The 219,000-nt window shown below is 50.7% G+C and overlaps 7 protein-coding genes, 1 non-coding gene and 1 pseudogene across 30 annotated transcripts; 4 read left to right on the top strand and 5 right to left on the bottom strand.

Moving 5' to 3' along the window:
• Positions 1-9,252: 9,252 nt before the first annotated feature.
• SZRD1 (SUZ RNA binding domain containing 1) lies at positions 9,253-40,113 on the top strand. 4 transcript variants are annotated; one of them, XM_060141301.1, is made up of 4 exons: positions 9,270-9,333; positions 28,840-28,889; positions 30,630-30,884; positions 32,470-40,113. In XM_060141301.1, the coding sequence occupies exons 1-4, from the start codon at positions 9,283-9,285 to the stop codon at positions 32,570-32,572; spliced, it is 459 nt and encodes a 152-aa protein (XP_059997284.1). In that variant the 5' UTR covers positions 9,270-9,282; the 3' UTR covers positions 32,573-40,113. The 4 variants fall into 4 exon arrangements, with proteins under 4 accessions (XP_059997286.1, XP_059997287.1, XP_059997284.1 ...); XM_060141302.1 differs by having other exon boundaries at positions 9,272-9,333; positions 30,633-30,884; positions 32,470-35,663; XM_060141303.1 differs by lacking the exon at positions 28,840-28,889 and having other exon boundaries at positions 9,253-9,333; positions 32,470-35,663.
• On the bottom strand, positions 36,373-60,433 carry SPATA21 (spermatogenesis associated 21). The gene is given in 10 exon segments (XM_060141969.1): positions 36,373-36,430; positions 36,947-37,121; positions 37,937-38,112; positions 51,371-51,484; positions 51,602-51,677; positions 53,910-54,047; positions 57,023-57,111; positions 57,509-57,975; positions 60,215-60,263; positions 60,417-60,433. Coding segments are annotated over 10 exon segments (1,359 nt in total).
• Positions 60,434-75,162: 14,729 nt separating this feature from the next.
• Positions 75,163-89,537, top strand: NECAP2 (NECAP endocytosis associated 2). 6 transcript variants are annotated; one of them, XR_009539081.1, is made up of 9 exons: positions 75,163-75,296; positions 77,858-77,958; positions 80,233-80,337; positions 80,423-80,504; positions 81,482-81,590; positions 83,814-83,991; positions 87,366-87,468; positions 88,240-88,711; positions 89,009-89,147. XR_009539081.1 is itself a non-coding variant. In XM_060141297.1 (9 exons), the coding sequence occupies exons 1-9, from the start codon at positions 75,205-75,207 to the stop codon at positions 89,296-89,298; spliced, it is 918 nt and encodes a 305-aa protein (XP_059997280.1). In that variant the 5' UTR covers positions 75,163-75,204; the 3' UTR covers positions 89,299-89,537. The 6 variants fall into 6 exon arrangements, 5 of the variants coding, with proteins under 5 accessions (XP_059997280.1, XP_059997282.1, XP_059997278.1 ...); XM_060141297.1 differs by lacking the exon at positions 88,240-88,711 and adding an exon at positions 89,286-89,537 and having other exon boundaries at positions 89,015-89,149; XM_060141299.1 differs by lacking the exons at positions 88,240-88,711; positions 89,009-89,147 and adding an exon at positions 89,286-89,537.
• Positions 89,538-93,276: 3,739 nt separating this feature from the next.
• On the top strand, positions 93,277-93,348 carry TRNAE-UUC (transfer RNA glutamic acid (anticodon UUC)). Its single transcript has one exon. It is a non-coding gene; the product is annotated as a tRNA-Glu (tRNA).
• Positions 93,349-98,620: 5,272 nt separating this feature from the next.
• CROCC (ciliary rootlet coiled-coil, rootletin) lies at positions 98,621-147,026 on the top strand. Of its 7 annotated transcripts, none has more exons than XM_060141293.1 (37): positions 98,621-98,668; positions 104,549-104,690; positions 105,311-105,453; positions 110,805-111,005; positions 111,105-111,188; positions 111,265-111,326; positions 111,411-111,576; positions 112,108-112,214; positions 115,172-115,408; positions 115,848-115,944; positions 116,634-116,717; positions 117,166-117,399; positions 117,992-118,191; positions 120,136-120,318; positions 121,974-122,118; positions 122,791-122,937; positions 123,328-123,558; positions 124,314-124,507; positions 124,765-124,892; positions 125,950-126,119; positions 127,985-128,164; positions 128,929-129,063; positions 129,458-129,601; positions 130,401-130,639; positions 131,115-131,274; positions 133,272-133,439; positions 134,637-135,009; positions 139,943-140,112; positions 140,223-140,343; positions 140,634-140,797; positions 142,254-142,469; positions 143,115-143,339; positions 143,769-143,918; positions 144,242-144,442; positions 144,648-144,779; positions 145,440-145,616; positions 146,446-147,026. In XM_060141293.1, the coding sequence occupies exons 3-37, from the start codon at positions 105,331-105,333 to the stop codon at positions 146,530-146,532; spliced, it is 5,835 nt and encodes a 1,944-aa protein (XP_059997276.1). In that variant the 5' UTR covers positions 98,621-98,668; positions 104,549-104,690; positions 105,311-105,330; the 3' UTR covers positions 146,533-147,026. The 7 variants fall into 7 exon arrangements, with proteins under 7 accessions (XP_059997276.1, XP_059997273.1, XP_059997272.1 ...); XM_060141290.1 differs by lacking the exon at positions 98,621-98,668 and adding an exon at positions 103,882-103,956 and having other exon boundaries at positions 110,820-111,005; XM_060141289.1 differs by lacking the exon at positions 98,621-98,668 and adding an exon at positions 103,882-103,956 and having other exon boundaries at positions 121,980-122,118.
• Positions 147,027-148,283: 1,257 nt separating this feature from the next.
• Positions 148,284-154,437, bottom strand: MFAP2 (microfibril associated protein 2). Of its 8 annotated transcripts, none has more exons than XM_060142805.1 (10): positions 154,184-154,430; positions 153,679-153,756; positions 151,851-151,928; positions 150,747-150,833; positions 150,535-150,561; positions 150,337-150,423; positions 150,167-150,211; positions 149,324-149,411; positions 149,031-149,104; positions 148,284-148,783 (listed from the first exon to the last, which is right to left on the bottom strand). In XM_060142805.1, the coding sequence occupies exons 3-10, from the start codon at positions 151,885-151,887 to the stop codon at positions 148,680-148,682; spliced, it is 549 nt and encodes a 182-aa protein (XP_059998788.1). In that variant the 5' UTR covers positions 151,888-151,928; positions 153,679-153,756; positions 154,184-154,430; the 3' UTR covers positions 148,284-148,679. The 8 variants fall into 8 exon arrangements, with proteins under 8 accessions (XP_059998788.1, XP_059998782.1, XP_059998783.1 ...); XM_060142799.1 differs by having other exon boundaries at positions 150,747-150,836; positions 154,184-154,428; XM_060142800.1 differs by lacking the exon at positions 154,184-154,430 and adding an exon at positions 154,101-154,174 and having other exon boundaries at positions 150,747-150,836.
• Positions 154,438-157,506: 3,069 nt separating this feature from the next.
• ATP13A2 (ATPase cation transporting 13A2) lies at positions 157,507-178,417 on the bottom strand. 2 transcript variants are annotated; one of them, XM_060141285.1, is made up of 29 exons: positions 178,253-178,417; positions 171,592-171,686; positions 171,279-171,461; positions 170,901-170,959; positions 170,615-170,729; positions 170,280-170,359; positions 168,639-168,716; positions 168,387-168,456; positions 167,366-167,500; positions 167,211-167,277; positions 166,763-166,894; positions 166,021-166,176; positions 165,395-165,505; positions 165,264-165,310; positions 164,987-165,175; positions 163,628-163,834; positions 163,113-163,208; positions 162,868-163,027; positions 162,629-162,749; positions 162,367-162,491; positions 161,395-161,555; positions 161,156-161,272; positions 160,975-161,054; positions 160,310-160,462; positions 160,123-160,219; positions 159,057-159,280; positions 158,818-158,969; positions 157,873-158,042; positions 157,507-157,782 (listed from the first exon to the last, which is right to left on the bottom strand). In XM_060141285.1, the coding sequence occupies exons 1-29, from the start codon at positions 178,260-178,262 to the stop codon at positions 157,648-157,650; spliced, it is 3,525 nt and encodes a 1,174-aa protein (XP_059997268.1). In that variant the 5' UTR covers positions 178,263-178,417; the 3' UTR covers positions 157,507-157,647. The 2 variants fall into 2 exon arrangements, with proteins under 2 accessions (XP_059997268.1, XP_059997269.1); XM_060141286.1 differs by having other exon boundaries at positions 170,280-170,356.
• Positions 178,418-184,160: 5,743 nt separating this feature from the next.
• On the bottom strand, positions 184,161-218,516 carry SDHB (succinate dehydrogenase complex iron sulfur subunit B). The gene is made up of 8 exons (XM_060141284.1): positions 218,361-218,516; positions 208,278-208,405; positions 194,338-194,423; positions 191,602-191,738; positions 190,840-190,956; positions 188,312-188,413; positions 186,914-187,036; positions 184,161-184,364 (listed from the first exon to the last, which is right to left on the bottom strand). The coding sequence occupies exons 1-8, from the start codon at positions 218,430-218,432 to the stop codon at positions 184,287-184,289; spliced, it is 843 nt and encodes a 280-aa protein (XP_059997267.1). The 5' UTR covers positions 218,433-218,516; the 3' UTR covers positions 184,161-184,286.
• Positions 204,624-205,823, bottom strand: LOC132516365 (protein FAM210A-like; annotated as a pseudogene).
• Positions 218,517-219,000: the final 484 nt, after the last annotated feature.

Raw genomic sequence — 219,000 nt, 5'->3', positions numbered from 1 at the left:
AAGAAGCCTAGCTATATGAATCAGAAACACCGGGTCAATTCAGGGCTGTAAATCAACTTTGGGAGTCACCAACAGTGGGTGGCTTACACCATGAGCATCTAGGTAAAAACAGTGGACTGAGGACAGACTCAGAGATGACTGATATTCCAGAGACAGGAAGTCATGAAACCAGAAAATTAGTAAGCATGTTACTTTAAATAAAGACTAGTCAGAGTTAATACATGACTGCAATTTATAATAATCATTAGGAATACAAATAGCAACATTTCTCAACAGGAAATTGTCACTTTAGAAAGATTAATGGTGGACTTCCCTGGTGGTGCAGTACTTAAGAATCCGCCTACCAAAGCAGGGGACACGCGTTCGAGCCCTGGTCCAGGAAGATCCCACATGCCGCGGAGCAACTAAGCCCGTGCACCACAACAACTGAGCCTGCACTCTAGAGCACGTGCACCACAACTATTGAAGCCCACATGCCTAGAACCCATGCTCCGCAACAAGAGAAGCCACTGCAATGAGAAGCCCGCACACCAAAATGAAGAGTAGCCCCTGCTCACCGCAACCAGAGAGAGCCTGCACGAAGCAAGGAAGACCCAACGCAGCCAAAAATAAATTTATTTAAAAAAAAGAAAGATTTAAAAAAAAAAAAAAAAGAAAGATTAATGGCATGCTAATAACACAAGAAAAAAACCCATTCAAAAAACCCATTCTAAGTCAGATAACTTGATTATAGTAGCCAAATGCAACACTACTGAATGATATGGTTTTAATACTGAGAGGCCTACAGGAACATGTCAGTGAGAATAAAATCACAAGGTGTTTGCTTTTCCTCCTGCTTTTGTGTTTTGGGGAAAAAAGGATAACTAGAGAAGTGAGAATTGTAAGTCTTCTTAAGGCAGGCAAGACACCTCTATAATGATAATAGCTAATTTTTAGAACTCTTACTATGGGTTAAGCATTTTCCTAAGCTTTTTAGCATAGTAACTCATTTAATCCTTACAATCTACCTTTGAAGGAGCTATTATTATTATTTTTACACTTGGGGAAACTGAAACTGAGGCACAGAAATCCTAAGCAACTTCCATAAGATCACACAGCATATTAAAGTTGGAAGTGTCCAGGGCTTCCCTGGTGGCGCAGTGGTTGAGAGTCCGCCTGCCGATGCAGGGGATGCGGGTTCGTGCCCCGGTCCAGGAAGATCCCACATGCTGCAGAGCAGCTGGGCCCGTGAGCCATGGCCGCTGAGCCTGCGCATCTGGAGCCTGTGCTCCGCAACGGGAAAGGCCACAGCAGTGAGAGGCCCACGTACCGCAAAAAAAAAAAAAAAAAAAGTTGGAAGTATCCAAAGTTGAACTTTAAAGTCCAGGGTCTCCAATTCTATACTGTAGAAAAAAAAAAAAGAACATTGTTTAGGAAGACACATAAAGTAACTTTCGAAGTTAATGTACATATCTGTCATTAAAGACTCAGGAGAACTTCAGTTCTGGTCATCCAGCTCAGGTGCAATTTTATCAACTAATGTTGATAAAACAACTAATGTTTTCACCTCAAGCTAGAGGATATAAACTAGTGTTAATAGATGCTTGGAATACTGCTTTATGAGCAGGAAATACTGTAATCATTTTCACTCTACCAGATAGAAATAATAGATGTTTTATGCATCAGCGGATATTTTTCATCCTTTTGTTACCAAGCAAGGGCTCACTGTCTAACACACATAGAAGCAAATACTATGGCACCAGCTTTTAAGAAAAGAAAGCATTTTATTGTGAGTCAACCGACAGGAGGCAGGGCTCAAATCTGTCTCCCTGTCCAGTGTTCAGGGCAAAATATAAGTTAGGAGAATTTCACAAGCTTATTGGCTAGTGTTGACAGTCAGAAGCTGATTGGAATCAAGCTATTTGGGCAGCTGGAAGCTGGATTTTTCTTATTGAAGAACTTCTTGCTTGGTAAAGGGCTCCAGTGGCAACATGTCTATTGTTTGAGTTCTGCAGACTGAAGATTCTTGGTTCTGGGGTCATCCTGGAGACATGGGTTCCTGTCTTGCACATGGGAGTGCTGTCTCTGTAAAATAACTCAAGGTTTGATTAGTCAACAACCTATTTAAGGAGACAAAACCAGGATAAGCAGGTCAATGTTTTATGTGCTGTTTTAGTGCCCCCCTTTTACTTTGTACATTCCTCCAATCTTAAGGGAAATAGGGTGATGACCGCTCTAGCTGCTTCCTGCTGAGAAGGGGCATAGATTTTTATAAGAGGAATGAAATTGTTTTTGCACTTGATTGTAAATATTCACAAGTCCCACTTTGAACGCTTAAGTCTTGGGCAATCAACATGTGAGTGGGGGAGGCCTTTTTAAATATATGAGATAGACAATAAGTAAAAAATTTGGTGAGTAAAAAGATTAACCCCATGATACACAGAACTATGATTCCTAATTTTAACAGTCCTCCAAAAACAGACCTTATTCTTTGGGAACCAGTGAAAACATGTTATTTTTAACATTCTTAGTGACTGGATTTGGATTTATATCAGCCTGGTCCAGACTTCTGGGTGGAGCTGTCTACTTTCAAGATGTCCTCATCTTCTCTTCCTGACCAGGTGGAGACTTAGCTGTCCTGTTTCTATTTGAAAAGTAACTTAAGTTCAGTTAAGGGTTTACAAGTGTAATTAGGGGCCGAGAAATCAGTAGTGGGTTTCCAGGCCCCTCTGGTGTTAGGAAGGTTGGGTCCTCCTACTTCCTCCTGTCCATGGAGAGCGTGCCCTGTTTGGGAACTGTAAAGGGGACAAGGGGGCTGCTGGTTAGAAATGGGTACTATTTTTACTCTGGAGGGGTATATCCAAGGTTTAACTCCTCTCAGCTCTACTGAAGAATGTGTAATCAGAAGGACTTCATAGGCTCCAATCCACTTGGGTTGCAGTTGATCCTCAGGGCAGTCATTTTTCCAAGTTTGAGGAGGACCCAATTCCCCGGGCTTATGCAGTGCACAGGAATGTCTGCAGGAAATGTTAATTGGCTAGAGGCATATTTATATACAGAAAATAAGATAGCACCAAAGGACTGTACACATTTTATAGTACCTAATTCTTTTACAATGAGATCACTTTCAAGACAGCAATAATACTTAGTCTTAAGGAAGGGTCTCCGTTAACATTTCATAAGGGCTCAAGTGGCGCTTGCTTCTAGGGGCTACTCTTACCCTCAGCAGGACAACTGTTAAGACATTATCTCAAGTGAAGTTGGTTTCTTAACATACTTTGGTGATTGTCTCTTTTAAGGTATGATTCATCATTTCAGTCATAAGGGCTCCATGAAGCATGTAACTTCTATTGCAGTCCGAGGGCCCCAGATACCCCTTGCGTTACCTTGGCTATGAAAGCTCCTCCACTGTCACTTTGAATGGAAAGAGGCAACCCAAAATGAGGGCTAATTTCTTTTAGTAAGGCCTTTTTACCTAGGAAGATTTCTCTCTCCAGCACAGAAAAGCTTTGACCCGTCCTGTGAAGGTGTCCCCAAATACCAGCAAATATCTATAATGTCCCATGGCTCTTGGCATAACAGTAAAGTCTATTTGCCAGGCATCTCTTGGTTCTGTCCCTCGGGTTTGCACCCCTTTGAATATTGGAGGTGGCCCGGCTTTAGGATTGTTTCTGGTGCAAATCAGGCAATTTTGTATTACCTTTTGGATGGTCCTTTGCATTTATGGACTAACAATAAACTTTTGTAGCCAATGATAGGTTGCATCCTTCCCGTAATGGGTTCCTTGATGTAGATGAGTGAAAATTCTTTCCATTAAATGTTGGGGCATAAGCACGAATCCCTGTTCATTATATATCCAGCCTTCTTTGTTTGTTTGATACTGATCACCATCTATGTCTCAAGAGTCAGTGTGAAATCCCCATTCATCATCTCTCTCTAGATCCATTTCTGAATACTGAGGCTTAAACAGGGACAGGGCCACACTTTGAATGAGTGCTAGGGTGTTTGGCTCTGGTCGCCTGTTTTGCTATGTGTTCAGTCAAATTATTTCCTTTAGCTATACAGCTATCAGTCTTTTGGTGCGGGCAATGTACTATGGCTACTTCTTCCGGCATTAAAAACAGAGTTTAATAAGGCCAGTATCTCCTCTGCATGTTTAATTTTTTTTCTTTCCTGATGTTAGTTGACCTCTCTTTTTCCACATGGCCCCATGTGCATGCATGACAGAGAAGGCATACTTAGAAGCAGTATAAATGGTTACCTTTTTCTTAGCTCCAAGATGCAGGGCTCTCCTGAGGGCTACGAGCTCTGCCTTCTGGACAGACGTACCTGGAGGGAGAGCTTCTGCTTCTACGACCTCCTGATGAGTTGCCACTGCATATCCAGCTTTTCGGAGTCCACGATCCATGAGGCTGTTCCCGACTGCAAACATTTCCGTATCTGGATTCTCTAAAGGCTGATCAGTCAGGTCAGGTCTGCTAGAATACTCTTCTTCAATTTTTCGTATACAATCGTGAACAGGTTCTTCTGTTTTCATGTACAATCGTGAACAGGTTCTTCTGGGGAGCAGAGTGGCTGGGTTTAAAGCAGATACTTCTTTTAATGTTACCTTTGGGTTGTCAAATAGTATGGCCTGGTATTTGCCCAGTCTCCCCAAAGTAAGCCAATATCAGCCCTTTGGTTCAAGTAAAAGTTGCACACGATGTGGGGTGTGCACAGTGGTAGGACAACCCAGGGTAAATTTTTCAGCTTCTTGTAAAAGGTCACAGGTTGCAGCCACAGCCCGGAGGCAAACTGGCCATCCTTGAGTTACAACATCCAATTGTTTGGAAAAGTAAGCTACTGGCCTCCTGGCAGTATTTAAATTTTGAGTTAGCACTCCAAGACTCATGCTCTGTCTTTCATGCACAAAAAGATCAAATAACTTTCTAATGTCTGGGGGACCAAGTGCTGGGGCTGTTGAAATTTTCTCCTTGATGGTACGGAATGACTCCTGGCATTTCGCAGTCCAGCTTAATGGCTCATTGGCATTTCTTTTGAGAGACTCATATAGAGGTTTGACTATAAGTCCGAAGTTAGGAATCCAAATACAACAAAACCCAGCCATTCCTAAGAATCTTCTCAATTGCTTTCTGGTGGTGGGTGCTTCCCTTCAATCTGGCAAGTTTCTTTCTCCTTTTGATAACTCAATTCCTAGATATTTTACAGCTGGTTGAGAAATTTGTGCCTTTCCCTTGGAGATTTTATATTCCCGGTCTGCCAAAAACTTTAAAGTGAAGATTGTATTTTGGTCTGAAGCTTCCTTAGTTATACTAGCGCTTAGTAAATATATCATCCACATACTGGAGTAAGACTCCTTCATTTAATTGGAGATCCTTTAAGTCCTTGGCTAAGGCCTCCACAAAGATGGTGGGGGCATTTTTAAATCCTTGTGGAAGTACAGTCCAGGATTACTGCTGTTTTATATTAGTCTCTGGATCATTCCACTCAAAGGCAAACAGTTCCTGGGACTCAGGACTTAGGGGTATGCAATAAAAGGCATCTTTTAAGTTCAGAATTGTAAACCAGCAAAAGTCTCCAGATAAAGTTGTAAGCAAAGTATAAGGATTTGGCATCACCGAATGTACATCCTCTACAATTTGGTTGATAGCTCTCAAATCCTGTACAAAACGATAATCTCCAGTCCCAGGTTTTTGTACTGGCAGGATGGGAGTGTTATACGGGGATTGACAAGGTCAGATTAATTGGCATTTAAGAAAAGTGTTTATCAGAGGCTTTATACCTTCCTTTGGGTGCCTCTTTAAAGGGTACTGCTTTAACTTTGGAGCCTGGGCACCTGGGTGGAGTTTTACTACTATTGGGTCAGCCGTCTTGGCTCTTCCTGGTGTCCCGTCAGCCCAAACTTCTGCTCTTACCTTTTCAAGAATTTCTTCAGGGACATCTGGTTGAGGCTTGTCTCCCAATTGTAATGGCGCAGCTTGGAGGGCGCAGTCTTGACCTGGGAGTACTTTGGTGTCTACTTTTTCTGCTGAGAAACCCACTTGGTCATTTAAATTTGTTAGTACCTCTTGCCCTGATGAGGGACTATGACATCCAGGCACATACACAAAGCTGTACTTTACATGTGTTTTCTCTACATGACATTCAAGCCATTGTAGAAAAGGTTTCTGAGAGACTTCCCCAGATACACCAGTAATGGATGTTATCTTGGGGTAGAGGGGGCCCTGTCTGTTTTTGGGACACTCCCTTTTCCAGTGCCCTTCCTGTTAACAAAAGGCACACTGTTGTGGCCCAAAAGATGGATGGCCTTTCCGGCTGGGTTTTGGAGGTCCCCAGGGTCTTACCCGTGGTCGTCTGTTCTCTCCTGCAGATGTCCTGCTGGGTTTTGACTGGTTACAGCTGAGCAGAGCAACCTGCCTCACGATGCATTGCTCGATGCATTGCTCCCGCTTTTCCCAAATTTCGTTATCGGCCTTTGAACACTTCAAAAGCAATCTGGACCAACTGAGACGTTGGTGTCCATGATCCCCCTTCCAGTCGTTCTAGTTTTTTTCTTATATCTGGGGCACTCTGACCGATAAAGTTTAAATTGACCAGTCCCATGTCATCTGGGTGTTCCGGATCAATATCAGTATATTTTCGGAAAGCCTCACAAAGCCTTTCAAGGAAGGTGAATGGGCCCTCCTCAGGCCCTGGCTGTACATTCCGGACCCTCTTGAAGCTGTTTGCCCCTTTCTGCAGTCCAGTAATTAAACAATCTTTATAATGATTCAGGCTTGCTTGATCCCCTGGGTCACAGGGATCCCATTCTGGTTCAGCTCCAGGGATGGCCTGCTTTGCTGGAGTTCTGATTGGATTATTTGGTTTTAATTCATGAAGCCTTTTGGCTTCCTGGAAGGCCTTCTCTAATATCATGCTGCATTCCTCTGGACTGAGTAGGATACACATGAGGGTCTGTATGTCAGACCAGTTAGGATGAAAAACAGCAAAAATATATGTAAAGAGATTCTCCATATTCCTAGGATTATCTTGATAAGATGGCATTTTAGCTTTATAATTAAGGAAATCTATGACTGATAAACGATGATGCATGATTCCAAGTGCTCTGGATTGGCCTTGGTCATCCAAGCCTGCTGGGACCTGCCTTAACGGAAATTGTCCCGCCTACAGTCCAGTGTTCCCTGGGCCAAACTGAACACCCTGGAGGGTACAGGGAGGGTAGACTATTCCTTGTTGACCATCTGCTAAGGGCGAGTACAGAGCCGGACCAGCAGCCCTAGGAGGACTGGTAAAAGCCTTGGCACTGCCTGCAGGAAGATCCCCTTCAGGATTCGCGGGAACCACAAGAGGTGCTGAGGGAGGGGCTACCGTAGGAAGTGCCCACAGTCCGGCTACTGCAAAAGGTGCAGACGGAGGGGCTAGATCGTCATTAGACTTTGACTCAGGTAAAACAGGCTTTTTGTGAGGTTCTTCCCTCTGACCCATCATTTCATCAATAAATGCCTTATGCATATTTCTCCTCTTATATAAAGACATAAATGAGTCTACATATGGGATTTCGTCCCATTTTTTCTCTCTCTTACAAAACGAGTCTAACTGTATAATAGTATTATAGTTCAAAGACCCATTTGGGGGCCATTTTTCTCCTGACTCCGGTAGATATTTGGGCCAGGCAGTGTTACAAAAGAAAATCATTTTCTTTTTTTTCATACCTCTTTCATCATTAGAGGTAAACATTGACCAACCTCAAAGAACACTTTTCAAGGGAGTGCCGTCTGGTACGCTGTTATCATTCCCCATCTTGGAAGTATTTTTTTCTCAGGATGACCACAGCAAAATGACATAAAACAGATTCAATAAAGTTTTTCTGTGGTCATCCAATAGTTAACCCTATTAGCCAATTCCTAACAAACAAAACAGTCAGACATAGATCAAGAAATCCAAAGGCCTGGGATTCTAACCGGATCTTTTGGGTACCTCGGTGGTTATAACTTTTTTTTTTTGGCCGCGCTGTGCGGCTTGTGGGATCTTAGTTCCCAGACAACGGATTGAACCTTTCATACTGTCTCCCTTAGAGTGGGACTCTAACCCACAATCCTGATTAGACATTTATTGTCTAATAATTGTTATTAGACAATTTAGGCACAAGCGCGTTTTAATGAGGTTACTCACCCAAAAGATCCAGGAGCTGTTTCTTTCCCCAAAAGTGAAAGTAGCGCGGAGGAGCTTGGAGCGCAGCTGCTGCGGGAAGCAGGAACCCGACAGCCGAGCCTCTAGACAAATCGGGTCTAGGTGGCCACTCAGGGTCGGTGACGAGGGCCTACACCCAGCCGGGGGCTACAGTGCCTCAGCCAGGCGATCACAGGAGCTTAGTTCGTTTGCGATCGCCAGAAATTCTCACCGAGCAAGGGCTCACTGCCTGGCGCGCACAGAAGCCAATACTATGGCACCAGCTTTTGAGAAAAGAAAAAGCTTTATTGCGAGGTCGACCGGCAAGGAGACAGGAGGCAGGGCTCAAATCTGTCTCCCCCAGCCAGGGTTTGGGGCAAAATTTAAGAGGTTAGGGACATTTCAAACTTGGCACAAGCTGATTGGCTAGTTTTCAAAGCAGTCCATATATGGTAAACAAGGTACTATGGCAGATGGAAGCCGGATTTTCCTTACTGAAGGACTTCTTGCTTCAGCTGGTTAAGGGGTCCGATGGCAACATTTCTATTGTTTGAGTTCCCCAGACTGAAGATTCTTGGTTCCGGGGTCATCCTGGAAACGTGGGTTCCGGCCTTGCACATGCGCAGTAATGTCTCTATAAAAAACCCTCAAGATTTGATTAATCAATAACCTATTTAAGGAGTCAAAACCAGTTTAAGCTGGTCAATGTTTTATCTCCTGTTTCACTTTGTTGAGGTATAAAAATGTTTTCAGAATTTTGAAAAAGCATAATATGCAGTTTATGGAAACTACGACTTAAAAAAAGTAATTGTTCGCCCTTAGAAAAGATGGTTCCAGGGACTCCCACTGAGAGAGAGAGAGAAAGGGCGGGGGAGGGGGACGGGGAGGGGGCGGGGGAGAGGGAGAGAGAAAAATCACGTTGCCCTTAAGAAAAATGGCAACTTTCTGATTTCTCTGCCCTCTCCCAAGATGGCTTCCTGGATGATCTTGGGCCTTGGACTGAAGCCTCTTCCGCGCTTGGAACGGGGCGGGGTTCATTGAGCAAAACCTTGCGCGCTGGCGCCCGCGACCGAGACGCGACTCAGGGCGCAGGCGCGGATAGGGGGTGGGGGAGGAGGGAAAGCGGCGAGTAAGATGGAAGATGAGGAGGTCGCTGAGAGCTGGGAGGAGGCGGCAGACAGCGGGGTAAGGAGGAGCCGCCGCCCCGGGGCTGGGCCGGGCGGGACCTGGCGTGAGGGAACCCTCCGGGGAGCGGGTCTGGGGATGGTTCTCCCCGAGGAAGGGCCCCGCACGCCGGACCGGGGGCGAAGGAGAGGCCCCCGGCCCCAGAGCGCCGTGAAGGCCTCTTAAAGGGGCCGCGTTCCATTTCTCCCTCCACCTTTGCCCGGTGCGCCTCCTTCCACCCACCACCCCCTTAGCGACGTGCACGTCACCCGGGGCGCCACACCCGCCCCCCAGGGCCTGTTTTTCAGGCGCCTGCTAACCCGCCCCAAGTTCCTTTGATCCTTCCTTTTCCAGTCGGCCCTCCCCCCGCCCAAAGCACCATTTTAAAGTTCATGTGCTTTGAAGAGGAGCTACACACCATGTGGGGAGGGGGTGCGCGGACCTGGGGCGGCAAGCCCGGCTCCGCAGAAGAGCAGGAGGAGGAAATTGAGTCATTTCTGGACCCCTCAACTCTGCTAAAATCCCCCACTGCTTTGCGCCATACGCCACGGTGGGCGAGTCTGGGGTTTTTTTCCTCTTTCAATTTTACTCTGAGAGCCCGCGGCAGGCTCGTCTCCCGGGGACCTCGCCGTAACAACCGAAAGCCCAGCGGGCAGCCTCTCTCCCCGAGGCCCACCCAACGATCTGAGCACCGGGGAAGGGTCTCGAAGTGTGATCGCCGGGGTCGAGGGGGGAGGGGTGCGGTATGTGAAGTAGGCGCATTCCTGGGAGAGGAGGGGGAAAATGGACCGTTCGACTTCGGTTTTTGGAATTTTGTTTACCTCCATAAGCTATAGGAAATTAGTTTTTCTTAAGCCGAATAGCCAGTTCCACTAGGTTCGTGTTTAATTTGGTCTTTTCAGAGTATGTGGTTCTATGGTGACCCTTGTGAAGGTGGGGAGATGTCTTTTTGTCCTCCCCGTGTTCGTGTCTGTTCAGTGCTGGCTCGAGTGACATCCACCGTGAAGGTTTCTGTGTCGGAAGTAGGGCGTGGAGAGCCGAGTGTACCGGGGTAGAACAACGAGCTGGGTTTTTTTCCCCCAAGCGCACTTTAGGGTGCTTGTCAGCGCTTGAAGAGGTCGAGAAACGGATCCCTTAACATTTCCTTAATGTTGAAACTTTGGCGTTGAAGTTTTTCCCGGTGGTGGTTCAGCGTTTCTCTCAAGGTCTTTGTTTCCCACTTAGCATAATTGAGGATTTGAAGAATTAATTCGTTAAGAAGGTATTCGGTACAGCTCTTCTGTGCCGACCATCTTTCTTGGATTTTGACTTGAGTAAGGAGAGCAATCGAAAGATTTTATAGGGAGCAACAGGTGTCAGCTAGGTATTATTCATTCAACAGACATTTGGGAGTGTCTGCTCTGTGCTAGACAGCGTGCTTAGCAGTGACTTTGTGCCAGAGAATTTACAGTCTCCGGTAGGGCGTTTATTGCCTACCACCAATGTGAGTGAATCATTCAGAACCCCTCATGCTGCTCCCTGCAAAAAAAGCTTGGCCTACAGTTTGAATATGACTCAAATGATAAGTTTCTTGAGCATCTTGTCCTTTCTTTGTTTTTCCTCACATGTTTCAAAGGGACATGAGTTTCTCATGTTAAGGAATAAGAAAATAAACAAAAATGAAGGTAGGGTTCAGAAATTGAGGATTGCTTTAGTTTTTCAGAACTGGTAAGCTGCTTAGAGATCAGCTAGCACACTCCTGCATTTTATAGCTGAATAAACACCAGAGATGTAAGATTTAACTTAGATCTTTCTGGTGCTCGTCCAGTATTTGTACTGTACTTTACGAAAACCCTTTATACGTGCCAGGTACAGAAATAGAACCCAAACCTTATTTCATTGACATCATGAGCAGTACTGCCAAAATGCAAGTTCCCTTATATAGCTTTTATTTAATTGAAGTAACCCGTAGAGGTATTACCTTCCTTTAGTAAATAAGGAAACTGGGGTTTAGGGAGTAACCTCTCTTGCTCAAGGCACACAGATAGTAATTGGGAAGCTGGGATTTTGACCTGACTTCAAAGCTGGATTCTTTAGCATTTTGCTGTCTCCCACCTGGGGACCTATGGAAAATTTGGGAGTTGGGCATTAACTTTCATTTTTAATATGTTTGTTTTGGGCTTATATTTGAAGGTTCTCTTGAATTTGATTCCCTTTGCGAATTTCACAAAGGGTCTTGTAAATGTGCATTTTAGAAGGAGGGGTTGAAGCATAGTGTCCATATCACTGGGAAACCAACTAACTATACAGCGTCTTTCAGACGTACCCGGTTGCATATATGAAAGTCTTAGCTTCAGGTTACCCTGTCTCTCAACTGATATATGGTAATGAGTGTTAAATTACACATACACAACCCCTTGCAAAAAAATGAAACACCGGGATGGCAAGACTAGCAAATGGGGTCGACTAATTCTAAAAGTGAGCATTTAAACTTTATATAATTTAGAGGCAGTTCTAATCCTTGAAAGTAGAGGCTTTTGGTGATCCCTTTCCTCCAATACCACAAAAGAATTTTGCCATCATGCTAGAATTTTTTTCTTATTTGTCAGTACATGTGAGGTCATTGTCTCCTTTGTATTTTCAGAACACTCAATATCAAGTTCTGTTGTGTCCTTCAGGGGAAGACTGACTTTGAGAAACACCTCAAATATTCTGTAAATACACACACTGCTTTTTGCTTTTAGTTAATATGGTGTATCTGATATAAAATTGTCCCTTTACCTGTTCTCCCAAGGAGTTACATCCTCAAAAAAAGGACAATTCAAAAAATGTAACTTACATTCCGTTGAGGAAATGCTTCTTTAAAAATATGCTGCCTTTGGGAGAAATGAAAATGTAGAATTGAATTTATGTTGATTCAAACTCTAAATTGCGTCCTTGTCTTAAGCACATCTCAAGGGACAAATAGCGTACAGTAGTTTGTAATCCTTACTCCCCTCCGAAATCAGATCAGCAGTTTGCTCAAGTGGAAAAGACGAAAAGGGCTCACGTGCCCAGGGCACAGCAAAGTAAGGTGTTTGCAGCAGAGTAAGGATTTTATTGCAAGGTGCCAAGCAAGGAAGTGGGAGACAAGTCTCGGATCCACTCCAACTTGGTCTTTTAGTTAAGAGTTGGTTTTTTGTTTTGTTTCTGTTTTTGTTGTTTTTTGTTTTGGGGGGTTTTTTGGCTGAGCCGCACGGCCTGTGGGATCTTAGTTCCCTGACCAGGGATTGAACCCGGCCTCTCAACTTCAGAGCATGGAGCCCTAACCACTGAACCTCCAGGGAATTCCTTAGTTAGGAGTTTTTAAAGGGGAAGGAGAGGGGAAGCTGGTGGTTAATCATGCTCTTGTGACATTTCTTAATCATAGTTCCAGGAGCCAGGCTGTCTGTGGTCTATGTGCCTCCTGCCCGGTGGTCTGTGACCTGGTGGTCTGGACGTGGAGCCTGCAAAGGTCATCTTGTTCTGAAAACAACTTAGGCTTGTGCATCAGTGATGTTATCAGAGGTTACAGTCTTCAGATATCTGGTACTGGTTAATTATTACTGTACAAGCATGGGGTAGAATTTAGAGGAGGAAAAAGAAAAGGGAGAAGGGGAAAAGTTTAAAATCAAAGCTTTCTTAAAAGCTGGTTAATGGACTCAGGCTCAAATTTCTGATAGTTTGAAGCTTTATATTCACTTGTTGTTTAGACACACAAAAAAGATACGACCTAGTCCATCTTGTTGGTAATGAGCTAACCCAGTCCTAGGGGAAGACAGATAGTACATAAATGGAATTGGACTGGTATTTATTATTATAAAGAGTTGGCAACCTTTCTAATTTCCTTGCATCTCAAAAGTTGCGTTTTATTCTTTTTTGCAAGGGCAAGTCATGTAGCTAATTGGAAAGAAATGCATCTTGCGTAAGTTAAAGGATACTGGTCTTCTGGATTAAGAATTTAAATTATGTTTACTTTCTACCCTCATTGAGCTAGTCATCTAAACATTAGCCCTTCAGCAGTACTGCATGGTATATAAGTCTCTAGTAAGGTGCCAGTAAACATGGAATACCTGCTGTATTCCAGGTACTAGGCACAGCACAGTCCAGTGGAGGAGTCAAGTGGGGCAGCACTTTCTTTGGAAGAGGCACAGACAGGGTACCGTGGCTGGGATCAGAGACAGTCTTGTAGAGAAGATGATAAAATTTGAAGGACCAGTTGAATAAAGCAGTAGTAGGTCTGAGAGGGGAGGGGCAGGTAGAATGTAGGACAAATGCACACATAGGCAAGGAGGCAGTGAGAGAAGAGTTTGCAGCATTGGGAGAGCTACAAGTATTTCCTTCTGGCTGGAGGGTAGAGTGTTGGCAGGACTGAGTGGAAAGAGATGAGGCCCGAGAGGTATGCGGAGAGGTATGCAGAGGCCAGATCAGGAAGAGCCTCCTTGTACTTGGTTCTGGGGAGCTTGGACTTTGTCCTGAAAGCAGAAAGGAGCTTTGGAGGCTTTTTTTTTTTTTTTTTTTTTTTAGCAGAGTAGTGACATAGTTAGTTTTTAATTTAAGAGATAAGACCTTTGATTTGCTTATCTTTCTTTAGAGAAGAGGCCATTCTCCCTGAAGTGTGGCTGCCACCTCACTTTGGGGTCTTCAGTGCTACCTGTAATTGCTGTCATCACAGAAGGTGTACAGTGGCTGTGGATAGTGGGCAAATACTAGCTATTTTGGGGCTACCTGGTGCTGATTTCCTTATGTCTGTCCTTACAGTAAAGAAGATATTTAAGATTTGTGCTATCAGCACAAATCTAGGTGTACTGTGCCCAAAGGAACCATTTCTAAGCTGTTTCTGGTCCTTTTGGAAAGATTGAGTTCTAGGCACTGATGTCTTCAGAAAGGACTTTCTATAAAGCAGTTAGTTTAGACATGATTGTGCTGAGCAGTCTGTCCCTGGGACTCTGGAGAAAGCTTTTCACTCGTAACTGCTCAGCTCTTTTCTTTGAGGCTGCACGGGGGTCTTGTTCCCAGCATGCTCTGGGTGTACAAGAGAACTGCCATGGTGCTGTGGGTTGGAATTCGGAAAGTTGCTTTTCCTTCTACAACAGGACAGAATTGTGTGTCTTTCTAAAGCTTTTGGTAAAATCCTCCAAGAGAAAAGGCACTGTTGTCTAGATCTGGTGACTCAAAAGTATTCTTGGGGCCAGCCCTTTCTTTCCAGTTTCTCCCTTTACACTGCTGTGGGCCTCCCACAGTTAATGTCAGTTTCTGGCTGTATCAGTTAGCTAGCCTTCACAAGGTGGAGTCGGTTCTTTCCTGCACACTTTCCATGGAAATGGAAATTTTTTCCTGTCATGACAACTACTGACTTGTTGGTTTCCTAGGAGAAGATTGAGTTTAGCTACTTTTATCTGTGGCCAAAATACAAAATGAAATGTTTTTTTTTTTAAGTGGTAGCTATAGAGATTTCTCTTCCCAAGGGTTTTTTAAACTATGCTAGACTCCGCCAAGCATCCTTCGCCTTAACATCCAGCTCAGCTCTATGCAAGATAAAGGTTAAAACCAGCCACCACAGAAATTAGCAACAAATCCTAACAGTGGTCTGTGTGTACTTAAAAGAGTCTTAGCCCTGAGGGTAACAGATTTTAAAATGTCCCTCACAGTAAGTTATCCACTCCCCACACCCAAAACTCTTTTCCTTATAAAATGAACACAGGAAATAGTCATTCCTTTCTAAAAGGAATAATAAATATGTACAGTTAAAATTGCATTCTTTGGGACTTCCCTGGAGGTCCAGTGGTTGACTCCATGCTTCCAACACAGAGGATGTGGGTTTGATCCCTGTTTGAGGAACTATTATCCTGCATGCCGTGTGGCGTGGCCAAAAAAAGATTAAAAAAAAAAGTTGCATTCTTCAGGGGTGTGATCCTTAGATGAGATTGTACAGGACAGTTATGACTCGAGTCTGGAAAGGTCAGGACTGTCGTTACTCTTTGTAGACGTTGGGAGCCAAATTACCAGCCCTCATGCTCTTGCCTTCTTGGCTTATAAAAGCATTTGCGACCCTTCAGCTGTCAGTTGTGTTTCTGCTACCTAGTTGCACATCGCGGTGGTGAATGAATGAACACTGCCTATAAACCTGTGAACTCCCAAATTCCACTGGCCTTTCTGAAAGGGCTTCTTAGACAGCATCTTGAGAGCTCGTTACTGGGCAGGTGGAGTGCCTTTTTACGTTCATTATCCCATTCTGTTTCAGTGACCTAGTGAAGTGTAGGTACTATTATTCCTAGTGTCCAGGAGAGGAAATCACATGGTCGGTCTCAGCCGAGGCTTTTGGCATCCTGAGCCTACACTTAGGGATCTTATTGGACAGTTTGTTTACCTTTGCTTCTTGGCAGATATTTAACTAGTTAAGTGCTTTAGGGTGCTTAGTTGCTAGTTCCTTTGAAGTATTGTATTTGTTTTGCCTGGGATTGACCTCCTGCTTCTGGATGACCAGCTAATAAATTTTGTGTATCTGAGAAACTTGAACTCGGTGCTCAAGAGCCAGAAGGACAATGCTTCTGTTAGCTGTTAATACTAAGAACAGTGACTGCAAGTGATTGAAGTCTTTCTTTTAATCTTTTTTTTTTTCTGGCCGCACTACGCAGCTTGCAGGATCTTAGTTCCTGAACCATGTATTGAACCCAGGCCCTTGGCAGTGAAAGTGTGGTATCCTAACCAGTGGACTGCCAGGGAATTCCCTGAAATCTTGATTATAAATGGGAAATAACTTTTTAACATCTAGCCAAGCAGAGAGAGAGAGAATGTAAATAATTTTTGCTCAGATCTCCTGAGAAGATTGAACATCTCTGCTATCTTAGGATCCCTTTATCTGTACTTCACACTGCCAGCCCTCAGGTATTCGACCTATAGACTTTTTTGGGGTGCACGTTGTTTTTTAAATATTGAGTCTGAATGTCTTTACCTACGTCTTGATTCCTCTCAGTCTCCTCTCTTCCATAGTCCCCACCGCATGTTACCTACCTACGTATTGTGTTACCTGTTGTGTTTTGTCCTGCCTGCTTTATTGATTGACTTGGCCCTGGAGGCATTGTTTGCTGACCCTCCTGAGTGCGCGATTCTCACTAGCCTTTGGTGAAGGCGCCCTTGGGTGTTTGAATAAAATCTGGTGTTGGGGGGTGGTAATAGTGACTTTGCTCCGTCTCCCAGTCTGTATGCCTAATGTTTCCTTTGGGAGAGGAGACTTGCTGTCTTCATTCTAAAAGGTAGCAAGAAAGAATAGGTTGCCTCTGCCAGTCAATGATGCACTTCCACCATCCGTGGCAGAAGTCAGAAGTCTAGGCTAAGGGTTCAAGTGCCATGTCTGATTTTGGGGCAAGTCACTACCTACTGTCAATGAAAAAATTAATCAACAGTCAGTCTAAGTAAGAAATGGAAAATTTTATTCTAGCCAACCTGAGGATTATAACCCGGAGACAGTCTCTCAGAGAGCTCTGAGAACGGTTCCGAAGAGGTAAAGGGAGAGGCCAGTAGATGTGTGATTTTGGCGAAGGGGTGCATGTACTTCAAGCACACATCTTGGTAGAAGGTTACTGCTGTTTACGAGGAACAGGTAATCTCAGTTAATGGTTTTAGTGCTTTCTAAGTATGGGAAGATGTGAGAAACTGGGTCCATACAATCTTCTCCTGAAAATATCTGAGGGCCATTTCTGCCAGTTTTCCCAGAGCACAAAATGCCTCATCCTGATCATCACCCTGAATTCTTTTTAGGTGTATTGTTAGGTCAGTGACTGCAGTGGCTAATGGCCTGATTCTTGTAGAACTGGATGGTGGGCAACATTCTTTATTGTACAGTCCCTTCCCTTTCGGTCTTAATTTCAACCAAGGTTTGGGAGACATTTCCTGACCAATTTGACCCATGGCTCTAGGAATGCTCATTCCCAGGTCAGGTGAGGATTTTGTTGATAGGCCACTTAATGTGCTATTACTCGACTAGGCCCTGTTAACAGTAGCCAAAAGCTTCTGGACCACCTGACTTACTAGTCTGTTATGGTCCAGGAAGTGGTTCCCTCTTGTTGCTTCTTCCTGTATGTAGGGTTAGACTATTACAGTCATTGATCTTACAGAACTGTATATCTGGTCAATTGTTTCAAGTGACCTAGTCATCATTAATTTTATTAGAGGCTCAGTCATACATTTGGCAGTGCAAAAAATTATAATCTTGTAAAACAGGTAGAATATAAGTAATAGAGCTAGTAACGTTAATAAGGTCATAAGTAAGTATTTAAGCTGAGAACTTGCATTAGGTGCAACCCAGTATCTCCCCAGGTTGTCTGACCAGTCTGTTCTGCACCAATCACTGTGTTTAAGCAAACTGATATATTGGCATTGTACATAAAGTTCACCAAAGATGTCTGCATGTACAAGGCAAGTGGTAGGTCATTCTGACTCCTTACAGGATTGAGAAAGGAACGTTATCTACTAAGGAGGTGCGTAGCCGACACCAGAAGAAAAGTGGATCTTTACCGTTGAGCAGGTATTTCTGCCATTGGGAAGGTGTGGTTAATGCATAATACAGGTGCACAGTGCACACTAGAGGGGGAGGGAGGGGGCCCAAACGGGCAGAGGAATCTTTTGTGTTTAAATTTTTCCTGTTTTGTCTTAAAATAATTTTTATTTCATCACTACCTTTCAGCTTCGTTTTCCTCATTTGTAAAGTTAGATTAATAAAATCTGCCTTGCCTGGTGATGAGAGGTAAATAAAGCATCATTCAAAGACAGTGCTGGAGCAGAGCGTGTTGCTGCTCTGAGTGTGAGGGCTGCTCTCCAGCCATTGACAGTGTGGCCTCTGTCCCATTAGGGTGCAACAGGACTGGCTGAGGGGTCTCTTTCTTGGCGCCCCAGAGGACTAATTTGTATGTTGTTTTACTCTAAGAGTTGTATTGCTTAGTGTTGTATGAAAAGGGAAAGGAGAAAGCAATAATAAACATGGAGAAAGGGGACCCCCATTAGACTCTGCTTCCTGTTTTATTCCAGGGGTTGGGCTCACCACCGCTACTCCCACCCCTGCCTGTTCGACTCCTTTAAGGTAAGGGACTGTGTGGATTCCCTCCCCCATGGAGACCCTCTGAAGAGGCACTCGAAGCAGAATAATACATCGTCTCAAGATGGCAAGTTACAGAGTTTCTGAGGGATACATCTAAATTGCTAGGCCTGTTCTGGAAATTTGTTCCTTTGGGGCACTTCTTAGATTTAAGACCTGGACTTTGGAATTGAGCTCTGCTGTAGTCCTTCCTCAGGAACTGTGGGCTTGCACTCACCTGGCTCGGGGTGCACAGGCAGGCAGGCAGGTTGGTGATCCCTGTCAGTCTTTTTTTTTTTTTTTTTCTTCTGTACGCGGGCCTCTCACTGTTGTGGCCTCTCCCGTTGCGGAGCGCAGGCTCAGCAGCCATGGCTCACGGGCCCAGCCGCTCCGCGGCATGTGGGATCCTCCCAGCCCGGGGCACGAACCCGCGTCCCCTGCATGGGTAGGTGGGCTCTCAACCACTGTGCCACCGGGGGAGCCCTCCCTGTCAGTCTTTATTCTGCTTCTTAGTTCCTGCGGCCACACACCAGCCACACTCCTGAACCTTTTTGCTTCCTCCTCTTGAGGTTTAGGGTTCAGTTCTCTCACTTACTAGTTGCGTAGCCTTTGGCAAGTCAGTTAACCTCTGAGCGTGCAGCAGGGGTGCTGTACATCGCTTGAGTTGTGGTGAGGATTAGGGTGGTGAAGGAAGGACCTGGTGCCTTCCTGACACATATCTGTGGCAAGTGTTTGGAGAGTGTGCTCCCACCACCACTACTGTGAAGTGCTTAAGGCAGCCTTAGATTTTATTTGGAACATGGAGAGTGTCACTGCCTTTGGATCCGGAGAGACCCAGTTCATATTCTGGCTCCACCCCATAGTAGCTGTGGAACCATGGTCAGGTTACATAACCGCCTCTGAATTGGTTTGTAAATCATTTGTAAAACGGGGATATAGCGCTAAAATCTTGTTTCATAGGATTGTTCCTTGATTTATGTGTTGGGTACTGTTTTAGGCACTCCGGACAGCTGTAGTGAATGAAGTTTCTACTCTCATAAAGCTTACTTTCTAGTGCAGAAAGATGGACAATAAATAATAAATAATATTTTACATACACACACAATGAAGAAAAATAAAGGAGCATAGAAAGTGACTGGCAGGAGTACCTTTTTTGTTTTTTATTATTTATTTTTATTTTTTTAAAATTTGGCTGTGCTGTGCAGCTTGCGGGATCTTAATTCCCAAACCAGGGATTGAAACCGGACCCTCGGCAGTGAAAGCGTGGAGTCCTAACCACTGGACCACCAGGGAATTCCCCAGGAGTACCTTTTCTTAAAAACAGTCAGAGAAGGCCTCTCAAATAAAGATAGGCTGAGAGAGCAAGCCATGTAGAAGCTGCAGAAGTACATTGCAGGCAGAGGGAACACAAGTGCAAAGGCTCTAAGGCCGAATTGTGCTTATTTTATCTAGTAGGAATGGATGAAAGAGAAAGTGGCAAGAGATGAGGTCAGAGGTAGCAGGGACCCAGATCCAGTAGAGAATAGGAGGCCGTGGTGGAGATCGCCTTGAAATAGGAAGCCATGTGAGGGTGTTAAACAGAAGTTAACTTGGTTTTTAAAAAGGTAGTTTTGGCTGCTGTGTGTAAAATAAACTTCAGGGGCAAGAATGGAAGCACAGAGACTAATTAGGATACTGTTACAACTGACCATTCAGGGGCTGTTGGTATTCGGACCAGGGTGGTCACAGAAGCAGAAGTGTTGAGAAAATTCAGGGTACGTTTTGAAAATAGAACCAACAAGATTTGCTGATGTGGGTGTGAAGGAGGCATCGAGATGAGTGCAGAGTCTTTGGCCTGATCCCTAGAAGACTGGAATTGCTGAAATGGGGTGGGTAAAGGGAATGTGGGAGGAGCAGGTTTGGGTGATGGGGTAAAATCAAGAGTTGGGTTTTGGACACAAAAGGTTGAGATACCTTTTGAAATGCAAGTGGGAATGTCAAGTTGGCAGTTGTGTATCAGTGGTTTTAAAGCTGTGGAACTAGATGAGATCACTTAATAAGCCAGCTTGGATACTGAAGGGGCAAACTCTTCAACCTCAAGGGATCAGGAGAGGAAGAGGAACCTATCTTGTTATAGGAGAAATCAAATATGGAATGTGAGAGGGAACTACCAGGAGAGTAGTGTCTGGAGACTGAATAAAGAAAATGCTTTATGCATTCTATATATAAAAGCTTACTTCAGTTAATTAATGGACTTCCCTGGTGGCACAGTGGTTAAGAATCCTCCTGCCAATGCAGGGGAAACGGGTTCGAGCGCTGGTCCGGGAAGATCCCACATGCCGCGGAGCAACTAAGCCCGTGTGCCACAACAACTGAGCCTGTGCTCTAGAGCCCATGAGCCACAACTAGTGAGTCCGTGTGCTGCAACTACTGAAGCCAGTGTGCCTAGAGCCCGTGCTCCGCAACAAGAGAAGCCACCGAAATGAGAAGCCCGCACACTGCAACGAAGAGTAGCCCCCAGTCGCCACAACCAGAGAAAACCTGTGTGCAGCAACGAAGACCCAACGGAGCTAAGTGAAGATTTGGAATTTATGAGTGATTTTGGCCAATGACTGCATGTCTTTGGCAACTTAGACAAGAACAGTTTCAGTGGGACAGTGGGGCTTAGAGAGCTGGATTGAAGTGAGGTGGTGAATGTTACCCAGAGCAGGACCTGAGCCAAATATTGGGCGCTGGATGAGTGCTAGTTGCTGTTATGCCGACATGACAGATAGAACCCACCAAAGTAGGTCTTGCACATCAATACACACCACGCCTCTTGAGTCCTTAAGACACTCAGTCACTAGTTGCCGACAGATGAAATGTACAACAGAGGCACATCTTATTCTAGGGTTAGCTCTAAAGCAGTGTTGTCCAACAGAAGTATCATGCAAGCCACATAGGTAATATAAAATTTTTCTAGAAGCCACATTTGAAAAGTATAAAGAAACAAGTGAGGTTAATTTTAATATTTTAAATTTAATCCAGTATATACAAAGTAGTATCATGTCAACATATAAATATTGAAAATATATTAATGAGCTATTTTACACTCTTTTTTTTTTTGTACTAAGTCTGGGAAGTCTGCTGTGTATTTGGAACTTAAAGCACGTCTCAGTTTGGACTGGCCACATGTCACGTGCTTACCAGCCGCACGTGGCGGTCACCACTGCACTGAGTGGTATAGCTGGATCTAGTGCAGAAGAGAGTGTGCCCAAAGGATTCCCTCTTCCTGGGCAGGCGCAGAGAGGTCCAGAAAGCTGTAGCGAACTTGGAAAAGAAAGCAGGAAGTGGTTGTTCCTTACGAGCAAGTACGAATTGTTTGGTCTTTACAGTGTACCACCCCAAAGCCTTTTGTGGTTTTCTGGTGTGCCTAAGTTCTTCCAGTTCGTATCATGCTGGCCCTATGAGTTACAACTAATTTTATGCAGTAGTTTGTTTTTGGTTTTTTTTTTGGTGGTACGCGGGCCTCTCACTGTTGTGGCCTCTCCTGTTGCGGAGCACGGGCTCAGCGGCCATGGCTCACGGGCCCAGCTGCTCCGCGGCATGTGGGATCTTCCCAGACCGGGGCATGAACCCGTGTCCCCTGCATCGGCAGGCAGACTCTCAACCAGTGCGCCACCAGGGAAGCCCATGCAGTAGCTTTTTGAGTAGTGTTGATACCAAATATGTATTTTTTGTTTTTCTGGGGGGTTTTTTTGGCTGCTTTGGGTCTTCGTTGCTGCACGCGGGCTTTCTCCAGTTGTGGCGAGCGGGGGCTACTCTTTGTTGCGGTGCACGGGCTTCTCTTGTTGCAGAGCACAGGCTCTAGGCACACGGGCTTCAGTAGTTGTGGCACTTGGGCTCAGTAGTTGTGGCTTGAAGGCTCTACAGGACAGGCTCAGTAGTTGTGGCTCATGGGCTTAGTTGCTCCATGGCATGTGGGATCTTCCTGGACCAGGGCTTGAACCCATGTACCCTACATTGGCAGGTGGGTTCTTAACCACTGTGCCACCAGGGAAGTCCCCAAATAATAAGAACCATTGCTGACTGCAGCTAAAGTAATCTCAGATGGTTTTCCAAACCTAGATTTTTTAAAAGAGAGATGGGTCCATTATCAAATACCTTTCTAGATTTGAATATCTCCATTTAAGAAGTATCTTATTTGGGGTTCCTTTTTTCTTTCCCTCTATTCATGTTTTCATTCTTTCTCCCCAACTTTATTATGCTCCTTCTCTTCTCCTTGAAACTCTAGTCCTTTAAGTTTCTGCAGCTTTCCCTGACTTCTCATGGCAGGCTCGTCCCGCCTTCATTTCTCTTTCCAAAACACTGTTGATACAACCAACATGGCAACTGTGGTTTATCTGTCTTCTCCCACCTGGCTAGGCTCTCCTCATCAGCGGGGATTGCCTTACTCATCTCTGGGTTTCCAGCTTCTAGCACATCTACTTTATAGTAGGTTTTCCATAAATGCTTGTCTCCAGCTTTTTTTTATCACTGTAAAGCAAAAGGAAAATGGCCTTGAGATACATTAACAAAGCATAGACTTCCTTAGGGAGGGAGCTTTAGAACTATATCCTGTGCCCTACAGTGGCCCACGTAATTAAAGTGGAATGTTTTCCTTGCTGTGGGAGTAACAGAGGAAGGAGGAATGTTTTGCGGGAAATGGAACCTTCAAACAGACTAACCTGCGTCTGGATTAAAAAGGCAGCTGATGGCCTAGCTGTGCCCCCACAGGTCTTCTTTGTGTCTCAACTTCTGATTTCTGCCTTTTGCTTTTTCTGAATTACCCAATCATGTTTGCTCAGGAGTTGAGTTGATTTTCTGAACTTGACAGTAATCCTGAAGCATCACTGTAAAATCTAACCTGGGGTGGTACGACTTCGGGTGCTTCCCTCCCTGGAGTTAGTCGGGGGAGGTAGAATAAGCAGAGGCATTGGAGACGGCCAGCCCCACTGGGGCAGGACAGTGTCACTGCCATGCCACTGATGTAGAGAAACAAGGCAGGGATGAAGCACGGAGTTACACACGTCGATATGAAGGTTGTTTGGAAAAGTCTCTGTGGAGTGCACATCTGGACTTGAAATGACCAGTGGTGCACTTTAAAAGTTACAGAGACCTTCTTATCCGGTTTTAGACCAGATTTTGCTGGTTCTCCCCATGAATTCTTTTTGCTTTATTCCTGAACGAAATTGAGGCCCTCGTGGAAGGAGCCAGAATTCCATCCTTGTGTGTGGTATGGAGACACAGGCACCTTTCTGGGGAGACTGCTCTCCAGGAGGCCCTGACACAGGCAGTCTTTTAGCCAGGGGAATGGGCGCTGATGTCCTGCCCAAAACTTAAAGACATTAGGCCCTGCTTGGGCACTTCCTGCTGTGGTGGGAGTTCGGGAGCCGGAACGTACTTGGAAGGTGGTCTCACCATCAACTCCTTGACAGCGTCTTCTCTTTGCTTTTCATCAGGACCGGTCAGGCTCTGGTTCTGAGAGAAACACTTGTACTTTCAGGACTCCTATCTCTTCAGATCCCCCCAGTGGTCTGCTTGTAGATATGTGCTCCCCAATTTGGGATAGCTGGACGAGACCAGATGAGCCTGTGGGGCATAGTGGTTCACAGGGAGCCCAAGACCAGTTATTAATTCCTTGAATCTGAGAGGAAAATCAGAAAAGATCCTCTTCTGAAATGGAAACTGACAAAGAGAGGCAAATTGCCCCGGAAAAGTCACTTAAATAGTAACTGTTGCTGATAAAAAGATGTCATTTCCTGACTCAGAGCCAAGACCTCTTAGACCTCCATTCAATACAAGATTACTTGGATTCTTTGGAGTTGTGCTGGCTGCATTGGTGACCAGAGGATTTGGGTTATCAGCGAGAGGGGTGCTGTGGTGGAGCAGGACACCGTGCGGTGGGGGCCCTGGGGAGCTGGTAGCTGGAGGTCAGGCTCCGGAAAGGACAGGACGCCTCCTCCCACCCCTCCTAGTGTAACAGATCAGGATTGGGGTTTGTTCACTCTGTCTCCTGCGAGTGTGGCTAGTGTGGGTCAGCTTCACCGTCCCTAGGTGAGCTGATAAAGTCTGGTTTTTGGGACAGTAAGCTGTAATGGTGCTGTACTTGCTGTACTTTGCACCAAGGCCCAGAATAACCTATCTGTTTCTCTCTTCTGCCTTTTTTTCCTCACCTCCTAACCTCACTTTTCTTTCTTCCTTTCTCATGCGCCTCTTAGTGTTACAGGAGTGAGGCTCTCACTGTAGTCTGCCTGCCCTTGCACATACATCCTGGTCCTCTTTGTTGCCTCTGCTCCTTTTGAAGGTTGTGGCTGGGTCACGGCTTAGGCTGTTTGAGGCGTCTCCTCCCCTCCCATGCTTCCATTCCCAGCTCTCTGCTGGAGGTTCACGTGAGCATAATCATTGCAAGACTAAGGTCCTCGGCAGCCGGTGAAGCTGTGCTGCTTCCCTGGGTGAGCTGAATTTGCAGATGTTGATGTCTTGTGTCGCTCACCCGGTGGCTGTGGCCTCCCCTCTGCCTCCCATGAGGACGAGCCCATCCAGAACCACCTTGCTCCCCACTGTGGCTCTTCATGACCTCCTGCCCCCATGCTTGCTTTCTTTATGGTTTCGCTTGTTCTCTCAGACCAAGAAGCATGTACCTCATTTTTGTAGAGGGGTAGCTCCACAGGAGAAGTGATACCTGTGCTTGGTAACAAGAGATCTTTTGTTTAGAATTTTGACCCAAAGAGAGGTGGCCACCCCACTTAGCAGAGAGCATCATCTTCTGGAGTCTCTTCAATGCTACTTGACAAACAAAGAGCTTTTCTGGAAGGAGAAGCCGTAGGAAATCAAACTTTCTTAACACCTCCCCTCTGATTGCTTATCCCCTAAAACTTGCCTTGTGTCCCGGTGACGCTTCCTCACTCAGAGCTGAGTTATAAAGTGATGAGCTTACGGGTTTCTTTCACTCACACAGAAGTCCTTGGTCCTCTAACACAGGAGCCTTGACCTTGGGCCGGGCCTCTGTGCATCTTTTTAAAAAGAGAAGGTGCCCTTAGATAACTAGATTCTTTGTTGGGGCCCACATCTAGATGCTTCCTCACACATTCTGAGGCCTGTTTAATTCCTTTGGGCTATTGCATCTCTGGAGGAGACAAGCATTCTCCTTGTAGTGCACCCTGTAGGAAAGTTTCCACTTGGTCCAGCTCTTCAGAGCATGAGTCTGAGAGCAGATTGATTGCAAAGCCTTGTCCAAGGAGAGAATGGACTGACTCATGGTACCTGGACAGACTCCAGAGTGAGGTGCAGTGCCCTCTCTAGCTGCTGGCAGAGCACCCCTCTCCTGCTTGGACGGCGCTGAGCATGCTGGTGTACAGCTGGCCATCTGGAGATGGCCAGGATCCGCTTTCCACCAGAGCTGTTGGGTTCATATCTTGTCCTCTCATCTGATGGAAGAATTCTTCAACGCCGATAAACCATCCTGTCTGACGCGATGGAAATTGATGGGAGTATTAGTTATTGGAGTGCCAGGGAGCAGTGTAGGATTCAGGGGCTATATGGAAGAGGGGATCAATATCTCATGACTCTAGCAGCATTTCCAAGGGTTTGAGCACTCCTGGGGGTGTGGCAGCACGGGACAGGGCCTCCAGAGGCCGTGGTTCTAGGGCTGCCTCCATGATGTACACCTTGTGACCTTGGCTAAGTTCCTTAATCTCCCTGAGCAGCTTGCCTTCATCTGACAGAGACGGATACAAGCTACTTTGTTTATCAAACAGAGTTGTTGTGCCAGAAATGAGTGTTTGGGAGTGTACTGACAGCCATTAAGCACCGTAGTCCGTATGCCCTCTTGAACGGCTTCTTTCCACCCGAGCTGTATTTGCTGGGCTTGGGCAGATTCCTCGTCTTCCCTAAGGCCCTAGAGAAAGAAGGAAGCAGTTTGCCTTCCTGAGAGGAAACCTCTCAAATTCAGCCACTGTAATGTGTATTTTTCCACAGTGTTTTAAAAAATCAGCTACCGTGTTAGGCCCATTTGCCTCTTGTCTTATTTGGCCCTTAAGGAGATATGAAAGCCAGAGTTCACATAATGACGTTTAAACATTTAGAGCTTTCCCATAAAAATCTCCTAAAATAGCAGCCCTGGCCGTGTCCTCCAGGGCTTGGCTGCCTGTCTGTAGGAGGAATGAGTGTTCTTTGGTGCCTCACAGCCCCGCACCCCCTCACTGTGCTGCCTGCTTATGGAGTTTGGTTACTTGCCCGCCTGTGGAGGCATTTGATTTTGACTGTTTGAAGACACCTGAATCCCACAGATGTGAAACCTTGCATTTATGATGGAGAAACTTGAATAGGAAGTCTCATCTTCAGATTGGAGCAGAATGATAATGTGGAATTTTAAAACTGCACGTTATTTGTGAAAAGCCCATAAAAGGTAGTGGGCATTAGACTAATGTGAAACATAGTATTTACTCAGGCAGTAACACTGTTATTAATCCAAAAATTTAGAAGAATTACATTACTGACTGTGCTGTGGCATAGATTCCCTTAGAGTGCGTGTCTGTCTGTTCACAGAAAACATCTAGGCCATTCTCTTACCCTCCGTGCACCATTTCTATTCAGTCATTTAACAGCCATCGGGTGCCAACTTGTGTTCCATGCTTGAGTGAGAGGTTTTTGTTCTGTGGCTTCCTACCCCCTCCAGAGAGTTGATGGTGCCCTCAGAATACAGTTTGTTGTGCTTGCCTAAATATACTTTGGGTTTTTCATAAAAACAAAAAATTTTAAACACAACTTGGCATCAGTCATAATGAGTGTCAGTGTCAGACTCGATTTAAATTCAGCTTCATATGGTTAGGCTAGCTTCATCTTGCTCACAGGAAACAAAAGTAAGGACATGGAGAGACAAGAAGTAAGAGAGAAAAACATTTCAGGGGATACTAACCAAAAAAAAAAAACTGGCATAGCTTTATTAATGTGAAATAATAGATTTTAAGGTAAAGAAGATTACTTCACAATGATAAACTTTAATGTACTAGAAGGAATAATTCTTGATTCTTTCTGTAGTCCATAGATCAAACAAATCAGTAAGAATGTAGAAGATTTGAATAATATGGTTAACCAGCTTGAACTGCAGAAGAAATACAGAGCATTTGTGAAAACTAGCTACACGCTGAGCTCTGAGATGGAACTCAGCAAATTTCAAAAACTTTTTACTAAGGTAGTCATTCTTAACATTTTGCAAGTAACAGACTCCTTTGAAAATCCCATCCATCATATAAGGCAGGGTTTCTCAGCCTTGTCACTGTTGACATTTGGGGCTAGATAATTCTTTGCTGTGGGGCTATTCTGTGCATTGTAGGATTTTAGTGGCATCTGTGGACTCAACCCACTAGATGGCAGTAGCAGCTCCCTTCCAGTAATGACAACTAAAAATGTCTCCAGACGTTGCCACACGTACTGGTGGACAAAGTCACCCCTGGTTGAGAACCACTGTTGTAGATCTACTCTCCAGAGAAATACATAATTTTGCATAATCCAGTAGCTGGATGGTCTTGCCGTTGCAGGTTGGTGGAACGTTTTTTAAGAAAAAGCAGTGGGACAGCCAAGGAGCCTGGAGGTTTGGGCTGTGCTCTGTGCGCAGCTTCCCTGTCCCGTGCATGGAGGCTCGTACACGAGGCTGTGGAGGAGTTCCTGGTGCTGAGTGCCTGAGGACTCTGACTTCCATCCAGTTCCACAGGTGTTAGGCTTCTGTTTTGTTCTAGGCCTTTTGCTAGGTGCTACTCACAGTTCAAGTCCATACGAGTAAGAAAAATAGATCATAAAATATGTGACACACATGATCATGAAGGAATGTAAAAGGGAGAGCTTATGTCTGAGGAGCAGGTGATTAACTGTATGGGATCAAAGAAGACTTCAGAAAGAAGAGGTGGACATTCAAGCTGGGTGTTGCAGGATAAATGAGAGTTTGCAAGGAGGCGGAGATTGCAGGCAGGCGGATCAGCACGCCGGGTTCTGGGGGCTGCCACAGTTCGGTTTTGCTGTGGTGTAGCACAGGGACAGAAGCTAAGGGGATGTGTGGGCGAGGCACGCTTAGGAGCTTGGACTGGATCCGGCCAGCAGTTGAAGTGTTTTAAGTGGGGAAGTGACACAGTCAGACTTACGTTTGGAAAGTTGATACAGCTGGCTCTGTGAAGGACTGATTGGTGACCAGGAGACTAGTTGGAGGCCATGCAAAGAACCCAGCTGAAGGATGAGGTCTAGAACTCTCACCGCAGCCACAGGGATGGAGGGAGATGAGCCTGCAGGGAGTCAGAGCCCCAAATCCCGGAGTCTCATAAAGGGAGGGCTGCATCCGTTACTTCAAAGGACACAGTAATGTCCCTGGTCAGAAAGGACAGTGCCCTTAGCTCTGAAAATAAAGACGTAAGTTTTTATTTGAGAGAGATTTTTTTCCACTTTTTATATACATTTTTTTCCTCTAGGAAATAGACAGACGGTTGGAAAAAAAACTGAAGATCACACAAAAGGAGAGGTAAGGCTGCTGTCTGGTCTGAGGGCTCATGCTCTCTGCCGAGAGAGCTGGGCAGTCAGTGGTGTTCTCCAGCTGGCCGTTAGATACAGGCAGGTCAGGCTCCTGGGCAGCGAACCCTTCCCTTAGGGACACGGTGGCTTGCGGCTTTGGCAGTGAGGCTGGAGTGTTGCACCTGCCTCCTGCCTTAGTGGGCACCCTGTGTGAGGTGGGGGGTGACAAGTCAGAAGGCTTCGGCTTGAGGCCTGACTCTGTGGTTTGGAGCAAGTTGTTTCCCTTTCTGGACATCACTTTCTCTCTCTGTGACACGAGGAGGTTGGACAGATGATTTCCCTGGGCCCTCCGTGACTTGGTGGCTTGGGGCATTACGAGGGTATCCTAGAAGAAAAGATTCTTGGGAATCCTTCAAGACCTTTAAGGATAGCTTTTTTCCCCCACCCAGGCAGCAGAGGAAGTGGGTTTCCGAAGCAGGTGAAAGTTGACTTCAGCAGTCTGTCTTTGCCCTGGTAACCTGTCAGCTTCCCCCAGGGACAGGCGGCAGGGAGGAGGGGGGGCCTCTCTGGACTTGCTTGATGGGCTGCACAGTCATCCCCAGGGAACTGGGGGTGCCCTGCCCGTCTGCTGACTTTCCTGGCTCCCTGCCTCTGTGATCCGAGTGCTGGCTCCTTGTCTGTCTGCTCATCTCAGCAACGACACTAGCGCCTGGTTACAGTCCCCTGGCCGTGCTGTCCTGTCCCACCCAAGACTTGTTCCAGCCCCCCTGGCAGCAGCCCTCCAGTACCTACTCCTCCTGACAACCAAGGCTCTGAAAACAGGCCCCTGAGCGCTATTTGGTTCTGAAGAGAAGCTAGTTGACTGCTCTGGGGAGGGTCTCTGTGGCTGTTGAGGGGTGGCTGTTCCTGCCAGGATCCCTTGTTCTCCTGTGGCTTTTGTTTCTTTCCCTTCCTGTGTCGTTTTCCTCCTCCCCTTGTGGACACATTGCCCGATGTGCACATCTACCAGCCTTGGACAGTGCTTTTCCTTTGAGCACTGCCAAGCACTGTTTCCAGGGTCATCCTTGACCCCAGCCCCGCCGCGTCCAGCAGACCAGAGAGCCCTGGTGAGGGAGGGGTCTCTGCTCAGAAACTCTTCTGAAGAGGCCATCCAGTGTCTGGAGTAGCTTGTCTCTGGGAGGCACAGGACACTCACCAGAGGCTGAGGCAGTTTGGTAAATCCTGTCTTGATGCCAGGCAGGGACGGCGGAGCTGGAGTGTTTGGTCTGAGCGCATGTTGTGGGACCTTGACTGGGAGTGAACACTTTGCTGATCCCCAAGCTAAGGGGCTCCCACCGCACTGGCCTGTTACACGCTGGTCTGTGTAGGGAAGCTGGGGTTTTAACTGAGGCCATTGGATTCTGGACAAGAGGTGTTTTGCCGCAGGGGCCCGACAGTGGTTGATGTGACTTTGACGAACACGGGGATAGAAGTTCCAGAATGAGCTGACGTTCCTGCCCCCCTTGCCTGGGGTTCGGTCTGAGGAGCAGACCTGTGGGCTGCGTTGCTCTTTCGAGAGCAAGGCAAGGTTGCTCTTTCGAGAAACCCTTCTTGAAGAGTGAGAATTTTGATATCTGGTCAGAGGCCAGAGAATAACGAATAGAATTAGGAGGGGGAGGGAGAGAAAAGTGGTGAGGGGTGGGTGTGGGACATGGATGGGGCCTCTGTAGTCAAGGGTAGGACTTGTGAAGCTGTGTTTGCTCTTTGTCAGCAGGAAATCCAAATCTCCTCCCAAAGTGCCCATTGTGATTCAGGACGATAGCCTTCCCACGGGGCCCCCTCCACAGATTCGCATCCTCAAGAGGCCCACCAGCAACGGTGTGGTCAGCAGCCCCAACTCCACCAGCAGGCCAGCCCTTCCCGTCAAGTCCCTAGCACAGCGGGAGGCAGAGTACGCGGAGGCCCGGAAGCGGATACTGGGCAGTGCCAGCCCCGAGGAGGAGCAAGAGAAACCCATCCTCGACCGGTGAGTGTAGCTGGCAGGGGTGACCTGCCAGCCAGACTTGACCACTCCACCAGGCCACCTTGAGGAGGAGGAGGAGAGTGGGCTGGCTGCCTGCAGAGTAGTGAAAAGCAGGCAGAATCATGGCTGGAACCATCGTGGCTGCAACCGCCCACCCCGGCTGGTAGGGCTGGTTTGTTGTCTGCACTGGCTCTGGGACTGCTCTGAAAGCTTTGCTGGCATGCTGCCTCTGCAGGCGCCAGGGGCCAGTGTGGCATACAGGGTAAAGGCATGGACTTTGAGTCAAAATCAGCCAGTCTGAGCCCATCTCTGCCACTTAACTTCTTTTTTTTTTAATATAAATTTATTTATTTATTTATTCATTTATTGGCTGCGTTGGGTCTTCATTGCCGCCCGCGGGCTTTCTCTAGTTGTGGTGAGTGGTGGCCACTCTTAATTGCGGCGCGCGGGCTTCTCATCGCAGCGGCTTCTCTTTGTTGCAGAGCACGGACTCTAGGCATGTGGGCTTCAGTAGTTGTGGCTTGAGGGCTCTACAGCGCAGGCTCAGTAGTTGTGGCGCACGGGCTTAGTTGCTCCGCGGCACGTGGGATCTTCCCGGACCAGGGCTCGAACCTGTGTCCCCTGCATTGACAGGTGGATTCTTAACCACTGCGCCACAGAGGGAAAGTCCCCCTTTGCCACTTAACTTCTGCTTAACTTAGACCTACTTAACCCCTCTGTGCCTAGTCTGAAAAATGGGATAATGATCGTACCTGCCTCGTCCATTTGTTGTGCAATTAAATAAGTGGGTTCTGGATGTTATCTTTTGGGCCTTATAATGGCCCACTGTGATGTTTCTGTGAATTTTCTAAATTCTTTTTTATTCCTGGCATTTTTTTCTTTGCAGTCCTAGAGGTTGTATTATGTAGGTTTGTCACCTCCTGGTAAAGCAGTATTTGTTGAAACAGCCTCTTTCTAACTTTGAGACTCCTCCTTGGATGGTGTATTCTGGGACTTGAAGTGCTAATCTGTACCTTATTTCTACGCCTTCATTATTTTGATGGACTTCTGTTATCTCTCCTGTAAGCCTTCATTTGGCAAAGTAGAAAAAGTCCATTTTCTTTTAGTTTTCCACAGTAATATGAGTCAACCATTAATCCCATGATTTGGAGAGAAGCAGGAGAGCAGCAGTGGCGGGAGCCAGGTCACTCTGATGAGCTCTTGGTTAGAGGTCTTTACCTTGGCCCGACCTCTGGGGAGTCTGTGCCATGAAGTTCTGTGGAAGAGATGCTATCCATGGTCACTGCCTCTGTACAGGATGGGCCCTTGAGCACTTCCTCTGCCTCCGGTGAATGATGGCGAACCAGCCTGTGGGGAAGAGTGCTGCAGGCGCTAGAGGTGAACATGGACCGTCCACCTCACCTGCTCCCAGGGGCTTCCCAGCTTGGAGCTGCACTGAGTCCACTTGCCAAAGAAGCAGGCTCAGAGAGCCAGAGTTGGCTAATAGCCACTGTGACTTCTGCCCCAGCTGCAGAATTGGTTGATTTTAAGATTTGGGGGCCTCTTTTATACCCTTTTTCAGGCGTCACTCTGATCTTCTTCCCTTCAGGCCAACCAGGATCTCCCAACCTGAAGACAGCAGGCAGCCTAACAATGTGATCAGACAGCCTTTGGGTCCTGATGGATCACAAGGCTTCAAACAGCGCAGATAAACGCGGGCAGGGAAGGATGCCGCCGCCACCGCCGTCACCACCTCCTGGGTCGTCCGCTGCGGGTCGCATTGCCGTGGCAGACAGCTGGACTTGAGCAGAGGGAACGACCTGACTTACTTGCACTGTGATCCCCTTTGCTCCGCCCACTGTGACCTTGAACCCCATGCACTGTGACCTCCCTTTCCCCCCCTTCCCACTGTGATTGGCACTTCTACAAGGGCTGTCCCAAGTCCATGGAAAGGGAAAGGGTGGGGGTTAGAGGAGGGTTGGGGGGACCCACCAAGGACTCAGAGTAGAGTCAGACAGTGCCACTTGGCCGCTTGGGGTGAAGCCAGTGCCAGCAATAACAGTTTATCATGCTCATTAATTTGGGATTTCAAAACACAAATGAGAACTCCCGTCCACCCACCCTCAAGTGCATGTCTTCATCACTTAAAAGCAAGTTCCATTTGAAGATATCCTTTCTTTTTTTTTTTCTTTCCTTCCTATTTTTGTTTGTTTATACAAATATTTGATTTGCAAAAAAAAGTACATGGGAGGGGTTTTAGCAGTTTAATGAATTTTTAATTGAGAAAGGGTAGTTTGGTAGTCTACTTAAAAATGTTTCTGGTCAATCCACTAGAAACATTAACCAATAGGATTTTGGTGAGCTTAGCTTCTGTATTCCTACTGCCGCCGAGAAAAGGGGCAGGGCTCTGCAGCCCAGGACAGATGAGCACCCCATGCCTATACCTCCCTCCCCCCAACTAAGTACCAGAGCATCTGGGCCCTACCTGGAGACTGGGCCAGCTCTGTAGGCTCAGAGAGCCTGGGGAGGGTGCCAACCCCTCACCTTTAGTATTTTGGGAGATAGGGAAAGTGAACAGACTTTCCCTTCCAAAACCCCTCAGGGTGGTTCCCTACCAGCTGGGCTTACTACTTCTAGAAGAGGGCAGGGAGTGAGGCTGCACTTCCGGGCTTTAGGAGTGAGGCTGCAAGCCTTGCTCAGTATTTTGCTGTCAGCACAAGGAAAGCCAGGAGAGAGTCTGACTCCAGGACTCTGAGCCTCCTGCCTAGTGTGGTCAGAAGGTAGGTGGGTCTTCCCACTCCAGCAAGGCTTAGAACTCTCAGGGGTCTGTGGAGCACCATCTCTGTTGATGGCATCAGCTCGGTAACTCTACCCGGTACATTTCCCTTGTGAAATCACTACCTTGGGAGCAGACCATTCTGAATAACATTTGGGGAAAGACAAGCTGTACATTGCAAAGATTGGTAATGACAGACGGGTTCCCCATAGGCCTAGGTTACCCTCGACCCCTTTTTCCAGAGCAAGGGCCTGGAATGAAGGCAGTTTCCCCTCGGTCTTTGGAGCCTGGAGATTTGCTTTGGCTCTTTGAGGTGGAAGAGGCTTAGGGGGCCCAGCCCAGAGCAGCTGTGTGTGTACAATCTGGTCCCTCTCAGGCTGTCCGATCTCTTCCGTTGCACTTCGCCTTATATCCCTCAGCCAGCCAGACGGCCTCCTTGCTCAGCAGATGAGTTTTGGAGTGGTTGGTGTGACATTTGTGATTAGGGCAGCTCGCGGTGGCCAAGGTGGCAAGCTAGGTCTTGCAGGCTCGCTCCACCTTTGGTTTGCTGGCTCTCAGCCTTGCCCTGTGGGGATGTCAGCCGGGCCCAGCAAGCCTTGGCCCACTACATCTTCCCATTAGGAGGAAAGGTCAGCTGTCGGTTAAGTCAGTAACTAGTCCATAGCACAGGCTTATAACTGCGTGAAGCCAGGATATTGTCCGTGAGCAGAGCTGGAACAAAGCTTCAGTCAGTAAGAACCCACAGAACATTGAATGGTGCCCACATTGCTGTTCTGAGGGGAAGTGACCTCCAGGAGTGGGCAAGGGAGAAGGTTGCTGCTGTCTTTACAGTTCCACTGCCCTGACCAAGTTTCCGCATTCTAAACGGATAGTGTCCATCTCTCATGTAATAGTGGTTTCTGGCCCAAGATGAGACTGTCCTTTTCAGTTGGAGAAGGTACAGAGGTAGGCCAGGTGGGAAGGCCAGAAGTGCTGATTGCTCAGCTGTCGGGACCACCTGTCCTTGCTGCCCTCCTGTAGTGGGAGCCAAGGGGAGGCTGGCTGATGGGTGTCTGTGGATCAAGGATGTAGTAGGGACTGATGCTCCCACCTCCCTGTGGCCAAAGATGGGGCTCTGCCCGCTGTGTGCCTATCACCACCCACCAGCGGTCATGTCCTGGCTTCCCAGATGGAGAGGTGACAGGCAACATTTTAAAGAGAAAGAAATGAAAACAGGAAACTATTGTGTTGGGGGGAGGTGGGAGGGGAGATGAGAGAACGGTTTGGATTTTGTGTGTGTGTTTGTGGTTGTTTTGGGGTTTTTTTTGGGGGGGTAGTTGTCTGTAACTTTCCTTAAGTGCTTTTTTTTTTTTTTTTTTTAATTTTTTAAAAGTAAGCTGCAGGCTTTGGCTTGGAAAACCCCAGGGGAGTTGGGGGCAGAAACCTGAGGCTGCTGCCCCTTTATCTGCCTTCATGGTACTGTCCCCTTCCCCCAGCTCCTCCCTGACTCCGTGAGCCAGGCCTCAGACCTTCCAGCTAACTGCTTCCCATGAGCCACTACTCTGATGTCAGCCTATAACCAAAGGAGCTGGGGGTCTGGGCCTGGTGACCAACCCTTCTCCGCCCACTCAGTCAGGGTGCTCCCCACCTGCAGGCAGGAGGCAACACCCTATCTGCTACCATCAGCCCCTTCCAGAGCCCACTGCCTCACCCCACCCTGTCTAGCCCAGCCGTACCCTGCTCTGCCCCATCTGGGGATGCTCTGCTCAGGGATGGGCCGGCAGGGCTGCCCCAGCCTCCCTGGTAGGCAGAGACTCTGGAAACCTCTGGGGTCCTGTTTTCGGCCATGTGATCCCAGGGGTGCATATGGGCCCCTTGGGTATCTGAACAGAAGGGCATGGGAGGGAGGGCCGCACCCCTGCAGTCCTGCTCTGCTGGTCTAGCGGGTAGCTGCCCACCCTACCCCACCCCGCACCGCGGGCTCCTGAGTTGGCAGATTAAGCATTTTATAAATTGTATTTTAAATACATGTTTTAAACTTGTCAGAACCTTGTCCTCATTTCAGTTTCTGGCCTCCTAACCTCTTGCTGTGGCTGCTTCTTTAACCACTGGGAAGCTATCTCTGCTCAGTCCTAGGGAGGGGCTCTCGCTTTGAGTAATAGGCCTGGGGTGGTGTATGGATTGGGGCCACGGACCCACATGCTTAGGCTCCAAGGGAAGGGCACCCCTGGGTCCTGGCCCTCTGTTGGTGAGAGCATGGCTGAGGCCCCTCCTGCCCTTCCACAGGGTCTGTCCGTTTTAGGGGCCAGTGTCTTTCCCAGGTACTTCCATTATGTTCACCATTCCCTTCAAGCAAGTGGGAAAGAGAATTCCTGCCCTTATGGGACTCCTAGTCCAAGGCGTGGAGGCACCCATCTGAGAATAGTCCCAGCTCTGTGCTTTGAGAGTGCACAGGAGGTCAAGACTTTGAACCCAGGGCCACCTCTAGCAGGACTCCTGACCCTCGGCGGTGTTTTGAGGCGAGTCTTGCTTCAGGGGCTCCGAAGCCTGAGGGAGGCTGAGGCCCTCCGCTCTGAGAGCCGAGTGGAAGGGTGAAAACCTGGGGCCTTCCCTGGCACCAGGCACAGAGGCTGAGGTTCTTGTTGTTTATTGGCTTACCAGGCCACAAAAGCAAAATCCAGCAGCAGTCCCTGCCTGATGACCCCTCCGTCTGCAGGCCCTGATTGCTAAGCTGCCCAGAGTCAGGACTCCGCGGGGTCAGTGGGTTCGAGCCGGCACAGAACTGAGCCACTTTCGGCTGTCAGAGCTGAGTTCCCTAGGGAGAGAGGTGGAAGAGAAGGGTGGGAGGAAGTGAACCACCCCATGTGCCCAAGGGGAGAGGAGTCCTTCCCAGGGAGGTGATGGGGCCAGCAGTCGGGCTCAGAGGCCTGATTCCAAGTCCAGTGTTCTTTTATCCCAGGATGCCTGGAAGAGGACTGCTGCAGGGGAAGCTTCCCTCCACCCAGCTGCTAAGCCTGTTTCCTACTACTCCTAACATGGAATCAGACTCAGGCAAAGGACTTAAACCCCCTGCATGAGAAAGGCAGGTAGTGCTACCGAGTCCCGGGCACAGAAAGGCGTAAGTACCATGACTTAGGAACAATCTACCTGGGACACAGACTCTCAAAGGTTAGTTTCTTCCCCCTTCCATCCTTTCCCCTTTTTCCTCCCTGGAACAACAGTCTCTGAGGCATCTCTTGGAAGGATGGATTTCCCTTGGGTTAGGCCAGGGACTTCATAAGGAAGGAGGTGGATGGGCCTGGGCTGCAGTCCCTGCCCTCTGGGTACCCACCTGCTTCCTTGAGATCTAGTCTGGAAGAAGAGGCTATGGGTGTCAGGGCCCAGGCTTGTGGGGGTACACAGCTCCAGCATGTAGTGGCTGCCCTGCTTCCGGCGGACTGTATTGTCCAGCCTCGGGCAGAGCAGGATGCAAGGCACCTGGGCATAGGGGCTTTGCAGGTTGGCAGCTGGCAAAGGTGGAAGAGGCAGGAGAGGGGAATGTTTCAGAGCACGTCCAGTGCTGGGAGGCAGGCAGACCCATGTGAAATCCCAGCTTTGCCACATAACGACCTGGGTGGGTTTGGGCAAGTAACTTAACCTCTCTGAGCTTCTGCATAAGCTGGAGCTGATGGTGGTATCCGCCTCAGAGTTGATGATGAGGATTAAAGGGATAATATATGCAAAGCACTCAGCTAAATGCTGGGAACAGTGTAAGGGCTAATATGTGCTTAAAAAGGAGCACATGTCTTTGGGATGAGTCCTGGCAGAGTCTGATAGGCACACTCTAAAGACTCTAGAAAGCTTCTAGCCCATCACTTGGCACACAGTAGAAGTCTACTATTATGGGAAGGTAACCTTGCCCAGAGGAAAGAGCACAGGTTTTAGAGTCAGACCTGGGTATAATCTCCCCTTTCTGACACATGCTAGCTGTGGGACCTTGGGCAAGTTGCTTAAACTTCAGTTTTTTCATCGTGAATACGTGGGGTAAGTATGTGATTATGAGGATTAAATTCTAGCATGTCTGCAAAGGGCTTAGCATAGTGAGTGACCCCAGAGGGTGCTCAATAAATGATGAGGTGGGATTGCTAAGCACTCTTCCTTCGCAGTCCAGGCTCTTGGGACCAACCTGTGCTCAGGGCTAAGGCTCAGGGGAAAGGGTGTGCGGAAGGCTGGAGATGGGTGGTGATTATCAGCCAGCTGGCTGATGGCACACAGTTAAGCCCGAAGTGGGAAACCATGTCTCAGCTCCTGGGCCTGGCTGTGTGGCACCCAGGGCCCTCACCATAGTTCTGCTGCTTCAGCTGGCTCAGGATCCTGAGGGCTCTTCGTTCTGGGACTTCCAAGGTGTCTGCCTGCTGCGGGTTGTAGGGAAGCTGCTTCTGGGACTGCAGCCGGCCAATGGCCGGTTCCATCTCTCGGGCCTTACAGGTGCCTTCCTTCAGCTTCTTCTGGTAATAGCTGGGGAGGCAGTGCCACCCAGCCTTGCCCGGCCGTGTTTAATTCACTCTCCTCCTCCCTCACTCTTTCTGAGCCCCTGTTCTGTCTGGCCAGCTCAGGAGCAGGGCCACAAGAGATCTGGGTTTTAGTCCTGGCTCAACCATTAACTTCCTGTAACTGTGGGCGAGTCACTGCTCTGCTCTGGGTCTCGGTCACCCCTATAAAGTGGGGGGAAATGGTTATCTCTGCCAGTCATTGGAAGTCACTTGACTTCTCTAAGCAGATCAGTCAGCGTTTTTTACAGGGTTAAAAACAAAGATTAAATAACAAGACCCATTAAGCATTCAGCAAATTGACTCAAGGAAAGAGCTTGGTAAATGTTGCCCATGATTTCTATCACTGGTATTTTTACTTAGATGTGCAAGTGCTTTGTAAGCCAGCTGTGCAGTTAACTCCTCCTCATCTTCCAGATCGCAGTTTAAAGGCCATCTCTTCCAGAAAGTCCTCTCTCCTCCAATAGACGGGTTAGGCTCCCACTATAGGCCCCCTGACAACTTGTACTTAACCCTATCACAGCCCACTTAATACTCTTAACTCATCACTACTTGCCTTTTCCCCACTAGACTGCAGCACCATTCATTCATTCATTCAAATATTTATTGAGTGTTTACTGTATGCTGGCCACTCACCTAAATGCTTGGGAAAGAGCAGTGCAGGAGATATTCATATAAGGTCCTTGTGTCATCTCTCAGCCCCACCTCTTAGTCCAGCCACTGTCACGGCAACCACTTCTACGTGGGCCTCAAGCAGCTCTGCACAGGGACAACCTGGCCCAGTCTCACCTCAGATCTTACCTCTTGCTGCTTGCTCCAGAGCCTCTCTGACACATATGCGCCCCAGAAGTGCAGGGGGGTTAAACATCTGTGTGGGGCACCCTTGACAAAGGAACCAGCAGCTGAGGTATACAGGCTCCTGTCTCTTCCCCTGATGGTTCTGAGCCACCATTCATAGTCTCCTCAGAAGATCCTGGGGATGGCTGACTCAGTAGCACATCATTGTATTGGCTTGTCCTCCTCCTGTGTTCATGTCCCTTCCCTCACTTCTGCTCCCTGGTGTCACTTTTTAAATCAACTACCTAGGCACATATCTAGTGGGAGAGTCGGACCATGAAGAAGTAAATAAATTATGGTACCATGTGGGGAGTGATGGGTGTTCTGAGAGAAAGTAAAAGCTGAGTAGGAGGTAGTGATGAGCTATTTTGTCCATAGGAGTCAGTGAAAGTCTCGAGGTGGTGGCATTTGAGCAAAATGAGGGGAGGAAGCAAGCTAAGTGGATATCGGGAAGAAGCCTCTTTCAGGCAGAGGGAATGGCTTGTGAAAAGGCCAGGAGGTGTGAAAGAGCTTGGTGAGCTCTAAGAACAGAGAGGTGCTAGAGCTTGTGTGTGAGGGAGAAGGGGGTAGAAATGGGCAGCAGGATGGGAGGGCCAGACTACCTGAGACTTTGTAGGCAGTGATGAAGGCTAGGCATGCTACTCAGAGTGTTAGGAAGCCCTTAGGGCTTGAGCAGGTGGTTCTGCTAGGACCTCTGCCTATCCCTGAAGCCTGGAATTTTGGGTTTTAATGAGCTTCACACAGAGAAAATAGAAAATGAATACCAGAGCCCTCAAATGGAGATTGGATCTAGACCCCTGTGTAAAATTAGAACCTGAAAAGACAGCATCCTGAGTAAAAAGATGGACTAGGAAATAACTTCACCCCACAGGGGCCAACAGGACATGAGCAGAGTGTGTGCAACTTTCTCAGTCGCAATTTTAAAGGAAATTGCTTGCTCTCTACTTCCTCTCCTTCCCCTTCTTACGGGCTTGAATTTAGATGTGTTGCTGGTAAATTGGCTTAGGATTGACCTAGGGAATGGTGGAAGAATAAGTGGGAAAGAAACGGGGTGCTTGAGCAACCTTGCCTTCCTGCCTGCTTCCTCCAAGCCATCAATATGAGAGAAATAAACTATATTGTTTGAACTGTAGTACATTGGGGTCTATTCCTTAATGAATACACTAATCTAGAATTCTGTACCTAGCTAAATTATTCAGTAAGTGTGATGGTAGAATAAACAATTTTGTAGACATACAAAATCTCAAAACTCATGCCTCCCATTCATCCTTTCTCAGGAAGGTACTGGAGGGCATGTTCTTCCAAAATGAGGGCATAAACCAAAAAGAAAAGGAAGATATACATACAGAAAATAAGAAATCTAACACAGGAGAAAGACAGAAGTTAAAGGAAGATGGTGAAGGGAGATCCCACAATGGCAGTGCAACTGCCATAGAGGACAACCAGTTTAGATTGGATCACTATAGCTTAAAAGACAGAAATTTCAAGGGCTGGCATTCCCATATCTGTCGCTGAATTACTCCCTTTCTGACCCCAAAAAGCTACTGGTGAAACATGCTCCCGTTATTATTTTTTTTACGCAAATGAAACCAAGAAAGAGTAAGCAAATCAAGGAAAAGTAAGACATGTGATCCAGTAGACAGAATTCCAATCAGGGGAAAGGAAGAAAGAATTCCTAGGATGACAACAGACTCCCAAGATGACGGCTCTGCAGCATGCCTAAGAAGAAATTAATCCAAAAATGAGAAAAATGGAATTATTTAGAAAATGCCTCCAAGAAAAAGAAGCTCTAGGAAGGTACAAGAATTGTCAGTGAGTACAAAGAAAAAAAAAAAGAGGCAATTGTCAACTTTTAGGAAATGAAAAAATAAGAAAGGAAGTGAAATCATTATATAAAAAATGCTCAGCTATGAATAATTGTGTAGCCATAATATTAGAAACCCCAAATATTTAGTAAAAAAATGATAATATATTTGAATGGGGAAGGAGGAGCTGAGGGGATAGTTGTATCAGACAGCTAAATTCTTACCATAACAAGAAGTCAGTAGATACAAGTCTAAAAATCATTAACCAAAATATTGTAGTACATCCATATTATGTAGAAGTAACTGCCAGAAATACTCAAGAAGAAAGAGAAAGCCTGGAGAGGGTGTGGAGAAAAGGGAACCCTGCTACGTTATTGGTGGGAATGTAAATTGGCACAAACCACTATGAAAGACAGTATGGAGGTTCTTTTAAAAACTAAAAATAGAGTTACCATATGATCTAGCAATCCCACTCCTGGGCATATATCTGGAAAAGCTGAAAATTCTAATTCAAAAAGATACATGCACTCCAATGTTCATAGCAGAACTATTTACAATAGCCAAGACACGGAAGCAACCCAAATGTCCATCAACAGATGACTGGATAAAGATGATAAAATATAAAATGGAATAAAAAAAGAATGAAATAATGCCTTTTGCAGCAACATGGATGGACCTAGAGATTATCATACTAAGTGAAGTCAGAGAAAAGACAAATATCATATGATATCACCTGTATGTGGAAAATAAAAAAATGATATAAATGAACTTATTTACAAAACAGAAATAAACTCACAGACATAGAAAACAAACTAATTGGTACCAAAGGGGTAAGTGGGGGGGTGATAAATTAGGACTTTGGGTTAAAATATACACACTACTATATAGAAAATAGATAAACAACAAGGACCTACTGTATAGCACAGGGAAATATATTCAATATCTTGTAATAACCTATAATGGAAAAGAATCTGAAAAAGAATATATGTATATATGTAACTGAATCACTTTGCTGTACACCTGAAGCATTGTAAATCAACTTCAATTAAACAAAACAAACAAACAAAAGAACCTCCCCACAAAGAAAATAAGGTCCAAGCGGCTTCACTGTAAGTTCTGTCAAACCTTTAGAGGAGACTGAATACCAAGATTTCATGAACTCTTTCAGGACATGAGAACACGTAACTCATTTTATGATGCCAGCATTATACTAACAGGAACACTAGATATCACCCAAAAAGCAAGTTAACGACCAATATCTCCTTTGAACATAGGTGCCAAAATTCTTAACAAAATAGCAGGTTGAATCCAGTAATATATTAAAAGGATAATACATTACAACTAAGGGGAGTTTTGCCAAAGAATGCAGTTAGTTTACATTGAAAAATCAGTTTTATCTACTATATTAACGGAATGTAAGAGAAAAACCTTATAATCATCTCAAGATGCAGAAAAAGCATTTGACAAAATTCAACTCCCATTCATAATAAAAACTCTCAGCAAACTAGAAATAGAAAGGAACTTCCTCAACATGATAAAAGTATCTACGAAAATCCTGCAGCTAAAATCAAGCTTAATGGCGAAAGATTGATTGCTTCCCCCATGATCAGGAGCAAGGCAAAAATGTTTGCTGTCATCACTTTTGTTTTACTTAAGGTCTTAGCCAGCGCAATAAAACAAGCAAAAGGAATAAATGCTAATGGATTGGAAAGGAAGAAGTAAAGCTGTCTTTATTCACAGATGACATCATTGTGTGTGTAAAAATCTTAAGAAATCTATTATAAAAAGCTACCAGCACTAATAAGTGAATTTAGCAAGGTCATAGGATACAAGATCAATATACAACAATAAACTATACTTCTATAATACCAGCAATGAGCAATAGGAAAATGGAAACATCTACAACAGTATAAAATATGAAATACTTACGGATATATATATATATTTTAAACTTCTTAACCGTGAACTCTCATGCTTTGCAGAGGTCTAAACTCTCAGCACCTTATCACTACTTACGGATATATTCAACAAAATATGTAAAAGATCTATATCTTGAAAACTATAAAATCCTGCTGAAATTAGAGACCTAAATAAGTGAAGAGTTACACCATGTTCATGGACTGAAAGACTTGTTATTATTAAGATGTCATTTCTCCCAAAATGAACATATAGATTCAATGCAATCCCAACAAAATACCAGCAGCCTCATTTATAGAGATTGACAAACTGATTCTAAAATTTATATAGAAATGCAAAGGACCTAGAATAGACCAGGATCTAGAACTCTTTGAAAAAGAACAAGTTGGAGGACTTACTCTACCTGATTTGAATACTTACTATAAAGCTGTAGTAATCAAGACCTATGTGGTATTTGCAGAAATATAGACACAGGAAGAGAATAAAGAATCCAGAGGTAAACCCAAGTGTATATGGTTAATTAATTTGGGGGGGGGGACTTTCTATTTATAGTGTATTTTTTTTCTTAACTAAGGTTTTTTTTGATAGACTTTTTTAGATTCACAGAAAATTGAGTGGAAAGTACAGACAGTTCCCATTTACCCGCTGCCCTTCCCCCACACACACACCCACAGACTCCCCCATGATCAACATTCCCCACTAGAGTGGTACATTTGTTACAACTAATGAACTTACACTGACATATCATTATTACCATAAGGCCATAGTTTACCTTAGGATTCACTCATAGTGTTGTACATTGTATAACGTTGTGACAAATGTGAAATGACATGTATCTACCATTATGGCAATACAGAATAGTTCCATTGCTCTAAAAATCTGTGCTCCACTTCCCTCCCTCTCCCCTCACTCCAGTAAGCACTGATCTTTTTACTGTCTCCATTGTTTTGTCTTTTCCAGAATGTCACATAGTTGGAACTGTAAAGTATGTAGCCTTTTCAGATCCGTTTTTTTCACGTAGCAACAGGCATTTAAGTTTCCTCTGTCTTTTCATGGTTTGATGGCTCTTATTAGTGCTGAATATTCCACTATGTAGGTGTAGCACAGTTAATTTTGTGTGGACTAAGTTTTCAGTTCTTTTGGGTAAATACCAAGGAGCACAATTGCTGGATCATATTGTAAGAGTTTGTTTAGTTTTGTAAGAAACCACCAAACTGGAACTCCACTGATGGTACAGTGGTTAAGAATCCGCCTGCTAGTGCAGGGGACACGGGTTCGATCCCTGGTCCGGGAAGATCCCACATGCCGCAGAGCAACTAAGCCTGTGCGCCACAACTACTGAGCCTGTGCTCTGCCTGCATGCCACAACTACTGAAACCCACGCACCTAGAGCCCAAGCTCCACAACAAGAGAAGCCACCGCAATGAGAAGCCCGCACACTGCAACTAGAGAAAGCCCATGCGCAGCAACGAAGACCCAATGCAGACAAAAATAAATTAATTAATGAATTAAAAAAAAAAAACCCACCAAACCGTCTTCTAAAGTGGCTGTACCATTTTGCATTCCCACCAGAAATGAAACGAGTTCCTTTTTTTAAATAGATTTATTTTTTAAATTTATTTATTTTTGCTGCATTGGGTCTTGCATGTTTATTTATGCGCATATATATATATATATATAATATGTAAGTAATGTTTTTCTACTCCAGATGGTATTGATAAAAATTAACTTGTAAGAGAGCTGTATTTAATTGGCTTAAAGAAAGGGGAAAAAAAGCTTATGTAAATTAAGACTAGTCAAACAAGCATATGTTATCTCTACCAGATGTTTAACATTATAATGCCATGAATTCAACCTAAGAACAAAATGCACAATTAAAGTGCACTGTTTGATGTTTGTCAACCATGACAGTAAATTAAAAGTAAAAAAGAATGGAGAGAGCCATACGTTTAACTTTCTAGGTTCTTTGTCTCTGTGATTTCTTTTTTTCTTTTTTAATTTTGTCCGCGCTGTGCAGCTTGTGAGATGGTTCCTGGACCAGGAATTGAACCCAGGCCTCCACAGTGAAAGCGCCAAATCCTAACCACTAGGCCACCAGGGAACTCTTTGTGATTTCTGATACTTGCCTGATTTGTCCACAAAGAAACTAATATATATATACACACGCACACTAATATATATATACACACACTAATATGTATATTAGTATATATTAGACCTGAATCACTTTGCTGTACACCTGAAACTAACACAGCATTGTAAATCAACTACACTTCAATAACAAAAAAAATTTTTACAGACAAATTAGTCTTACTTTGATTATCTGATAAAAATGGAACTGATTGTGGAGAGAAAAATTCTGTGTTTCAATAAAAGCTATAACACCCCTTTGTAGGTTGCTGAACAGTTAGTTCACTTTGAGCTTTTTGTCTTCTTTATAAACTGGCTCCTGCCACTTGTATTCACAAAGTGAATCAACATTTCTAGTTTCCCTCCACCCTCCTGACCTGGCATCACTGAAAACTAGGACTGCCCTTTTCCCAATGCCCTGCAAGCTAAAGCAACTTAATATAAACGTCCATAAGAAAAAATCACTGCAACAGATCATGTATAACAACCCTGTATGCCTGCTGCTGTTAGTTCACGGGAACACCCAGTGCCGTCACCAAAGACATTCAAACTGCAAGCCAGAAAATTCATCAGAGAGCCACCAGATAGCCTCACTCCACCTTTTTTTTTTCTTTTTTGGCCACTGTGTGGCATGCAGGATCCGAGTTCCCCAACCAGGGATCGAACCCGTGCCCCCTGCTGTGGAAGCACAGAGTTTCAACCACTGGACTGCCAGGGAAGTCCCTCCACCATCTGAAGATGCTTTGAGACTGACATGTAAGAATCTCACAATTACCCTCTGGTAAATCTCACAACTGCCCTCTGGTCTCAGAAACTGAGTTTACAATTTATTCTAACCATTAACCTCTGTTTCTCTTTTTCCAAAGAAATGCCCCTCAGTAAATGCTTGCTAGCAGCTCACCATATAAAGGCCTAAGTTAGGCGGGTGCCCTACTCCCACCTATACCATTGCCTCCTAAAGTGAGCTCCGACTGTCACTGAACTGACCTGTTCTCAGGACTAAGAGACGGATCCAGGGAAATACAGGATCATGTGCTTAGATTTGTTCTTTCCTGCTTGTTCCAATCTGTGTTTTCCTCCCCCTTTCACAGATCTCTTTGCAACTTCTAACCCGACTTTTTCTCCACGGCCACCAACTCGGCTTTTAATAGATGAACCTTCTAGGGAAGTGCCAGATGGAGGGAAGGAAGGAGTTTAGGACATGCCGTCCCAATATGTGCCACTTCAGCATGTTGATTATTTTGAGTTAAAGGCACTTGAAAAACAGTAGATGCAAGAAGGGTCCACTGACTTTTTCTTTCTAAAAGCAGGAGACAAAATTCCCAGGTGAAAGCTGCCCTCCCTGAACCAGGAGGAAGAAACATTCTTATCACAAGAGAGGAAGAGGGAACTTCGCGGCGGTCCAGTGGTTAGGACTCTGTGCTTTCACTGCCGAGGGCCAGTGTATACGTGTGGTGCGGCCAAAGGAAAAAAAAAGAGTCCAGGCCAAGAGAACTCTGTACAAACAGACATGGTTAAAATAACTCTTATCTTCCTAATTCTGCCCCTATATATATATATATATATATATATATTATATATATATATATATATATACACACACACACATATATATATATTTTTTAGACTGTGCTGGGTCTTCGTTGCTGTGCATGGGCTTTCTCTAGTTGCAGCGAGCGGGGGCTATGCCTCGTTGCAGTGCGCGGGCTTCTTATTGCGGTGGCTTCTCGTTGCACAGCACAGGCTCTGGGCGCACGGGCTTCAGTAGTTGTGGCACACAGGCTCAGTAGTTGTGGCTCGTGGGCTCTAGAGTGCAGGCTCAGTAGTTGTGGTGCACGGGCTTAGTTGCTCCGCAGCATGTGGGATCTTACGGGCCAGGGCTCGAACCCGTGTCCCCTGCATTGGCAGGCGGATTCTTAACCACTGCGTCACCAGGGAAGCCCCTGCCCATATGTTTTAGTTACTCTTCTACAGTTGCTACTCTTTTCATCCTTGTATGCAAGCCCCTCGGGCTTGTCAGTTCTTTGGGTCTTCATTATTCTTGTCAGGGCTCCCATGTGCGTGTAAGTTAAACTTGTATGCTTTTCTCCTGTTGGTCTGTCTTACATCAGTCCCAGCTGGAAGCTCTAAGAGGGTAAAGGAAAATTTTACCTCCCCTACACACTAAATGTCATTTTTTACTTGAAAAAAGGACAAACTATGGTTATGCAGCCTTGCGTATTTTGGCAGGTATTTTCTCGAAAATGGATGAAGTTAGCCCATCCTTTCAAGGAAAAGAGCTGACAGCATTTGTTACCTATGACAAAATGAAAGCTTTCAAGTAAAATATTAGAATTTGGGAAAGCAAATCTATTATCATGGGACTTCCCTGGTGGCCCAGTGGTTAAGACTCCGAGCTCCCCATGCAGGGGGCCCGGGTTCGATCCCTGGTCAGGGAACTCAGATCCCCACATACTGCAACTAAGCCCGAGTGCTCTAGAGCCCACACACTGCAACTAGAGAGCCCGCACACCGCCACGAAGAGCCTGAGTGCCCACGTGCCACAATGAAGACCCAGTGCAGCCAAAATAATATAAATAATAAATAAAATTTTAAAAATCCATTATAATAAGCATGTGTCATATGCATGTTCATACACAGAATAGTTTATAACAGTCAAATGAGTGAACTGAACTGTAGCCTCACACGACACTTCTAATATTTAAAAACGTTTGTGGCTTGTGGAATCTTAGTTTCCCAACCAAGGATCTAACTTGGGCCCCAGCAGTGAGAGCGCCAAGTCCTAACCACTGGACCGTCAGGGAATTCCCTAAAGACTTGTCTGACATTAGGGGTGATATTAATAATTATACATATAATATATGGAATAACTACAATGAAATGTGTCAACATTTAGAAGATACGCAATATGTTCTAAATGAACAATGGATGTTACAAAAGCCATTTATGGGAAAAGATCCATTTAAACTACAAAAACAATAGATTTTTTATTTAAAAGAGTACAACGAGGGTACTTCCCTGGCGGTGCAGTGAATAGGACTCCGTGCTCCCAATATAGGGGGCCCAGGTTCGATCCCTGGTCAGGGAACTAGATCCCACATGCATGCTGCAACTAAGAGTTCGCCTGCCACAACTAAGGAGCCCTGGAGCTGCAACTGAGGAGTCTGCCGGCCGCAACTAACACCCCACACAACCAAATAAATAAATATTTTTTTTAAAAAGTACAACGAACAGTTCACAGATACGGCATCAGATTCCATATTGCAACCAACTTTTAAGACACTACTGCTCGTCAAGTTTGGTGTACTATCAAAGAAAACTACCTCCATGATATATGGGATATTAAATGAAAAGGCTATTAAAATACTTTTTCCAATTACATATTTGTGTGAGGCCGGATTTCTTCATATACGTCAACCAAAACAACAGATTGAATGCAGAAGCATATAGGAAAATCCAGCCAACTTCTTTTATGCCAGACACTGAAGAGATTCTCAATATTGTAAAGCAATGCCATTCTTCTCATTAACTTTCTTGTTTGTTTGTTTTGGAAAATATCGTTATTTTTTCATTTAAAATGTTTTTTTTCTATTAACATGTAATGGGGTTATCTTTGTTAAATAAATTAATATTTTTTAGATCTCTCAGTTTTAAGTTCATATATAGAAAATATTGACAGTTTCCTAGATGAAAAAGTTTTAAAACTGCTGCTCTTGAGAAACTCTTGCCCAGGTATCCTGGAAACATATACAAAATTTTAACACTGTTTCTACCATGGCTGGAAACTGAACATAGACCTAATGTCCATCTGCAGAACAAATACATATATTATGATGTAGTCATACCAGATAATAGTATGTAGCAGTGAAAATGATAAATGATCTACAGCTATGCATAAGAACATGGATGAGTCACAAATACCTAACACTGAGAAGAAAAAGTAACAGAGGACTTATAGTATGAGTCCACTCCGATAGAGGTAAAAAAATATGGAAAGCTAAACAATAAGGTATTCAGGAATACAAACAAGTGTGAGTCAAAATTTAAAAGTGCCACTGCAGGGCTTCCCTGGTGGTGCAGTGGTTAAGAATCCGCCTGCCCATGCAGGGGACACGGGTTCAAGCCCTGGTCCGGGAAGATCCCACATGCCGTGGAGCAACTAAGCCCATGAGCCACAACTACTGAGCCTGTGCTCTAGGGCCTGTGTGCCACAACTACTGAGGCCACGTGCCATAGCTACTGAAGCCCGTGTGCCTAGAGCCCATGCTCCACAACAAGAGAAGCCACTGCAATGAGAAGCCCGCACATAGCAACAAAGAGGAGCTCCCATTCGCCACAACTAGAGAAAGCCCGTGCGCAGCAACGAAGACCCAACGCAGCCAAAATAAGTAAATGAAATTTTTTTTTTAAAAAGTGCCACTGCATATCCACCAGACTGAAACTAGCAAGACTGACAGTATAGATATGCACAAGATGTGGAGCAACTGGAACTCTCGTACGTTGTTGATGTGAGTGTAAAATGGTAGAATCACTTAGATAAAGTCTGGCAGTTTCTTGTAAGTAAAATACACCTATCCTGTGACCCAGCAATTCCATTTCTGGGTACTTACCCAAGTAACAAAATATATGTCCACACAAAGACTTGTACAAAAATGTTAATAGCAGCTTTACTCATTATAACCCAAAACTAAAAACAGCTCAGAAATCTACCAATGAAAGGATGGATGAATGAACTGTGGTATATTCATCCAATGGGATACAGTAATAAGGAGGAGTGAGCTGTTGCTGCCCACAGCAACATGGATGAATCTCAAAAGCATTATGCTGAGTGAAAGAAGCTAGACACTAATGACTATATACGGTTTGTTTCCATTTATATGAAGTTGTCAGGCAAAACCACTCTGTAATGGAAAAAAAAAAATTAGAAGAGTGATTGCCTCTGGATGGCGGGGGCAGTTCAGGGACCAACTGGTAAGGGTCATGAGGGCACTTTCTGGAATGATGGTAAAGTTCTGTATATCTTGAAAGGGGTTCAGGTTGCTGGGGTGTGGGCATGTGTTGAGACTCATTCAATGATACACTTAAGATCTGTGCATTTCACTGAATGTACATTATACCTCACAATATGCAGCGGGGGGGAAGCTCTATTCAAATATTGATTATTAGCTAATGCCATGTATGCTGAAGTAATTTGGAGGGAAATAACTATCATTTACTTTGAAATGAGTAAAAATATAGATCGATGAACAGATGGATAGAAGCATGGCAAAAGAAGTATGGCAAAATGGCAACAGTAGAATTTAGGTGGTGGGTATATAAATGTTCACTGTAAAATTCTTTTAACTTTGCCGTATGTGTGAAATTTTCAATGAACGATAAGGGAAAAAATAAGCAGTGAAATTTTAAAACAAAAAGCAAAGGAATAAGGGTTGGTTCTTGTTAGGGAGAAAGTACTTTGTGATTGGGGTAGGGCACACACGGGCTTCAAGATTACTGGAATTTTTATATATATATATATATTTTTTTTTTTTCTTCTGGTACGCGGGCCTCTCCCGTTGCGGAGCACAGGCTCCGGACGCGCAGGCTCAGCGGCCATGGCTCACGGGCCCAGCCGCTCCGCGGCACGTGGGATCCTCCCAGACCGGGGCATGAACCCGTGTCCCCTGAATCGGCAGGCGGACTCCCAACCACTGCGCCACCAGGGAACCCCTGTTTTTAAACTGGAGAAATTGATACCTGGCAATTTGCTTTATTGCTTTTAAAATCATACATTTGTCGTCTTCAGACTTATATATGTTTAGTGATTTATAGATGCCGGGAGGAAGAAAGGTCTCTTGTCTTTGGTATTGGTATTAGTGGAACAGCCTGCAATCATTCCCCCTCCTCCGGCCCCTGCTGAAAAAGCCTGGTCTGTGGCAGGAAAAAATGATCCAACTTTCTGAGCGATAGGGACAAGCTTCTGTGTGCTGCAAGAGAGACCAGGTGGGCCATTCTGCCTTGACCCTCTGCTTCTAGCCCTCGAATGTTCGTGTTGTTTTTGTACACAGCCGTCTCTTCCTTAGGTGAACCACTAACCACCCACCAGCCCACTCTGGCAACACGGGGAGGCTTCCACCTCGTGTTCTCTAGCCCTAGACAGGCCCTATCACATTCCCTTTCTGGGACTGCTGTATGAGTACTGCAAGAAGGTATTCCTCTTGCTGCTGAGGTTGCAAGACAAGGAGGGTATGCGTAGAGTAGAGGCTGCCGGTTGCCATCCTTCCCACTGTGGGAAGAGGCTCGCTGAGCTTGAAGCTAATGCAGAGATGAGCGGGAGAGATAAAGCCTGAAAGGTATCATCTGGTCTCCTAGATCCAGCCATTCCTGAGGCCCTGAGCAGTGATGTGAGCCAATACATTCCCCTGTTGTATAAGCCAGTTTTATGTGGGTTTCACTGGCAACTAATAGTCCTAATTATCAAAAGTCCTCAGCTGCCAAAACGCTAGGTGCCATTTCCGTGTCCGCAGCCCTCCACTCCCAACAGCCAGTCCTACTCACCTGGTGATCTCGTCTAAGGCTGCCTCAGGTAAGGCCAGCATCTCCACCAGCAGGGACAGGATCTCAAAGAGCAGAGTGCGGGGGTTTGGGGGAGCCATGTCCGTCAGGCCTTCTCTTCTGGGGACGTGGGATGGTGGCTGCCGTTACCACTTAACAGCCCTGGAGGCCTAACAGCCCCAGCAGCCACCTGGCCCCTCCCCCCAGCTCTGAGTGCCCTGGGCTCACCCCTGCTCACCCACAGAGCAGAAGAAGCTCTTGGTGTCTGTCATCACGGCCAAGAAGTCTTTGAAGTTCACGTGGCCGTCTCCTGTGGAGGCCAGAAGAATACAGTGTGGCCAGGGGCCTTTCAGAGCAGGCTCGGGCGTTGCGACCCAGGCACGGTTATTAGCATTTACTCATTGGGTTTGATGATAAAAGTAACGCATATTCAATGCGGAGAGCGTGGTGCACACAGGAAAGTAGAAGGTGAAAATTAAAATCTCCTGGGTTAGAAGCTCCCAGAAGTTCCTGGAAGCAGCAGACTGGGTTCATGTCATAGGTGTACCACTTACTATCTTTGTGACCTTGGCAAAGTCTCTTAACCCCACTAAGCCCTAGTTTTCTCATGTATAGGGTGAGGATGACCTTAACACCTTTCTCATGGGAGAGAAATTGAGGCAACGTGCTCAGAATAGGGCCATGCATATAATACACGCTCATTAAACGTCAGCAACTCATATTACAGTGTGCTAGTCTCTGCATGAGAACATATTTGTACCTACAGTTTTCCCACTTTGGCCTTCAAAGTCCTGCTAGACCTGCCCGTTACCTGTCTCCAGCCTCACCTGGTACCAAACTCCCCAGCGCTAACCTGCTCTCCCTCCAGGGGCCACATTCTTCCCTGTTGCGGGCCTTTGTGCACGCTGCTTCCTCTTCCTAGACTTCTCTCCACCACCCTCCAACTCTTTTTGTTTGTTTGTTTGCTTGTTCTTGTTTGTCTGTTGTGGCCCTGCAGGATCTTAGTTCCCCAACCAGGGATTGAACCCGGGCCCCGGCAGTGAAAACGCAGAGTGAAAAACGCGGAGTCCTAACCACTGGACTGCCAAGGAATTCCCTCCAACTCTCTCACTTAATGCTCCCCCTTGACCATCACTTCCTTAGGGAAGTCAGACCAGTGCAGGTCAGACCCCCTGTTGGACACTGTCATAGAACCCTTGTACTTGAACCACACACTCATAAGATCTGGGATTTAACTGAAGCTCTGGGAGACAGGAACTGGCTGTTTTGTTCTGCACTGTGTCTTCAGGGCTTAAGACAGAGAGGTGCTTGGCAAATGTTCTCTGAACTACTTGACAAATTGATGAGTGGTCTCTAATTCTTAAAGCCACCCTTGTGGGGGGGTGGGGGGGAGGAGGTGGGGGGGTCGCCTAATACTCTTATCCCCATGTCACAGATGAGGCCTGAGGCATAGACAAAAGTAGGCTGTTGCCTGGGGTCATGTAGGGGCTGCGCTGAGGTCCATTCTTAGCTTGTGTCTGAGGATTCACGCTCAGGCAGTGATGGAGGAAGCAGAGCTGACACTCAGAGGTCAGGAGCCCAGGCCCCCTACAGCTCCGCTGTGTTCCCTGCATCTAGCCAACCAAACCACATGTGATGCTTCTCACCCTGTGCCCTATTCCCTTTGTCCAGGTTATTTCTGCCACCAGCAATGCCCTTCTTCCTTCCCCTCTCCCTGCCTAACTCCTGCTTCATCTTTCACGATTTGGCTCAGGCATCACCTCCTCCAGGAAGCCTTCCTTCCTGATCCCTTCCTCCAAGCCACCTTAAGCACTGCTTCCTTTAGCAACTCTTCCTTCTGTGTCATTGACTGTGTGAGCACCTCGAGGGCAGGTCTCATAGGTCTTACACATGTCTTTATTCCCCGTGCCCAGTACAGGAATGGACATACAGTAGGCAGTTAATAAATATTTAGTGAATGAATAGTACCAGCAGTTAATGTCTCCCGGATGCATGCTCTGCACCAAGTGTTGTGCTCCATGCTTTGCCTGGATTATCTCATTTAATTATTTTAACAGCCCAGTGAGATGGGTATTGCTGTAAGCCCCATTTTACAGGTGGGGAAACTGAGACTTGGTGAACTTCAGTGATTTGTCCAAGGTCATACAGCTGGTAAAATGAGTGACCAAGTCATGGAGGAATGTCCGATGAAGCACACATAAAGCTCTGGAAGGAGTGATCTCAGAGATCACCTACATCTTAGGTCATGAAATAAGTCTTGGTCATCTCTGGGTCCCCAGAACCTGGCACTGAGTAGGTACTCAGGGAGCCCTAACTTTGGGGCCAGGACAAGCTACATCATTTGTGGGGCCCAGTTCAAAATGAAAATGCAGAATAGGGCCCCTCTTTCAAAGATTATCGAGAATTTCTAGACTGTAACAGCAGAGCATTAAACCAAAGTCAGGACGCTGTACGCGCAGAGCCCTGTGTGACTGCACAGGTCTCATGCTGCCCATGAACCTGACCCTGCCTGGGGTTCAGGACGAAGCCTCCCCCAACTCACCATCGATATCAGCACTCCTCAGGGCATCCTCCACCTGGGCCGGCGTCAGGAACATGCCCACGAGGAGCAGGATGTTCTCCAGGCTCTGTGCATCCACCTCGCCATGACCACTGAAGATCTCAAAGTAGCTGCGGAAGGCTGGGGTGGGCAGTGGGGTTGTTTCTACCATTCATCCCATCCGCTCCAACCACCACCTGTGCAGCCTTCTTTATCACCATGGCTGGGTAGAGGGACAAACTTAACGAAGAGTGAAAGTTGAGGGGTGTGGGCCCACTGACTCACTTCACTGTCTAGTACAAGGTCAGACCACGGGCTCAGCTGGTGTGGCACAAGCTGAGCTAGTTAGCTGCCTTCACCTTGCACCGGAACATGCCCACTTTAGGGCACCCCGCTATGTGCCAGGCACTGTGCTAAGCTCTTTATAGCCATGTTCTCATTTAATCCTTACAACAGCCTGGTAAGAGGAGAATGCGTATTCCCTTGTAAAGATGGGGAAACTGAGGCTCAGAGGTTAGAGGACCAGATAGATCTTTCTGACTCTGAGTCTGTGCCTTGGCCTTGGGGCTCTGCAGTTACTTATCTGGATAGACATAGGCTCTAAGACAGCTCCGTTTGTCTGGACCGGAGCAGAGGACCAGGAAAAATGCTGAGAAAGTCCCAGAACAGCACCACTTGATAGAAAAGTCGTGTCCTGGTCATAACATGTGTGGTGTCTGGTTTCACAGCCCACAGCAAAATCCAGGTTAGAATCAACAGACCTAGCGATAAGACTGGCTCTGCCATTTACTAAGAAGCTGGGTTGCTGTTACGAGCTAAACTGTGCCTGCCGCCTAAACTCATGTGTTGAAACCCTAATACCACCCCACCCCCATACCTTAGAATGTGATGATGTTTGGAGATAGGGCCTTTAAATAGGTGATTAAGTTAAAATGAGGCCACTGGGGTGGCCCCTAGTCCAACCTAACTGGTGTCCTTAAGAGAAGAGGAAATGGGCACACAGGAGACACCAGGGATGCATGTGCACAGAGGAAAGACCATGTGAGGATACAGGGAGAAGGCAGACGTCTGCAAGCCAAGGAGAGAGGCCTCAGAAGAAATCAAACATAGCAACACCCTGATCTTGGACTTCTAGCCTCCAGAACTATGAGAAAATAAATTTTAAGCCACTCAGTTTGCGATACTTCATTATGGCAGCCTGAGCAAGCTAATATAGTTGCCATGGGCGAGTCACTGTGCTTCTCTGAGCCTCAATTTTCTTATCTGTAAGGGACAGAACAACAGTACACCCTCCCAGAGAGGTGGTATTAATTCATTGCTTGGCACATCGTAGACTAAGTCTCTGATGAACAGAACTGAAATGTGGGGAAGAGGTAGGGCTGGGATTAGGGTTGGACTAAGTGGTGAGCTGCCACAGGCAGGCACGCTGAAAAAGGAAAACTGAACAGCTCTCAAAAGTGGTAAGATCATCCCAAATGCAGGGTGGTTTGGACCATCAGAGCAGGTAGCCAGCTCTTTCCTCACCAGGCAGGGCTGAGCCTTGGGGAGAATGCTGTCTCTAAGCCAAAGTGGCACATTGTCCATGAACTCAGCTCAAGAAGATGGGCAGTGGGTGCTGGACCTAGAAAAGCCCCTCTAAAAATGACTAGAGACTTTTAATGCTAAAAGGAGTGAACTTCAAAGATGGGGTCCTAGGGAGCCAGAGAGTGCATTCAGGGAAGGCAGAAGAAGGGGCCGCTCTGGCCCTGCCTGGGGCCCAGACTTCAGGGAAGAGCGGAGGGTGGAAGGAGGGCACACACCTCCTCATCCAGGGCAAGAGCCAGGTGTGGCTGGGTTGGCAGTGGATGTGGACGGCTGATTAGGCCACCTCCAGAGCCCAGAGGAAGCAGCAATCGCTCCTCAAAGCGCAGGTAAGTGGAATCACGGGGCCCAACCCCAAGGACGACGGGGAGCAAAGGGCACAGTGCCTCGCCCAGGGTGCATGTTCAGAACTTTTAAATTTTTTGGTGGAGGTGGGATGCAGTGGAAAATGGGGACCTGTGTGTAACTGAGCAGGACCCTATGGGGCCTTCCTGGGACAGACCCCACACACACACCTCCCATGTCCTCTGCCTGCCTCTTCTTGTTTGTAGAAAAACTTTAGCCTCCTAGGCTTTCCCCAAGTTCCAAAGAATGGATTTAATCAGAGAAGTGAGAAAATGCAGAAAGAAAGGAAAACAGTCAAACAAGACAAACTAATAATAGTTCAGACATTAAACAAAGTCAAGGACATTTAGTTCCTCCTCAAGGGCTATAGATAATATTCTGAGCCATGTCCTTTGAGCTGTTTTGCAGATACTGAAACCCCTACCAAGTGGAAGAAGTTAACTGTGTGCTGACCATGAGCACGTAGACCCGAGACCGGTTGAAACCAGGTTGATGATGTCAACTCTCGATTACCTCACCACCAACCAATCAGAAGAATGTCCGTGAGCTGATCACACACCCCACAACCCTGTCCCTCACCCTCTCTTTAAACACCTTTCCCTGAAAGCCATCAGGGAGTTTAGGCCTTTTAAGCGCTAGCTGCCTGGACTCCTTGCTTGGAGCCTGCAATAAACGCTGCCCTTTCCTTCACCACAACCCGGTGTCAGTAGATTGACTTTACTGCGCGTGGGCAAGCAGACCCCAGTTTGGTTCAGTAACATGTCCAGGGCGGGTGGTCTTGTTAAATGGTGAGGGATGGTCTAGGACAGGTGGAGGCTCTACAGCCCTGCGTCCCATCCAGGTGGCCTCTGCAGAGGACCAGTAGCACGGGCTTGGGTTGGGGTAGGCACAAACGTCTCCAGAAGCGAAAGAGCTTTGCAAGGCTTGCTCCATTCATTCAGACAGGTGGCTCTGGAACAGAGAAGAGACCTGGACCCCAAGTGAGAGGACCCAGCAGGATTGTGCTCCCCGACTCCGTGGTGTGTGAGTTTGGGTCAGCCTCCTGCCCCACTAGCCAAGTGCAGGGCTGGGGTAGGTACCAGGGCAGCAGCATGACCAGCAACCCTGTCCCCCACCCCGGGCTTAGAAACCCAAGGACTGAGCATTCTGCCTGCCCCGCAAGGGGCTCCCCTGGCCAGGCCCACCCTCACCTTCCTCTTGCTTCAGTGTGAGGTGCTGTTCCGACCTCTCCTCCCAGATCTGACACACCTTCAAGAGGCAGTGTTCTTCCAGCTCCTGCCTGCAGAGGACAGAGCCCGGGCAAAGGGCACACATTCAGCCACCCACCCCGGCCCTGCACCAAAAGCTAGGGGCGGGTGATGGGGAGCCGAGGCAGAGGGGGTCATGGGAGGAACCCCGGGGGAGGCTTTAAGAGGTCAGGAGAGTCTACGAGTGACCCAGAGGAGGAGCAAGGCAGAGGTATGGGGAGTCTAAAGGGGGTTAGAGAGAAAAAGGGGCCTAGATATGAAAGATCAAGAGCTGGGAAAGACAGGAGACAGAAGTGAGGGGAAATGGAGCGGGGACACATGGGAGGGAACAGACAGGTGCAGTGACAGGGACAAGAATCTGGAAGAGAGTAGCCAGGGGCCCTGGGACCAGGCCCTGATCCCAGACACACTTTCTGGGGTGGCTCCTACCGTGCCTTGGGGTAGTTCAGGCTCCTCTCCCCGCTGTAGTGCAAAAGTTCTGTCCTTCTCCAGCCCAGGTCTGATGCAGGGACCGGCAGGACTGTGATGCGTACTGAAGCTGGGGCTCCCATGGGGGCAGGAAGTGGCCCAGGGGCTGGCGGTCGGGCCCAGCATGGGGCCATGGCAGGAGCTGAGGCAGGACTCTGAGGCAGGGTCAGAGGCAGGGTTGGGGCTGAGTTGCCAACTGGGACAGAGACGGGCACGGGGGCCAGGGTCCTGGGGGACTTCCGGCTTGGCGGCACACGGGCCTTGGTGACCCTCCAATGCGTGGCCTTCTCCTCTTACACCTCCAACAAGCACTTCATGAAGCCCGGCCGGGGGTTGCCAAGGTCCTGGGCCCCCGTGGCCCCCGCGGGATCCTGAGGCTGCTTCTGGATATGGTCCATCTGCCTCCTCTCTCCGATGTCCCTCGCCTCCTGGGGACAGGACCGGGGAGGGGATTTGGGAGGCCTCCGGCCAGCCAGATTGTCCCACAAAACTTCTCCCAGCCACCCACTCTGCAGCGGATCCTCACCCTGCCCCTCCCTCTCTGGGCCCCTGGGGAGGCCCACCTCTCTCCTGCAACCTACTAGGCTCCCACCCCATGTCCTCCCCCACCCCTGACCTGGGCTCTGCCCCCTCCTGGCTCTCTGAGCTGTGGTCTTGAGCGAGTTACTCCCCATCTCACCACTTGTTTATTTGCTTCACTGCAATCAACACAATTTGCAATGGCCCTGTCCGTGCCTGTTGTTTGCCTGCCTGACCAGAAGTAAGTTTCCAGAGGGCAGGACCTTGTCTGCCTCTTTTATCCATATTGACCCAGCAGCCAGCTTGTGGTAGGCACTCGATAAATTCCCACTCATTCATTCAGCAAATGCAGCACCTCCTGCATCCGTCCCATTAGAGGGATGAGCTGTCCCCTGCCCATCTCCAACCAGGCCACGCCACGCAGGCTCCAGCCCAGCCCTTTCTCCGGTTCAAAGATGTAGCTCTCAAAAAAAAAAAAAAGATGTAGCTCTCACCACACACCCGCTCTTCCTAAAGTATCAGCACTACCCTCTCCGCGAGATTATTCCCATCAGCATGGAAACATGCTGTATTATCTTCCCTCTTTAAAAGAAAAAACTCTCCCGACAGTACAAAGCCTTCCAACTACCATCCCAGTTCTCTGCTCTTCCTTTAGAGCAAAATTCCTTGAAAGATTTGGCTGTACTCCATCTCCACTTTCCCCCTATCTCCAGTCCGGCTTCTGCCACCACGCCCCAACCAGACCCTTGCAAGGCGGTGGTCAGATCTCTGCCCTCCTCAGAGCCTACCACTGAGTGGTGATAGACCCAGATGACCACTCCATCCCTCTGGAAATGCCTTCTTCTCCAGACTCCCGCTCTCTCACCAGCTGGCTCCCTCCCTGAGTATTCGGCAGCCTCCTTCGCTGGCTATTCCTTGCTCTTGCTCCATTTTTTTATAATTAATTAATTTATTTATTAATTTTTGGCTGTGTTGGGTCTTCGTCGCTGCACGTGGGCTTTGTCTAGTTGAGGCGAGCGGGGGCGACTCTTCGTTGCCATGCACAGCCTTCTCATTGCGGTGGCTTCTCTTATTGCGGAGCACAGGCTCTAGGCGCACGGGCTTCAGTAGTTGTGGCGCATGGGCTTCAGTAGTCGTGGCTCGCGGGCTCTAGGGCACAGGCTCAGTAGTTGTGGCGCACGGGCTTAGTTGCTCCGCAGCATGTGGGATCTTCCCGGACCAGGGCTTGAACTTGTGTCCCCTGCATTGGCAGGCAGATTCTTAACCACTGCACCACCAGGGAAGTCCCTCCATTTCTAAATGTGGTAGAGACCCAGTGACTTGTCCTCAGATGCCTTCCTGCTCTGTATTCACTCTCCTAGATGTTATCCCCATTTCTTTCACATTTACATCTCCCATCCTGACTTCTCTGTCCTTCCTAACTCCAGACGTCCTCCTGGCATTTCTTCTTGGGTGTCTAGGACATGACCAAAGCAGAACCTTAGGTTCTTCCTGTCTGCTCCTTCCCCAGTGTCACCACCTTGGTTAATGACACCACTTGTTGCTCAGGCCCCAAACCTAAAGCCTCTTTTTTTAAATTGAAGTATAGTTGATTTACAATATTATATTAGTTTCAAGTGTACAACATAGTGGTTCAATATTTTTGTAGATTATACTCCCTAAAGGCTCTTTTGATTCCTCTTTTTCCAACCTACCATTCCACCAGGCAGACGATGACTGTATATTCACAGGTTGCTCAGTCAAATCAAAGAACCGGGAAGTGGCAGAGTTGGCAGAGGTGGGGATGGCTGGGAGGGGGATGGGAGCCTCCCAGGTGTTCAGGGAAGCTTTGGGTTGTGTGCTGTGACTGAGAGCAAATGGGTGGAAGAAATCCGTGCTGATGTGGAAAAAGCCATGACCTGGGGTGAATCCAAGGCCTCTAGAGTGTAAGAGCATCCTTGACCCCCACCCAAGATGCACACACATGCACATGTGCAAACACACACATACACGCATGCACATACATGTGCACACTCATGCAAACACACAGGCACACGCTCACACCTTCCCCAGTTTGACTCCAAATACTGTCCCATTTCTGCCTCTGCCCCCTTCATCCTCCTGATCCCCAGCCCACCCTGTCCCCATCCCCACTGTGGCTCTACTTACAGGTGGAGGAACAGGCCCCAGTGCTGCCTGGATCTCCACAGCCTTGTCCCTAAACAAGGGAGGAACTCCCAGGTGAGGGAGGGGCTCGGCTCAAGGCTTGCCCCTTGCACACTCCTTCTCTCAGCCCCCAGGACACTCAGGTCCACCGCCCCAGCTTAGTTCCCCTGGCCTTCTAATCCCAGACGGGCTCCACTACCCTCACATCCCCTGTGGGGACATGGCTCTTGAAGAGTAGGCCCGTGGAACAAAGAATTCTGGTATTAGAGCTACTGTACAGTTGGGGAAATGGAGGCCCAGGGGGGCATGACTTGACCAAGTTCTACATCATATCAGGAGCTGTCAGGACTAGAATTCACCTCCCCTGTAGCTTAGCAGAACAGCAGTCTTGTTGGGGTCAGGGAGTGGGGTGGGGGGCCATCAGAGGATGCCTTACCTTTCTTTGGGTGTGTTAGGTCTTGGCATAGATGGTGGGGAAGAGTGGGCCGTCTTTTCCTCCAGAGTTGCCGTGGGCATTAGGGCCATAGCTTCCTGGGGACTGTCCTCCTGTCCCCCTGAGCCAGGCTCTGGCAGAGCGCCCTGTGGCCTGATGGGTGGGGTGTCCACTTCCTTGGGGGGCTTGTCCCCCAGTTGCTGTCGACAGCTGTCCAAGGTGCAACAAGGCTCTGTTGGCTGCACTATGTCTGGCTCATTGGCGGCCAGGTGACCTGAGAAGGGCTGACACTCTGGGTCCTGCCAAGGACGAGGACATCAAGATGGTGAGCCCCATCCTGGCTCTCAGTTGACCCTCAACACTCACCAGAGACCAGCTGTCAAACCCTTACTCAAGCAAGCACTGCAAGCATTATCTTACTGAGTTCTCCCAGCACCCCTAGAAGGTTGCCCACTTTCCATCATTTTGAGGGATGAGGACATTGAGGCCCAGAGGAGGCAGGACCTGCCCAAAGTCATATCCAGGCTTCTCTGTGCAGGTAGAATGGGAGCCTGCAGAAAGTGAGATGATCCTCTTTAAATGGGATTTCCCAAGGGATGTTTCAAAGAACCAGAGTCCTTCACGGCACTCCCTACAAAGGGGATTTTTACACTAACTGATTTTAAGACTTTAGTAAGTTGCTATAATCAAGACAGTGTGGTGTTGGAATAAGGATAGACAAATAGATGAATGAAACAAAGTAGAGAGACTCACACATATGTGGTCAAGTGATTTTCGACAAAGGTGCACACTCAGCAGAGAAAGGATAGTCTTCAATAAATGGTGCTGGGATGGTTGGACAGCCATATGCAAAAAATGAACCTCAATCCATCACTCAGACCATACGCAAAATATTAACTCAAGGTGGATCATAAACCTAAATGTTAAACCTAAAACAATAAAACTTCTCAAAGAAAACATCTGAGAAAATCCTATGTGACTTCAGGTTGAGTAAAGATTTCTAAGAAATAATACCAAAAGCACAGCCATAAAGAAAAAGCTGATCAATTAGACTTCATCAAAATTAAGAACTTCTGTTCTTTGAAAGTCACTGTTAAGAGAATGGAAAAGACAGCTCCCAGACTGGGAGAAAACATTTACAAATTAACATATATTATAAAGGACTTGTATTCAGAATATATAAGAACTCTCAAAACTCAAGAATAAAAAAACAACCCAGTTTTGTAAAAAAAGGTCAGAAAGTGAAATGACAATCCATAGAATGGAAGAAAAAATTTGTAAATCGTAGATCTGATAACAGTCTCGTATCCAGAATATATGAAGCGCTCTTACAACTCAACAATAAATTGACTAATTCAATTAAAATGATGGGCAAAGTATTTGAATAGGCATTTCTCCAAAGATATACAAATGGCCCATAAGCGCATGAAAAGATGCTTGACATGATTAGTCATTAGGAAAATGAAAATAAAGACCACAGTGAGATTCAACTATACACCTATTAGAATGCTTAGAATTAAAAACTGACCATACCAAGTTTTGGGGAGGATGTGGAACAAGTGGGACTCTCATACATTGCTCATGGGAATGTAAAATGGCACAACCACCTTGGAGAAAAGTTTGGCAGTGTCTTAATAAGTTAAACATACAAATACCATATGGCCCATTCTACTCCTAAGCATTTATTTGCCCAAGAGAAATGAAAGTACATGTACATATAGACATGAATGTTTCTGTAAGTCTTATTTGTAGTAGTCAAAAAGTTGAAACAAACCAAATGTCCATCAATAGATGAAAGAATGAAGAAACTGGTTTTTGTTTCTTTCCACTGTACAGCAAAGTGATTCCGTTATACATATATAAACATTCCTTTTCATATTCTTTTCCTATATGGTCTATCACAAGATATTGAATATAGTGCCCTGTGCTATATAGTAGGACGAGAAACTGTGACCTATCCATACAATGGAATATTACTCAGCAATAAAAAGAATAAAACATTCAGCCCCACATTAACATAGCTGACTCTCAAAATAATCATGATAATTTAAAGAAGCCAGACTAAAAGAGTGGATACTGTATGCTTCTGTTTATGGAAAATTTTGGGAAATACAAACAAATTTATAGTGACAGAATGCAGATCAGTGGTTGCCTGAGGCTGGGGGTGAATGGGAAGAGAGATGACAAAGGGGCACAGAAAATTTTGGGGGGTGATAGATGTGTTTGTTTTCTTGATTGTGGTGACGGTTTCGTGGGTATACACGTGTCCAAAACATCAAATTGTATACTTGAAGTATGCGCAAGTGTATGTCAATTATACCTCACTGAAGCTGTTTGTTTTTTTAAAAAAAACTTAAATCTTAAAATAAAAATAAATTAAAAGATATTTTACATTCAAATAAGTTTGGAAAAGGTAGCATACTCTAACCACATCTTGCAGGGTCCCATAGTGCTCAGCAGCTAAGAAACAGATGCTAGAATATCCTAGCATTAAAAAAAAAAAAATTGAGGGCTTCCCTGGTGGCACAGTGGTTGAGAGTCCGCCTGCCGATGCAGGGGACATGGGTTCGTGCCCCGGTCTGGGAAGATCCCACATGCCGCGGAGCGGCTGGGCCCGTGAGCCATGGCCACTGAGCCTGTGCGTCCAGAGCCTGTGCTCCGCAACGGGAGAGGCCACAGCAGTGAGAGGCCCGCGTACTGCCAAAAAAAAAAAAAATTGAGCTTTGTTTTTGTTTTTTTATAGTGAAAATTTTTATATTGAGAATTGGCCAGCTGGACTCAGTATAGATGATCCCAATTTTGTTGGCAACATCTAAAGCATCATAGTCAGGAGCCAGTCAAACATGTGCCTTCCTCTCTCCATCAGGCCTGATCAGGGTGTGGACCTTAGCCACGTCAATGTCATAGAGCTTCTTCACAGCCTGTTTAAACTGGTGCTTGTTGGCCTTGACGTCTGCAATGAACACCAGTGTGTTGTTGTCTTCTATTTTCCTTTCTTTTGTTTTCTTTTTATTTATTTATTTTTGGCTGCGTTGGGTCTTCGTTGCTGCGCGCAGGCTTTCTCTACTTGTGGTGAGCAGGGGCTACTCTTCATTGCGGCACACGGGCTTTTCATTGAGGTGGCTTCTCTCGTAGCAGAGCTCGGGCCCTAGGCGCGCGGGCTTCAGTAGTTGTGGCGCACAGGCTTAGTTGCTCCACAGCACGTGGGACCAGGGCTCGACCCCGTGTCCCCTGCATTGGCATTGGCAGGCGGATTCTTAACCACTCCGCCACTCGGACAAGGAAGCGAAGTCCCTTGTCGTCTTCTATTTTCTTCATGTCTGACTCGGTGGTGAGGGGAACTTGATGGTAGCACAGTGGTCCAGCTTGTTTCTCCTAGGGGGCTCCTCTGAGGATATTTGGGCTGCCTCCTGAGCCGCAGTGTTTTGGGCCATCGGAAGGTGAGTGACGTCCGGATCTTCTTTTGTGTGTGTGTGTGGCTATGGACGCCTTTCCACACTGCTTTCTTGGCCTTCAAAGCCTTTGCTTTAGCTTTGGCTTCAGGAGGGGCAGGGGCTTCCTTCTTTGCCTTCGGCGCCATCTTCGTGAAAAGCTGTCTGAGCTTTGTTAAAACCAGCATGTCCCGATTTTAATTTTACACAGAACCCCCCATCATCTCCTCCAACAATTCCCTGCTCCCTCGCCTCCCCTGTGGGTCAGTCATTCCATACCCTCCTGCCCAGGTCTCCATGGACATTACCTGGCGGCTCTCGGGGAACTGACCCTCCACAATTCCTAGGTTCTGCTGGCTCCCCTGTTGGTCCTTGGTCTCCTTCCATGAGCTCTGCTGCTGCAGCCTTTCCTGTGCTGCAGGGACCCTGGAGGGCAGCACCTCCAGCTCACTTCCTGGCGTGGCCTGATCCTGGCCTGCTTGCAGCTCCCCGGGCCCTTCCTGTGGGGGCCAAAGATGACTGCTTCATCCTGGGGAGAACAGACAAAGGGACACCTCAGCTCCCAAACTGGGGCAGAGTTTTACATTCTTATATTTCTTCATAGTTCCCAGAGCACCCGCACAGGGCTCGGCACACCATAGGTGCATAACTTAATGCCTAGGAGAAAGAATAAAGGACTAATGTGAATTCCCCCGATCACAGACACTTTGAGGTCAATGTTTAAGAGAGTTAGGATTTAATATTTTATTATTACTTATTGCTTTTTAGGAAAAAAAAAAGGAAGATCAGGGAGAACTGAGATTCAGAGAGGTCGGAAGACTTAAGCCTCAGGTCATTAAGCTGAAGTTGACAGGTCCGGATTTGAATCTGCACCTATCTGATCTCACTTTAATATTCCGGAGTATTTCCTGCAGGCTTCTTCCTAAGGATATACATACATATTTTTAATGGGGATTCATTTAAATACCATCTTCAATTATTACATAATTTTACCTAGTTATATTGCGAATACAATTTTGCAATCTTTTTTCAATTAACAGTATAATCTAAATTTTTCCCATGCCAAAAATCTCTCATAAGCATGCTTTTTAATGAAAGTATAAAATTCTCTCTCTCTCTCTCTTTTTTTTTACTTTTTGGCCACACTGTGTGGCATGTGGGATCTTAGTTCCCTGACCAGGGATTGAACCTGCGCCCCCTTCAGTGGAAGCATGGAGTCTTAACCGCTGGACCACCAGGGAAGTCCCCTAAAATTCTCTATTTTATAGAAAATCATAATCTACTTAACCATCCCCCTATTGTGAGCATTTAGTGCACACTGGCATTTCCAGTTTTTTAGCATTTAAAATAATGTGGAAATCTTTGTGCATAAAACTTTGCCTGAATATGCACTTATTTCCTAGATATTTCTAGAAATAGATGAGGGTAAAGACAGTTTTAAAGCAGTTTAAACAAATTGCCAAGTCGTGTAAGCAGATGTGTGGACATGGTTTCTATTTCTGCCAGCACGGTGCGCAACGCCTGTCTCAGGGGTGCTGACACCTGGCTTTGATTGATTCCCCTAACTTATCGTGTAGAAGAGATTATTTAGAGGTTTTTGGTTATAATCAAATTTAAATGATAAGCTGACCAGTCTCCCAAGTCTTTCACTTTGCCTCTCTCTGGCTCTCTCTCCATTTTCTCTTTTTTTTTTTTTTTTTTTTTTTGCGGTACGCGGACCTCTCACTGTTGTGGCCTCTCCCATTGCGGAGCACAGGCTCCAGACGCGCAGGCTCAGCGGCCATGGCTCACGGGCCCAGCCGCTCCGCGGCACGTGGGATCCTCCCAGACCGGGGCACGAACCCCTGTCCCCTGCATCAGCAGGCGGACTCTCAACCACTGCGCCACCAGGGAAGCCCCTCCATTTTCTCTTTTTAAAAAGAATATATTCTCACTGTAGGCAAGCTTAAAGATATATACAATATTTAGAAAGTAATAACAATAATTCCACATAAATGTGTGTTTCTGTGTCTCTTAGCCTCTCTTTTGTTCATTCTTCTATGAATTCAGTGAATACGTATTTATTGCTCATCTGCTACAGGCAGAGTCCACGGCATGAGGAATGTGAGGTTAAACAAGACATAAATGCCCCTTGAACAAGACACATCACAGAAGTTTGTGGTCTAGTGGGGGAGCTCAGACAAAAGGTCGACATGAATAATTATTTAGTGTGATTCATGCTATGAAAGAGGCTGTGACTTGTCACAGGGGCTGTGACTTGGTGGATCCACCTTAGCCTGGAAGTTGTCCCTCCTCTCCCCCACCACCAGGTGAGTCACAGGGGATTCTCTCCCGGAGCTGCTCTCTGGGAAGCCCCTGGCTCACCTTGGCCCCGCCGGAGGCATCTGCTCCTGGGTGCTGAGCTCTGGAGACCCCTCCTCTGATGCCTCTCTGTGTCTGGGCCCGTCCTCTGGCTCTCCTGGTTCTGATGAGGGCTGCTTCCCACTGTCTATCCCTTCAGCATCTGTAAACACAACCTAGAACGAAGATGCCCATGGTACTGGTTCAAGTGTTGGCCCATTCTGGAGGGATTCTCCCACTCTCTGGCATTGTCCTGGCCTCAGGGACGGGGAGATCCCGTGCCTAACTGGGGAAGACATTGGAGAGAGGCAAGGAGGAGACAAGGGGCAGGGGGAGAGAGGCTCGGTCAGCACCGATGGCTCCAGCATGAACCTGGAGTCCAGAGTAGTACCTGGGCCAAGGGGATGCCACTGAGGACAACTTGACAGAGTGCCCTGGGGGACTTCAAGACCCTCACAAGTTCCAAGAGAGGCTTCCACAATTTCCTCTACTTCAGAGCTCAGGCTCTGGAGCTGGGTTTTGATGCCCATCACTCTCTGGTTGGGTGACCTTGAGTCAGTGACTTAGAGGCAGCTCCAAGCCTCGCCTGAGTCAGCAAACTCCAGGCAACCTGGCTCAATCAGTTGATAATACAAGTTTTCACTGTGAGCCAACACTAAGGGCATCTACCATGGGGCAGGGCCAGTGTCAGGTGCCTCCAGGGACTTAACTCAGTTAATCCTCGACATGACACACATGAGCCCATGAGGCTCAAAGGGCTGCAGTGACATGCCCAAGGTCATACAGCTGGTTAAGTGGTGGCACTGAGACCCCCTGACTATGCGCATTGGAAAAGTAAATGGGCAGGTAAAGGAAGCCCTGAATGTTTACCACAGCCTCCTTCCAAGACCCCCATTTCAGGCCCTCTCCGGGGGCCTAGGAGAAGCCATGATTTATAACAGAGGCTACAGGGAGAGGGTGATACTTAATCCAAGGGAGTGTTGACTATTTTTATGGTGACATTTTTGGCTCTGGGGACACAGAAAGGAAGATCTTCTCTGTGCTCTTCAATTCATGCCACTTGGCATTTAAAAAAAAATTTTTTTTTTTTTGATGGAAAGCGGCCGAGAGGAGCACTGAGAGCTTAGGTTGCATGCTAGGGGATGAGGAGGGTCATGGATGGAAGCTTTGAGCAGCTGTCAGGGGAATAAAGGATATAAGGGACAGGGAGGCTAAAGGCCATGGAAGTAAGTAGGCAATTCTGTTTTGCTCACCCAGCCAGCATCTCTTTTGATAACAAAGCCAACATTCTTTTATGGGAAACTTCCTGTCTCCATTCGGCCCACGCGGCTCAGCGGAGCAAGCTGAGTACCACCTCCGGTTCCATTATACCAAGAGATCCAGGCCACTCTGCCCTGCCATGGTGACTGGTTCAGGGATAAACATGACTACAAGCTGGGCCAATGACACTGATACCAGAGACTTCAACTATGGCAAAGAGGCTCTCCTCCTGTTAGGAATGCTAAGCCAGAGGATGTAAGATGGGAAGATTTAAGCCTGGAGTGGCCAGGGCAATTCTTGCCATTTTGCAGAGAGAGCCTGCCTGGGAATGCCACAGAGGAAGGCAGAGCTGAGAGACACTGACTGAGCACCTTGATCCAGCCATACCTGAAGTCTACAGGTAGATTTGTCAGTGACGCAGGCTGATGTGTTCTCATTCCTGCCTAATCCAGTTTGAATTGAGTTTTGTGCCACTTGTAATAGAGGCTTAATTAAAGAAGTTGGGGAGGGAAGGAAACCTGGGCAGGGGACAGGAAAGGTGGCTGCTGGGAGTAGAGATGCAGGTCCCTACCTGGCTGACTTCTGATATGGTGGGCTCAACACCAGCCCTGTTGCTGGCAGTCCTCAGGCCAGGACTCGGCTGGGCCTCTGGAGCCGTGATCCTACACTCCACGTACATCTGGGCATTTCTGTTGTGCATTGTGCCAGGGCCAACGAGGGTACCAAGTGAGGAGCATCAAATGCTGTGTTCCCAGAAAAGAAATCCAATCAAAGTTCCACCAAGCCCATTACCTAACTGCCTCTTCAGCAGCCCACGTGGAGTCTGTCATGCAGAGAGCCTGGCTCAGGGGAAGAGATAGGACCAGGCCTGGCATAGGAGAGGCATGCAGCAAGACCAGAGAGCCAGCCACATGCGTTACCCACATATTTTCCCCGATTCTCATGATGACTCTGGGGAAGAGGAGGCTCTGGGAAACAAAGTGACTTGCCCGAGGTCCAACACCAAATAGGTCACAGACCAGGAATCAAACCATGGCCTATTGGGTCCCAAAACCCACACACTTTTCCCTACAGCAGCATTTCCTAACAGGTGTTCTTGGGGATATTGGTCCCATGAGGTACACCACAAAAAAAAAGGGGTTCTGAGGCCAAATTTGTCTGGAAAGTGCTGAGTTAAAATGAAATAGGCTCTTTCCTGCAGGATTTCTCAGAGCCCTTAATATCCTAAGATGCATTTTAAGGAGAGCCCAAGAGGGAATTCCCACTGGCGGTCCAGTGGTTAGGACTCCACGATTCCACTGCAGGGGGCGCGGGTTCAATCCCTGGTCGGGGAAGTAAGATCCCGCATGCTGCACGGCGCAGCCAAAAACAGAACAAAACAAAAATAAAGAGAGCCCAAGAGTGTCACGGCTGCTGCTGCTATAGAGGAAAATTCCGTTCTTCTTGGAGCTAAGGAATAGGAGTGGGGAACGTCTGTCTTGGGGGCCCTAAAGTCACCAATGGCAATAGGTGGTTCACCAAATCACCCTGACCCTGCCCTGGACACATCCCTTTCTAAAGCCTTTCTTAGGATCATTTTTTCTTAAAATAAATTCATTTATTTATTTTTGGCTGCGTTGGGTCTTTGCTGCTGCGCGCAGGCTTTCTCTAGTTGCGGCGAGCGGGGGCTACTCTTCGTTGTGGTGCGCAGGCTTCTCATTGTGGTTGCTTGTCTTGTTGCAGAGCAGGGGCTCTAGGCGTGTGGGCTTCAGTAGTTACAGCATGCAGGCTCAGTAGTTGTGGCTCACGGGCTCTAGAGCACAGGTTCAGTAGTTGTGGTGCACAGGCTTAGTTGCTCCACGGCATGTGGGATCTTCCTGGACCAGGGATCGAACCCGTTTCCCCTGAATTGGCAGGCGGATTCTCAACCACTGAGCTACCAGGGAAGCCCCTAGGGTCTCTATTTTTGCTTCTCCTACCCAACCTCCTATTTGGCTGTACTGCCACACCCTACACAAACATTCTGTTTTAATCTGGGCAGACTCCTGCGATCCTAACCCTGCAGATCCCCCAGCTTCTCTGCTCGTTTCCCACTTCTCTCTCTTTCTCCAGCACCTCCCACCCCATCCTTCAAGCTCCCACCTCTTCTCCAAGCTTCCAACCACCTTAGCCCTCTCTCCGGCCTCTGAATTCCTTTGAGGCAACATCAACACCCTTTCTACGGAGATGCCATGGACCTCTCTTCACTGTTAACTGGTTTCTAAGGGTAAATCCTACCCCCTCATTGAGACCTTGAGGATCTTGATGTTGCTTCTTCCACTTTAAATCATGACAGGCCGGCCACCATCCATGGAGGAACGTTCTGTTTGCTGGGCACGTTTGCCAACGGTATTCTAACCACCCTGTCCTTGAGGTCAGTGGGTTCAGCCCTGTTTTAAAGATATGGAAACGGAGGCTCAGGGTAGCCCAGAGTCTTGTCCAATACCACACAGCAAATCTGCAGAAGAACCGGCTTCAAACCCAGGCCTGTGTGACTCCCAAGACTGCTTATCTCACCACATTATCTTGCCTCCAAAGAAGCTTAATTCATTCCCTCACTCTTCCATGCAATCACCAGTTGTTTAACAGACATGTGACATCAGGCCTTGGGGATACACTGGGGGTCTGGTAGCTCTCACAGTTTGTTTACAAGGGGCACAGGGGAGGTACCCTTAACAGCTGCCGACCCGAGTCCCCTCTCCCTTCTCCTTTCCTCCCAACCTTGCCTACCCTCCAGCCCTACCCTCTGGGCCTGTATCCCCACAATGCAAACAAGCCTCCGCTCCCAGGTGACCCCCACTCCAGGTGCAGCTCCAGCCTCCCAAAGGACCTAGGCTCTCACCTGGCACAAGGAGGTCAGCTCTGTGACCGAGCCCCTCTCTCTCTCCTTGGAGTTCCTCCCTTCTCTCCCATTAGGGCTCCCTAAGCCTTCCCCTTTCCTCTGAGCCTTCCTGCCCCAGGGTTAGATGACCCATCTGGGGGAAACCTGCCCCCCTCCCAGACCCCTCAAACGCACCCCCCATCGTCTCCACCTCAGAAAGCGCAGTCTCAACCTCAGAATTCTCAGGTCCCAGTATTCCACAAGCTGGAGTTTTAAGGGGGCAGAGGCTCCGGAGGGGATCCAGCCCCCTCTCCATCCCCATCTGGAGCTTACAACCTCTGTGAGAATCTAGATGAGAAGAGGAAGCCCCACCCCTAGCAGAAAGGCATGGGATCTGAGGATAGAATTGAGGGGGGTGGGTGGCCAATAGAGACTCTGTCCCCCTTTCAGGGCACTTTCTTCCTCACAACTCCATTGAGATTTGATTCATGTATTGTACCACTCATCCACTTAAAGTGTACAATTCAATGGCTTTTAGTATCGTCACAGAATTGGACAATCCTCACTCCAATTTTAGAATATTTTCATCACCCCCAGAAGAAGCCCCACACCCCTTAGCCATCACCTCAGTCCTCCCACCCCACCCCTAGCCATAGGCAACCACTAATCTTTCTGTCCCTATAGACTTGCCTATTCTGGACATTTCATTTAAATGGAATCATACACTATGTGGTCCTTGGTGACTGGCTTTCACGGGGCAGATGTTTTCAAGGTTCATCTGTGTTGTAGCTTGTATCAACCCTTCATTCTTTTTATGGCCAATATACTACTTTCTTTTTTTTTTTGGCCGCACCGTGCACCTTGCGGGGTCTCAGTTCTTCAACCAGGGATTAAGCCTGAGCCATGGCAGTGAAAGCCCGGAATTCAAACCACTAGGCCACCAGGGAATTCCCCATTTTGTACATCCATTCATCAGTTGATAAACATTTGGGTTGTTTCCACTTTTTTGGATTATGAATAATGCTCTTGTGAACATCTGTGTACAAATCCTTGCTCTGCTTACCTCACAGGGATTATTGTGTCAAGGTAACCTCTTCCAGAGAGCCTTCCCTGACTGCCCCCAGGCTGAGTGGGATCTCTCTTCTCTTCGCTCCCACATCCCCCTGTGAGTTTCTTCCATCATAGCACTTTTCACTCCGCATTCTCTCTGTCTCCTCCTCTCTGTTAGCTCCATGAAGGCAGGAGCTGGGGGGGCCTCATCTCTGTGGTCCCATCACCCAGCACCTGGCCTATAGTCGATGTTCAATGCCCATCTTTGTTAGACTGAACTGAACGGGAAGTGCTCTGAACACATTGTAAAACCTGGCTGCCCCCTGGCACGGAGTGAACATTCCCTTCCAGATTCATGAGAGGAAGGTGTCCTACCAGGGGCAGCTTCATGGGGAGGCCCAAAACAGTCACCGTGGGCTTCCCTGATGATGCAGTGGTTGAGAATCCGCCTGCCAAGACAGGGGACACAGATTCGAGCCCTGGACCGGGAAGATTCCACATGCCATGTGCATCACACTACTGAGCCTGCACCCTGGAGCCCGCGAGCCACAACTACTGAGCCCACGTGCCACAACTACTGAAGCCCATGCACCTAGAGCCGGTGCTCCGCAACAAGAGAAGCCACGGCAATGAGAAGCCTGCGCACTGCAACGAAGAGCAGCCTCCCACTCGCCGCAACTAGAGAAAGCCCATGCGCAGCAACGAAGACCCAACGCAGCCATAAATAAATAAATAAATAAATAAAAACAGTCACCGTGGGCCACCTTCACACTGCTTGGCTTCCAGAAAGGAAGTGACGGATGTTGGTGCTGATGGTGGATGCTATCCCAAAGTTTAGCTCTTAAGAGCTGGTCCTAGATGCTCTCCCAGCTGAAATTTTCTCCAACTCAAAGGGTCCAGGTGCTTTACTCCTGGGATACCCTATTTTCCCCTACTGTTGTGCAGCACATACTGATGCAAAGACAGTGTGAAAGAGGAAACACAGTGCCTCATTCCCAAATTGCCCCTTGGCTTTGGGATGTAACCAAATGAACGCACACACACACACACACACACACACACTCATTTACCCATTCATTCACTGAGCACTTACTCTGTACCAGACCCTGTGCTGCTGAACACAGGGATTCACAAAGGCAGGGACAGGGTCCTGCATCCAAGAAGCTTGCAGTCTAGGGACTTCCCTGGCAGTCCAGTGGTTGAGACTTCGCCTTTCAATGCAGGGGGTGTAGGTTCGATCCCTGGTCGGGGAGCTAGGATCCCACATGCCTCATGGCCAAAAGACCAAAACATAAAACAGAAGCAACGTTGTAACAAGTTCAATAAAGACTTTAAAAATGGTCCACATAAAATAAAATAAAAAACCTTTAAGAAAAAAAGAAGAAGCTTGCAGTCTAGTGGGAGAGCAGACATGTAAACAGAATGATGAGAATGTGAGGGGACAAGATTGTCAGTGTGGGAGTGTGCTCTCCCCTCCCATCTCAACATCTCTCCCCTCCAGCTTCTAAGGGGACTTCTGTCTCTGCCACTCCAGGACTTTAGGAAAATGAGTTAGGAACAAAGAACTAGGAGGAAGAAATCTCACTTCTCAATTTCTTCTTTGCTGTGCAGAATCAGGGTAAGGAGCAAAGTTGAAATTAGAAGTTAAATCAGTTCACGTAAAGAGAGGTTAACTTCATACCCAATGGAATGACTATTATCAAAGGAAATGGAATATAAGTATTGGCAAGGATGTGGAAAACTGGGACCCTTGCTGGTGGAAATGGAAAATGCAGCTGCTGTGGAAAAGTTTGGTAGTTCCTCAAAAAGCTACACATAGAATTACCATATGGGCCAGCAAGTCCACTTCTAGATATATACTCAAGAGAACTGAAAACAAGGACTTGAACAGGTATTATTCACCAGTAATCCACAGCAGCATTATTCACAATAGCCAAAAGGTGGAAACAACCCAAATGTCCATCAGCAAATGAATGGATAAAATGTGGTGTATCCGTTGTTGACCTGAAATAAATAGACCGCCAGAATTTCTCCAGCAAAGATGGGTTTACATGAGATCAGCAGAGAATTGCAACTCAGAGTCTGCAACAATGGCCAGCCATGTGCAAGTTCCCTCGGGGCAAGGGAAGCAGAACTCTTTCACAGAGGGGGAAAGGAAGTTGGGGAAAAGAAGGATACAGTAAACAAAGAGTTCGTGGCTTTTCATTGGCTGAATTCTTGCCAGGAAAGAAGAGGAGTCTTTCTTCTTCCTGTTGGGCTCTGCTATCATCCCAGGGTGTAAGAGCTCCCCATTCTGGTCTCCTATTTAATTGCAGTTTCTGTTTATTAATTGTTTTACACCATACAATAGAATATCATTTAGCCATTAAAAGGAATGAAATTCTGATACAGGCTACGACATGGATGAACCTTGAAAACATTATACTAAGTGAAATAAGCTGACACAGAGACAAATTCTGTATGATTCCACTTATATGAGGTACCTGGAATAGGTAAATTCATATACAGAAAGTAGAATAGAGATTACCAGGGGCGGGGGGTGGGTAGCAGGAAATGGGGTGTTATTGCTTAATGGGTAAAGGGTCTGGGATGATGAAAAGTTCTAGAAATAGATAGTGGTGAATGTTGTTCATTTCACTGAATTGTACACTTAAAATGGTTAAAATGGTAAAGTTTATGTTATGTATATTTTACCACAATAATTTTTTTTTTTTAATTTAAGAGGGTAGATCAATCCTATAATAAAGAGCTTATAAAGAGTGAGTGAAAGGAGAGAGAGAGGAGAGGGAAGAAGGGAGTGGAGAAAGTTTGGGAGCATTCAGTAAATCAGTGAATTTGGGATCAGCTGTGCCCCACAGAGGACCTGGCACATTGTAAGCACTTAATTAAATATTTGTGTAATGAATGAGAGAATGGTACAGGAGGAGAAGAGATTTTGAGAATTTGACTCCGGTTAGACATTGTAACTCCTATAAGATTCTGTGAGAAATCCAAGTTAAGACTGGGATACTTTTTAAATTATTTATGTTATTACTAAACTTTGCTTCTTTGAATACAACCTTTTGCTGAGTCTAGGCAACAGGGGCCCTGGGCCCACAGTGGGTAAGGATAAGGGTGGCAGGGTAGGGACATCGCATTTAGCTGGTGGGACAGGTAAGGATTTCTCTAGGAGGAAAAGCCTCAGTCGCGGCTTACGAGTCAGGAGATGGCGGGACATTCAGGAAAAGCCGAGGGAAGCAGAGGCTGGAGGAGAGAGAGGCGTCAGGCTGAGCTGTCTAGGTAGCTACAGCTTTGAATCTCAGCCAACTGGACACCAGGTGTAAGTGTTGAGGTGATGCGGATGACCCACAACCAGACAATGGATTGCAGTGGGATCTGTATTAAAGTTTTCTTTGCAAAGGCCCGCGAGACCTCGTGGAAGAGAAAGCCCCCAGAAAACCCTAGTCCGCTCCGCATCAAATGAGCTCCTAGGTCCGTCCGCCGCATGTCTTGAGCCAGAGCCTCCAGCAGAGGGCGCGTGGGCGATGAGCGGCCGAGGCCCGCGAGCTGCCGCTCTAGCCTGACATGGATCATAGAGTCGCGCCGCTTCCGCCCCGCGGCGGAGAAGGAGCCGGAAGTCCAGCGGGCTCCGGGCGTCGAGATGGAGGAAGGCGAGTACGAGTCGGTTCTCTGTGTCAAGCCAGAGGTCCACGTCTACCGCATCCCGCCGCGGGCCACCAACCGTGGTTACAGGTGACCACCCGCCGCCGGGCCAGGCTAGCCACCACCTAACCCCTTCCCTGTCACCCCCGACACGCCCACTGTGGGAGCTGAGGACGGCCCCGCCAATTGACGGGCGAGGGGCAGGGTGCGCGGGGAGGTAATGCTGCGGTTTCTTCCAGTTCGAGGCCAGAGTAGGGAGGGGGACCCAGACTTTCGCCTTTCTCAGTCTGACGCATGGGGCTCCCGGCAGCGGGGAAGGCATGAAAGCCGAATCTAGCGCCGAGCGGGCTGCCGGGGACCCAGGTGGGCCAGGGACCCTAAACGGGGTCAGTAGTGGTGGTGTCACAGACCTATATTTTTCAGAGCTAACCGATGGCCTTGAAGGGATCCTTGAAAAGCCTTCGGGAAAGGCACTCTGTCACTGGCAGAAATCCCCGAGGGGAAGAAAGGGAGCCCCGAATCGGTCAAAAGAACTCGTCCCGGGTAGTTTTAAGCTGATGTTGAAAGCCCAGGGACCCCTCACTGCCCAGCTTCTTTGGCACGAGCTGCAGTCCTTATCACAGCGTGTGGCAGTTGGGAAGCATCCATCCGTACTTCGCTGGTGAAATGTTCACCTGAGAGAAATAAATACCCGTGTTTGTAAACGTAGAGTGTGTAGAAGGGAACACAGGAAACTACCCCCCCAGAGGAAAATGGAGGTTGAAAGGAGACTTCCTGTGACTTGATATCTCTTTGTACTGTTTGCATTTTGTCACCATGTATCAAAAGAAGAAAAATATTAAAAGAATATATGATGTACCTGACATAGACAACCTGGCCTATGGCTGTTTGTGCCACCGGGGGTGGGGGGGGCTCTTGAAAGCAATGTTTGTCCAAGTTAGTTGGAAATACAGGATTGGCCTGCACCACAAGAATGGTGGTGTGTCCACATACCTGGCCTCTTGTTACTTTACAGTTGTGTTAATGTGGGCTTATAGCTGATTTTCTTTTCTTTTTTTAAAAAAATTCATTAATTTTTGGCTGCGTTGGGTCTTCGTTGCTGCATGCGGGCTTTCTCTAGTTGTGGCGAGCGGGCCTCTCATTGCAGTGATTTCTCTTGTTGCGGAGCACAGGCTCTAGGCATGCAGGCTTCAGTAGTTGTGGCATGTAGGCTCGGTAATTGTGGCTTGCGGGCTCAGTAGTTGTGGCTCACGGGCTCTAGAGCGCAGGATCGGTAGTTGTGGCGCACGGGCTTAGTTGCTGTGCGGCATGTGGGATCTTCCTGGACCAGGGCTCAAACCCGTGTCCCTTGCCTTGGCAGGCGGATTCTCAACCACTGTGCCACCAGGGAAGCCCTTATAGCTGATTCTCTAGTGAACAAATATTTTATTGAATACTTACTACATCCATGACATAATTTTAAAATAATATGAAAGCAACAATAGTAAAATAACAAACATTTTGCTTTCTATCGTCAAACTGGAGATGGGCCATCAAACCAGAGGTGATCATCTGCCCCCATCCCCTTCAGTAGGATGAGTTTGGTCCCTCTTGGTCCCAAGAGATCGAGGTTACCAAGTGTTAGGACTGGCTAGGTTGGCATAGAGGAAACTGCCAACCCCTGCCCTTCAGCCTCAGAACTCTGCTTATCTTGAGTCTAAGGCCTCCTGCCCCAATAAGAGGAACTGAAGCTGAGTCAGCTGACTTGTGAATCGAGAGTCTGCATTTGTGTGGCCTTCAAAACAATCTGCGTCCACAGTTAATGGTATCTCTCCAAGTCCTGGCATACGCTAAGGGACTTCCAAGAAAAGCCTCTTGGAAACACCCAAGGTTTTTGCTTTTGGGGGTTTTACTGAGCTGCTGCTTAGAACTAAAATATGAAGTTAATACTTTAAAAGAGCCAAAAGAGGCCATTGTGATAGGTCTGTGGTTTCCTGGGTTTATTTCTTCTTAGGATACCTTTGAGAATGTATTTCTTGAATGCTCATTCACTTACCCCACATGTCCTGTTGCTCTCCTTTTCTCTTCTACTGATGATTGCTCCCCTCTCTCCTTTTCCTTCAAGATGGTCTCAGTGGTCCCAAATGTTTGCTCTGACCACTGCAGCCTAGCAGTGTCATAAACAAACCATGGGCCCTGGTAGCTGCTTTCTCTACAGAAAGAAAACTGGAATCCTACTTCAGAGACAGTCTCTATAATCTGAAACTGGGGTTGGCCAACTACGACCCACTGTGTTTTTGTTTGGCTCATAAGCTAAGAATGGTTTTTACATTTTTAAGTGATTGGGGAAAATTTGAAAGAATATTCCATAATGTGAAAATTGTATGAAATTCAGGTAGTCCATAAAGTTTCACTGAAATACAGCCATGCTCAGTAGAAAATATTTGGTTAAAATAATTAAAGCACTCACATGTTCATGCACCATGACTGCTTTCCCTCTGCAGTAGCAGAGTGAGTAGTTGGGACAGAGATCGTATGGCTCTTCTCTCAAAACGTTTGCCAACCTTTGGTCTGGAGCGAGCAGCCCACATGTCCTTCCCATTCCCACCCCCAGCATTGGAGTAGTGGAGCAGGAACCTCTGGCAGAGGCACAATGGTTTTTGTCCATTTAGGGCTGCGGAATGGCAGCTGGACCAGCCATCATGGAGTGGCCGGCTGCGGATCACTGCAAAAGGGCAGGTGGCCTACATCAAGCTGGAGGACAGGACCTCAGGTAAAGGCAAGGGAGGTCTGCGTGGTACCATACCTCCCACTTTGTGAAGGGATGGGTGGCCCGAGCCTGGCCAAGCCGCTCAGGGATCGTGGGGCCCTGTCCTGGAAATCAAAGGCCTGGGTAAACTTACAAGCCGCTTCCATTCCCCCAGCCTTTAGTTTAAAAGGAAGTATTTCCTGTCAAGCATCTGTTCTTTTGGGCATCCTTAAGAAAATACTAATTTTGGAGCCCAGGGAGAGAAGCCATGCAGGTTGGTCCCAAGTAGGAAGCTCCGGAGCTTGCCTGGAAGATAAGCCGGGTGAAGACGCATAGCCCTCTGCTGCTGAGCTCGGGTTCTTAATCAGGAATTCTGCTTATCGACCAAATGGTAACCTCCCAGGTTGACCACACCCATTAACTGAAAGAACTGGAAACTGTCCTTCTCAGCTCTTTCTGTGGTGAGAGGACAAGCCAAGCTGGGCTGTGCTGGGGTCAGCTGGCAGTTCTCACCTTTGGTGAAATCTCTCTGAAGTCCTGCACCACCAGGGCCTCTGGGTGAGCTGTGGAGGGCAGCGTGACCTGGAATAGTGCCAGCCCCCGCATCCAGAGCCGGAATCGGGCGCAGGGCTTGCCCAGTCAGATGCCCCGGCATTCGGTCATTTATTTTTTCTAACATGTAGAGATTTTCCTTGTGGAGCAAATAAAATGCCAAGATTCATAGGCAAAACCGGCCGCCTCTTGTCAGGTCTGCATCACTTTTGTCTGAGCTGTGGGACCTTGGGCAGCCACGTGACCTTTGGCACCTTGGCCTCCTTTTTGGTGAAATGGGGCTCACATTAGCTCCTGCTTCACAAGGTTGTTGGAAATACAGAGTGAGCACATATTTATCTGAATGCTTTGTGAACTGCAGGGTGACCCAAAGCATTGATTTGTTTTGAGCATGACTGAGCATTGGTGGCAGAGGAGTTTGAAGGGACAGCTGCTGTGGCTAGGCCAGAGAACTCTGGCTGTCAGAGTTGCTGGGTTGTCCCAGGAGGTGTCACAAGGGAATGGCAACACCTGTTCTCTAGGGGCCTTGGGAACTGACTTTAAGGTACACACCTGGGGTACCAGCCACTGCTCAAAGCTGAGCCTCACCTGCAGGACCCACCCCAGGACGCTCTTAGCTTGAGGTCGTGCCCACTGGGTCGTGCTCGTCTCTCACTTTGCAATCACTCCAGGCCAGAGCGTCTCAGCCTCAGCACTAGTGACATTTGGGGCCAGCTGAGTGTTGTGGTCTAAGTCATATTTCAGATATTTAACACCATCCCTGACTTCTACCTACTAGATGCCAGTAGCACCCCCCAAGTTGTGGCAAACAAAAATGTCACCGCATATTGCCAGATGTCCCTTGGTGGAAGGGAGGGACAAATCAGCCATGGTGGAGAACCACTGCTCTATGCTGAAGGCATCCAGGTGAATCCCAGTCCCCAGGTACAAAACTAGAGAGAGAAATTAACAAGAAGCTACAAACTCAGGCCACCGATTTGGATTCAGTTCAGCCTTAATTACACAGTCACCTCTGAACCATAGGACTTAGTAGAAACTATTGGTTAAATACTTAAAACGTCAACTGAGATCGGCACACGCAAAAATGATGCGAGTCGTAAATGTTCACAGAAGGTGTGTGCTGCACTGCACCCTGGAGAGCCGTAGTTAATGAGGGGATGCATTTCACAAGAGCTCCTTTTAAAAGCAGTCACTCTTTTGGCCTGAGATTAGATTAAATCCACTGGCTTCAGATTCTTCTGTGAGTGCAAAAACCCTCCCCCCTTTCCACTGGGTTCACCTGCTCCTCTGGAGGCCTGCCTCAGGCACCAGGTCTTTTCTGAAGGTATGATCTCCGTGAGCCAGGGCCCTGGGGGTGCAGGCCATGGCTGTGAATGGCTGAGGCAGGTGGAATGAGTGGCCAGCATCTCCAGCCCATCGTTCTCATGTAGAAATGGAGGCCCAGCGTTGCTAGAGCTTTTGATTTTAAGAGAAGCCAGACATCTGGATTATTTTACAAGTAATCTGATTTTGAAGTGTTTGGCAGTTAAATTGAAAATGCTGAAACTGTGAGTGGATCTGACCTGTAAGCCACCTCTGACTTAAACCTCTCCTTGGTTATATTCCTCTGTTTTCCCTTCGGCCAAAGTGGATTTGACTTGAAACCCAGAGTCAGGTTTGCCCATCTGCCTCTCAGGAAAAGGCCCCAGTCATGTGATAGAAACAGTCTGGGGGGTCCTCAAGGCTCACCCTCCCTTATGCTTTCAGGGGAGCTCTTTGCTCAGGCCCCAGTGGATCAGTTTCCAGGCACAGCTGTGGAGAGCGTGATGGATTCCAGCAGGTACTTCGTTATCCGCATCGAAGATGGAAACGGTAAGCATGGGACTTGGAGCTTCTTCCTCTGAGAAGGGTTTTCTCTGCCTCTGGGAAGTGGGATTGATCGTGTGTTGTCCCCCAGGGCGACGGGCGTTTATTGGAATTGGCTTCGGGGACCGAGGTGATGCCTTTGACTTCAATGTTGCCTTGCAGGATCATTTCAAGTGAGTGGCTCCAGGAGACACATACTCATGCCTCCTCCCTCTCTCCCCGGACAGACTGGTCTCCCAGGTTAGGATACCCAGGTGGTTGTGTGTGGTACGTCTGCCAGCAGAGCCTCAGGAAAACTCACTTCTCCTTCGGGGCAGGTCACCTTCTCTGCGCTCTGCCAGTCCTCATCTCTGCTTTGAAGTCATTTCCTTTACCCGAGGTGCATCTCTGCTATCCCAGTCAGCTGGCCCAGCCTTTGAGATGTCACATCTCTTCCCTCATCAGGCCCCTGAGCGGCCAGAGTCCTTGTCAGGCTCCTTTGGCCTTTCTGGGGCTGTCCCTCCATGCTGTGATAAACAGTGCTCGGATTCCCAGGCCACTCAGCACACACCCTGGTGGTGCTTTCTGAAGCTAAATGGGCAGGAAAGCCTTCTCCCCTGCCATCTGCAGGCCTCCACCTCTGGCTGCGGGGAGTGTGCAGCTGCTCTCGTGGGCCCCTCTAGCTCTTCTCTGCTTCGGGTGGCTACTAAGAGGGGTGTATGGAGGGTAGGAGACCTTTTTGGTTGCTTTCAATACTTTCTGGGCACTTGTCCTGTCTCACCATCTACTTTTTAAGCCCCTGGAAGGATGTGGAGAACTTGTCTTAGTCTTCATGCCACATGCTGAGGAGGAGATGGCCAGGTTCTCAGATTTCCTAAAGACCAGTGTTAGGACTCTCTACATAAGTGACCTCATGATTTTCATAGCAGTCTTTAAGGCATAGAGAGTTGTCATCCCATTTTGCTGATGAGGAAACTGACGTGCGTGCAGCTGCGTATGCGTCAGAACTAGGATTTAAATTCACACCTAACTCCCAAGCTGCTCTCAGTTTCTGCCCCGCTGCTGCAGTAAAAGCCTCGTCCTGGACGGGTGGCAGGTATGAATGAAGTGAGTGCGTGAAGGCAGGGCAGCTCGCCTCCTCCTCACCTTTTCCTTCCTGTTCTCTCCCCAGGTGGGTGAAACAGCAGTGTGAATTTGCAAAACAAGCTGAGAACCCAGATCAAGGTCCCAAATTGGACCTAAGCTTCAAGGAGGGCCAGACCATCAAGCTCAACATTGCAGTGAGTCCCCCCCTCACTTGGCTGTCACGGCCACCACACCAAGCCCAGCCCAGAGCCCATCACTCTTTTCTCACAGTTCAGCACATGTTTATTGAGCAGCTGCCTGGTGCCAGGTACTGTGCTGGGGGCGAACGAAAGGGCTCTGCTGTCATAGAGCTCAGAGTTGAGCTGAGATGGGGGGAGTCTGGGTGTGATTACAACATGGCGGGATGGTTCTACGACCTAGGGATGTCTTCAGTGCCATGAGCTCCTAGAGGAGGAGCGTGCAGTCCAGACTTAGGGGGAACCAAGGAAGGCTTCCTTGCAGAAGCGACCTGTAAGCAAGGGAAGAGGGGTCAAAGGGTGGTTCAGGCAGAGGGAACGGCATGTGCCAAGCCTCTGCTTTAAGGAACGTCAGTCACTTGCTGCCAGAGCTGGTGTTTCTGTCCTGGCTTTGGGGGCTGGGGTGGGGTGGGGGGTCAGTGTGCTCATCCCAAGCTGTGTCTTGGTCTGAGCCTTGAGGAAAGAAGATTTGGTAGCACTCTGGGCAGGAAAGCCTCGAGGGTGGGCACTGGGAGTCATGGGCAGCTTCTGCTGGTGGTGTTGTCCTGGCTCCCTGTGTCTTGTCCTGAGCTGCCCTACATCTGGCTTTCCCCCGTTAGCTCCTGTTGAGAAGAGGGAAAGGTCGAGCTGGGCTGGACAGCCATGACTTGGCCTTTACCTGGCTATGGGGGTGGAGATGAGTGATTTGGGGGAACCAAGGACCCCGTGGATTTGTTTTCTGAAGAAAGTTTGTAACCCTAAAATAACGCTCTTCCTCTTTACTTACTATCTTCTTTCTTCTCTTTTCTGCTTCATGCTGGTGATGGTTTGGGACCCTTGAAGTTGGCCAGCTGGCCCTTAAGAGAAAATCCAGGTCATGTCCAGTGAACTGTTGGGGATGTGAATCTCTATCTTGCTGGGAGGAAACTAACATTTAATGAGCATCAGCTGTGTGCCAGGTAGTTTTTTTTTTTTTTTTTAGGTACCTCTCGTGTGAATTAAACATCCTCCCCTTTTATAGGTGGGGAAATTGAGGTTTAGAGAGCTTGAGGGTCTTGCCCAGGGTCGTAGAGCTAGAAATAACTGGCACAGCTGGGCTCACGCCCAGGTCTTTGAGGGCTTTTGCCTTCAGGCTGTGGTCTCAGCACGTGATTAAGCTGCTGCTCTCCTGACAAGGTGGGAACCACTTCGTCTTCACCTTTGAGCTGCTCTGGTTTCTGGTTCACCTGGGTGTTCAGGTTTTTGTTTTTCTTTTTTAAATGTTTTGTCGAAGTATAATGCGCGTACAGAAAAGTACACATGTTATAAATGTAGAACTCAGTGAATTTTTAAAAACCAGGTTTACCCCTACAAACTAGCTCCCAGATCAAGAAAGTGGGTGATTATCAGCACTCTGGAAGCCCCTCTCCTGCTCTCTCGCACAGGATGGAGTGGCCACTGTGCTGACTTTGAACACCCTAGGTTTTGTTTTCAATGTTTTATTAATTGACTCATACACTTCATACCCTTTTGTGTATGACTCCTTTCCTTTACTCTGTAGTATTTGTGAGAGCATCCATATTGTTCTGTGTAGTTGCTTTATTCTCGTTGTGGCATGCTCCGTTATGAGAATGTATCCCTATATCTACCCATTTAACTGATGGTGGACATTTAGGTAGTTTCCATTTTGGGGCTATTGCAAGTAGTTCTGCTGTGAATGTTCAAATGTGCGTCTTTTGGTGCACATGTGTATGCCTTTCTGTTGGGTCCATGTAGGAGTGGAATGGCAGGGGTGTCGGTTCATACGTTCAGCTTTAAAGATTCTTCCAGTTTTTCAACGTGGTTTTCTCTGGTTACACTTCCACTAGCAGAATGTGAGTGTTCTGGTTGCTCCATACCCTTGTCAGTGCTTGATACGCTACGTCTTAGCCGTCCTGGTGGGTGTGTAATGGTATATCATTGTAGTTTGATTTGCGTTTCCCTGATGATTAATGAAGTCGGGTGCTGAGTTTTTAAATTAAAAGCATTTGTGATAGCTTTAGAATTGTGATGCATTGAATACACCCCATAACAATGGAAGCGTTGGATGGATGGCTCTTGACCATCTTTTGGTGATACGGACGTTTGGGGCCCAGGGGTCACCTTGGGCCTCCTCTTGAAGTTTTCTGATCGCAGAGGCACTCCAGCAGAACTGACTGATTTGCATTCCTGCCCTCTCTTTAGAACATGAAGAAGAAGGAAGGAGCAGCTGGGCCTCCCCGAGCCCGGCCCGCCAGCACAGGAGGGCTGAGCCTGCTTCCCCCTCCCCCAGGGGGGAAAACCTCCACCCTGATCCCTCCCCCTGGGGAGCAGTTGTCTGTGGTGGCATCCATTGTCCAGCCAGCAGTTGCTCCCAGTTCAGGTCAGTGCTCGAGGGTGACTATTCTTGGTGCTAAACCTGCACCTTTGGGTTCTTCTTCCTCTCTGGCAGCTGGGGCCCCATGGCTTTCCCTCCTTCACTCACACTGGTCACACTTAGTACCCGTGTGTGACAAACTGGAAGGTGGGTGCCACAAAGCTGGTACTGTCCACACTGGGTAAGGGCTTCCTCTCTTCCCACCACTTACCCCTTCAGGGCGTCTGTCCCCCATGATGGGCAGGGGCTACAACTCATTTGTTGCTGTGAAATCATCAGCATGTGGGTTCCTGGTTCTCAGAGGCTGCTCATTGAATGAGTGAGTTAAGTGATGGAGACATGGTCTCTGCTCACAGGGAGCTCAGTATAGTAGGAGAGAGGAGTCATGGGCACAGAGACCAAACGTATGGGGACCAGACTAACTACCAGCCAGCATGATCTGGGGAGGCTTCATGGAAGAGGTGGCATTGAACTGGACCTTGAGGGAAGAAGATTGGGGCTGGGGACACTTGCCATTCCAGACAGAAGAAGAGCATGAATAAGGCTTAGACTTTTAATGTTTAAAACACTGGCTATGTTTAGGGAGATGAAGGCAGCATAAGTGTTCCAAGGTGAGTGGTGGGAAATAAAATTGGAGATTTAGTTTGAAGCAAGCTCCTCAGTGAGGCTGTTTGGTGCTAGAAAGCTGGGAGGCAGCTCCCCCAGCAGGTGCACTGGTGCTTGTTCCAGGATGTAGGGAATGCCTTTTGGAGACCCTGGGATTCCAGAAGTTAGTGTCTAGTGCCAGCCTCTGGCAGTGCTGGGATGCCAGCCCAGTCCTTCAATGTCCCTGCCCTGCCTGCCCAGCCCGGCTTGATGCTCCTGGCCTTCCCCAGGCTGGGTGACTGTCACCAGCCCGCTTTCTCCACACAGCTCTCACCAGCATCTTGGGGGAATGGGGGACAGGATCCAGACAAGAAGCCTGCTTTCTTTCCCTTTTAATGGTCATGGACATTGGCTCCCCTATCTGGAGGTCGGGCTTCAAACCTCAGCCCTGTGGGAAATACCTTAATCTAGGAGGGTGGCAGGAGTAGCAGTCAGGGAGCACCCCTGCCTGGACCCTAGCAGTTATTCTCAGAGTGAGGTCAGAGGACCACCTGCCTTGGCATCACCAGGGACGGGGGCAGGACTCTGCATACTTAACGTTATTTGTGTGCTTACTAAGGTCTGAGAGCCACTGTCCTAGGCCGTCCCTCCATTGCTGGTGCATTTTTTTTTTTTTTTGTGGTACGTGGGCCTCGCTATTGTGGCCTCTCCCGTTGCGGAGCACAGGCTGCGGAGCACAGGCTCCGGACGCGCAGGCTCAGCGGCCATGGCTCATGGGCCCAGCCGCTCCGCGGCATGTGAGATCTTCCCGGACCAGGGCACGAGCCCGTGTCCCCTGCAGCGGCAGGCGGACTCTCAACCACTGTGCCACCAGGGAAGCCCTGCTGGTGCATTTTTAATGGCCAGTTTGGAGATCCTGCTATGTGCCAGGTAGTATTTGAGACCCTTTTGATACTACAGGTACAGCCCAAGTCCCTGCTCTCAAGGCCTTATGTTTTAATGTGTAAGACAGGCAGTTGGCATGTTTACGAACAAAATGGTGTCAAGTAATGAGAGATGTGAATAGCTAACATTTTTTGAGCACTTACTCTATGTTCCAAAATCAGACTGGCTGAGTTCAAATTCAGAAAATTACCTACTACTTTGTTCCTCAATTTTCTTATTTGTAGGGTGGGGGTAGTAATGATCCCTACAGTACAGGTTTCTTGTGTGGATCCGATGAGCCAATCCACATACAGCACTCAGAACAACGCCTGGAACATTGTAAGCACTCGCTGAATGTTAGCTCGCATTTTAGTGATGTTGTCGTCATTATCATCACTGTTTGCTGGGCCTGTTCTAAGCCTTCCACATATATTAACTTATTTAATCCTCAGACCAGTCAATCTTATGAAGTAGTCACTGTTACTGTCTATTTTAGAGATAAGGAAACTGAGACTTAAGTAACCTGCATAAAGTCAAACAGCTGGTCCTGGCCTGTCTTCCTCCAGTGACTGTGATGAGGTTCAAATGAGATAATGTCCGTTAGGCACTTGGTGAACTGCAAAACTAAACTGTGGAGGGCCCTAGTTTTATCTGGTTTCCCAGCCCAGAGCACATTAGACATAGCAAAAAAAAAAAAAAAAATTTTTTTTTTTTTTTTGCCACACCACGTGGCATGCAGGATCTTAGTTCCCTGACGAGGATCGAACCTGCGCTCCCTGCAGTGGAAGTATAGAGTCTTAACCACTGGACCTCCAGGGAAGTCCCTAGACATAGCAAATTGGTGGGAAGGTGGAGGGTGGCAGGCACAGGCCCTTCAGAAAGGACAGCTGGCAGCACTGGGGGAGGTGCCAGAAAGACACAAAAGCAGCACTGCTGCCCCATCATGCCACCCACCCCAGTGAAGAGATACACGCAGCTGTATAACTAAAAATGGTGGAACTCTAGGCATTCTAAGCAGTAGATATGGAAAGACTGATAATGCTATCCATAGCTTCCAAAACAGCCCAGGGATTAAAAAAAAGCCAAAAGGAGTAAATTAAACTTTATCATTCTTATGAAAAGTAGGAAATTAGAAAAGAAATTAAGCAAGGTAAACAGAAAATACGAAGTAAAATGGTAGAAACTAGTTCACGTGTTCAGTAAAAAGGATAAACTGGCAAAATATAACAAGAGAAATTGCGGGATCAAGTCTAATAGTGGGAGAGGTCCAGAGGCCAAAAGCCTACAGTGCAGCCCTCAGCTGCCCACAATACTGCACATACACACACACTTAAAAAAAAAAGATACACACAGATGCCCACTTCTTCGTTACTTCTGGAAGGCTCTCCCCAGCCCCTAACCAGTTTGGCTCCCAGCACTTGGTACTTGTCTGGCACAGAATTGTCTCAGCTTGTTGATGCAGACTCTGGACTGAGGACTTTATATGAAGATGACCTTGTGGTTTTGGTGGGCATTCTCCATCCAAGAGGTCAGGGCAGGAGAGAGTAAATTTTAAACAGATTTCCAACATAAACGGTTGAAACGAGGTCAGCCTCAGGTACAGGTGATGGTGTGTGACTCGCCCTTGCTGGTACCCCTCCCCTCCACCGGGTGTGTGGCCTTCTGCTGTCTCCAGGAGCCCCTCAAGGGCTCGTAAGAAGACAGTGGAAATGTGGCTGCTTGTAGGTGTTTTGTTGCCCCAAAGCACGTCTCTCCGCGTATGTCTTTCTCAGTCATCTGGAATCTCGAGTCTGATTTCGGGGTCACTGAGACAACCAAGAGGGGAGATCTCTGACTCCTCTGTCTCCTTCTCTTCTCTCCCTTCCCTTCAGACTTGGAGACATCAATTGGAGGTGCCACTGTGTCCTGGCCGCAGCCCAAGCCTGCCGCTACTGCCACCGCCGACATCTGGGGAGACTTTACCAAATCCACAGGGTGAGGAGGGTCATGTTCTCTGTGGGGGACTGGGGCCAAGGCTCTTTCTCTCAAAAACCTGGGAGCAACAGCTCTGGTTCAGACATTTTCCGGCCAGCCAGAGGACAGAGCCCCAGAGTGCCCACTTTGGGAGGCATGTTTCTCTCTGGGAAGGCTTTTTGCTGGTGTCCACTGCTGGGTGGCCTGGAGCCACCTTCTGCAACTCTTTCTGGTCTTTAAACCACCTCACCAAGTGCTTTGGCTTGTCACCAGTACCTCCCTCTTCCCCTCCTCCCCTGCAGCTACCCTAGGATACTGGGCTGAGAGTTAACCTGGGTTAACCTTGGCCCGTTGTCATGGGACCTCTGAGGCAGGGTCTCTTGCCTTTTCTGCTTCCTTAAAATTTCGAGCCTTTACTTGGTGTCAGGGTGAAGAGATGCTAAATACTAGTCACACAGTTGTTTATGTGGACAAGCTCTAGGACAGGAGTCAGCACACATTTTCTATAAAGGACCAGGAAGCAAATAGTTTAGACTGTGCAGACCATGTGGTCTCTGTTCCGGCTGCTCAGCACTGTTCTTGTAGCTCAAAAGCAGCCACAGACAGTATATAAATGAATGAGCATGGCTCTGTACAAATGAAACTTTACCTACTAAAAAAGGCAGAGGACTAGATTTGGTCTAGTCCTGGGCTGTAGTTTGCTGACCCCTGTTCTAGAACATTCGGGGACTGGCCTTTTGGAGCTCTTTCTGCCCAGAAATAAGTCCCGTCTTATCTGCTTTGTATTTTCAGATATCTGAAATCTCCCACCCCTCCCTATCTAACCTTTCCAGGTCCACCTCCAGCCAGACTCAGCCAGGCACAGGCTGGGTCCAGTTCTGACCTGAGCACAACTCCTTTTCCTCACACAACTTCTGGAAAGGAGCTGCCTCATCTGGGCAGAAGGAAGGAGGATGAAGCACTCCCTGGCCAGCCTCTGTTCGGAGCATGACTCTCTCCTCTCCTCTTCCTTGCCTGAACTCGCCTGACAGACTGGGCGTGTCAGGCAGTAAATGGGCACCATGTCGCGCTGTTTCCTGGGATTCGAGCGTGCAGCCAGAACACGGGAGAAGAGTTGCAGGATCCCTGTCCCTGTCTGTCCTCTTGACTTGAGAGAGACTCTGAGACTTCTTCCATCGCAAAGACTCGTGTTAAACACAAGCCCCTTAAGCAAAAGAAGGGGTCGAGTGTGCTGCCTGGATTCAGATCACCCCTTCTCGGGGGGGTTACAGGTGTCACGTGATCAGTGTCTGGAGGGGGGCTTTCCTCACTCCCATTGGCTGTAGCCATTCCAGTCAGGTGCCTTAAGAGGAGGGATTCCTTCCTGATTTCTAGCAGGTTTATAGGCTGCAGCTTGGACAGATAATCAGGAGGGAAATCAAGAGTATTATCCAGACTTTTAAGATTTTTTTGATACTTGCTTTGCTAACATGCTGATCTGCACTAACTCATTGTCTTTGCAAAAGGCTTGCTTCTGTAGTCTGCGCCCGCAGGGGCCTCTGAAAGCATTCCTCACTGTCAGTCGCAGGAGCTGCTCCGAGCCCCAGGAAGCAGTCTTCATCTCGGCTATGGGGCCTGGTTTCCGTGTTTGCCGGGCCGGGCAGACGCTGGAAACCAGGTGCGACAGTGTTTGCGCTGGAAAGTGGCAGCTGTTCTCATGCAGGTGGGGCTTTGGCCTTCCCGTTCGCTGGCAGCTCTCTGGGCTCACAGCGCAGTTCCTGGCGGACTTGGGTTTTCTCCTGGGTGGTTTCTGAAGTGCCTTGTCTGCAGACAACCTCTTACTTTCTTTTCTTCTTCAGGGACTGTACATGAAAGACAGAAGGAGTTCTGAAGCAACTGGAAGTCTAGAGTTGCCTGGTTTATAAGAAATAATTTTATAAGAAATAATTTTATCTGAGCACAACCTCTAAAATTGCTTTTATTGACGTACGTTACCTCTTAATTGAAAGATTTCTTTTTTTGAAGGGTCAAGATGATGAACTGAAAAGAAGTGTTAGCCCCTTTGTGGGACCAGATTTCTAAGATGAAAAATAAATATTTCTACTCTGTCAGTGTACATCAGAGATGGAAGTGTTTTTGGCAGCATGGCTGCCAAACCCTCCAGGATGCCTCAGCCACCTCTCACCACTGAGCATTTGTCCAGACTTAAAAGTCTAGGGCCATGGTGACAGATTGGCCAAAATAGGGGAATTTGGCCCTCTTGCCCTAAGGCAACCAGCAATTTCCCTTCCACATAGAAGAGACAGTCTTTCTGCCATTCTGGGACATTCTGGGCTCCTTGCCTTCTAATGTGGGAGGAGAGTCCTGCCTCCCACCAAGACCTCCCCATAGAAGCATCTTCCTAAATAGTAAGGGTATCTGGGCACACAGAGGCCAAAAAATAAGATAAAGGCCTTGGTGCTTGTCATGTCTGGGTTCTGTAAGAAAGATGCATTTTTGTTGTTGGTTATAGAAATGGCCACTCTGGCTAATAAACTGTCTAAGGGAGGACAAAGAAAATTGGAATTGAGGATCCTCATGTCCTTTGGATAAGGAAAAGGAAATTGCATCAAGGGATTCTCAGGAGTGGTAAACTTCTTTGTGTCTGCTTCCCATTACTCCCTATCTTCTTTATAAGTGCTTAGAGGCTAGAAAAGAGGAAGCTTAGAGTTAGAGGAGAGCCTTAACCAGAAGCATATACCATTGAAGGTAAGCCCTTGGGTCCTGCAGACAGACCTGGGCTTTGATCTAGGTTGTCTACTGGTAAATGTGTGACCACAGGCTCCTTAAGCCAAGTGTCACTCAGATGAGGCATATGAAGCACTAGCGGGTGCCCATCCTATAATTTGACTTTAATCACCTTGATGTAGAATCAGGTAACGCATCCAGAACCATTACTCATAATGGTGCTGATAAGGCAGCTGATGAAGAAACAGCAGTCACAAAATCTAACCTGAAAAGCACCTTGAGGGGTCTCTGGTGGGCAGGGGATAGTCTGGTGCTCTCCATCACCAACTGGAATCCCAGCTATGGGACCAGGGTCCCCAGGAAAACTCCCAGTACCAAACCAGGCATCTCTTCATTTACACCCTTGACTGGAGCTTCCAAATTGGTGGGGTGGGGGTAAGAGATGGGTGTTGGGTTTCGGGATTTTGAGACCTGAGCTGCTCTCTGTACAGCAGGAGGACTTGGACACATTGAGGTGGCAGGCGGACTACAGCAAGATGTTTCCATGATTAAATGACATGGCATTGCAACATCTGTCGTGCTTTAAAGAAACCACCTGCCATGTTGTGTGAGTTGCCCTAATCTGAGGGTCACAGTGTCAAGGTGGCAAAAGTAGCCTCTGCCGATAGCCAACAAATAGCTGAAGCTCAGGGCAGCGGTCTGCATGGAACCGGATGCTACCAAAACCACCTGAGCTGGGAAGCAGAGCCTTCCTCAGTTGATCCTCGGATGAGCCCCGCCTGCCAGCACTGTGAGTGCAGCCTTCCAGAGGACCCAGCCAAGTTGTGCCCAGACTCCTAACCCCCGGAAACTGAGTTAGTAAATGTGTTTCAAGCTGCCAAGATGGTAATATCATTAGGCAGCAATAGATAACTAATACAAGAGGTGAGTGAAGGGCATTGGAGATGGGCGTCAGTGTGAGAAAAGAGTCTGGACAGGAACCTCCCTGGTCATGCATGGTTAAGAGTCCGCCTGCCAGTGCAGGGGACACGGGTTCGAGCCCTGGTGTGGGAAGATTCCCATGTGCCGTGTAGCAACTGAGCCCATGCGCCACAACTACTGAGCGTGCACTCTAGAGACTGTGAGCCGCAACTGCTGAGCCTATGTGCCACAACTACTGAAGCCCGTGCGCCTAGAGCCCATGCTCTGCAACAAGAGAAACCACCAAAATGAGAAGCCTGCGCATCGCAATGAAGAGTAGCCCCTGCTCGCCGCAACCAGAGAAAAGCCCGCGTGCAGCAACGAGTACCCAACACAGCAAAAAATTTAAAAAATTTTAAAAAGAATCTTCCTGCCAATGCAGGGGCACGGGTTCGAACCCTGGTCCAGGAAGATCCAACGTGCGATGGAACAGCTGAGCCCCTGCACCACAGCTACTGAGCCTGAGTGCCACAGCTACTGAAGCCCAAGCGCTTAGAGCCTGTGCTCCGCAACAAGATAAGCCACCGCAATGAGAAGCCCGCGCACCACAATGAAGAGTAGCCCCTGCTCACCGCAACTAGAGAAAACCCGGGAACAGCAACGAAGACACAATGCAGCCCCAATTTTTTTTTTAAAGTGGACAGATTTAATGGCTGTATGGCCTTGGGAGGTCACTTAACCTGCTCCTTGGGGGCCTCATTTTCCCTGTATGTGGACAGCAACTATTGCTTATGTGCTACTTACTCTGCACAAGGCACTGTTCTATGCACTTAACATAAAATTCATTTCAGGCGGTCCAGTGGTTAAGACTCCTCGTCCCCACTACAGGTGGCACGGGTTCGATCCCTGGTCAGAGAACTAAGATCCTGCAAGCCGTGCGGCCAAAATAAATAATTTTTAAGATTAATTTCATTGTCACAACGGCCCTATGAGATAGATACTCATCCCTGTTTTACAAGTGATGAGACTGAAGCACAGTGAGATTATGTAATTTGCCCAAAGTCACATAGCTGCTAAGTTGGAACCCAGGCAGCCTGGCTCTAGCATCCATGCCTTTAATCAGGTTGATCTTGAGTGGTGCTGCTGACAGGGCTGGCACCGAAGACCTGCCTAATACATGGAAGTTCCCATTCCCTCCATGTGGATTAAGAAAGCCCTAATATGGGGGCTTCCCTGGTGGCACAGTGGTTGAGAGTCCGCCTGCCGATGCAGGGGACACGGTTCGTGCCCCGGTCCGGGAAGATCCCACATGTCGCGGAGCGGCTGGGCCCGTGAGCCATGGCCGCTGGGCCTGCGCGTCCGGAGCCTGTGCTCCGCAACGGGAGAGGTCACAACAGTGAGAGGCCCGCGTACCGCAAAAGAAAGCGTCCCTAATATGGCAGGTGTTTAATGACAGACCAAGGGGTGGGGCTTTATTCCATAGGTAAGTGGAAACCACTGAAATGCATTATAGACACACAGTAGGTGCTCAATATCTGTTGATTTCTCTGAGCAAGGAATGACAGGAATATACCATCCTCTGTGGGCAGAGTAGACCTGATTATGGGTGTGTAATGCAATAAGAAAACAGAAAAACACAATATTAACAAGCAAATGTAATATTATCATAGCAAAGACTGGAAATAGCCTACACGTCTATATTAGTTATCTATTGCTGGGTAACAATCACCCCAAAACTTAGCTTAAGACATTTCTTGTCTGACACCTGGACTGCAGCCTGTGAGAGGTGTGGAGACAATACCCAGGTAAGCTGCACCTGGATTTCCCACCCACAGAAACTGAGACAATAAATGTGTTAAGCTGCTAAGTATTGGGGGTAAGGTGTAGACGTGCTCTCTTTCACATAAAATGGGAAGGGGAAAATATACTTTATGTGCATAAAATATCTGGAAAGATATATAGGAAACAGCACCACACAGGTTGCCTGCAGGGAGAGACTGGGTGACTAGGAGACAGGGATGGGAGGGATACTTACTTTTACTTTACAATGTTCTGCACTATTTGAATTCGAACCATGTAAATGTACCATGTTTTCAACAAAAGAAAATCTATGTTTAAGAGGTCATCTGTCATCCTAACACCTAAAGATAGCATGGTTAACGTTTTAGTGTCTTCTCATGTTTTTCCTATTATATCTATATACAAGAAATATTTTTCGGGAATTCCCTGGTGGTCCAGTGGTTAGGACTCGGCACTTTCGCTGCTGTGGCCCAGGTTCAATCCCTGGTCAGGGAACTAAGATCCCGCAAAAAAAAAAAAAAAAAAAAAATTACAAACAAGGGCTAATTCTGTCCTACTATTCCGAAACTTTTCCCTTAATATAACAATTTCTGGACTTTCCTGGTGGTGCAGTGGTTAAGAATCTGCCTGCCAATGCAGGGGACACGGGTTCAAGCCCTGGTCCGGGAATATCCCACATGTCAGGGAGCAACTAAGCCCGTGTGCCGCAAATACTGAGCCTGCGCTCTGGAGCCCACGAGCCACAACTACTGAAGCCCGTGCGCCTAGAGCCCATGCTCCACAACAAGAGAAGCCACTGCAGTGAGAAGACTGAGCACTGCAACAAAGAGTAGCCCCTGCTCGCCGCAACTAGAGAAAGCCAGCAAGCAGCAATGAAGACCCAACGCAGCCAAATAAATACATACATACACACATAAAATTTTAAAATATATATGTATAACAATTTCTCCAGTTGCTGAACTTTTTTTGTAACATTTGGAATGACTTCATAGTATTCCATTAAATGAACAACTTACATATGCAAGTCCCCTATTGCTGGACATTTTGGTCTTTCTAATTTTTTGCTGTTAAAGCCAGGCATTAAAAGGCATTGCCAATTAGCCTTAAGATATCTGGCAAATCCAGTTAACCAGAACATCTGTCCTCTAAGCCTCCTGGGTAATGTGGTTTTGCTGTTGGTGGGCAGAGTCCAACCCAGCCTAGCACCTGGGTTCAGCAGGCACTTGGCTCCAGCAACCTGGGGTTGGTAAGTCCCAGTCACTTGTTTCCCAGTTACCTGAGTTGCAGACTTAGAACCCTCCTCAGTGAGTGGGTGAGTACCCAGCACAACTCCCTTCTGGTGGCTGGACCTTGGGGCTCTGGGCTGGGCACCACCTGGTTATGGAGCAGTGACCAGTGGGCAGCAGCCCTGGGTATTCAAATGCTCACAGGCCAGGCTGAGCTGAGCAGAGTCACTGAGTCAGCACAGCAGGGGAGCTCAAGGCCTCTGGAGGAGGGTTGGTGTAAGTATGTGCCTCCCTGCAGCAGGATCCTGGGGCCCCCGGGGATAGGGTCAAGGAGAGAGGAACCGTGTTTGCTGTCCCTCCCAAAATCTCACATTAGGCAGCATGGTGTAGAGGAAAGAGCATGGGTTTGGGGACTTCCCTGGTGGCACAGTGGTTAAGGATCCCCCTGCCAATGCAAGGGACACGGGTTCGAGCCCTGGTCTGGGAAGATCCCACATGCCATGGAGCAACTAAGCCCGTGCACCACAACTACTGAGCCTGCGCTCTAGAGCCCGTGAGCCACAACTACTGAGCTTGCGAGCCACAACTACTTGGCCTGTGAGCCACAACTACTGAAGCCCGTGTGCCTAGAGCCCGTGCTCTGCAACAAGAGAAGTCACCACAACGAGAAGCCCATGCACCGCAACGAAGAGTAGTCCCCGCTCGCCACAACTAGAGAAAGCCCGCGCGCAGCAACAAAGACCCAACATAGCCAAAAATAAATTAAAAAAAAAAAAAGTTAAAAAAAAACCCAAAAAGCCCAGGCTCCTCTTTGATAAATAAAACTCCCACTTATCCCCTCTGACTGATGGCGAAACCATTGGCTGTAGGCCTGCTGCTTTTCTTTCTGGGTATTTACTTTTTTTCAAATGTAAAATCATAAAATGAAATATGCTTTTATAGACAAAACACCCCTCCCTAAGCCCTAGAGATTCAGACCTGCCTCCCCCCCACCTTTTTTTTTTTTTGTGGTACGCGGGCCTCTCACTGCTGTGGCCTCTCCCGTTGCGGAGCACAGGCTCCGGACGCGCAGGCTCAGCGGCCATGGCTCACGGGCCCAGCCGCTCCGCGGCATGTGGGATCTTCCCGGACCGGGGCACGAAGCCGTGTCCCCTGCAACGGCAGGCGGACTCTCAACCACTGCACCAGCAGGGAAGCCCTGCCTCCCCCTTTTGAGGTGGATCTGGTGCCTTCAAGAATGCAGGGAATGGACTTCCCTGGTCGCGCAGTGGTTAAGAATCTGCCCACCAATGCAGAGGACACGGGTTTGAGCCCTGGTCCAGGAAGATCCCACATGCCGCGGAGCAACTAAGCCCGTGTGCCACAACTGCTGAGCCTGCTCTCTAAAGACCTCAAGACACAACTACTGAAGCCCACACGCCTAGAGCCTGTGCTCCACAACAAGAGAGGCCACTGCAATGAGAAGCCCGCGCATCACAACAAAGAGTGGGCCCCGCTCTCTGCAACTAGAGAAAGCCCACGCACAGGAACTAAGACCCAATGCAGCCAATAAATAAATAAATAAATAAATTTATGTAAAGAAAAAGAACGCAGGGAAGTTGAGGCCAGGTGAGAGGATGGACATCTAACCTATTGTTAGAATAGACAGGACACATCACTGTTTAGTTTCAAAAGCATGGTTTTCTCTATGGTCTCATCCCCATCCCATGTGGAGAAGGCACCTGAGCTTGTGAGAAAGAATGGGCAGCTCCACCATTTTACCGATGAACAAACTGAGGCCAGAGTGCCTCAACCAAGGTTGCAGGTCAATCAGGAAAACAAAGACATTCTCCCTACAGGTCAAGTCATTGAGGTCTCACATGGCTTGGGCTCTGAAATGGGGCAGGCATGCCCCCTTACTCTGGTTGGGCGACGGGTCAAGGCCAGATCTTAGGAGTTTAAGGCCTTTTCTTTTCTTTTTTTCCTTTTTTTTTAACATTTTTATTGGAGTATAATTGCTTTACAATGTTGTATTAGTTTCTGCTGTACAGCAAAGTGAATCAGCTGTATGTATACATATATCCCCTTACCCCCTCCCTCTTGCGTCTCCCTCCCATCCTCCATATCCCACCCCTATAGGTGGTCACAAAGCACCGAGCTGATCTCCCTATGCTATGCGGCTGCTTCCCACTAGCTATCTATTTTACATTTGGTAGTGTATATATGTCATTGCTACTCTCACTCTGTCCCAGCTTACCCTTCCCCTCCCCGTGTCCTCAAGTCCATTCTCTACATCTGTGTTTTTATTCCTGTCTTGCCCCTAGGTTCATCAGAACCATTTTTTTTTGATTCTATATATATATGTGTTAGCATACAGTATTTGTTTTTCTCTTTCTGACTTGCTTCACTCTGTATGACAGACTCTAGGTCCATCCACCTCACCACAAATGACTCCATTTCGTTTCTTTTTTTTTTTTTTTTTTTGCGGTACACGGGCCTCTCACTGTTGTGGCCTCTCCCGTTGCGGAGCACAGGCTCCGGACGCGCAGGCTCAGTGGCCATGGCTCACGGGGCCCAGCCGCTCCGCGGCATGTGGGATCCTCCCAGACTGGGGCACGAACCCATGTCCCCTGCACTGGCAGGCGGACTCTCAACCACTGCGCCACCAGGGAAGCCCTATCATATGGTTTTTATCCTTCAGTTTGTTAATATGGTGTATCACATTGATTTGCGTATATTAAAGAATCCTTGCATTCCTGGGATAAACCCCACGTGATCATGGTGTATGATCCTTTTAATGTGCTGTTGGATTCTGTTTGCTAGTATTTTGTTGAGGATTTTTGCATCTATGTTCATCAGTGATATTGGCCTATAGTTTTCTTTTTTTGTGACATCTTTGTCTGGTTTTGGTATCAGAGTGATGGTGGCCTCTTAGAATGAGTTTGGGAGTGTTCCTCCCTCTGCTATATTTTGGAAGAGTTTGAGAAGGATACGTGTTAGCTCTTCTCTAAATGTTTGATAGAATTCACCTGTGAAGCCATCTGGTCCTGGGCTTTTGTTTGTTGGAAGATTTTTAATCACAGTTTCAATTTCAGTGCCTGTGATTGGTCTGTTAATATTTTCTATTTCTTCTTGGTTCAGTCTCAGAAAGTTGTACTTTTTTAAGAATTTGTCCATTTCTTCCAGGTTGTCCATTTTATTGGCATATAGCTGCTTGTAGTAATCTCTCATGATCCTTTGGATTTCTGCCGTGTCAGTTGTTCTCCTTTTTCATTTCTAATTCTATTGATTTGAGTCTTCTCCCTTTTTTTCTTGATGAGTCTGGCTAATGGTTTATCAATTTTGTTTATCTTCTCAAAGAACCAGCTTTTAGTTTTATTGACCTTTGCTATTGTTTCCTTCATTTCTTTTTCATTTATTTCTGATCTGATCTTTATGATTTCTTTCCTTCTGCTAACTTTGGGGTTTTTTGGTTCTTCTTTCTCTAATTGTTTTAGGTGTAAGGTTAGGTTGTTTTTTTGAGATTTTTCTTGTTTCTTGAGGTAGGATTGTATTGCTATAATCTTCCCTCTTAGAGCTGCTTTTGCGGCATCCCATAGGTTTTGGGTCATTGTGTTTTCATTGTCATTTGTCTCTTTTTGTTTTTTTTTTTTGCTGTGTTGGGTCTTCGTTGCTGTGCACAGGCTTTCTCCAGTTGCGGCGAGCAGGGACTACTCTTCGTAGTGGTGCACGGGCTTTCTCATTGCAGTGGCTTCTCTTGTTGCAGAGCACGGGCTCTAGGAGCACGGGCTTCAGTGGTTGTAGCATTTGGGCTCAGTAGTTGTGACTCATGGGCTCTAGAGCGCAGGCTTTGTAGCTGTGGTGCAAGGGCTTAATTGCTTTTCAGCGTGTGTGTATTTTTTACAGTTTTTTTCCTGTAACTGATATCTAGTCTCATAGCGTTGTGGTCGGAAAAGATACTTGATACGATTTCAATTTTCTTAAATTTACTGAGGCTTGATTTGTGACCCAAGATATGATCTATCCTGGAGAATGTTCCATGAGCACTTGAGAAGAAAGTATATTCTGGTTTTTTTTGGATGAAATGTCCTGTAAGTATCAATTAAATCCATCTTGTCTAATGTGTCATTTAAAGCTTGTGTTTCCTTATTTATTTTCATTTTGGATGATCTGTCCATTGGTGAAAGTGTGGTGTTAAGAGTTTAAGGCCTTTAAGGCTGGGCCAGGGAACACAAAACCGAGACTGCAGCTGGGTCTTTGTTCCCAAGCATCCAGCTCTGCCACCCTTCAGCTTCGAGACCCTGAGCAATTAGCTTAATCTTCACTTTCCCGTTTATGCATAAGGAGCTAATAATCCCTGTTTCCTGGGTTGTCCGGCGCAGTAAATGCGATCGTGTATGAAAAGCCCCCCATCTAGTGCGGCTCCCAGATAAGCGCTTGTAGACTGAGGCTGCCGCACGCTCCCAGCGGCCGGCCCCGCCCCAGGCCCAGGGCGCGCCCTCCACCCCAGGCGACGCGGGGACGCGGGCGGGTCGGGCGCGGGCTCCGCCCTCTGGCTTCGCCTCGCCCGGCCCGCTCGGCCTCGGCGGCAGCGGTGGTTTCGCGCCAAGGTAGGAGGTCCGCGGCGCGCGCTCCCGTGGGTCAGGGGCTCGGGCGCGCGGGGCGGGCTGCGGCGGGAGAAGGCCGCGGGGCCGAGATTGCGGCGCGCGCGGAGGGCGGGAAGGCGGGCGCGCGCCAGGGGGCGGGCTGGAGCCGCCGTCCCGGCCCTGGAGGCGCTCAGGGCGTACGCGCCGCACCCTCCGGCGCTGCCCGGCTCGGCCTCCTGGAGAGCGCGCCCGGGGCCTGTGCGGACATCCTGCCAGCTGTCCTGCTCCAAATCCTGCCCGGGTTCCCGCGGGCTCGGGTAGGCGGCAGGAGGCGGGGGCCTGCCCGGGCGCAGCGGCCTGCAGACAAGCGCCTCTCCGCCCCGGGGGTCACCTCTTTCCAGGCTGAGCTGGGGTAGGAGGCTTTTCCCAATTGTCACCACCAGCAGCGATAACTTGCTGCGGCTTCGTGTGGGCCAGGCACCGTCCCTGCCCTCCTCGCTTGGGATAGTGTTTCAGTGCAACCTACGGAGTCGAAAGTAGCTCCGTTTTACCGATGAGGAAACTGAGGCCCAGAGCAGCCAATTGAACTGCCCAAGATGGCACCGCCTGTGCAGGGATTTGGGCCCTCCTTGGGTTACTCAAAGTAGGGCCTGAGACCCCACCCTCGTGCCAGTCTCTGGGGTTGCCGTTACGAGCAGGCTCCCTTGTGATCTTTTTGCCAACCCGAGAGGACAGCGCTCTGAGGCAATGTCTGCCCCCTTGGTGGCCAGTCTCCCCAGCTCCATCTGGGACCTTGACTTGTCTGGGGGATTGGGACACTGGGGGAGGGGGCCCTGTTTTCCTTAGCTAAGCTCACAGTAGGTGCTTAACAAACAAATCCTGTGGCCGGATCAGACCAGAGGCTAAGGCCAGGCTCCTCAGCCAGGAAAGACCTCAGGAGTTAGAACCCCTGGATCTTGGAGGTTTCCTTGACTTAGCTCCTCCTCTCTGGTCTTTCTCTCAAGCCCTGGGGATGGGGGTCAGCCCTCAGAGACTAGGTACCCCTCCCACCCAGGAGTCCCCTGTGGGGGACACTGCCTGGTTTTTACCTTGAACTCCTGCGAGGTGTTCAGGGGTTGGGTATGTGTTCGCTGGGGCCCTTATGGGAACTCAGTCTGTGGGTCACATCAAACATGGCCAAGACTTGCCTTGTGTGACCCCTGCCAAACCGTTTCTTTTTTTTTTTCATTTAATTTCCTATATTACTACTTGTCTCCTAGCATTTATTCACTCACTCAACAGCTGTTCATGGCGCTTTGGGCCTTAGGCCCTGTGGAGACAGCAGTAAACAAGGACGACTTGGTCCCTGACCTTGGAGCAGACAGACAACGTACATGTAGAAGAAAACAGTGAACAGTTACTGGCAGGAACCACTTTGGCTGGGAAGTCAGAGTTCACAATCTCAGAAGGTGACATTTTTGGCCAGGGTCTGGAGTCAGCCATGAAAGGAAGGGAGAAGAGCATTCCAGGCAGAGAAAATGACAGATGCAAAGGCCCTGAGGTCGGAGCATGCTTGGTGTGTTTGAGAATCAAGAAGGCCAGCATGGCTAGAGTGGAATAGCTGGGGGAGAGGGGAGATGAGGTGGAGAGGTAGACCAGGGCTAGACTGAGCAGTCCTTGTTCACTGCAGTAGGACTTTGAATTTTATTTTGAGAGTGATAGTAGCCAGCGTGGGGGTTGAATAGAAGAGGGATGTTTGAGAATAGACTGGGCTGGGGGACAAGAGAGGAAGTAGGGAGACCCATGAGGAGCCATCTCAGCAGGCCAGGCAAGCAGTGGCAGTGGCTTATATAATATACATCAGAGACCTAGGGTGGCGCCTGGCATACAGTAAGCACTGCATGATGGTAGCCATTGTGTGATTGTTTAAAACTTTGGAACCAGGCATACTTCTCACCTGTGGCTTCAGCTCTTCATGGCTGGATGACTTTGAGCAAACCATTTAACTTCACCCAGCCTCAGTGTTGTCATCTGTAAAGTGGGTAGAACAGTACCAGCATCATGGAACTGTCAAGAAGGTTAAAACAGATATGGTACAGATGCAGAAACTGGGGCACAGAGCCTGGCTCATGGTTGGCTCAATATTTTTATTATAATTTCTAGTCAGCAACTGGAGAATAAAGAAAGGATAAGTGGGTGAGAGCAGCTGGTATGTTTGAAACTCATGAGTGGCCTTTGAGGGACTTTTTGGCTAAGGCCTGCAGCTGGACCTGGTAAATGGCAGCTTTGCAGGGTGGTCAAAGGACTAAGCAGGACTGGGGAGGGAGCAAGTGCAAAGGGTGTCTCCTCTGTGTTTATTCGCCCAACCATGGCTGAGGGTCTACTGTGTACCAGGCAGGGTTCTAGATTGGGTAGGGCGCTGGCTGGGGAGAGGCACAGAATAATTCAGTTCAGTTCACCAAGCACACTGGGTACTGGGAGGAGCCAATAATATTAGTGATGATAACACTAATAATAGACAACACGTATGCACTATGTAACAGTGGGTAATCATTAAGGTAATTCTAACTGATAGGATAGTGAAATCCTGAAATCTCAGTGGCTTAACACAACAGAAGTTTATTTCTCATTTGTGAAAAGTCCTGTTCGGTGGCTTTCTACATGGTGACCCATGGACCCAGACCCCTTCCAGCTTGTGGCTCTTGCATCCCCTAGGAACTCAGCGTTATTTCCTTCCAGCTGGGGGGAGGAGAGGGGTCCTTGTGGGAGGTTTTTATGGGCCAGGTCCGAAGTGGCACACCTTCTTTCTGTCTTAATTCTGCTGGTCAGAACTTGATCACATGGCCAGATCTGACTGCAGTGGAGTCTGGGAAATGACTTCTAGTCATATCCCTAAGAAGAATCAGAAATGTTTTTTGGTGAACACAGAGCAGCTTCTGTCACCCCATATCCAGGCACATAGCTAAGCGTAGATCATCTTTTTTAATCCTCCTAATAGAAGCAGGCACTGTTATTATCCCATTTTACAGAAAAGGAAACTGAGGCTCAGAGAGGCAAACTCATTGGCCATTGGCCCAGGGTCACACAGCTTGTGGGGAGGCACAGCCAGATTGGATTCCTGGCAGTCAGACGCTGGAGCTGTAACATCCAGATCTTTCCTATGAGGAATTCAATTGTTCTGAGAATTGGATGGAAGCTGCAGACATTAGAAAATGCACATACGCGCAGGGTTTAGATGCGGTTTCTTGGGCTTTATAATAGAACCCAGAAAGACCAGAGGGGGAGAACTTTGTGGACAGAGCCAAGGGCTGGAATCACTCAGCGCAAAGGGTTCTGGCATCCTGCTCTCTTCCCCCATCCCCTAGGGCACTGGCTGGGGAAGGGTACGGAATAATGCAGTTCAGTTCACCAAGCACATCTGGGGCCCCCTCTCTGCCAAGCTGGGCAAGCGGGTCTGGAGATCCTGGCCTGCGGCTGCCTGTGGCTTCCCCCTGCTCTGGTTATGGGTGTGCAGCCTGTAGAGGGGCTTTCTGGAGGCTGTCTGGAGGTGGGAAAATGGAGTCCCAGGGTTTTGTAGTGAGGCTTCCTGCCTCTGGCTGCGTTTAGTTTTGCCTAAATCTGGCCTTGGTTGCCATGGCAATGTGGAGGCACTTATTATTTTGGCCCAGTGTACCCTGTTTCCTGGTTTTCCATTTCCAGAGCAGATTCCCTAGTTGCGGGTGAGGGTTCCAGGCTCCACTTGGACTGATGTACGTTTATGCAGCACCTGCTGCATTCCTGGGTCTGACTTAGACACGGTTGGTAGAGCGTTGAAGTGCAAATGCCCCGGTCTTGCCCTTGAGGCACTTATTGGGAGGCTGCCTGGCTTAAGTGGAAAGAACTTAGGGCTTCCCACTTCCCTGCAGCAGTGTGCCACTTTGAATAGGTAAGAGCCCCAACCTTTCTGTGTCCCGGTTTTCTCATCTGGAAATGGGTTGAGGTGAGGATTTAATGAGATAACATGAATGTGCCTCCTATGGGACACGGCATTAGAGCAGAGGGCACCCTGAGGCCGTGGGCCAAGAGATAGCAGGAGCCCAGACACATGGTGCTGATGACAATGGGAAGAGCAGCCGCCGTTTACTCACTGCTCACCACGTACCAGCTGTGGTGCAAACCCCTTACACTGTTCAACCCATTTAATCTTCACAGTGACTCTATGTGGTAGGTGCTATCAGTTTCATTTTAGAGATGAGGAAACTGAGGCTCAGAGAGGTAACTTGTCCAAGGTCATACTGCCAACAAGTGGCAGAGCTGGGGCTCCGATGCGACCCCATATCTGACCCTGATTTCAGAGCTGACAGCCTAACCACTACACCGCACAGCCTCCTTGCCTTAGGGAAGGAACAATGGCAGGCAGTGGGTGGACCTCTGAGCCCCAGGGTCCGGGGTACAGGGACTGTACATTTCAGACCTTCAGATGAATGAAATCAGTATTGATCACATGCTCACTCTGAGCCCGGTGCCCAGTTGTAAGCTCTCTATGCCCCCAGGTGACTCCATGGGATGGGTGCCAATATTCGCATCTTGCAACACGGAGGCTCAGATAGGCAAAGTTGCTTTCCCTGGGGCACACAGCTAGTGCGGGGGTGGGGCTGGGAGTTGCAGAAGGGGGATTCAGCTCCTTGCCTGGACTGGGCAATTCCACAGCCTGCACCTGATGTGGGAAAACGTCATCCCAGCACCCTATAAAGACATTCTTAGCAAACCCTGTGACCCCTTTTCTGGGTCAGTAAAGACAGTCTTGAAGACTGGCCTTTCCCGCCTCCTGTATGCTGACCTCACCCCCTGTGCTTGGAGAGGGTAGAGTGTGTGTGCCTGTGTGTGTGTGTGTGTGTGTGTGTGTGTGTGTGTGCGCGCGTGTGCGTGTGTAGTGGGGGGGGGTCTTCACCTCCAGGTCCCTTCCCCCTTTCCCTTCCCCCTCCTCTCCATCCTTTCCCTCTTCTTTCCACTCCTTCCCTTTCTCCCCAACCTCCTCCCCTCTCTCCTCTCCTCCCCCTATTCGTCCTTCCTCCGCCTGTTCCCCGCTGCCCAGCTTCCCGCCCACCCTCTCCTTTCCCCTCCCCTCCCCCCTCAGCCCCGCCCACCTCCCTGATCACGTGGGGGCGCCGCCGGATTTAAGCCTAATCTGCCCAGCGCTCAGCACAGCAGTCTGGCTGTGGGGTGGGCGGGCTGTGTTGGTCTCCAGGGCCCTGGCGCAGGGCCTGGAGAGGGTTGCCCACGGCCTCCACCCCATGAACTTGGGGCTGGAGGGGTCGTTGGAGGCCCGGCTGGCACTGGAGGCGGTTATCCAGGTGGGTCCTGGGGGCTGTGCCCACCCTGTCCAGGGCAGGGGAGTGTGGGCCTAGCAGGAGTGGGAGGCGTGGGCACATCTTAGGGGTCCAGGGAGAGGTGTGGTGGCGGGGTGCGCAGGGACCCCAGCCTTCAGCTCCCGGCCAGACTGGTGGTAGAGGGGTGCTCAGGTCTCAACTCTGTGACTCCCTTATCCAGTGCCCCTCGAGTGAAGGGAAGTCCCTACTTCCAGATTTTAGGGTTGAGGTGACCTCTGCTGGAGCAGTGGGGTCATCACCCATCTAGGGCGGGAGCTGGATTGGAGCCCCCAACGCTCTGTGCTGCCCTGGGAGGTCTGTGAGTGGGCCGTGGGCTTTGGTTTGCTTCTCTGGCCCCCGAAGGGGCCTCCTTCCCGGGGCAGGGGGCACACAGAGTATCCTCCCATTGGGCTTTTTGCGATTCTAACTCCCAGGCTTCCTTCCATTTGGGAATTTCCCGAGGGTCTCCTGGGCACCCACATCTTTGTTTGGTGCGGCAGGACTTTGTTTCTCTCCCACCCACACCAGGGAGCCCAAGGTCCCAGGTTCCCCGCAGACCCTCCTTCTTTCCCTGCAGACACTGGAGAGCAGCATCCTGGGGTCGGGCCAGGAGAAGGGCCTGAACGTGCAGGACCCGGCCCAGGATTCCCAGCCCACCTGCCTGCCTGCCCGCATCAGGGAGATTGTCACCCGCAACTTCTCCCAGCCTGAGAGCCCAGGTGCCACTCCCCTTCACAGACACTGCCTGCATCTCACCTCTTCTCACATCCCCCTCCTCAACAGTCATAATGACGATAACGAGTGCAGCTTCCATTTCTTGAATAATCACTGTGAGGCAGGCACAGGCCTGTGATGGAGGGTCCCATTTTACAGATGAGGAAATGGAGGCTCAGAGGTGTAATTTTCCCAGACTTGTTCTCCATGTGATGCTGCTGGAAGGCAGGGCCGAGCATCCCCTCCTTGCTTGCAGGCAGCCTGCTGCAAAGACTTAAGCCCCAAACACCACATTCTCTCCCAGGGAAGGTGGGAGCTGGATGAACCCAAGATTAGAGGGGGAGGGCAGCTCAGCTTAGCTCAGGGCTTTGTAGAAGTATAAGGAGCGGCAGTGTCCATTCCCCACCCGGGCAGGAAGGCTGATGGGCCCCTGCTCCCCCTGGAGGGCAGCACCCACACCTCATAATTGGGTCGAGAGAGTATGGGAAGGGCCCCCTCAGCTACAGCTCCTCGTGGGGACCTGGTCCATCTTCCTGCCTCCAGGGATGGGTAGGGCACCTGTAGGGGGAGGCGGTCCCTCAGGATGCAGGTGGAAGCTAATTGTGTGCCCGCTGTCCCTCTCCAGCCCTGCTGCCGGCCACCGAGATGGCATCCATGCTGTCACTGAAGGAGGAGAGCCAGCTTCTGCAGCAGGAGCTGTCCCGCGTGGAGGACCTGCTGGCCCAGAGCCGGGCTGAGCGCGATGAGCTGGCCATCAAGTACAACGCGGTCAGTGAGAGGGTGGGTGCCGCGGGGGGCTGAGAGCTGGGCTAGGGGCTCCCCTGCCGCAGGGGTGGGGAGACAGCCAGGGCAGGCCCGCTTCCTGGGCAGAATGTGGGCCCTGGAGTCAGGCCGCCTCCATTCAGATTGTGGCTCTGCCCACTTGAGCGGCCTTGAGCAAATCACCCCGCGCTGCGAGCCTGTAGCAGGGACAGTAATGTGACACGGAGCTGTGAGGAATCAATGAGACGAGGGGATGAAGTGCCTGGAAACTGGGGTATTTCATTCCTGGCTGTCCCGAGCCTGCTTGGGGGGTGGGGCACGGAGCACAAGACCCCTAGAGGCCCCTGCCACCCCTTGAGTCTCTGGGCATCTTCCTGTGCCCCCGGTTACCTGAGCCTTGGGGTCCACCCAACAGGCTGGGGTAGGCACAGGCAGCCACAGATCTGCCCTGCTCCCCGTGGGGGTGAGGCCCCGCAAAGGAAGGAAGGAAGGAGAAGCCGGGCCTGCCTGCAAGTCCAGGCAGGATTCACGTCCCCCGGACCTGTGCTGCAGGGCCTGGGCAGGAGGTCGGTGTGGGTGGAGTACAGGTGGTTCTTAGTGCATTTTCTCCTTTAGGCCTCCAGGCTCGTGGGAAGTGACCCTGGGGAGTTGATGGTGGCTGAAAGTTGGTGAGAGAGTTGCATGAGGGAGGGAGTGTGTGTGCGGATGGGAGATGTGTGGGTGGTAATAACACTCATTATAGTAGCTGCTGGTTACTGAGTGCCTACTCTGTGCCAAGCATGAGCTGGGTGCTTTACATTTAATGCACCAAGGTCGGGACCATTATGATGCTCATTTAACAGAGGAGATAACCAAGGCTCAGAGAGGGAAAGCACCCTGCTTGAGGGTCACACAGCTGAGGGCTCTGTGTTACAGTTTTGTTTCCTGGGTATGGGAAGAGGCAACCGGCCTGGGAGTTCCAGGGGGCACCTGGCCCTGGGAAAGCTGGAAGGGCCTCAGACGTGACCCCTGATGTTACAAACGGAAGATTGAAGCTGGCCCAGGGTCCCCTGTGTGGGACTAGCAGAGCTAGGGATGGCTAGACCCCTGAGCCGGGCCTGTCCACACAGGGGCTTGTATACCCGTGATGGGAAGAGGGATCTGTGTTCCTCTGTGTCGTTGTGGGATGTGCCTGTGTCCTGACATCCGCCTGCCTGGACAAGCCCCTGACGTGTTGGGACTTGCAGAAGAGCAGGATGGTGGCCGGCACTGGGGACTGTGCAGAGCTAGTTTTCCCAAGGTTTGCAGGGGGCGTGGCAGGTGGGCTGGGCGGAGTCTGTATTGTTGGTGGTGGGCCCTGAGACAGCCCCCTCCTAGTTTAGGCTGGTCATCTTTTGGCCCCTGGCACAGTGTCAGGCCCCTGGGGGCTGCCTCTTTTATTTATTTATTTTTGGCTGCCTCTTTTATTTTTATTTTTTATTTTTTATTATTTTTTTTTTTTTTGCGGTACGCGGGCCTCTCACCGTTGTGGCCTCTCCCGTTGCGGAGCACAGGCTCCGGACGCGCAGGCTCAGCGGCCATGGCTCACGGGCCCAGCCGCTCCGCGGCACGTGGGATCTTCCCGGACCGGGGCACGAACCCGTGTCCCCTGCATCGGCAGGCGGCCTCTCAACCACTGTGCCACCAGTGAAACCCTGGCTGCCTCTTTTAAATGCCAACTTCTGACTGACAGTGAGGCTAGCACTGCCCCTCAGGCTGGCATGGGGAGGGAAGAAGAGGTGGAGGTAGCGGGTCCCTTTGCTTCTAGGACACAGCTGTGGGGCTGGGCCGGTTGGGGGAGCTGCTTTGGTCTAGAAAGTTTCCTTGTGTGGCTGGAGAGGCCCCTGAATAGCATGTAGAGCGAGCCTGGCAGGAGACTGTCCTCTGTCTGAGATGTGGCCCCCTGGAGGCAGGGGCTGCATGACAGTGACCTTGAGGCCTTTCCTGGGGGTGCGTCCACAGGGAACCTCAGAGCCTGGAGATCACCTCATTAGAGATGGGGAAACAGGCCCAGGGAGGGGACATGACAGGCCCAAGGTCGGTGGTGGAGCTGGGCCGAGACCCCTGGTCTGGGACTCTGTGCTCCTGCGGCACGGTCACTCCCTGCTGCCCACTTGTCCCCGGGCTGCAGGTGACAGGGCCTGCCCTTGTGGCTATAACTGCTGCACGTGCGCTGGCTTAGGGGGCCAGTCAGTGAGGTTGTTCCGACCCCTTAAACCCCACAGCATCCCTGGGAAAGGGGAGTGGAGGTGAGGTCAGGGTCTCTGTCCTATTGACTACATGTAGGGAAACTGAGGCAGGGGCTCCTAGTGGCTACCTCCCAGGTCAGAGGGAGAACCTCAGGGTCCCAGTGGAGACCCCCGTTTCTTCCTGTCCCTGACGAGCAGGTGCTGGGCGAGGCAGCTGGGATGGGAAGGAGGGAGTCGGCTCCACAGGCCAGGCCCCCTGCCCCCCCACCCCCAGTGTCCGTGGCAACCTGGACCGGAATGTCGGGGACTGGGGCAGCGGTTGCTAGGGGAGACAGTAAACTTCTTTCATCCCTGGCTTGGTAGCAGCCTCCTTCCCTCTTGAATTACAAGTAAAATTGAAAGGCTGCTTGGTGAGCAGCAAAGTTTGTGGAAAGGGGTGGGGTGTGGCCAGGAGTGGCTTGGGTCTGGCGGTGAGCGCTGGAGAAGCGGTGGAGCACCTGGCGGCTGCAGGAAGCCCTCTAAAGCCACGAAGCAGACAGCAGCTGGTTCACACAGATGTGCAAAATGCACACAACACAGCCACAGTCAGACCCTCCCCGCACACCAACACAAACCCACCTCGGGGAGACACTCAGATTCACAGAAGCTGCCCAGACACCGCACAGTCCCACCCACACGCACAGTCACACACCACGGTATATCCGGCATACCCACACCGCAGACAACATAACACTGTCTCACAGCTCCTGGACACCTACAGCCAGACAAAGGTACACACAAGTGCACAGACGCGTGCAGAGCCCAGCTTCGCTTCCCAGGCCCGCCCACTTGTGACTGTGCACACAGTCATACAGACACATGGACACACGGGTGCACATGAAGACGACCCATCGCCCGCAGCACAACGTAGACCTGCGACTGCAGCCGCCACCTCACCCGGTCCCTGTGAAGGCCCAGACCCAGAGACACACAGGGTCCCACATGGAGACAGACGACAAGACGCACCCCCCCACCCCCAAGGAAGCGCCCGCATCCATGCACAACACACTCACGGCATCTCGGTGCCACCGTCACGACACTCAGATGCGATGCTCTGCCCATCACCTGACTTAGGTGGACTTCGCGCAGATGCTGGCCACGGGCCTGCAGCACACCCTCCAGGTGGAGACCCCCTGCACGTTGCCTTCTCCTCCACCCTCAGACCGGATCCCCACCCACATAAGCTGAAGCCCCCAGGCAGCCTCCGTGGGCACAGTCACCCTGCCCAGCGCTGTCCCCGGGGGTGGGCGTGGTTTGGCCGAATATCGGCTTCCCTGTGCACCGAGGCCGAACAGAAATACGGAGACAGGGATTTTGGAGGAAGAGAGAGATGGCTTTATTTTTCTGCCAGGCCGAAGGCAAGACACAGCAGGCTAGCACCTCAAGAACTGTGCCCCCACCCTTGGGAATCAGGGAAGATTTTATATGTGGGGCTCGCAGTCCGGGGTATGCGATAAGGATCAGAGTAGTGAAGGTCTTGCATTCTTCCTTTCCTTTGCATTATTTCAAAACAGTCATAGCTGGCGTCAGGTCGCCCAGTAATTGGGGTCCGGCGGTCTGGTAATGGTGTCCGTTTGCCTCGTTCGTTTGCCTCTGGTTTATCAGCCGGCGACCTTGTTTCTGAAATGCAAAAACTATAGGGGGTGATTTGTTATCGAATGTAAGTGCCAGGACAAAGTAAGATTAGGGATTGAGAGGCAGGGGATGTAACTCGAAGAGCTAGGCGCGATAGGTGCTGAACGTAAATTACATAGTGTCAGGGAGTGAGGTTAGCTTTGTAAAGTTACTACAAATTAGTGACAGTTAAAGTAAAACGAGGAGTGATTAACTCTTTCAGGCCAGGTTATGTTTCTTCTCTAGCCTGTTCACTGTTCCCTTTGTTCTCCTTGTTCTCAGGGGAGGGAAAACTCCATTTCTATATTTGTTGCAACAGGGGTGGGGCTGGAGATGCCTCTCAGCTTGGTGGCTCGCTGGGTCTCTCCTGCCATACCGCTTAACACAGGCCTGGAGGGCTGACCTGGCCTGGCCCCGCTACTAGCGTGGGTGAGAGTAGCTGCCCTTGCCATTGGCTTCCCTGGGACCCAGTGTGGGTGGGCGTGTGAATACCCTGCCCGGGCTTTTGCAGGCCAGGCACTGGGCTGGGCTCTCGTGCTGTTGGTTCTCCCTGGGCACTGTCGCTCCTCTGTTGTTCTTGCTTGTCCTCAGCGGCCTCCTCCCTCCTCCCTTCCAAACAGCTGGAGGAGGCTGAGGGGCCCCCTGGGACCAGCGGGTACCTAAGGGTGTTAGGGGGTTCCAGGCTAGCGAGGCAGTCAGAGCCGGCAGGCATCCTGCCTCTGCCCCCAGGGTCTGATGATGAAGGGGCTGCAAGCTGCCTGTGGGTAAGGGAAGGGCGGCGACCGCAGAGGCTTCCCATGAGCCCAGGGAGAGGAGGGAGCCCAAGGCTAGGCTGGGCTGAGAGGGCATTAATAAACCACACCTTATATTAGAACCCATGTGCGCACCTCTTACAAACCTGAGTGCTGTGTATGTGGGGAGTGGGGGCGGGATGAATTCATCTGTGTCACCTTCGGGGTGTTTTAGGCGGCCTCTGTGTGTTATGTGCGTGCATGTCTCTAAGCTCAGATATGCATACGTGTATTGATGCCTGTGAATGTATTCACGTGTGCTCATGCTGTTAATTCATTAACATTGCTACTGCCACTGTTCTAAAATACAATGGGGAGCAAAATCCAGGCTTTTCTGAGCTCACTTAGGGTGGGGGTGGGGAGACAGGGGCATGAATCCAATAATTATCCACCAGAGGGGGTTGGGTGTCTTGGAGGAGAGGCTCGCGGTGTACCCAGGGCCTTTAAGGTTTATCCCAGGTGCATCTTTGTGCTTTGCATGCACACGTTTGTGGGCCCACCTGCATGTGTCCATGCACACCCAGTCTGTGTATCCGCGCTTGTCCAGTCTGTGTGTCCATGCACGGCTGCATTACCCGTGCACACGTGCATTGCATCATGGTATTGCCCACATGTGCCTGCAAGGCATTGTGGGTCCGGGTCCAGCCTGGCGCCCCCTGCAGAGGCCTGTGACTGCCTTCCTGGGGGGCCCAGGACTCTCACCCAGGGCCCTTCCCTGCAGCTGGAGCAGGCTGTGCGGCTGGAGTCTGGGGAGCTGGAAACACAGGAGCCCAGGGGGCTGGCACGGCAGAGCGTGGAGCTGCGGAGGCAGCTGCAGGAGGAGCAGGCCTCCTACCGGCGCAAGCTGCAGGCCTACCAGGAGGGCCAGCAGCGGCAGGCCCAGCTCGTGCAGCGGCTGCAGGCCAAGGTCAGGGCCACCCACTCCTGCTCCTGCCCACCCTTGCGCTCACTTGGCCCGGCCCCCATGCCCCCTGGGGCTGACCGGCCACTCTCCACCCATCCCCAGATCCTCCAGTACAAGAAGAAGACCTCGGAGCTGGAGCAGCAGCTGCTGGAGAGAGCTGCGGAGCTGGGGCAGCAGCGGCTGAGGGTGGGTGCCGGGCTGTGGCAGGGCAGACGCTTCCCTCCATGTTGCCCAGCCTAATGCCCCCGCTTCTCCCACCTAGGCCACAGAGCACAGCCATGACCTAGAGAGCGCCCTCATCCGCCTGGAGGAGGAACAGCAGAGGTGGGACACAGCGGGGGATAGCACGTGGCTGGCAGGGCTGTCCTCTCTGGCCACGCACCCACTGGTCCCTTTTCCCCCACCCAGAAGCGCCAGCCTGGCCCAGGTGAACTCTATGCTCCGAGAGCAGCTGGACCAGGCGAACTCGGCCAACCAGGCTCTGAGTGAGGACATACGCAAGGTGACCAGTGACTGGACACGCAGCCGCCAGGAGCTGGAGCAGCGGGAGGCAGCGTGGAGGCGCGAGGGAGAGGTGGGCACCGGGGAGCTGACCCGAGGGGAACAGCCTATGGGGGCGGGGGTGGGGGAGGGGGAGGGAGGGGGAGGGGGAGGGGGAGGGAGGGCCCTGCTGGTCAGGTGAGCCCTTTAGTAGAGGTAAATGGTTGTCATAATAATAGTCTTGATTAGCACATACCACGTGCCAGTGCCAGGCAGGCGATTTCTCCTCTGTTCCTCATGGTAACCATATGTGGAAAGTGTCATCATCCTCCTTCTAAAGAGAGGTTGGATAGCTGCCCAGTCATGCAGCTGGCTGGCAGCTGGGATGCAAACCTCGGTCCCCAGCGCTTTCTGCCCTCCCTCACTGCTGCTTGCAGTCCGTGGAGGCTTTGAAATCCAGCTCCCCGAGCCAGCGGGAGGCTTGAGCTGGTGACCATACAGCTCCGGCACAGCCCTGTATGCGGGCCCAGAGCCGGCCCCCTGGGAGCCTCCGGGGTGGTCAGAGCTGGGGCAGGAAGTGGGCCGCCCCCGCTCCAGCCCCTCACTCAGCCCCTCTGCCCTCCAGTCTTTCAACGCCTACTTCAGCCAGGAGCACAGCCGCCTGCTTCTCCTGTGGAGGCAGGCTGTGGGGGCCCGACGGCTGCTCAGCGAGGTGAAGATGTCCACCGAGAGGTGAGGAGGCCTGGCCGGCGGAGGGGCAGCTCGGGGAGACGCTGCAGCAGCCGGGAGACAACCCTGCTTTGCACACTGAATTCAACTCAACTCAGTTGAACTTCGGTCCGACCCAAAACACCTACCGTGTGCCGGGCCCTACGGAGATGCAGAGGCAACTAGTAATAATTAACTCTTACCAAGATCATGGCGGTCACTTAGTATTTACTTAATGTACTTGCTAAATTGGCTATTTATGACCAAATGACTAAGGCTAAATACTAAATACTATTTGGTATTTACTAAATTTACTGTTTCCTAGTCATTACCAGTAAATAGTAAAGGTTTACTAGGTGTTTGCTCTGAGCTAGGCTCTTTGTACATTTTATTTCATCTCATATCCACAGTGTCCCTATGAGGTAGGAACTGGAATGATCCCCATTTTACAGATGAGGACACTGAGGCTCAGAGAGGTAGAGTGACCTTCCCAAGGTCACACAGCAGTAAGTAAGTGGCTGAATCAGGATTTGCAGTTCCTGCTTTTAATCTACTATGATATTCAGCTTCTGCTAACAAGGACCTCACAACCTCTAGGGAATTCCCTGGCGGTCCAGTGGTTAGGACTCCACACTTTCACTGCCAAGGGCCGGGGTTCATTCCCTGGTCGGGGAACTAAGATCCCACAAGCCGTGTGGTGTGGCCAAAAATTAAATTAAATTAAATTAAATTTTTTAAAAAAGGAACTTGCAACCTCTAGACTGAGGAAGTGAGTGGTTAGAGACGTGAGAGTGGAACAGAAAGGATGTCCTGGATGCTCAGAAAACTGGGAGGGGTGGAGAGGTCGGAAAAATGCTTCATTGAGGAGGTGGAATTTGCTCTGACCCCAAGGGATGGGCGGGGTTTTAACTGGCAGAGCTGAGGGCGCCCCAGGCAGAGCAGCAGAAGCAAAGGCTTGGAGGTGCGAGAAAATGGCAGCCAGTGGGGTTGAAGCAAAAGGCAAGTGAAAGGAGGTCAGGTTGGAAAAGAGCCTCAGAGGCCTCCTGCCACAGGGGACTTGGTCCTGCTTGGTCTTTGGGCAGGTGAGGCTGCAGAGGGGAGAGCCTAGAGGCAGGCCGACCAGTTTGTTTCCTTTTGTGCCTTAAACATTTGTTTGAGCGATGATCTTTTGTTGAGATCATCTACTATTCTCTCAGTATCCAAATTTCCAGCTGACTCATCAGTGTCACTGATGGTGTTTCTTCACTTTTTGTCTTTAAAATTCTTTGAATCAGGATCCATAGATGTTCACAAAGTGTGATTGGCTGATTTGTCTTCCAAGTCTCTTTTATTTGTTCAGGAAACCGGGACAGTTGTCCTTAGAGATTCCCACAGTCTGGATTCTGTGGTGTCCTTTAACACCTTTAACAGGGTTGTGCCCTGTAAATTGGATGTTGGATTTAAGGCTTGATCAGATTCAGGTTCGGGTTGTTGTGTTTTGTTTTGACAAGACTTCTTCATAAGCGCCGTGTGTACTCTGCCATCAGGAGCCTCTGTCTGTGCGTTAGCAGCCCTTGACGCTCAATGCCAAGGTCCAGACATTCGTCAGAGGCTGCAGAATCATGATTGTCTCATTCTGTCACTTCTTCATGTATTAACTGGAATTCTTCTATAATAAGGCACTTCCTCTTCTTACCGTTAGGTACCCAGTGGTACAGTTCATTCAGGAAAGGGGAGGATTTAACCTATTTGATATATTTAAAATACCTAATTTTTAATTAGCATTTAAAATGTTAACATCTTGCTTTTGAATAACTCACACATGCACAAGGTTCAAATTTCAAAAGGGTGTATGGTGAAAACTCAACTCTTCCTGCTGCCTCTGACCCAGACACTCAGGCTCATTTTTTTTTTTTTTTTTTTTTTTTTTTGCGGTACGAGGGCCTCTCACTGTTGTGGCCTCTCCCGTTGCGGAGCACAGGCTCCGGACGCGCAGGCTCGGTGGCCATGGCTTACGGGCCCAGCCGCTCCGCGGCATGTGGGATCTTCCCGGACCGGGGCATGAACCCGTGTCCCCTGCATCGGCAGGCGGACTCTCAACCACTGTGCCACCAGGGGAGCCCTCAGGCTCATTTGATACAAGCAAATACAGCAGATTGTACGTTTCCCCCCCCAGCCCCCACTTTTCTTTTATACACTCTTGGGAGAATTTCATCTTTGCAGTTCTTTTTTTTTTTTCGGGCACACCGCACAGCTTGTGGGAGTTCCCCAACCAGGAACTGAACCCATGCTCCCTGCATTGGAGGCACAGAGTCCTAACCACTGAACCACCAGGGAGTTCCCTTTTTGCAGTTCTTGAAGATGCTTTGTTCACCCAATAGTTATAGCTGGGAATTGGTTCCACATCAGGCTCTAAAGAGCTTCCCCATTCGTTTTTCTTGGCTCCAGAGTATTCCATTGAAGGGATGTATGTTTTTAATAGCAGCTCCCTGCCGAGTTACCTGGTGGCCTAGTGGTTAGGATTCCAGGCTTTCACTGCCGAGGCCCGCATTCAATTCCTGGCCTGGGAACTGAGATCCTGCAAGCCACGCGGTGGCCAAAAGAAAAAAGAAAAGGCGATAGCAGCTCCCTTTCGATAGATATTTAGGTTGCCACCAGTATTTCTTACATGAGCAAGGCTGCAGTGGATCCCCTTATACACAGGTCATTTTCCTTGCTCTGGGGCATATCTGTAGGATAAATTCTGAGCGATGGAGTCCGTGGGTCCTAGAACCTATCCATTTATAATTTTCAGAGTTCTTCTAATTGCCCTCTGTGTGGTTACACTCACCCTCCCACCAGGAGCGTAGGGAGAGCCTGTTTCCCCGCAGCCTCACCTACACTGCATTATGTGACTTTTTGTCCCTAGTCTGATAGCGACAAATGGCATCCCACTGTAGTTTTAATTTACTCTTGGGAGCCCTTCCCCGCATCCCGTCCCCATCCTGTGTTCTCTACACCAGGGACCTGCTGCAGCTGGGAGGGGAGCTGGCCCGGACCTCACGAGCCATCCAGGAGGCGAGCTTGGGGTTGAGCGCAGGCCTGCGGCTGGCCGAGAGCCGGGCCGAGGCGTCCCTGGAGAAGCAGGCCCTGCTGCAGGCCCAGCTGGAGGAGCAGCTGCGGGACAAGGTGCTCCAGGAGAAGGACCTGGCCCAGCTGCAGGTGCAGAGCAACCTGGACAAAGCCGACCTCAGTGCCAGGTGGGCGCCCAGAGGCACCACGCGAGGCAGACCTCCCCACAGAGTGTACGCCCGGATATACAGGGAGGAGGGGGCGTCTGCTCAACAGGGATGGGCCCTTCCCCTGTGTGAGTTCAGCCAGTCTCCCCAGGCACCCCGTTTGGCAGAGGGGGAGATGGAGGTTCATAGGGCTCTTACCCAGGGCACATCACAAACAGTTCAGCCTCTGCTCCTGAGACCTAGACTAGTCCCAAGGGGTTTTCCCGTGAGACAAAGTGGGTGGCCACCTCATTCTCATTTAGAGATGAGAAAGGAGAGTGACTTCAGGTCACACGGCAAGGGAGGCGAATCCTAGGGTCCCTGCCTCAGGTTTGGGGAAGCATGAAGGACACAGAGCTGGTGGGTTTGAGGAGAAGCTGGGTGGGTCTCCCATTCACCTGTGTTGCTCCCCTGCCTCCAGAGTGACTGAGCTGGCCCTGACAGTCGAGCGCCTTCAGAACCAGAATCTGGAAAAGGATCGGCTCAACAAGGCCCTCACGGAGAAGCTTGAGGCCCTGGTGAGATGCAGGGCAGGGCGGGGGGACCGACCAGATCCATGGACACAGGCTGAGGGCTGGGTAGCTTGGGCCAACCCCAAGCATCCCACTCAGACTCAGTTTCACCCCTCATTAACTGAGCACCTAGTATATGCCAGCTTTAGTGTGAGTGCCTAGTGGGTGCCAGCTTTAGTGATGAGCACATTCACCTCCTTTATCCCATTTCATCCTCTCAGCAGTTCTGTAGCATGATCCCCATTATACAGGTGAGGAACCTGAGGCCCAAGGGGAAATACTTGTCCAGAGTCTCAGAGCCATTAAGCTGGGGAGTCAGGACTTGAACTCATGCCTGTGCCCTGCTAGCCCAGGGCTCTTTCTTTTGGAACTCAGCTGCCTCCCCACCAGAGGGACCCCTCTCAAGGGTACTGCCTGGGTTGGTCATCCTTCTGTGTGGGGTCTGGCCTGGGTTCTACGTCCAGCTCTCCTCCAATAGGCTGTGTGACTTGGGGCAGGACACCACATCTCTCTGGGCCTGGTCTGTTCAGTGAGGAAACTGAGGTCGCTGTGGGGTCTACCGAGCTGCTGGCCCCTGGGCATGGCCTTCGAGGCCAACTGATTGGTGGTAGTCCCGTGAGGGAGACGAAGGTGGGGTTTCTGACTAGGGCAGAGACCCTGACCCCTCTTTGCCTGTCTCCCCAACACCACTCTAGGAATCCCTGCGGCTCCAGGAGCAGGCGGCCCCGGAGACGGAGGATGGAGAGGGGCTGCAGCAGACCCTGAGGGACCTGGCACAGGTTCGGAGCCGGGAGAAGCCAGAAGGGGTGGGAACCCTAGGCAGGGCAAGGCCAGGTAGTCCTGGGCCACCACGACCCCTGGTGGCCTTCAGCTGAACTGCAAGTGGTTGGGGGCCCTGGAAACCTAGGCTGCTGTTTAACACCCCTGCTAGCTCCGCCCAAAATCTGCCACCCCCTGCCCCCCACCCCGGGGGAGTTCCCCGTTGGAGAGGAGGCACTGCATGTTCCCTGCCCATCTGTGAGAAACGCTGAATCATGTCTTCCCAGTAAATGGGAGGCCTTACCTGGTGGGCTGAGGGCTGTGAGCTAGCGGAGGTGAGAAAGTGCTGCAGGGTTAGGGATGAAGCTAGACATGAGGACCCTGGTGGCCCCACTGCCTCCCGAGGCTTCTTTGCCCACCTAACCCCGCAGCTCCCCTTCTCCTTCTGCCTCCCTAACCCACCCTCAGGCCGTCCTGTCAGACATGGAGAGCGGCGTCCAGTTAAGTGGCTCTGAGCGTACAGCGGCCGCATCGGACGGCAGCCTGCGGGGGCTCTCGGGGGCGCGGACCCCGTCCCCACCGAGGCGCTCCTCGCCCGGCCGTGGCCGTTCCCCCCGCCGAGGCCCATCCCCTGCCTGCTCGGACTCCTCCACACTAGCCCTGATTCACTCCGCTCTGCACAAGCGTCAGCTGCAGGTCCAGGTGAGAAGGGGCCTGAGTGTCCTGGGGCGGAGCTCGAGTCCAGCGGGGAGGGGCTTGGGCAACCTTGATCGGAGCCGGGGTCTTAGGGGAGGAGCCTGAGCATTCAGGCTAGAGTCAGAGTCTTGAGAAACGGCAACTGAGTCAGGACCCATGGAGGTGGCTGAGAGCACTGGAGGAATCTGAGTCTAGAGTGGGAGGGGCTTGAGAAGCTGGGGGCGGAGCCCGGGGTGGAGTAAGAGGCCTGGTATAGGAAGGGAGATGGGGTTCCCACACAGAGCCAGAGAGCCTTGGTGTGTGTTTGGAGGGGGGCGGCGTCAGAAGTGGGGGAGGGGAAGGAGTGTGCTTGGCGGTTTGTCTGGTGTCCTGGGGACCCCAGGGAGATGGAGGCTCAGAGGCCTTGCAGAGGTCTCAGAAGGCTGGTGAGGGCACAATGCAGGGGAGTGGAAACTGAGTCTGGGGGCGTAGCTCCACTCTTCTGCCCCAGGCCTGGACCCAGGCCTAGGCCGCAGCGTAGGCTGGTGTGCATCGTGCGGAGAGCGGGGAGGGTGCTTCACAGGGCTCCCCTACACTCAGTGATTCCCATATGCCACAGGACATGCGGGGGCGGTATGAGGCCAGCCAGGACCTCCTGGGCACCCTGCGGAAGCAGCTTAGTGACAGCGAGTTGGAGCGCCGTGCCCTTGAGGAACAGCTGCAGCGTCTTCGGGATAAGACCGACGGGGCCACCCAGGCCCAGGAGGATGCACAGCGCGAGGCCCAGCGCCTGCGCAGTGCCGTCGACCTCCTGAACAGGTGCGGGGAGGTCAGAGGCGGGGAGCCCAGAGAATAAGTCAGCGTCTGGGCCTAACACGAGCCAGAGCCTGTGAACATGCGGATTTGCACTAATATGGTCATAACTAGCCGCATGTGTCTGTTCAAATGTAAATTAAGTAAACATTTACAAATGTAAATGTTTGCATTAGCCACATTTCAAGTGCTAACAAGTAGGACATATGACTATAAAACATTTCCATCATCTCCAAGAGCCATATTGACACTGTTATTCTCGACTCTGTCTCTCGGAGATTTTGGAGACAAGAAATTATCCACTCTTAGCTGCCTGGTTGTTTTGATTATTTGGGTGCTTGTTTTTTGGTTTTTCTCTTTGTAAATGTAACCACGTAATAAAAAGTTTGAAAAATTGAGGGGAAATAAAAAGATGGGACCTCCTCACAGCTTCCCCTGCTCATCCTTACCCCTGTTAATGCACTGGCTTTGCTTCCGGTTGTGTTTCCCGGCAGTCAGTTTGCAAACCTTTCCAGTATACCTACTATGTGCTAGGCTTATTGCCAAGTGCTTCCTGTGTATTATCTCAGTTAGTCTTCCCATCAAACTCATGCAGTTCACAACTGTTACTGTCCTGAGGTTGAGAGACTTGTCCAAGGTCACACAGCGACGTGGCTGGGGTAGGAATTAGGATTCAGGTCCATCTGACAGCAAAACCAGTGCTTCCCATGCCTTGGAAGGAAAGGGGCTTTTTATGTAGTTGGATTCCCAGCGAACACCTCATTTTTTTTTTTTTTTGCGGTATGTAGGCCTCTCACTGTTGTGGCCTCTCCCGTTGCGGAGCACAGGCTCTGGACGCGCAGGCTCAGCGGCCATGGCTCACGGGCCCAGCCGCTCCGCGGCATGTGGAATCTTCCAGGACCGGGGACGAACCCGTGTCCCCTGCACTGGCAGGCGGACTCTCAGCCACTGTGCCACCAGGGAAGCCCGAACACCTCATTTTGCCTTCTACTATTTTTCTTAATTTCATGTCAAATGTTTTTTTTTTTTAAACTTGGACAGAGTTTGACCCCCACCCTTTTTTTCTGATAATTTTATTTACTCATTTATTTATTTTTGTCTGCATTGGGTCTTCGTTGTGGTACGTGGGCTTCTCATTGCGGTAGCTTGTTGCGGCGCATGGGCTCTAGGTGCACAGGCTTCAGTAGTTGTGGCGCACGGGCTTAGTTGCTCCGAGGCACGTGGGATCTTCCTGGACCAGGGCTCGAACCCGTGTCCCCTGCATTGGCAGGTGGATTCTTAACCACTGCACCACCAGGGAAGCCCATAGTCGAATATTTTTTCCCACCTACTGCCAGCCTTCGTATCTAATATATCAATATTTACAGGTTGCCACTTTGAGCGCCGGGGGGCGGCAGTGGAGGATATGATAGCGATCAGCCCTAAGCCTGAGCTAGAAACCCCTGCGTTGGAAGGAGCCTCCTCCCTCCCCTGCCCTGGCTACCATGTGTTGCTGGCCTGGGCAGCAGGCAGTTGTGGGATCTGGACAGACCCAGCTCTATTGAGCCTCCCAGAATTGAGGGGCATAGGGTGCTGTAGGGGGCATTTCCTGGTCACGTGGTCTAGCAGAGCTGGCAGCAAAATTGCCCACATGTCTCAGGAACCTAGCCTGGCATCTTCACCTGGTGGGGTAGTTGGAGATAACGCCAGTGCCTCCATCCATTCCACTGGGCCTCCAAGTGGGCTGGTTGGGGTAGAAGGAAAGCTGAGTGCCCTATGCCGGGAAGAGTCAGCTCCAGGGAGACGTGGATGAAATGAGTGGGCCATGCTTAGGGGCAGGAAGGCTTTCTAGAGGCCGGGGCCTCGGAGGATGGGAGGATGTGGCTCCTGGCTAGGACAGCAGCACGGCCGTCTTCCCCGGTGGGAGTGGCCTCTGCATCCCCTTCAGCTCCCCCTCCCCTTTTCCTGCAGGGAGAAGGACAGCCTAGCCCACAGCCTGCAGGTGGCCCAGCAGCAGGCTGAGGAGCTACCGCAGGAGCGGGAGAAGCTGCATGCAGCCCAGGAGGAGCTGCGGCGCCAGCGGGAGCAGCTGGAGGAAGAGCGGGAGGACGCAGCACAGGACAGCGCACGGACACGCAGGGAGCTCGAGCGCAGGTGAGTGGCTTCTGGCTCCCTGCCAGGGCCGCTTGGGTGGGCCATGGGGCTCCCGACTGTCCCTGGGGGCTAGGGAGTACTGACTGTGTCTTGGGCCTTCTACCGTCTCGAGGAGCCTCATGGCACCCCTCTGCTATAGGGTCTTCTCACCAGACCCATTTCAGGAAACTGAGATTCAGGGAGGTTTAGTCATTTACCTGAGATCAGAGAACTGGTAGGAGGTAGAGTGTGGATGATGATAACAACTGGACTTCCCTGGCGGTCCAGTGGTTAAGGCTCTGCGCTTCTACTGCAGGGGGCGTGGGTTTGATCCCTGGTTGGGGAACTAAGATCCCACATGCCTTGCAGCACAGCCAAAAAACAAAAAACCCGAATATAACAGTAGTTATATTAACTATATAGCATTAGTATTATTAATTAAGTTAATTAACAATAATATTAATATAACATTAATAATTTTTAAATTTAAAGTTATAATAATAACATCAGTACTTATATTACTAAGTACCAGCCACCTTTTTTTTTTTTTTTTTTTTTTTTTTTTGCGGTACGCGGGCCTCTCACTGTCGTGGCCTCTCCCGTTGCGGAGCACAGGCTCCGGACGCGCAGGCTCAGCGGCCATGGCTCACGGGCCTAGCCGCCCCGCGGCATGTGGGATCCTCCTGGACTGGGGCATGAACCTGTGTCCCCTGCATCGGCAGGCGGACTCTCAACCACTGTGCCACCAGGGAAGCCCCAGGCACCACTTTAAGCACTTAGATTCTCTTATTTAACCTTCATGATAACTCTGTGATGTAGGAGCTATTATTATCTCCATTTGGATGAGATGGATGGTGAAACTGAGGCACAGAGAGGTTATGTAACTTGCCCAAGGTCACACAGCTAGTTAGTGGAAGAGCCAGGATTTGAACTCAGTCATTGGGGCTTCAGAGTTAATCTCTTAACCACATCACTATTTACTTCTGTGAGGCATTAGTAACAGTGATGTTTAGTACATTGTGGCGGTGGATATTATCCTTGTTTCCGAAGGCCCTTGGAGAGATATGTCAGGTACAATAAGGACACATATCCTTTTTTTTTTTTTTAATTTTATTTATTTTTGGCTGCGTTGGGTCTTCGTTGCTGTGGGCGGGCTTTCTCTAGTTGCGGCAAGCGGGGGCTACTCTTCGTTGCGGTGCGTGGGCTTCTTATTGTGGTGGCTTCTCTTGTTACGGAGCACGGGCTCTAGGTGCGTAGGCTTCAGTAGTTGCAGCACATGGGCTCAGTAGTTGTGGCACGCGAGCCCTAGAGCACGCGGGCTTCAGTAGTTGTGATGCATGGGCTCAGTAGTTGTGGCTCGCGGGCTTAGTTGCTCTGTGACATGAGGAATCTTCCCGGACCAGGGGTCGAACTCGTGTCCCCTGCATTGGCAGGCAGATTCTTAACCACTGTGCCACCAGGGAAATCCCAGGACACATATCCTTTTCACAACGTTATGAGGCGAGCATTACCCCATTTTGCAGATGTGAAAACTGAGGCCCAACAGTGGGCTTGGCTGTCCTTGTGGATGAGGCTCCTGCCTTGGGCCTGGCCCCTGGCTGCTCCAGCATGTCTGGCCATGGGAGACTCAGGGTAGGGGAGTGACATGGGGCACCCCCCCACCCTCTGTCCCACAGCCATAGACAACTAGAGCAGCTGGAAGTGAAGCGCTCAGGGCTGGCGAAGGAGCTGGTGGAGGTGAGGGAGGCGCTGAGCTGTACCACGCTTCAGCGGGACATGCTGCAGGCTGAGAAGGCCGAGGTGGCCGAGGCGCTGACCAAGGTGGGTCCCCGTTTGCCACACCGCCACAAACCCACCTCTACCCTAGGCCCCAGGCCTTCTCACTCTGGGCGCAGACTGACCCCTATTTCAGGCTCACCTCTGACCCTGGCCACACACTGATCTCTGATCCCAGCCATAAGTTAACTGACCTTTAGGACTGGTCATATCCCTGCTTTTCCAGATGCTTCTGGGGCAGGGCCTGCAGCTCAGGTCATCCAGTCCCATCTCTGGACACAGGTCCTGGGGTCTGTGAGGGTTGGGGGCACAGATCTTGGTCGGTGCCTGCCCTGCTGTCTGTGGTCTGGGCCCTGAGCAAGGCCACCCTAGACCCCACTCTGGGGTGCCCTCTGACCTCTGGCCGCGCCCCACAGTGGGAGCAGCTTCATTGGTCCTTGCATGGCTCTGGGTGTGCAGCAGCGTGGGCAGCAGGGCGTCTGCAGGGATTTTGTTTCTGTCTCGTGTTCTCATGTTCTATCTCCCTCCTCGTGTCCCCTGCCCTGTCTCTGGGGGCCCTGTCTCTCCGTGCCTCTTCTCGTCACCTCCTGCCTCTCCCATCTCTCTGCCTTTCTCCCCATCTCTCCTTATCTTTCCATGTCTCTGCACGTCTTTTCCCATCTCTCTCCATCTCTCCCCGCCTGACCGTCTCTGGCCGCCCTGGTCCCGACCCTGCAGGCTGAGGCTGGCCGCGTGGAGCTTGAGCTCTCCATGACCAAGCTGAGGGCCGAGGAGGCCTCTCTGCGGGACTCCTTATCCAAGCTGAGCGCCCTGAACGAGAGTCTTGCCCAGGACAAGCTGGGTCTGAACCGCCTTGTCGCCCAGGTATGTTGTGTGCCATCAGGCCTTCCTGCCTCGCCCACCTGTCCTCCCCGCTCAGAAACCCCGCTGAGGCATCCCCAGGCCCAGCCTAGGCCCACACCCCGACATCTCCCTGTACACCTCTGTCCCTCTGTCTTGTTGTTCTGTCTCTGACTCCTTCTGTCTGTCTGTCTTCTCTCTCATGGTCTGAGAGGGAAGAAGCTCCATGGGCCCTTCCTTCTGCTCCTCCCCAGTGTCCACACACCCTAGGGCACCGCCCCTTACCCCCGGGAGCCTCCCACGTGCTGGCTGTAATGGGTGGGTGGAGAAGGCATCCTTGGTCCCGGGTGGGACCTCTTTGGACCATGAGGGCCTGGGCTGATCTGGTCACTCGCCTCCGCCTGGCCCCCACAGCTCGAAGAGGAAAAGGCAGCCCTGCTGGGCCGGCAGCGGCAGGCGGAGCGCGAGGCCGCCTCCGCGCAGGAGGGGCAGGTGCTGCTGGAGCAGCTGCGGCTGGAGCACGAGGTGGAGCGGCAGGGCCTGCAGGGCTCCCTGCGGGCGGCAGAGCAGGCCCGGGGGGCCCTGGAGCGCCAGCTCCCGGAGTTGCACCAGGAGCGCTGCCGGCTGCAGGAGCAGCTGGCCCAGGTGGGTGTACGTGGGGTCTGGGGAGCAGGTGGGGAAGGGGTTCTAGGCTCCCGGCCTTTTGCATTCTGTCCTGGGGGACGTCACAGGCTCAGGAGCCTGCTTCCCGGCTGAAATCCAGCCCCACCTCTGGCAGCTGGGGGCCTTGAGCAAGTTACCCGACCTCCCCGTGCCTCAGTGGCCCCACCTGTAACATGGGGCTAATAGTTCTTACCACAAAGCGTTGTTCTGAAGAGTATACGGTGTAAGCACTTACAGAAATGAATCACCACTCAGTAAAGATTAGTGATATAATTGGTAGAGAATTTTAGAATTGGAATCTTAGACTTGTTGGGAAATCATAGCTGGAAGGGATCTTAGGGTGTCTGTCCTGGAGGGCCTGGCTTCCTGGGAGGGGCCTCTAGGGAACAGACGACGCAGTGCAGGGAGCCAGGCTCTAGGTTCCCTTTCTGAGGCCTGCAGCACAGCTCTCCTTTGCTTTCTCTTATACATTCAGCTTCTCTGGACATTTTGGGGTGCAGGAAGTGTTTGGTTGCCACCCAAACTAAGTGACGACCCTTATGTTTGCATGTGCGTGCACTGCAGGTCCAGAGAAGGCTGTGATTTGTCCAGGTTCACACAGCACATCAGGGTACAACCGGGGCTTGAACCTGGTCTCCTGCCTGCCAGGGCCGGGTCCGGCCCAGGGTCGGGGTGATGCCCGATAAGCAGGCTGGGGGATTCCAGGGCTGGTGCTCACAGCGCCGGGGTGGGGCCAGCTCTCCCGGCAGCTGAGCGGGCGGGAGCACGAGCTGGAGCAGGCTCGGCGGGAGACGCAGCGGCAGACGGAGGCGTCGGAGCGGGCGGCCCGGGAGAAGGAGGCGCTGGCCAAGGAGCGGGCCGGCCTGGCGGTGCAGCTAGCAGCAGCCGAGCGTGAGGGCCGGACCCTGTCGGAGGAGGCCACACGCCTGCGGTGAGGCCTTGAGCTCTGCCCAGCCCGCCCTGGGGGGTCTGACGGAGCCACCCCGTGGCCAGCCACGTCCAGCACGGGCCCCCAGGGGCCAGGTCACCAGCTCATCTCAGCCTGGGCTCAGGCTTCCCCGGGGAGCGTGGGCGCGGCTGGGCAGGTGGGCTGGCGCCTGGCCCATGGCTGGCCACGCCCTGGGATTCACAGTGTCCTGGGGCCCGGGAGGCTGGGTCCCGGGGCCTCAGGGATCGTACGTGCTGCAGCTTGGAGAAGGAAGCCCTGGAGAGCAGCCTGTTTGAGGTGCAGCGGCAGCTGGCGCAGCTCGAGGCCCGGCGGGAGCAGCTGGAAGCAGATGGGCAGGCCCTACTGCTGGCCAAGGAGACCCTGACCGGTAGGGAGGCCAGGGGTGAGGGGTGGGGAACCCCGGGCTCCAGCCCGGAGCTGGAGCTGTAACCTGTAGAGTTCTGGGATCTCACCGAAACTGGGATCACTGGCTTTGGGTTGTGGCTGACCTGGCTTCCAGTCCAGCCACTGTCCCAGGCCAGCCGCTTCCCTCTCTGGGCCACGGGTTCCTCCTCTGACAGTTAGAGGTGATGAGGCTTTGCCAGGATGAGGTGAGAAAAGCATGACCTTGGCACAGTGCCTGGCTCTGCAGCCAGCGGTGGCTGCTATCATCATCAGGGCGCTTAGAGAGTTCTGCGTCTCCGCGGAGCCATCATCAGCTGCTTTTCTGACGACTCTCATTCCCGCCCAGTCTCTGAACTCACAGGTTTTTCTTGCTCAACAAACATTTACTAAGCACCTGCTTGGGCCGCGAAAATTAAGTTTTTCGTCCACGTCCACGTGAGCCAGACAGAACCGGGAAGGGAAATGCTGACGGTCTCTGGTGGACTTTCCACCCCGAGGATAGTTTTTAGATTGTCCCCTGTGGGGTGCACCCTCCCCTGGTCACTTTCATTAGTGCTGAGAGTCCCGCAAGTATGCTTATGGCAGTCAGTCAGTAAAGGTGATGCCTCATGGAAAGCTGTGCAGCCTTGGGAGGTTACCTGTCTCCTCTGAGCCTCTGTTTCCTCATCTGTAAATTGGGGATAAGCCACGTGGGTGTGATGTGAAGCTGTGTTGTGCTCAGCCAGGTGCCTGCCCGTGATAAGCACTCAGTCAGTGATGGGGGTTCTCATGTTTTTGCTGTCCTCTCCATTTGGGGGGCCATCCTCATCAGTCACTTCATCCTTTAGATGCCACTCCAGGTAGGTAGGGAGAGGGACAGGGCCACTGGGCCCATGCAGTTGACGGGGAAACAGAGGCCCAGAGAGGGCAAGAATGTTCTCCAAGGGAACTCAGCTAGATACCGGTGGGCCCTCTCCCCTCTGGGATTTTGCCCACATTGCTCACCTGGCCTGAGTCTGTTGGCCCACTGGGAGGTTCTCCTTTCCATCCCTTCTGTGCAGGGGAGTTGGCGGGCTTGCGGCAGCAGATAACAACTACAGAGGAGAAGGTCGCTCTGGACAAGGAACTGATGGCCCAGAAGTTGGTGCAGGCTGAGCGGGAGGCCCAGGCCTCTCTGCGGGAGCAGCGGGCAGTCCACAAGGAGGACTTACAGCGACTCCAGCGAGAGAAGGTTCAGGCAGCTGGGTTGGGGCAGGCGGTGGGGTGGGGGAGGGCTCTGAACCACTGTCTCTGTCTCCTCTGTGACCTCAGGCGAGTATCCTTCTCACTCTGCATCCGTGAAATGGAACTTCTTCTCTGTTTCAGGGGCTCTGGGGGCAGCTGGGAGGATCCATCGGGGACCACTCCTTATCAAACATGCAGATTCCCAGGCCCCAATCTGGTCCAGCCCTGGTGATCCTGATGCAGGGGGTCCACGACCATATTTGGAAAATGCTGATCTAATGTAGAGTCCGAAAGCACTTTAATTTGCTAAGAAGTGCAGTTTGCATATGAAAGATCACTCAGGGGACCAGAGCACATAGAAAGGCGAGGGGCCAGGTCACCAAAAGACAGAAGTACCTAAGAACACTGGCTCTGGAGTTACATTGCCTGGGTTTCAACCTGATCTTGGCCAAATGCTGGTTATGTTACCTAAGGTCTCTGTGCCTTCATTTCCCCATTTAAAAAAAAAAATATTTATTTATTTATTTATTTGGCTGCACCAGGTTTTAGCTGCGGCATGTGGGATCTTCGTTGCCGCATGCAGGATCTTTTTTTTTTTTTAGTTGCAGCATGTGGAATCTTTAGTTGCGGCATGTGGGATCTAGTTCCCTGACCAGGGATCGAACCTGGGCCCCCTGTACTGGGAGCACGGAGTCTTAGCCACTGGACCACCAGGGAAGTCCCCCATTTCCCCATCTTAACAATGGGGATAATGATAGTATAATTTATGAGGATGAGGTGAGATGATCCTTACCAAGAGCTTAACATAGAGACTGGCGCTTTGTAAATGCTCCACAATTGCTGGTTGTCATTATTACTATCGTACTGAGATACTCTCCAGAGTGGGCCTCTGGACAGGGGACCTGAGTCACTCATCTTGGACTGGGCTGCTGCTGACAGAGGTTCAGGCTGTGGCTCCCGACACCAGGGGGCGCCATTCACCTTGTACGTAATCTTTTTGGATTTGTGGATAGAATCACTTCTCCAGCAGGTGGCGACAGAGCATTTGAAGCAGAGACACTTTTCACACAGCTGTTAGGGACTAGTGCTGGGGCCAGGCACCTCCCTCAGACCCCAAGTGGGCTCTGCCTGTGGGTTGTACCCACCCAGTCCCCAGGGAGCCAAGCTCTCCTGTGCCTTCCCTCATTCTCGCTGCACCAGCAGACTCAGCCTCTTAATGTCACCATGCCTGTACTCTTGTCTGCAGCTATTCTGCCACCCCCAGACCCATGCCCTCTTATTGCTCACAGCTGACCCAACTCCCCTCTACCCCAACCCCCAATCCTGGTCCCTCTTTCACAAGCTCTGAGCAACCCGCTATTCTAAAATTCAGATTGCTCCTTGTCACTGTGTCTTGAGGCTCTGCCGTCTCAACTGTCCTGAAAATCAGGTCACCCCTCCCTAAAGCCCACTGGTCTGGTCTGGCCTGGCTGCTGCCTGTGGCTCTGGCCTCGTCCTTCACCATGTCCTCCTCGTAGTCCAAGCTCCAGTGACCTTAAATATCACAGTTTCCCTGTTCGTCATGTTTCCTCTTTCCTCCGAGTCGTCTCCGGGGCTGTACTCTGGCCTGGGGTTCTTTTCCTTTTCTCTCTACCTGACTGACGGCTGCTTGTTTCCTCCAGGAAACATTCTCTGACCCCTCACCCTCCTCCCCCCACCCACCCAAAGGCCAGGCTGTTGCTCCTGGCATGTCCCCATCACGGCCCTCATTATCACCCACCCCACCTTGTAGTTCCCTGATTACCTGCCCCACGGCCCTTGCTGCCCCGAGGTTGGCGAGGGGCTGTCTGGGCCCAGCCTCGTGGGTCACACGCACGTGGGCCTGGCCCCCAGGAGGCGGCATGGCGGGAGCTGGAGGCAGAGCGGGCCCAGCTGCAGAGTCAGCTGCAGCGGGAACGGGAGGAACTGCTGGCCCGGCTGGAGGCCGAGAAGGAAGAGCTAAGCGAGGAGATTGCCGCCCTGCAGCAGGAGCGCGACGAGGGCCTCCTCCTGGCCGAGAGCGAGAAGCAGCAGGTTCGTGAGCCCTGCTGTGGCCTCCACTGCTGCCTGAGGGGCCCCTGTTCTGGGGCTGGTCCCCGCTCAGCCACCCAGCAGCTAGGAGCTAGGAGTCCTTTTCTGGGCCTCGGTTTCCTCATCTTCAGGATGGGGGAGTTCAAGGGGTGTTGGTGAAGCGTCGCTGAGACCCCTGTCCAGCGAGCGGGCCCGGCACGTGGTGGGAGCTTACTGAGTGGCAGCCGCAGTCATGACACCGTGAGCATTGTTCCAGAAAAGCTGACCCACGTTCTCCCATCCCTCCTCCCACCCCAGGCTGGGCATGGCGTCCCCATGACCGCCTCTGAGCAGTCCCTGCGAAGCCCACATGCAGCAGCTGACCCTCCTCAGAAAGAACTAACTCCTGACTTTCCCATAATGTAATGGAGACAGGGCAGACTGCGTCCATCTCCTCTCCTCACCTGCTGCATCACCCTGGGCAAGTCACTTTACCTCTTTGAGCCTCAGTAGCCTCATCTGTAAAATGGGAATAATGAAAGGCCCTGCTTCAGGATGTGAGATTTCCGAGTTGTATCTGTGTCCAGGTTATTGTTACTGCTGTTGTACCCTTTCCTGGGGCTGCCGAGGGGGTGAGCCTGCACCTCTGCCCTGGCTTCACCTGTGGTGGCTCAGTCAGGTCCCCGAGCCCCCAGTGGGCACATTTCCGAGGCCAACGTGGGGGAAAGGCCCAAGCATGCCCAAGACCACCCAACACCCCGAGCCCTTTGCTCCCTGCCTCTGCCCAGGCCCTGTCCCTGAAGGAGTCCGAGAAGACGGCGCTGTCGGAGAAGTTGATGGGGACGCAGCACAGCCTGGCCGCCATCTCCCTGGAGATGGAGCGACAGAAGCGCGATGCTCAGAGCCGGCAGGAGCAGGACCGGGTAGGCCAGGCGGGGGCGGGTGGGCCTCCATCGGAGCCGGGATTGGGGATCGGGGGGGCACAGCACTGCCCGAGGGGGACACGTGGCTCTGCCCTGGGGGCTGCATCCAGGCGGTCGGTGGAGCTTCCCCCTTCCTTGGGAGTCCCCACTGGAGGGAGGTGGCACGGCTCTGCTCTGTGAATGCCCTAGCCTGAGGGAGAGACCGGCTACGTGCATAGCACTTGCCAGGCGTCAAGGGATCAGTAGAGGGCCCGGCAGGCCAGCGTGAGGGGCCGTGTCTAGAGCCGCAAATGGACAGTTCAGTTGGCGCAGCTGGGATCAGTGGCGGTGCGGGCTGGGAGTGCGGGGGAGGAGGACACGGCAGTGCCAAGTCTCAGGAGCCCGTGTGTCCTAGAGCACCGTGAATGCCCTGACGTCCGAGCTGCGGGACCTGCGGGCCCAGCTTGAGGAGGCTGCCGCGGCCCATGCGCAGGAGGTGAAGAGGCTGCAGGAACAGGCCCGAGACCTGGGCCGGCAGCGGGAGTCCTGCCTGCGTGAGGTGAGCTGCCTGCCCGTCCACCCACCCGCTTCCTCCTAGGCAGTGCAGCCTAGACGCCGCTGGGAACCCAGAAGCGTGTGTTCGAGGACAAAGGAATGCATGAAAGGAAGCAGGCGGCAGGCGTTAGGCGTTTATTAAGTACATGCTGGGTACGTGAGGGACTTGGGCTCTCACGGAGAGGCTGGGCTGGGCGTCCCTGCCCTCTTGAGGTTGATCCACAGGATGATCTTTTTATTTATTTTATTTTATTTTATTTATTTGTTTTTTGGCTGCGTTGGGTCTTCGTTGCTGCCTGCGGGCTTTCTCTAGTTGCGGTGAGCGGGGGCTGCTCTTTGTTGCGGTGCGCGGGCTTCTCATTGCAGTGGCTTCTCTTGTTGCGGAGCACGGGCTCTAGGCGCGCGGGCTTCAGTAGTTGTGGCATGCAGGCTCATTAGTTGTGGCTTGTGGGCTCTAAGAGCGCAGGCTCAGTAGTTGTGGCGCACCGGCTCAGTTGCTCTGCGGCGTGTGGGATCTACCCGGCCCAGGGCTCGAACCCGTGTCCCCTGAATTGGCAGGCGGATTCTTAACCACTGTGCCACCAGGGAAGTCCCACAGGATGATCTTGATTGATGTTTATTTCAGGCCAGAGCACCGCTGACTCCAATATGTTTTGCCCCAAATCATAACTCACACCTGCAGTCCGAGCCGCTGCAGAGGGATGGGGCAGGTGCCCTGTGGCCAGGGAGACGGGGATGGGCTCCTTTCCACCCAGCTTGAGTGGGCCCCGACCCCCGTATGTGGACCCCCGCTGTCCTCACAGGCAGAAGAGCTTCGGACCCAGCTGCACCTGCTGGAGGATGCCCGCGACGGGCTGCGGCGGGAGCTGCTGGAGGCCCAGCGCAAGTTGCGTGAGAGCCAGGACAACCGTGAGGCCCAGCGCCAGGAGGCGGGTGAGCTGCGGCGCAGCCTGAGCGAGGGGGCCAAGGAGCTCGAGGCCCTGCGGCGGTCCAACGAGGAGCTGCGGGTGGCCGTGAAGAAGGCGGAGAGTGAGCGGATCAGGTGGGGTGACACGGGGGCCCAGCCCCCAGCCCTTCACCAAGCCTCGTCCTTCATTCGCACTGAATGTCATCCCAGGAACTAACTTCACCCCCCGTGGTTCTGGGGAAATCGCGCAGATGGGGAGTCTCTGCCCTCGAACCAAGCCCGGACTTGGTTTGTTTTAGGTGACTGTCCTCCCTGAAGGAAGGGGAATGGTGGTTGCAGGCAGGGTTGGGCCCAGACTCTGACCTCACCCACTGGCATCACTCTGGAGACTAGCGTGTGTCGCTGGTCCACCTCTCTCAGCCGAGGGCCTGATCCCCAGCCCTGGAGGGCTCAGCTCAGGAGAGGGCCACTTTGCAGGCAGCACTGGGGGAACCTCTAGGCCAAGAGCCTGCCAGACCCACTCCGGGAATCAGGGGAAGGGACCTTTGTGTAGGGCCACTCACCTACTCTTCCAGGACCTGGGGCTACCTCTGCCCTCTGTCCCCTCCAGCCTGAAGCTTGCCAATGAGGACAAGGAACAGAAGCTCGTGCTCCTGGAGGAGGCCCGGGCGGCTGTGGGCAAGGAGGCTGGCGAGCTGCGGGCTGGGCTGCAGGAGGTGGAGCGCTCACGGCTGGAGGCTCGGAGGGAGCTGCAGGAGCTCCGGCGGCAGGTAACACCCCTGGGCAGTCACTGTGTGCGCTGGGCCACAGCACCCCCTTTTGGGAGCCGAGGTCCCTCACAGGTAAAACCAGGGCCTTGAACTATAACAAGGCTTGTTACCTAACCTTGGTATTAATGGGTGGGCTTTGAGGAATCCTCAGACCCTGAAACCGTGTGTTTGTGTGTGTGTGTGTGGATACATTTGTGTTCACACTCGCTCACATTTCTCCAAAGACTGGGTCTGGGGCTCTTGTCCAATTCTCAAAGGAATCTGTGAACAGCAAGAGGTGCAGATCCCGTGAACTAGGTCAGGAGCTGGCAACCTTTTTTTGTAAAGCGCCCAGTAGTAAATATTTCCAGCTTTATGGGCCATACGGTCTCTGTTGCAGCCACTCAACTCTGCCATCGTAGGGAGGAAGCAGGTCTGGACGGTACCTACATGGGTGGAGTGTGTTCCATTAAAACTTTGCTTATGGACATTGAAATTTGAATTTTATATACTTTTTTTATGATTTAAAAAAATTATTTAGGCTGCATTGGGTCGTCTTTGCTGCGTGCGGGCTTTCTCTAGTCGCGGCGAGCGGGGGGCTACTCTTCGTTGCGGTGCGCGGGCTTCTCTTGTTGCGGAGCACGGGCTCTAGGCGCGCGGGCTTCAGTAGTTGTGGCATGTGGGCTCAGTAGTTGTGGCTCGCGGGCTCTAGAGGGCAGGCTCAGTAGTTGTGGCGCACGGGCCTAGTTGCTCCGTGGCATATGGGATCTTCCTGGACCACAGCTTGAACCTGTGTTCCCTGCGTTGGCAGGCAGATTCTTAACCACTGTGCCACCAGGGAAGTCCCCTGAATTTTATATACTTTTCACGTGTCGGAAATATTGTTCTTCTTTTGCTTTTCTTTCAACCATGTAAAAATGAGCCGTTTTTAACTACTTAAAAATGTACAAACCATCCTTAGCTCAAGCCCTTACAGAAGCAGATGACCGGTGGAATTTGGCCTGCAGAATTTTGGCCTGCAGTTTGCAGAGCCCTGAACTAGATGATTTCCAAGCCCATCAATAACAGCAAGCATTTAACAAGTGCCTGCTGTATACTGGGCACTGCCCTGGACACTAAGGGCTCAGGCTTTCCCGCCCTAGAAGACCCGGCAGAACAGGAAACAGCCCCCTTTGGCACCCAGGCCCTGCCTCCCCAGAGATATTGCAGCCTGAATAACAAATCCCCTCCACCTCCCACCGATGTACCCCTCTACCCGGGCCCCCTCCCAATGGGCTGAAGTCCCAGGAAACATTAGGAATCCCTGAAAGGAACTGTGTGCCAGGCTCTTGCTGGGTGTTTTGTGTGTTATAGTACGTTTTCATATTCCCTTTGCTGTAGCACTGTGGGGTAAGTAAGCCTCATCCCCCCACCTGCTCCTCTGGGGAAATAGGGGCCTAGAAACATCCCTTTGATTCTGCTTGTCTGAGATCAAATCCCAGTCTGCTGCTTATGAGCTGTGTGACTTTGGGCAAGTCTCTTCACCTCTCTACGCTTTCGTCTTCATGTCTGTTAAAGAGGGAGAATGTTAGTACTTACCCCGTATTGAGTTAATAGGAGCAAAGTGCTTAGAACAGAGCTGGACACATGGTAAACACTCCATAAAAGTTAGGCATCATCGTAGAGGTGAAAAGTGACCCAGAGTTCCTGCCCTGCCCTATCTCTACTCTCCACGATAGGTAGTTATGATTAGGTGGTACATTGAGGTCATTGGTGCCCAGGTGCCTGGCGTGGCTCAACCAGGGTGGAGTTATCAGGGGCAGGCTCCCAGTGGATTGGGGTGGTGTTCAATGTATGTGTCCCTAGAGCAGTGGGTCTCAAATACCCTCTGTGCCCGGTTTGGACTGGGCAGGGTATAGGGGCAGAGCTGAAAAGGCTGCCATTGAGCCTGCGGGCACTCTCCAGTACCCTGGGCTAGAAGGGGCTGTGGGTGCTGAGAATGGGTCCTAGGTCCTGCCTGTGTCCACTCTTTCTCACAGATGAAGATGCTGGACAGTGAGAACACCAGGCTGGGCCGGGAGCTGGTGGAGCTGCAGGGCCGCGTGGCACTGGGCGAGAGGGCAGAAAAGGAGGGCAGACGGGAGGCCCTGGGCCTCCGACAGAAGCTGCTAAAGGGCGAAGCCAACCTGGAGGCTGTGCGGCAGGAGGTAACTAGATGGTGGGCAGACTGCCTGGAGGAGGAGGATCCTCAGAGGCAGCCAGGCTGCCCTGGGCCTTCTCCAGTGAGAAGCAATGGGGACTCCAATGCTGGAGTCATTCTGAGAGATCACGCCTAGGACTGGTCCCTGTTCCCCACTCCTTGAGATTCTTCCCCAGGTATAATAATAGCAGTAATAACAACTGCAAGAACTGTGTAGTGGGGGTGGGGGGAGCCTTGTAGACAGAATCTTGTTTGATTCTCCCAGCAGCCTCATGATGTAGGTATAATTAGCCCCAGTTTACAGAGGGAACCAGACACTGGGGCTCAGAGAGGTCAAGGGATCTACTCAAGGTCACACAGCCACCCAGGTCTGTCAGACTCCAAAGCCTACACTCTTTTCACTCTGTGTTTTCTGGCAGTGAATCTACTGTGTGACCTTGACTAAATCACTCAACCTCTCTGTGCTTTAGAGCATTCATGGGATAGGGGCTAGCACAGCAGGGGATGTATACCAGGTCCTTGTGTAGGTCTTGTCATCCAGGAGGTGTTCCATAGATGGTTTCCATTGAAACTGATGACTGTGAGAGGTTGACTCATTCTCGGAACCAGAGGAGTATGTGTGAGTGTGTGTGACCATGCACTTCACTGGTAAATAATTTTTTACTACCTCCCCTCATTGTGGGATTTATTGATAAATTATGTGTACCGAGAGGCAGTGTGGCCTAGTGGTTAAGAGAAAAGGCTCTGGAGCCAGGGTGCCTGGCTTTGAATCCTAGCTCTCAGTTTACTAGCTGTGTGGCCTCCGGCAAGTTACATAACTGCCCTGTGCTCAGTTTCCTCATCTGTAAAATGGAGATGATTTATAGTGGTAATTAGAGTTGATTTTTTTTGAGGGGAAAGTACTTAGTACCTGGCACTGATAATTCCTATCTGTGTAAGCATTAGCTGTTAGCTTATTACTAATAAACTGTGTACATTGCAAGGCATATACACAGAAGAAAGAGGTAAACAAATTCTAATAGTTTCCTTCCATACTCCCATGATGTTCCTGCATCTCCTGCCTGGGTGGAGACCATTAACGAAACAGGAGTTCTGCAAGCCACTTTTGGGCCCGTGGGCTCCAGGCTGAGCCTGGGAGGGTGGGTGTCGGGTTGAGGGGCGGCCTTGCTGACCCCCACCTCCCGGCCTTGACCCCTCACCCCAGCTCCAGGGAGCCCAGCGGAAGCTGCAGGAGCAAGAGGGCGAGTTCCGGACCCGCGAGCGAGGCCTGCTGGGCTCCCTGGAGGAGGCACACAGCGCCCAGAAACAGCAGTTGGACCATGCCCGCAGCCTGGAACTGAAGCTGGAGGCCGCCCGGGCCGAGGCTGCGGAGCTGGGGCTGCGACTGAGCGCGGCCGAGGGCCGGGCTCAAGGCCTGGAGGCCGAGCTGGCCCGCGTGGAGACGCAACGGCGCGCAGCGGAGGCCCAGCTGGGGGGCCTGCGCTCAGCCCTGCGCCGGGGCCTGGGCCTCGGTGGTGTGTCCAGCCCTCCCCCGCGGCCCGCGCCCGTCTCTCCTAACGGGAGCGCGCCTGCTGGAGGTGAGAGAGCTCGGTGGAGAAGGGGAGGGTCACTGGGCGGGCCTCGCAGAACCTCCGCCCCTACTCTCCGCCCCCATGTCCAGTTCTGTCCCGCCTACGAGGCCGCCCTTGGCCTGGTCCGCCCCGCCCCTCTTTTGATGACCAGTCTCAAACCCCGCCTCTTCAGCTAGTTCCTTGCTGAGACCCGCCTACCTGCGCCCCCCACCCGGCTTACATCACTTTCTGGCCCTTCGCTGGGCCACGCCCCTCTCGAGCCCAGTCTCTGTCCTGCCACTCACCCAGCCTGATCTGCGCACAACATAGCTGCTTTTTAAAGGGAGTAGAGGGTGGCGCTTTCTTTTTTCCATTGAAATATAGTTGATTTACAATGTGGTAATTTCTGCTGTATTGCAAAGTGATTCAGTTATACATGTATATACATTTTTAAAATATCCTGTTCCATTATGATTTATCACAATATTGAATATAGTTCCCTGTGCTATACAGTAGGACCTTGTTGTTTATCCGTTCTATACATAATAGTTTGCATCTGCTAATCCCAAACTCCCACTCAATTCCTCTCCCACCCCCCTTTCCCCTTGTCAGCCACAAGTCTGTTCTGTGTCTGTTTCTGTGTTATAAAAGTTCATTTGTGTCATATTTTAGATTCCACATTTAAGTGATTATCATATGGTATTTGTCTTTCTCTTTCTGACTTACTTCACTTAGTATGATAATTTCTAGGTCCATCCATGTTGCTGCAAATGGCATTATTTTGTTCTTTTTTATGACTGAGTAGTATTCCATTGTATGTGTATACCACATCATCTTTTTTTTTTAAAAAAAGAAATTATTTATTTGGTTGCACCAGGTCTTAGTTGCAGCAGGTGGGCTCCTTAGTTGTGGCTCCAGGGCTCCTTAGTTGCGGCTCGCTGGCTCCTTAGTTGTGGCATACAAACTCTTAGTTGTGGGATCTAGTTCCCTGACAAGGGATCGAACCCGGGCCCCCTGCATTGGTAGCATGGAGTCTCATCCCCTGCACCACCAGGGAAGTCCCTGTACCACATCTTCTTTATCCATTCATCTGTCGATGGACATTTAGGTTGTTTCCATGTCTTGGCTATTGTGAATAGTGCTGCTATGAACATAGGGGTGCATGTATCTTTTTCCATTATATTTTTGTCTGGATATATGCCCAGGAGTGGGATTGCTGGGTCATATGGCAGCTCTAGTTTTAGTTTTTTGAGGACCCTCCATACTGTTTTCCATAGTGGCTGTGGGTGCTGCTTTTTAATGCCCTTAACTCCTCTGAGTCTTTGAGTCTCCACCCTTTCTAATTGACCCCTGCCCTCTCTCCATCAGCACCTCATCCTCTTCATTCTCTTGTCGCTGGCTCCACACCCCTCCATACCAGAACTGTGACCCCCATATCTACCCCAGAAAGATACACATTCAGCCCAACCCCCTTTCCAGGAACTTCTTCAGAAGAGATCCTCCCACCCGCACCTGCTCCCAAGGCCCAGGGGATGACTCTGGGAAAATCAGCACTGTGTTTCAGCGGGTGCAAGCAGCCTTTTAGGGAGCATTCGTCTTGTCTCGGCCTGACCCCAATCTCACCTTGATTCCTAGGGCCTAGAATAGAACCTGTGGAATCTTAGAACGGTGGGAAATTTCACTATGAGATATTGAGTTGTTGCCTCTTCAAATCCACGGATTTAGCCCCAGGATTGCATTCGTTCATTCAGTTCCGCTATTTATTAAGCACATACTATGTGCCCAGTACAGTTGAAGCACTGGGGATGGAGTGGTAAACAAAACGGACAAGCAGTTCTGCTTTTATGGAGCTTATGGTCTAGGTATGGGAGTAGCAGACAATAAAAGTGCTGTATAAATTAAATATAGAATGTATTGGGTGGTGGTATGAGCTGGAAAATAGGTAAAGAAAAATAAGTCAAGGGATATTGCTGGTGAGAATGTAAAACGGTGCAGCCCCTTTGGAAAATAGTTTGGCAGTTCCTCAAAAAACTAAAACTTAGAATTACCGTCTGACCTAACAATTCCACACCTAGGTATATACCCAAAAGAATAGGCACTTGAATAGATATTGTCCACCAGTGTTGGTTGTAGCATTATTCACAGTAGCCAAAATGTGGAAGCAACCAAAGCGTGAGTCGGCAGGTGAATTGATCATGTGATACCATTATTATTCAACCTTGAAAAGGAGTGACATTTTGATACGTGTTACAACATGGGTAAACTTTGACAACGTTATGCTAAGCGAAATAAGCTACTCACAAAAGGACAAATATAGTATGATTTTACTTATATGAAATATTTAGAATAGACATTCATGGAGACAGAAAGAGTGTAGAGGTTACCAGGGGTGTAAGGGGGTGTGAGGAGGGGAGAATTAAGAGTTACTGCTTACTGGTTACAGAGTTTGGGGTTGTATTAGTCTGCCAAGGCTGCTGTAACAAAGTACCACAAACTGAGTGGCTTAAACAACAGAAATTTATGTCTCAGGGTTCTGGAGCCAGAAGTCCAAGGTCAGGGTGTCTACAGGGCCATGCTTCCCCTAAAGGCATTAGGGAAGAATTTGTTCTAGGTTTCCTAGGTTCTGGTAGTTCCTTGACTTATGGCAGCATAACCCCAGTCTTCACACGGAGTTCTCCTTGAGTGTGTGTCTCAATTCCCCCTTTTTATAAGGACACCGATCATACTGGATTAGGGTCCACCCTACTCCAATATGACCTCATCTTAACTCATGACGTCCATAACAACCCTATCGCCAAATAAGGTCACATTCTGGGTGTGGCAGTTAGGACTTCAACATACGAATTTTGAGGAAATGCGATTCAACCCATAATAGGGGTGATGGAAAGGATTTAGAAACAGTGGTGATGTTCACACAACAGCATATAATTAATGCCACTTAAAGGTGGTGAGAAAGGCATGTTTTGTTATATATATCTTATCACAGTAAAATTTTTTTTTAAAATTTATTTATTTTTGGCTGCGTTGGGTCTTCATTGCAGCGTGCGGGCTTTCTCTAGTTGTGGCGAACAGGGGCTACTCTTTGTTGCGGTGCGCCGGCTTCTCATTGCGGTGGCTTCTCTTGCTGCGGAGCACAGGCTCCAGTTGTTGTGGCGCGCGGGCTCAGTAGTTGTGGCGTGCGGGCTCTAGAGCGCAGGCTCAGTAGTTGTGGTGCACGGGCTTCGTTGCTCCGCGGCATGTGGGATCTTCCCAGACCAGGGCTCAAACCCGTGTCCGCTGCATTGGCAGGCAGATTCTCAACCACTGCGCCTCCAGGGAAGCCCCAGTAAAATTGTTTTTGAAGCTAAGGCCAGGACGGGGGCTAAGGTGTCCCTGTGGGAGGCAGGGAGAGCCCCGCTGAGGAGGAGGTGGGGAAGGGAAGGGTGGGAGAAGAGACTGAGGGCAAGTGGAGAAGTCCTGAGTGGTGGTACCCCTGTCCTGTGCACAGCAAGGGCCACAGCGCTGCCGGAGTGTAGCGAACCAGGTGGAGAGGTGTGGGATGTGAGGCCATGGGACACCAGACCTGCTCAAGCGGTCCTTGCAGGCCGCCACGAGGGTACCGGCTTCACTCTGAGGGGAGGGAGGCAGTGGGTAGACGTCCCGCTCTGGGTCCTCTGGGTGCTGATGTAGCCGTGGGGCTGGCTGGGTGTCACTGCTAAGGCCGACCCCTGTCCTGCAGTTCTCATTATTGACCTCCAGGTGCTGTCTCATCTCTGTCCGCCCTGTCCCCTCCCACCTCGTCATTGCCCGTCATCTCCGAAGCACAGTTCAAGTTTTTCTGCTGGGAAATAGGGGCACCTGGGTTCAAATCCCAGCTCTGGATCTTCCAAGCTTTGAGACCAAGCAAATCACGTAACTGCTCTGAGCCTGCCCAGCCTGTGAAGGGGGGAAGTTGGTCCTTACCTCTCAGGGAATTACTGTGAGGATGAAACGAGATGATGTAGGGAAAGCATTGGCCCAGTGCCTGGCACATAGTAAGCGCTCGTTACAGGGCGGTGTTGAGGGGATGGAGTGTCCACCCTTGGACTGGGCCCAGGGGATGCAGCCCTCATGCGCTTGTGGTCTGGGTGGGAGAGGCAGACATCGGACCCCCATGAGGGTGGGATGAGCTCACCCTAACCCAGCCTGGGGTCAGGGAGGCGTCTGAGGAGAGTTCTTTTTTTTAAAAATAAATTTATTTATTTATTCATTTATTTAATTTTTGGCTGCATTGGGTCTTTGCTGCTGCATGTGGGTTTTCTCTAGTTGCGGCGAGCGGGGGCTACTCTTCCTTGCAGTGTGTGGGCTTCTCACTGCGGTGGCTTCTCTTGTTGCGGAGCATGGGCTCTAGGCGCTCGGGCTTCAGTAGTTGCGGCACTCGGGCTCAATAGTTGTGGCTTGCAGTCTCTAGAGCACAGGGTCAGTAGTTGTGGCGCACGGGCTTAGTTGCTCCGCGGCATGTGGGATCTTCCTGGCCCAGGGCTCGAACCCGTGTCCCCTGCATTGGCAGGTGGGTTATCAACCACTGCGCCACCAGGGAAGCCCCTGAGGAGGGTTCTTTACACGTAGGAATGGGCCAGGCAAAGAGAAGCCATTGAGAGAGAAGGCAACAGAAGGTACAAAGGTCCTGGTGCCTTTGTAAGAGGGAATGTTCTAGAACGTGGGAGCTGTGGGTGATGTGAAGTGGCCAGCTTGTCAGGGGAGAGGGTGATGCTGGTGGGGGTGAGCGACAGGTGATGGCAAGGAAGCTGGGCTTGGTTCTGAGGGTTGGAAGAGCTGGTCAAGGGTTAAGCCAGAGGCCGAGGGGACCCAGGTTGCGCTGTGGGGAGCTCACTGGGCTGCCGGGCTCCGCAGGGACGGGCGAGATGCCTTGGGAGCCTGCAGGCGCCAGCCAGGCAGGAGAGGCCTGTGGCTCCTGCAACCTGAGCGTCTCGTTCTCTAGGAGGCGGGGAAGAGCTCAGCAGCCCCAAGCCCTTGGAACGCAGCCCCGGGTCCCAGCCGCCATCCCCAGGACCTGCCACCTCCCCGGCACCTCCAGACCTGGACCCGGAAGCAGTGCGGGGGGCCCTCCGGGAGCTCCTGCAGGAGCTGCAGAGCGCCCAGAGAGAACGGGTGAGGTGGGGCGTGAGTGGCTGCAGGGGGAGCCCCGTGGCCCAGGGCCCTGTGAGGGGCCGCAGGTCGTCCGAGCAGGTCTTCCCTTCCCCCCAACATCGCGGTTGCAGGATGAGCTTCGGGCCCAGACGAGTACCCTGAGTCGCCAGCTGGCGGAGGCGGAGGCCGAGAGGGACAGTGCGGCCTCACGGGCAAGGCAGTTGCAGAGGGCTGTGGCTGCGAGTGAGGAGGGTGAGTCTGACCCTCTGGGTCCTTGCTTTGCTCTCTTGTGCCCTTAGCAGCTGAGGTGGGAGGCTGTGGGCTTGGCCTGAGCCACTCCTGCGTCCCTGCCCTGGCCACCGTGGCCTGAGCGGGCTGTCTCCTCTGGGGCCCCCTCCCTGGTCAGCCTCACCCCGTGTCCAGACCCACGGACCCCCCAAGGGCTCAGAGAGGCAAGCCCTGCAGTGGGCGGAGGGCGAACCTGATTCAGGGCTCAGGCTGTGTGCCGGGCTGGGCCTGACGGAGCTGGGCGGGGGCCGCAGCCCAGCGCAGCGTGGACGGGCGGCTGAGCGGGGCCCAGGCTGAGCTGGCGCTGCAGGAGGAGAGCGCGCGGCACAGCGAGCGGGAGCGCCGGGCTGTGCTGGACCAGGTGGCTGCCCTGGAGAGGGGCCTGCAGGCCACCGAGAGCGAGCTCCGGGCCAGCCAGGTAGGCAGGAGCTGAGGGCCAGTGGGAGAGGGCGGCGGGGTGCGGGCGATCTGTGTGCGCCTGAATGGACGTCTGTAAGGCCTCCTGTGCGCATCTCTGTTCTGTCTGCCTGGGTCTGCCAGCACCCACTGACGTGACCAGCCTGTGACTTTCTCCAAAAGCACATTCAAATTTCATCATCTTGTTCCATATGAGGTCATTAGGCTACAGAAGAAAGAGCCCGGGCGTTTGCAGCTCACAGACTTGGGTTCAAGTTTTTGTCCTGCTGTGTGATTCTCGCTTTCCTCATCTATAAAAGGGGGAGAACAGTAACACTCCCAGAGACGATGCACGTGCACTCTTAACACATAGGTAGTGCTCAGCGGACCTGTTTCCTTCATCTCTGTGTAGCCACACCACTGGTGTTCTGGGGGTTTTGTGTGTGTTTGGGAGACATCTGTATATACGTGTGTGCGTGCGTGCGTGCGTGTGTGTGTGTGTGTGTGTGTGTGTGTGTCTGGGGCAGGAAGCACAGGCCCTGGTGGTGACAGTCCAGGCCGCTGAAGCCTTGAGCCCTTCTTGCAGCCGCAGATTCCCCCCCTCCCCTTTCCTCCTCTGGCCCTCTATGCCTGTCCCCACAGCCCACCCCAGGCCTCTGGCTCCAGGCCGAGCTTGAGCTGGATTGTTGTGTCTGCGGCTCCGGCTCTGGCCTTGGGCCCAGCCACAGGGGCCGCGGGAGGAGGCCAGGAACAAAGCTGGGCAGGAGCCAGAGTGGGGCTGCTGGGCCCAGACATGGCAGGGTTGGGGCTCTGAGCAGGGTGGAAGCGGGGCAGGCCTGGACGCTGTTGTAGTAACACCCCCTTGCCCCGCCCTGTCTCTAGGATGGTGACAAGAAGAGAAGGACCCCTGTCTGTCTTCCTGCCCTATCCCCACTCCCCAAGTCTCCTTCACCAGCTGACCCCGCATCGGGAAGGGAGGAGTATCATCCCCTAAAACCCGGCAGGGCCCAGGGCTCCTGCCCGACTCAGCTCAGGTCCCGCATGCAGCTCTGGGCCCGCCTCTGGAGAGCGATGCAGCAGAGCAGGGAGGCCCTGGAATCTGCATTTTTACACCTTCCACCCTCACCGCCCTGGGGCTCTGTAAACACCCGGGTTGTGGTGTCCCTGGACCAATCTGGTCCCTCGACCACACAGAGGTGAAATAGGGCCAGAGAGCAGGGACGGAGGGATGAGCCTGGATCACACAGCCTGCGAGACTTGGGCAAAACTGGAAAGTGCTCTGGGATCCTCAAGTCACCCTGTGAGCATGTGGGGAGACGGAGGCCCCAAGAGGGTCAGGGGCTGGCCCTGGGTCACACAGCAAGTGGTGTCTGTGACCACTTCCAGGCTGCTCCCCACTTCCTCCTAAGGGTCCTGAGGGATGTGGGAGGCGTGGGGTGGGCTGCACAGCTGGGGCCTGAGCCCTGCCCCACCCACAGGAGAAGATCAGCAAGATGAAGGCCAACGAGGTGAAGCTGGAGAGCGACAAGCGGCGTCTGAAGGAGGTGCTGGATGCCTCTGAGAGCCGCAGCGTCAAGCTGGAGCTGCAGCGGCGCTCGCTCGAGGGGGAGCTGCAGCGCAGCCGCCTGGGCCTGAGCGACCGGGAGGCCCAGGCCCAGGCCCTCCGGGAGCGGGTCGACTCCCTGCAGAGGCAGGTGGGTCCCCTCCCCTGACCTCAGGCCCCTCTTCTGCATGCCCTGTGCCAAGTGCATTATGGGGACTCTGTTTGATCCTCCCAGCTACCCTGCGAGGCAGGTATTATCATCACCCCATTTCACAGATGGGCGGATGGAAGCTCACGGAGGTGACGTCATTGCCCAAGATCCCATAGCTAATAAGAGGCAGGGCCAAAATGAGAATTCAGGACTGTTTGCTGACGGAGTCTGCACTCATAGGAGGCATGTGGGACCAGTTAGAGAGATTTCACTCATTTTCTTTTTTTGCCTTGGCCGCCAGGAAGCTCAGCTCTAACTGGAATGTTCAGTAGCTCTGCTAGCCCTACACTGTCACCCACCTAAGTCAAGAACACAGAAAATCTCAGGGTTGTGGTGGTTACCCTTTCTTCTCCATAACAGGGAGGAAAGGGGAATGAGAACCGGCAGAAGACCACGGGGTCTGGGACAGCCAGGTTGATGGCATTCTGTGTGAGGGTAGTTAACTGGCGGTGCGACCGGGCCCAGGTTGTAGTCACCTGAGCCAGTGGGAACGCATGGGAACAGTATCAGTGAGAAAGGCCTAGAGAGAGGTGGCAGGGGCTTGGGTTAGGCACACCTGGACCATCCTGTCTGTCTTCCCACCAGGTGGCAGACAGTGAGGCGAAGGCGGGGACTCTGCAGCTGACAGTCGAGCGGCTGAGGGGGGCCCTGGCCAAGGTGGAAGAGAGCGAGGGGGTCCTGCGGGACAAGGTGCAGGGCCTGATGGAGGCTCTGACCCAAAGCAGCGCCAGCCTCACCAGCACCCAGGACAAGAACCTGCACATGCAGAAGGCACTGACTGCTTGTGAACATGACCGCCAAGTGCTCCAAGTATGGGGGTTCCAGGGTCTGGCTGCGGGCGGGCCCAGTGAGAGTTAGCCTACAAAGGCAGGCTTGGGGGCCCTGGTGGAGAGCTGACCCCTGGGACGGTCAATAAGAGCTGCCTTTGAGGGAGGGGTGGGCCCAGTAAGAGCATCAGCCAATGAGGGGAGGCTCTGGGGGGAGGTGGGATCAAGCCTACCAGGACAGGCTGCAGGACCCAGGGGCAGGCTAAGGGAAGAGCTGGGGTCTGAGGGCTTCCCCACCTTGTGTAGGTCAGTGGCTAGGCTGTGGGCCAGGCCTGCTGTCTGGCTTACTTTCCAGGTGAGAGGACTACGTGTTTAAGGGGCTGTGAACCTGGCCCGGAGGTCCCGAGTAGAGAGGAGCCCCTTGCCTCAGGGCTCCCAGGACAGCCTGGCACCATCAGCCCTTGTCCCGCAGGAACGGCTGGAGGCCACGCGGCAGGCGTTATCCGAGGCAAGGAAGCAGAGCAGCTCCCTGGCTGAGCAGGTGCAGACCGTGCGGGGCGAGCTAGCGGACCTGGAGCTGCAGCGGGCGGAGTCCGAGGGCCGGCTGCAACAGCTGCAGGAGGTGAGGGCCAGGGTGGCCCTTCCGTTCCCAGGACCGTGAGGCCCTCGGCGTCGGGACCTTCTCACCTATCTCCACCTTATCCCAAACCTAGGCCCAGCCTCCTGTGAGGAAGCATGGTTCACTCAGTCCATATCCCCATTATACAGATGGAGAAACTGAGGCCCAGAGAGAACTGTCTGGCCTCGGGTGACCATTCCCTGATGTGGGCCTCATAATAGCCTTACCTAGAAAGTGGGCCTGGCAGGCTGGCATCATCATCTCCAAGCTTCCGATGCACACCCTGAGGCCCAGAGGGATTAGGGACTCGCTGGCTTCTGCTGCAGGTGCTGCGGCAACGGCAAGAAGGTGAGGCTGCGGCCCTACACACGGTCCAGAAGCTGCAGGATGAGCGGCGGCTGCTGCAGGAGCGCCTGGGGAGCCTGCAGCGTGCCCTGGCTCAGCTGGAGGCCGAGAAGCGGGAGGCGGAGCGCTCAGCCCTGCAGCTGGAGAAGGACCGGGTGGCCCTCAAGAGGATGCTGGACAAGGTGGGCTGTGTCCCTAGGGCCCTCCCTTCACTTCCTTGGGTCCCAGCCCTGGTTGGTCCCAGCTGTGTGTCCCCAGGATGTGGGGGCTGCAAGTCCCCCCGGCCCTGCTACCTGTAACCCAACACCCCTTTCTGAGCTGCTCCCACTTCCTGGGACCTCCCTCCTTCCCCGGGCACCCTGACCCCCTCCCGCTCTCCCCACCTAGGTGGAATGGGAGAAGCTTCGCAGTCACGAGGACACGGTGCGGCTGAGCGCAGAGAAGGGCCTCCTGGACCACACGCTCACAGAGGCTGAGTTGGAGCTGGCCGAGGCCCGGGGGCAGATCCAGCTGCTGGAGGTCTAGCCCCTGCCCACCCAGCCCTGGACACGCTTTCTCTCCCCAGCCCTGGACCCAACTCCACCCCCACAGTCCACAAGCCCAGAGCCTTGGAGGGGGTGCCCAGAGCCAGGTCCCAGAGGGAGGGGTCCTCCCCAGAGTGGAGAGGAAAGAGACCTGTCAGCACACGCGCCTGTGTGCTCACGTTGGTTGTGGACGTGAAGAGCCATGAGTGTATGTGAGAGTATTCTTGCGCGTGTAGCACGAATCTTGTGCATGGATGTGGCATATCTAAGCATTAGGGATATATCTGTATCTTTGTGTACAGGTCTCTTGTATGTAGATGTATGTAAGAGTATTGGGCTTCTGCACATATGCATGCATCCGTGTGAACACAGGTTTTTACATGCTTGCTTTTATCTATCTTATCTATCTATATCTGTATACACATATGGGCTTGTCTCTGTGTTTGAATATGTCTGTGTGTGTGTTTGTGTGCCTGAATGGGGGTCACTAACTACCCTGACCCAGGATTTGCAGGCCAGGAGGGCTGAGGGGTGGGAGAAAAACAAGGGTCTCTCCTACATCCCCTGCTTTGCCCCAAGGGGCCCTCAGGCTCCCACCCCAGGGAGGTGCCTGACACCCTATGGCCAGAGGCCTGACCCGTGGGCCCTCCTGCAGGCCCAGGTGGCAGCACTGCAGCAGAACCACAGCCCAGCGCGGCTGGAGGTGGATGAGCAGCGGCTGGAGCTGCAGCAGGAAGTGGATCGCCTGCGCAGTGCCCAGGTGCAGACGGAGCGCACTCTGGAGGCGCGGGAGCGGGCCCACCGGCAGCGGGTGCGTGGCCTGGAGGAGCAGGTACTCAGGCCTGGTGGGCTCTGGCCCTTCCCCAGGGGGTGGCAGCATCGGCAGGACTCCCCCTTCAGGAGGCTGGACCAGGATGGAAGTGTGGAGCTGGGGGAAGGGGACGGAGGAAGAGGAGGGGGCAAGGGAGAGGAAGAAGTGGGGGCAGGGAGAGGGCTGGCAGTAACCTCTTGGGTATAAGTGGTCAATGGCACCCATAACTGAAACGGTCCGGGTGGATCTGTGCTGCTATGAGCCACGGCTGGACACAGGGGCTCAAGTGATGTCATCGGAACTCAGTCCCCTTGCCACGGCACCATGCCCGGGCAGGCTGTCTCCCCAGGTGGCACAGGTGGCCTCAGCAGCTCCAGCCTCAGGTTATCCTAACAACCATGATCCCAGCGGAGAGGGGGGCCCTTTTCCCTGAGGTCAGCAGCACAGGTCCCAAGGATGAGCCTCATTGGCCAGCTGAGACCGCAGGCCCCCTCGTGACCATCTCTGCCTGATCATGTCTGCAGGGCAAGGCTGCTTTGGTAGGCCAGGCCTGGGTCACAGGTCCACCCCTGGAGTCCAGCTAGCTCCAGGCCTGGCCTAGTGGTGAGAGTGGGGATGGGTGGCCCCCAAAGAGAGGCCGAGCAGTCTGGAAACACCCCGCTGCTCCATGGAGCAAAATGAGAAGGGGAGGAGATACCCTGGCTCTTAATGACACCTGGTTTTTCTGAAACAGGCAGCACTGGGTCCCTTCTGGTGTCCTTCCATCAGTCACACCCCACCCCCGCCGCCCCGCTTTTTCTGAAACCAGGCTGGGGTCCTGGGCTGGCCCTACCGCCTCTTTCTTCTCCAGGTATCCACACTGAAGGGACAGTTGCAGCAGGAGCTTCGAAGGGGCTCAGCTTCTTTCTCCCCCTCCTCCGGCCCCCCAGAGAAGTGAGCACCTTGCCAGCGGGCACCCTGGAGAGCAGCCCCGTGGCCGGGGCGGGACAGGGGAGGGAGGACTCCGGCACCAGGCCAGACCCGGCAGCGCCCTCCCAGCCTCGTCAGAGCCGACCACCCTCTGTGGGCTCCCCACTCAGTCCAGCCCCCTCTCCCCCAGGATGAGCCCGTGTGAGGTCCCCCAGGACCAGTTTGAGGTCCTCCCTGAGTGTCTGAGCCAAAGCCAGGGGTTGGAGAGACCTCCCCCCTACCTTGTCTCTGGCCAACCCTGGAGCACAGGTTCACGGGAAAGAGAAGGGATGTCCAGGCCTGGGGCAGGGGACCTTCTCTGGCTTCCCAGAGATCTCTTTGCCTTAGTTCAGAGTATTTGTCAGGAAATTCCTCAGAGTTCAGAGTCCCTGTATTTTTGTACCTTTTTACAATGTTAACTGTTCAGAACTGTTGTGTTTTTTGTAACAAGACGACCCCATTTAAAAAAAGACGGTTTGTACAGATGTGTCCCTTTACTATTAATGTGCCTTCTCCACCTGGGAGACAGGAGGGGGGACAGGCGGGCCCTGGGGCCAGAGGGATGGGGTCCCCTAGTGGGTGCTCAGGGAGATGGGGGCAGCTTTTGAAAGGCCTGTGACGAAAGGTAAGGAACTTACCAACCTCACAGGATGTCGGGATGGGGAGGCCTCCAGGGTCCTGGGCCACCCACCCCATTTAACAGATGGAGCTGTTGAGGTTTGGGATGGGACCCAGCCTGTGCCGCTCGACTCTTTCCAGCTGAAGCTTTCTGCCCTTTTCTCTGGCTCCTCCTCTGGACAGGGCCCGCCCTCTGGACAGTAACAGGCATTCCAGGCGGTGTGGTAAACAAGTGCAGGCCTGGGAGTGGACGTGGGGTCTTGCCTTGGCTCCGCTGGGTGATCCTGGGCAAAGCCGCTTAAGCTATCAGAGCCTCAGTTTGCTCCTCTGTAAAATGGGAACGTGCCTCCCAGGGTGGTTATGAGGAAGTACACACAGAAGATGCTCAGTGAGTGTTTCCAAGGAGAAATTCCATTCATCTCATGGAGTCCAGTGGAGTCAGGTTCCACCCCAGCCCTGCCACTTACCACTGTGGACCCTTGGGTGGCTTACGTAATCTAGGCTTAGTTTCCCTGTCTGTAAGATGGGAATATTAACTGTACCCACCACATAGACCTGGTTGGAGGGTTAAATAGGCCTGTGTGCTGAGCCTTCAGACAGAGCCTGGTCTCCTATGCTGGTCAGAGGGAGGTGTTGTAACAGCTTGCCCTGTTTCTGCCCTCTGAACTGCACCAGCCTTCCCTCCTGCCAAAGCCCTTGATATCAGAGTCCACCAACCTTGACCTCCTGCCTTCCACCCTATACGCTTCCACATGGGCGGCCTCTCATCTTGCCTTGCACCCTTCTCTGGTGATGGGGCACTCACAGACTCACCAGGCAGCCCTGACAATGAGGAAGCTATATTCCTGAACCTTCTATTTCTGATACAACCCCCTGCAACACGCACACATGCGCACACGCACACCCTGGGGGCGGGGGGCAGTTGTCATGGCCCATCTTTCTGGGCAGGTCAGAGCTGAAGCGGGTGGATGAGGAGGCACGGCCACAGGTCACCTGAACCTACCCTTCTCCCGAAGGGGCTTGGCAGCCTCTCCGTGAGGACATGCAGTGTTGAGGTACCTGGCCATCTCCTCTGTGCCCTCGACCGAAAAAGTGACTCTGAATCTTTTGTAAAAACCTGTTTTTAATTTTGTATAAAACAAAGGTGGTCTATGCCCAGGGGCTGTAGGAAATCCAAGCAGACCAGCTGGGGTGAGGGTCATAGCCTACCTTGGGGGTGGGGCTGGAGTGGGGGACTGTCCTCAGAGGGATGGAGAAGGCACATCAGGGGCCCAGGTCCCACAGAGAGGCCTGGGATGCCCCCACATGGGGGCGGAGACTGGACCCTGGGGAGCCCCCTTTGTGCCCCAAGGGTGGCTGCAGGCTGGGGGAAGGGCCTGAGGCAACCCCCGGCGCTGCAGCCACTAACATTTTACGGGATAAGAGGAACGTCTGGCTGGGGAGAAAAGCACCAGGTCCGGCAGAGCCTGAGGGCCCCAGGTCCGAGGAGGGTCCAGGGCTCGGGGTGCCACTTCCACCCTAGCAGCCCCCGCAGCTCCTGGCACAGGAGGCTGCCACAGATTGGCACAGGCCGCTGCTGGCCATCACGCCACATTTGGAGAACTTGTCACGACACAGGTCAGCTGTTGGGGGTGGCAGGAAGGAGTGGGGGTCAGGGTGCGGCTAGGTGATGGAAACTGCTACCCCCGCCCCAACCGTGGTGATGGGGGATGTTCTGAGGATAAAAAGCAGCCGGGAGGGGAGCTCAGGATTCCCCGGAAGTGGCCCTGGATTGAACACATGTTTAATAAACATCAGATGGGTGGACGCGTGGATGGATGACGAGTGGGCATGGGGGCAGGGGAAAGAGGAGGGTGGAGGCCTTCCTACCTCGCAGGAGCTCCTCGTGGGCACAGACCGTGCGGACACAGATTTCCTTGTTGATGACATACACACGGCGGAGGCTGAGAGGGACAGAGGGACGGGGCCGGGAGAAACGTCAGCCCCATCCTCACCCTGCCCCACGGGAGAGCCGGAGACCCAGCCCCTAGGCCTGGGCGTAACCAGAGTTGAGCTCAACCTTGGGATTCACTAGCTTTCCCCACTCCCACGTTGCGGGCTGGAGCTGTGGTCCCCCTCGCTCCCCTGCCACCCCCGTCCCCCCAGTCCCTTCCTGCGCTCACCTGTAGAAGCAGACCTCGTTGAGACACTGTTTGCAAGGCTTGTGTATGGAGTAGAGGCGGGTACACGGGTACTGCTCCTCGCGGCAGTCTGAGTGACAGGTGGGATCACACTTGGGGGGGGCTGCAGCTGGGGGCTTAGAGCTGGGTGGCAGCCCCCAACCGCACCCATGGGAGACTGGCTCTCAGGGCCTAGGTACCCCTGCACCCTCAGGCCCAGCCTAGACCTGCGTGCACACACCAACACACGCACACGCGAGCACTGTTGGACCTTGCGAGGCTGCCCAATTTTATCCAGTATATTTATACATACACAAATTCACAACCATGCTTGGAAGCATATATTCAAACACAAATCTATACCGGCACACAGTCACAAAAGTCCACAGCAGCCTCACAGGAGGTCTGCACACTCACACGCTGAGCTGTGAGACAGGGTCCCTCACACACAGGCTGGCTCTTGGGCTCTTGGCCAGGGGAGGACCGCTGAGCTGGCCTGGGCTTCCTGCCCCATCCTCGCCTCTCCTGCCTCTGAGCACCACCCTGTCCTGCCGCCGGCGTGCTCCCGCCTCGCCCCAGTGTCTGGGAGTAGAGGCGCCTCCTGAGGCTGCAGCCAACTTGGCCTCCAGCTGGGCCCAGGGGCAGGGGGATCTCCCAGAGCTGCCTCGGGGGGGCCCTGGAGTTGCCAGCCTAAAGCAGGGGCACCTCTGTAAGCCCCTCACCCCACCATCTACCCCAGCGAGAGCAAAAGGCCTGGCTTTCTCTGTCCTCCCAGTGCCGCACGCCACTGCACCCTAACTTCCAGGGCCATGCCTCTGTCCCTCCAGTTGTCAGGAAGGTTCTTACCCAGAGGCCCAGGCTCCGTGGGCTCCGTCTCTACAGTTCCTGGTTCTGGTGTTGGGGGAGAGGCAGGCAGAGATCACTGGGACGGGTCTATTCAGGGCAGGGTGAGGTCACCTCTCCCAGCCCCGGACAGACCTCCCCACTCCCGGGGCTGGCTGGAGCTGGTGGCCTACCTAAGGTGGGAGCTGGGATGACTTCCTGTTGGACTTGCTGCTGGGACTGGAACTGAAACTGCTCCTCCGGGGGCCGAGGAGTCACCTCTGCAACGAGAGATGATGAAAGGGTCTGTTCCCCTACTCCCATCGCCCACAGGTCTCTATGGACTCCCCACCCAGCTGTCTGCCCATCCTATCCTGCCCTCAGCCCTTTACCTTGATAATCATAGTAGTCCGGGTTGTCTGAAAATAAAGATGAATGTGGAATTGGTGGGGGTCAGGCTAGCCCCCAGCCCCAGGTCACAACTGAGCAAGGGACCATACCCTGAGATTCCCATCGCCCTACCACCCCACCTGATCCCTGGCTGAGCCATGCAGATCCAGGGAGCAGGGCTGGCGGGGAGGCTGGGGGCGGACAAGGTGCTTACCGATCTGGTCGCTATAGTGGGTGTACTGGACGTGGTCTGGGAACGGAGGCAGTGGATCCAGGTCGTACTGGCCCTGAGCCAGCAGGCCTGCTGTGGGGAGGCAAAGCTGAGGGGACGTCCAGCAGGGAAGGGCAGCAGAGGCCCCAAAGCACTTCTGGGGAGGGTAGGTAGAGGTCCCTAGGGCAGGCCTGTAAGACCCTAAGATCTTCAACAGACTCTAGACCCATAGGAGGCAAACGCCTTCCTTGACCATAAAGGCCCTTATACTCCCTGGTCCTGTGTCGCCTCATGGGTCATATCCTGCCCCTCTCCCCCATGCTGGCCGCTGCCTGCCCCAAGGCCTTTGCACTTGACTCTCCCTGGGCCTGTCATCCTGATTTGCTTCTCCTCCTTCAAGTCTCAACTGAAATTTCAGCTTTGCTAAGAGGTCCTCGCTGGCCCACCCACACTCTCCATGTCGTTCTCCTGTTTATTTCCATCATAGCACTCAACATAATCTGACACTTATCACATCTCCCTTCCCTAGACTGGCAGGCAACACCATGAGGGCGGGGTCTGTCTGCCTGGTTCATCACTGTGTTCCCAGGGCCTACCCCAGTGCCTGGCCCAAAGAAGGAGCTCCACAAATATCTGTTAAATTAATGGATGTTAGACCTGGCAGGGCCTTTGGGGTCCCCATTGATAACTCCTCATTTTGACTAACAGGGACTTCTCCAAGGTCAAGATTGTATAGGTTAGTTGGGCCCCAAAGGGGTCTAGAACCCAGGCCTTCAGACTCCCTGCCTTAGGGGCCTCCATTCCTGCACCTCAGCTCCTGGGAGGGTCAGTAAGTAAGAAGAAAAATGTGGATCCTGGTGTCTGGGCCCACTCTCCAGAATCCTGCCAGTCTGCTGCTGTGGAGGGTTGAGGAGGGGCCCAGGAGGTGCCTCTAGTCTTTGGGAGGGGTTGCCAGCCGTCTGTGGCCCAAGAGGTGGACGGCCCTGGGAGCGATGGAGCTGAGTTCTGGCCATAGGACACGACAAAAGCTTACTGCCAGCTCCCTCCTCCTACAAACCCCACTCCCACCCACATAAATGGAGCCCCACCCACCTAGGTGCCACTTACCAGGCAGGAACAGCAGGAAGAGGTAGGCAGCTCTCATGGTTACACAACAAGGCGGGCTGGACTGGTGTCAGGGGACAGCTGGAGGAAGAGGAGGGAGCAAGCTGTATCCCGGGCCACTACCCCAGGGCTGCAGAGCCCACTTCTGCTGCCCCGAATTCAGCCTGGAGAAGGAGGGATTCGGAACAGAAGCCAGGCAGGTGGAGGGTCATGGAGTCTGGGCCCAGGGGGAGGGGACCACTTTGGAGGAACATCCTCTGTCCCTGATGGCCCACTGGGTGTTCAGGTCCCGAGGGACTCGGCCTCCAACCTGGCTCCGGAGCTGGTCTTGACGAACAGACCCTACCCTGCCCTGCTCACTAAATGGACATTCCTAATCCTCTATCAGCCCTGCCCCTGCTCTCCTCGCCACAACCCATGCCCACCCTCTGGTTCAGCACTTCCCCAGGTGTCTAATGCACTGATCCTGACCCCAGGCCCATCCTCGGGACCCCAACCCTGCCCAGCCAACATCGCAGCCCAGACTTAGCAGGAAACCACATGTGTGCCTGGGCCTCCGGGGCCCCTGGGACAGCCAGGCCTGGGCAGGGTTCCCACCCCTAGAAGATTCCTCTCCTGCCAGGCCTCCAGGCCTCCCAAGACCTGGCTGACTTCATTGCACACTCACGAGACCGAGACTGAGGTCTACTTGTCTGCGACAGCAGGAAGCACTTAGGGTGGAGTCTGAAAAGCGCCTCTCCAGATCCTAGAGGGTAGCGCTGAAGGGGACCGTGATGTCCCCCAACCTGACATTGTATGACAAATGTTATGTGTGTAGTTTTTTGGGGAGAGGGCCGTGGTCCTTAGCTTTCACTGGGCTCTTGAAGTTCAAGAGCTCCTGGTTGAGTCTAGCCTCCAGTCTTTGACCCCACAGTGGACTTGGCAGAAGCTACAGGTCCTCTTGTCCAGTCCCAGCTCAGTGCGGGGCAGCCCCAAGGCTGTCAGCCTTCTGCTAGGAGGGCTGGGAGAGAGTCCCCGGGCTCACCCATCCGGAGGACCCCCACCCTGCCACAACAAAAGGAGTTCTTCCAGACAGCTGAATGGAAACCTAACTTTGCCCCATCGTGCCTCGCCCAGGGAGTCGAGGGAGAGGGGGAGGGAAGGGGCAGAAACATGGGCATCTTTCCCTCCTGTCCAGTCCCGCTGCCTGTCTCATACACTCAGCCTCTCACTCCCTCCTCAACCCTAGCTGCAGTCGATGGGGTGGGTGGGGATGAGGTGGGGTGGCGGGGGCGAGACCTGTGACTCAAGCTGTCCCCCAGGCCGGGGACATCTGGCTCCCACGTCCCCATTCTGAGCACCCTTGGCCTCCTCTTGGTGGGGGACTGAAAGGCCTGGAGCTCCCCACAAGGCCTCACTGTCCCCTACTTGCCCCCCAGGCTGGTGGCAGGCAGGCTAGCTGGAGCTGTCACCACTCAGGAGAAGGCCCCGAGCTGGGGAGGTTGGTTGGGGGGCGGGGGGTTCTGTCGGTCCCCAAAGCCCCTCCTAGGCCTCTCAGCCCCCTGCAAGGAGTCTTTCCTCCCCTCGGAGGTTGAGCACCCAGGCCCAGGCTTATTGGGGGAAGGAGGGCTGGGCTGTAAAGAAGAGAGTCCCTGTGGCAGAAGCGGGTCCCTCCAGGGGACCACACCTCCAAGCACATCTAGACGACAGACTGTTTGGGTGTCGGAGGCTGGGACCTGCCTAGGAGGCCTGTTCCTGGACCCTGGCCCCTTCCACGGCTGGGACGCCCCCTACCCTCTGTGCCTGGCGAGGAGGGGCACCGGGCCCCCTGCCCCCACGCTCACTGACTCACTCTGCTGGAGGCTCTGTCTGCTCCAGAGGCCGGGCTGGGGTCCGGCTGGAGGAAACCAGATGTTGCAGCGCCGCACAGCTGGGAACAATCAACCATGGAAACTTGCTCGGGCGCGCTCCCTCGCGCTCTCTCGGTCTCTGATCTCTCTTTGTCTCTCCGCGTCTCTGTCCCCGCCGCTCCCGCCGGACACCCACACCCCAGCCGCCGCATTCCAACCTCCCAGGGAGAACAAAAGCCGCCCCATCCCCGACGCCCCCCAAATCGGGCTCCCCTCCCTTCCCAACTCGCGTCTTCCCCTCCAAACGACCCCAAACTTTCCAAGTGTCCTCTTAGCATATGCTCAGACGGCCCCAGACTCAGGAATCCCGAAAGGAAAGCCGCCCCCAGGATCGGGGACCCGCAGAGACCCGCACCCTCAGTACCTGGGGGCCCTCCGACGTCGCGGCCCACGACCCAGTCCCCCCTTGCGCCCCCGGCCCGGTCAGGCCGCCAGGCCCGCGCCTACCTGGCCGGGTCACTCCGCGGCCCGCTCCGAGTCCGCCCGCCGGAGCCGCCCCTTTGCCCGCTCCGAACCCCCCTCCGGGCCCCCGACGGGGCCGGCGCCCGCCCTCCAGCCTGGATCCGCTGGGTCCTAACGCGAGCGCCGCCGCCGCCGCCGGGGCCGCCACGACCGCGACCTCGGGTCTTCAACCCTCTTCTGGGGGCAGCCCCGCGGGGAGGAGGCGCCCGCGGAGCCAGCCTCACGTCTGTTCAGCACTTTCCGCTGTGCAAAATGCTTTCTCCTCACGGCCTCATCACAGCTGGAGCGCAAAGTGGTGAGATGGGTGAAGTGGGCGTGCTGCCCCCATTTTACAGAGGAGGCTCGGGAAGATGATTCGCCTCCCGCGGCTCAGCGAGACAGAGCCTTGCCCTCCCTTTTGGCTTCTCCCAGCTTCCAGGACAGCCTTCCTGGCCTGGTTTTCCTTCTGCCTCTCTGGTTGTGCCTTCCGGGTCTCCCTAGCCAGCTCCTGGCCACAGCTGCCTTCCATAACCAGCATTTCTTTGAAACCACAGGCTACAGGCTCCCGGGCCTGGCCACACGAATGTCCCCAAGGCACATCCAATTCAACAGGATCCAAGTCCAAATTCACAACATCCCGACCTTCCCCAGACCTGGCCCTTGAAGGTGTTCCCATGCAGGGAATGAGCCCACCGTCCTTCCCTTACCTGGCTAACTGTAACTCCCGTGTGCTCAACCCCTGCAGACAATCCAACTCCCACCACTACTTCTGACTCTGTAATACCTCCAATCTAGGCCTTCCCAAACGGGCCCTGCCCTCACCCACTCACCTCAGACAGGGTGGGGGGCAGGGAGGCTTCTACCTAAAGCCTTTCACTGGTTTCCCAAGGTAGCCGGGAACAAGGCTAAACTCCCCCGGGGCCCCCAAAGGCCCTACCTTTCATCACAGTCTGGCTCTGCCTCCTCATTCCCTCTGCCTGGTCTCCCAAAAGCCTCAGTGGCTTTCTGGCTGATTCTCAGTAAACCTCTCCCTTCCTCCACCTGCCACCAGGCCTTTGCTCAAGATGTGTTTCTTCCTTCTGCAACACTGGTGAGGTTTTCCTCCTTCAGATTATAGATCAAACCCTCCCTTCCTCAGAGGCGGCTTCCCTTTCTCCCTGTTAGAGCTCTTAAGCATCTTCTGCTTTACCGGTCACAGCTGTTGCCCTATGTCTGAGACCATGTGAATCCCACCCCTCTCCCCGAAGAGCCTGTCAGCCACGTGAAGACAGGGACAAGGTCTGCTTCTGCTCATCCTCAGTTTTTGCTCACTAGGCACAGTGCCAGGCTCAGAGCAGCTGTTCAGTAAACATTTGTGGAATGAATAAATGATGTACAGTGGATTCTCCTGGGAGGCTGGCCGGGTGTGGGGTTGCAGGTCTCCTGCCCCTGGGGCAGTCCTGCCTGGTCACGGGAATCTAGGCCTGGGGCAGGGGGCTCAGGCTGGGAGGGGGATCAAGACGCCCCTTGATTCAGGCCCTCACCGTCAGGTCTCCTTAGGCTGCTTGTCCCTTAGACACTGAATCCTGTTAGGCAGGGACTGACCATGTCCCATGCATCGTTTGTTCCCCAGTGCTGGTCTGTCAAGTGAATGGATGAATGAATAACTATCAGCCACCCCGCCCCCCTCCCCGCTCCAGTGTCTATGGCAGAATAAGCAGGGATTTTTGTCACTTGGAGCACTATGGGCCCCGGGGGCCAGCCTGGCCCTCTCTGCCCTTCCTTAGCCCTTCACTGCTGCCAGATGCAATCCCACTAGTGTAGGAGAGGAAACCGCCTGGCAGAACTGCTGTCCCCTACGCTTGACAAAAAGGGGAAACTGAAGCCCCAAAGCTGCCACGTCTAGTGTCCTGGCTCCCAGATCCTCTGCTGCTTCTACCCACTCCTCTGGCTCGAAGGACCCAAGCACAGGTGGCAGCTATCCGGGGAGGGAGGAGCAGGTGTGGGGACTCTTCTCCCAGTGTTCTTGGAGATTTGCTCCTTCCCCGCTCGCCTCTCACAACACGTTATAAGCTGCACCCAGGCAGAGGTCATGTTTTTTGTTCACCGCCGTAGCCCCTGTGCCTGGCACACGACTGCCCAACAAATGCACGAAGAATCAGCTAGGGGTAGAGGCGGGAATCAAACCCAGGCCTCGCCGTGTCCTCCAACCTCCCTTTGAACAGCATGTGCCCCCCTGAACCACTGCTGTCTGATGGCTCAGTGCCCAGTGCAGAGGGTCTGTGGATGTGCCTGGTGTCACAGGTTACCTCCTCACGCCCCCCATCCTTGCCCTCAGTTTGATTCAACATTCGCTGAGCTCCTACGAGGGTGGGCTGGGGGTGGTGCCAGGGCTTCCAGTAATGAGGTTGGCGGGGGCTTTTCTTCCCTGTTGTCCCCTGCCCAGCACAGATGGACCCGATGACGGAGCTGCATCTCCAGAGCAGGGCTTGGCGAGGGTCCCACTGGTGGGATGAGGTCAGAAGCACCCACCCTTCCCCGGGGGATGGCGCACGTGGTTCTGGCTGGGAAACGTGGGCTCAGAGCCTGGATCGCATCTGAGGGAAGAACTGGACCGTAAACACATCCCAGGATGCGGGAGGTGGGGAAAGCAGGGAACTGCCCCAGTTAAACACCTTGTAGGTGCTGGCAAGCTGACTAGGTGCTGACTCGATGGGCTTGAGTCAAGCCCATTCTCTCCTGCCCCTGCAGGAGGGTAGGACGGTTAAGAGTGTGGACTCTGGAGTCAAAGCAATCTGGTCCCAGCTCTGACTACCTGTGTGACCTCTCAGCCTCAGTTTCCATATCTGTAAAAGGGGGACGGGGAATACCCTGGCAGTCCAGTGGTTAAGACTCAGTGCTTTCACTGCCACAGGCCCGGGTTTGATCCCTGGTCGGGGAACTAAGGTCCTGCAAGCCATGCGGTGCGGCCAAAAATAAAAATAAAAAAGGCGGGGGCAGTACTCCACAGTTATAAGGATTAAATGATGATGCCTATAAAATGCTGAACGGAGCACCGGGCATGTGCTCAACCTGGAGATATGACTGTCAGATGAGGAAACAGAGGCTCAGAGAGGGGAGTTGTCCAACGTGATCTGAAAAATCAGGGGATGCCGGGAGCAGACACGTGCCAGGGGCATCCAGGTCAGTGGTATCAGGCAGGCCGAGGCAGGAAAATATTATGACTTTATTTGCTCCACTGACAGTGGCTCTGAGTGCGGGTGGTGCCGCTGTCTCTACATGGGGCGTCCGAAGTGGGGGACAAGGATCGTTAGCATCTCCCCAGGCGGGGGCAGGGAAGGCTGGGCCGGGCAGACGTGGGACATGAGTGTGACAACCGCCAACCTCAGGGCTGCAGGAGCGATGGCAGTGGTGTCTCTGGAGATGGGTCCTGGCCGGTGGCTCAGAAGCAGGGAGATCCAGTGTTTAGGGTGCCGGCCGGCGGGCCTGCGCTACCTCCCGGGCCCGGCGGCCGGTGGCCAGGGCTGCTCGGCCAGCTCCTGCTCCAGCTGCTTGAAGCGCTTCTTGGAGGCCCGTTTGGGCCGGAGCCACCGCAGGCAGCCTGGGAGGCACTGGTCCAGCACGCTCTGCCGGGGACAGGGAGGGCGCAGGGGGCAGCTGTGGCTGAGTCCCACCCCCCAGAGTCCCCTGCCACCCCAGCACGGGGCGGGCCCCACCTCCAGCATGAAGGCCGCCACGAAGTTGAAGGCGACCAGGCCCAGCAGCAGCAGCTTGAAGTAGGTGTCGGCGATGCTCCTCAGCGCCAGCAGCCCCTGCAGCAGGCCGGGGGCCAGGAGGAGGCTCACCAGGACAGAGCCCAAGAGCACCAGGGCCACCAGGAAGGGCACTGGAGGGGGGGTAGTCCATCAGCCAGGGAGCCCCGCACACTCACACCCGTGCCCGACGGGACCCCACAGGCACCAGCCCCACAGCCCTTCCCTCCATCACATCCCCCCTCGCTCCATCTCATCCCCCCTCCCTCCATCTCATCCCCCTCCCTCCACCTCATCCCCCCTCCATCTCATCCCCTCCCTCCAGTTCATCCCCCCTCCCCTCCATCTCATCCCCCCTCCCTCCATCTCATCCCCCTCCCTCCATCTCATCCCCCCTCCCTCCATCTCATCCCCCTCCCCTCCATCTCATTCCCCCTCCCTCCATCACATCCCCCCTCCCTCCATCTCATCCCCCCTCCCTCTATCACATCCCCCCTCCCTCCATCACATCCCCCCTCCCTCCATCACATCCCCCCTCCCTCCATCACATCCCCCCCCCTTCATCTCATCCCCTCTCCCTCCATCACATCCCTCCTCCCTCCATCTCATCCCCCCTGCCTCCATCTCATCCCCCCTCCCTCCATCTCATCCCCCTCCCTCCACCTCATCCCCCTCTCCATCTCATCCCCCATCACATCCCCCCTCCCTTCATCTCATCCCCCCTCCCTCCATCTCATCCCCCCTCCCTCCATCTCATCCCCCCTCCCCTCCATCTCATCCCCCCTCCATCTCATCCCCCCTCCCTCCATCTCATCCCCCCTCCCTCCATCACATCCCCCCCTCCCTCCCTCTCATCCCCCCTCCCCTCCATTACCCCCCCAGCACATCCCACCCCCAGCACAGCAGCACCATTGGTGTAGAGCGGCCGGCGGAAGGGCGCCCCCTTGGACACGGCCATGGCCAGGATGAGGTACTGGAAGCTGGACAGACAGAAGACCACCGTGTTCTCATAGTTGGGCAGGTTGTCTGGCGCGGGTACCGTCCTGTTCAGAGGCACGAACCTGGGAGCACAGGGACCGGGAGTCAGGGAGCGAGGGTGAGGAGGACGGGGCATGGGTGGGATCTGGGGTGAGCTCCCTGCTACTCACCAGGGCTGGGCCACGGTCAGGAAGTAGCCCCCCAGCTGCACGCTGGCCACCAGGGCCACCTGTAGCAGCAGGCTGCTGAGCACGGGCACGCTGAGCAGGGCCCCTGGCGGCCGCGCCTGACCCAGAGCCAGCGCCGGCCCCGTGCGGCTCATGAGCACGGCCACCGTGGTGGTGATGACCAGGTCGATGACCAGGAACTGCACATCGCCCAGGTTGGTGTTGACCTGCCGGCAGGGAGGGAGGGCGGAGGGGAGGATAGCTCCTAGTCTGATGGGACACGCACCAGCCCTGCCCTTAAGGAGTCTGATGGGGAAGGTGTTTTCTTGCCCTGTAACTTGATGGGCAGACAGCACCCTCCTGCCTCTGGGAACTCCCAATCTGATGAAGGAGACACGGCCCTGCCTTCAGGAAGCCCCTCTCCCCGTCTGAGGGAGAAGGCATCCCTGCTGACCCGATGGGAACTACCGGCCTGAGAGGGAGGCTGAGGCTCTGCCTTGTGGAGCCCCAAGGTTTCTGGAGGACACACAGTTCCTGCCCTCAGGTTTAAGGTGGACACAGGGACAAAAGCTGGCGCAAGGCCTGCAGTGCCCCATGGCGTCACCTGTTTCCAGTGCGGGCGAGCAACGCATGCTCTGAGCAGAGGAGTGGGTGATACCCTTTGGACAGGAGGCCGGAGGCACAGTCGAGGTCTGAGTTAGCGTGAGCGGGGAATGGGCGGATTCATGGGAAAGGGGCAGAGGCCTCGGGTGTCCCACTCCTGCCTCTGCCTCCTTCGCCCCTGCCTGGGCTCTGTCTCAGGCCCCCCTGAAGATGGGGAACTCCCAGAGGACAGGGATGAAACGCTAGCACAGGACAGCTGCTCCCGTTTCTGAGGACCTACTGTGCACCAGCTGCTCAGTGCTTTCATCATCTCAGACAAGCCTCACTGCCGAGGCTCCGGAGCGCCTAAACCACGCGGCTGGAGCAGGATCTGAGGCCACGCTGTCGACTCCAGAGCCTGCCGGCCTCCTCACCGCGCTGCTGAGGTCCACGCCCCGGGCCCGGCACGGGGCCTGCAGATACTCACCGTGTAGAGGATCAGGACAGAGATAAACTGGGTCAGGCTGTACAGGGCCATGTACTTGAAGACGCTGAACGACGTGTCCAGGGAACAACGACCTTCCCTGGGGAGCGGGTATGGGCATGAGGGGGCCCAGGCCGGCTGACGGGCCCTGCCGAGACCCCGCCCCCCACCAGGCCCCTGCCCGCCTCACCTGATGACCATGGGCACACACTCAATGTTGGCCACGCTCGAGGTGAAGGGCGAGACCACTGAGGCCTCGGCCTGGGACAGCGAGATGCCCACGTCAGCCGCCTTCAGGGCCCCGCAGTCGTTGGCGCCATCCCCACACATGCCCACACAGTACCTGCCGGAGAGGGGAGGGCAGGCGCGGCCCGGACTCACGTGCTGGCTCTGAGCCCGGGAGGGCCCTCCTCAGCTGCGAAATGGCCCACCCACCTCCCGGGCCGGCTGGCAGAACCCGGGGACGGCTGCATCCCGACTGCCCGCCGGGTGCCTGGGAAATGCTCAGTAAATGGTACGCAGTAGGTGCTCAGTAAATAGATGCAATTACAGTGGCCACAGGGTCTGTATCCACAGGGTCCGCATCCACGGGGTCTGTATCCATGGATACAGAGAGCCGACTGTACTACGCCATTTTGCATAAGGGACTCGGGCATCTGTGGACGCTGGTATCTGCAGGGACTCTCGGAACCAATCCCCTGCAGATACTGAGGGCGGTGTACTACTGTCAGCAGGACAGACCCGGGGGTGCCTGCTGGGCTCTCTGAGGCTGATGGCTCCTGAACGCCTGGGGTGGGAAGCAGGGACATATGGGCCAGCTGGGCCCCCGCAGGCCCCTCCCCCACAGGCACTCACTGAAGCTTCTGCAGTTCACACACCAGCTCTGTCTTCTGCTCGGGAGCCATGCGGGCAAAGACGGTGCCCTGGACCAGGACCTGGGAGCACAGGGAGACAGGGGAGGGGCTGAGGCAGCCAAGAGGAGGGAGCAGAGCATGGCGAGGTGTGGGGCGACCAGGGAGGTCCGGGGCAGCCCTACCTTGGGCAGCAGCTTGGGGAAGTGCTTCATAAGGACACCAAAGGTGGACCCGCTGAGGGCCAGGTGGCTGGATCGGGGGTCTGGCTCCATGGTGTAGCTTGCGGCCTGGTCAGGATCCTGGGGGCCCGGGAAGCTCAGCTGAGCTCCCCCTGCCCACCCTGAGAGCTGGGGCCCGGGACAGCTGACACAGGGGTGGGGTCATGGGTGGGATCTGTGGCGGAACTCGGGGTCAGCCTCACCTGAGCCCCGTTCACGGCTGCAGAGGACTCCACTGGCAGAAGCTCGAGGGAGGCAGGCTGGCCCCGCTCAGGCGGGTTGGCGTGGACGATGATCAGGCGCTCCTGGGGGCCCACCATGCCGCAGCCCTGGGCCACGGTGACCGCCGTCTGCAGGTTGTCCCCTGGGGGTATGGGGCAAGGTCAGGGTCCAGCTGCTCCTGAGGGGGCCATCCTCACCCTGACACGTATAGATGGGGAAATTGAGGCCGGACAGAATCTGTCTGCCATGACTGGCTCAGTGAGCTCAGGCAGGGTATCAGTGTCTCTGAACCTGGGTTTCCTTGTCTATAAAACTAGGGATCAAAGGTCTTAGGAGAAACCGGGAGCCTGGGTTGGAGTTCTACGTGTACCTTTTTTCTGGCCACGCCATGCGGCATGTGGGACCTCAGTCCCCCGACCAGGGATCGAACCCGTGCCCCCTGCACTGGAAGCGAGGAGTCTTAACCCCTGGACGCCAGGAAAGTCCCCTGAACCTTTCTTTTCTTGCTCCATGAAATTGTCACAACCTTTGAGGCTGACCTAACGTCCCCCATTTCTCAGAGTTGGAAACTGGAACTTGGGGAGAGGTCGCCAGCAGCTGAGCTGGAACCCAGGCTGTCCAACACCAGCCCCAGACTCTTTGGAAGTCACTCTACTCCTCTGAGCCTCACTTTCCTCATCTGTCAACTGGGGTGACAATTATCACTCAGGAGGGAGACTGTGAAGATACCTGAAATGTCTGAAAAGGACCAGGCCTGAGGCAGGGGCCCAAAGAGATGCCCCGGGTGAGGAGGCCGAGCCCTAACTAAGCCCACCCAGTCTTCATTGTAGGACCTCCAGGGGGCGTCTCTATCATGCCCACCACTGAGAATAACCAGGTACCACCACCAGGTACCCTTATCTCTGCCCGGGATGGGGTAGATTCTGCCCGCCTAACCCAGGCCCTGCTGGTACCTGTCACCATGATGGTGCGGATGCAGGTCCTCCGCAGAGCCTGGATGACGGGTGTCGTCTGTGGCTTTAGCAGATTCTGCATGACTAGCAGCCCCAGGAGGCTCAGCTTCCACTCCACTGTGTCCCTGGAGGGTGGGCAGACCCGGGTCAGAGGTCATGGAGTGGCCACGACCCCTTCCCCAGCCACTGGGCAGGGGCATCGGCCCTGGGCTCTGCCCCCCTCTGCCCTCGCGAGGCCGTAGGCTCAGTGCCCAGGGCCCACCTTGTCAGTTGCTGAGCTGCTTCCATGTTGGGTGCGATGGGCAGCGGCTTGCTGGCGAGGGCCACCACGCGGTAGCCAGCAGCTGTGTAGCTCTGCAGCATCTGGGAGAAGTCGGTGGGCACTGCCAGGGAGAGGCAGGTGTCACTGGGACGGGGAGGTGGAGGCAGCGACACGGGCCGGGCGCCCACCCCATTCCGTGCCAGTGCCGACCTGCAGGCTCTGGGGCCCTCCCCCTTCACCTGTCTTGGGGTCGCAGAGGCCTGCCACCAGCTCGGGGGAGCCCTTGACGCAGGCCTCGGGCCGAGCCGCCCCCGGCCACGCCACCACCACGCTCATGCGCTGCAGAGCCGATGAGAAGGGGAAGTGGCTGAGGATGCTGACTGGCACCAGGGGCTCCTCCTGTAGGGTTGGGGGGCAGCTGAGGGGCTGGCCTGTGGAGCCCACCCCTCCCAGCCCACGCCCCACAGGCACCCCCTCAGCTCACCATGCCCTGCAGGTGGAGCTCCTGAAGCGGGGGTTTCATCACTGCCAAGACCTGGGTCCCAAATATCGAGTCTGCAGCCGATCCTTCCTCCAGGACCTGGGAGGCAGGCAGAGAACGCTGACACCGGGGGCCGGGGGCCGGCTTGGCCTGGGGCAGCCAATCCTCGGCCCGTGGAGAGAGGCAGTGGGAGACACTCAAGTTAAACTCGTGGAGTTGGGAGGACCCAAGTTCAAACTCTGGCTTTGCCATTTACAAGCCGCTGGGTGACCTTGGACAAGTTATTCCAAATCGCCCTCAGCCTCAGTTTCCTTCGTGAAGCAGGTCTGAAGCTACCTCCCTGGGGCTATGGGGAGCAGTACTGAGACGAGGCCCGTGCAGCAGAGCCCTGGCACAGGGTAGGTGCTCAGCACTAGGCCTTGGCCATTGTTATTCTCCGTGGTGGGCATGATAGAGGCGCCCCCTGGAGGGCCTAGAATGAAGACTGGGTGGGCTTAGTTAGGGCTCGGCCTCCTCACCCAGCCAGTAGATTCCACCATCTTGAGGTCCATGGGGTCACCCACTGGGGTGTCCCGGAGCCGGCTGAGGGTGTGGCAGGTGGCCAGTGCCCGGAGCAGGGGCCCCATGGGAAGGCGGCGGGGCTCTGGGACCAGTGGCAGGAACTCCTGCCCCTTCAGGGGCACCACACCCATCACGTCCAAGCCGTCCTCTGTGAGTGTGCCTGTCTGCAGGGGGCAAGAAGCGGGCGGGCCAGTGATGAGTCCTGGGGTGAGCTGTGCCCTGCTGCGGTGGGCGCCCACACCCCTGGCCAGGCGGGGCCCATGGGAACCCCAGGAGCCAGAGCTGGACCTTTGTTCAAGCAGGTCCCTCTGCCAGGCTGTCCTCCCCAACCCGCGGTGTTTCTTGGTCTGGCATCATTTCCCCCAGGAAGTCTTCTTTAACCCTGCAGTTGGGTCAGGTAGTGCTTGCTCGGGGTTCCCACCCATGGCCTCTTTACTACTCCATCATTTGTTCACTGTGGTACCAAGAAGAGGGCCTGGCCATGTACAGCTCTCGGTGTAATGAATGAATGAATGAATGAGTGAACAGATGCCTGCCTTTCCTATACCATATTCCAATGGCTCAGTTACACGTCTGGCCCCTTCGCTGGCCTGGGAGCTCTGCGAAGACGACCAAGCCCCACCCTTTCAGTTTAAATAACGTCCAAACTCCACACCAGGGCCCACCCGCCTCTGATGGATCAGGGCTCTGCCCGTTTCATCTTGCCCCCCTCCCTACTGTTCCCCGAGCCCCAGGCACACCGCTCTGTTCCTCCAAGGAGCCATGAGCCACCCTACTTCTTCCCCTCCACCTTGCCAGCCCTGCTCTCCTCTCAGTGTGGTCCACCCCTCAGAGGTCAACAAGGGACCACAGGAGCCTTCCTTGACTGCCCTCTAAGGGAGTGACCCCCATGTACCACCCATCACGTACCCCATTTGCTTCCTCCCCAGAACCCATCACCATCTGCAGCTCTCTGTGGTCCCTGGTTCACTCATTATGGTGGTGGGGACATCTCTGTGTGGGCCACTGCTGGATCCCCAGTGTTGACAGCAGCCCTGGGTACCCAGCAGGCCCTCAATGGTTCTCAAACAAACAAATGAAATGAGTTTAGACATTTCATGCTTCAGACTGTGAGCTTGATGCAGGTGGGAGCTGGGGGAGAGGGTGCCTCTGAGTGTTTCCATCCCAGGACAGGACCTGGCAGTGGCCAGTGTCCGCAGCAGGGGTACACGGGCAGGCGGTGGGGCGCTGGGCTCAGCAAGCCCTCAGTCAACGTTGCTGAATGAGGGATGTGGGTGTGGGGGGCCTGGCCGTGTCCCCCACCCCACGGCCCCCACCTTGTCGAAACACACCAGCCGGAGCTTGCCCCCCAGGTTGATGCGCATCGGGTGGGTGCAGAAGACGCCCTGGCTCCGCAGCCGGTTCTGGGCGTAGAGCGTGCACACAGTCATGGCGGCAGGCAGGGCGGGCGGCACTGCCACCGTCACCAGGTCCAGAGCCCGGATCACGATCTCGTCCAGAGGCACCTGGCAGGGGGCACTGTGAATGCCAAGGGCCAGGCCGGGTGGGCCCTGGGCCCCCAGTGGCAGCCCCCGCCCGGCCCCCAAGGCTTACGTGGTTGCGGTGGAGGATGAAGATGCTGTAGATGGTGCCGAGGAGAGCTGAGGAGACAGCAAGGGGCTCAGCGGGACTGGGGACAGGGCTCCGGGGGCCACTGGCAAAGTGGGGTGCGGGGGGCCACTCACCCAGGACGGAGAGGGCAGCCACAAACTTCACGCTGTGTTTATAGAACTTGAAGTTGATGGGCCGGGGATGCAGGATGGAGCTCACCAGGGCCCCTTTAGCCGTGCAGAACCCTGGGAGGAGATGGGGAGACTGAGGCAGGGGAAGCTGAGGGTCAGGATGACCCCACCCCTCCCCCACACCACCCACACCTCTGGGGTTGTAAGGCCTGACGCTCCTGGGGTCAGCAATCACCCAGTTTGGCGGTCACACGGGATGGCCACAGGCCTTGCCCAGCCTTCATAAGCTTAGTAAAGAAGGAATTAGTAGTACCATCTACAAACTGGGTGGTTTCACTTAAAATCCAGATGTGTGTCTTTCGCTGAAAAATGTCAAATCTGGTGACACACTGGGTCCCTTTCACACGTGGCAGGGGCCTGCTGGAGATGTACAGCACTGCTCTCTTCTTAAGGGATGCGCTCCTTCCTTCTTGCCCCGTCCCTGCCCACTCCAGCCAATCCCAAGTAGGGGTGGGACGTGCCTGAGTCGCACAGCAGGGCAGTGGTAGAGATGGGTCCTGCCCGGCTCTGTGTCACCTGTCCTCTAGGTGCTGGGCCCAGCACCCCTCCCCACTTCCCAGACTCGTTACCTGTCTGGGTCACCACTGCCAGGGCATGGGGTCCTACAAAGGCCCGGGCCTGCAAGATGAGGGTCCCACAGAAGAGCGTGTGCCGCTGGTGGGTCTCTGGGAAGTAGGGCACCGGTCCCTCCGGCAGGGCGGTCTTCAGCACTGGAACGCTCTCCCCTGGGAGGGATGTGGTATGAGGCCCATGCTGGTCCCTCCCACCAACAAGACCAAGCCTTATGCCTAGAACTGTTACGGAAGCCCTAGGTCTCATTTAACGCTTGTAACTATGTGTGAAGAAATCACTGCCCCTGTTTTACAGAGAGGTACACTGAAGCTCAGAGAGGGCAAAAGACACAGACACAGTGAGACAATCCTGGGACGTGTGCAGCCAGTTTCCAGGAACCATCTCTCAGGGGAGCCAGAAAGAGCTGTGAGCATACAGCATGGGCAGAGTGGGGGGCCAGGGTGGGGGCCGGTGTTCTCCTTCTGTTGGAATTATTTTGTAACAAGCTGTGTTACTTTTATAGTTCAAATAAGATATTGACACGAGAGGGCTTAACCTCTGTAAAGCCCTGAGCTCGCTGCCTGGCAAAGAGTAGCAGTGCCTCACCCAGCATCTGCAGGGGTAGGACCTGCTGAGGCCGGGACTGTTACCTGAGCAAAGGGAAAAGAGAACTCCATCTAAACGTTCTGACACAAGGCAGAGAGGCTCAGTGGCCCGGCAGGGGGGATGGGAGGCTGCTGGCCAGGGGCAGGAACTGACCTGTCAGAGAGCTCTCGTTGACCATGCACTCGCCAGCCACCAGGGCAGCATCGCAGGGCATCAGCCCACCCTCCTGGGGCAGCACCAGGCAGTCTCCCGGCACGAGCTCACTGGAGTCGACCCATTCCTCCTCTTCGGGCAAGCAGGGGCCTCAGTATAGCCTGGAGGGGACTCCCCCACTGCCTCCCCCAGCCTTCGTCTCTCCCCTAGCCTCTCTCCCTCCCCCAGCCTCCCTCCCTCACTCAGCCTCTCACCTCCCCCAGCCTCCCTCCCTCCCCCAGCCTCTCACCTCCCCCAGCCAGCCTCCCTCCCTCCCGAGCCTCCCTTCCACCCCCAGCTTCTCGCCTCCCCCAGCCTCCCTTCCACCCCAGCTTCTCACCTCCCCCAGCCTCCCTCCCTCCCCCAGCCTCCCTCCCTCCCGCACCTCTCACTTCCCCCAGCCTCTCACCTCCCCCAGGCCGGCACACGCACACCTGTACAGACAGCTGGACCATGTCCCTCAGAGTCTGGCTTTGCTGTGGGCAGGAGGACAAGCAGGGAGTGGGTGGGCGGAGGTCTCCTCGGACACCGCCTGCCCCGCCCCATCCGCCTCACACCGCACACCTTTCTGGTCTTGTATATCGACACGCAGAGGGAGACGATGGAGATGAGGAAGATGCACAGGGCGTACCAGTAGTAGTAGTCAGCCAGCCACAGCCCGATGCTGAAGGCCTGGAACCCATAGTAGGGGTTCAGTGCCTGGGGGAGGGGCGGGGAGGCAGCGTCAGGGCCCAGGTCCCCCAGGGCAGCCCAGCCGCAGGCTGGGCCTCCTGTGCCCACGGAAGCAGAGGGCCCGGCAGTTGCCAAAGGACGAAAGCCAGGCCTGTCTCCTGGTCAGTCCTGTCCAGATGTCCCTTGAGCCAGCAGCTTCTTTGCTCTAAAGAGGACACACGGGTGTTTACACGCCAGGCCCCTGCTAAGCACATCATCTAAATGCCATACGATGGTGAGGACAATTCCACAAGGCAGATGCTACCATCAGCTTCATTTTACAGCTGAGGAAACTGAGGCACAGAAGGGTTAAGTCACTTGCCTAAAACCACACAGCTCCCAGGTGACCGACTAGAGTTTACATCAGGCCAGACTCCAAGGCCTCCTCTCTGTCTCACAGGTGTCTGCCCCTGGCTCAGAGGGCTGGGATGTTAGCAGCGTACTCTAGGTGTGTCCAGGTCACTGGCTTCCCTTTGTCCCCATGTGACCTTGGCCATGCCACGTCCCCTAATCTGTAGCTCCGGTTCTTCATGTGTGAACGGAATGTCCCTACCACGAGGCTGTTGGACCGTGAAAGTGGGTAATGCACGGAAAGGACCCAGACTCTGGAGCCTGGCGCTTGGCACACAGCAGGAGCCCAGGCTGTGTGGGTTTGTCTCTTGGCCTCTAAGCCCCAGTCCCAGCCTGGACCAGAACTTCCAATTCCTCTCCCTGAGCTGACTGGGGCTGGTTCTGAGACAGCTCTCCACCACGGAGGAGAGGACAGTTGGTACAATCTGCCTCTGTAAGGGTGGCCCAGAGAGGGCAAGCCCCTGGCCCAGGTCACACAGCCAGCTCAGGCCAGAGCTGGGGCGGGGCCCAGGGACAGCCCTACCTCGTCCACCAGCAGCTGGGGATAGGACTTGACTGGTACACTGATCACGTTGGGGCCGTAGATGGTCTTCCTGTAAGAGGAAAAGCGGCAGGGCCATCAGATGGAGGGGCCGTGGCAGCTGGACCCTCTAGCAGTGATGGAGCGCCCTACTTTCCAGCTGGGAAAACGGAGGCCCAGAGAAGCAGGTGACTGGAAGAAGGCCACACCCAGGGGGGTAAGAGAGGAGGCCCCAGCTCTCAGGGCAGCACCCACCTCACGGTTTGGTCCTGGAGGCGGAGGCCGGTGCTGGAGCAGTGGAGGTCGTCACAGGTGCGGCCGTGGTCCAGCAGGCTGGGAGGATGGGAGAGGCACTTGTGTGGGTGGTGGGGTCTGAGCTCTGCACCCCCCACCCCTCCTGGCCCACCTCTGCCACACCGAGCTCCCGGGAGAAAGCTGGTCCCTCACGAACTCTGGGCCTAACTTTCTCCTTCTGTTCCTCTGATGGGGCCCCAAACCATCTCACCCAGGAAAAACGATGAGTGATGATGATAATACTTAACAGTGACAACAGCCGCTATTATTTAGTGACATTTAGAGCTTTCTTTACAATGATGCCTTCTTAGGTAAGTCACTTAACCTCTCTGGGCCTCAGACTTCTCATCTGCAAGATGGAGACGGTGACAGCATCTCCCTCACAGGGCTACGGGTGGATTAAATGAGATAAGTTTTGCAAAGTGCTTGGACGGTTCCTGGCACTTACTAGGTGACAAAGGTCAGCGATTTTTTAAAATTTTTTTTTGGCTGCGTTGGGTCTTCAATGCTGTGTGCGGGCTTTTCTATAGTTGCAGCGAGCGGGGGCTACTCTTCTTTGCAGTGCACGGGCTTCTCATTGCAGTGGCTTCTCTTGTTGCGAAGCATGGGCTCTAGGCATGCGGGGCTTCAGTAGTTGTGCCTCGCGGACTCTAGAGCGCAGGCTCAGTAGTTGTGGCGCACAGGCTTAGCTGCTCTGCAGCATGTGGGATCTTCCCGGACCAGGGATCGAACCTGTGTCCCCTCCGTTGGCAGACAGATTCTTAACCACTGCGCCACCAGGGAAGTCCCACGTCAGCGAGTTTTGCTATTCCTCTCACGTAGCAGAGGCTGTTGGTGCCCTCCCCACACCCCCTTGGAATTCACGTCTGTGCGGTGCAGCCTCTTACTGGAAACACCTGTCCTGGCTTGAGGGCTTCTCCTGGCTGCATAAGCATGGTCTGCCCGTGAGCTAGGAAGGGCGAAGTTGTGCAAGAGTTCATGTATTCCGCAACCGGTAACGGTAGGAAGGTGAGGGGTACGTACCCCCTGGTTTCCTCACTCCTTGGGTGAGGGCACCCTGAGGTGCGTGCTCTACACTGGCTCAAAGGGATCCCCAAGGGACTGTGCTCCAGGTGCCCACGTCAAGCCCCCTCCACCGGCTGCCTTCTCTTCCCGGCCTCACTTCCCCTACGTCTCCTGGCATCACCTTGCAAACAGATTCCCTGCACTTGAATCCTCGTCTTGAGGTCTGCTTCTCGGGGCTCAAACTAAGACATAAACTGAGCTCGTATTTATCAAGCACTTAGTAGGTGGCAGAGCAGGTACAAGACGCCAAACAGAAGGTCCAAGTCCAGAGCTTACGGTCTGATTCACAGCAGTGTTGCCACCTCAGGCCAGGTGCCGTGCCAAGCCTTACATGACAGTAATATACTTTACCCTCAAAACAACCCTAGGAGGCCGGGATTCCCTTCATGAGCTATTTACAGACAGGCTCAGCGAGTTGAGGGGGCCAAGGCACAGAGCTGAGAGGGGAGTCCAGGCTGGGCCACCTCATGCCACCTTCTCTGCCCAATGCAGCACCCGCTGTGGGCGTGGTGTAGCGTCGCCGGCCCTGACCCCTACCTGACTCGGCAGAAGGCCTGCTGGGTCTCGATCCAGACATAGCGCTGGCCCCGGAAGAGGTAGTAGCGCAGCGTCCGCTGCTGGGTGGGAGAGAGGAGAGGTGGGCTGGAGGCGGCCCCAGGAGGAGTGTGTGGGGGGCGGCAGGGCGATGGCACAGGAAAGAGGCGGGAGAGGCATGGAGGGGTAGAAGGTGATCGGCCAGCATCCTGGACGATTGGGACGAGAGAACCACAGGCGCCCAGAGAACAGCTGGAGTCCAGTCCCCATTGTACAGGGTGTGAATCTGAGGCCCAGAGACAGGCAAGGACTTGTCCAGAACCCAGCTGTCCACTTACTGCCTCTTCGGTCCTGTGGAGCCGGGCGGTGTCCTTCCATGTCCCCTCTGGTAGTGTCCCCACAGCTGCCTGGCTCCGGCCGTCCTCCGCCTGGGTCTGTGGGGGCAGCTCCAGGCTGGGGACGGGGGTGGGGTTACCATGGAGTTCTGGGAGCTGCCCCAGCACCTCCCCATCCCCACAGAGCCACCTTCCCTCTCTCGGATGGGAGACCCCGGGATCAGAGCCTTCACGGGGGGAGGGCAGGGGGAGCAGGGGCTCCTGGGAAGAGGCGATGGGGCTGCCTCACCTGTCTTTGCTGATGGCCTCAGTCTGCACCTGGACAGTATAGAGCTGCCACGAACTATCCTGGAACACGGAGGTGTGGACTCAGTCCTGGAAGAGACCCCTCCCCTCCCCGGCCCCACCCGACAGCCAGGTGGCCCCTGCTGGAGGAGGCAGGGATCAAGGATAGAGGTGACCTCCTTGGGAATCACCCACCCCGTCCCGTCTGCCCACTGCTCAGATGGGAAAGCTGAGGTCCAGGGAGGAGAAGCACCTGTGTAAGGTCCCACAGAACGTCAGCGGCCAGGTTGGGCTGAGAACCCGAGCATCCTCCGCCCCGCAACCCTGAGCCACCGCCACCCCACTCCAGCTCCAGGCTCGCCCCTGCTCCCCCGTCTCTCACCTCTTTGTCTCTTATTTCGATAACGAGGGTTTCGGCGCGGGCCAGGCTGCACGGCTGGAGCCGCAGCCGCACCCGCCACATGGGCTTCCATCGGAAGAGCAGCAGAGGGATCCCCGCCATCACCCAGACCACGATGTGATAGCCGATGACCCTCCATGGACTGCCACAGTAGCCGCTGAGCCTCTGTGGACACGGGCGAGAGCAGGCCAGGTAGTGGGGTGGGCGGGGGCTGGAGGAGGAAGCCAGGGTATCTGGGTGGGCCTGGGTACCACCCCCACCTGGAGTTGCCCCTGCCCCTCCCCTGCCCACGTACCACGGATGAAACTGAGGAGCTGAGGGGATCTATAGATGTCTCTATCGTCAGGGTCCCATAACCGGCGGGCGTGTTGCCCACGAGCGGGCTGCTGTCTGTGGACAGAAGGGAGAAATGTCATTGGGGGGGTTGGGGGGGCTCCTCCTTCTTTCTTTAACCACGACTTAAGCACAGTCATTTTATAAATCTGGTCTGATAAATCCAGTAACTCGAGTCTTCACGGGTCTGTTACCGGGCTGTCCTGTGGGTCCTCACTCGTAGGACCTTGTTTCCTTGTGCGTCTGGCGATTTCTGACTCGGTGTGGGCGCAGAGTCGGGGGATGGGGCCTGTTGAGCACTTTGGGCTTTAAGAGCACCCCCACACACCTCCAGCTATTAGCTTCCTGGGAGCTCTGTGTCCCACGTTCCATCTGGTCTACACTCTGAGGGCAGGGACTGGGCTGCTCATCCTTTTTCTTTTTTTAGACGTCATTTTTATTTATTTATTTATTTTTTGTGGTACGCGGGCCTCTCACCGTTGTGGCCTCTCCCGTTGCGGAGCACAGACTCCGGATGCGCAGGCTCAGCGGCCATGGCTCACGGGCCCAGCCGCTCCACGGCATGTGGGATCTTCCCGGACCGGGGCACGAACCCGTGTCCCCTGCATCGGCAGGCGGACTCTCAACCACTGCGCCACCAGGGAAGCCCTATTTATTTTTAATTTATTATATTTTTTAAAATTTATTTTTGGCTGCGTTGGGTCTTTGCTGCACGTGGGCTTTCTCTAGTTGCGGCGGGAGGGGGCTACTCTTCGTTGCGGTGCGTGGGCTTCTCATTGCAGTAGCTTTTCTTGTTGCGGAGCACAGGCTCTAGGCACATGGGCTTCAGCAGTTGCAACATGCGGGCTCAGTAGTTGTGGCATGCGGGCCCTAGAGCGTGTGGGCTTCAGTAGTTGTGGCGCGTGGGCTCAGGAGTAGTGGCATGCGGGCTCTAGAGTGCAGGCTCAGTAGTTGTGGCACATGGCCTTAGTTGCTCCGCGGCATGTGGGATCTTCCCGGACCAGGCATCGAACCTGTGTCCCCTGAATTGGCAGGTGGATTCTTAACCACTGCGCCACCAGGGAAGTCCCTGCTCATCCTTTTTCAACCTTCATGCCCAGCACAGTCCTGGCAGTGAGGAGATGCCGAGAAGTCGAGTATGGACAGATAAAATGTCAGGGCAGCCATGAAAGGGGCAGCTTCACTCTGAAGGTGAAATGGGGGGAGGAGGAAGGAAGAACCCAGTCACTGGGCGTGGGCTGGAGAGGAGGGTTGAGCTGAGAAAGCCCCCAAGGCTCAAGGAGAGAAGCCGCTATGTGCCAGGGCCCAGCTGACAGGTTCCTTCTGTGAGGAAGGGCCCACTATCACCCCCATTTTACAGATGGGTAAACTGTGGCTCAGGGAAGACCAGTGGGCATCTCTACTGTAGAAACTCGTTTTTTTCTACTGCCTCCCCTGCTGTAGTGCTGCGGTCCTAGCCGAGCAAGCAGACAGTGGGTGTTCTGGTGCCCGGGACGGGGTGGGGCTCATGGCCTCTGTCAGGGTTTCTCTAACTGTGCTCCCTGGACCTCTTGGGGAACCTGTTAGACATGAAGATGCCTGGGCCCCTCCCAGACCTGCTGGTACAATGGCAGCGGTGCTGAGCATCTGCATGTTTCCCAGGAGCCTCTGGAGAAGTTCATTAAGGGGGATGGGAAAGCAGGGAAGGTGGGGGGCAACCTGCTGGTTTTCTGGGCTCCCTACTCCTCCTTCCCAACCAGAGCCCTGCAGAGGCCTGATCTGAAAGTTCCACCCAATAAGCCCAGGGTGTCCCAAGCAACTGCCTGTCACAACATCCCCAGCCCCTCAGCTGTTCTGTCCCCAAACGCTTAGGTTTCTGCAGCTTCTCCAAGCCCCAAAGCAACCATGATAGTCAACATTTCCCGAGGCCCCACTACGTGCGGGCTCTGCTCCTGGTCCTTCTTACATGGTTAACTCAATGACCCTGCCATGTAAGCACAATAATTATCCCCTTTTTTTTTAGCTGTATGCGGGCCTCTCACTGTTGTGGCCTCTCCCGCTGCGGAGCACAGGCTCCGGACGCGCAGGCTCAGCGGCCATGGCTCACGGGCCCAGCCGCTCCGCGGCATGTGGGATCCTCCCGGACCGGGGCACAAACCCGCGTCCCCTGCGTCGGCAGGCAGACTCTCAACCACTGTGCCACCAGGGAAGCCCCATCCCCTTTTTATAGAAGAAAATTAGGCTCAGAGAGGTTAAGGAACTTGCCCAAGATCACACAGCCAAGTACATGGTAGTGTCAGGATGCAATCCTAGGCAGGCTGACTCCAGGGTGGGGTTTCTTTTTCTTTTATTTTTTTTTTTGGCTGCACTGGGTCTTCGTTGCTGTGCACGGGCTTTCTCCAGTTGCGGCGAGCGGGGGCTACTCTTCATTGTGGTGCGTGGGCTTCTCATTACGGTGGCTACTCTTTGTTGTGGAGCACAGGCTCTAGGCGCATGGGCTTCAGTAGTTGTCGCACACGGGCTCAGTAATTGTGGCTCGCCAGCTCTAGAGCGCAGGCTCAGTAGTTGTGGTGAATGGGTTTAGTTGCTCTGCGGCATGTGGGATCTTCCTGGACCAGGGCTCGAACCCGTGTCCCCTGCATCGGCAGGCAGATTCTTAACCACTGTGCCACAAGGGAAGTCCCAGGGTGGGTTTTAATTCCCATCAGACCACGCAGAGTCTGTTCTGTCCTATTGCAGCCCCCCATATCTCCACATAAGGACTGTGATAATAATTACTATGGTAATTACCATAATAAGAACAGCCAATATCCATTAAGCACGTCCCAGGTGACAAGAGCTGCTCTCACCCTCCACGCGAATTAGCTCATTTAACCCCCTGGCAACTCGATGAGGGGACGCTTATTTTTCCCATTTGTACAAATGAGGGAACCGAGGCTCAGAGTCACAAAGGCCCCCTGGTAAATGGTGGAGCCAGGAAGTCAGAGCCCAGATCTTGTGTTTTGGGGGCCACTGTGGGCACTTCCAGAGAACAGGGCATATGCCCTCTGCCACCTGAGGCCTCTTTCAAACAAGAGGACTCAAACCCCAAATTAACCCAAGCTCCACCCACGGTCAATCCCTCCCCGGTCCACTGGGTGACTCAGAAAATATACGGAGCTGCCACCAGCTCCAGAAAGGGCCTGGTCTCTGGGGAACTCCCACACATACACACGAAGCCTGTAGCTCTCAACCATCCTGGTGTCTGGCCAACGGTAAAGTCTCAAAGCCAGAGGGCAGGAGGCCTGGTCAGCCTTCTGCCCTGGGGCTCAGAGACCCCAGCCTGGGTCCCCTGGGGTGGTCCCTTTTGCTCTCTGGTCCCGGCCAGTCCAGCCTGTGAGGGAGGCTTGTCAGGGCATGATTTCCTTCCCTTCCTGACAACAGCCCGCAGACAACAGCCGAGGCCCTTCTGCTCTCTGGTGTGTGTGTGCTGCGCAGGGGCGGGGGAGGCTCGCCCTGGGTCCTGTCTTGGGGGGCAGAACAACAGGCATTCAGGGCAACTGACCCGATCTGGCAACCTGGGTTCTCAGGTCCTTGGCCACCAACAAGCCCCAGCCCTTTTCTTGTCCCCTCCTCCAAAGGCCACAGTCCCAGCTGTCCTTCTTGCCGAAGCCCCTCACCAGCCCTGGAGACCTGCTCCTTGAGTGGGTCAGGGCGGGTAGTTTCACCCCCTTTAGGGTTCTTGTCGGGCAAGTTTCTGGGGTGTAAGGAAGAAAAAGCACCTTAGGGGGGACTTCCCTGGTGGTCCAGTGGTTAGGACTTCGTGCTTTCACTGCAGGGAGCATGGGTTCGATCCCTGGTTGGGGAACTAAGATCCCCCACAAGCCCTCGGTGCGGCCAAAAACCAAAAACAACAACAAAAAGAGTACCTCAGGGCTATCAGGGGCTGACACAGGCCAGGCACCGTTCAGGGCTTTACACACCTCGATTCATTCATTCCTCACCACTGTGAAGTGGGGACTACTTTTATCCCTATTTTACAGATTAGGAAACTCAGGCCCAGAGAGGTGAAGTAAGCTGCCCAAAGGCCACACAGCCAGCACGCGGTGGGACGTGGATCCAGGCAGTGCGGCTGCAGCGTCCACGCTCTTAACCACGGCACTACCAGCGCCATCGCTGTCGTCCCCATCAGTCACTGTGCTCCTGGCTCTCTCACAAATGACTCAGCCTCTCTCCAGGCTTCCGTTTCCCATCTCTAGGATCATAACCCCAAAGTAGCTGGCACATGGGGTGTTTGAAGTTCCTGAAGCATGGCCTGTACAGGAGGGCATTGCTGGCTCCCCTGCCAAGGAGGTGTGGCTTCCGCTCTGACCCATTTCTCAGGCTCCCCTCTACATTCCCATTGCTCTGTCTGAAAACCCACAGCTGTGCCATTGCTCCCCTGTGTGCACTCAACAGCTCTTCCCCGGGCCTTCAAACCCTCAGGCCAGCAGCTGTGCTGGGGATGGGACTGCAGCGTGCTGCACTGACCCCACGTGGGCCACTTTGCTCCTGCCAATCTGCTTTCGTCCTGCAACAATCAAGCAACTTATCTCATTTTACAGATGAGAAAACTGAGCCTTGAGAGAGGCAGTGTGCCCACCAATTTGTCTCGCAGCTGGAAGGGGCCTTGCTCCAAAATCCTCTCTGCCCACCTCACCCCCACCCACTGACACTAACACATCAGGCTTGCACAGGTGTCATCGCCCTCCTGCTCACACTGCCTGGCATGTGGCTGGGACTCAGGAACCATTTATTGAATGAACCAATGAATGAAGGTTGTACACCTCGCGGACATAACAGAGCATGGAAGCAATGGTGCAAGAGTCAGTGTGTCCACCTCCTGCCTCTGGGTCAGCTGGGAGGTGCAGAGGAACAAGCCTCTTCTTGAAGGGCCCTGTCAGAGACCATCTGGAGCTGCCCTCACTGGATCACTTCCCCCAGGACCTAAACAATATTGCCTCTGGAAGTTCTTCCTTGTGTCTATCACACACCCATCATTTCACAAGGATGCTCTCCCCGTCAACCTGGGGAAGGAGGCAGTCACATCTGTGGAACACTCTAGTCTCCCAGCAAGGTCAAGCCCAGGGCATGCTCTTGCAGAACATCTGTCAAAACACTCAGAAGGGATGGCAGGGATGTCTCCCCAGGGATGGCACAGGAAGGTCGGAGCAGTGTCTGATCTCTTCTGGTACCACCAGCTCAGGCCAGCTGCTTGGGAGGAGAATACTTTCACAAATGACTGACTGCATTGGTCTTCTGAATAACCGTGACTGATCTTCACGCGTAACCCTCTGAGGGAGGGACTATTACCATCTCATTTTACAGTTGGGGAAACTGAGGAACACAGTTTCAAAATCCCTTGCCCAGGGTCATACAGCTTGCAAGGGGAGAAGCTGAAAATGAGTGGGTCTAAATGAACACATTCCTCTCAGTTCATCCTCACAGCCACCTCTCCAAAAGTACGGATTAGGATTCCCATTTAAAATGAGGCACAGAGGTTGATTAACATGTCCAAAGTCACACAGCTCTGAGTGGTCAAGATTAGACTTGAACCTAGTCTGACTCCCTGGCCCTGGGGCAATGCCACGAATACTGCAGAGCGGAGGGGCTGGCGTCAAAGCCATTTGGGAATCTCTCGTTTCCTGCGGAAGCACGGGTTTCCTCCTGATGACCTGGCAGAGGCCCAGGGCAGCACTGCTGCCTCCTCCCTTGCTGTGCTTCTCCTGTGGCCAGAAGCTCCTCTCCTGGGCCAGGCTGAGTGTGAGGGATCATCTGCCAGGAGCTCCCTGATCTTTGGATCTGGAGTCCTGGGACCATATGTCCTCAGCCTTTCCCCTTCCTCACCCTGGGTGCACCCTAGAGTTGGAGGGGGGATGGGGGGAGTAAGGTGGGAGACCGGAGGGAGAGACCTGAATGAAGGGTCTGCAGCTGCAGAGAAGATGCTCAAGCGTTGGTGGCCCTTGGCTGAGGTCTAGGCTCTGAGTGACCCACGTGGAAATGAGACCCTTCTAAACGCGAGAGGTCTACTGGCACCCTTTGCAGCAGGTAGAATTAGACTCTGGAAAGGGTGGCCTCCAGACACAGGGCCTGGGACAGGTAACATGGAGGGTGTGGTCCCTGGACCGGCGAGCTAACAGGCTTGCTCTGGAGGCCTGACTCAGGGGATCAGGAGTGGCATTTGTGCCCCAAGGCACTCCGATCCAGGGACTTAGGAGCCCTGGCTTCTCCAACCCCATTCATTCATTCAACCAAGAGGAACAACCGCTCAGAGGCCCTGGATGCAGCGGCCTCCACGTCTCTTCCCCCACCTGGACATCCGTCACTGCGCGGGGACACTTCCCTGCGCCCCGCCACCGCGGCCCCCGGATTATCCTTTTGCACGGCGGCGCCAGGCGCTTCCTCTCCCAGGGCTTTAGGAAGGCGCGGAGCGGACGGCTCTGCGCGGTGCCATCCCCGGGCTCCTGGCCTCTCTGGGAAGGGGGGGGGGCACGGGCGAGGGGATGTCCCGGGGGCCGCTCCCTCGGCCCGCGCCCCAGCGGTGGGGGTGTCCCCCCACGACAGATGCGACGACGGGCGGTCCGGGGACCGCGCCCGGTTCCTGTCGGCTGGGGCTGCGCGCTCACCTGCGCTCATGGCGGCTCCTCGCGCTCATCGCCGGGCCCGGGCGTCGCGATGCCCCGCGGTCGGGGCCGAGGCGGAAGGCCGGGGGCGCGGGGCGCTGCGGAGCTGGGCGGCTCGGGACACCTGCAGTACCCAGCGGCTGGAGCGGCGGCGAAGGTGCCGCAGTCAGGCTCTGCGCACCGCCAAGCCCCGCCCCGCCCTCTGCGGCCCCACGTCCTCCCGCGCGCCGCGGGGGCTGCCGGGATTTGTAGTCCGAGGCCGCTCCCAACGCGCACGCAGGGGCGGGGCGCCGAGAGACAGACGTGACAGCCCTGGGACAGACTGACACATCGAGAGGAGGACACTCAGGGAATCCGACAGGACAGCCCTCAGACACATGAACACATAGACACAAAGGGCTGGAAGGAGACAGAGCTGCGATGGAGAGTAATGGTGGGGGAGAGACTCCAGAGGGGAAGCAGGGAAGGCCTTGACAGTATCTGGTCCATACCGAGAACTCAATACATACACTTGATAAAGGGGTACATATCGGCAGGACTTGCTGATGCATGGGAGGTGGAGGTATAGGAATGGAATCAAAGATGCCTCTCCTCCCTGGGTTTTGGTCTGAGCAGGTAGGGGGTGGTGGAGCTGTTCGCTCAGCTGGGGCAGGCTGCTGGTGGAGCAGGTTGACCACCTGGGGGATGGGGCTGGCTTCACTCAGTTCAGGTGAGAAGACCTGTTTCTTCTGCTGATGCCTCAGTGAGGGCAGCCTACTGAACTTCTCAGAGCCCCTGTTTCCTCCTCCAGGGCTTAGCTGGATGTCTGGCAGACCACTTAACCAGGGGAACCCTGATTTCCATGGCAGGCAGGATGGCTAGGTTTGTATAAATGACTTGCTCGATGCCCTTGCCAAGAGGCAGTGTGGTACAGTGGCAAGTGGCTGGGCTCTGGCACCAGAGAGACTTGGGTTTGGATGTGCATCAGTTGCTGTCTAGCTGTGTGAGCTTTAAAAAGTCACTTTCCCTCTCTGAGCCTCTCTCCTCATCTGTGAAATGAAAGCTGCTGGAAAGATGAAATGGGGTGGCAGGAACTTGGCAGAAGCCAGTTGCTTTCTTGAGATCCTGGTGCTGGGCTAGAAGCTTCATAAAAGCAGGGGGCTTGGGGACTGCATCGCAAGATTGGTCCCTCATTCTTCATATTGCTACTTGACATTTAAGAGACTCCATCCTCTGAGCCATCTGGGAAGGAGCTGCACCTGCCGCTTGGTCACGGTCTTCATGAGGCAGGAGACCAGATGAAGCTTCCTTCCAAACCACAGAGGATGTGGAAGGCCTCGCCTCTGCCCAGGGTTACCTTTGGGGAAGTGGCCCTCACTGTGGTCATCTGGGCGGTCTGTGGGCTGGGCTGCAGTCATCTGTGGGCTAGGACCCATGGAGAAGACTCCCTTCGGGGGCTGTTGCTCCCTTGGGGGCCCACAGGAAGGACATAATATGCCTGGTCCTGCAACCAGGTAGGGTAAGGAGAACCCAGAGAAAGAAAACCAGGCACGGCTTTCTTGACATAAGAGAAGCCGTCTTTTGTGATCTAAGCCTGGCCACAATCCTTGACCTAGAACAGGTCTCAGTAATTAATGATCTTAAGGGAACAAAAGAATAGACAACTGTTATCAGGCAAGAGAAGTAACAATAGCAAAGATAGCAGTTGTAAAGACTCCCAGTTCTGTTTCAGTGGTGAAGATTAGCCTGAAATGCTCAACTGGAACCTGAGGGATGATGATGACCTTTTCTGACCCTCGTGACTTCAATCAACTAAAGCTTGGACTCTGTCGAGCACCCAAGCCCCTTCACGAATAGGTATGTACCCTCAGCTTAAAACTTCTCCAGTTTTGCTGTTGGGGAGACACTGCTTTGGGAGAGATCCCGGGGTTCTCCTTACTCACTGCAAAGAATAAATCCTTCCTTCTCCTGACCTTTGCCTTGGTTGTGTCTTTTGGCTCGACACCTACCAAGAGGTAAACCCAGTTTTTGGGTAACAGTCCGAGTGGCAAAAAGCTGGAGAATTCACTAATTTGTACTGGTTTATTCTAGAGCATTGCCAAACTTCTCAGTTTCTCTAGTTTCACTAGATTTTTGCAACAGAAGGGATTTTCTCACCTAGTGACAAACCCCATGACAAGATTATGGCTGTCTAGACACATAAGGTGCAGTTTCAGCAGTCTGTCTTGTATATAGTTTCCCGGGCAAGGAGGAGGCTGGGAGAGAGTTTGAGTGTTGGGAGTCAGCGGCACACCCTCTGGCACCCAGCAGTCAGTGTGATGTGGGAGACGAGAAATGAGCATTTTTAGTCTTGCACAGATAATCCATCCTCTGAACAGGAGGTCTCTAACTCTAGCCAGCTGTGTCGGAAATACACCAGTTTTCAAGTCCAGAGAGCTGTGAATTAATCACCTTTTTTTTTTTTGCCTGGCTGTGCTGCGTGGCTTGTGGGATCTTAGTTCCCTGACCAGGGATTGAACCTGGGCCCTCAGCAGTGAAAGTGCGCAGTCTTAACCACTGGACCGCCAGCGAATTCCCAGGGAATTATTCACCTTTGTAGTAGGATTCAGCCTTCCACACAGTAGGTATTTGAGACAAATCAGTTAACTTGAGTTTATGGAGCATTTGCTCAACTGCAAGCTAGATGCTTTTCACATTTATTATTTTTTAAACTCATATATGTTAAGAATTTATTTTTAAAGTTCTTTTTTTTCAGCTTAAGTATAATTGACAACATCATAAGATATTTAAAGGGTATGATGTGGACTTCCCTGGTGGCGAAGTGGTTAAGAATCCGCCTGCCAATGCAGGGGACACAGGTTCGAGCCCTGGTCCAGAAGATCCCACATGCCGCAGAGCAAGTAAGCCCATGTGCCACAACTACTGAACCTGTGCTCTAGAGCCGGTGAGCCACAACTACTGAAGTCTGCATGCCTAGAGCCCGTGCTCCACAACAAGAGAAGCCACCGCAACGAGAAGCCCCCACTCGCCGCAACTAAAGAAAGCCCGCACACAGCAATGAAGACCCAATGCAGCCAAAAAAAAAAAAAGTGTCTGATGTGATGATTTGATATATCTATATACATTGTGAAGGGATTTTTCCTCATCAATTAACACACCCACACCTCACATATTTACTTTTTTTTTTCTTTTTGGCGAGAACTCACATTTATTCTTATGTAGACTTTACCCACAATTCTGAGAGGTAAATGCTCTTAATTCCCATTTTACAGATACGAAAATAGAGGCTCAGAGGTTCAACAACTTGCACAAAGACCGGGTAAGAAGGGATGGCTGGCTTCAGCCCTAGAGAAACTTGAAGCATTCCACAGGATGATTTTTGTGAATGAAAGCACATTGTCTGGACACTATCAGAGAACAGAAGTAGCATAAAGGACAAAACACTGTCTTTCTCTGCTCAAGCCTGCAGTTTTATTAGTAAAGTCTTTGTGACTTGAAATAGAACATTTGCCTGCAATCCAATAAAAGATTAAATAAGCAGTAAGTTAAACTATCAGTTGATAACATATTCTAATTTAGCTCGAGTTTAAATGGGGTGAGTGACCTACAGTTGCAAACTTGACGTCTGATGAAGCTGATTTGAAGTGGCAACTCCCCAGCCTCTCCTCAGAAGCTGGCTGGTGCAGAACTCATCTTTACAGGCCATTAAATTAGTCGTGAGAAAAAACCCCATCTTTCTCCATACAGGTCTAGTGATTAGAAGCAAAGTCAAATTACCCATGAATCCAAGGAATGCGACCTTCCGTGGGGTTGTCTGAAACCAATTAGGTGTGAACAGACCTGGAAGGCAGATTTCGCCCTACTGCCCTCCCAGCCCGGGCATGGAGGGCTCCCTGAGGGTTTTCCAGTTCTCACTTCCGAATCTGGAGCTTTAACATCTGAGGACTGTGTACTGTGCGGTCTTACTGAGGTGGCCGAGAATTTTTAGATGCTAACATAAGGGCAAAGACTGTGTTCTCTAAATTTCTAATATTTTAATGTTTGTTCCTTTTTTCTTGGTGAACTTGGCTCCTAGGTGGGAGGGGACAAATCTTGTTCATCTTTACCTCCAGCACCTCACCTCTCACAATGCCAGACACTAGTGCTTTTGAACCATCCCCCCCCTTTTTTTTTTTTTTTGTGGTATGTGGGCCTCTCACTGCTGTGGCCTCTCCCGTTGCGGAGCACAGGCTCCGGACGCGCAGGCTCAGCAGCCATGGCTCACGGGCCCAGCCGCTCCATGGCATGTGGGATCTTCCCGGACAGGGGCACGAACCCATGTCCCCTGCATCGGCAGGCGGACTCCCAACCACTGCTCCACCAGGGAAGCCCGAACCATCCCCTTTTAAAGCCAGAAATGCTCATTAAGATTCATTCTTGGTGAGTCAGACGTTTTTCTTAGCCTCCTGATAAAAGAAGCCTTTGTTTCCAGGATGATCTCAATGCTACAACTTAAAAACAGCCTTGGGGTATTCCTAAGAGTGAAAATAGGGTCCACCCGAATGTGCGTTAGCAGGGGAAATGGGTAAATAAGTAATGATGCATCTATGCTACAGAGCAAGAAACCAGTGGTTAAAAAGCTAAGGTTGAAAATAAATTTCACACACACACAGGTAGATCTTTAGCACCAGAGGCCCTTGTATATCGTGGGGTAAACGTAGAAAGCTGCTGTTATTCACAACAGCTAAAACATGAAAGCAACCGAAATGTCCATTCATGGATCAATGGAGAAACAAAATATGACACATACGTACAATGGAATATTATTCAGCCTTAAAAAGGAAGGGAATTCTGACACGTGCTGCAACAGGGATGAACCTTGAGAACTTTATGCCTAGTGAAATGTGTTACAAAAAAGACAAATACTATATAATTCCACTTATATGAGATAGAGTAGTCAAAGTCACAGAAATAGAAAGTGGAAGTATGGTGGCTAGAGGCTAGAGGAGGAGAAATGGGGAGTTAGTGTTTAATGGGCAGAGTTTGAGTTTTGCAAGATGATAACAGCTCTGGAGATAGACTGGAGTGAGGGTTGTACGATAATGTGAATGTACTTAATACCACTGAATTCTCCATTGAAAAATGGCTGAGGTGGTAAATTCTGTATGTATTTAACCACAATGAAAAAAAAAGACAAAATAGAAAGTTGCTAATATCAATATTTTGTACCGTATTTCTGAAGGGAAAAAAAACTTTACATATGCTGCGCATGTAATGACATAAAGGTCTGGAGGAAATGTGTGAACTGTCAACAGGGGATGTGAAACTTGAGGAGTTTCCATTTTTAACTTGACAAACTTTTACACTGTTTGCTTTTTCAGTGTTACCGCTTTTGTAGTAAGCGTCAGAGCCAAGGCAGCAGTGGTGGGAATTCATGCTTCCCGTGGAGGTCTCTGGAGGTCATTTGTGGAACTAACTGGAGTTTATAGCTGTGCTGGAAGTATCTGTAACCTGGCCTCAATGAGACAGAAAAGAACTTACCAAGATTTGGTTTGAAGAATTCTAATACTGAAAGCTGTAGAAACTGGGGTGCCGTATAATGACGAGCCACTGTTTACTGAGCACCCAGAGTAAATGCAGGTATCCTCACACCAGGTGGCTGAGGGTGGCACAGCTAGGAATCCCATTTTACAGATGGGCAAATGGAGTAGCAAAGAGAAGGGACTTGCCCAGTGTCATCAGCTGGTGAATGGCAAAGCTGGGAACAAGCCCCAGGTCCTGCGTGACACCAATTCTACGCTTGTCCCCATCGTAGCCACCCCCAATGGTGGCTCAGTTCTGGAGGCCTGGCCCCCTCTTCAAGGACAAGGACTCCTCCTTCTGGCACCTTCACATCCCACTGCAGCAAGTACAAGGAACAGGCTTGCTTTTTTGTTAATAAAGTAGAATAACATTTATTTATTAAAATTTTTATTATACATGCTGTATTTGTGGGAAATCGAGACCTTTGAAGGAACTCAGATTAGATACAAATTACGTTCAGCTGAGCTGGTTACAGTCATGTTTAGCACGGGAACACTTAAGCTGAAGCTTTCTTTTCCTTATAGGTTGCCATCATTTTCTTGATTTCAGCAATAGCTTTCCCTGGATTCAGCCCCTTGAAAAAAGAGAAGAGAAGCAATACCAAATGGTAAGTGAAACTGAACGGAAGAACCCCATGACCTTGGGTGACCCAGGACCTCCTGACCTAGCTGGTCAAAGCACGGTGATTACAAACCAAGTCCTTTAATACCCAGGGGTTTGGACTAAGAGCTCTCTTCTGTTTCCACTCTTAGACGTTTGAAAATGGCCAGCTCTCTCTGGCAGGAGCCCTGTCTCACTGAATTCCTGCTGGTGAGGCTCACTGTGGCAGGTCAACGAGCCCAAGGAAGAGTCATCTCTTCTATGACTACAGTGTCAAAATTAGCCAGTTATCTCTAAAGGTTTCACATCATTACCATTATCATTCAATCATCATCACCAGAAATCTGCATCTGCAAGCCCTCAAGGTATGTGGGAGAAAGGAGCCTCTGTTAACCTTCCTAAGCACCGCTGGTTAAGTGGCCCACAACACTGGATTAGCTGCAGTTGGCCTCACAGCTGTAACATCTGTCCTGCACGAGGTATGGCAATTAAGCCCAGTGGGGCCAGGCTCGTAGAAGCAGGAAGTGAGATCACCAAATATTTGGTAAGATTAGACAAGCACTCATCTGAGGCTAGTGAAGCGTCCCCTTGTTCAATTAAATTAAATTATTTATTTTATGTGGCTCTGCGCTGAGCGGCATGCAGAATCTTAGTTCCCGTGCCCCCCTGCAGTGGAAGCGTGGAGTCTTAACCACTGGACCTCCAGGGAAGTCCTGGGTCCCCTCATTTTAGAAGGACAACTTTAACTCTGAAATTGAAGTGTGCAAAGAAAGAAAAAGAAAAAAGATCTTCGGAGAGACAGAAAGGGAAAGAGAAGACACTCTTTAAAAGACGGATATGGAAGGATCCCCGAAATGTGTTAAGTGAGAAAAGGTAGACACTGTGACAAAGGACACGTGGAACATTTGCGTGTAGCACAAACTATCCCTGGAAGGACACACAGGAAGCTGATACCACCACCAGGGAGGGGGCTGGGGAAGGAGGAAGGCCCTCCACAGCACTTCCTTTTGAACGCTGAGCCTGCCCCATCAAAAGGAATTTAGTCAGTAAACAGACTGTACCCAGTCCCTGCGTAGGAAGAAGGCACTGGGAGGCGGGTGGCCTGCTTCTAGGCCTGCCCTGCCCCCAACCTGAGAGTGACCTTGGCAAGATGCCCCCACCCCCAACTCCCGCTCATGGGCTCAGCTTCCGAACCTGTAAAGGGGCTGCACTTGACGATTTTTGAGGTCCCTTCTAGTTCAAACAATCTGGGCCTATGTCTAGCCTCACAGCCCCAGTGTCCACCCCTGCTTTACTGAAGGGGAGGGCAGGACACAGAGAAGTCTGTCCTTGGTTGTCTGGTCTGTCTGCTGTCCTCTGCGATGCAAACATTCACGCCTAGGAGCGCACCGCAGGATCCTCCGCGGAGATTTTGAAGAAATACACAAGCCAGGCCCCAGCCTTGGAGAGGCTGTCTTCTGACTGACCGGCTCAAACGAACAGAAGGTCCCATTAAGTGCTTACTATGTGCCAGGCACTGTCCTAAGCGCTTCAGTGGCATGACTTGCCTCAGAAGCCACAAGGCTCGCTGAGCAGAGCCTGGGTAGAAACGCAGGCAGCAGGATGCGGAGCCTGAGCTCTCCCGCACTGCTGGGAACCCCACCAGGCCCCAGGCCCACCCCAATGCCGATGGCACATGAGAAGCATCTGGCAGGGGAAGGGGGGCCCTTGAAACACCGTGGAATTACCCAGTCTGGATTTCATGTTTGTTAAGATGCGCTGCCTTTTCTTTCTTTCTTTCTTTTTTAAGCTGCTAACTGGTCGTGCTAGAGTTTTCCATCTCGCTGCCTGCTTACTCACTGCACCTTTAAAATGAAATTGCTCTGCCCACAGTCTCTGCTCCAAGGGCAGCCCTGGCTGTTCCCCGCCCACTGACCGGCCCAGGGCTGGCACCTGACGGTAGCTGGCCGGCCAGCTCTGACCGTGCGTGGGCTGCGCCGTGGAAAGCTAAGCCGGGCCAAGGAGACTCCCTCCGAGGAATGTGAGCTGAGAAATGCTGAGAGAAGCCAGGCAGATGCTGAAGCCGTAGGCAGGGTGAATATGAACAGGAAGCATGAACAGGAAGAGGGAGTGAAAGCTAAGCAAGCAGGAGCCCCGAGACTGAGGAAAGACACGCAGAGGAGAAAGCACAGGCTGGCTGCCAGGGAGCCGCGCGGACCGGCAGCCATGTTGCCACACAGAGACCTTGGGGCCCGGAGAGGGAATGTAGCCCTCACAGCTGCCTGTGCGCAGACGGCTTTCCTCCCGTGGTTCCCACAAAGTCAGGGCAAACCCAGGTTCCTGTTCACGGGTCCTCGTGGCATCCTTGACTCCCACCAGGCCCGTGGGAACCCGACTTGGAAACCCTTCTCAAGGGGGCCTGAGTGAGCCTGTGCCCCGCAACTAAGAGCCAACACCCCCAGGCCCACACGGAGGGGAGAGTGCTCTCGGCTCCCCGCCGAGCACGCGCCAGTGCTGGGCCGCGCGGGGGCCGCGGCCGCGTACCTTGGGGCAGGAGCTCGTGCAGTTCATGATGGTGTGGCAGCGGTACAGAGAGAACGGGCCCTGCAGCTTGGCCAGGCGCTCCTCTGTGAAGTCGTCTCTGGAGTCGATCATCCAGCGATAGGCCTGGGGAAACGGGGACTGGTGGGCTGAGCTGTTACCTTAACTGGCCAGAGCAGCCCTCTGGTTCAACTCAAAGCTCCAGGCGCGCAGAGGAACAGGAATTCTCAGCTTGGAAGCCATCTCCACACTTTACTTCTTGCCATCTTTCAAGGAAAAGCTCCCAACCCTTTGTAACATCTCTTGATCACCTTGACTAATGAGCCCCACCAACCTTTGAACCACGTGCCCCTGGTCGCTGGTGCTTAATAATATACCATCAAGCATCACCTTCTACTGATTTCGTGCTGCTCATTAGCTTCCTCCCTAGAACATGAATGAGCGAAGGCAGGGATGGTGTCCTCGACTCTCTTTAATTGCCTTCAGAGCACCTACCCACGGCCTTTGGGTAAACTGATAACAGACCTGCACAGAGAGAACATTTGTTCTACTTATTGTTTCTTTTGATTAGCATACCCATCCCAGAAGCCTGAGATCAGCCAGCTGAAAACTGATTAAGCTCCTGGTCACCGGGCCGGCTCCAGCAGTGTTAGCGACACCACTTTTACATTTCCCAACAACTCAGATCACTGGTCCAAGCGCCAGCTACAAATGTACCTCATTACTCAATCTTTAATTTGGCCAGGAATCAATCGGCACTGCTAACTGGTCACACAACCACAGAACTTCTCTTTTTGTGGGAAAATGAGAAACAAGAAGTTTCTTTGAGTTGCTTCAGAGTCTGTGAAGAGCACTGGCCACAAATCTAAAAAGTATGAGCTTTCTGGGAACAAAGACAGTGACTCTGTCTGCAGTGAACTACACATATAGTGAAAGACGATGAAAAACAACACTACTTTCTTTCCAAGCAACCCCTCAGCCCAGTACTGCAGGCTTTCACTAGCCTGGAAACAATTTCCAACCTTGCAGCTGGGTAACTGCTCCTCAACGAAATTTCTCTCTCCCCTGCTTCCACGTTAAAAATCCCGTGACAGGGAGATGGGGAGCCTTCTGACAGATGCAGTCCGGGGAAAGCGGGCAGGTGGGCAGGGAAGAGCCAGCAGCACAGGAAACATCTGAAACACCTGCAAGGCCTGGTGTGCCAGCCCGCAGCCACCGCCCCTTGGCGTGACCCTCACCACACTAAGTGAAGGCATTTTGCAGATGAAGCCCCAGATTTACTGAAAGCCAAGTGAAGGTGATGCAACCAATTACCGTTTGTAATGGATGCCAAAGAAGGAAGCCATCGCCCCTCAGAACGTCGGTTTCCATTTCTCTTACAGTAATGAAGGAGCGCCTTACCTGCATAAGAACCGCGGGTCCCAAGTACTTGTCTCCATTCCACCAGTAGCTCGGGCAGCTCGTGCTGCAGCAGGCGCAGAGAATGCACTCATAGAGCCCGTCCTGTGCGGGGAGAAAGGGCAGTCAGGAGCCCACCATGGAAGAGATGGTCGTGTTCTGAGCTGATTAAATGCGAGGTCTGGGGTCAGTGCACGAACAAAGTGCCTACTCGCACGTGAGTTTTCTTGGCAAAATCCTAGGAGTGGTTTGCAGAGATTTATCAGATTCATAAAAAAGATCTTGGAATTGAAATTTAGACATCTGCTGGATTAGAGCCCAGAGTTCTTAAGTCCAAGTACACTGTATTCATCCTTTAATAAATACCCCTCACTTATCTTAAAAACAAAACAAAAACAAAAACGTGAAAAGAACTTACCACCTCGAATGCAGTCTAGCAGAAATTAAAAAGGCCCTGAGTGCTGACGCATCTGGAGTCTACACCAGCCTCTGCCCTGGCTCAGCAGACACCTCAAGTTTTCGATAGGAACATCAACATTATCCTAAACAGCCAACCAGCACTGAGCACCATGTGCCTTACTGACTACCTCATTTGATTGTCACAATAATCCTGGGGTGAGTGCTATGAGATTCCCATTTTACAGGTAAGGAACTGAGGCTCAGAGAAGTTAGGTCACTTGCCGAGGGTCACACAGCTGCAAACAGCAGAGATGGGATGGGCCCCCAGGCGGCCTGACTCTGAAATCCGTCCTCTAACACTGCTACACTGACTCAACACGCCCAACCAGTTCTAACTGGACTTTCTGATTTGGAGAACAACAGAAACTGATTAAAAGTGGCAAAACAGGAGGGCACGCTGACATCTGAAGTGACAGCTGAAAACAGATGACACACAGAGTTGATGGTCATGATTGTAACCAAGAGTCTTCAACAAAATTTATGTTCTGTTCAGGCAACTGGTGAGAGTGTAAACTGGCTCCACTGTCTAGAAAGCATAAGGTCACAGGATTAAGAGCCTTCACGATAGTCATATTCTTTACTTATAAAAGGGTAGTTGTCGATAGAGATTACCTTTGGGTGGTGGAATTATAGATTATTTGAAAATTCGTTTTCTTTTCCAATTACCTATAATGAGCATTATGGCTTTTAAAATCATGAAAAAAAGTTAGGTTCAGCAATATTAATTTGAAGAAGTGAAAAATGCTAAATAAGCAAATGTTTGGTATTTAAATGAGTGTATTTTGACTACCTAGAAAACATGCTCAGGGGAACCCTCCAATCCCTAAAAATAGTACATCAAGGAGATGTTTATAAGCTACAAGCTTTCCTACCTGAGGACTGTGAAATGACAAGCTGGGCCAGGGTGGCCAGTTCCAACCTGGACCCTGGGATGCGTCAGACTCCCTGGAGTTAGAAACTGGGCAGAGCTATGTCCTGAGAACAAGAAACTCTTGGAAGAGAAGGCAGCTGCTTGCTCTGAATTACAACATCACCACGCTGACCCTCAACATCTCGATGACAACAGAGCTGGGCATTCTTACCAGGACCTTCCTTTCTTAATATTTTATGGGGAAGAGGAGAGGGGCTACATGTTCCCCCAGACCTAAAAGGCAGAATTCATTTATTCATTCACACAACTCATATATTTGTTGATAAGACAGCACATGCCAGGATCCTGGGATCCAGAAAGGGGTATAAGACACAGCCCCTGCCCTTGAGGTGCGCTCAGTCTGCTAAAGGACTGTCATGTAAACGAATGAAGTGGTGACCCTGAGACAGCACGAGTCCTTCCCTCGTGTAGGCACGATGTTGGGACCTATCTCCATCTGGTCCCCTTCCCACTTCTTCCTCTCCAAAGGACACCAAGTGTGCAGGCAGTGAGTGTGCGTGCCTCCTTCTTAGAGGAGGTAGAAGTGTACACGAGAAAGAGACTACAAGCTCGCTAATAACCCCTTCACTTGCAGAGACTTCATAGCCTGTACCCAGGGGTAGCAACTCCAAGAGTGAGTGGGCCTGTCACAAGCCCACACCGCGTCACTAGACGTGTGGTGTCAGGAAAGCACCAAGTTCTAGTTCCAATTTTGCCATCGGCTTCTCTCACTCCCATCTGCAAACAGGGTGGTGGCAGCAGGACCGCAAACAGCCGGAATGTGTTTTAGTTGCCCACAGGGTTAAAGAGTAACTCTGATTTAGCTGTCAACTTTTCAAGACCTGGCGATCGACATCCTGGTTTCTTTTGAAAAAGACAAATGTCTGGCAACACGGTAGCAGTGAGCCCCTCTAGGCAGAGCACTCCAGGGCCTTGGTCCTCTCTGCACCCTTCATAGGTTCTCACTACCCACCTGGCCCCGATAGGATGGGTGTCCAACCCTTGGACAGATGGTTCTCAAGTTCCTTTCCAGAAGACGCTGAATGTTCTGCATGATCCCATGCTGTGCCCCCCCATCCCCTCTACCCCTAAGCCCCACTTCCTGACAAACATCTTTGCAACAAAATTCCTCAAGTCAAGACAATGAACAGGGACTAATGACCAGTTTCTCACGATCTTCTATGGACTGCAGATACTGCTCCTTGCCTTCCTGGGATTCATCCTTCTTCTTTAAATAAGGCTCAATGGACTTGTACTGGGCATAGAAGTTGCTCAAATCCTGAGGTTAAGAGGAAGAAGAAGAAATGGGTCAGATTCCACCACCACTCCTTAGCTTTCCTACTTATCCCATTTTTGGGACACCGCCCACTTTCCTGCCGTGTGACAGGCAGTAGTCAGACTCTCCTCCTTTGGCATTGATACATGCAAAGGTCATGAAAGGAGAAGTGGTCACATGTAAGCGTGGTTAGGGAATTTCTCCTTCACCCACTTGGGAAACTTTCCAATCCCACAGTCCTTTCTCCTCAGATGCCCTTGAGAACACCCAGTCAGGGAAAGGGAAGGTGGTCAAATACAGGGAGGTAGACATGAAAACACATAAGAACGGCTGCATTCCCAACTGGTATTTGCCACATGAACTCTTTGTTGTTATGGCCAAATTCTTCATTTCTGAAACTGTTCCAGGTCTAAAATTCTGTGCCCTGTTATTCCCAAACAATCCTCACCAAATGAGCTGCTGGATGACCTTCTAGGCCATTTATCTTCTGCCATTCAAATTCCTTAGCTAAACTCAAGACAGGAAAAAACCCTGCCCTGAAGAACTATAGCACAACACACATACCTCCTGCCCCCCTTAAAAAAAAAAAAGCGGGCGGGAGGTGCTGGGGTGGTGGGGAGACACACACACACACGGGCAGGAACTCACAGGAACAAGATCCTTTATCACATACATATGTGGAAGAGGGTAGATTTTGGAAACTTTGTTGAGGTTGATGTCAATCCTTCGGGTACAAGCGAGAGTGTTGCCTCCATTGATGTTCATGGCACAGGAGCCGCAGATGCCTGAGACACAGCACAGTTAACACTCCCCTACCCAGCTGTAGGCAGTCCAGCTGCAATTCTCCCTTCCCGACTGTCCTTACTCTACCAGCAGGAGTAGCACTGACATGGAATACACCTGTGCAGAGGTGCCCGCTGCCTTTTCTCCTTCCCATTCTTCTTAGAATGTAGATCTAACGGCTGTAGTTCCAAAAACCATGTTGTGAAACCAGGAGGCAACCCTGAGGTTGGAAGCTATCTGCTCAGGATGGCACTGGAACACAGACGAGCCTGGGGTGCTGCTGGCATCACGGAGGGCCCACACCAGTCCTAGTTCCTTGCTTCATGTATTTTGAGAGAAAAACCAGTTTTTTTTTTTTTAAGTCACTGTTATTTGAACTCAAACTCTATTTTTCTTAAGCTTTTTTTTTTTTTGGCCGCACCACAAGGCTAGTGGGATCTTAGTTCCCTGACCAGGGATTGAATCCAGACCCACGGCAGTGAAAGCACAGAGTCCTAACCACTGGACCGCCAGGGAATTCCCTGGACTCAAACTCTTAACAGATATAACACCCCAAAATAAATCAACACTGTCTTGGTCATCTTAAAGTTGAGGCCTGGATACAGACTGTCCAGAGACAGATCTCATTCTATTGTCTCCACAAAGCCTACACTGGGGACATGAAACCCACAAAAGCTGCCTTAGCACTGACTTTTCAAGGAGGATGAGCTAATGTGAAACCAAACCAAAGTAAGCAAAATAAGGTGCTGACCAAGGACCCTGAAACGAGAATTTTCTTAGCCTGGACTCACTTACTGTGTATGGAATCTCCTAGGTATTTCAGAGTTACAAATGACTACGCGCTCTAAGCCCCTGCTACCACTTCTTCTGAAGCTGTTTTTTCTTTCTTTTTTTTTTTTTTTGGACTGAAGCTGTTTTTTGAAAGTAGTTAGGCCGGAGAAATGTGGTTACTTGTGAAACTTGGACTGGGTTATCAACTTTCTCTCCCCCTCCCGTTAATCTTAATAAAAGTATAATAGGACACAAGTATCCACTTAAGCAAATACTCCTACAGTTCCCCAAGAGGTCGAATATTATCAGCACATTTCTGTGAGCCTGGCATCCAGCAGAGCAGTGTGGTTTGATAAGAAATGGTATAAATACAATAATAATAAAAATCCAAGGAGACTTCTCTTAAAAAGGCTCCCCTGGAAATTCTCTTCACAAACTACAAGGGAAACAGAAGTAGCCACAATTAATATCATTCTGCCTCATTTTTTTTTTTGCCCACATGGGCCACACCTTGTGTTCTTGGCTCTGAAAGAGTTTTATGGGGAAGCTTACTGAAAAGCGTCTATTTCCTGTGTTGTCAGGACTTATGTGGGAAGGCTGGTACTTAATTACAGCAGAATGTTCCCTAAACAGCAGGATTCAGCCAAACTATCATACCCTTAGCATCTGCTACACTGAATCCAATCCTGTAAGATTAGCTGAATCAAAACAGATGTCTTAGAAGTAGGACTTTAAATGCTTGAGATGTACAGCAGAACACAGATAAAGAGCGATGGGCCAATAGCTATAATGACTTTTTCTTTTATGGAAGGTTATTTTAGGGAGAAAGTTCGATCACAGCCCTTGGTCTTGGCCCCAGCTGCCCTGTTTTGGTTTTATCCCAGGTTTTCCGAGCCCGGCCAGTAAGTGTATCACCTGAGAGTGTAATTCTGGAATCTGACAACTTTGGCTGAGTCCTGGCTCCCGACTCACCATCTCTGTGTCCTTTCAGAAGTCCCTTAACCTCCCTGGGCCTCAGTTTCTTCACATGTACGCTGAGTGTAAATGGTAACAGCACCTGTCTATCTCACGTGAAGTGCACAGAATGGAGTCTGCACAGTCTGTGTTCCACAGCCACCAGGATCAGTTAGCCGTCAGAGCACCCCCGTGTGATTCTTCCCACACCTGAGAACCATCTGAATGATTACTTAGGAGTCTACTTTAAATCAATTCATTTTACCTTAAAATTATATTTAAAAATCATTTCTATCACTGTTACACTGTCATTAGTAATTCTATTTTTCTAGTACATAAAATCAATACATAGCTATTAAAGAATGTCGGTATGCACACTGCCTGGAATCAGCACCACACTGTAGGAATCGCTGTTTACATCCAGAACATTCCTACTGACCACCTGCTCTGTGCACGTGTAATGCTGGGAGCTGGAAGGGGATGCATGTCCCCCTTGTTGGACAAGTGTTAAGTGTGCACGAGCACCAGCTAGAAATTCCCCACTACTCCCCTAAAGAAGAGCTCTGCGGTGACCAGCTAGCATATCTGAGCTGGTCCTTGAAGGATGTAGCAGCTCATAGGGACCGCCAGAAGCAGTAACCATGCAAGTGAAAGCTCCTGAAGGGGAGCAAACTTAGAAAACAGAACTTATACCACAGTTCAAATTTCCAACACTTCTGCCTAAGAAAAGGAAGTGTGACTTGTGGCAAGGTCACCTGGTAGAGCGCTGCAGCCATCCTCCAGGTATCCCCTGGTATCAGTTCTGGCCAGCCCAGGCTTCTTTTGGGAAACAGAACAAAAGTGTCCAAGCCTAACAACAGGGAAGGAAATGCTTACCTTCTCTGCACGATCTTCGGAAGGTCAAGGTAGAATCAATTTCATTCTTAATCTTGATTAAAGCATCCAACACCATAGGACCACAGCTGACCAAAAAAAAAAAAAAAAAGAAAAAAACTCACAAAAATAAAAGACGCAGTTGTACTTACGTGAAGTTCAATCTCCCTACACTTTATCAAAATATGATCTGAGACAGCTGCATATATTAGCTGCTCTTCTTATCCATGGTCTTCTCAGGTCACATTCAGAATTTTTTCCATAGTTTTATTTTTGCACATTCTTACACATTTTAAGTACGGCAGAATTCTTACACATTTTAAGTGCCACACTGCATATACATTTCTAGGAAATGGAAAGCTAAAGAAGAAGAGAAATATTTAGGTTAGGAGACAACTTCCATATACTGGCAGTTTTTATTTTTTCTTCTAAAGCTCACTGAAAAGTTTTCCAAAATAATTTATTTCAAATTTTAGTTTTATTTTTTTGGACAAAAATAGTAAGTAGCTTTATATGGTTAGTTAACAGCTTCCTATCTACAAAGCACAGAGAGCAACGCCCACATCTCACAGGACTGCTGCAGGTGAATTAACATAGAGGAAAATGAAACACTCAGAGCAGTGTCTGCCACATACATTTGGTCTCACTATGGTTATCATCATGCAGAGACTGTGACTCTATGGAAATGGCTTATTCTCTCTGAGCCTCAGTTTCTTTATCTGTAAAATGGAATTATTATTTGTATCACAGGATTATTATGAAGATGAAATAAAAACATACAACAACAAGGTCCTACTGTATAGCACAGTGAACTATATTCAATATCCTGTGATAAACTATAATGAAAAAGAATATGAAAAAGAATACATGTATGTTTAACAGAATATACGTATGTATAACTGAGTCACTTTGCTGTACAGAAATTAACACAACACTGTAAATCAACTATACTTCAATAAAATTAAAAAACAAAACAAAACGTGCAATTGTTATAGCACCTGGCACAGAGAAGCGCTCAGCAAATCTACTTCCTGGTTGCCACTGCTACCTGCGCTCCTCTCAGTAATTTTCTATGAATGGGATTTAAAAAAATATGCGACCCCCCTCCTCCAATTTCCTTTCTTTGTCTCTATTTCTTTTTTCCCCTCAGCTTTGGGATTATTGACAAATAACAGTGTGTAAATTTAAGGTGTATAACATGGTAATTTGATATATAGTGAAATGATTACCATAATAAGGTTGGTTAACATACCTGCATTATCTGTACGTATTTCTACCAACAATATGCTATACCTTTTTCACTGTACCTCTGCTAAGACTGGGAATTGTAACCTTTAAAAACCTCTGCTATTCTGAGAACGGAGAAGTTATTACTGTCAGTGTTTTAATTTGAGATCTCTGAATACTACAGTGGTTGAATATTTGTCATAAATTCACTGAGCTTTCCTCACTTACCAATTATTTACTGAAAGCCTGCTCTGTACGAGGTTCTGTTCTAGGTGCTAGAGATACACCAGAGGACAAAACAGATGCAAATTCCTGCCTGCACAGAGCGTTCATGCTAGTGGACTAATTCTATAGACTCAGTCTGTCCATGTTCTTTGCCTCTTTGTTTACTGAAGTCTGGGGATTTTTTTTTTTTTTTCTTTTAAAGATCTGAGCCTACCATCTTCTAAAACAAAAACTCTCCTGTTTTTCTGTACTACTAACTCCCAATACTTCACTTCTGGTCACCAAATGTGTGGGTGTCTTTCCCATGCCAAGCAATTCTGCAACACCAAGTGGGTGTCCCACAGTGTAACTCAATTCTGCCACTATCAATCGGAGTGGCTCACAGAATTAAAAAAAAAAGTTTACTGACTAGATTACTGGTTTATTATAAAAGGATCAACCCTGCAACAGCCAAATGGAAGAGACACACAGGGCAAGGTATGTGGGAAGGGGAGGAGAGCTTCCATACCCTCTCCTGCAGGCCACTCTCCCAGCACCTCCTGGAGTTTACCAACACAAGCTCTCTGAACCGTGTACTTCAAGGATTTTTATGAAGGCTTAATTACGTAGGGATGATTGACTATACCATTGGCCTCTGGTAACTGATTCAACTTCTACCCCCTCTCCCCTCCTGGGAGGTCAGGGGATGGGGCTGAAAGTTCCAGCCCTCTAATCACATGGTTGGATTCCCTAGCAACCAGCCCCCATCCAGTGGTTATCTAGGGGCTTTTTAAGAAATCATCGCATTAATATAAACTCAGGTGTGGTTGAAAGGGGCTTGTTATGAATAACAAAAGATACCCATTTCACCTTTATTATTTTCTGAAGCTATTTCAGGAACTGGGAACGAAAACAAAATATAACAAAAGATGACCCTATAGTTCTTATTCTTTAGGATTACAAGGGTTTTAGAAGACAGAACAAGACCAAATATATACCACAGCATGACACATCCAATACATCTGTTGCTAATCTTGCTCCCGCCCTCAACCAGCAAGTGGCTATCTGACTTCTGATTTTGGTAATCAAAATTTTTTTTTCACTTTTATTTTTTTTTAAAGGCCGCTCCACGCAGCATGTGGGATCCTAGTTCCCCGACCAGGGATCAAACCCGCGCTGCCTGCACTGGCAGCGCAGAGTCTTAACCACTGGCCCCCCAGGGAAACCCCCAGTAATCAAAATTTTCAAACACACATAAAATTTAAATGTTTACATTGTTAAAAGCTGACCACTTTTCCCCTTATGATACTATCCTCTTTTAAGTCTAAAAGACCACACTCCTTCCTGAGGTTTGATGAATATTTTGAATTTTCTTCCATTTTAAAATTATTTCCCCCAAGTTGCAAAAATTGCTAATCAACTGCCCCAAATCACTGACTGACTAAACCCTCTTTTGCTTCTGATTTGTGATACTCCCCCTCCAACCGCCCCATTCTATACTAGAATTTTATATATGATGTAGTCTATTTTGGAACTCTTTTTTTTGGCCACGCCACGTGGCTTGCAGGATCTTTAGGGGGAAAATCCCCTGACCAGGGATTGAACATGGGCCCTCGACAGTGAAATCATGGAGTCCTAACCACTGGACTGGCAGGGAATTCCCTAGAACTTTTTTAATTCTACTGATCTGTCTATTCTTGTCCTGGCATGTTTTAAATTATGTACATCAATTCTATTTATTCGTTTTCTTTAAGTTACAAAAGTTAGTATTTGCATTTTATAAAAATTTCAAATATAAATAGCTAAAAAGCTAAAGCTCTTCCCTTAACCTGTCTCATGCTAAATTTCATAATAGGTAGGCAATATTAAGAGTTTGGTATAAATTTTCTCAGACTTAAAAAAATGCAATATATATATGATAGTATCTTGCTTTTTTCATTCAAAACAACTCGGCCAAGGGACTGTAATTACGTAACCATTTTCCTATGGAAGAACCATTTTCCTATGGAAGAACCATTTTCCTATGGAAGAACACTTAAAATCCTTCCCTGTTACACACAATGCTGCAAATAACATTTTGGTACATAGAAATCGCTTGTTCTGGCTCTTCTTTGTCCCTTGCATTTCCATATGAATTTTAGGATCAGCTCGTCAATTTCTGCAAAAAAAGGCTTCTGGGGTTTGAGAGTGATTACAGTGAATCTGTATATAAACTTGGGGGTGCACTGCCACCTTAAAAATATTAAGTCTTCCAACCCAGAAACATGAAATATCTTTCCATTTATTTAGGTCTTTGTTAGTTTCTTTCAACAATGTTCTATAGTTTTCAGTCTTGCATTCCCTTTTGCCAAGTTTGTTCCTAAGTATTTTATTCTTTTTGATGTTACTGTAAATGGAATCATTTTCTTATTTTAGGATTGTTCATTGCTGGTGTACAGAAATACAATTGATTTTTATATACTTATCTTGTAATCTACAACTTTGCTGAACTAATTTATTGATTCTAATAATTTTTTGGTGTGAATTTGTTAGGATTTTCTATATACAAGGTCATGTGATCTGTGAAAAGAAAGAGTTTCCTTCTTACTTTCCAATTTCCTTTTCTTCCTTTTTGTTGCCTAATTTCCCTGGTTAAAACCTTAAAATTCTGAATGGTTGATGCTAGTATAAAAAAATTATTTTTGCATATTGACCTTGTATCCTGCAACCTTGCTAAATTTACTTAGTATGTTCTTGTAGTTTTGTAGATTCCTTGGATCCTTGGAATTTTATATGTAAACAATCAAGTTATTTGTGACTACAGACAATTTAATTCCCTCCTTTTCGATCTTCATGTCTTTTCTTTCATTTGCCTTTAATACACTAGTTAGAATGTACAGTAAAATGCTGAATAGAAGTGGAGAGTGGACATCTTTGTTTTGTTCCAGGTCTTATGGATAAAGCATTCAATATTTCACAATTAAGCATGTTGTTAGCTGTAGCTTTTTCCATACATACTCTTTTTTTAAAAAAAAGATTCATTTTTATTTATTTATTTACTTGTCTATCTGTCTATCTTGGCTGTGCCGGGTCTTAGCTGTGGCATGCATGCAGGATCTAGTTCCTTGGCCAAGGATTGAACCCAGGCCCCCTGCATTGGGAGCGTGGAGTCTTACCCACTGGACCTCCAGGGAAGTCCCTAGATACTCTTTATCTGGTTGAGGAAGTCTCCTTCTTTTTCAAATTTGCAGAGTTATGGCTTTTCTCCTTTATCCTTTATATGATGAATTACAATGATTGATTTTCCAGTGTTAAGCCAACTTCATATTCCTGAGATAAACTGAAACTTGGTCATTAAGGCATTATCCCTTTTTATAGATTGCTAGATTTGAATTGCTAAAATTTCTTGAGGATTTTTGTGTCTATGTTCACGAACGATACCAATTTGTAATTTTTGCTTCTGTAATGTCTTTGTTAGATTTTGGTATCAGGTTATGATGGCCTCATAAAATGAACTAGGAAATGAATATTCCTTGTTTATTTTCTGAAAGAATATTTGTGTTAGGTTTTTCTTAAATGTGTGATATGATTCACCAGTGAAGCCACCTGGGCCTGGAGTTTTCCGTGTGAAAATGTTTTTGATAACACATTTAATTTCTGTAACATAGAACTATTCATATTTTCTATTTCATCTTATGTCAATCTGGTAAGTTGTATTTTTTCAAGAAATTTGTCCATTTCATCAATTATTGAATTTGCCATAAAGTTATTCATAATACTCTCGGTATCATTTTAATATCCATCGGCTCTCTTTCCATCTTGATACTGAGATTTTGTTTTCTCTTATTTTTCTCCAGTCTGGCTAGGAGATGATCAAATTTGTTTCCAAAAAAACCAACTTTTGGTTTTATTTTTTTCTACCAGCTGTCTTACCCCCAGCCCCCATCCTATTTGCTCTTATTTTTATTATTTCATTTTTCTACTTGCTTTTGGTTTACCTTGCTCTTACTTTTCTGCCTTAGGGTAGAATCTTAGATCACTGATTCTAAACCTTTTTTCTTTTAATGTATGCATTTGAAGCTATAATTTTCCCCCTAAGCACTGCTTTAGATGCATCTTGCATATTTTGAAATGCTATATTTTCATTATCATTTAGTTCAATATCTTCTCTAATTTCCCTTGTGATTTCTGCTTTGATACCTAAAATATCTTGCTGTTACTGCTTTAAATTTTAATTCTACTGTGGTCAGAGATTATACCCTGTAAGATTCCAACTTTCTGAAATTTGTTGAAATTTGTTTTATGGCCCAGTATCTTAGTGAATGTAGCATGTGCACTTAAAAAGAATGTGTATTTCATAATCACATTTATGATTGTTATGTCTTCCTGATAAAATGATCCTCTTATCATTATGAAATGTTCCCTCTTATTTCCAGTAGTGTTCTTTGCCTTGTAGTCTACTTTATCTGATATTACCATAGCCACTCTTTTTTATGTTTAATGCAGATTGCATGTATATTGTTTCCCACTCTTTCACTTTCAACCTATCTGTGTCTTTATATTTAAAGTGCATTTGGGGGGACTTCCCTGGCAGTACAGTGGTTAAGACTCCACACTTCCACTGCTGGGGGTGAGGGTTCGATCGCTGGTCGGCGAACTAAGATCCTGAATGCCCCACAGCGTGGCCAAAAAAATTTTTAAAGTGCATTTTTTTGTAAATAGCATGTGGCTGGGCTTTGCTTCTTTACTTATTCTGACAATCTTTGCCATTTAATTGGAATGTTTAGTCTCTTCATTTGATGTACTTACTTATTCTGACAATCTCTGCCATTTAATTGGAGTGTTTAGTCTCTTCATTTGATGTACTTACTTATTCTGACAATCTCTGCCATTTAATTGGAGTGTTTAGTCTCTTCATTTGATGTACTTACTTATTCTGACAATCTCTGCCATTTAATTGGAGTGTTTAGTCTCTTTTCATTTGATGTACTTATTGATATGGTTGGATTTGGGTCTATCATTTTACTATCTGTCCCAACACTTTCTCCCTGTTCTCTCTTTCCTGCCTTCTTTTAAGTAGTATTTTTAGATTAAGTAAATGTTTTCAGAATTCCATTTTAGTATACATATATTTAATTTATATATTCCAATTCCATTTTAGCTATATATCTCTCTGCATTAAAAAAAATGGTTACTCTAGAATTATATGTCCTTAACTTTTCAGTCTATTTAGAGTTAATATTGTACCACTTCATGTAACAACATTCCAACCTCTATGTAAGTTATATTTTATGTAAGACAATGTTATAATTTTGTTCTGTTTTTAAAACATGTTATTATTTATTTATTTATTTAGGCTGCGCTGGGTCTTTTAGTTGCGGCATGTGGACTTCTTACTTGTGGCAGGCGAACCCTTAGTTGCGGTATGCCAACTCTTAGTTGCAGCATGCATGTGGGACCTAGTTCCCCGACAAGGGATCAAACTCGGGCCCTCTGGACTGGGAGCGTGGAGTCTTACCCAATGGACCATCAGGGAAGTCCCTATGATTTTGTTTTAAACAGTCATATCTATTTTAATAAAGTTAAGACAAAAAAATGGTTTTGTATTTATCATATATAGTGCCTTTTATTACTTTTCTAAGAGTTGAGTTTCCACCTGGCATTATTTTTCTTCAGCCTGAAAAACTTCCTTTTTCATGTGGCATAGGTCTCTGGCCCACCTGGTATTATTTTTCTTCAGCCTGAAAAACTTCCTCTTTCACGCAGTACAGGAAGCTATGACTCCTTTTACTTTTTGTTATCTGAAAATATCTTAATTTCATCTTCATCTTGAAGGATCTTTTTGCTGAATACAGAATTTCAGTTGACAGAGCTTTCCTTTTAGTAACTTAGAGAAGACATTCCACTGTCTTTTGGCTTCTGTAATTTCTGATTAATAGTAAACAATCATTCATATCCCTGCATACAATGTGTTTTTCTCTCATAGCTTTCAAGATTTTGTTTATTTTTATCTTCAGTAATTTGATTATGATGTGCTTGGGTGGTTTTCTGTATATCTACCCTGCTTGGAGTTCACTAAGATTCTATTTATTTATTTATTTATTTATTTATTTATTTATTTATTTATTTATTTATGTTGGGCTTGGAGTTCACTAAGATTAAAAAAAAAATCTATCTATCTATCTATTTACTTATTTATGGCTGCATTAGGTCTTCATTGCTCTGTGAGGGCTTTCTCTAGTTGCAGCGAGCGGGGGCTACTCTTCGTTGTGGTACATGGGCTTCTCATTGTGGTGGCTTCTCTTGTAGCAGAGCACAGGCTCTAGGCGTGCAGGCTTCAGTAGTTGTGGCACATGGGCTTAGTTGCTCCGCAGCATGTGGGATCTTCCTGGACCAGGGCTCGAACCCATGTCCCCTGCACTGGCAGGCGGATTCCTAACCACTGCACCACCAGGGAAGCCCTCACTAAGATTCTTGAATATGTAAATTATGTTTTTCACAAGTTTGAGAATTCTTGGCCATTACCTTTTCAAATATATTTTTTGCCCATTCTCCCACTCCACTCCTTCTGGGACTCCCAATTACACGTGTGTTAGACCTTCTGATACTGTTTCATGGATCAATGAGGTTCTTTTTAAAAAATCTTTTTTTCCTTTTTGTCTTAAGAATAGACACTTCCTAGTAATTTACTTTCAGGTTCACCAAATCTTCCTACTGTCATTTCCAACCTGCTGTTAAGCCTATCCAGTGAATTTTCTATTTCAGATATTGTATTTTTCAGTTCCAGATTTTCCATTGGTCCTTTTTAATTATCAATAGTTTCTAACTCTCTGCTGAGATTTCCTATCCCATCATGAGCGTATCTCCCTTTATCCATGAACACAATTATAATTGCTTAAAATCCTTTCTGCTAGTTCCCACAACTGGGTTGCTTCAAGGCTGGTCTCCACTGATTGTCTTTTCACTTTTCACTGTTTCTTTGTATGATTAGTAATTTTGGGTTGTATGCTGGACCTTATGAGTAACATGCTGTAGTAACCCTGGACTGTATCACGCTTCTCAGAAGAGTGATTTTTTTTTTTTTTTAACACCTTCAGAGAATGTTTCACTAGAGAATTTCAAAGCACTCCCCAGCGCCTCACTTTCTGTAACTGGACAAACACAACACAATTATGAAACTGGATGGCAACAAATCTCAAATGGGCTGAACCAAAGGTGGAAACTCAGGATTATTAGTGCTTCTAAAACCCACAATTTATCCTCATTGGAAAACACGCCCTATGCAACGTGAAAAGTAAATTTCATATAACACATGATTTTAAACCAGGCAGTCTCAGTGGTTAAACATAAACAAATTCGTTCATATCTATCTTAGCATTTAATATACTCAAAAATGTGAATTATTTAATAAACAAGCTAAAACATGTTCACTGTTTTTGGATTTGAAAATGTGCTGTCAATTTGAAATCACACGTTCGATCTGTATCAGGAGACAAACCATCCTGCCTTATCAGGCCTGCATGTGGCAGAGTGAGCCCTGCCCCCTCACCACTCCACCCACCCCCACAAAGAAGAGTCCAACCACAGCACAGCCAATATAATGATTAGACGTATCAAATGTAAACATTATTTTCCCTTTAAAGTATTCTCAAAATTTGGCCAAACTCAGTATTTAATACGAAAACCCGGCCTCACAGCAGTGATGCCTGTGGGACTATTTCTGGCATTCTCTTGCCTTATCAGATCACCCATAACAAAGACAGTCTAGAAAGAGGCCCGTTCCCTCTTTCAATTCAAAGGTTAGAACTGAAGTAAAGGCAGAGCAAGAGGAAACACACAAACACATCCTCAAACACACCCACACAAACTGCGGCAACTTTCACATCGGACATGACTGAATTTCATTCCAAGCAGGTTTTAATGATAGCTTTGCTCTTTAGAAAATTCAAGTAAAATGCTCAAGTAAGGATGTTTCAATGCAAGAGGAAAACAGCGGCTACAATCTTAAAATTTTACTCCAAAATGGAATCAAGACCGACTCTGGCTGGTGGAGACCAGGTGGCAGGGACACGCAGGTCCCATCCTCCCAAACCTGCACTGCTGAGAACCACAAGCTCCAGGCACTGCTAAGGGTGTCTGATCTCCACCATAAACTTAAGGTGTGATGATTTTCCCTTTTCCTCTGAGAGATCAGTTGGAGAGGACATGACGCAGGAATAACAGTTTTACGTTCTGGGTGAGAAAGTGCTACGCTGCACAGATTTGCTTAAAGAATTTGATTCTGGCAAGCTTCAGGTAAAAATCATTTTTAAAGGGTCAATTTTTCATTTACATATAACCAATACATCTTATTTACATATACATGACCCAATTTTCATTCAGCTTTCTTCATATGAAGTCTACATTTTAACTGGTATGTAACCGTTATATACTGTCTTTATAGAAAGACTAAATATCCTCTTATTCACAAGCAGTTCTGATGATAACAGTTTGTCTCCACATTGAGAACTGAGTATAGTTAAAACCTCAATGAATAACAAAGATGAAGATCTAGAGTTAAATCTGTGGAGGGCTGCATCAGCTATTCAAGGAGAGAGCAGCTGCATCTAAACACAAAGCAAGGATGACTGAAGACATGGATGACTGCTTCACGCTGCTACAGATGTGAAATTCTTATACTGGATTCATTTTTTCTTTTCAAAAAACACTGATTTTTCTAGTGATGTTTAACTTTAAAAAGTTATCTTAGTTCTTTAACCCTCAAAGAACTGCTATATTTAGGCTGCTAACCAAAAAAATAATCAAGAGCATGTACCTTTGTCCATAGTCTCCAAGGGTTAAAGTGCAGGAACTGTCTATAACCTGGTATATAAGGCACCCTATTCCACTTTTTTCTTAAAAGAAGCCTTTCCTTTGGTCTCTTGCAGTTTTTCACTGAGCCTGTCCTTTGTCTCCTCCAGCTTCTCTGTGAGGAGCTCTTTTGTCTCCTCCATCCTGTCTTGCGGATACTCCTTCACAGGAGGTGGCGTCGACATGTAGCCGCGGCCGCGCAGATACTTCACAGTGAAGGAGGTCCCCCCCAGGGTCACAGTGTACTGCGTAGGCACTGCAATCTTCAACAGGGCATATGCTGTTAGTGCATTTCCACTCTGGGAATTTTTCAGAATGTTTACTACGCTGTCAGGTAACCCAGTAAGTTCTAGAAAAGGAACGACATTCACTCCTTTTATGGCTGCATAATAAAACATTCCAAACCAAACACCGGAAGTTATTAGATGCACTGGAATCAAAACTTTCCCATATTATCTAAATGTTTTCTTTTTTTAAAAAATAAATTTATTTATTTTTATTTATTTTATTTTTGGCTGTGTTGGGTCTTTGTTGCTGTGCGCGGGCTTTCTCTAGTTGCAGTGAGAGAGGGCTACTCTTTGTTGCGGTGCGCCGGCTTCTCACTGTGGTGGCTTCTCTTTGTTGTGGAGCATGGGCTCTAGGCGCACAGGCTTCAGTTGTTGTGGCACGTGGGCTCAGTAGTTATGGCTCGCGGGCTCTAGGGCACAGGCTTAGTAGTTGTGGTGCACGGGCTTAGTTGCTCCGCAGCATGTGGAATCTTCCCGGACCAGGGCTTGAAACTTTGTCCCCTGCATTGGCAGGTGGATTCTTAACCACTGGGCCACCAGGGAAGCCCTAAATGTTGTCTTAAATCGTTGCTAAGGACTAACTGATCTGTCTTGTAAAGGATCAGGTTCTTCCTTTTTTTTGGAGGGAGTTCCTGGGGATGTAGCACTGGATGACAGAACCCTCTTGGATAAGATATCCTGCTCCCACTGTTTATGGTGAAGGACGCCTGGTTGGCGTGTATGAGCAATGAATGGCTTCCTTTCCTTTGCAGCACACGGGGCAGCAGGTAAGTGCAGCCATCGTTTCCGAGGGCCCGGTACCCAAACCACTCTGGATTCCGACGTATATAAAAGTAATGGCTCCTTTATGTTTTGACAGTGTCCCCAAAGACCAGCTTTATCTGGTTCCATGCATGTCCTACATGCCAGTCGGAATACAGTCTTTGGTACATTTCATTGCATTTTGAAGAACGGAGATTGATGGATTTCAGCTTCCATAGAGACTCAGGACCTGAGGCCGCTGCCGCCGCTCCCCGCTGTGTGGCTGCTCCCAGCCCCTCCATCGTCCCTCCAGAGTGACAAGCCGAGCGTGGGTCAGGGTGCTGGAAGCTGCGGGCTCAGGCGACTCAGCTTCCGGCCCGCCCACCTGACACACCAGCTCCACCAGCCACCCGCTCGCACCCGCTCTTGCCGGTGCCCTCAGTACGGCCTGATTTTTTTTTAAAGCAACAATTAGTATGGCTGAACTCAAGATCTGGGCACAGTTCATAAATAGAATTTGGGGCTCCCCCTCTGTACTTCTTTCCAGGATTTCCCCCTCATTTTCTGGTGCTATGGTAGCTTCCAAGTATATCATCTGGTTATTCAAGCTAGTGACCACACTAAGACTGTGGGGTTTTCTTGTCTTTGTTTTTAATAAATTTATTTTCGGCTGCATCGGGTCTTCGTTGCTTCGCGTGGTCTTTCTCTAGTTGCGGTGAGCGGGGGCTACTCCTTGTTGTGGTGCGCGGGCTACTCCTTGTTGCGGTGTGCAGGCTTCTCACTGCGGTGGCTTCTCTTGTGGGCTTCAGTAGTTGTGGCTCGCAGGCTCTAGAGCGCAGGCTCAGTAGTTACGGCGCACAGGCTTCGTTGCCCTGTGGCATGTGGGATCTTCCTGGAACAGGGCTCGAAACCACGTCCCCTGCATTGGCAGGCGGATTCTTAACCACTGCACCACCAGGGAAGTCCCTAGACTGTGATTTTTTTAAATCGAGTTTTAGCCCTTGCACTCCCACATCAACCGGGGCTTGCCCTCAGGTAAAAAAAACATGCAAAAACCGTTTATTTATCCAAGCAACACCCTATACTTCCAAGTGTCAACTCCCTTCCAGTGTCTGCCTGCTTTGGTCACTCTCCTGTGCCTTCAGGTCATTGCTTCTTATATTTATCTTATAAACCAGAGTGTACAGTTATTATTTGTTGAAGGGTTAGTATGAGGGAAACTATTCTGCCATTACTGGAAGTAAACGCAATCACTTTAAATTTTATCGTTAAGAACAGAGTTATGAATTTAACTCTTCCAGTTTTAATCACATTCTGTAGTTTTAATTTGCAATGTTTTTATTTTCTAAGTATCTGATAATAATATTTTTATTATTCCTTAATCAAGTAGTTATTTAAAAGAGTGCTTTAAATTTCCAAGTAATTAGGGTTTTTTTGTTCTTAATATGAATTTTTAGTTTTATTGTATTATGGTCAGAAAATGTGGCCTGTACAATTTCCCTTTCTTTGAATTTTATTAATAATTTTTGGTTGCTGAATATTTGATAATTTTGTCTGAGAAGAAGATTATATATCAATTAACTCTATCTTATTAAAAGAGTTTGTGTGTTGATAGTTTAAAAAAAGCATTGAAAGTACCTGTGGTTTTCAAACAATTTTTTTGGTGCCATGGAAGCTTTTGTTCAAAAGAAATACTTATTCATTTACAAATAAAACAGATCATAAAACAAAACAGCGCTGGTTCTACTTGGGAGGTGGAGATGTGGAGTGGTGGGAAGCTAGAGCCCAGCCCACTAGATTCTTCTTTCCTTTTGGCTACCTGTGGAGAGTCTTTAAAGATGGAAGAGGAGTGGTTCAGGAGTGGTAATGTGAAGGACTCAACGTGCTGTTGCTGGCTTTGAAGATGTGCACTATGAGCCAAGGAATACAGTTTCTCTAAAAACTGGGAATGGCTCTCAGCTTTTAGCCAACAAGAAAACAGGGACCTCGGTCTTACAACCATAAGGAACTAAATTCTGCCAACAGCTCGAAGGAGCAGAAAACGGATTCTCTAGTCTCCAGAAAGGAACACAGCCTGCTGACACCTTGATTTTAGTCACGAAAACTTTACCAGACTTCTAACCTACAGAACTATAAGATAATAAATCTATGTTGTTTTAAGCCACTAAGTTTGCGGCAATTATTACGACAGAAACAGAAAGCTAATACATAAGTATGGATCATTTTTAATATTTAAACCACACCCCTATCTTGGCCTATCACCATTCCAGCCAAGTTTACACTGCTTATCACTGTTATAGAATACACAGGTCCATATACATAAATTAACATAAAAACATTGAGTATTTTTAAATTGCTAGTGTGTTAATGACTTCAGATACTATGCATAATGCCATCTCTGTCAGTATTCCTAGAAACTGTTATGCTTTGATTTGCAGGAAGGAAACGAATTTTGTAAAAGTTGTTCTTCTTGGTATTATGTTTTTCAATCAGGTATCTACCTTGTTTTAAAAACAAGGTAAAATAGATGATAAATTCCAGAGCCATTGGATAATCTGTTTTTAAACCTTCCAAGGATGGGAAAAGCATGTCCCTGAAATAGATCAAGAGCTCACCTTCATTTATCAAATACCTAGCTTTCAGAGAGATACTCACTTATTCAAATCAATTTCGTAAGTTTGCATATGAGGTTTATCTCCAGTCTTGTCTGGGTCCCATCGATAGATGGCAAATTTCTTGATTCGGGGAGCTGTGGCTGCAGCTGTCTGGGCCCCACGGCAGGCCTGAAATTTAAAAAGTTCACAAGAAGGAAAAAAAAATCATTAAAAATGCAAGATAAATCCTTCATTTAGCTGCCACTATAAACTGCAATACTGGATACAAACCCACACATTACTGACACAGTCTTGGAATAGGCAGTCATCCAATATCCAACGCACAATACTAAGTACCTGTAATATGCCAGACATGGTGCTGGGGGCTGGTGAAATGGTGCTTAATAAAACAGACATAGCCCTTGCCCTTATAGAATCTACTTTGTAGTGAACAAGAAATGAAATATTCACAATAAAGTGTAGAGAGGGAAGAATGCAGCAGAGACTTGCACTAGTCTAAGTGGTCAGGGAAGGCTCTATAAATGATACTTAAGCTGAGGCTTGATGTATAGGGATGAAGGGGAAGGAGAACAGGGTGTTATAAACCTAGGAACAACACATGTAGAGGTCCGGGTGGGGGAGAGCACAGGCACCTGTGAGGACAGAGAGAGAAGTCCACTGTAAAGCAGGGTGACTTGACAAGGGATGGAAGAGTGGCAGACTCAAGGAAGTTAAGAAAGACTTGTAAGTTTTGATTTTATCCTAAAAGCAATAAGAAGCTAATAAAAATTTATCAGGTGGGTGACACAATCATTTTTCTTTTTGAGAAGAACATCACTGGCTTACAAAGGAAGAACTGTCACATGACATCTGGGGAAACCAGTTAGAAAGCCACTGCAGTTGTCAAAATGAGATGCTGGTGTTTTTAGATTAGGTGTTTTAGTCTGGGCCATTGTAAAAAAAATCCGAAGACTGGGTGGTTTAAACAACAATCATTTACTTCTCACAGTTTTGGAGGCTGGGAAGCCCAAAATCAAGGTGTCAGCAGATCTGATGTCTAGTGAGGACCTTCTTGGTTTGCAGAGAGCTACATTCCTGCTCTATCTTCACATGTTGGAAAGGGATCTCATGTCTTTTCCTCTTTTTTATAAAGGCATTAATCCCATCATACAGGTCCTACCCTCATAACCTAATTTAACCCTAATCCCCTCTCATAGGCCCCATTTTCAAATACCACCACAGTGGGGATTAGGGCTTCCACATATGAATTTTGGAGGAACACAAACATTCCATCCATAGCATTATGGCAGGAAACAAGATAAAGAATATTGTATCTTAAAATAAATTTAGGGAACTAACAAACAGCTGAGACCTGCTCTCTCTGATGATTCTGTTCCATCTCCTGGGCACTTACAGTCCCTGCCAGTGGGTTTCACACAGCGAGCCAAGGAATCCTAGAGTGCCACCCAAGGGCTGCCGGGATAGGATAAGGTTAAGAGGGTAGGCCTGACTTCTCTCACTCCTTCAGCCAGAACAGCCTCCCCATAAAAACATATTTGCAAAAAGGGTGCTGTTGCTCAAAAAAAAGTTTTATATTTAAGTTTATACTCATTAAAAAAACCACTATTATTGCCTGGCACCAAATTAAATGCTTTATATTAATTACTCCATTGAATCTTCATTTTAAAGGTGAGAAAAATGAGGCTCTGAGATCAAGTGATGGGCCCATGATTACAGAGCTGGTGAGTGGAGCCAGGATTGGAATCCAGGTCTGTCTGTCTCCAGAACCCATGCTCCTAAACACTATACTATTCATTTGTGAACATTCTCAGGTCTCTTCTTGGTGCCGTTTTCTTCTCTTTACGTCTTAACTCCTTAAGGGCAGGTGTATTAGTTAGGGTTCTCCAGAGAAACAGAACCAATGGTGTATACATATATATACACATATAGGAAAAGAGATTTACTATAAGGAATTGGCTCACGTGATTACAGGGGATAACAAGTCTCAAGATCTGCAGGTGGCGAGCTGGAGAGCCAATGGTATAGTTCTAGTCCAAAGGCCAGCAGGCTCAAGACCCAGGAAGAGTCGTTATTTCAAGTCCAAAGGCAAGAAAAAAAAATCAGTGTCTTAGTTTGAAAGCAGTCAGGCAGGAGGAACTTCCTCTTATTCGAAGGAGGGTCAGCCTTTTGTTCTACTGAGGCCTTCAATTGATTGGATAAGGCTCACCCATGTTAGGGAGGGTAATGTGCATTACTCAGTCTATCAATTTTTTAAATTTAATTAAAAATTTTTAATACAATTTTATTTTTTTACTTTATTTTCTGGCTGTGCTGTGTGGCTTGTGGGATCTTAGTTCCCCGACTAGGGATTGAATGCCGGTCCTCGGCAGTGAAAGCACGGAGTCCTAACCACTTACTGTATACAGTAGGTCCCCTACATAAGAACCTTCAAGTTACAAACTTTCAAAGGTGCGAACGTGCATCTGGTTCCAGCAAGGAACCATCTCCCACCTCCTCTCCCTCCTCCTGTCAGTAATTCTTGTCTGTTCACTCGATGCCAGCCCCTGTACGCCAGCTGTTATACTGTACTACTGTACTTTTAAGGTACTGTACTGTAAGATTAAAAATGTCTTCATCTTTTGTGTTTTTTTTATGTATTATTTGTGTGAAAAGTATTACAAACCTATTACAGAACAATATAGCCGATTGTGTTAGTTGGGTACCTAGGCTAACTTTGTTGGACTTATGAACAAACCGGACTTACGAACGCGCTCTCGAACGGAACTTGTTCGTATGTAAGGGACTTAACTGTAATGCTAAGCTGCCCCCATCCCATAGTCCTTGAAGCCCTTTTGCATTTAGGCAGATGAAACAAGGTCTCAACAAGTCCTGCTGAGCTTCCACTATGGTGATAAGGGATCCTGCCAGTCCAAAGAGCACTTATAAGTTGAAGACAGAAATATTCAGATGGTATTCCAGGCCAGCTATTTCTCTTACACACTGTTAAAGAAAGTAAAAACTCTTAAGGTTAACTGAGTAATTACAAGAAACACACTGTTAAAGAAAGTAAAAACTCTTAAGGTTAACTGAGTAATTACAAGAAATACAAGTTTATTACTTGCTGGCAAAAGCCGCCCCAAATTAAGTGAAGCTAAAATATCAGCTCTCAGCATAAAAGAAGAGAATATATGAAGAAAATGAAAGTGAAGGTGAGAATGAAAGTTGTATTTTATCTTATCACCAAGCTGGCTAAGATCCTTAATAAAAGGAAAGTCATTTCTACAAATGAACACTCTTCACTAGGGGCTCCAATGTGAAATGACAGGAACGTTTGGCTAATGCCACCTTGTGGTGTTTAAGAGGAAGTGGAGGAAGTGAAAAGATTCCTGAAGACATCATTATTATTTTTTTTTGGCCGCGCTGCATGGCTTTCGGGATCTTAGTTGCCCGGAACCTGCAACCTCGGCAGTGAAAGCGTGGAGTCCTAATCACTGGACCACCAGGGAATTCCCTCTTGAAGATATTAGCTCCAGACGCTTTTGCTTACTTAACACACCCCCTTTTTTGTTTTTGTTAGATTTAATGAGGTATATTCATTACAATAAAATTCACTAATTTTAAGTGTATAATTTGATGAGTTTTGATAAAGTTATATAACTTCTACCACAATTATGACAGAATATTTCCATTCAGAAAGTTCTCTAGTGTTTCTTTGCAGTCAGCACTCTCTCCCTACCCCGACAATTGATCGGCTTTCTATCACTACAGATTTGCCTCTTATAGAATTTCATATACATGCCATGTGACAATACATCTTGAGTCTAGCTTCTTTTACTCAACACGATGCTCTGAGACTCATTCACATTGTTGCATATATCCATAGATTTGTTAGTTTTTTAAATTACACTTCTCATTTGGAAATAACTGTAGAATCACATGCATTTATAAGAAATACTACTGAGATCCCGTGTCCTCTTCACTCAATTTCCCCCAGTGGTAACACTGTACAAAACTACAGCACAGTATCATAACCAGAGTATTACCACGGATACAGTCCAGGCACAGAACATTATTTCCAGCCCGGCAAAGATCCGCTCTGTTACAGCCACAGCCATGCCCCTCAGGCCTCCCATTCCTACTCCTTCACCCCTAGCAATCACTAATCTGTTACATTTCTGTAATTTTGTCATTTTAGGAATGTTATATAATGTAATCATCTCATATGTAATTTTGGGAGACTGGCTTTTTTTCCATTCAGCATAACTCTCTAGAGACTCAGCCAAGTTATGTGCCTCAACAGTCATTTCTTTTTATTACCACGTAGTGTTCGTTCCATGGTCTGATGCACCTCAGTTTGTTAAGTCATTCACCCACTGAAGGATATGCAGGTTGTTTCCAGGTTTGGGCTAACATGAATAAAGTTTAATGAACATTTGTGGACAAGTTTCTGTGTGAACATAAGTCTCCATTTCTCTAGGATAAATGCCCAGGAGTGTAACTGCTGGGTTGTATGGTAGTTATATGTTTAACTTTTTAAGAAACTGCTAAAGTGTTTCCCAGAGTGGGCGGCTGCTATGCCTGAGGCAGGTAGTAGGGGGAAAGGGATAAAATGCCTTTAAAAAATATACAGGGGGGCTTCCCTGGTGGCGCAGCCGTTAAGAATCTGCCTGCCAATACAGGGGACACAGGTTCGAGCCCTGGTCTGGGAAGATCCCACATGCCACAGAACAACTAAGCCCGTGAACCACAACTACTGGGCCCGCACTCTAGAGCCCGCGAGCCACAACTACTTAGCCCACGAGCCACAACAAGCCCATGCGCCTAGAGCCCGTGCTCCGCAACAAGAGAAGCCACCGCAATGAGAAGCCCGCGCACCGCTACAAAGAGTAGCCCCCGCTTGCCACAACCAGAGAAAGCCTGCGTTCAGCAACGAAGACCCAATGTAGCCAAAAAAATTAAAACAAACAAACAAAAACCCCACACAACAGAATATCTGAAGGCGATAAAGCCCAACATAAGTTTTGGGGTACCCCAAAGTGTCACTAATTTTTTTCCAAAACAATTTAAATTCATTTTGAGTTTTGTATACAACGTATTTTATACAACATTTGGTGGGGTAAGGGGAGGCTAAAAGGAATGAAGAGAGAAGATACTGAAATCAAAATGGCCAGGGCAGGTTGTGGTTCTAAAAGTGATGGAACTTTGTTCATCTTGAGGGCTGAACTAAGAGTTAATCCACAGGATTATGGGAGCTGTGATTAAAACAACATTCCCCAAACAAAGAAATCTAAAAATTTGTTCTGTAGGCGTCTATGTAGTAGAAAGTAATAATAATAGCTTTCATCACTCAGCCCTTACCACGTGCCAGATGTCATACTAAATTATGTCTAATCTTTACAACATCTCTATGGGGAAAGTTTTTTATTCTTAATTAAAAAATGAGAATAAGGTCATATAACAGAAGAGCCAGTATTCAAACACAGGTCATCTGACTCCAAAGTCCAACCTTTTAGCTGCTATATAGTGGTGAAAATGCAAATCCAAAACAGAACAGCACAAAAAGATAATTCCTCTCCCCCAAAAGATCCACAGAGCAAAAGTTTTTACTCTACTTATATAATCAGCAAGATTTTAGGCGGTAGTTGGTCCAGATATAGTCATTCACTTATTTGTTCAACTACTATGCTCCAGGGACTGTTCTGGGCTTTGGGGGAATCAAGGACCAAACAGACATACATCCCAGTCCTGTGCAGCTTACCCAGTGATTAGAGGAGACGCACACAAATAAAACCTATAGTTTGTCAGGTGGTGATAAATGCCATGATGGAGGTGGAGGGAGGGGTAGAAGGGGAACAGGGATCCTGGAGACAACTCTTAATGGGGTGGCCAGGGAAGACTTCACTGAAAAGCTGACACTTGAGCAAAGACCCAAAGGAGGTGAGTAAGCAAGCCACACATAAATCTAGGGGAAGAGCACAGAATGCAGAGGGAGCACGGAGCACAAAGATCTTCAGGTGGGAATGTGTCTGAGGAGAAACGAGGCGCCGGTGGTAGCTGAGAATGGAGTGAGTGAGAGGGACAGGAACAGGAGAGAAAATCAGGACGTTAATGGAAGAACCAGACCACGCAGGGCCTTGGAAGGACTTTTGCTTCTACCCCAAGTAAGATGGGAAACTACTGGAAGGTTTTGAGAAGAGGAGTGACAAAGACAAGTTTTGAAAGGATCATGTTGTCTCCTGTTTTGAGAACCAACTGTAGAGGTGCAAAGATGAAAGCAAGAAAAGCAGGAAGTAACTGCGATAATCAGCTAAGAGATGATGATGGCTTGAACGAGGCTGGTGGCTGTGGAAATGGTGAAAAGCAGTTAGTTTTTAAATACACTTTAAGAAGGAACTGACAGATTTGCTTACAGATTGGGAGTGAGGCAAAGAGTAAGGATGACTCCAAAGCTTTTGGCCCAAGCCACGTGAAGGATGAAGTTGCCATCAACTGCGATGGGAGGGAAAGTTGGTGTGTGTGGCAGGATTTTGGTTTTAGGCAAGCAAAGTTTATTAAATATCCATGAGGAGATTTTGAGAATATAGTTGGGTGGCCATCTGAATCTGAAGATTTGGGGTGAAGTCTGGGCTGGAGACATAAGTTTAGGAGGTATCTAAAGCCCAAAGGAGTGTCTATAAAGACTAGGCCTAAGGACTGAGCCACAGCATTTAGAATTTGGGGCAAAAAGGAGAAATCAGCAAAGGGAGACAGAAAGAACTGCCAACGTGCAAGGGGGAAAACCTGAAGCCTGGGATGTCCTGGGAGTCAGGCCAAAAAAAGTGTTTTGAGGAGGGAGTGAACAATATGCTTCAGAGAGCAAAGTACCATGAGAACTGAGGACTGACACTGGATTTAATAAAGCCAAGGTCACTGGTGACCCTGACCCAAGTACTTTCCGTGAAGTGGTAAGCGTGAAAAGTCTGACTGGAATAGGTTCATGGGAAGATGTGGGGAGATGAACTGTGGTCAGCGAGTTTAGACACCTCTTGAGACATTTTTCTATAAAGATGAGTGGAGAACTGGGGTGGTGGCTGGATCCAGCTTTTCTTTGTTTTTTTTTTTTAAGACGGAAGAAATTACACCATGCTGTGTGCTGCTGCTGCTGATCCAACAGAGAAGGAAAACCTGATAAGGCAGGGGAGAGGGGAGACTTTCTGGAGAGCTATCTTTGCCTCTTTATTTTTTCACATACAAATCTTGTAGGGTCTTAGTTCCCTGACCAGGGATTGAACCCATGACCCCTGCAATGGAAGCGTGGAGTCTTAACCACTGGACGGCCAGGGAATTCTCATGGAGAGCTATCTTTTTTTTTTAAAAAATAAATTTATTTATTTATTTTATTTTTTATTTTTGGCTGTGTTGGGTCTTTGTTGCTGCACGTGGGCTTTCTCCAGTTGTGGTGAGCTGGGGCTACTCTTCATTGCAGTGCACGGACTTCTCACTGTCGTGGCTTCTCTTGCTGCAGAGCATGGGCTCTAGGTGCACACGCTTCAGCAGTTGTGGCAAGTGGGCTCAGTAGTTGTGGCGCACGGGCTTAGTTGCTCCGGGGCATATGGGATCTTCCCAGGCCAAGGCTCGAACCCAGGTCCCTTGCATTGGCAGGAGATTCTTAACCACTGAGCTGCCAGGGAAACCCTGGAGAGCTTTCTTTGAATAAGCAGTGGGACAGAGAGCATGACTGAAGGGCAGCCACTGGAGTGCTGCCGACTATCCCACAGTAACAGGCAGAAAAGGAGGATATACAGGAGGACGTGGGGAGGTGGGCAAAAATTTGAGTTTTTTTTTCTTTGTAGCCTGTCCAGAAATTTATACCACAAACCCATGACCAACGTGGTGGGAGCGGGGGGGGTGGTCTTTCAAAAGCATTTCTACCTCAGTCTACAAAACTAGTGAGTATTCAAGGCTTAGCGCACCTTTGTAGGAAATCTTGGATAAGATGAAACCCACAGTTTATAATTTAAGGGAAGAAGCAAGATCATCAACAACTGGACTGAAACCGGACGGAGGATGAGAAGGGGGAATTCTGGATCATGCTGAAGGCAGCTTGTTATGTCCCTAGGAAATCTTCCTTAAGGAGCAGGCTTGGAGCTAGATGTGTGAGTGGCATGGGTCCAAATCCAAGCTCTAACAGTTAGTAGCTGGATGTTCTTTGGCAAATTACTTAACCTTTCTGATTTTATTTCCTCTTTTGTAAGAAGGTTGGGAGTATTAAAATCTACCTCATAGGATTAACTAGAGGGCCAAGTTTCTAGCATGGCTCAGAAAATAAGTTCTGCTTTTTAGTATTGGCAACCGTACCAGTTCTCGTATTATTCTGATTGGCAGATAGGTATCCTACGCCCTGCCAGTGCTAGGAGCAATGATATACACAACTGAAAGTAGGTGGTAATTGCCTTCAAGGAATACAGAGTCTAGACGAAGAAATGAGGCAACAACACAAACAACAGTTAATACATTACAGTTAAATACAGGCAGAACTGTGGTTCGGTGGTGCAAACTAAATAAAAGGAATTCAGAAGAGAAATCCTACTGTGTCCTAGACTCCTAGGAACCTGAATGTACCCAGAGCTAATACACCAAGCTCATTACTTTTTAGGTGGCTTTTGTGGGTCTGAATGCATATTCCTACAAGGGGGTGCATGTGTGTGGGAATCTTCTATTTTCTCTGCCCTCAGGAGGCCCTACAAGGGCCTCACTTGGAATTGCAACACTGACCTATGAAACCAGCCTTTCCTATAATTCATGCTTGGAAGAGGGACCTGAGCTTTAGAACTCACTCTCATTGGGGGGGTTCTCACAACTTAATTGCCTGCTCAGCAGCTATAAAAGGAACTGGTAAAAATGTCGTTACCAATCACCTATTTAATGTTCAGAGGGCACCAGCTTGAGGTTCTGGTAGGCAGTCCTCTTTCTCAGGCCTCCTTCTCAGGAAGACTGTAAAATGACTTGTCTAAGTTCACGTATAGCATAGTGGAAAGAGCTAGCATTAGAAGATGGGCCATATGCATGGTGCTGTGCAGCCAGAGCAGTTTCTTACGATGAGACATATTTTCATGGGAGTGCAAGAAGAGGAGAGGACCGAATATTTCTTGTACACCTACCATGTGCCCAGATCTGTGCTAGGAGTTTTTCACACATTATGTTCAAAACACTGAGTTTAGGTCCTGGAACAACTGGTTCTTGGCTGCGATATTTTTGAGCAAGTAAAAAAATCTTCTTTCTGGGGCCTCAGTTTTCAAATCTCTAAAAAGGAAGTTAGAATTCCTGCTCACCCACCTTACAGGGTTTTTTCAGGAGCCCAGAGGAGGAAAAAAGATTTGAAAGATATTTGTAATACCTCAGTCCCTGATATACACAGATTGCAATGGCAGTTTCCCTTCCCCTTCTACCTGTTTCCATTTAGAATGCAGATCAGAAGTGTGTAGTTTCCTGACAATACAAGGGGCGTGGAGGAAACGTATCAATGCACCCGCAATAATATAAACAAGAGCAGTGCCAAGCTCTGTACCTGTGATCCAAGCCCAAACTCTGTCGGTATTATGATACGTCCTTTACAGACAGGGATACTGAGAGGATGACGCTGCTTTAAGGAACCCAGATAGATCCTCAGGGGGCTGAGTGGATTTTCCTCCGTTTCTCCCTTCCCCTCTTTACTGAGCCCTCAACCTTTGCACCCCGGAGGAGTGCCTCGCCTCCCAGTCCCAACCTTCACGCTCCGGCGGTTCTTTCTCAGAGGGGATGGTTTGGTGGCAGAAAAAGGGCTTGGCGTTCAAATGTTTGGACTCGAATTCTGCTTCCAAGCCAGTCGTCACTCGCTCGCCATGTGACCTTGGGCAATTCAAGTCCCCTCTCTAAACTTCTTTTTTATTCTTATGTCTAAAAAAGTCCTCTCCGCCCAGACCAACTCACAGGCTGCAGAGGTGCAGAATGATAACCAGCAGGTATGCTCCCGTCCAAAATCAGAGCCCTGAGCAAACGGGAGCTGGTATCCTCCTCTCTGAGGCCTGGCCCTGTGCTCCCCTCAATCTCCTCCGCCGCCCCCTCAACTGCAAGCCATCTCTGTGACTTTCATCCCTGCCCTTCCCACCCCAGAGCCGAAGCTCACCTGCAGGCAGGCTCTGCCAAGGGTTGTGGCCGGGAACCGGCGCCTCAAGGAGACTGCGACCACCGCCGCCATCTTGGATTCTGACGTCGAGCCCCACCCCTTAACCCCTGTCACTCTCCGCCGGCGTCCCGCCGAGCACCGCGGCACCGAGCCAGGATCCACCGAGGACCCGCTAGCCGCGCAGGAACCACCGAGTGGGAGGCGGCTTCCGTTTTTCTGAGGGGGAGGAGGGAAGGAGGAGAAAGCTAACAAGAGCGTGCGCAGTTGAGGTGGGCTCAGCGCATGCCCACTTGGCTTCCCGCGTTGGAAGGTGACCTTCCTCAAGGAAGGGGGCGGAGTCTGAAAAGGAGGGCAGTGGAAAGGGGTGGGACAAAGAGCATGATGGGGCGGAGCCATCTAATACAAGTCTTAATCCGATTTTTTTTTTTTTTTTTTTTTCGGTACGCGGGCTTCTCACTGTTGTGGCCTCTCCCGTTGCGGAGAACAGGCTCCAGACGCGCAGGCTCAGCGGCCATGGCTCACGGGCCCAGCCGCTTCGCAGCATGTGGGATCTTCTCGGACCGGGGCACGAACCTGTGTCCCCTGCATCGGCAGGCGGACTCTCAACCACTGCGCCACCAGGGAAGCCCCTTATCCCGAT

The sequence above is a fragment of the Lagenorhynchus albirostris genome, chromosome 2 (genome assembly GCF_949774975.1).
Source record: "Lagenorhynchus albirostris chromosome 2, mLagAlb1.1, whole genome shotgun sequence".
NCBI classification, from domain to species: domain Eukaryota; kingdom Metazoa; phylum Chordata; class Mammalia; order Artiodactyla; family Delphinidae; genus Lagenorhynchus; species Lagenorhynchus albirostris.
This window is presented reverse-complemented; position numbering and strand designations above follow the sequence as displayed.

Coding starts and splice junctions, on each gene's coding strand:
- SZRD1 (XM_060141301.1), top strand. CDS start 9,283: ATGGAAGATGAGGAGGTCGCTGAGAGCTGGGAGGAGGCGGCAGACAGC. Junction 28,890..30,629: donor AAGATCACACAAAAGGAGAG/GTAAGGCTGCTG, acceptor GCTCTTTGTCAG/CAGGAAATCCAAATCTCCTC. Junction 30,885..32,469: donor GAGAAACCCATCCTCGACCG/GTGAGTGTAGCT, acceptor TCTTCCCTTCAG/GCCAACCAGGATCTCCCAAC.
- NECAP2 (XM_060141295.1), top strand. CDS start 75,205: ATGGAGGAAGGCGAGTACGAGTCGGTTCTCTGTGTCAAGCCAGAGGTC. Junction 77,959..80,232: donor GCTGGAGGACAGGACCTCAG/GTAAAGGCAAGG, acceptor TTATGCTTTCAG/GGGAGCTCTTTGCTCAGGCC. Junction 80,505..81,481: donor GCCTTGCAGGATCATTTCAA/GTGAGTGGCTCC, acceptor TTCTCTCCCCAG/GTGGGTGAAACAGCAGTGTG.
- CROCC (XM_060141287.1), top strand. CDS start 103,897: ATGAACTTGGGGCTGGAGGGGTCGTTGGAGGCCCGGCTGGCACTGGAG. Junction 112,215..115,171: donor GTGAAGATGTCCACCGAGAG/GTGAGGAGGCCT, acceptor TCTCTACACCAG/GGACCTGCTGCAGCTGGGAG. Junction 122,938..123,327: donor TGAACCGCCTTGTCGCCCAG/GTATGTTGTGTG, acceptor TGGCCCCCACAG/CTCGAAGAGGAAAAGGCAGC.
- MFAP2 (XM_060142803.1), bottom strand. CDS start 151,887: ATGAGAGCTGCCTACCTCTTCCTGCTGTTCCTGCCTG. Junction 149,412..150,166: donor CACGGAGCCTGGGCCTCTGG/GTAAGAACCTTC, acceptor CCTGTCACTCAG/ACTGCCGCGAGGAGCAGTAC. Junction 149,105..149,323: donor AACGAGGTCTGCTTCTACAG/GTGAGCGCAGGA, acceptor TGTCCCTCTCAG/CCTCCGCCGTGTGTATGTCA.
- ATP13A2 (XM_060141285.1), bottom strand. Junction 167,278..167,365: donor CGATATACAAGACCAGAAAG/GTGTGCGGTGTG, acceptor TCCTGCCCACAG/CAAAGCCAGACTCTGAGGGA. Junction 157,783..157,872: donor TGGCGGCCTTCATGCTGGAG/GTGGGGCCCGCC, acceptor TGTCCCCGGCAG/AGCGTGCTGGACCAGTGCCT.
- SDHB (XM_060141284.1), bottom strand. CDS start 218,432: ATGGCGGCGGTGGTCGCAGTCTCCTTGAGGCGCCGGTTCCCGGCCACA. Junction 191,739..194,337: donor CCGAAGATCGTGCAGAGAAG/GTAAGCATTTCC, acceptor GCTGTGTCTCAG/GCATCTGCGGCTCCTGTGCC. Junction 187,037..188,311: donor GACCCGCGGTTCTTATGCAG/GTAAGGCGCTCC, acceptor CCGTTTCCCCAG/GCCTATCGCTGGATGATCGA.